We start from the raw sequence: 288,358 nt of genomic DNA, 5'->3' as shown, positions 1-288,358 counted from the left end.
CCGCAGACTACACCTTTTAATAACTCCCAGCCTCCTTGAAAAGGTGATAACAAGACAGCTTTGACATTTCGTGCAAATTCATCCTTACTGCTGGGAAAACCACAAAACCTGGAGTCTGCTAATGGCGCATCAATAATCTTTGTGTCACAGGTGAAGACCAGTAAAATTAGCACTTAAGGCAATTCTTCCTGGCTTTCCTAAGCAAATTTGTGAAAAAAGTGGATTAGTCTTTCTCTACTCTTAGCTCTTCTATTTGAATACATACTTTGTTCCTTGAAGACATCTTTCGTTTTCATGGATTTCTTATCAACCTCTTTGTGGCTGACTTCTAGCCCTTTCATTAGCATGGCCTGCACGTCTAAATCATCTAACCCCTGTTTAGCTTTCCAGTTTTGTCTCTTGCCTCCCCTCCTTCCCTCCCACTTCACCCCTGCCCCTCCTTGCCTCGGCACAGCGGAGTCCCCCTGATCCCCAACGATGTCCTTTCACATTGCTGTGCTTACTAGTCTAATGTCCTTTAATTTCCCTATTTTCAAAAAATGCATTCTACTTGGTAGTTTTCTCTCTGTGGAGGCTTCATCTGTAGCCCTCTATCTTAAAAACAAATTTTACTCTTTTTTTTTAACTCCCAAAACTTTGTTCTAGTATTTACCCTATTTCTTTGAAATGATACAGTAATTCACACAGAGTAGATACTCAATAAATATCTCTTTAATTAATTAATTGTGTATATTTTATTCTCAGCGCTCTTTTTACCAAATTGCCAGGGCATTAGAAACTCCCTCCTCCGTAACCCACAGAAGCTCTACTCATCGCCTTTATCACATTACATGGCGGCTCATCACTGACGTTGTGTCTCCTTGGATACCCCAGATATCATAAACTCCTTGAGGTTACAGCTCATGTTGCACTCATCTTTATATTCTGAATCTAACATTGTGATTGACACACAGAAGTCACCTGGCAAGTATTGAATGAATGAGTGACTCAACTCAAAGGGCAGCAGATACAGTCTCCAGGGTAGGTGGTTATGACTGCATTAGGCTGTTTTTGTATTGCTATAAAGAAATACCTGTCACTGGGTAATGTATCAAGAAAAGAGGGTTAATTGATTCATGGTTCTGCGGACAGTGCAAGGAGTGTGATGCTAGCATCTGCTTCTGGGGAGGCCTCAGGAAGCTTACAATCATGGTGGAAGGTGAAGGAGGAGCAGTCATTTCACATGGCGACAGCAGAAGCAAGAGGAGGATGTGGACGGAGCCACTTTTAAACAACCAGATCTCTCGAGAACCCGTTCGTTATCTCGAGGACAGCACCAAGCCTTGAGGGATCCGCCCCTCTGGCCCACACACCTCCCACCAGGCCCCACCCTAGCACTGAGGATGACATTTCAACATGAGATTTGGAGGGCTCAGACATCCAAACCAGATCAATGACCTTTCTCTCCCACTGGTGTCAGAGGACACTTACCATTTGTGCCATGCTAACCTGTGGGTACAGCCTGGTTCCTATTTTCCTTTTATTTAGTTACTCATTTTTTTGTTGTTGTTTGTGAATTTTGTCTCTCCACTGGGCCATTAATTAATTCATTATATTAGTTAGAATTCTCCAGAGAAGCAGAACCAGCAGGAGATAGATAGATAGATAGATAGATAGATAGATAGATAGATAGATAGATAGATAGATAGACAGACAGACAGATAGGAGGGGATCAATATTACAGGAATTGGTTTGCATGATTATAGAGGCTGAGATACTGTGCTGCCTGAAAACTGGAGAACCAGGGAAGTTGTGGTGTAAATCAGTCCCGGGCTGACAGCCCCAGAAGCTCAGTCTCTGATGGTGGGCGTCCCAGCTCCAGAGACAGAGTGTGTTCGTCCTTGCTCTGCCCTTTTGTTCTCTCAGAGCCCTCAGTGGATTGGCGGATGCTTGCCCACATTGGTGAGGGGGATCTTCTTTACTGAGTCCACTGGTTCACATGCTTCCCCTTCTGGAAACAGCCTCACACACACACCCCGAAAGAATGTTTTACTAGCTATATGGGCATCTCTTAACCCAGTCAAGGTGATGCATAAAATTAATGCTCACACTCACCTAGGTCTTACAGCTCACATTTTCCTAGCACAGAAGAATGGATTGCTATAGCAATGAAGGTTCTTAGAGACTGAAGATGTTCCCCCTGCAGAAATTACCTCTAAATTAATCCCAACTGGAAGTCAGGGAGCCTCTATAAAACACAGCCTGTGTTCAGCCATATTGACTTTTATTATGGGAAATACATGAAAATTCAGCAAAGGTGCCAGAGTGCCTTCTGAAGAGAACCCAGTGGAGATTCTTACCACCATTAAAAACAAGCTCATCATCAGTTCATCTTATTGGTGTGAGATTTGCTTCACAATCTTCAAACCATGTTACAGAAGATTTCATCTGAAACTACACATTTTGGGGATTTTTATTTTGGCTTTCATCTAAAACACCGAACACTGAATAAAAGAATCTAAGCCTATTATCTATATATCCATGGCAAAGTTTTTTACTTTATTGTGACAAGTTTACATAAAGTTGAAACCAAAAAAAAAATTTTTTTCTTAACTATCTAATATTGGTGAGAAATTGAGAGACATCTTTTTTTTTTTTTTTTTTTTTTTTTTTTTTTGAGGGAGTTTTTGCTGTTGTTGCCTAGGCTGGAGTGCAATGGCACGATCTTGGCTCACCGCAACTTCCGCCTCCTGGGTTCAAGCTGTTTTCCTGCCTCAGTCTCCCAAGTAGCTGGGATTACAGGCATGCACCACCACACCCAGCTAATTCTGTATTTTTATTAGAGACAGGGTTTCTCCATGTTGGTCAGGCTGGTCTCAAACTCCCGACCTCAGATGATTCACTTGTCTCGGCCTCCCAAAGCGCTGGGATTACAGGCGTGAGCCACCAGGCCTGACCGAGAGAGATATCTTTTTACCTTGAGGCATGTTTAGAGTTGACCTCAACATACTGCTGCAGTCAGTTGAAAAGATATAATTAGATTTATAATTATCTTTTAAAAAGGTGTTCTAATACTAACAGTTGACATAATGTGAGTATCCAATTACTTAGTCTTATTATCATATATATTTAACACTCACATCCAGGAACATCCAGGTTTTCTTTTATGCTTACTTTTGTTTTCTGGGGTAACAATGAAGAAAATAATCTCTAGACAATAAAGGGTAAGAAACCAGGAATTACCTGAAAGACTTAAGGGTTTATATCATTTGGAACCTGAACATCAATGACGTTTTTGCAGGAGAAAAACAATTCTAGAAGACCATTCTACTTAAATGGAGTTTGTACTAAAGTGTTGAAAAACTGCAGAATGTTGCTTATTTTTAAGTTTAAGGCAGCTCTACCTGGAATAATTACCGTGACAACTTAAGGCCAAGTTCAAGAGCCCGAGTGAAAAATGGAATCAGTTCTACAATTGATTCTCTTTGAAACTGCTACATTCACACAATTGCACAACTTTAACTTATTCTTGGTCTGAATTACATGCAGATTGTACGGGTTGTGTGTCTTTACTGTGGCTTTGGGATTTCATTTCCGGAGAAGAAAACAAGGTTGTTAGTCAAATATCTTAAACTGTGAGATAGTTTAAGTTCTAGTTCACACGAATAGTGTGAGAGACGAACAGAAAGTGGCCTTTGGCGTGACAAGAACATCTGCTACTTACTATGTGGCCATAAGCAAGACAATTCACCTCTTTAAACTTTCTTTTTTATCTGTATAAATAAGGATGTCAATGAATTCCTTATACAGATATGATGATACAATGAGATAATATATTTAAAGGCTATAGAAAGGTGCCTAGCATATTTAAACCATCTAAAAATAGTTTTGCTTTTATGTATTGAAAAGTTCAGTTGCACCAAAGTCACTGCAAAAGTGACTAGTCAAAGGCAAGTAACACAAAACTTAAAAACGATTGGATTACATAAATATGAGATTTATAGTTCTCCACCTACAAATATGGAGTTGGCTCAGGACAGAGTGAGCTCTTCAAGAATGTTTTCAAGGACCTAGGCTCCTCATCTCTCCAGTCTGAACCCTTGGTCATGACTTCCATCCTCATGATTCCAAGACTGCTGCTGCACATCCACTGCCATGTCTGCATTCCAACCGCAAAGAAGGAAAAAGGATAAAAAGCAAAACTTCTTCTTTACATAAGGAGGATTTTTCTTTTTCATTTAGAAAAATAACCACTTTCTAGCTAACTTTTAATTATATTCTATTAGTGAGACGAAATATACCAAATTGGTATTTAACACAAAGAGGAGTAGGAGGTTTTAGGTCTTAACTGGAAACATAGCTATTCGTTTCTCTGTATCTGTCTCTATCTCTGTCTCTGCCTCTCTCTTTCTGTGTGTGTGTGTGTGTGTGTGGAGAGAGAGAGACAGAGAGAGAGAGAGAAAGAAAGAGAGAGAGAGAACAAAAGAAGAAAGGAGAAGGTACACTGGATAGCCAACCAGCAATATCAGCAGCGGTTATATTTAGACAATTCATTTTGCAGTTTATAAAAGGGCATGCTTGAATATAAACTCAAACGACAAGCATAGTTAAAATACTTTCATTCAATTTTGCATTCCATGAAGGTTCACTATATACTCTAAGTCTGATTTAGCAAGGAGCATTAGACTGGGGCTAGAATCTGGACAGCCTATGTCTGTCTCCAGTTTACTACTTAGCATTGTGCAAATTACTTAATTATTCTGCATATAATTTTCCTCTCCCATTAAATGTGGAGGACAGATGAGAGGCTATCACTTTCAGATCTTAAATTTGGTGGTTTCATGATTGTCATATTTCTCCCTATTCTTTTAAAAAACAGTTTTATATTTTCAAAAGCTTAATAAGTTTCTGGAACTATTGAACTTTGGTTAAGACAGTCCTCCAAAGGTTATTTATTGTTCTCACACTATGCCAGGCTGCACATAAGACAGAAAACCAGTTAAAGACATGCCCACCACTCTCCGTGTACGACACTAAGCACGTGCAATGTGGCCATGATTCACTGTTGGTGCCAAGGTTCCAAGAAGAGACAGGTCAGAATGACATGAGGAATTTGAAGATGGCTTCACAGATGACATGCAACTGGAACTCAATGCCATCTCACTGGCATTGAAGATTAAATACAAGGTAGAATGAAAAGGTATGGTTAGGTGGAGAAAATATGAAGGAACATCTCAAACAAAGGGAGATGCACCAACAGAAACACAGATTAGAAGGTAGGTGCTATAATTTGGATGTTCGTCTCTCCACACCCTACACTGAAATCTCATCCCAGTGTTGGAGGTGGGGCCTAATGAGAGGAGTCTGAGTCATGGCAGCAGGTTCCTCATGAATAGATGAATGGCCTCCCTTGGAGTTGAGTTCTCACCTCAGAATTCCCACAAGAGCTGGTTGTTCAAAAGAGCCTGGCACCTGTGTCCACCCACCCTCCATGTCCTCTCTCGTCATGTAATCTGTATGTGCTGGCTCCCCCTCACCTTCTCCTTGCACTGTGGTGGACGCTCCCCGAGGCCTCACCAGAAGCCAGGCAGTGTCAGCACTGTGCTTCTTGTCCAGCCTGCAGAACTGTAGGCCAAATAAACCCTTCTTTGTAAATTACCCACCTCAGGATTCCTTTAAAATACCAAAGTAGACTCAGACAGTAAGCTTGAAAAGTTGGGGGCCAAGAAAAGAGCCTCCCCCAGTTAGGTGAGAAAGCATTTACTAGTGACTGAAAAAAATAAGGTTGCCCGAAGACTTTGTAAACCTGTTTCCTGCAATTCTTACTCTAATACGGATACACAGCCAGGACCAGGAGGCTGCTTCACCATAAGTGTCTCTACCACTTGCACACACATGCACACAAGTTGACTCAGTGCAACTTGCTATACTGGACCCAGGTTCCTGTGAGCAGAAAGTGCAACACACTCCTCAGTATCCGTGTATCAGACTCAGTGTCACTCAGTGTTGCTAATACTGTATCTGGACTTAGCCAACTCCTGGTTACTGGATCCAAAACTGGCCAAAATAAGCAAAACAAACAAACAAACAAACAAACAAAAACTACCTGAATGCCTTTGTTGCACCTTCAGTTGGGAACTAACCAATCATAAATCCCAACCTAACTCTTTCTAAGTCTTGCCTGACTGTTCATGTCGCTTATGCATTGGTATCACAAATGGGAGAGGCCTAGTGTTAATTCATCGAGTAATGAGAAGCCACTATGGATACTTGAAGCAAAAGGAACGGTTTTACAAAGTTCTGTTCCTCGGCAGCATTTGAAATCAAAACTAATGTAGTCATCTCACTAGGCAGATGAGATGAAGGATTGCTGTTTCTGTTATCTCGGAGAAAGACCATAAAGATCTAGATTAAGGTGGTTCACTTTCAAGTGAGGGTGAAAATAAATGGGATTTGAGCTACAGATTGGAAACGTGGGATGAATTGGAGCACAGAGTCTGCAACTGTGTTTATTTCAGATTCTATTTGTCCATTCTTCACCTGCGGAACAGGAAGCAGAGGTGCCGGAAGTGACATTGAAGCTGAGGGAGGGCACCAAGTCTGTATGACTGGGAGGAAGTCAAGGGTAACTCTTTGTCATGGCAGCTCATCTGACATAAATGCAAGCATCAGGGACATCAGGGAGGGCTTTTGGCTGGTGCTGAGATTTAGCTTTTTCAACTGCCTAAAATTTAGATCATGGCAAAAATTTTAATAGGGATATACTTTATGTAGTTATGCTTAAAAATAAGAAAATGAGAACATGGGAGAGGTTGGTCAAAGGATACATCATTACAGTCAGGAAGAATGAACTCAAAAGACCTAGTGTACAGCAAGGTTATGATAATTAATGACAATTTATTGTATTCTTGAAAAATGCAAAGAGAGTAGGTGTTAAATGCTCTTGCCACAAAATAACTATGTGAGATAATGCAGTTGTTAATTAGCTAGATCTAACCATTCAAAATATGATATGGCAAACAATAAATAGCTACAATATCTGTCAAATTAAAAAAAATTAAAAGTAAAATAAATAAGGAAACAGGCAAACAATAAAACTTTTAAAAGTCTGAATTTTAATATTTTAGCAGTGTTTTAATCTATATTACCTATAGATTTTCTTTCTAGATATAATCTCTCTGATATCTTTATAGTCTCCTCAATTTATAAACTATTCAATTTTAAAAATAATTGACCATATATATCCTATTATGTTGGTGTGTGTGGCAACCATAATCTTACTTTTTTTTCTTTTTCTTTTCTGTTTTTTTTTTTTTTTTGAGATGGAGTCTTGCTCTGTTGCCCAGGCTGGAGTGCAGTGGGGTGATCTTGGCTCACTGCAAGCTCTGCCTCCTGGGTTCACGCCATTCTCCTGCCTCAGCCTCCCAAGTAGCTGGGATTACAGGTGCCCGCCACCACAACTGGCTAATTTTTGTATTTTTAGTAGAAACTGTGTTTCACCATGTTAGCCAGGATGGTCTCGATCTCCTGACCTCATGATCCACCCACCTCAGCCTCCCAAAGTGCTGAGATTACAGGTATGAGCCACTGCACCCAGCCAAATCTTACTTTTTGTAAGTAATTTAATAGAAGAGGAGTAAAGAAAAGTATATGAAAGTACATTCAAATAATGGAGTGATAATTTTAGTTCAAGTTCCGTAGTTAACATATACTTAAGATATTTTTAAAGAAACATCACATTGTAATCACCAGAGGCTTTTAAACACTACTTGAGAGACATACTTTTTGCATAGTCTAAGTCTCCAAAAATACATTTTTGTGTGTGTGACTTTGACATGATGCTGTGGTTTCTCTTTGTCTAGAATCACTTTACCTGTCAATCCTGTAGGCTTACATGCCACTAGCCAAATCAAACTTAACAGCTCCCGGGAAATCTTTAAAGATTATTTATTTCATCAATTTGCTTGCTACAGATGTGGCCTTAGTTAATGTTGTAAGTGCTTTTTTTCCCATGTCAGATTATTTTTTTCCTTCATTGTATTTGAAAAATTTAACTTTCCTACTAAAAAGGCAAAGTCAACATATAGTTTATTCTGAGAGTATTTCTTAATATATTTGGGTCAAATCTTCTTTGTAAATACTGATAGAACTCATGGAGACTCCGGTAAGATGACACGTTTCCCAGTACAATTTTAGGGGGGTTCATAACCTCAAAGCCACTCTATGAAAGGTAACAGGAGACACTTCCAGACTGTATGATTAATTAGTAATTTGTCAGATGCAAAGATTTTTATTGAAGGAGGGCGTGCAGTTGGAATCAACTTAAATATATTCCCCGGCACTGGGAGCACGTGTCCTAAGGAAGATGACGTGTTTGCTCTGTGGAGGTAAAAGCCGTAGCCTGAGCCACAGCCTCGCCATCGTTGAGCTGATGGGTAAATGCTGGAACCCTTGTATACCAGAGGGAACCGCTGCCTTGCAGTCTCAGTTGTGCTTCTCTGTCTTCCTGGATGACCACAACCCCAGGCAATTTAGGCCCATATTATCCATTCCTCTTTCTACTTCTCCCATTCTTCTTGCAACAAATATTTATTGTGTCTACTATAGATCAAACATTTGAGAAAAATCAAAACAGAAAACTCCTCCATCTACAGAACTTATATTCCAGTGGGGGATGATAGAAAACAGAAAATAATCATATTAGAAAGTGATTAACACTGTGAAAAAAAGTGAGAGCTAGCAAAAAATACTGGAACACTCCTTCCATCCGGAGCCTGGTGGACTCTCTATCCTCTTTGACCAACATTTGGTGGTGGAAGTAGCTCTGTGCTGGGTTTTGGTCCCAGGACTGCAGGCCTGGCTGTTCCCTGTCCCTGAGCCATGCTGTTGGAAGTCTGGGTGTTCGAATGGAGAGTCCATGGAAAGGTCCTGAGACAGAAGCAGCGGGGAGAGGGACCCAGACCTGCAACGCCCCAGTCATCCCTGCCAATATGCTGGGCCCTCCAGAACCCCCAGCCACAAGCTGGAGACCCCTATGGTCATCACATGGAGCAGAAGATCACCCTGGCATGCCCTGCCCTGGAGTCTGACCAACAGATCACCAACAAAATAAAGTGGTTATTGGTTGAAGCCATTAAATGTGGGGTGGTTTGCTAGTCAGCAGCAGATAACTGGAACCTTGGTGGTTGTCTCCACAAAAACAAAACAAAAACCCAAACTACGTTATTTCAGGCGCAACCACAGTGGCCTTGTCAGGTCTTCACTGCACCCTGGCTGTCTCCGTCTCTCATTTCCTACAGCACTGTTCTTCCGGACCTTTCCCACTCAATTCAAACCCAAACCACATCCTTGGCTTTTTTTACAATCATCACCAGACTTTGTCTTGGATTTAAAAAAGGGTATCAAAAATATCCTAAATGAATGATGAATATAAGTTTGAGAGCCTCAATTAACTATATTCTCCTCCCATTTCTTCTCTTGGAGGAAAAGTTGACACTAATTTTCAAGGCTAATCCTCCCACTTCATTTGTAATCTCAATCTCTTTGTTTTCTTCACTTACCCCTGGTAATATTTTCATCCCTTTTCTCCATCCTCCCATCTTACCTATGCCAACAAGAGACCTGTTCTCAGTTCTCATCCAATTTCACAGTGGCAACATTCTTTTTGAAATACTTTCTTCCCTGGCTTTCTAAAACACTGACTTTTAAACCATCCTTCACAATGCTGCAATAATAGTCTTCCTAAAACAAGCATTATACTATGAAATTTTCTCTCTCAGAAACTGTCAATGCCTCCCTGTGGCTTTCTAAATAAAGACCACGGTCCTTTCACCATGGTCTTAGCTCTCCATAAATAATCTCACACTGCTCTTTCTGTCTATTTTGCAGGCCTTTATTCAGTTGTATGTTTCAGACAACTCTGCTTTCCTTCAAGTTACATCTTCATTCTGAAAACCTTTTCCTCCGCTCCTGAATCCAACCCATTCTACAAGGCTCTGCCGAGGTCCACTTCTCCAACTCAGGCTTCGACCAACACATTATACGCTCACCCTTCTTCCAACAACATTGAACATCTGCCCCTGCATTCCTGTTTAGCATTCCTTTTCTGTGCTTTGCTAAATATTCTGTATCATCTTTTCCTTCTTTTTTTTTTTCATTTAGTAATCTGCTTAACATTTTTAAGGCATATGGGATAAGGGGCACTGGGACCCATGCCAAGAAAGCAGAGGCAATAGACGCTGTCCGTCCTCAAGAGGCACACGCTCTAATATAAAGACAGTCACTTGCAATAGGTTTCTTTTAAACCCTCATAGAAGTAACAGTTCAGTGGGAGTTTTGAAGAATAAGTGCTCAAGACTTTGTAGGAAACACAGAGAAGGCTTCTAGAAGGAGGCTGCAGTTGAGTCTTTAAAAAACACATAGAAGGCTGGGCGCAGTGGCTCACGCCCGTAATCCCAGCATTTTGGGAGGCGGAGGCGGGTGGATCATGAGGTCAGGAGATCAAGACCATCCTGGCCAACATGGTGAAACCCCCTCTCTCCTAAAAATACAAAAATTAGTCAGGCGTGGTGGTGGGTGCCTGTCATCCCAGTTACTCAGGAGGCTGAAGCAGGAAAACTACTTGAACCCAGGAGGTGGAGGTTGCAATGAGCCGAGATCACACCACTGCACTCTAGCCTGGGCGACAGAGCAAGATTCCATCAAAAACAAACACACACACACACACACACACACACACACAACCATAGATAGTGAAGATAAATGAAGGGGGGCATTCTAGATGAAAGGGGCAACAGAGATGAAAAACACTGTGAAACACTGCAGAAAGTTTGGGCAGCCTGCTGGTGTGGGAGTGCTGGATGCCATTGGGCAGCCTGCTGGCATGGGCGTGCTGGATGCCAGGCAGGAGAAAGGGGAGGTGAAGTGGGAGAGGCAGCAGGGCCAGAGGGACTGTAGATGATCTCGCTTGCCAGGATAAAGAGCTTGACTTAGTCACCAGGGAAATTGAGGGTGCAGGGAGGACTTTCACAGGTATAGATGGGCTATGACATGATTTTTCTGGCAATTCTGGTTTCTAGGTCTTCCTTCCCCCCTATCTAAACCCTGCCCCCCCACACACACAAATTAGGGCTTTTAAAAGAGAAGGAACTGTGTTAATTTTACATTTGTTCCTCTCCTAGAAGTTCATGCAACCTCCCACATATAATAGGTACTTAATAATGTTTTTATTTTGTGAATAAAGAGGTTGAAAGTTATGTTTAAGTGGTCTCTTCACTAAATGTGTTATTATCATTATTAATCTTGCAGCAAAGGGAGGATGATAGTATTTGTAGAAAGGTGCCTATGACTACGTGTTCTCCCACTGACCTTGCCTGGGAGAAACTGGGTGCCCTGGGACAATTCTGCTCAATGATCCAGGCTCTGGAGTCCTGAGGCAAGACTGTGGCCCACTACACAGCCTTCGAGATGGCAATGCCCTTTAGGAAGCAGAATTTCTGCACCGCTTTCTCTACACCTTCTGCTTTTACACAAGGAGAAATTGATGAGTTTGCAGTGGTGGCCACCCTGCGCCTGAGTGCAATGACTCCAAACTGGCCTGAGATCTGAGGACGAAGTCCTATAAAGTCCTTTGTAGTTGTTGTTTATGCTCTATCTATATGTAAGTTCAACATCCCTTGTTACAAATGTTTCAAGTGCGTTAACCCTGACTAGGACTCTTGTTGGATAGTAGCCTAGATCTCTTCTTTGTCAGAACTAAGATCAGAACCTGAGATGCCTTTTGGGAGGAATCCTAAGACTTCCTAAATCAGATACTTTTAAGTCTGCCGAAAGAGATGAAAGAGGCACAGGAATGGCCCTGAGAGGCGACGCATCCTTCACAGAACCGTTGATAGGAAAGAGGCCCCAATGTCAAAGCTGCAGAAAGTGTGTTAGGAGCTGCACCTTCCAGTGGTCTTTGCTGAGTGTTAAATTTTTCCTACTTTCTTCTCACTCATTTTATTTCTGTATGTAAGTGCTGCTGAAAGGCAAAACACAATGTTTGAACAGGGAAGGGGAGCTTCCCAAATAGGAGACATAGGACCTAAATTCAGGTGCAGACCACGTACATTTCAGCCAAGTGTATGAGAGTGGGATCAATAACCATGGCATGCACTAGAGGGGCAAGACCCAGAGGATCTTGAATGGTTCCTCAAAGCTCAACTTTCCAAAGTCATGGCTTACAATAGGCGACTTGGTGTGGGTGAAACTGTAAGAGCATCTCTGTACGACGCCTTCGTGGCTGCACTTTTCTGCTTTCTGTCCCTTCCCAACACGCGTCTGGTTTATGGGCAATCCCTTTACTTCCTCCTGTTAACTCTTGGGCAAGAAATGCTTCTGCGAGAGTTTAGAATTCAGATAGGGTCTGAAGAGCAAGCTTTGTCATTTATCTTACCTAACAAAATTGTCAGCAAGAGAGAAGTGCAAACTTTTCTTGATATAGCTCTCTCATTTGGATTGTAAAATCTATGTTGAGGGAGTGATGAATGGGAGAGAAAGAAACATAACTTGTTTCAGATGTAAAGAATGCTGACCGCTTCAAAAACATTGCTTTACCTGATTTTCTTGGCAAATGCGATTTGAAAGCAAAGCGAGGAGTAGAAAATACGCAGGTGTTACTTTGGTGGTCACTTTTCTAGGCAGAGCCGTCGTGATTATGTGGTGACACTCAGCACAGGACTCTGATCAGCTGTAGGTAGCACAAAAGCCTCACCTGGATATAAAATTCCCCAGCAAGGGTGGTGAGTGTCCTGGGACATTTCGTGAAAGGAAGATGCATGTGTTTCTTGGCTTATTGCTTGTTAGTAAGTGTTGCAAGGTGAGAGGAGTTAGACTCTGGCCCTTTTGAGCTGTGGACCATTGGCAAATGGCTGATGCCCTCTGAGCTCCCACTTTTGTATAAGATATACAATAAAATCTATGCTCAATGAGAAAATGTATGTTAAGCCATTACTCCATCACTCGGTATTTGGTAATGGGTAGCTACGATTACTATTTCATAAACTCTTTTCTTCTCATGCTAAATAACACCAGCACACACTGAAAGTACATAGACAGTTCTTCTATTTAGAGAAGCTCAAAATGCTTTGTATAATTAATCGTATCTTTCTAGGAAGGATCAAATAAACATGACATTCTCAGGTTGTTTCCATCGTCATTGTTTTTTTAAATGTCCTACCAGCTAAGTACATAAATAATTTACCATCATTTTACTTCAGATTCATTTCATTTATTCAACAGATATTTATTGAGCACATACCAATGGAACGCATGCTAGTGCCAGGCCCTGTTCACAGTCAAGAAACCCAAGCCCATGCCTTCGCAGAGCTTATATTCTGGTGCATGTGGACGTGGAGCTGAAGGGAGTCCAACAATCTACGAGGAGGAAATACGTAGTAAGTCTCATAGCGATAAGAGCCATGGGAAACAGGGCAGGGCAAGGATAGAGCAAGCACAGAGGCAAGGCTGGGACTGTTTATACAGGGTGCTCAGGAAAGGCCTCTCCAGCAAGATGCTAAATGCAATTCAAGCAGAGACGACGTAAAGGAAGCTTAATTATTTTAAGAACATTATAAGCTACCTTGCAGGGCTGGAGATAAGGGGACGTTTCAACTTGCAATCTGGCATCTGGTGTCAGAAGCTGGCCTGAAAATATCAGCCATTGCTGTGCTTTTCTCTGTTTCTCAGGCCCTGGCTTCACTGTATGCCAACAGCCAACACCACACAGCCCTTAGAGGCTGAGAACTCTGCACTGTCTATGAGTCATGGTGGATAGAATTCCAAGGGTCTATATTTGTCTTGGGTAAAATAAACTGTCTTTTCTAAATATATGCCTTACCACTTCCCATTAGCCAAATTCCCCAACACATATTTCTGCTGGGAAAGCTGAATGCAAACTATTTTGCTCATGTACAGTGCAGCCAGCGTCCCTGTTGCTCTCAGAGGAGACACGAAGCTGAGAATGGAAAATGAACACATTTGATGACAGAACAAAGGTTTAAAAGACCTTGCTATACTGGAATTATAACAAAATCAACATCATGAGAGGGTGCAGCATTTAGATTTTTAAATGGCATAGGTCTGGAATGAGTCCTTAATGAATATCAAGTTGTCTGAAATAAGCAGAGATCTTTCATTGTGTAAAAACCTAATATGTCAGTTACTTAATGATCATATCTTGCTATACCTCAACTATAGTGCTTAGACAATATCACAATTTATTGAGAGAGTATTTTTATTTTGTTAAGTTGTGGATTTCTTGAAGTAAAGACTGTCTTACCTTTGTATCCAAGAACAATTCCTAGCTAATAATATTTTGATCCATGTATTCATTGAATATAGTACAATATTTGATTTTGGTAAAGAATTATATTATACACATAAGACGAGACATGTCTGCAATGCTTAGGTACACTTGCAGTATTGCGTCCACGTTTGGTTATCATACTGAAGTGTGTCCTTTGGAATATGGCCAGAGTGAGCCGAACGCTTTAAAGGAACATCACATAAGAAATTATTGCATGAAATGAAGTGTTTCTAATCTAATGGAAAAGAAGCTTTTGGCAGAAATGATAGCTGTCTTCAAATACATGAAAAGTTTTCACATGGAAAAACAAGTTGGTGTGTTCTGTGTAGCTCTGGAAAAACAACCAGGGTCAATGGATTGAAGGCAGATTTCATCTAAGCCTGAATAATCCAAAATTAAATGAGCTGCCTCCAAAATAAGGAGATGCTTCCCTCTCCAGTGATGAGACTGCCTTTTCTGGAAGTGTTCAGGTAGAATCTGGATTGGCGTCTCTTCAGAAGTCCCGCCTTAGGTGGGATGCTAGAGTTGAGGGGCCCTAATGTTTTCCCTAACTTTGATGAGCTAATTATAAGATTACTGAGGTAAGCAAAATTCCTTCAGAAAACATTACATCTTAGAGAGAAGAGTTATCACTTTTCAGGCCATTATTTTTAGATTTTTTTCCTTGTGAACTTTGTTTACTTTTGACCTAACCATACCATTCCCCTGAGCAATATTCACGCTCGGGGTTTTGATGCTGATTTTAGACTATGTGGTTGTAAACTGCATGCATTTCTAGGTGGTATTAGAGGCTAGCATGTCACCCCTCTCAAAATTTCCCAAGAAAGTTGGTGTCACACTGCTATCCTCAGCATGCCAAGAGACAGGCTCTGTGAATTCATGCACAGTCTAAAGCTTCTTTGTCACAGATTATAACCTCTAATAAGAGAACAGTGTGTTTTTGGCACTTGTGAGTATCATATTGCTCAAGAATAGATTACCCATTCATTTGTTCAACAAATGATTCCTTTAATAACATTTTATTGAGCTCAAGTGCATGTGTTCTAAGGATACATTGCCAAGTAAGATGTCCCTGCCTCCAGGAACTTGCAGCCTAGTAGGGAAAACAGACGTAAGTCCAGATCTTTATGACACACTGTAACATCTGCTCTAACAGTGTTTACACAAGACCCAACACTAGAAAAAAGAACAGAGCTGCACACTCTGGGTAGATTCAAAACAATACCAAAGAGGAAACCTTGAAGTGAGTCTCAAACGATAAGTCAGGTATTTTTTCGTGTATACAAGGTCATTTCAGCAAAGAGAGAAAGTGATATTGTCATGGAGAAGTATTAGCATAGAATCTGCACTGGCTGTTCAGGGAACACTAAGTAGCTTCACAGGTCAGTTGAGAAGCTTGGATGGTAATCTGAGGAACTACTGAAGAAGGAAACAGGGAATAAATCATACAGTGGATAGATTGAAGGTAACAATATGAGGCAGGAAAATTACTCTGCAGATTATTTCAGCTGTCCACGTGAGGTAATGACCTAATGCATCGGAAGTAGGTTTTAAAAGGAGCAGAGGGAGTAAAGGATATATGATTAAAAGGTAAAAGTCACAGGATTCGTTGAGAAATTACCAGGTGCTATGCTAGCATTGAACAAATAAAGGTGAATATGCACAACACAGCCTTCAAGCAATGAAGATGTTCTTGGTGGAGACACAAGGCTTCGGCACCAGAGAGTGCTCTGTTCAAATCTCTGCTTTTCCATTTGGAATGCCTTTATTTCAGTTTCCTTAATCTGCTGCATTGAGACTTTCCCCACTTTCTCTGTCTGGAAAATCACATAGCACGTCATGGTAACGTCTTCAGTGGACCCTTTCCCCCAAGAGCCCCTTCCCTCAAAAGAAAAGTCCTGCCTATTAAGGCAAATTAATATGGAGACTAGGTCTAAACAACCCTGAGCCGACATAATCAGCGAGGCCTCATCAGTGACCCTAACCTTGCTTGATTGGCAAACAGAAGTGAAACTTAACTTGAGCTATTTCTTGTAAATGCCTGTATTAAAGAAAAACGGAATTTAGGCCCAACCAATCTGAGGCAGCCAACTAACTTATAATCATAGAAGGAGGGACTTTCCAATAAAATAGACCACATAAGGGAAACTGTACAACTGCAACCAATCAATTTTTTTTTTCCTTTATTCCATGCTCATCCTGACCCAGTTGTGGTTTGGAGCTTCCTGATTCATTAACTGCTGTTTGCTCAAATAAATTCTTCAGAATGTTCTTGTGTGCGTCTTTCTTTCTCTCTTTCTTTCTTTCTTTCTTTCTTTCTTTCTTTCTTTCTTTCTTTCTTTCTTTCTTTCTTTCTTTCTTTCTTTCTTTCTTTCTTTCTGCTTTCTGTCTCTCTCTCTCTTTCTCTTTCTTTCCTTCTTCCTTCCTTCCTTCCTTCCTTCCTTTTTCTCCCTTCCCTTCCCTTCTTTTTTGTTTCTAGGACGTACTTTCACTCCTGTCACCCAGGTTGGAGTGCAGTGGTGCAATCTTGGCTCACTGCAACCTCCACCTCCTGAGTTCAAGCGATTCTGCTGCCTCAGCCTTCTGAATAGCTGGGATTACAGGCGCCTGTCACCACACTCAGTTAATTTTTTTGTAGTTTTAGTAGAGATGGGGTTTTACCATGTTGGCCAAGCTGGTCTTGAACTCCTGACTTCAGCTGATCCATCCTCCTTGGCCTCCCAAAGTGCTGGGATTACAGGTGTGAGCCATCATGCCCGGCCTCCGTTTTACTTTTAACATGCCTAACGGATGACGTATAACTTAATTGAGGCAATGAAAAACATGCAAATAACAGAGGTGTGGGCCAGAGTAAGTACTAAAAAAAAAAAAAGACTAATAAGACATCTTTTATTTATTTTTTTTAAAAAGATAGCATCTTTAATAGAAAATGAACATGAACATTTTTCTGAATACATAATAATGTATGTTTATTTCTTTTCACATGTTAGTCCCATCAAAATAATTATTACATTAAATACTAGGATATGTACCAGAACATTAATTTTTGTAGGTTTCAAGTTATTTTTTAGACTACTTTATCAGTATTCTCTAGAAGAAAGATAAAAGAAAGAACAAAACTCAAAGAGAATAAAAAAAGAAGAAAGGAAAAATAATACTAAAGTCAGTGTATATTTGATTTCAAAGCTTACTATATTTATATTTCAATGAATTCTAAAGTACTTCTCACATATTTCTCTTTCAATGCTGTTTTTTCTTCTTTTACTGCCATGAGTACCTTGATTCTTCAAATGACCTTATCAAAATGACTATATTAATTTGGTTAAGAATATGCATAAAGATGTCTTAGACACTTCCCTCCATTCTGGAATTTACAGTTGTTTGGAGGAAATGTTGGCTACAGTTGTTTGGAGGAAATGTTGGCTACAGCTAATCATAGAGAAAAAATTTACTTCATTATATAAGCAAAGACCATGTGGTTTGTTATGAGTTTTAAGGATCTTAAATCAGTATTATTCCAAATCTTGTCCATCTTGAGCTACCCTGCTCATCTGCATTTGCTTTGGGATGCTATCAAACCAGCATGTCCAGGCAACCTGACTTAGCACCTGGGAACACAGAGGCAATAGGAAAGGGAACACATTGGCTAGATGCACAATTACCTCCTCCTGGCCTTTGGTCCTTCTGATTGTAAGTTGTGTTGGTAGAAAACTCTAAACAAATGCCCAGAATACTTATTCGTATTAATAGTAAAGAAACAAATCAGCATCATCAATTTTCATTCTGTTATTTCATCCCAGTAATGCAGAAAAATAAGGTTTTCTAGTGCCATCTTCTCTTCCAATGACAGAGCTATTGAAGTTAATTCTCTAACAAAAGACAGAAGCAGCAGCAGCAGAAAAAATGAGATATCATTTTTTTCTTTGCTGGTTGCAAATTAAATAACTCAGAACGTTTACTTATGCTGGATAAAATACACCCAAACGTTACCTTCACTAATCATGAGCTTAATTTTGTGTTTAAAGATCTCCCCAGCTGCAAATTCATCTAAGGAGCTGAAGCAGGGAGATTTTTAAAATCTAATTATTTTTATAATGATTTTCACCAAATGCTTTATACCTCTATTTGGTGGCTGGTTCCTGAGAACTCCATATGAAGTCAGGTCAGCTTTGTTGACATACACCTTTCTCCATGGATTAGCCACCTAATCCACCCTCTGATTAATGAGGAGGCAGGATGTTCGCAATCTGTAATCGGATACACTGGTATGTCAATGACTACTGTACACCCAAGCATTGGGAACTCAGTCTTAAAAAATCTACTGCCCCCTCTTGTTAGTTTTCTCCTTAGTGAAATAGTCTTCCCTACATTGGAATAAGAGCAGAATACATCCCATTGAGAAATGAGTTTGAATATAATGGGAGACTGGCTCTGTCCAATGCCCAGACCCTATTCTTCAACCTGACAGGTGAAAATTCTTATCTTGGGTTGTGGAGAAAAAATGAAGCAGGAGGAAGGACAAAAACTGGGTGGTGAAGTGGCAGCAGCCAGGGCAGAGGAAGCATGAAGGCTGAGTCAGCCCCCACTTCCCAGTCTTCTCCAGACCCATGCTCTCCAGGTTGGGTTGTCACGATGATGAACTGGGACTGACAACCAGCATCTCCACTGCTGCGGTGGGAGTCATGGTGAGCACAAGACCCAGAGTGTGCATAAGTATTTAAATGCAAGAGGACAACCGTAACCAGCTGGAGTCAACTGTTGCCCAGGTTGGACAGGAGAGTGGACCATGCTATCAGGTGACCCCATATTTTATTCAAATGAAGTTTTTGGATCTCCTTATTGCATAATGTATAAGGGAGAGCAGGGGTGCTACTAGTTGTTTGCTTTTATCAGTTGCTTTGGTCTTTGGGAAAATAGCAATAATATTATATTGCTGGAGCATATAATCTCAACCGCTTCCATAGATTCACCTTAGGAATTTTTCACCCCACTAGAATTACTTGACATCATGCCATTAAGTTATAATGGGAACTGCTCTACAATCCTTTAATTGTTGTAATGCATTTATTATAGGGGTGTTCTGGATGATATTTACCATATTACTTAGAGTCTTCTTTGTGGGTACCTCTTAAATTTTAATTTGCAAAAAAAAAAAAAGTCACCTAGGGATCTAATTAAAGTGCACATTCTGATTTAGTTGGTCTGGATGGGGCCCGAGATTCTGCATTGATAGCAAATTCTCCAGGAGGCTGATATTGCTGTCCTGTGCTACATTTTGTACCCGGCTTTATAGGTGTTTCACAGTAGACATTGACTCTCAGAAAAGCTCTGATTGCTGAAAAAGTTGTTTGGTTTTATTATGTGGTACTGTGAATTGCATAGAGTTGGGCCACATGAAATCACCAATTTTTGATCCTATTTGACATATCTTGGGCAATTTCTCATAGTGCAGATACTGCGTGACAATAGTGTAGTCACTAATTCAATGTTTCTCTTTGAGTTGGTAGCTATGGAGCTTGTTAGCAAAGGAGTGACCCACCTCAAGCACAGTGTACACAACCATTTACACGGTGCAGAGTTTAAGTTTTAAAAATTCATAAAAACTTACCCTCGGCCGGGCGCGGTGGCTCAAGCCTGTAATCCCAGCACTTTGGGAGGCCGAGACGGGCGGATCACGAGGTCAGGAGATCGAGACCATCCTGGCTAACACGGTGAAACCCCGTCTCTACTAAAAATACAAAAAACTAGCCGGGCGAGGTGGCGGGCGCCTGTAGTCCCAGCTACTCGGGAGGCTGAGGCAGGAGAATGGCGTAAACCCGGGAGGCGGAGCTTGCAGTGAGCTGAGATCCGGCCACTGCACTCCAGCCCGGGCGAAAGAGCGAGACTCCGTCTCAAAAAAAAAAAAAAAAAAAAAAAAAAAAAACTTACCCTCTTTTATAAGTGAGAAATCTTTAGTTGCAAGTAATAGAAACCTCTATTTACTAGCTTAAGAAAAAATGTAGACTTACATATTTAGGAATTGCAGGTTGAGACCATCTCCTGCTGGCACAGGTGGATACAGGGACTCCAATGATGACATCAGGCTTCAGGCTTCAGCTTATCTGCTCAGTCTCTCAGTTTTGTTTGCTTCTATGATGAATTCATTTCTAGCAGCCTCTTTCTCCACCTAGATTGTTCCCTGTAGCTCCTGGATTACACGTCATCTTCTTAGCAACTCCAACAGATAACAAATTTCCCCTTCCAGGAATTGGATTTTATTAGACTTGCTTTGACCAGAGAAATGGAAAGCTCAGGTTAACTAATCCTGGCTTTCATGCCCCCTAGACCTGGGTCAACTCTGTCAGATGTATATTGGCTCAGAGTTGGCAAGGGATTATTCTCCTAGAGAAAACTGGGTAGCTATTCCCAGAAAAAAGAAGAGTGTTCACAGTTCTTCCCAGGATGCCTTTTCTTGCAGGACCATTATCCATCCCCAGCCCACTGCTGTCAGCATTGACCTTTGAGTTGCTCTGACAGATGGTATGTGAGCAGAAATGATGTGTGTCACTTCCAGAGGAAGTTTAAAGAACCCAATTGTGCATTAAAAAGTCAGGAAACAACAGGTGCTGGAGAGGATGTGGAGAAATAGGAACACTTTTACACTGTTGGTGGGATTGTAAACTAGTTCAACCATTATGGAAAACAGTATGGCGATTCCTCAAGGATCTAAAACTAGAAGTACCATATGACCCAGCCATCCCTTTACTGGGTATATACCCAAAGGATTATAAATCATGCTGCTATAAAGACACATGCACACGTATGTTTATTGCGGCACTATTCACAATAGCAAAGACTTGGAATCAACCCAAATGTCCATCTGTGACAGACTGGATTAAGAAAATGTGGCACATATACACCATGGAATACTATGCAGCCATAAAAAAGGATGAGTTCGCGTCCTTTGTAGGGACATGGATGCAGCTGAAAACCATCATTCTTAGCAAACTATCACAAGAACAGAAAACCAAACACTGCATGTTCTCACTCATAGGTGGGAACTGAACAGTGAGATCACTTGGACTCGGGAAGGGGAACATCACACGGGGAACATCACACACCGGGGCCTATCATGGGGAGGGGGGAGGGGGGAGGGATTGCATTGGGAGTTATACCTGATATAAATGATGAATTGATGGGTGCTGACGAGTTGATGGGTGCAGCACACCAACATGGCACAAGTACACATATGTAACAAACCTGCACGTTATGCACATGTACCCTAGAACTTAAAGTAGAATAATAAAAATAAAATAAAATAAAATAAATAAAATAAAAGAACCTGATTGTGCTTCTCTGTGCACCCCTAGCCCATTGCAATGTACCAGGTAAGGGCAGCTTCTTCAGCCTGGGTCCAATACATATGGATACATATTGTGGGTAAGAAATAAGCCTCTGCTGCTGTAAGCCACTGATTCCAGGACTTGCTTGTTATTAAAGTAATTCTTAGACTAACCTGCCTGATAAAATAGGCAGAAACAACAGTTGTTAATAATAGTCCACTCATCTCATTCCAACATGCAAACCAATTCTTCTTTGCCAATATAAGGATTTCAAAAACACCCCAACTGCATTTAATTTATACATTAATTATAATCTAAAATCCACTCACTTTCTCCTCAAATAAGAAAATTATAAAAGTCTGTTCACTTACTCTCCAGTTACTGCCTAACATCTAAGTTCAGGAACTTTTGGTGATGGGAACTGATCTAGGTCAAGTCCAGATAAGCTTCTACTGGTGGAGATACCTATGATTGAATGGGGTTCTCGAATATATTTAAATAACATATTTAATCACCTCCCAATACATATAATATGCAGGAGTGGAATCGAAAGGATTAATTTCAAAACAAAACAAGGGAAAATTCTCTTTTGTTGAAAAGGAGGCAAGGAAAACAGCGGAATTGCATGGCTAAGGGTTCACGGCAGGTTAGAACTGCAGCCCTCTGGCAGAGTGAGCTCCTTGGTTAGCCAGCCCATCTTTCCTGACTCCTCTCTCTGTGAGGACCTTCTTTATTTGTTGACCTCCCATGTCACATCTGAGATGACTTTGGAGAGGCCTCCCTATCTGGGTTGCCCACATTAGCTGGTGTCAGGCTCTATCTATGCCCCCACTAGAACTAGAATTTTCAATTAAAGCTTCAGATGAGGAGACCAAAGTTACCCATCCCTTATGTTTAGGGTGCATCTTTGTCTTGGCTTTTTATAATAAAGACCTTTCCCAGGAGGTGTTCATGGTGAGCTGACGTATCATGGTTCATGGTGAGCTGATCGCACTGCACTCCAGCCTGGGTGACAGAGCAAGATTCCATCTCAAATAATAATAATAATAATTTTTTAAAAGACAAAATGAAACATATTTTTGCTTCTTTTTGGCTTTATGTTTTCACATGATCCAGTTTTAACTAAAGTGAAGCTTATCTGTTTTTATCAAACCTTTGAGAATTAGTCAGTACATTCCAAAATCCTGTGGATTTTCTACCATGTTACCAATCTCCAGCCTAGGAATGTATATGATATGGTTTGGCTGTGTCCCTGACCAAATCTCATCTTGAATTGTAACTCCCACAATTCCCATTTGTTGTGGGAGGAACCCGGTGGGAGGTGATTGAATCATGGGGGCTGGTCTTTCCTGTGCTGTTCTCATGATAGTGAATAAGTCTCACAAGATCTGATAGCTTTAAAAATGGGAGTTTTCCAGCACAAGCTCTCTCTTTGCCTGCTGCCATCCATGTAAGATGTGACTTGCTCCTCCTTGCCTTCCACTATGATTGTGAGGCTTCCCCAGCCACGTGGGACTGCAAGTCCAATTAAACTTCTTTATTTTGTAAATTGCCCAGTCTCGGGTATGCCTTAATCAGCAGGGTAAAAACAGACTAATACAGTAAGTTGCTACCTGAAGAGTCAGGTGTTGCTGGAAAGATACCCAAAAATGTGGAAGTGACTTTGGAACTGGGTAACAGGCAGAGGTTGGAACAGTTTGGAGGACTCAGAAGAAGACAGGAAAATGTGGAAAAGTTTGGAACTTCCTGGAGACTTGCCAAAAAACCTGACAGAGATATGGACAATAAGGTCCAGGCTGAGGCAGTCTCAGATGGAAATTAGAAACTTGTTGGAAATTGGAGCAAAGGTGACTCTTGTTATATTTTAGCAAGGAGACTGGCGGCATTTTGCCTGTGCCCTAGAGATTTGTGGAACTTTGAACTTGAGAGAGATGATTTGGTGGAAGAAATTTCTAAGCAGCAAAGCATTTAAGAGGTGACTTGGGTGCTGTTAAAGGCTCTTAGTCTTACAGGGGAAGCAGAGCATAAAAGTTCAGAAAATTTGCAACCTGACAATGTGATAGAAAAGAAAAACCCATTTTCTGAAGAGAAATTTAAGCTGGCTGCAGAAATTGGTATAAGTAACAAGAAGCTGAATGTTAATCCCCAAAACAATGGGGAAAATGTCTCCAGGGCATGTTAGAGGTCTTCATGGCAGCCCCTCCCATCACAGGCCCAAGGACCAAGGAGAAAATGATTTTGTGGTCCAGGTCCAGGGTCCCTGTGCTGTGTGCAGTCTAGGGACTTGGTGCCCAGTGTCCCAGCTGCTCCAACCATGACTAAAAGGGGCCAAGGTACAGCTCAGGCTGTTGCTTCAGAGGGTGGAAGCCACAGGCCTTGGCAGCTTCCACATGGTGTTGAGCCTGTAGGTTCACAGAGTCAGGAACTGAGGTTTGGGAACCTCTGCCTAGATTTCAGCAGCTGTATGGACACACCTGCATGTCCAGGCAGAAGTTTGCTGCAGGGGTGGGGCTCTGATGGAAAACCTCTGCTAGGGCAGTGCAGAAAAGAAATGTGGGGCCAGAGCCCCCACACAGAGTCCCCACTGGGGCACTGCCTAGTGGAGCTGTGAGAAGAGGGCCGCAGGCCTCTAGCCCCCAGAATGGTAGATCCACTGACAGTTTGCACATTGCACCTGGAAAAGCCACAGTCCCTCAACACCAGATGGTGAGAGCAGACAGGGGGGCTATACCCTGCAGAACCACAGGGGCAGAGCTGCCCAAGATCATGGGAACCCACCTCTTATATCAGTGTGACCTGGATCTCAGACATGAAATCAAAGGAGATCACTACGGAGCTTTAAGATTTGACTGCCCCACTGGATTTCTCACTTGCATGTGGCCTGTAGCCCCTTTGTTTTGGCCAATTTCTCCCATTTGGAATGATGGTATTTACACAATACCTGTACCCCCATTGTATCTATAACTAACTTGCTTTTGATTTTACAGGCTCAGAAGTGGAAGGGACTTGCCTTGTCTCAGATGAGACTTTGGATTGTTGACTTTTGGGTTAATGCTGAAATTAGTTAAGACTTTGGGGGACTGTTGGGAAGGCATGATTTGTTTTGAAATGTGAGGACATGAGATTTGGGAGGGGCAAGGGATGGAATACTATGGATTGACTGTGTCCCCACCCAAATCTCATCTTGAATTGTAACTCCCACAATACCCATGTGTGGTGGGAGGATCCCAGTGGGAGGTGATTGAATCATCGGGACGCGACAGGTCTTTCCCATGCTGTTCTCCTGATAGTAAGTCTCACGAAATCCAATAGCTTTAAAATGGGAGTCTTCCTTCACAAGCTCTCGCTTTGGCTGCTGCCATCCATGTAAGATGTGATTTGCTCCTTCTGGCCTTCTGCCATGATTGTGAGGCTTCCCCAGCCCTGTAGAACTGTGAGTCCATTAAACCTCTTTCTCTGGTAAATTTCCCAGTCTCAGGAATGTCTTTATCAGCAGCATGAAAATACACTAAAGGCCAGGCACAGTGACTCACACCTATAATCCCAGCACTTTGGGAGGCCAAGGTGGGAGAATGACAAGGTCAAGAGATCAAGACCAACCTGGCCAATACAAAAATTAGCTGGGCATGGTGTCTCATGCCTGTGGTTCCAGCTACTCAAGAGGCTGAGGCAGGAGAATCCCTTGAACCAGGAGGCAGAGGTTGCAGTGAGCTGAGATCATGCCACTGCACTCAAGTCTGGGAGACAGAGTGAGACTCTGTCTCAAAAAACAAAACAAAACAAAACAAACAAAAGAAATGCTTCTTATTTATTTTGGAATCTTCTGTGATCCCTCATACAGTGCCTAGCACACGCCCTGTACTAGTAAAGCAAATGAGAAGAAAAATGCTTGTAAGCTGCATGAGGGCCCAATGACACCTGTCTTGCTCAGACTCACACCTGAAGGGCCTAACGCAATGCTGGACACACAGCAGGTCCACAACACATGTGTGAGAATGAATGGCTATGTAAATGAATGGCTTTGTGCATCATTTCGTACCATCTATAAAATCACATTTCCTACAGGTAGTATCTCCTCAGTCTACACAGGAATTTGGGTGGCACGAAGGAGGTTATAGAAGACTCCTAGCAAGGTTAAAGATATTTCAAGTTAACAAAATGACAATCTGTATGCACATATTTAAGAAGGAAAAATAGACTGACAGTCCACCTCAAAGGGAAAGCAAAGACTGGAAGTTTTACTTGTTGCTATTCTCTTCTCTGTGTTTTTGATGGAATTTTTACCTGGACCACGAGGTGGTTTTCTGCAAGGGGAGTATTGCAGTAAAGGCATGTACAGACAGAGGTGAGAACATAACTGAGGCACAGAGGGAGAGCTGTGGTGACAGATACTTTCTGTCCTTGGCTTTACTTCTGGGGGAGACTTCTTTTTCACATACTCCTGGCAATTATTAGTCCAACAAATCCATCATAAAGTTTTAGGGGAGATGTAGGAACATTCAGTCCCCGGTATATGCAATCATTATCCTTTGGGCCGAATCTCCTCTGAGTTAATTAAATTCAAATAAGTATCTTTTCATTCCCTGGGACTTGGGAGGAGGAGTCCAACGCACTTGAAAAGTCACAAAACAGCCATTAGATGTTAATAACTAAGAACTGTTCCAACCTCTGCTGGTTTCAAATGAGAGGACCAGAGGCATAAAGCTCCACCTAACTTCCTGAGGCACTCAGCTGCTGAAAATCAGTTCCTCAAATAATAGTTTCCTCTTCCAAAATTTAGCTGGATCAGATATTTTTAGTTCAAAAGTCCTAATGAGACTTTGCAGGAACGTGCACAGCAAGGGAGAATCCTGCACGATAAATCACTGGAGGTGTGCCACCTTACGGCTGGAAATTTGAATAAATAGCTTTGGTGATTTATAGCAGATGTTTTTCCACTTAGTTGTAGCCCACCAAAGCACATACTAGGCAGTAAACTCCAGGAGAACGGGAATTGGAACCATTTTTGTCTCATTCACCACTGTCTAAATAGCACCTGGCAGTGTCTGGGAGATAGTAGGTGCCCAACAAAATTTTTCTAGTGGACAAATGACAGTCCTATTTAGACACAATGCAGTCTTCTCTGGTCAGTCCTAGGAAGAAGAGGGCATTAAATAGAGTATTGGTTTTAAGGCACAAAGAATAGAGTGGACCTATTTTGAAGTGAAAATGGTATTGCCTTGGTAAATTCTTCTATGGGGCTAGAAAGAATAAACTAGAAGTCTGGGGAATTAAATGGTTCTTCTGAAAGCCTTCTAGACCTACTCTTTATAGATAGATTGCTTTCCAAACATAACATGTTTCCACATATATTTCTCAATTATTAGTTACATTACATCTGCCTATTCTTGGACCCCAGCCCAGTATTTTTAAGTTTGAGCTTAATGAGTGTTCATTGAATAAATGCTGACTCATATCTAACAGGGCATATGTTCCAAATTTACTTCTAGCTATAAAGATGTGTTTTTTCTGCATCAAGCTATCCTTGCTGTCAGTCCTCTTTGTGACCAAATCCTTTATTGGAAAGAAGATTGAATGGACATAATGGTACGATCAACATGTCACGCTTGGCAGTTTCCCCATCTCCACCTGTAACCCCAGCACTTTGAGAGGTTGAGGCAGGTGGATTACCTGAGGTCAGGAGTTCGAGACCAGCCTGGCCAACATGGCGAAACCCTGTCTCTACTAAAATTACAAAAAATTAGCCAGGTGTGGTGGCATACACCTACAGTCCCAGCTGCTTGGGAGGCTGAGACAGGAGAATCGCATGAACCCAGGAGGTGGAGGTTGCAGTGAGTCAAGATTGTGCCACCGCACTGCAGCCTGGGAAACAGAGCAAGATTCCATCTCAAAAAAAGAAAGAAGAAAGAAAGAAAGAAAGAAAGAAAGAAAGAAAGAAAGAAAGAAAGAAAGAAAGAAAGAAAGAAAGAAAGAAAGAAAGAAAGAAAGAGCACCTAATTCTTAGGGTTATTTTGCAGTCTAAATGATTTAATATACGTAAAATAAATAGAACATTACCTGGCACTTGAACTCTCAATGAATGCTATTTCAGTATCCACAATATGTATTATTGTGTATTATCACTGTAGTTCCAAGTGATCACCACAAATATCAAAACTAATTTATGTTATTATCCCCAGCCCGAATCAGAAGAATGTTTTGGGTTATCTTGGGACTCTGCAAATACTTAAGTTTGAGAAACACAAAGAATAAAAAAAAAAATAAAGAGAACCAGAATTTATGTAAAATAAAAATTAAAGTGAATACATTTTCCAGTGGAAAGTAGAAAATAAGCACAGAGAGTTCTCAGGGTGGAATTTATGAAAAACATCTTCACCTTCATCAGCAAATACATCTTTTTTTTTTTTTTTTTTTTTGAGATGGAGTCTTGCTCTGTTGCCAGGCTGGAGTGCAGTGGCACGATCTCGGTTCACTGAAACCTCCACCTCCCGGGTCCAAGCGATTCTCCTGCCTCAGCCTCCCGAGTAGGTGGGATTACGGGCATGCATCACCATGCCCAGCTAATTTTTGTACTTTTAGTAGGGCCGGGGTTTCATCATGTTGGCCACGCTAGTCTGGATCTCTTGACCTCACGATCCACCCACCTTGGTCTCCCAAAGTACTGGGCTTACAGGAGTGAGCCACCACGCCTGGCCAACAAATACACCTTAAGTACTAATTGTGTATTATGACTTCTTAAGTTTTATCAACCTAGAGAAAATAAACTTGGCCATTGTCTTCAAAGGAATGGCCACTGAGAGTAAGACAGTCAGTCACTCACCATGTAGGACCCACACTGCAACTGCTGGAATAGAAATACCGGAAAAGTGCGATGCAACGGGAAAGACCACAAATGCTCCTTTAAAAGGGTTGGAGACAGTTTCAAGAGAAAAGGTAACATTTGGGTCAGGCCTTGAGCCCATACAGACATTTATGTGTCACAGAAGAGGGTGCGGTGGAAGTGGGGAAGAAGAGGGCTTCTAGCAAAGGAACAGAGAGGAGGAGAGGCCTGGGTCTTAGGAAGCACCACGTGTTGGCATGGTCAGATTTTTCAATTTAGTGAAGAGGGCAAAGGCTGCAACTGGAAATGTGCATTGCATTTCCCGTGCCCTGGTAGGCAGTTTGGTCAGTATCTCACTGGCAATAGAAAGTCAACAAAGTCCTCAAAGCAGGCTTGGAAAGGATGTCTCTTTTTCAGGAAAAAGAGCCTGTCAGTAGTGTGGAAGATAAATTAGAAAAGAGGAGCGACTAGGTGGGTGAGACAGTTGTGACAATAATCCAAACAGTGGCAAAGCCAATTGCTGAATCTCTGATTCAGGCCTCCAGGCAGCATTGGAACAGACAGAAATGGAGATTAATTGTACGTGGAGGAAAAATGGAGCAGGACGCTACAGATTCCAGGGCAAAGCCTGGAGAGAGATTGGCATGGTTTGGATCTGTGATCCCACCCAAATCGTATGTTCAATTGTAATCCCCAGTGTTGGAGGCGGGCCTGGTGATTGGATCATGGGGGCAGTTCCTCATGGTTTAACACCTTCAGCCTTGGAGCTGCCATCGCCATTGTGAGTTCTTGTGAGATCTGGAATGTGTGACCCCTGCTCCCTCCCTCTCTTCTTCCTGCTCCTGCTGTGTGAGACTTGCCTGCTTCCCCTTCGCCTTCCTTCCACCACGATTCCCTGAGGCCTCCTGAGAAGTGGGACCCGCATGCACCATGCTTCCTGTACAGCCTGTGGAGCCGTGAGCTAATTAAACCTCTTAAAAAAAAAAATACCAGGTCTCATTCCCAGAAATTACACAGATATGCCTCTTTCTTTCTTTCTTTCTTTCTTTCTTTCTTTCTTTCTTTCTTTCTTTCTTTCTTTCTTTCTTTCTTTCTTTCTTTTTCTTTCTTTCTTTTCTTTCTTTCTTTTTTTCTTTCTCTTTCTTTTTCTTTCTTTCTTTGCTTCTTTCTTTTTCTTTCTTTCTTTCTTTCTCTCTCTTTCTTTCTCCCTCTCTCTCTCTCTCTCTCTCTCTTTTGAGATGGAGTCTGGCTCTGTCACCTAGGCTGGAGTGCAGTGGCACAATCTCGGCTCACTGCAACCTCTGCCTCCCAGGTTCAAGCAATTCTTCTGCCTCAGCCTCCCGTGTAGCTGGGATTACAGGCATGTGCCACCATGCTGGGCTAATTTTTATATTTTTAGTAGAGATGAGGTTTCACCATGTTGGCCAGGCTGGTCTCAAACTCCTGACCTCATGATCCACCTGCCTCAGCCTCCCCAAGTGCTGGGATTACAGGCGTGAGCCACTGCACCCAGCCCTGAGTGTTTCTTTGACCAGTGTGAGAATGAACACAGAAAGTAAGGGGGTTGGCAGAGACAATAAAAGATTCAACAAGAAAATGTTTTGAGCCACTGATGGGATATGACGGGGAGGGAATGATGAGGTTTACCTGGAAAAGGTCGAGGCTGAATTGTTTGATTGGTTGTGAAGGCTCTTGCTTGTCCTCCAGCTACAGTCCTTTCCTCACATCTCATTCATACTTCAAATTGTTCCATTTCTCTTCAAGCCCCCAAATCCTCAATTAATTGGCTTTCTCAAAGATCAGTAATGTACTCCAATCACTAAACCCAGTGTTCCCTTTTCAGGCCTTAAACTACTTGTCCTTTTATACAAATGGAAGATAATTGTGTACCTCTATACCTAAGGTGGTCATGTAATGTGTTGTCCAGACAGATACATTTCCGAATGTAGAAGGACACTGTTAATAATTATGGACTAAGCAGAACGTTTGGTCACCTGAAAGATAGGATCGTGCCAGATGTGGAGGCTGCTCCAGAATAGGCAAGCACATAGTGAGAAACAGCAGTCCCACCCAAAGTGCATCTTGAGTGGTAGTGGAATAAAGAGCCTAACAATTCAGAGAGAGTAAACTTTTTCCATTCCCTGCCTACCACCCACTGCCAACATCTCTGGTCCCCAAGGCTGAAGAGCAGATCAGGTGGAGGGTGAGGGAGTGTAGTTTTCAGGCATCCAGACTAAAGCTGCTTAGTGGATGGAAGTTCAAGTACCAAAGACAAATAACCTAACTCTCCATTCTGCCCAGAAGAGCCCTAGAACTGAAGATTGGGAGTATTGGTCCAAGTGCCCATACGGCTCCTGCATGCCCTACACTGCTGAAAGGGAATATACGCCTTGGAGCTATAAAGGAGCAGGGAAGAGTTTCGGGACTCAAAGTATTTCACCCTTTTTTTAGAGTTATGCAGCAAATGAGGAGAAAACAAACAATGAGAACGACAAGATTGTAATGTTAAGTAGCTCTTGATTTCTGAGCCCAAGTGACAGATTTAGCTCAGTGCAAGACTGAGCTCATGAATATTTTTGTTTATTGTTTTCACGAAGCCTGCTTTGTGGAAAAGAGAAATATCTGCCTTACAAAATTATTTCTTAAATCAAAATATATCTTTCATATTTTAATAGGAAGTGTGTTTAAAGAGGACAAGGATTAAATACATCCGTTGCTGGATTTGTGCTATAATATGCTCGCCCTAAAAATTTTATTTTTCCTAAAGTTGACCATCAAGATGTTTGCTATGCCTTTCCAATTTGCAGTTTTCACATACCAAACATCTGCAGAGAATTTTGATGTTGTAAAGCATTTCTGAAGTTATAGACCATCTGAAAAAGGTTTCTTAATGGGTCTAAGAGCCACTTCATTATCTTTTAAAAATATATATATAAACTTTAGTCTTTGAAAAAGTGCATTTTTCTGAAATGCTGATAATGCTGCCATATGTTCTTTTCGTGCCTTTGATTTGTAATAGAAAATATGTTCCCAAGAAACAATAGTAGATTCACGTGCAGTTGTTTTCCTTCCAAGCCACAAATTATATTTTCTACTTTAGCAATTTATAAGTTGTTAAAGCCAAAGGCATTCTTCAAAATAGTCTGCTTTGCCACATCGCATATACCTACTTCTAATTTCTAATTCTCTATGGCTATCATTTAATCTTCAGAAAGTGACATTGATATTTTCTGGGCTACATAGAAGTTGGCTACCCTTTCTGTTCAGTGAAGGAAATAAGAAAAATAGGCAAGTTAGGTGAGGTCCTGAAATAGATTGAGAGAAGAGAAGAAACGCTCTGAATATAAAGTTTACAACTGGTTCTGTCTGATAGAATTTTACAATGTCCAGAGAGGGGGAAAAATGCAAAGCCCTATTAAAAAGCATGTTTAAATACGTTATGAAAGTCCTGGGCTGGTTGTTTCATAATCTGGATTATTGAAGCACAGCCCAGGAAAGGTCTAAGCCCTTAATTAGAGTAAGTGCTACGGCAGCTGTGATACGGCAGCTCGGGCATCACTAACACGATCTGCTGATTGTGAGAAAAACAACATTAGACAAAGGGCTGTGGTTTAGAGACATGCTTCAACAGTTAGGACTTTTTCCCTGGTTTTTTCTAAAGTGAAAGGAAGCAGATAGCCAGTGCAATACGCCAAAGGTAGGGTGGGTAGAGGCCTGTTGGGTGGGCCCAGATGTAAGCACAACCCAAGGCTCATATGCATTGGACAAATCACAGTAATGGAGCCAGGAGGAAAACATGTGTCTCCATAAATCCAATTCTGCCAGTCCAAGTCCAACATTGATTTGGAAAATCAAAGAGATAGAGAAATAATGCTGTGAAAAGTAATCTTCTCTTCATTTATTTTATATCTCCATGGATTTCAATGATTTTGAATGGGTTCCCTGCAGAAATCATTGTGAAGATTGGCTGTCAGTCAAGAAATATTTTTTTGTGTGCATTTGCTATGCACAAGTGAGTTCTCTGTGTCGCCTTTTATCATTGTGGGGTCTCCACCCTTGAGATCTCAGTTCTCTTCAAAATTTCCCACACTTATAAGTACAAATGTTTCAACTGAGCTCATGAGTAATTTATCTGAGTTTCTTCTAATGGCCGAGGCAATTTCTGTGCAAGAAAACACAAAGCATGTCATGAGTTCAGTTGGTGTCTGAAAGCGGTGATGCGTCTGACACTGAAACTAAGCATGGGGTCCCCCAACAATATTAAACTACCAATTCAGGCCATGGCCCCCTGATGACTGGGTTACCCCAGTAAGCAAAGCAACAGTACCCTAAATGCACTAGACTGAGCCGTGCTCTGTCCTTTGGGGTCCTAATTCCTTGAGGCCTCTTGGTATTCCATGTGACAGACAAAATGTCTTATACTCTCTCTTCACCACAAAGGTACTTTTGTGTGTAAACAAATCTCAATTTTGTCTGCTTTGTTTTATTATTTGTTTTTGTCGGTAGAATCTCTCTGTAAGTTTCATGGACATGAAGTGAGGGGATACATCTGAGGGCTAGATGCTCAAAACTACCCTTTGTTTTAGGGAATGATGGTGTGATTTTGAACCACATCTTTGTTTGCCTTAACCTCACTGCCCTTAGGATGCATTAGGTCACAGAAGATACCCAGACTTGCATGGAGACATCTGTGCAGGACAGCCCTTGGGACCAGCGTGGCTTCTAACCATGATTCCTCACATGACTCCTGCAACCGCAATACTTTGCTGGTTCCAGTAGTCCTGCATGTGCAGGGGAAAACAAGGAGGCATGAGGCAAGAATCACACCCTCAGAAAACGTTCAGTTTACCAGAGAAGATAGACATACAGCAAATAATGATGGCACAAACTGAAAGGGATGTCTGCCGCACAAGTAGCCACGAGAAAAAAGGGCACAAATACAAACAAACGCTGTCAGGCCCCCAGTGTGAGCACGACCGTCAGTTTCAGGTGGGCGCAAAGAATGAAGGCTTAGTCTGGTCTAAGATGTGGGTGCCTGAGCAGGTGGTTTTGGGGGACAGAATGTCTGTCCTGTTTTACCTTCTTCACTTCCTTTCTCCTTCTTACTGAGGGTCAGAGCCTTTGATTGTGCTCCATTTCACTAACAGGTGCAGGTACTTTTCCTTCAAAATAAACTCAAACCCTTTCTCAACCCTTTCTCTTTCAACACTTAAGCACATGCGCTGTGTAGTGACTTGTATTTCCTGCCTGACAGATCTGTAAGACAACTAGGGCCTTTGCCCAATGTGTGAGAAGAGGTGCAATTTGCTTCCTCTCCTGCATTGCCTGAGCAGGGTTGTCTTCCAGGCAGCTGAGCTGGCCAAGCTGCTCACATCCCTGCACCCAGGTCTTGGCCACTACCAAATGGAGAAGCCCAGTCAACAGATGCTGTGGCTGGGCAATGTCACCCCAGCTGCAAGACCTTCTCTCTGTCCATGGGGAGGGAATAGGAAGCTTCATTTATGCCACCATATAAGCAATAAGAAGAAGTTTGGACTGGTTTTATAAGTGAATTTGGAATCTCATATCCCAAGAAAAAGTCTTCTGCAGTTTCCAAACCCTTTTAAGTTCAGTTGCTTGTTAATTTTATTGTGAGAAGAATAAATAAAATCATAAATACACAAATAAAAAATTTTGATGGATTGTCACTCAAAATGGATTTGTTGATGCAAAAAAGAGTATTTTTAAAAAGAAAAAAAAATCCACACAAGAATTATAACTAATCTCAAAAGACATTAAACTTCTTAGTAGCCTGCAGAGATAGCTTTTACTTTATTTTAATATCAAAGCAGATGAACTCAAAGCAGATGAATTAAGTTCCTTAAAATATCAAAAGCTGATTGTCTGTTCTCATAACTCAATAAATTTGGCAAAGAAAAAGTGTTTCAGGTAACACATGCTTTATGAAAGTGGCTCAGTTTTGTAAATTACCCCTTAGCCTCCAGTATTAGAGAAGAGCTTCAGATTTTTATAAATATTAATCCTGTCCTGGTTTATTAAGTGCTGATTCAAATATAAATTACTTTTAAAATTTAAAAAATGTCATGCTTATTGGCCTAAGAAAATGATGACTTTCCTATCAGAGACTACGACCAGACTTTAAGAACTCAATATCATAAAAATGTCCATTCTCCCCAAATTTATTTACAGATTCAGTGCGATTCCAATAAAATGTCCAAAAGAGTTTTTCTATGTAATTAGACAAGCTGACTTTAAATTTATATGGAAGAGTAAAGTGCCAAGCACAGGGGGCATTCATCACTGGATATATCAAACCTTATTGTAAACCAGAAGTAATTCAGATAGTGCAAGAGTTGTCTAGAAGTAGACAAATAGGCCAAGGAAACAGAATAGAAACTACAGAAATAAACTCATATATATGGAAATGTATGAAGTGCAAAAGCAGGGATCAAAGCTCTGTGGTGAAAGGAAGGGCTGGTTATGAACGGTACTTGCACATCTACTTATGGATACAAAATCATGGAAGTTGGATTCCTACTTCATAGCCTATACAAGTATAGTCATGCACTCCCACATAATATTTTGATCAACAGTGGACTACATATACAACAGTGGTCCCATAAGGTAATCAGGGAGCTAAAACATTCCTATGGCCTAGTGATGTAGCAGCCGCCATAACATAGTCACACAATGCATTACCTTTTCCATGTTGAGCTATGTTTGACACACAAATACGTATAATTATGTCACAGTTGCTGACAGTATTGAGCACAGTAACCTGCTGTACAGGTTTGCAGCCTAGGAACGATAGGTCATACCATATAGCATAGGTATGTAGTAGGCTGTGCCATCTAGATTTGTGGAAATACATACACTCTGTGATATTTGCACAATGATGACGTTGCCTGATGATGCACTTCTCAGAACACATCTCCGTTGCGTTTCTCAGAATGCTTCCTTGCCATCACTAAGTGTTGCATAACTGCATAGCTTTAAGGTAGATTTAGGACTTAAATATCTAAGGCAAAACTACAATCTTTCAAAAGACAATATCAGAAATACCTTAACTACCTCAGGGTAGGACTTTGCTTTAAAAAGATGTAAAAGAACTAACCATAAAAAAGATAGATAATTCTACTACACTAAAATACAGAGCTTCTGATCATCAAAAGAAACTATTAAAATGTGATTGGACAAGCCTCAAGTAGGAAGAATGTGTCTGCACAACACAGAACCAGCAAAGGCTTGGTTTGAAGAGCATAAAAACTCTTATAAATGAATTTTTAAATGATAAACAATGTGATAACTGGCAAAAGATATAAATAGAAATTTCTCAAAATAAGCAGCATAATTGATGCATGAGATATGAAAAATACACAATCTTACTAGTAATCAAAGAAATGCAAATTAAAACTACAATAAGACAGCATTTCGTATCCACCTCAGAGGCATACGTTCTTAAATAGCAGAGCACATATATATGATTTCACTTTTTGTGGTTTAGCTTTTCCATTCTGAGAATGAGAATAAATCTTTTCGCCCATGTTTTCCATAGTCTGGTCTGTTATTCTACATTCTTTTACATTCTAATGCCTTACGTTTTCCATTACATCCTTTCTTCTCACCCTTATATCAGTTTCTAATGGATTTAGCAGGAAACCAACATTCCTGTTCAACTTGTACAAACTTGTGAAAACATAAAAGGAATGGAAATGAAAATGGAAATTTCAGGCCACCAGATGTCTTTATGCATCTGCATAAATAATACTGCCATGAAATTGACCCCAGCCTACCTTTTAAGTAGGAAAACACTCTCCTTTAATCCAATGTAGATAATTATGGATGATTCATTTGCTACTAATTTGCTGAAAACTCAATTCAGAAAATACTAACAAAATGTATATTAAGCCTTAACAAATGACATTCAACAGAAATCGGTTCCATTTGATACTTTTCCTTTAAGGCAGTCTCTAGACAGTGTTTCCTAATCAGTATAATGAGCTTTCTGGAATTGATGAAAGCGAAGGCTCCTTTCAGATCTAAAGTTTCAGCTCTGTATTTTCACTATTAAGAACTGTTTACACCTATAAAACCAGATTGAAGAGCTTTGCTAGGTCTCCGTACCTCTTCCCCATCCCCTCTGCATCTGTGAGTCCCAAAGATCTTTATTACCCTCCCCATTTCTTCGCTCTGTTCCTGGCCGTCGCTTTTCCTCAATCTTCCTCTCATTCCCCCTCGCACTGTACTGCTCTCTCACTCACTCCACTTTAGAAAACTAACCCAGCTTAAAAATGTCTACTAAATTCTAAAACATCCTCCACAACATTAAAAAGCACCGCTAATATTTTTACAATACAATACACAAATATTTAATAAAATCAGGACAACGCACATCCCCCCTTTCTACCATTGCGTTACAAAATGAGATTCACTTGCAATGAACAAATGATCAATTTTCCCTGTTATCAGAAACCAGCTTCCCCAAGCCATCCAGTAATTTTTCAGAGCTCTGGAAGCAATAGCTCCAAACCTAGTCTGTCAGCAGGTGGCTCGGCCTGGCTTACACTCCACTTGGGCGTCTGCTCTGGCTCCCGGGAAGCCATCTGGGGCAGCCTGGCTTCCGTCTGCCCTTCTGGAGTAGGTCGCGGACCCTGCCAAGATACTGACCCTGGATGCCAATGAAACCTCATCCTTGTCAGGACAAAGAATCTCTAGAGTCCAGGTAAAGGTAGGGAGAATGTTTCCTCCCCAACATCTCCCACACTGCATCGTCTGGACAATGGCACGGTTCTGCTTCTGTGGGCACGTCTGTTCTTCGTGAAAAGACCCCTGCCATATTTTGGCTAGATCTGGGTAATACAAGGCTCATTCTCAGCCCAAGAGGCATTTGTGAAACAGATCTCTTCCCACGAGGGAGAGAACCTCCTTTTATCCTCCTAAATCCCATCCCCACTTTGAACCATCCTCCCATGTATCCTCCTATAATTGATCTCCCATGTTATTTATCTCCTAAAGTCTATTCCCCGCTTAGAACTGAAAATTTTTCCTTTCTCCCAGTTCCCAGACTTGCCCAGTTAAAAACTGTCCAGCTGGAAACAACTGCATGCCAAAGCCAGAAGCACGTCTTAGAAGATGGCTTCCCCAGTCCAACCTTTCTGAGGGCTCTTGCTAAATAATTGATTAGATTGACCCGCCAGGCCTGAAATTTGAACCTAATGCATGATCTTGGTGGAAATACTAACTGCTCATGTATCATCTCTAAAAGGGAGAAAAACCTGCATTTGCCATACTTCAAGATCTAGTCCACACTTAGCTTCCCTTTGGACTGCTGCCTTTCACTCCTTCATTTATCCAGAATGCTGTGTTTTCCTGACTACATATAACTACACCGTAAAACATCTGAAGACTGCATAAAAACATAAGAAAAAATATATAAATCATTTCAAAATCTCATCACACTGAGGCAACTACTGTTAAGATCTTGGTATCTGTTTCTGTTGTGAAAATATGCAAATATAAATTAATTTTACATAAAAGGGATCATTTCTGTTTCTATCTTTTAAATTTTTAACGTTGCCCTTGTCTTGCTTTCCCCACTCCACAAGTGTCCTTACTAATTTCTTTACTCCTCATACCATTCATTGAAAGTTGTTTATTATGGGTATATTTTCCTTTTTCTCTCTCCGGCTGCAGAATTGCCCTAAGAATGAGATCGCAATCACCCATGTACCCATGACCTTACTAAAAATCATCCATCACCGAAACAGCTGATATTCCTCCTAGTCCTTCCCCAACTACCTCCTTCTGAATCCACGTTAGCCAGCATCTCCCTTTGGTGTTTGTCATTCTCACGGGTACCTTTACATGTGTGTCACATACGTCTTTGGCACTAAACAGTATGTACCACTGTGTTATATGTTCCTAACTGTAATACAAATGGCCACTGCTGTATATATTTTCCTGGAATCTCTCTTTTCTCACTTAATGTGGATTAATATGAGTAAGTTTAGGTTCTTGAATTTGCTATTTTGCCACATTCTCTCGTGTGAATGTACATCAAGGTATTAGTCAATTCCTCTGTTAATGCACATGCTGTTGTTTCCATCCTTTTGCTCTCCTGAGGTCTGTGGCTGTGAGCCTTTTTTTCCAGATTGAGGCAGCATAGCAAGCAGTTTCGAAGGGAGACTCCAGTGCAGACTGCATGCATCTGACATGTGGTGGCGCCATGCAGGAGCTCAGCAGCCTTGGCAAGTTATTTAGTCCACTGTGCCTCACTTCCCCATTTTAAAATTGAGATAAAAATAGTATCTACTTCATAGGACTATTGAGAAGAGCATTAGCTGGAAGCATATGCAGTTGTAATTTTCATAGTCCAAAAATGGTCACATATTAGCATTTTTATGTGGTGAAACCTAATAAATGAGATAATTCACATAGCGTATTTAGAATGGAGGTATACAGTCAGTACTCGGTGAGTGTTAGCTGTAATGATAGCACTGGTGATGACAATGATGGTGTGACTCTTTGTATATATGAGCCTCAGGGTTTCTCTGACCTAAATACCCCGGAATAAAATTGCTAGGTCACAGGATCTATCCAAATTCAACCTTTACTTCCAGAATGTTCTCCAGAGTTTTCTACCCAAGATATGTTTTATCTTTCCATATGTTTGTCTTATTTAATATTTTTCAATTAAGTTTTAAAATACTGTTCATAAAAATTATTCGTTTTCTTCTCTCTTTCCCCTCTCCTCCTCCCTCTTCTTCTGTTCTTTTTTATCTCTTTCTTCCTCCTCCTCCACCTCTCCTTCTTTTTCTCCAAAATTCGAAGATGAACACTCTTCTGCTATCAGGGCAGAAAGGTCTGTGACCTCCTCATGTTTCTAGAAGATCACCGTGGATCATGCAAAAGGTCACATGCCATCTTTACTTTCACAGCTCTGGAAATCTATTTGCTAAGCTCTCAATTATCACCCAGAGCTCTAGGATGCTATTTCTCAGACTTTTCTGTGGCTCACAGAGTATCCTGTTGTTAACTGTCCCCGAGGCCTAGAGGATCCCTTGGCTTTACAGAGCACAGCTCCTGACCCTGCGGCTCCACGGGAAACTGGACTGAGCCGCCATCTTCCCTGAGCCTCCCTGCTTCACTGTTCATTGTCCTCCCTCCCTATTCCGCAGATCCAGAGATTCACTTTGCTGCATAAGTTGTTTGAGTCCCAAGACAAGGCACTGCCTAAGCATAGATGTCTAACTTTTAAAACTGGCCAATTACATCAAAATTTCTTTGGTTCTATAAGCAATGATATGGCCCAGCAATTTATTAATAGTAGGGGAATGCTAAGCGAATACAAGCAATCATTAATAAAGATGTTGTCAATGGTGTCAGAACAATGCACAGTAAGCAATCTAATTCCAAATGATCTGTTAAAAGAGAAAAACAGGATTTCTTTAAGATAGCACAGAATAGAATATTTTTCCAAATTAATAGGTGCAATATTCAGGAGAAACAAACTACTCAAAATAACTGAACCCTGCCTGTAGTCTGCTGATCCTCTTTCCTATTTCGTTTTTCTGTCTTCATTTCTTTCTCTCTCTACTGGGCGTTTTCCATCAGCATGTAAATCGAATTTAGATTTTGCCATCCTTGGTAAAAACAAAATGATGCCTGCAACTGTTGTTTAATCTCTACTTTTCAAAACCAATTTTTTCAAAAGCTCCATTTATGCTTTTTGTCTCTTCCCCTTCCCGTTTCCTCCCAGCCTATTTCAATAAGGCTGACCACAGCCACCCACTCCACCCCAGAGGCATCTGCCCCCGGCGGCGCGTACTCTCTCCCACTGGGCCTTGGCATCTTCACGTTCCTGCCCCGCTCAGAAGCGCTTCCTCCTCCGGGCCCCGCGGCGGCCTTCCCCGCTCAGAGGCGCTTCCTCCTCCGGGCCCCGCGGCGGCCTTCCCCGCTCAGAGGCGCTTCCTCCTCCGGGCCCCGCGGCGGCCTTCCCCGCTCAGAGGCGCTTCCTCCTCCGGGCCCCGCGGCGGCCTTCCCCGCTCAGAGGCGCTTCCTCCTCCGGGCCCCGCGGCGGCCTTCCCCGCTCAGAGGCGCTTCCTCCTCCGGGCCCCGCGGCGGCCTTCCCCGCTCAGAAGCGCTTGCTCCGGGCTCCGCGGCGGCCTTCCCCGCTCAGAGGCGCTTCCTCCTCCGTGCTCCCCCGCGGCCTTCCCCGCTGGCTCCTTTGAGCCCCTCCTCCGTCGCCTTTGCCAGCCTCTGTCTCCCTTGCTAGCGTCCCATTTCAGCACACTCCTTTTCGTTCCAGGCAGGTGCGCTTTCTGTTCCCAGAGCGCGCTGGAACCTCTTTCCCGCCGGCCTCAGCCTGTTCTTGGAATTAGCAGATTGTTGGTATAGTGTTATATCGAATAATTGGATTTAAAAAATCCAACATACAAGCAGTACAGAAAAGAATGTGTGATGGAAACTAAAATACATTTTGCCTACTTACAGAAGGAGATCAGATGGAAGCTTTCCTCGGACGAAGAGCATCCTTAGCTATGAAGGCGAATGGATCTGGAGGCTGGAAGGTATTCAACAAATTTGGTATGATTTGCCTTGTGGGTCATATTGTTGACTTTTAAAAATATTTCAGTATACTCACGTACCGAAACAGCAACGTTCAACTGAAGTGGGCTGTGTTTTCTGGTGAGTGTGCCTTCGGGAAGAAGAAAAGACGAGATGACTTCCCCTTCGAATGCTTTATGCTCTGGATCACAAAAGTTCATAAGATCAGAATGAAAAGCCAATATAGATTTAGTAGAATATTTAATGAAACGTTTTTGCGTGTTAGGGCTCTAGGTAGTGCACGATCTTTCATGGCGGGAAAGCCTCGCTCTGCAGTCATGGGAATCTGTGAGGACGCCAAGCCTCAGTTCTAGCTCCAGAAGCTTTCCCAGGGAGCAGGCTGCCATGCCATTCCACATGGCATTTCCAGCGGGGCTGATGAGAAGCCACTGGGATAACTCTTTGGAGAAACATTCAGCTCTGGGAAAGTACTATGTAACTTGATAGGTTTGCTTTTGACATTTCATTGTATATATTTCTAAGAAATTTTAAAAAATTCCTGCATGCAGCCGTTAGACAAGGATCATAATCCTCATTGGTGCTGTATAATGGACTAATAACAGATGCTTATTGGCTCTAGTAAATGGCTTGTAAGATACTAACATTACTTCTAGGGATAATGTAATAATACAATCATAAAACAAGTAGGAAATGACAAAGATGAGAACAGTAAAAACGCAGCATACAATCTTCAAGGAAAAGTTATAAATATGGATTTAAACCACAGGTATACAGACATTTTTATTCATTTTTATATCCCTGTTCCACTAATATAAATGTCGGAGGCACCACATCCTAAATTATTACTGCTGTTTTTGTCTCCTTTTGGCCTGAAGAATTTGAAAGCCACTCTTTTTTACTCTGCTTCAAAGTATGGGCCTCAGGGTGGGTATGTTGTTTTAATTGAGGTGAGGTGGTTCCTGTAATAAGTCATGGTTCTTCTGCACTGTGCATTGTGGGTTAGACTCACAGTTCATAAGGCTTAGAAAAGTGTAGTGAATCCCAGCAGTTTGGGAGGCCCAGGCAGGCGGATCACGAGGTCAGGAGATCGAGACCTTCCTGGCTAACACGGTGAAACCCCGTCTCTACTAAAAATATAGAAAATTAGCCAGGTGTGGTGGCAGGCGCCTGTAGTCCCAGCTACTCGGGAGACTGTGGCAGGAAAATGGCGTGAACCTGGGAGGCAGAGCTTGCAGTGAGCTGAGATTGTGCCATGGCACTCCAGCTTGGGGGACAAAGCAAGACTCGTCTCAAAAAAAAAAAAAAAAAAAAAAAAAGTGCAGTGGAGCCAAATTCTACAGTTTCCCAGCAGCAGAACATGTCTAAAAATACTCACAATATCAGGTAGTTCTCTCCCTTCCTCTACTCTTGAAAAAAAATCTCTTTCTTCCTCATTTCCTCTCTTCTTTCCTTCCCGCCTTTCTCCCTCCCTTCCTCCTTTCCTTCTTTCCTTTTTCTATCACATCTATCATCTATCTATCTATCTACCTACCTACCTACCTACCTACTTACCTACCTACCTACCTATCTAATCTATCATCTACCTGTCACCTTTCTTCCTCTATCTCTTCCACCACTGTCTTCCTATAATCGTTTCTACTTTTATTGCTCTTCACCAGCACTGTCTGGTAGAACTTTCTATGATGTCTGTGGCATTTCATACCTGCACTGTCCCTCCAATACAATTGGCAATAGCCACACTTCAGCTATTGAGACATTTGAAGCTGTTTGTCACTTTCAGTGTGGCTAGTGCAACTGAGAAAATGAATTTTAACTACTTAATTTTAATTAATCTAAATTTAAATAGCCAGTATGGCTGATGGCTAAGATACACTTACGAAGAAAATGCAGCCCTGACCTTTGGGGTATCACGTTCCAGGGCACTTGTACTGACAACCTTCTGCACTGTGTATTTCGAGGTTTATTGAATCTATGAGTATAACATTCCTCATCACATATGAGCTTAACAAACCAACAATACGGCAGAGCATCAAGCTATATAAAACAAATTTATATAAGCAAAAATTAAGAGACTCAAGACAGCAAGACAATTCATTGTCAACAAACATGTTAAACAATTCCACAAAATAAATTGGTTTTTGATCAAGTAACTTGTCTTCCCAATATTTTATATTCTCCTACAAATCATTTTGTTGTCAGAGCTGCAACTTGTGTTCTAGGCTGGGTCTCTCTTCGACGTGTCTCGCTGTGTAATATTAGACAACTCAAATGGTTCTCTAAGAGCCATAATCTTTCCACTTGTAAAAGACACTAGGGCCAATGATCTATAAGCACTTTTCCTGCGGTCAGATTCTGGAAATAAAGCTCTTAGAGAATTTTTTTCCCACAACATCTTTAATTTAACACAGTTAGCTTGTCTTTTAAATATTAATCTAGAGATGTGGGAAAATACTTACACCACCTCTATGTCTTAGTCTTTGCAGTAGTATTTTGGTTGGTTGTTTTTGTTTGTTTGTTTTGTGTGTGTGTGTGTGTGTGTGTGTGTGTGTGTGTGTGATAGAGTCTTGCTCTGTCACCCAGGCTGGAGCGCAGTGGTGCAATCTCGGCTCACTGCAACCTCCGCCTCCCGCGTTCAAACGGTTTTCCAATTTCAGCCTCCCAAGTAGCTGGGATTACAGGCATGTGCCACCACACCCAGCTAATTTTTTGTATATTTAGTAGAGACGGGGTTTCACTGTGTTAGCAAGGATGGTCTCAATCTCCTGACCTCGTGATCCACCCACCTGAGCCTCCCAAAGTGCTGGGATTACAAGTGTGAGCCACTGCACCAGGACTGCAGTAGTTTTAATAGAGGTGCTAGATACAATCTTAGATTGTTGAAACACACACACACACACGCACACACACAGACACAGACACAGAAGGAAAGAGAGGGAGTGCTAAACTGAAGCTATAATTATCTTTTTATTTTATTCTACTCTTCTTTTTTCTTGGAAGAGAGTCTTCAAGTAAAACTATGTGTATTGATAGAGCATAGTCTTTTTCTCATCACATAGCTAAAATGCCCCTAAGAAGTATGGGATTGCTCTGCCCTTACTGGTTTGTGGAAGCTCGGTTTATAGCTCCATCTAAAAAGATGGCCTTTCAAGAATATGCTGTTATGGGTATTTTCTAGGGAAGAGTGTCTTTTAAGAATGTGTGTGCACGTGCGTGTGTGTGTGTGTAGACTAGATCTATTTTGCCCCCTTCCAAAATGTTTCATAAATATTTAGGAGGGAAGGTCTTGTGTGTTGGCTGGACTACAGTCGTTTAGAAAACTCTGCAATGTGTTTGCTTAATAATGCAAGCCTGTGGCTTTTAGAGTTTGGGTATCCCACAGATTGTTTTTTAAAATAATTTTAATTTTAAGTGATTATAGTATTTAATTTCCCTTTCCTCAGCCATTAAATACCTCAAGGAGTTATTACTTATTTTCTACCTACTTTCAATAAGGATTCGGGGTGGGTTTTGAACACATTCAGTAATTGCAATAGTTACTCTTGTAGATGAAGAGTCTCATTCGCTTGCTCCTGCATGGAAAAGATGTTCAGTCAATTCTCTATTATGAGCACTAATAGATGGGTGCAACTGAGCAGGTAATTTATCGAGAGCACCAAAATCCAATTTGTATTTTACTTTAGAACACGTAGGTATGATAGGTGTTTAGCCATTCAGTCTGAATGGCAAAAGCAAACATCCTGGAAGACCCTTCGGAGGCGCAGAAGGCAGCCCGCTGTCTCCTCTCAGGATCCTACCCCCTGTCCAGGATTCCCCGCTGAAAATGGAATACATCACTGATGACAAAATGAGAGCCTACTGCGGAATTTTCTTACCTGAGTTTCTGGCTCAAGCCCTTCCTGGGAGAGATGCAATTAGGTGTTCAAGTTTAAATCATTCCTCTTCCAGTTACCGCAGGAAGAGACAGGTTTAATTTCTTATGGCAGATGATAATGCTGGTAAGATTCCACCCGTGCACCACTTTGCAAGGCAGTTGAAGAATCCCTATGCCATAATTTCCACTTGTTAAATACTTCTGTCACTGTGTTTCACAATGCAGAAGCTTGCTTGCTGTCTTAGCCAACTGTAATAGGGTAACCACTGTAGTAGAAATTTCACAAACTCTACCTGGGCTGATTGCTAGTGCATTAAAGTAATTCATACATAACAAAATATGACAGTATAAAATGAAATCAAATAAAAAGTCTCCTTCTGAAAATCAGTATTGTACTTATTCTTCCACAAAATGCATATCAGATGGGCATGACTGAGGAACTACTGGATTCTTCACTGTCAATATCCGCTAATAGGTACTATATAGTCATTATGAAATTGAGAGTAATGCACAGGAGAGAGACATACTTCGTGTTCACTAAACGCACAGGTATAAATAAATGATAATACACAAGAAAACCTACTTTACAATGTACATTAAATATATTGCATTTCTCTTCATTGAGATCCAGACTGAAATGGGGAGGAGGTTGACAGACGATCTAAGTCATTTATAGAATTTTGAGTTTTCTTAGGTCTAATCAGAGAGATTCTGCTATAGTACAATCCATGGGGAATTATGCTGGTTTTGAACTGGAAAACTTACTCTATATGAACGGAGAGGATGAGTAACAGACTAATTAATGACATTTGAAAAGAGTAACATACGGTTTATGGTCAGTTGATGTACTATTGAGCATTTTAGTTTTGACCTTGGCAGGATTTGGTTCTAAGACTATTTGTGAAAATTTTGATTTCAATTCTATATAACTACTAGACTGCACACAAATCTGATTCAGAAGAAAGTTATCATTAAAATGTTAGATTCCTTCTAAGTAGTATTGTTTAAAGCATTTAAATTGAGTTTCTGGGGTTTTCTCACTACCAAATATAATGGAAAGATTGTATATGGCAAAGACTTTTCCCAGTGTTCTGCAAATGTAGTAAAGATAAGATGTTTAAGCTATAAAAATGCAGCTAGAATAAATCCATATTCATTGTAAATATCTCATTGTATGATAGTTACATTTGTGTCTTCTTTGCCAAATGTATGCATATTTTTATTCTGACTCATTATTAACCTTTCATCAATATTTGTTAATTAAATAAAATTATTACTACATACGGTAGAATGCAAGCTGAACAGGAACTCAAAGAGTGCAGCAAACAGAGAAGTTTTGAAGGAGGAGGTGAAGACTCTGTGACAATGAGCTGTACATTGAAAGGCAAATAGGGAATGACAAGGAAAAATTATAAAATTTAGTTTTAAAAACGTTTTACTTCCAAGAAACTGTTTAAATACATTTCTACAGGAATATAGACTCAAAAGACTATGTAACTAGATACATAATTTTCAGTAAATTAATAGGCATTTGAATCCTAAAAAGAAAAAACACAGTAGTAGCATTTTGACCAGTGGAGATGAACTGAGTAAAGGAGAAGATATTTTTTGACACATCCTCAGAGGAGGAGTAGAGAAATACACTAACTTCCAACTGAATAGGAACAAATTCCTGCTCAGAATATTCTGAGGCCAATTCCTGCCTACCAGTCAATCCCCTCAAAACTCAGAAGAGAAGGAAGAAATAAATTGATGTTTAGATATCATATATATGTATGTATGTGTATATATATATATATATCATTCAATTGAACAACGTTAATTTTAGGTTATTTTATACCCATTTCAAGACTCAGACAAGTTAAATAACATGCCCAACATGACATAGTGAATAGTGGATCTGAAATTCAAGCCCAGAAATTTAAATGCAAAGTCAAGCCTTTTCTGCTACAATATTCAGTGTTAGAAGAAATGATAGAGTGTCATAATTATTAAAAATAATTGTGTTTTCTGTAAAACGAATTAATGTTATTCTTGTCTTTAATAAGTAGCTTCAAAGTAAGATAAATCAATTGTGGAATTAATCAGCTAAAATTCAGAAACAAACAGATTGAGATAATGTCTAGATATTAATTTTAAATGTCATAATTTCAATTATATTTAAATTTCTTTTTATTAATATGTTTATTAAATATGTGTTAATGTATCCTATGTGCCACACACTGTGTTGAGAACGGAGTATTCAATTGTGAATGACACTGTTCTTGCCCTTGAGAAATTCATCATGTGGCCCTTTTGTATTTTCAGATTTTGCCTAATAGGAAATTTGTTGCTATGGGGATCAGCACACGACAAATGTTAGCAAATTTATGAGCGTAGTGTGATTCTGAAGTAAGAGGATATCTCCACAAGCCTCACAGGAATATTTATCTCATTATTTTGTAATCACACAGGTGCCTAATGATTTATTTTAATTTGTTTCTGTGAATAGGCACTGTCATAAACCCTTCCCTATGTGCACCTCACTTTTCTTTTCTGTTTTTTTTTTCTTGCTGTTGTTGGCCGGGGCTGGAGTACAATGGTATGATCTCGGCTCACTGCAACCTCCGCCTCCCTGGTTCCAGCAATTCTCCTGCCTCAGCTTCCCGAGTAGCTGAAATTACAAGCGTGTGCTGCCACGCCCCGCTACTTTTTGTACTTTTTTAGTAGAGATGGGGTTTCACCAGATTGGCTAGGCTGGTCTCAAACTCCTGGCCTCAGGTGATCCACCTGCCTCTACCTCCCAAAGTGCTGGAATTACAAGTGTGAGCCACTGCTCCTGGCCTCACCTCACTTTTTTCCCATTTTTTTGACAACTCAGACTCCACACTTCACTGACTTTTTGGGCTCCTGCTTGGTTTTGTGAAACAATTTTCGGTCTGTCCTGAGGTCAATTCTACTCTCCCTTTCAAATATGATGCATTCTTTTGCAAACCTTCATCAGCATTAAGAACTCCTTACAAGTATGCACAAAGTTCTACTACTAGCAATAAATGTAAGATCAACTATGATTGGGTGCATATACATGGACAGAAAAGGGCATTCTATCATAAGTATATTTTAATTAAGAAATATTTTAACTTGATTGAAAAAGTACTGTTTTTTTATTATCTGTGAGCCTGTGATGCATTACGAGCTTTTATACTACTGTTCGTTATTATTATTAAAATAATTTCCTATCTGTAATGGCTAATCTTTTTAATTGCAAAATATAGAAACTGAAGAAAGCAAGGAGAACAACTGAGGGAACCCACTATCCCATATTGGACAAGAACAACGTCTTTCTGGAGAGATTTTTTTTTGGCTAGGGAATGTCTTTTTTTGTTTTGTTTTGTTTTTTGAGACAGAGTCTCGCTCTGTCACTCATGCTGCAGTGCAATGCCGTGATCTCAGCTCACTGCAACCTCCGCCTCCCGGGTTTAAGCAATTTTCTTGCCTCAGCCTCCTGAGTAGCTATGATTAGAGGCGAACACCACCATGCCTGACTAATTTTTGTATTTTTAGTAGAGACGGGGTTTCACCATGTTGGTCAGGCTGGTCTAGAACTTGGCTAGGGAATGTCTTATTACATTTACAAACATTCCTCTGAAACTGCATCCAAAAGAGCACTGCAGACGAAGCGATGCCCATGTATTTCATGTATTTCAACGCATCAAGGCAATTCTGTTGGTTCTTTGGGCCACTTGTTTCTAGAGCCTTCTTCCATTTGGACCATCTACTCTAACATGCATACAATGTAGTGCTCAGGGACCAAGCAGTGAGAAACTGTTTGTTTAACACAATCCATCCATATAATTGGAAAAGTACTCTGTGCATATTTCCATTACGTTTCAGCTTTTTTTCCATCTGTAATAAAGAGCACTCTGTTATCGTCACACAAATGTCTAATGCCATACATAAAGCATAGCTTAAAAATTTGCAAATACATCCTACCATTTAATATTTTCCCATGAATCTTTAATAATGAGATAAAGTTATAAAATATAAACACATAAAAAGCAAACACTTCCTTTTAGTTCCTCAGGTATTTCAACCTTTCTTATGCATTTATAAAATGCTCTCTTTCTCTGGCCTGTTACACAAAATCCACACATGCAAACCCATAGACACACAGCATGCTGCAGCCTCAGCCCTGGTTTCTTTCCAGCTTACTGTTTACTTCGGTGGGCATCAGCTACCTCCACAGCAGAAGACCTTCACCTTTTTTTCCACTGGTGTTGTATTTTATTGGAGCTATCAAATTGCCGACCACATTTTCTACCTATCCCTGATTCCAATGAGAAAAGAAAAAATCTGAATTATGTGAATAATGGAGATAGCTTTGATGAATAATAAAATTACCTTCAATGAAAAATAATAACTGTTTTTACTAAATATCACAAATTATGTATTCGCAATAGAGGCATACAGAGAAGCTATTATGTCATTAATAAGTGATCAGTTCCCAGAAGTTGGAAGACTCCCATGGACCCCAGTGAACCCACAGACCACTGGATTAGGAAAGTCACTACTAGTAATTGTTTCCTGTGAATTTCTCAGTTTTTCCCTTTGTCTTTGACCAAAATTTTCAGTTCTATTCTTCTATCAAAACTTTTCATGAAATATTTCTAACAAAAATACACAAATTAAATTTTATATTCCAATAATACACTCAAATTTTAATATTGAGAAACTAATAATTAAGAAATGATTGCAAGGGGCTTGGGAAAATAGAATCAATTTGTAAATGAATACATTTTATTTCATGAATAGCCATACTACCTCTAATGTAGACAGCATTAGCTATAAAATGGTTGCTTTTATTTTCTGTTTAACAGAGACTCTTACATTCTCATTTTCTAATATTAATATCCTCCATTATATAAATTTATTTTCACTGGTCCTTGAGTCCCTTATTCTTTTAAGATAAATGGTACCTTTAGTGATCTATCTGGTTCCTTCTTAGTTATTCGATATTTTAGACTGAAACATTGCTAAATGTATGAGATGGGAGTTCCATGAATAATGAGATGGGGAGACAAGAAATGACCAGTGTTAACAAAAATATTCAATTATTTAATTTTTTTGATATAAAATGAAAAGGTAAAGAATTAAAATTTAGTAATAGACATGTGGGATCTCTTTGAAAGAACTGAGATTACAGTATCTGGTAAGAAAATGGTTGATCTTGAATAGACAATGAGCTATGATTTGAAATTATAGGTTTTTTTCTTCAAAATAATGGAAAAAAAGAAATGGGAATTATCTGTTAAGAAATGTTTTCAGATAGAAAGTGAATAGAAGCTGTCATTCTATATGAGTGCATTGTTCAGGAACCTGTTGCATATAATGATAAATAAAACTCAAACTGTCTTAAATAATGAAGACATATCACTGGCTTGGAAGATGTCTGTGAAGACTTGATCAAGTGGCGCAATATTACTGAAGACAAATTTCTTCCACCTCTGTCTTCTACAGTATTGCTTCAATCCAAAACTGGCTTTAGCTTTCATCTAAAGCTCTGTTTCTGGTCATAAGATGGGGGCCAGTTGTTAGCAGGAGAGCCATGCTTCCATAATCACACTCAGTAGGAAGAAAGGTTGTTTCTTTCAGTACGCTTCTTGGAAAAACAATCCAACTTCTATTGGAGAAGTCCACAGAAAATGTCGTTACAATTTGCATTGGCCAATATCGTTTTACTTTTCCAGTGGTGGAGGAGAGGGTTGGGGCAGCAGTCAGTTTCCGTGAAGAACAGGTGTTTCGTGGACAAAGGGTATCGTGCAACTGGGTCTTAATTAACAGGATGCAAGAAGAAGGGATCTTGGGCAATCCCCTTTGGCAAATATCTACCATCGTGGCCAAGGGGTATCATGCAACTGGGGCTTAATTAACAGAATACAAAAAGAAGGGATCTTGGGCAATCCCTTTTGGCAAATATCTACCAGTGGGAGGCTATTTGATGAGATTCATCCTGGCTTTTGCTTCCAGCCCTTAGGGAAAATTCACTTGCTGAGGTTACTCAGCACAAGTTGCCTACCTTAAGTTGAGAAAGAAAGGTAAACTTATCTATAATACTTGCAATCAAAGGGTCCAATATCTTTAAAGCTAAGTTCATTATCTTCTTCATTGTTTCTTTCTTTTTCTCCTCACTCAACCCTTGCCTTCAGACGCCTATGCATAATTGGAGCACAAACCAAAAGTAGAGGAATAACATGGCATGACATTTCTGAATCCACACAATTCTTTTGGTATTGTTTTAATACTTTTCACATATACATATATATATCTGAAGAGAATAAAAGTATATAAAAATATATTTTACTATATATTTAACATTTATACATAATATAATATATAATAAATATTAAATATACTTTAATATATTTAACATATATTAAAATATATTCGTAATATATAAAAATATATAGAAATATATTTGTATTCTTTTCAGAGGTGATAAAGGAATTTGAGATGTACATAAAAACTAGGTTAGTAGATTATGGCAAAATGGCTTTGAGCATTTGTTTATTTTACATTTACTATATAGGGCATATGTTTTATGATTTTCTTATGATGCAGCGACAAACAATACTGAATAGAAGTCTTCAAAGGGAGCTTAATTGCTTTCACCTTTCCGTGATTCTATTTGCAAACCCCTTCCTCAATGTACTAAAAAACATTCATGTTTTCTGGTATCTGTCTCAAACCCTTCCCGTTTTGAAAGAATCTCTAATTATGGGGTTAAAAGAACTAGATACGCCTTCTTCTTGGCATCAAGGGAATCAGCAGAGCACATCAACTAGGCTCTGCCATTGCATGTTTCTACTTCAGACTTTTGAATATTAACATGGTGATTTAAACATAAGATAGCTAATACACATATACTTCTGATTATGTTGCAAACTAAGTTATAAATAGTCTCATTTAATTCTTATGACAACCTTATGTAATAGAGACTTTTATTTTCCACATTTTTAAGATGCGGAAACTGAAGCCCAAAGATGACAGACCGGTTAATACAGGATTAGTAATGGCAATAAGCTTTGAAAATCTCCTGAGAAGAAGGGAAGCATGACCCAAGATCCAGGAAGTGCATTTCCACCTCCAGCCATTCTGGAGTAACTCTCTATAAGCAACTTTAAAACTAAACCCTAAAATCATATATGGAGAAATGGTTTTCTGGCATTGGACAATAGAATCACATGCTTTATGTGATCTCTGAGAGAACGGGACTCTAGGAGATCAGATGCATGGCCGCCCCACTCTCAGCCCGGAACGATTTTCTGACCAAAACACAAGGAGTTGAAGTCCAGGCAGAGAACTATGGTCTCACTGGGATGAGAAGTGGAGATCAGAATTTGAGACTGTTGAAGGGGCCGCTATCTGCAGGGCCATGGACTGAAGAGATTCAATACTGACACGATGTCCGTTCTCCAAAAATCTATACATTCAGTGCAATTCCCATCAAAATTCCAACTGACTTTTTAAAAATTGGCAAATTGATTCTAAATGTTGTATGAAATCAAATGACCTAGAAAATTCAGCAATTCTGAAAAAAAAAAAGAAGTAACCTCAAAATTGGAAGATTTAACCTACTTGTCTTCAAAATTTATTACAGAACTACAGTAAACAAAATATTTAATGTTGCATAGGATCAGTTAAATACACCAGAGTCCAAAGTGTGCCCACACATATGGGCAATTGATTTTTTTATAAAAGCACCAAAGTAATTTAATAAGGGGAAAATAGTCTATTTTCAACAAAGAGCGATAGAATAGTTAGACATCTGTATGCACACGAACAAAAATGAACCCTGAATAGGGTAGCGTGCTCCCTCACACTAACACAGTAATTAATTTTAAATGGATCATAGAATTCAATGTAAATGCCAAAACAAGAAAGCTTTAAAAAGGAAACACAGAGGAAAAACGTTTTTGACCTTGATATAGGCAAAGATTTCTTAGAGAATACTTAAAAAGCATGAAACACTTTTAAAACGATGAAACAGACTTTAAATTAATTCTGCTGTTAAAAAATGCCATAAAGAAAATGAAAAATCTGGCCGGACTGGAAAATATCTGCAAATATATATCTGACAAAGTACTGAGGTCCAGAATATAAATAGAATATAATAAACAACCCAATTACAAAATTGTCAAAGGGCTTAAAATAGATGCAACAAAACAGAAGATAAAGATCAATAAACACATGAAATTATCCTCAATATCCTAAGTTACCAGTAAAATATAAATTAAAATAAAATGGCATACTACTTACCCACGAGAAAGGATAAACTTAAAAATTGACAATGTGAACTATTGGTGAGAAGGTGGAGTACCTGGAGCTGTCATACACTGCACGTGAAATGGTGAAACAATGCAACACCTGAAAACTGCTTGTTAGTTTCCTGTAAAGTTAAACAAATACTTACAACATTGTACAGTCATTCAACTTCTATGTGTTACCTAAGAGAAAAAATATGTCCATACAAATGTCTATACAAGATTGTTGACAGCAGCATTATTCTTAATAGCTGAAAGTGGAAACCAGTTCAAATGTCCATCGACTGATGGAGGCATAAACAAATTATACAATATTTGTATGATAGAATACTATTCAGCACTAAAGAACAACCAGCTGATAGGCTCAACAACACAGATCAATCTCAAAATGTAATGCTAAGTGAAAATAGCAAAACACAAAGATTTCATTAGGGTACCCTTCCATTCGTAAGACATTCTAAATACGCAAAGTTAATCTGAAGTGATAGAAGTAGATCAGTAGTTGCCAGCAGTGGAAGACTAGGGAATGTAAAGGGAGTGTTCCAGGGGATGAAAATGTTTTGTGTCTTGACCATGATGGTAGTTACAGAGGTGCACATGCTTATTAAAACTGATCAAACTATACATTAAAATTATTAGTGTATATTAGTCTATGTAAATTAGACAGCAAGAAAGCTAAGTTTTTACAAATATCAGGACTAACCCTGGAGTCTTGCATCCGTTGGCAAGAATATCAAGCATCCTATGGGAACAATTGTAACCACAACTTTCCAATGGCTTGATCTTGGCTGAGTTTGCAGCTCCTTTGGTTCTTGTCCTGCTTGAGAGCCTGAATTCCCAGGCTTTGCTTTGCTTCTGTAAGCTCACCAATGCTTTCACTTTATTATTATTATTTGCTTAAGTTGGTCAGGGTGAATCTCTGTTGTCTGCCTACAAGTAGGCCTACCTCCAGATATACAGAAGCGGAGTGACATAGGCTCTAAATATGGAAAATTACAGTCTGCTTTTTAACAACCTAACTCTTTCAGTTATGTGTTGCTTGATCTTCAACAAATTTTTTCCCTACTATGTGATACAGTCTCCTAATTTGGTAAGCACGCTTAATTTCCCATACAAGTCTTCATTAGTACAATGTCCTCTGCACACTGATTGACTGAAAGCTTTATTCTCATAAAGGCCCAACTATATTAATAATAAGTGACAAGTAAAAAAAAAGTTGGTAATTTATAGTATTTTCATTCCAACTTATCCTACTTTCCTTCATGACATGAAAATAAACTGTATGTATATATGCACCATTTGAAAACATCTTGTTTTGTTCATAAATGTTTAGGAAGTCACAACGTAGACTTTAAAAACATAATTGAAATACTGATTACAAGGTAAAATTATGTAAGAAATATCACTGGGCATCTGCCTAATTAAAATTCACATTAATTTATTAATTCACATTAATAAAAATTCACATAATTTAATTCACATTAAATGAGATCTAATTAATAGTTTCTTTCTTTGGAGACACATGTTCTACCTCTTAAATGTTTTTAAAATGTTCATTTCTTAATTCAACAAGTAAAAAAACAAATAACCCAATTAAAAAGTGGGCAAAAGACATGAATGGCTACTTCTCAAAAGAAGACAACAAACATGAAACAATGATCAACATCACTAATCATCACAGAAATGCAAATTGAAACAACAGTGAGATTCCATCTTACAACGGTCACAATAGTTATCATGAAAAAGTTAAAAAGCTCTTTAGATTCCTCCTCTCTGGTCAGGGCATCTCTGAAAGAAAGGCAGAAGCCCCAGTCAGGGGCTTATAGATAAAATCCTATCTCCCTGAGACAGAGCCCCTCTGGGAAGGCGTGGCTGTGGGCACAGCTTCAGCAGACTTAAACATTTCTGCCAGCCAGCTCTGAAAAGAGCAGCAGATCTCCCAGCACAGCATTCAAGCTCTGCTAAGGGACAGACTGCCTCCTCAAGTGGGTCCCTGACCCCCGTGCCTCCTAACTGGGAGACACCTCCAAGCAGGGGTCGACAGACACCTCACACAGGAGAGCTCCAGCTGGCATCTCATGGGTGCCCCCTGGGACAAAGCTTCAGAAGGAAGGAACGGGCAGCAATCTTTGCTGTTCTGCAGCCTCCGCTGGTGATACCCACCCAAACAGGGTCTGGAGTGGACCTCCAGCAAACTCCAGCAGACCTGCAGCAGAGGGGCCTGACTGTTAGAAGAAAAACTAACTAACAGAAAGGAATAGCATCAACATCAACAAAAAGGACGTCCACACAGAAACCCCATCCAAAGGGTCACCAGCATCAAAGACCAAAGGTAGACAAATTCACAAAGATGAGGAAAAACCAGTGCAAAATGGCTCAAAATTCCAAAAATCAGACTGCTTCTTCTCTTCCAAAGGATCATAACTCCTCATGAGCACTGGAACAAAGCTGGACAGAGAATGATTTTGACAAATTGACAGAAGTAGGCTTCAGAAGGTGGGTAATAACAACCTCCTCCAAGCTAAAGGAGCATGTTCTAACCCAATGCAAGGAAGCTAAGAACCTTAAAAAAAGGTTAAGACAATTGCTAACCAGAATAACCAGTTTAGAGAAGAACATAAATGACCTGATGGAGCTGAAAAACACAGCACGAGAACTTTGTGAAGCATGCACAAGTATCAATAGCTCAATCAATCAAGCAGAAGAAAGGATATCAGAGATTGAAGATCAACTTAATGAAATGAAGTATGAATACAACATTAGAGAAAAAAGAATGAAAAGGAATGAACAAAGCCTCCAAGAAATACGGTACTGTGATGAGATCAAACCTACATTTGATTGTGTACCTGAAAGGTGACAAGGAGAATGGAACCAACTTGGAAAACACTCTTCAGGATATTACCCAGAAGAATTTCCTCAACCTAGCAAGACAGGCCAACATTCAAATTCAGGAAATATAGAGAACACCACAAAGATACTCCTCCAGAAGAGCAACTCCGAGACACATAGTCATCAGATTCACCAAGGTTGAAATGAAGGAAAAAATTTTAAGGGCAGCCAGAGGGAAAGGTCGGGTTACCCACAAAGGGAAGCCCCTCAGACTAACAGCAGATCTCCCTGCAGAAACCCTACAAGCCAGAAGAGAGTGGGGGCCAATATTCAACATTGTTAAAGAAAAGAATTTTCAGCCCAGATTTTCACATCCAGCCAAACTAAGCGTCATAAGCGAAGGAGAAATAAAATCCTATAAAGACAAACAAATGCTGAGAGACTTTCTTACCACCAGGCCTGCCTTACCAGATCTCATGGAGGAAGCACTAAATATGGAAAGGAAAAACTGGTACCAGCCACTGCAAAAACATACTAAATTGTAAAGACTGTTGACACTATGAAGAAACAGCATCAACTAACAGGAAAAATAATCAGCTAGCATCATAATGACAGGATCAAATTCACACATTAACAATATTAATCTTAAATGTAAATGGGCTAAATATCCCAATTAAAAGACACAGACTGGCAAATTGGACAAAAAGTCAAGACCCATTGGTGTGCTGTATTCAGGAGACCCAACTTATGTGTAAAGACACACATAGGCTCAAAATAAAGGGATGGAGGAATATTTACCAAGCAAATGGAAAGCAAAAAAAAAAAAGCAGGGGTTGCAATCCTAGTCCCTGATAAAACAGATTACCAAAGGGATCAACGCAACAAGAAGAGCTAACTATCCAAGATATATATGCACACAATACCAGAGCACCCAGATTCATAAAGCAAGTTCTTAGAGACCTACAAACAAACTTAGACTCCCACACAGTAATAGTAGGAGACTTTAACACTCCACTGTCAATATTAGACAGATCAACAAGACAGAACATTAGCAAGGATATTTGGGACTTGAACTTCGCTCTGGACAAAGCAGATCTAATAGACATCTACAGAACTCTCCACTCCAAATCAACAGAATATACATTCTTCTCAGCACCACATTGCACTTATTCTAAAATTGACCACATAATTGGAAGCATAGCACTCCTCAGCAAATGCAAAAAAAAAATGGAAATTATAACAAACAATCTCTTAGAACACAGTGCAATCAAATTAGAACTCAGGATTAAAAAGCTCACCCAAAACTGCACAACTACATGGAAACTGAACAACCTGCTCCTGAATGACTACAGGGTACATAACGAAATGAAGACAGAAATAAATTAATTCTTTGAAACCAAAGAGAACAAAGACAGAATGTACCAGAATCTTTGGGACACAGTTAAAGCAGTGTTTAGAGGGAAATTTAGAGCACTAAATGCCCACAGAAGAAAGCAGGAAAAATCTAAAATCAACACCCTAACATCACAATTAAAATAATTAAATGCTGGGCACAGTGGCTCACGCCTGTAATCCCAACACTTTGGGAGGCTGAAGCAGGCGGATCACCTGAGGTGAGGAGTTCAAGACCAGCCTGGCCAATATGGTGAAACCCTGTCTCTACTAAAATACAAAAATTAGCCAGGCATGATGGAGGGTGCCTGTAATCCAGCTACTTGGGAGGCTGAAATGGGAGAATGGCTTGAACCCAGGTGATGGTGGTTGCGGTGAGCCAAGATTGTACCACTGCACTCCAGCCTGGGCGGCTGAGCAAGACTCCTTCTTAAAAAATAAATAAAATAAAATAAAATAAAATAAAATAAAATAAAATAAAATAAAATAGGCCGGGCGCGGTGGCTCAAGCCTGTAATCCCAGCACTTTGGGAGGCCGAGACGGGTGGATCGCGAGGTCAGGAGATCGAGACCAACCTAGCTAACACGGCGAAACCCCGTCTCTACTAAAAAATACAAAAAACTAGCCGGGCGAGTTGGCGGGCGCCTGTAGTCCCAGCTACTTGGGAGGCTGAGGCAGGAGAATGGCGTAAACCCGGGAGGCGGAGCTTGCAGTGAGCTGAGATCCGGCCACTGCACTCCAGCCTGGGTGACAGAGCGAGACTCCGTCTCAAAAAAAAATAAATAAATAAAAAATAAAATAAAATAAAATAAAATAACTAGAGAAGCAAGAGCAAACAAATTCAAAAGCTAGCAGAAGACAAGAAATAATTAAGATCAGAAAAGAACTGAAGGAGATACAGACACGAAATACCTTCAAAAAATCAATGAATCCAGGAGCTGGTTTTCTTGAAAAGATTAACAAAATAGATAGACCACTAGGCAGACAAAGAAGAAAAGAGAGAAGAATCAAATAGACAAAATAAAAAATGATAAAGGAGACATCCCACAGAAATACAAGCTATCAGAGAATACTAAAAACACCTCTGTGCAAATTAACTAGAGAATGTAGAAGAAATTGATAAATTCTTGGACACATACACCCTCCCAAGACGACACCAGGAAGAAGTCAAATCTCTGAATAGACCAATAACAGGTTCTGAAATTAAGGCAGTAATTAATAGCCTACTAACCAAAAAAAAAAAAAAGCCCAGGACCAGATGGATTCGTAGCCAAATTTTACCAGAGGTACAAAGAGGAGATGGTACCATACCTTCTGAAACTGTTCCAAACAATAGAAAAAGAGGGAATCCTCCCTAACTCATTTTATAAGACCAGCATCATCCTGATACCAAAACCTGGCAGAGACACAACAAAAAAAGAAAATTTCAGGCCAATATCCCTGATGAACATCAATGCAAAAATCCTCAATAAAATACTGGTAAACCGAATCCAGCAGCACATCAAAAAGTTTATCCACCACGATCAAGTCAGCTTCATCCCTGGGATGCAAGGCTGGTTCAATGTACACAAACCAATAAACATAATCCATCACATAAACAGAACCAATGATGAAAACCACATGATTATCTCAATAGATGCAGAAAAGGCCTTCAACAAAATTCAACACACCTTCACGCTAAAAACTCTCAGTAAACTAGGTACTGATGGAGCGTATCTCAAAATAAGAGCTCTTTAGGACAAACCCACAGCCAATATCATACTGAATGAGCAAAAGCTGTACACATTCCTTTGAAAATCGGCACAAGACAAGGATGCCCTCTCTCACCACTTCTATTCAACATAGTATTGGAAGTTCCGGCCAGGGCAATTGGGCAAGACAAAGAAATAAAGGGTATTCAAATAGGAAGAGAGGAAGTCAAATTGTTCCTGTTTGCAGATGACATGATTGTATATTTAGAAACCCCTTTGTCTCAGCCCAAAATCTTCTTAAGCTGATAAGCAACTTCAGCAAAGTCTCAGGATACAAAATCAATGTGGAAAAATCACAAGCATTCCTATACATCAATAATAGACAAAGAGCCAAATCATGAGAGAACTTCCATTCACAATTGCTACAAAGTGAATAAAATACCTAGGAATACAACTTACAAGGGATGTGAAGGACCTCCTCAAGGAGAAGTACAAACCACTGCTAAAGGAAATAAGGGAGGACACAAACAAATGGAAAAAGATTCCATGCTCATCATGGATAGGAAGAATCAACATCATGAAAGTGTCCATACTGCCCAAAGTAATTTATAGATTCATTGCTATCCCCATCAAGTTACCATTAGTTGTCTTCACAGAATTAGATAAAACTACTTCAAATTTCATATGGAACCAAAAAAAGAGCCCATATAGCCAAGACAATCTTAAGCAAAAAGAACAGCACACTACTTGACTTCAAACTATACTACAAGTGTCATACTATACTAAAAGCATCACACTACCTGACTTCAAACTGTACTACAAGGCTACAGTAACCAAAACAGCATGGTACTGGTACCAAAACAGATATATAGACCAATGGAACAGAACAGAGGCCTCAGAAATAATGCCACACATCTACAACCATCTGATCTTTGACAAACCTGACACAAACAAGAAATGGGGAAAGGATTCCCTATTTAATAAACGTTGTTGGGGAAACTGGCTAGCCATATGCAGAAAACTGAAACTGGACCCCTTCCTTACACCTTATACAAAAATTAATTCAGGATGGATTAAAGACTTAACTATAAGACTTAAAACCATAAAAACCTAGAAGAAAACCTAGGCAATACCATTAAGGACATAGGTGTGGGCAAAGACTTCATGACTAAAACACCAAAAGCAATGGCAACAAAAGCCAAAATTGAAAATGGGAACTAATTAAACTGAAGAGCATCTGCACAGCAAAAGAAACTATCATCAGAGTGAACAGGAAACCTAGAGAACCGGAGAAAATTTTTGCAATCTATCCATCTGACAAAGGGCTAATATCCAGAATCTACAAGGAACTTAAACAAATTTACAAGAAAAAAACAACTCCATCAAAAAGTAGGCAAAGGATATGAACAGACACTTCTCAAAAAAAGACATTTATGCAGCCAACAAACATATGAAAAAAGCTCACCATCACTGGTCATTAGAGAAATGCAAATCAAAACCACACTCAGATACCATCTCATGCCAGTTAGAATGGCAATCATTAAAAAGTCAGGAAACAACAGATGCTGGAGAGAATGTGGAGAAAGAGAAACACTTTTACACTGTTAGTGGGAGTGTAAATTAGTTCAACCATTGTGGAAGACAGTGTGGTGATTCCTCAAGGATCTTGAACCAGAAATACTATATGACCCAGCAATCTCAGTACTGGGTATATACCCAAAGGATTATAAATCATTCTGCTACAAAGACACATGCACACATATGTTTATTGCAGTGCTGTTCACAATAGCAAAGACTTGGAACCAACCGAAATGCTCATCAGTGATAGGCTGGATAAAGAAAATGTGGCACATATATACTATGGAATACTATGCAGCCACAAAAAAGGATGAGTTCATGTCCTTTGCAGGGACATGGATGAAGCTAGAAACTATCATTGTCAGCAAACTAACACAGGAACAGAAAACTAAACACTGCATATTCTCACTCATAAGTGGGAGTTGAAGAATGAGAACACATGGACACAGGGAAGGGAACATCACACATCAAGGCCTATTGGGGGGTGGGGACTAGGGGAGGTAGAGCATTAGAAGGAATACCTAATGTAGATGACAGGTTGATGGTGCAGCAAACCACCATGGCACATGCATACCTATGTAACAAACCTGCACATTCTGCACATGTGCCCCAGAACTGAAAGCACAATTAAAAAAAAAAAAAAAAATTAAATAATTGCAGATACTGGCCAAGCTGCAGAGAAAGGGGAACACTTATAAATGTTTGGTGGAAATGTAGCCTAGCCCAGTTACTGTGAAAAGCAATTTGGAGACTTCTCAAAGAACTGAAAACAGGTCCACTATTTGACCCAGAAATACCATTAACTGGGTTTATACCCAAGGGAAAATAAACTATTCTACCAAAATGTCACATACATCTGCATGTTAATTGAGTCACCATTTATAGCAGAGACATGGAATCAACCATGGAATTGGAGACATGCCAATCAACAGTGGATTGAATAAAGAAAATACAGCACATACACACCGTGGAGTACTACACAGCCAAAAAAAATAATGGAACTGTGCCCTTTGCAGCAACTTGGATGCAGCTGGAGGCCATTATCTGAATTAAATTAATGCAGGAAAAGAAAACCAAATACTACATTTTCTCATTTATAAGTGAAAGCCAAACATTGGGAACTCAAGGAAATAAAGATGGTAACAATAGTTCAGGTGCAGTGGCTCAACTCTGTAATTCCAGCACTTTGGGAGGCCGAGGCAGGCAGATCACGAGGTCAGAAGATTGAGACCATCCTGGCTAACATGGTGAAACCCCATCTCTACTAAAAATGCAAAAATTTAGCCGGGCCTGGTAGTGGGTGCCTGTAGTCCCAGCTACTTGGGAGGCTGAAGCAGGAGAATGGTGGGAACCCGGGAAGCAGAGCTTGCAGTGAACCGAGATCGCACCACTGCACTCTAGCCTGGGCGACGGAGCAAGACTCCGTCTCAAAAAAAAAAAAAGATGGTAACAATAGACACTGAGGACTAATAGAGGGGGCAGGGGGAGGGAAGGGTTGAAAAACTGACTTTCGGGTACTAGGCTCAATATGTAGGTGACAGAATCATCTGCACCTCAAACCTCAGCATCACACAATATACCCATATAACAAACCTGCATATGTAGCACCCTGAATCTAAAATGAAAGTTGAAAATAAATAAACAAGTGAGCATAATACCTAAATGAATTTTTAAGAACCAAAAAAGCAAAAATATAAAATAAATGAAAACCTTCATTGATTTTTAAATGCTCATTGAAGAAGCCATAATTTCTATAATATTATCATGTAACTCTAGTGGAATTTAAGATCATATCACATCATGAATATATCATTTCTAAATTGTATTTGGTTGTATATATTATAAAATAAAGATATTCATTTAATTTAAAGAGTCTCATAAATGCAGGAAATTGTCTTGATTTTATTTTTTATTTCATTGTCTATATAAATTTCATAATATAACCAAACAAATTGCATGTTTAAAATGAAAGCATTCATATGATACTCAATTTCTATATACTTAGAGTCATCACGCTGGTTCCTAATGATTTGACAGTCTGTCAAAAAAAAAATGAAAATAGTCATTAGAACATTCCCTTTCCTTTCGGACTTAGATTGTAACAATTATAATGTCATGAAAGTAAGTCATTCAATCCCAGAAGACAACATGCATGCATAATTTAAAATAGTAGGCCATAGTATGTTGTCTGGTCTAATTAGTGTCATAAATAGTGCACAACAATAACTGGATTTACAAGAAAAATTTTAAGTGATTAAAGAGATTTTAGGCATCATACAAATGATGAAAAAGAGGGTATTTTGAATCTGGACAGCTGCTAGAGATGTGAAAGAAAATGAGACATCGTGAGTGTATCAGATTTCACATATTAAGTGAGAGGCATAAAATACATTTTTGGTGAGCTGCACATTTGTCCATGCTTTGCTTTGCTTTTTCTTTTGCTTTCTTTCTTTTTTTTTTTTTAAATTGAGACAGAGTCTCATTCTGTAACCCAGGCTGGAGTACAGTGGAGTGATCTTGGCTTACTGCAATCTCTGCCTCCCGGGTTGAAGTGATTCTCGTGCCCAGCCTTCTGAGTAGCTGAGACTACAGGTGCACACCACCACGACTAGCTAATTTTTTGTCTTTTTAGTAGAGACGGGGTTTCACCGTGTTGGCCAGGCTGGTCTCAAACTCCTGACCTCAGCTGATCCGCCCACCTTGGCCTCCCAAAGTGCTGGGATTACAGGTGTGAGCCGCGACGCCCAGCCTGTCCATGCATTTTCAAACCAAGGTGCATGTAATTATGCATGGTGTCTACACTGTACGTATTTGAGACTTCAACTAAAAACCCTATCTTTTAAAATATGGGGCAAGAGGGAGAACAGTAAACACAATGAATGGCCTATTCAACTTCTCTTCAACTTCATTTTAGATACTGTGTATATTGTTTGAAGATATTATTCCTTTTTAGTGTTGGTTTTAATAAAAAGTGCTTAACTGTGTACATTGGGATCAATAATGTTTTACTTATAAAAATTAGTCATCTCTACTACAGATTCTTGCTGTCTGGTATGTAAGAATGATTTCAGGACCTTCATCAGGCCAGTTGCGATGAACTTCAGAGCCATTATTTTTCATCTAACATTTAAAAAATTGTTACTAGTGGCTGAGTGCAGTGGCTCACGCCTGTAATCCCAGCACTTTGGGAGGCCGAGGCGGGTGGATCACAAGGTCAGGAAATCGAGACCATCCCGGCCAACATGGTGAAACTTTGTCTCTACTAAAATGCAAAAAATTAGTCAGGCGTGGTGGTGGGCCCCTGTAGTCCCAGCTACTTGGGAGGCTGAGGCAGGGAATCACTTGAACCCAGGAGGCAGAGATTGTAATGAGTAGAGATTGCACAATTGCACTCCAGCCTTGTGACAGAGTGAGACTCCGTCTCAAAAACCAAAAATGTTATTAGCATTATGTTAATGCATTTATGTATTTATTTAAATATTTCATTGGTAATACAATTACCCATTTTGTTCCTCTTAATATAGTATTTTGTAGCAACATTACATCAATGACTAAAACAGGTTTTGGAAAGAATTAGCATTCTGCTGAGGTAGCCTTGACTGCAGACTGAGAATAATAAGGTATATAAAATTACTACTAAATGCCTTCCTAGGGTCAAAATAATGACAGATGTTAAAAATGCATGCCAGTATAAAATTCTCAGATTAATTTCCAGAAAATTAAGTCAACACCATGGCTGCATATAAATCTTTGGAACTGTTCTTATTGACCTTTCATCTGTCACTGCTGACGTCTCCAAATTGACATGACTTGCCATGGTCTCTGAATTGTATAAATGTGCTTTGGCTTGAATGAGCATGGGAAATCCCCACCAAGTTGCAAGTTAGGGAAATGTGTCAAAATATTTCATAAGTAAAAGACTATGAAAGTTGCTCCACTGAGGGATCCTAATGGACCTCAGGCTGACCTCCTTCCCAGTAAGATGGCCAGAACAGTGTGCCCACAGGACTTCAAGGGTTCTGAAGTGCCTGCAGTCTATCTGGGGGTGTCTGGCTTCCTTTTGTATGGAGAAGTGTCATTTTGCATTATGGGATGAGTAAATCGAGCCTCTCCATAGTTTGGATCAGCCTATCCGAAGTAATCAGTGTCCCTATGCTGTGAGTACATAAAGATGATCAGTGCAGCCCAGCTATTCCACTGTGCCTCAACATGCCATTCTGTTCAGAGCAGAGTCTCTCTAGAAGCTCAGCCTGTCTGGCTGTCACTATAGCTAGGCCCATTGGGAGATGTCCATGAAGCATGACACCCACATCTTCTCCCAGTTGAAGTGCATCCAAATGGAGGCCATTTTCTAGGTCAAGGGTCGTCAACTCCCTGGGTGGCAAACCAGTACACACAGCAGCAGGAACAAGGGGGCATTCCCGCCTGAACTCTGCCTCCTGTCAGATTGGAGGTGGGATTACATTCTCATAGGAGCGTGAACCCTATTGTGAACTGTGCACGCGAGGGACCTAGGTTGTGTGCTCCCTATGAGAATCTAATGCCTGATGATCTGAAGTGAAACAGTTTCATCCTGAAACCATCCTCCACCCCGAAACCACCCTCCACCCTGAAACCATCCTCCACCCCATTCATGGAAAAATTGCCTTTCATGAAACTGGTCCCTGGTGCCAAAAAGGTTGGGGATCAATGGTCTAGATGACATCAAAGTGAGAAATTTCTTTGTTCCCACTGTTTCAGCAAAAGCCCTCTGACTTGTGGATGCTTCCAAAGAGCCTTCACTTTGTAAAGGGTCATCTTCCCTTCCCTTTCCCCACATGGCCTCTACTCCTGCCCTGCAAATCCTATCTATGATGCTCCAGGACCTGGGAAGACGGGAGAGGGAACCCCAGGAGACACCCCCCACCATCCAAGTCCAAGGACACCGACCTTTGTGGAATACTAAGACTGTGAAAGAGAGACAACACTGCAGTGAGGGCCGCTGATTCAAAGTGAGAAACGAAGAACCTTCAACAGTTCTAATTTCATAAGAGGTGTGAGAACACACATTACCATAAAATAGTTGTAGAGGCTGCAATGAGGAAAGACTCATCAGAGACTAAGAATCAACTCTTGGAAACTAAAATAAGGTTGTCAGGTAACTACCCACGAAGCTGAATTCCACACTAGTCAGCTTGAAAAAAAAAATAAAAAAAAGACAGTACAGGACATTTCACAGAATACAAAATAAAAACACAAAGAGATAATATGGAACTAACGGTAAGAGAAATGGAGGCTAGATCCAGATGGTCCAATAAATATCTAATACAGGTTTTTGAAGGACAGACCTGTGACAGCTTGAAAAGCCTCTCTTCTCCAATAATTAAAACGTAAGTCCTGGGATTCAGTCTCACTGGACTAACTTGAATTGCAACCCTATCCTTGAAGCAATGACTGTACCAGAGATATGGAGAAAAAATAAAAGTGATATATTCGTTTTCAAATGTCAAGATGGCTTAAAGACACAACAAAAATGTGACAATTTATGGACCTGAATGAAAATGTTATCAGTCTTGCCTATGTAAATATAAAGGTACAGTTTCCATAAGATGAGAGAACGAACTATGTAAGATATGTGGAGAGAATAGGTCTCTTACATTGAAGCTTGAAGTGATGTTTAAAATTGTCAAAAAAAAAAGAAAACCATTTATGTACATCATTTAAAGGTACTATAATATTAACTGAAGAACTAAAATAACTTTCCTGAATTTAAGAAGAGGGACTGTCAAGCTAAATTCCTCCTCTTATGTAGAAGAGGATCAACAGTTAGCACCTAAAGCTGATCAGTATGTTGTTTACAATTACGGTAGGGAACACCAGCAGAAAGTAAAAGAGAAATTATTACAAGTTCTCTCTGGAGAGTTGGATTTGGTTTCAAAAGGGATTGAGGGGACTCGATTAGCTTTTATTTCATACCCTTCCCTATCTTTTAAAAAACAATTTGCACGTAGTCAGCCCTCTGTGTCTGTGGGCTCCACATCCGTGGATTCAATCAACCGTGGATAGAAAATATTCAGAGGGAAAAAAAATTTCATCTGTACTGAACACGGACCGACGTTTTTCCTTCTTGTTATTTCCTAAATGATACAGCCTAACAGCTATTTACGTGGTATTTACATGGTATTAGGTATTGTAAGTAATCTAGAGATAATTTAAAGTATAAAAAGGATGTGCATGGGTTATATGCAAATATTACACCATTTTCTATATCAGAGACTTGAGCATCCCAGGATTTTGGTGTCCCTAGGTGTCCTGGAACCAGTCCTCCATGGATACACAGGGAGAATTGTATTATTTTGTGATGAAAATGTGTGCTTAAATACGTGAGTAAAATATCTAAATTATAAAACTAGAAAACATTACTTTAGATTATCTCAGAAAAGTATCTGTAAACATTTAAATGATATTACTATGTATATATGTAAAACATTTATTATGTGAGCTTGGGAAATATACCTATTTTTGCACTTGTAAGAACTGTTAAGAGTTGGAAAATATTTTTCTGTTCTGGCAGTTGACAGTTTCTTTCAGTAAAGGGCCAGACAGGAAATATTTAGGGCTTTGTAGGTCATGAGGAACAATTGAGGGCCTGATATATGTACATATGTAACAAGGGAAAAAAAACCCATGATTTATATTGTATTGTCAAAATTTAGAATATGATAAAAATTGGCTATGATTTTGTCATAATACAAATGTACTAATGAGAAGAACCAAAACTTTTTTTAAGGGGAGAGGTGATCATGTTTTGCTTAGTTGGGGTTCAGAGTGAGTGTTCCCTCTTGTCAAATCAGTTGCAAACATTCGTCTGTAAAGACAGACTCACCTGTGGGCCATAAAAAACACACAGGTGGTGGATGGGGTTTTGTTCACGGGCTACGTGCAGTTCGCCGACTGCCGCTCTATTTAGTCTGCTGCCATTTAGCTGGAATTCAGACTTAGGCTTCTCAGCTAGCTATGCTATGGCGAATCGCCAGGTTTCTTCCCAGTTTGTTGCAGAATCAATACTCTGTTAAACAAAATAAAAACTGAGTTATTATAAAAATGAAATTTAAAAAACAGACATACAAAATACAGACCCCAATATTTAATTATTAGAGTCAATAAACAAAATTATCCTGCTAAATTACTACAAAAGTTTCCGAACACTTCACGTTTTCAACTTCCATATTTATAGAGTGGCAAAAAGATAATAAAGAGCTTTGCAGCCTGATCTCAAATAGTTCATTCATCATTTTGGACTTTTAAACAATATATGTTTCTACCTGCAGTGTAGTGTGATTACCAACTTCTACGGCATTGCCAAAACTTGGATGTGCTTTTCTGCGTCCGTAGTGACTTCTGACTCCTCCGACTGGAACACACGTGTGTGTTTCCCTTGCAGGCCTAATTGGCAACACTACAGATACCCTAGAGGATATTCCTAGAGGAATTGAGGAAAGGTGGATAAAGCAACTGAATGCTTTCTTCAGGACCCTTTAGTCTGTTTCCTTCGTGACTTCGTTCATTTGGAAGACAACCTTAGAATGAGCATTAATTACCAGATTGAGTCATCAACTAACTTCCAAGAGACAAACTATAATTTACTGAATTTATTACACAGTATTTTATGCCAATTGTCTTGCCGTATTTTGCTGCTATAAGATGCATTTATTACTGATGATTTCCATCTACTAAGTCATCAGTCAAACCACCATTCCATTTGGCTAGTATTTCATATTTAGCCAACTTAGAGTTTGATGGAAAAGAAATACACTCTATCTAAATTAATCAATTACTGTATTCAAAAGTTTCCACAAATGATGTAGGTACTACGAGAATATTTATGTAAATTCACATTTTCCAGCCATGCTCATCTGACTATGTTAGTTTAAAATGCAAGAGTTAAAATTTTCATTTTGCGGTGATACTATTCCCAAGTGCATTATGTTCATTGCTTTGAAGAAACATCTATTACATCTTAAAACACACTTGCCACCACTTTATTTCTTTGTAAGAATTAAAACACTTCAGAGCTACAGCAGACTCTCAATTAACTTAAGAAAAAGATGAAAAAAAAAAAGACTTGCTTCCTTTCTCTGTCTCTGTCAGGCTGCAGGAGGACTACATTCTTGAGTGGGAAATGAAAGATTTACGACATTTTCGAGAGTACAATTTTTAATGAGATGCACATTCCTTTTCTCATGTAAGCCTCGCCTCAGGGGGTCTGGGAGCAGAGAAGGAAGCGCTTTTTGTCTGTGAATCCTGATGGTCCTCACTGGATAAGTTTTGTGGAGTGTTCTTCTGTTTAAGAATTATCTTCTTTCATATTGTTTTCCCCATTAAACACATATCCTATGGCATATTTGTTTTCTGCTGTACAAAGGAGATGAAAACGCTAAGGTCTGTTTATGGCACCTGTTTATGTAAGTATCTGGGATCTACAGTGAACAGTTTTCTCCAAATTACTTGTACGTTTCTATTCTTTAAAGCGCAAGTTAATTTTAAAACAGTATTCTGATGTGTAACTTCCAAGATCCTAATTTCTCTCCTACATATTGCTACTAATGGCCTGACATAAAATGAAATATACTTCATAAACTTCTCTTTACTTCAGTCACATTAAACCTAAACTGTGTAAAATTGATCCTTCTTGAATACAGAGCTGGAGCTCAACCACTGTTGTATGTTGTCATGTCACTGTTAGAAACACAAAAAGGTGCTTTTAAGATCAAAGAAAAACATAAACCCAGACTACACAGTCATGGTTTGAAAACATAGTTTTAGAAATGTACATTTTGATCTTAAAAGATCAATGAAGGAAAGGGTTTGTGTACTACACTCTGCCACAAATGAGTCCCTACACTTTGCATGTGACACGCTGAACGTAACCACATCAACACTAGGGAATGAACGTCAGGGCACGCCACAAACAGCAGCGCATTCCGATTAACTGGTTCATATGCCGTTTTCAGTCTTCCTCTTGGGAGAAAAGTATCTCACATCAACAAAGTTGACGTTTCTACAACTAATATAATTCCAAGCAACTGTACATAGCCTAACATAGCAACCATGAGGCGTGAAAGCATTTTTCTTACAGAATATTAGGACTCACAAATACACTCCTAAATCTGCTTCAAAATACCTTGAGTTCTCATCAACACTGACACTAAATTATCCTGGGTATCCACATTATAAAGAAGCAGAGGAGAATAATCTCATGTTTTTGCAATAAAACAATGCTATGTAGCTCATACTCCATAAAATTTTCAAAAATAAAAATTTCGGCCCCACAGCTTTCATTTCAAGCATCTTCTGAATGTGTGCCATTTCTGCAATCAGGGAGATGGCGGCTGGACGGCCATCTGAAGGTGCTGATTAGAGGTGTTCAGGGATGAACCCAATCAAACCAGTTAAGGGCAGGGACCTGCCAGTTCCAGGGAGTTTCACACCGAATGGAAAATATTGAGCAATCAGAATTTCAAGCAGTGGCCAATGACACAGAAAACTCATAAACACTCTAAAATAAAAATGTTGCAGGAATGCCACCTAAATTTTTTAAAATGCTTAACAATAATTATAATAGCTAATATAGATTAAGCGCTTACTATGTGCCAGGGACTCTTCTAAACATCTTTACATCACTTGAGTCTTACAGCATTTCTGTAAGTATATTATTATCCCCATTTTTAAATGGGGAAATAAAAACACGAAAATGTCGATAGCTTGCCCAGGATTACACAGCACATAAATTCTGTAAATAAGATTTTAACTCTGATAGTTTGGTCTACAGCCTGGGCTCTTAACCACTAGGTATAATAGTAAGCAAACATTTGTGAAAAAAATAGTCCTTATCTAAAACTATGAAAATTAATCTTAACATCATCATCACCACCATCATTTAAACATTGGATATGCTTGGGTTTAAAGCACAATTTAGTTCTGCTACTTATGAACTCCGTCATTATCATCATATTTCTTAACCTCCGTAAAATAGTACAATAGCTGTCTTTCAGGGTTATTGCAAGATTGTTATGAATGTATGTAAACCACGAACACAACTTCCTGGCACATTGCAGGTGCTCCAAAAGGGGTATTTTTATTACAAGTATAAGGGGAGTGATACATGCACACTGCATACATTAACTGCTTACCATATGATTAAGCAGATATACGTCTGAATATGAATAAAAAATATAAATCCCACACCAAAACACGTCTCAATAAAACATTTCAGAAAATGTATTGGGTCACGAAAAAGAACTTCCTAGATGTAGTGTTTTACTGTTGTGTATCACATACGTATAACTTAGGCCATAAGGAGAAGTCTTGGCTCAGACTTCACAGCCTCAGTGTTGAAAATAGAGTGTCCAGGGAAGGTGTTTGATACATGCTTGGGGCTAAATGTTTATACAGAGTTTCAATGATCATTCTCCCACATTAATAGGTTTGGCTGAAAATATTAATATGCAAGTAGCAGATGTGTATAGCAACTCAAAATGTGTATATAGCATGAAACTCATCTATGCAAGACATAGACTTTGGTGGTAGAATCTCCAAAGCTTGAAAGTAGAGGCCATTTAACTACAAGGCAATGATCCCAATCTGCTGGTCCCTAACACCACCCCTTAAGGGTTCCCCCAACCTACAATCGCACCAAGCACTATTTGCAAACGAATCACAAGCTGCTATTCTGAGTAACAGACTACAGATTAACTCAGATGGATTGTTAAGGTCATATTAGTGTGTGTGTGTGTGTGTGTCTGTGTGTGTGTGTCTGTGTCTGTGTGTTTGTACAGAAGATTTTCTTTCTCTCAGGTAAGTGCCTAAGAATGTGACTGCTGAGTCATAGGCTAAGTGCATTTTTAATGATTTAAAATGTAGTAGACTTTATTTTTAGAGCAGTTTTAGAGCAAGTGCAGAGACTACATATATACCCTCTCCCTCCACACACGCACAGCTTCCCCCACTACCAATGTCCTGAACCAGAGCAGAACATTTGTTAGAATCCACGAACCTACTTGCACACACCATTATTACCCAAAGTGTCTGTGGTATGTAGTAAGGTTCACTCTTGGTGGTGTACATTCTATGGGTTTTGACCAATGTATGAAGATACGTACCCACCATTTTAGTATCATCCAGCAGTTTTCATTGCCCTAAACACCTTCTGTGTTCTGTCTCCTCATCCCTGCCTTCCACCCCAATTCAAGGCACTCACTGATCTTTTTTCTGCCTTTTTCAGAAGATCATGTAGTTGCAATCGCACAGTATGCAGCCTTTTCAGACTGGCCTCTTTCACTCAGTAATATTTATTCAGGATCCTCCATGTTTGTCATCCTTGACAAGTCGGTTCCTTTCGTTGAGGAATGCGAGTCCATTGTCCGACGTGGTACAGTTTGTTTATCTATTCACCTGCTGAAGGGCATCTTGCTTGCGTCCAAGTTTGGGCAATTCTGAATAAAGCTGCTGCAGGCATCACGTGACAGTTTTCGTGCGGATGTAAGTTTTTAACGCATTTGGTAACTATCGAAGAGTGCAATTGCTGAATCCTCTGGTAAGAGGATGCTTAATTTTTAAAGAAACTGCCAAAGTGTCCTCCAAAGTGGCCATAGAGTGTTGCTTTCCCACCAGCGATGAAAGCGAGTTGCTGCTGCTCCTCAGCAGGATTTGATGTTGTCCGTGTTGTAGATGCTAGCCATCGTAGTAAGTGTGTAGTCCGTGTTGTAGATGCTAGCCATCGTAGTGAGTGTGTAGTCCGTGTTGTAGATGTTAGCCATCGTAGTGAGTGTGTAGTCCGTGTTGTAGATGCTAGCCATCGTAGTGAGTGTGTAGTCCGTGTTGTAGATGCTAGCCATCGTAGTGAGTGTGTAGTCCGTGTTGTAGATGCTAGCCATCGTAGTGAGCGTGTAGTCCGTGTTGTAGATATTAGCCATCTTGGTGAGTGTGTAGTCCGTGTTGTAGATATTAGCCATCGTAGTGAGTGTGTAGTCCGTGTTGTAGATGCTAGCCATCGCAGTAAGTGTGTAGTCCATGTTGTAGATATTAGCCATCTTGGTGAGTGTGTAGTCCGTGTTGTAGATGCTAGCCATCATAGTAAGTGTGTAGTCCATGTTGTAGATGTTAGCCATCTTAGTGAGTGTGTAGTCCGTGTTGTAGATGCTAGCCATCGTAGTGAGTGTGTAGTCCGTGTTGTAGATATTAGCCATCTTGGTGAGTGTGTAGTCCGTGTTGTAGATATTAGCCATCGTAGTGAGTGTGTAGTCCGTGTTGTAGATGCTAGCCATCATAGTAAGTGTGTAGTCCATGTTGTAGATATTAGCCATCTTGGTGAGTGTGTAGTCCGTGTTGTAGATATTAGCCATCGTAGTGAGTGTGTAGTCCGTGTTGTAGATGCTAGCCATCATAGTAAGTGTGTAGTCCATGTTGTAGATATTAGCCATCTTAGTGAGTGTGTAGTCCGTGTTGTAGATGCTAGCCATCATAGTAAGTGTGTAGTCCGTGTTGTAGATATTAGCCATCTTAGTGAGTGTGTAGTCCGTGTTGTAGATATTAGCCATCGTAGTGAGTGTGTAGTCCGTGTTGTAGATATTAGCCATCGTAGTGAGTGTGTAGTCCGTGTTGTAGATATTAGCCATCTTGGTGAGTGTGTAGTCCGTGTTGTAGATATTAGCCATCGTAGTGAGTGTGTAGTCCGTGTTGTAGATGCTAGCCATCATAGTAAGTGTGTAGTCCATGTTGTAGATATTAGCCATCTTGGTGAGTGTGTAGTCCGTGTTGTAGATGCTAGCCATCGTAGTGAGTGTGTAGTCCGTGTTGTAGATGCTAGCCATCGTAGTGAGTGTGTAGTCCGTGTTGTAGGATGGCTAGCCATCTTAGTGAGTGTGTAGTCTTGTTGTATATGCAGCCTCTGGTGAGTGTGTAGTCCTGTTGTAGATATAGCCATCTTAGTGAGTGTAGTCCGTGTTGTAGATATGTAGCATCTTAGTGAGTGTTGTAGTCCGTGTTGTAGATGTAGCCATCTAGTAGTGGTGTAGTCCTGTTGTAGATGTAGCCATATTAGTGAGTGTGTAGTCCGTGTTGTAGATGCTAGCCATCGTAGTGAGTGTGTAGTCCGTGTTGTAGATGTTAGCCATCTTAGTGAGTGTGTAGTCCGTGTTGTAGATGCTAGCCATCGTTGTGTGTAGTGTTGTAGTCATCGTATCGTGTTGTAGATCTAGCCATCGTAGTGAGTGTGTAGTCCGTGTTGTAGATGCTAGCCATATAAGTGTGTAGTCCGTAGTTGTAGTGTGTAGTTGTGTAGATGCTAGCCATCTTATGAGTGTGTAGTCCGTGTTGAGATATTAGCCATCTTAGTGAGTGCTGTAGTCAGTGTTGTAGATGCTAGCCATCTTAGTGAGTGGGTAGTCCGTGTTGTAGATGCTAGCCATCATAGTAAGTGTGTAGTCCGTGTTGTAGATGCTAGCCATCGTAGTGAGTGTGTAGTCCGTGTTGTAGATATTAGCCATCTTGGTGAGTGTGTAGTCCGTGTTGTAGATGCTAGCCATCGTAGTAAGTGTGTAGTCCGTGTTGTAGATGCTAGCCATCGTAGTGAGTGTGTAGTCCGTGTTGTAGATATTAGCCATCTTGGTGAGTGTGTAGTCCATGTTGTAGATGCTAGCCATCATAGTAAGTGTGTAGTCCGTGTTGTAGATGCTAGCCATCATAGTAAGTGTGTAGTCCGTGTTGTAGATATTAGCCATCTTAGTGAGTGTGTAGTCCGTGTTGTAGATGCTAGCCATCTTAGTGAGTGTGTAGTCCGTGTTGTAGATGCTAGCCATCGTAGTGAGTGTGTAGTCCGTGTTGTAGATATTAGCCATCTTGGTGAGTGTGTAGTCCGTGTTGTAGATGCTAGCCATCATAGTAAGTGTGTAGTCCGTGTTGTAGATATTAGCCATCTTAGTGAGTGTGTAGTCCGTGTTGTACATGCTAGCCATCATAGTAAGTGTGTAGTCCGTGTTGTAGATGCTAGCCATCGTAGTGAGTGTGTAGTCCGTGTTGTAGATATTAGCCATCTTGGTGAGTGTGTAGTCCGTGTTGTAGATATTAGCCATCGTAGTGAGTGTGTAGTCCGTGTTGTAGATGCTAGCCATCATAGTAAGTGTGTAGTCCATGTTGTAGATATTAGCCATCTTAGTGAGTGTGTAGTCCGTGTTGTAGATGCTAGCCATCATAGTAAGTGTGTAGTCCGTGTTGTAGATATTAGCCATCTTAGTGAGTGTGTAGTCCGTGTTGTAGATATTAGCCATCGTAGTGAGTGTGTAGTCCGTGTTGTAGATATTAGCCATCGTAGTGAGTGTGTAGTCCGTGTTGTAGATATTAGCCATCTTGGTGAGTGTGTAGTCCGTGTTGTAGATATTAGCCATCGTAGTGAGTGTGTAGTCCGTGTTGTAGATGCTAGCCATCATAGTAAGTGTGTAGTCCATGTTGTAGATATTAGCCATCTTGGTGAGTGTGTAGTCCGTGTTGTAGATGCTAGCCATCGTAGTGAGTGTGTAGTCCGTGTTGTAGATGCTAGCCATCGTAGTGAGTGTGTAGTCCGTGTTGTAGATGCTAGCCATCTTAGTGAGTGTGTAGTCCGTGTTGTAGATGCTAGCCATCTTGGTGAGTGTGTAGTCCGTGTTGTAGATATTAGCCATCTTAGTGAGTGTGTAGTCCGTGTTGTAGATATTAGCCATCTTAGTGAGTGTGTAGTCCGTGTTGTAGATGCTAGCCATCTTAGTGAGTGTGTAGTCCGTGTTGTAGATGCTAGCCATCTTAGTGAGTGTGTAGTCCGTGTTGTAGATGCTAGCCATCGTAGTAAGTGTGTAGTCCGTGTTGTAGATGCTAGCCATCGTAGTGAGTGTGTAGTCCGTGTTGTAGATGCTAGCCATCGTAGTGAGTGTGTAGTCCGTGTTGTAGATGCTAGCCATCTTAGTGAGTGTGTAGTCCGTGTTGTAGATATTAGCCATCTTAGTGAGTGTGTAGTCCGTGTTGTAGATGCTAGCCATCTTAGTGAGTGTGTAGTCCGTGTTGTAGATATTAGCCATCATAGTAAGTGTGTAGTCCGTGTTGTAGATGCTAGCCATCGTAGTGAGTGTGTAGTCCGTGTTGTAGATATTAGCCATCTTGGTGAGTGTGTAGTCCGTGTTGTAGATGCTAGCCATCGTAGTAAGTGTGTAGTCCGTGTTGTAGATGCTAGCCATCTTAGTGAGTGTGTAGTCCGTGTTGTAGATATTAGCCATCTTAGTGAGTGTGTAGTCCGTGTTGTAGATGCTAGCCATCTTAGTGAGTGTGTAGTCCGTGTTGTAGATATTAGCCATCTTAGTGAGTGTGTAGTCCGTGTTGTAGATGCTAGCCATCTTAGTGAGTGTGTAGTCCGTGTTGTAGATGCTAGCCATCATAGTGAGTGTGTAGTCCGTGTTGTAGATGCTAGCCATCGTAGTGAGTGTGTAGTCCGTGTTGTAGATATTAGCCATCTTAGTGAGTGTGTAGTCCGTGTTGTAGATATTAGCCATCTTAGTGAGTGTGTAGTCCGTGTTGTAGATGCTAGCCATCTTAGTGAGTGTGTAGTCCGTGTTGTAGATGCTAGCCATCATAGTAAGTGTGTAGTCCGTGTTGTAGATGCTAGCCATCGTAGTGAGTGTGTAGTCCGTGTTGTAGATATTAGCCATCTTGGTGAGTGTGTAGTCCATGTTGTAGATGCTAGCCATCATAGTAAGTGTGTAGTCCGTGTTGTAGATGCTAGCCATCATAGTAAGTGTGTAGTCCGTGTTGTAGATATTAGCCATCTTAGTGAGTGTGTAGTCCGTGTTGTAGATGCTAGCCATCTTAGTGAGTGTGTAGTCCGTGTTGTAGATGCTAGCCATCGTAGTGAGTGTGTAGTCCGTGTTGTAGATATTAGCCATCTTGGTGAGTGTGTAGTCCGTGTTGTAGATGCTAGCCATCATAGTAAGTGTGTAGTCCGTGTTGTAGATATTAGCCATCTTAGTGAGTGTGTAGTCCGTGTTGTACATGCTAGCCATCATAGTAAGTGTGTAGTCCGTGTTGTAGATGCTAGCCATCATAGTAAGTGTGTAGTCCGTGTTGTAGATGCTAGCCATCTTAGTGAGTGTGTAGTCCGTGTTGTAGATGCTAGCCATCGTAGTGAGTGTGTAGTCCGTGTTGTAGATATTAGCCATCTTGGTGAGTGTGTAGTCCGTGTTGTAGATGCTAGCCATCATAGTAAGTGTGTAGTCCGTGTTGTAGATGCTAGCCATCATAGTAAGTGTGTAGTCCGTGTTGTAGATGCTAGCCATCATAGTAAGTGTGTAGTCCGTGTTGTAGATGCTAGCCATCGTAGTGAGTGTGTAGTCCGTGTTGTAGATGCTAGCCATCTTAGTGAGTGTGTAGTCCGTGTTGTAAATGCTAGCCATCATAGTAAGTGTGTAGTCCGTGTTGTAGATGCTAGCCATCGTAGTGAGTGTGTAGTCCGTGTTGTAGATATTAGCCATCTTGGTGAGTGTGTAGTCCGTGTTGTAGATGCTAGCCATCATAGTAAGTGTGTAGTCCGTGTTGTAGATATTAGCCATCTTAGTGAGTGTGTAGTCCGTGTTGTAGATGCTAGCCATCGTAGTGAGTGTGTAGTCCGTGTTGTAGATGCTAGCCATCTTGGTGAGTGTGTAGTCCGTGTTGTAGATGTTAGCCATCGTAGTGAGTGTGTAGTCCGTGTTGTAGATGCTAGCCATCATAGTAAGTGTGTAGTCCGTGTTGTAGATATTAGCCATCTTAGTGAGTGTGTAGTCCGTGTTGTAGATGCTAGCCATCTTAGTGAGTGTGTAGTCCGTGTTGTAGATGCTAGCCATCGTAGTGAGTGTGTAGTCCGTGTTGTAGATGCTAGCCATTGTAGTGAGTGTGTAGTCCGTGTTGTAGATGCTAGCCATCTTAGTGAGTGTGTAGTCCGTGTTGTAGATGCTAGCCATCGTAGTGAGTGTGTAGTCCGTGTTGTAGATGCTAGCCATCTTAGTGAGTGTGTAGTGATATTTCATTGCTGTTTTATCACAGTAACTTTTCATCATGATATAGTATCTCAGTAAAAACACAGCAAAAGTATAATTATTTAATCATAAGGGGAAACTCAAAATTTTGTTGGAAAGAGGGACTCTCATGTTCAAAGAGGTTAGGAATCACTATGTAAAAGGATCCTGAGAAGAAAATTGTGCATTTCAAAGTACATGTGCAAAAATGTCCCCTTTTACTTTCTGGCCACACTCCATTCCTTTGCCTGAAACTCTGGTGCAGCCTCCCAGGTCAGGCTGCACCTCCTCTTTCTTCACAATTTTGCATTTCCTCAAAGCACGTAAGGGAAAATTTCTCTTTTTCTCTTTCTCTTTCTCAAGAGGAATCCTCTAAAACTGTGCTCCGTGAGATCCTGATATTATGCAAGATGTCATTAAAGGTTCTATGAAACAAAGATTCCATCTGTTTAATGTAACTCATGACACTTCTCCCTCTCTCCATGCATGGAGATATACAATTTTTAGTAGCTCATTAAAGGGTTTGAGAAGCATTAGAATTAAAACTATTAATACAGTAGCATTCCAAACTATTTATATTCACATGTCAGTGGCCCCATGGGTGGAGGAGAGAGATTCATCAGAAATTTTTTCTTTTTTTTTTGAGACGGAGTCTCACCCTGCGGCCCAGCCTGGAGTGCAGTGGCACCATCTCAGCTCACTGCAAGCTCTGCCTTCTGGGTTCACACCATTCTCCTGCCTCAGCCTCCCGAGTAGCTGGGACTACAGGCACCCGCCACCTCGCCCAGCTAATGTTTTGTATTTTTTAGTAGGGATGGGGTTTCACCATGGTCTTGATCTCCTGACCTCGTGATCTGCCCCCCTTGGCCTCCCAAAGTGCTGGGATTATAGGTATGAGCCACCGCCCCCGGCCTAGAGATTTTTTTCAGGCAGCACTGTTAATTACCTAGAAAACATCGTGGTTAGAAGTCCTGTGTCTAAGACTGTCCTTTCTGAAACAAGGGAGTAATTTCTACTTTAAAGATTTTTTAAAGGGTGAGAGTGTCTGGGCACAGTGGCTCAGGCTTTTAATCCCAACACTTTGGGAGGCTGAAGTGGGTAGATCACCTGAGGTCAGGAGTTCAAGACCAACTTGGCCAACATGGTGAAACCCCCTCTCTACAAAAATACAAAAATTACCTGGGCATGGTGGTGGGCACCTGTAATCCCAGCTGCTCAGGAGGCTGAGGTGGGATAATCACTTGAACCCGGGAGGTGGAGGTGGCAGGGAGCTGAGATCACACCATTGCACTCCAGCCTGGGCAGTAGAGCGAGACTCCATCTCAAAAAAATAAATAAATAAAAATGTGAGATAAAATATAGTGGAGATATGGATAAAGAAGTCAGAGGAGTATGCAGGACATCACCCTTCCTTAGATCATCAGTAAAAGTCTGCAAGACGAGGAAAGTGGCTGGTACTGGATTTCCTATAGAAAACAGTGACGGACGGACCAGCACACAAGGTGGCCACATGGACAAGGCACAGAATGCCATTGTGGGCCCTGGGTTCCTGTCAACGAGATCACTCAGCTCTCCTAGCAGCCAGAATTCTGCCCACTCGAGTTAACCCAAGAAGCTCAACTCCAGATACCCGAAACCCTTTAGAACATCCTATGATAAGACGTAAACAGTGTTCCCTCTCATTTGTGATGGCTTAAACTAACTATACATTCATCACCTATAACGATAAATTCATCAGCTCTTTCCACTTAAACTTGGCCAGGCCACATATAATCTTTGATCTTGAACCATACTTTTCTCCAGACAGAGACTGATAAATGACTTTTTTTGGTAGTTAGAACTGAAGCCTTATTCATTGTTTCAGTATCTTTGCTCTTTATGCTCCTTTATAAAAAACTATAAGAAAAACAGACATCTTCATTAAATAGAATTCTTTAAAAACTGCCTTTCATGATATTTGCTAAATTTTGTTTGCTTATAATAGATGATGCTCAACACAAGGCCAGCTGTTAATGGTGTGTTATTACATAAAACTAAGCAAACTGTTTGGTCCATAGGGAGGGTCCACAGAATACCCCAGAACCAAGACAGGTGGGCTCTCAACATGCTGATTCCTGAGGCTGCCCTGGACCTATGAATCCTGAGGACCCGGGACGTGGCCAAGGAGCCTGAATGTTAATGGTCTCCGAACCACTGGGTTGGATCTTCATCGATAGCAAACCTGGCCCAAAGAATTACTCAGAGTACAAAGAGAACACAAAAGAATGAAGAAAAAGTGTTGAACTTTTTCCATTTAGGGGCTGTAAGGGGCCTTAAAAGATCATCTAGCTCAATCCCATGTCTTTATAGTAGAGGAAAAATATGTTATTTAACCCAGATCACCAAGTTGAATCAGCCAACATTCTTTGCCATCTAAAATGTCATTAGTCTAGAAACTAAAGAAATGAAGAAAATCTGAAAGAATGGAAAAGGAAAGAAACATATGTCTGGAAGAAGTCAACTAATCAGTTTCAGAGAAATGTTCTAATTGTTCAAGATGTACTCAACCTGAATCTGTGATCTTTTTTAAAGACTTGTTTTTTTAGCCCTTAAGATTTGCTTTTCAATATTGGTGTTGCTTGAGACAATAGCAGCTCAATATTTGTAGTAATCTACATCATGAACAGGTACTCACTTGGGCAGCAAATTACAGAATAAGTAATCATTTTCTAATTTCAAGGTTCCTATTCTTTTAGTCATTTAAAATTCAGACTTCAAGCCAATCTATGAATGCCAGGTTTCTGTTAATTACAAACAATTCATCTTAATTAGCCTGAAAGACTGTTCTAACAAGAAATAAATTATTGAGCACAAAAAGCAAGTTTTGTGACATGTTTAATGTTCATTTCAAATACCTTTCAAAACAAATAGCAGTTAAGAACACGGAAGGTTAAAAAGATAACTTTTGTTGCTGGATTGATTTCAAATCTTCCCTGGCTGCTTGCAGGTGTGCACTGTTTACTCGTAAATTTATTGTAACAGATCACAATCATTATAATCACGATGGTAATCAATGTTCATTAAAGATACAATGAAAATCCCATGATTAAAGGCCATTTGTTTCATCACAATAAGATCATTTATTTATTATTGGGTAAATTGTTACAAATTGCACATGGTTGGGGCAGTCGAAACAGGGAATATGAATTTGGAGATTGAGGTGGTGAGTGCCTTTTACTTGGTGAAATTCTGACAATTCAAGAAGACTGAGTGTGGCCCGTGAAAGAAAGACAGGCTGTGCTTTTACTCACCGCACAATTCTACACTGTGATCTGATGGTCATTATTCCTCCCAACTCGGCTCTTCATTTTTCTAAATTAGACAATGCTGAACATATCCTGGTACCTTTGGGCTGTGTTATAAATGGTTTTAAACAGCATGCAAGTTGCATCATTCTTTATTTAATTCCATTAGCACTCTTAGCTAGTCTACTATGTAATAAGATAGTTGAAGACATTATATGGGCTTCTTCTCTTTATTTTTGTTTTCGTTTTAAAACCAAAGCAAACATCTCAGGTCAATCCAAAAGGAATGAGCAGGAAACCCTCACCAAGATGGAAAGTACTAACATTTCATGTGAAAATAAGTTTTTTCCCTGAATTATGCTCCCCGTTTAACAGTCTAACTCAGATTAACACTGTCATACTTGACAGCCACCAGCAAGATTCATCTACCCCTGCCATTCAAATTCCAAACAGTCAGTACAAACAATTTTTTAAGACAAATTCAACTCTTCTGATGTAAAACTGTTTGGGGCTCATCTCCAGGCCAAACACATTGGCTCAGAGAAACCTCTTTGCTGTGAGACAAAGGCTGTTGTTGTCATTCAGAGTTGTGCTTAGAGGATGGCCAATCAGACATGGTGAGTCAGATGGTCCCAAGGAACCAGAAAGAAGACGCCACCCACCCACTCTGCGAAGATTCCACTGGAAAGGTTCCATATGATCTGGCCGTCACTGCCCTTGAATTAGGGCTATGGGAGCACTTCGCCCTACAATTTACAGAGCAGGAAAGGGTCCTCCTGTTTCCATGTGTACAGAGGGTGCACATTTCCCAAAACTCTCCTACTTGGAAGATGGACAATTGCCCAGGAATACTAAATACAGCCAGCAAATTTTGTCCCCAAGAAATCAGAGTGATCTCTGAGGTCAGGCAAGAATGCAATAGCAGTTTAGAATTGGGTGGGGTAGAAAATTAAAATTAGTCATGAGGAAACATGCTAAAAACTTTTGCCTTCTCTGACTTCCAATCCCACAAAGCTGACTTCATGTTGCTAAATATTCTGATTACAAGTGAAAAACTCAGTTAGACATATGAAAATACTGTTTATGAAAACCCAAATCTACAAAGAATACATTTTTCCCTAAGACACTAAACTTATGAGGCCTCGAGTTTATTATTCAGTCCTTAGTTCCTATTTGAGGTTCCCATTTTGAGCCCTCAACAAGAGCTAAGAGGTTATGCCCTGATTAAGAATCAGTCAGAGTTGGAGTTTTACTCAATGATATATGTAACTCTTTACTTAACCTGACTTAGCACAATTAATTATATAAGTCGCAATTTCCTACTCCTTAAAATGAAAGTAATAGTAATATCTGTGCCATGGAAATAGTAATAGAATTAAATGATATGATGTATGGATGCCTCCTATATGGCACATGCTTAACAATCAATAAAAGCTACTTACAACTAAAAAAAAAAAAAAAAAAAGAGCCAGGCACAGTGGCTCATGCCTGTAATTCAAGCACTTTGGAAGACCAAGATGGAAGGCTTGCTGGAGGCCAGGGTTTCAGTGAGCTACGATCGCACCGAAAGAAAAGAAATCTACACTCCAAAGATTTCTTTTTAGCCTAGGGGTTAATAATTAATTTCATCATTATTGATTGCTTTATTTGATGTAACCACACACAGAAACTGTAAAACAGAAAAGAGAAGATGTTCTTAGGCACACAAACCAATGGAACAGAACAGATAACTCAGAAATAAGACTGCACATCTATAACCATCTGATCTTTGACAAACCTGACGAAAAGAACAATGGGGAAAGGGCTCCCTATGTAGGTGCTGGGAGAGCTGGCTAGCCACGTGCAGAACATTGAAACTGGACCCCTTCCTTACAGCATACAAAAAAATTAACTCAAGATTAATTAAAGACTTAAATGGAAAACCCAAACAATAAAAACTCTAGAATAAAATCTAAGCAATACCCTTCAGGACATAGGCATGGGCAAAGACTTCATGAAGACATACCAAAAGCAATTGCAACAAAAGCAAAAACTGACAAACGGGATCTAATTAAACTAAAAAGCTTCTGCACAGCTTTTTAGTTTAGTTTTAATTTTAGTTTAGTTTAGTTTTTGCAGAGCAAAAGAAACTGTCATCAGAGTGAAAAGACAACCTACAGAATGGGAGAAGATTTTTGCAATCTATCCATCTGACAAAGGTCTAATATCGAGAGTCTACAAGGAGTTTAAACAAATTTACAAGAAAAAATAAAATAACCCCATTAAAAAGTGGGCAAGGGACTTGAACAGACACTTCTCAATAGAAGGCATACATGCGGCCCACAAACATATGAAAAAAAAAGCTCAACATCACTGATCATCAGAGAAAAACCACAATGAGATAACATCTCACGTCAGTCAGAATGAGAGGCATTATTATTAAAAAGTCAAAAACCAACAGATTCTGGCAAGGTGGTGGAGAAAAAGGATGCCTTTACACTGTAAATGGGAGTGCAAATATTTCAACCGTTGTGGAAGACAGTGTGGTGATTCCTCAAAGACCTGGAGGCAGAAATACCATTTGACTCAGCAATTCTGTTACTGGATATATACTCAAATGGATATAAATCATTCTATTATAAAGATACATGCACATGTATGTTCATTGCAGGACTATTCACAATAGCAAAGACATGGAATCAACCTGAATGTCTATCAGTGATAGACAAGATAAAGAAAATGTGGTACATATACACCATGGAATACAAAAGAATGAAGTTGTGTCCTTTGCAGGGACATGGATGGAGCTGGAAGCATTATCCTCAGCAAACTAATGCAGGAACAGAAAACCAAACATCACATGCAGTCATTCATAAGTGGGAGCAGAATGATGAGAACACATGGACACGTTGGGGGGAAGGCCACACACTGGGGCCTGGGGAGGAGTGCAGGGAGAGGGAGAGCATCAGGAAGAATAGCTGACGGATGCTGAGCTTAATATCTAGGAGATGGGATGATCTGTGCAGCAAACCACCATGACACATGTTTACCCATGTAACAAACCTGCACATCCTACACGTGTACCCCCGAAATTAAAATAAAAGTTGAAGAAAAAAAAGAGAGATGCTCCCAATCGCAAGACTCTAACAACTTCTGTTAGCATTTTGGTATAATTTCCCCAGCATTTTTTCCTGGTTGCATTTTTTTGCATTCTTTCTCTCTCTCTCATATATATATGTGTGTGTGTGTATCTCATATATATATGTATATACATATACACATATACATATATATGAGCACATTTATAGGTAAAACCTATGTATGTCCGTATGTAGAGATATATATGAGCTGTCTTTCCAACATTTCTTTTTTTTTTTTTTTTTTTTTTGAGACAGAGTCTTGCTCTGTCGCCCAGGCTGGAGTGCAGTGGCCGGATCTCAGCTCACTGCAACCTCCGCCTTTCGGGTTCACACCATTCTCCTGCCTCAGCCTCCTGAGTAGCTGGGACTACAGGCGCCCGCCACCACGCCCGGCTAGTTTTTTGTATTTTTTTTTTTTTAGTAGAAACGGGGTTTCACCGTGTTAGCCAGGATGCTCTCGATCTCCTGACCTCGTGATCCGCCCGTCTCGGCCTCCCAAAGTGCTGGGATTACAGGCTTGAGCCACCGTGCCCGGCCCCAACATTTCTTATAGCTTTACTCGCGAAATAAATCAATGTCATAATAAATTTTGGCCCTAATTATCTGCCATTGTTTATCTGTCCTCATTCAAAGTCAATTAGAAAAAGAGAATTATTAAGTATTTATCAAGTTAAAGCTCTTTTGATCTAGTCACCTGTGATACGACAATAAACAGGACCAGTCTCTGACCTCAAAGAATTCATCTACTCATTCTACTGAGCTGATGTGTGCCAAGTTTGAGTTACAATTAGCTTAGAACAGTAGCAACCACAGATACTTCTCGGGTGTCAGGCTGATCCCCCATTTTCTAAAATGCACTACATTTCTTGAATACATTGGTCACCCAAGGCAGATATGTGCCTCTTCACTCATCTAATTCAATTCATCCATCCACGACTTTAGCATTGTTCAAAAATTGCCCAGCTTGCTAATACCTGCAAGTATTGACACTTCCCTGTTTTATTTTAGATCACATGATGTCTTTGCCCTAAACGTATGAGGCATCTTTGTGAAACAGCAGACTCCCAGTCTGGGGAGCAACTGAAACCGTAAACTTAGTGAAAGTACCATATATATATATATATGAATAATAATATTTGTGATTTCCACAAGGAATTTTTGTGAGAATTGAATGGAAAATGTTATACATATGTGTAATTTTAAAATTAATCTTGGCCCACATCACATAGAAGTAGTAGTAGCAGATATTATCTTCATCATCATCAAGAAAATAGAACCATTTCAGCCCCTTTGGAAAATAATTTGGCATTTCCTCAAAATGTTGTACCTAAAACTACCATATCACCAAGCAATTCCACTCCTAAGTCTCTATCCAAGAGAAAAGAAGCATATATCTGCATAAAGACTTGCACGTCAATGTTTACAGCAGCATTATTCCTAAAAGCCAGGACCTGAGAACCACCTGACCACCCCTCAGCTGGTGAATGGATACAAATATGGTATATTCATATGGTGAGATCGCATTGGATAATAAGAAGGAATGAGCTGCTGGTACCTGCTACATCACAGATGAACCTCAGAAACATTGCCCTAAGTGAAAGAAGGCAGATACAAGAGACCACAGACTGTGGATTCCACTTTTAATGATCATTGCTAGATTAGTAGTTGACTGGGGATTAAAGTGTGAAAAAGGATTAACTGTAAATAGGCAGTAGGGATTTTAGATGGGGCATGGAAAAATGCTCCGAGATCGATTTATGGCGATATTTCCACCATGCCACAGAGTTACACAACAGTCATTGAATTGTATACCTGCAGGGGCTGAACTTTTGTGATATGTAAAACAGACCTCAATAAAGTTCTTACCAGGAAGATAACAGAACCAAGATCTAAGCACAACAATTATCCAGTTGCCTCCTTTATATCTTTCGTATATTTAGAGAATCTGTGTCCACTAAAATCGCATTTATTTAGCTAAAGATGAGATTAAGAAATTGTGTTATCCAGTTGATAACCTGAACCTTAATAGTGTAAGTAATGTAGGACTTAACGTGATTTTTAGATTCAGAATGATGTATTCATTTGTGAACTGTTTTCTGGATCACGTAAAACTTTATTCCAAACATAAACTGTAGCACAAATGACATAATCCTTCTTCACACAGATACACACACACACACACACACACACACACACACACACAGAGCCATCAGTACGAACAGAATTGGGCATAACTTTCATTACGCACATAACATCTTCTCCACATGATCCTCCTGTCCAATTAACAAGATGGCCCAAATCAAGTACCTCAAGTCCAGTGTCCTGAGAATTGTTTTCAGTGTTTGTGGTTGTGGACCTGTCTTTACTTGTTTCCAAATTATTCTAATTCTAATCCTCTCAGGTCTCATTTTGATCTTCCCAGCTCTGATCTCCCAACTCTGTGACCCCAATCTTGATCACTAACTCTAGATTTATGACTTTGAATTGATCTCTCTCTCTCTCTCTCTCTCTCTCTCTCTCTCTGTGCACAGTTTGTCTCCTGTGTGTCTGTCTCTGGGAGAAACCCTCTGCTCTAGACATGTCAAAACCAATTCTGAACCAGGCCTTCTGGCTCCGTCCTCACTCCTCCCTCACCATCTACTAACCCCCTAGAAGAGGAAGCCGTCTTTTTCTTTTCCGCATACAAAGCCTTTTATCTGTACATGTATGATGAAGTTTAATACTTTCCACTCTACATTAAATATAGTTATTTATGTAGTTGTTATAACCTCAATTGTTTCATCTTTGCTTAATATCTTTCAAAGTGTGGAATACAGAGCTTTGCTCACAAGAAAGTACATTTTCAGCAGTGTCCTGATTGACTGAAATATCTGTTATGTTTAAGTGAAAGGGTTGGCTCTGCTACAGTTTATTTCAGTTATCAGTACAGCACACACTGATGCCTGAGTTACTGCTGGAAAATACCACCTTCCTGTCTTCTTAAGGCATTGCAAAAGGTATGGGAAAAGACACTGAATTTGCCCCAATTTTTAAACAAACCAGAGAAACATTAAAGCATTTAAATGGCTTATTAATGTTAACCTATTTATATCTACATATTTGTTAGCCTGTGAGAAAATGGAACTTTGGGTCTTTGCAAAAGAACTGCCAGGTTGTAAAAAGGATTGGAAAGTCAGGCTCACGCAGTAGTGTGCAGAGAAACAGACTCTATGCCTGCAGCAAAATATCCCAGCATCTCCTCCACCTCTACGGTGTGATTTCTTAATGCTGTCCTTGGCTCGACAAAGGAAGTCTGATATTTCAGAGGTGAGTTGCAAAGTGGCCAAAGCACTCTTCAATGCACTATAGCTTGACATAATATTTGCTGCCAGCTTCTTGTTTTGAAATGCCCTCAGTTCAACATTAACTGAAAAAGTAATTATTCTCCAGTTTCACGGGGCTATTTAGAAAAAGAAAAGTTCACTGAAACTCCAGGATATGAAACACTGTGCTTTCAGGGCCTTTTGGAAGCCTTTCAACATTCAGAGCAGAAAAGCATAAATTTATTTTTTAAAAAACAGATTTAGGAACTTTAGTGAATGGGAAGAGAAAGCATTAATTTAAGCCTCAGTAGAGATAACAATTCAACAAAATTCTGAAAGCCCTCCTTAGATCAGACTCTCACATATTCTGAAAACTCAATACCATTTATTGTTACAAGATCCTTGATGATTTAGAAACACGTACCCACACACATTAAGTCCTGTGTACTAAATCAAAGAAACTTCAAATTAGCTTGAACTTTGAAATGCTATAACTTGCATGAATGATGATTCATTTCTTTATATTCAGTCACCAAATGTTATTGAGCCGACAATAAGCTTGAAGACGTTAAGGGCTTTGGGGTAGAGAAGAGAGATACTAAAGTAACAGCCTGCACATGAGATCTTGACCTGTAATGAAGTGCCGATTTAGTTGTAAAGACAGAACATGTCATCTATAACACTGAGGAAAATCTTGCTGTGTATGCGGCATAACCTCAATTTATAAAACTTTGAGAGAAAATCACAAGAATAGAGAGGTTTTGCAAGGTTATGGAGCTGGTACACCATTTATTTAGAACATGAGGTATAAAATCATAGGTAAGTGTGGGCTCCACATCCTACTTTTTAGGTAACTTTGAACAAGTCACCTCTTTAAATCTCAGTGAAATGAAGCTGAAAGTTCTTTGAAAACTGTAAAGATTATTTATTAGTGAGAGATGACTTCTGTGGGTATAAGCAGAAAACACTACTTTTTGAATGAATTACAAACATATAACTATGACTTTAATGCTAACATTTTGTGAAATTTTTATAAAACATTCTAATTCACGTGTTCCCCTACTGTTTCAAAGTCAGCAATTTTAAGACATATGATTTAAAAAGAAAAAAAAAACCTAACTGTGGGGAAATATTGCTAACTAGGTCGATCATGTCATTGCCTTATTTTTATAATTGAAAAAAAACCCAAAACTGTAATACTCATTTCTGGTTGCTTAAAAACAAATTAAATATAAAACTGTGTAGCTGTCATAGATGATGATATTTTAATCTACTGAAAATTATTACAGTAGAAAAATTTTAAAGTCTAGGAAGCAATAGTCAGCACCAAAATACTGTTTTTGCTGTTGTATGCACAGTTTTAGTTTCCATTTTATGAATAAATACATAAAAATATAGGGTAAAAATATACATATTTAATAGGATTCTTGCAACCTTCTATTAGCACAATAAGTGCAGAGCATTTGCGAATAAGATAGAAGAGGGTCTGCCCTGCAGCTTTTTAGTTAGTCTTTTTCTAACAACTGCTATTTATTCAGAGAGGATGCAAAGTAACAGGTCTAATCATTACACTGGCAAAGGAGTACCTTTAAATTGTATGTGGCATAAGCTAAATCTGGGAAGGGAAATAAACACAAATGAAAGGGCAACTTCTTTTGGAAACCTCCCTTCCTTTGTGGTATTTTCGTCCTTCCTCCATTCCATGAACCCTATTAAGAAAAAACTTTCTCTTGTGCCTTCTCATCCCAAATCTTTATTGTTTTTCTTTAACAAGGCTTCCAAGAAGAATCGGAAAGTGAAGGAAAGGATGACCATAAAGAAAACCATTCTTCAGATGAGATTTTTGTCATATTGTTACCGAAACACCAGGGGTTTGGTTCAGGTCCTGCTGCTCCCGACACGGAAGACCAATGACTGGGGTGATGAGTACTGCCAAGGAAGAAGCTTTAATCAGGTGCTACAGGCCAAGAGATGGGAACTCAGTCTCAAATCTATCTCTGGGACTTACTGAAACTAGGAGTTTATATAGCAGGAAAGGATTGTAACAATGTGTAAGAAAACAAGAACTAGGGAGGGGCAAGGAAGCGATCATGATGAATGAGGGGTCTGGCATCTCATTGTCTGGATGTGATGATCTAGTGAGTTTCAGTTCTTTGATACTTTTTTTGAGAGGTCTGAAGGCCATTTTCCAAGGAAGGAACTCAGATAAAACAAATGTCAGTTTCAAGCTTTAACACCAGAAGGACTGGCTGGTTGCAGTGGCTCACGGCCAGACACGGTGGCTCATGCCTGTACTACCAGCACTTTGGGAGTCTGAGGCAGGCGGATCAGAAGGTAGGAGTTCAAGACCAGCCTGGCCAACATGGTGAAACCCGTCTCTACTAAAAATACAAAAAGTAGCCAGGCATGGTGGTGGCGCCTGTAATCGCAGTCAGTCAGGGAGCTGATGCAGGAGAATCGCGTAAACCTGGGAGGCAGAGGTTGCAGTAAGCTGAGATTGTGCCATTGCACTCCAGCCTGGGCAATAGAGTGAGACTCTGTCAGAAAACAAAACCAACAAACAAAAAAAACCAGAAGGATCAATTTCTATGTTTATCCAAAAATGATTGTCTCTGGGACTCCTGGATCAGTTTTAGGCCCCCCTTTCTATTTATCAATTCCTCAATCATGGGGAATCTGGTTGTCAATCTTTCTGGCTGCCTCCTGCTGCGGAGGGGTGTCATGGGCAACTCCACACCATGGGTGACCACATAGCCACCCAGGAATCAAAGGTTAATCTCATTTTTGAGTTTTGCTCTGAAACACAGTGTTTCTCTCTCCAGACCCCCCGACAACCACCAGAGACAAATTGTCATTGAAACACCAGGGATTTGGTCTGGGTCCTGCTGCTCCCACACGGAAAGCCAATCACTGAGACAACAGTGTTGCCAAGGAAGAAGGCTTTAATTTGGTGCTGCAGCTGAGGAGATGCCAGCTGAAACTCAAATCCATCTTCCTAACTGACTAAAACCAGGGGTTTATATAGCAGGCAAGAAATGTAACAATGTGTAAGAAAACAGGAACTCAGGAGAAGCAAGGAAGCGATCCTGGTGAATGAGGAGTCCCGCATCTGGTGCGGTGATCTGGGTTCAGTTCTTTGATGCTTTTTGTAAGAGGCCTGAAGGTCATTTCTTGAGGAAGGAACTCAGATAAAACCAATGTAAGGTTCAAGCTTTAACAGCAGAAGGGTCCATCTCTATGTTTATCCAAAAGCAACTCTCTATGGGACTGTTGGAGATGGTTTCAAAATCACAGCAGGACCAATTTACCTGCAAAATAAGCTTCAGTTCCATGTACTAGCCTGATTACACGAAATGCAACAAGATCATTGTCTACATAGGCATTCCTGGATTGGCTTTGCTGGAATCTCTCACAAGTTCATTTCAGTCAAAGCCCTGGGAAATAACCAGTTCCTCCAACTAGGGGAGGGGGTTCCTTTATAAAAGAAAACATGTTGCTATGCAAACAAACACATTGCCATGAGTTAAGAATATTCACAAATAGTTTACAAATTATGGAGAAATTGAGCAGAGAGAAAAATAGACTTCAAATTCTGTTTTTAAAAGTGTACTCTACCATATGACCCAGCCATACCATTACTGGGTATATACCCAAAGGATTATAAATCATGCTGCTATAAAGACACATGCACACGCATGTTTATTGTGGCACTATTCACAATAGCAAAGACTTGGAATCAACCCAAATGTCCATCAGTGACAGACTGGATTAAGAAAATGTGGCACATATACACCATGGAATACTATGCAGCCATAAAAAAGGATGAGTTTGTGTCCTTTGTAGGGACATGGATGCAGCTGGAAACCATCATTCTTAGCAAACTATCGCAAGAACAGAAAACCAAACACCGCATGTTCTCACTCATAAGTGGGAACTGAACAATGACATCACTTGGACTCGGGAAGGGGAACATCACACACTGGGGCCTATCATGAGGAGGGGGGAGGGGGGAAGGATTGCATTGGGAGTTATACCTGATGTAAATGACGAGTTGATGGGTGCTGACGAGTTGATGGGTGCAGCACACCAACATGGCACAAGTATACATATGTAACAAACCTGCACGTTATGCACATGTACCCTAGAACTTAAAGTATAATAATAATAATAATAATAATAAATTTTTTTAAAAAGTGTACTCTATTCAGTACACTTAAAGCATACTCAAAGCCTGTAAATATCTCCAAAGGAAAAATCTCTTCAGACTCTGAAAAACAAACAAAAAGAAACAGCAATATTTCACACATAAAAATCATAAAAGATTATTTCAGTCATTATTAGTTGAGTCTATGCAATCAGCTCCTGCTCTGCTTCATGTTGGGTTAGTGGCAATCTTGATGAACACATCACTTCAATTAGAGGCCTTTCAATTAGAGGCCTAGAAGTTTTCTCTCTAATCCAATGGCACAATCTCCAAAGTTACTGAAACTTCCATTCAAGAGTCCTTTTTATGAACTCTTCCAAAGAAGCAATGTTTGGACTGTGGCTGATTGTAAGTCACTTTTTGAGAAGGATCAAAGCAAAACAACAATTGTGGATAACAAAAAGTCTTGAGATAGCCATAGTTAAAGACACAGTTGACAAGAAAATTTGGTCATTTCTGTGGCATACAACAACTTAATAATTATGATTATTACTGACAACATATATTTAAAAATATCAGAATTTTAAGAATCTCATACAATCCTGGAACACATATTATCACCACATTTATATAAATACAACCCAAAGGAAGCTAAACACCACCTCAGATTTGACAATGCTTCCTGCATAATTCTAACATAATGAATAAGCCTATTATGTCTCTCTTGCATGTCAGGGAACTTAATATCTAGAAAAGTTAGTTTGAGGACAAAAAGACTGAATTCAGAACTTGAAATTTTACTCCTAGGAAGTTTACCAAATATCAAACTTTTAAGACACTTAATATCACAAAATAGGATCACGAGTCACTACAAAACAGTCACTCATTTAGCCAAAGTGAAAAAACAAGAACATTTACATTTTGATAGAGAAGAGACTCTGTTTCCCAAACAATAAGACCTAATGAAGACAGCATGAGGCCAACTGAATCTGTCTCTCCCCACTGCCTTTTCTCTCTGCAATTTACTCAAAAAGTAAACAAAATATTTTATCTCTCAATATTACATATTTAAAAAATATTCCTTAAATGGCATTTTATTAATGTTAAACCTAATTTTAATAAAATATTATAAACTAATGTAATCACTTTGACTATAAGGTAAAGATTTCTATAAACTTTTTTTTTTTTTTTTGAGACAGAGTCTCACTCTGTCACCCAGGCTGGAGTGCAGTGGTGCCATCTCAGCTCACTGCAACTTCCGCCTCCCAGGTTCAAGCAATTCTCTGCCTCAGCCTCCCGAGTAGTTGGGACTACAGGCGCCCGCCACCACGCCTCGCTAATTGTTGTATTTTTAGTAGAGATGGGGTTTCACCATCTTGGCCAGGCTGGTCTTGGACTCCTAACCTCGTGATCCACCCACCTCGGCCTCCCAAAGTGCTGGGATTACAGGCATGAGCTACTGTGCCTGGCCAATTTCTATAAACTTTTATAACCTTTTTCCAATTTTCTATTAAAGAGCAGATCAATGCTTCAAGAAAACTCAGTTATTCCAAGACGTGGGTCCAGACACTAGCCTGGTATCAATGAGCTTTTGATATTAATGTTGTTTAATTTATAGAAAAACTCTGAAGTAATCCTATGCCTCAAAAATCAGCCCTGACAATCTCACATGCATACCTCTTCCACAGTAGTCCCTGGGCCTAGAGAGATTAAGTGGTTTTAATTTCTGGCCTGTGTCTCACGAAAGCAGTTCATTTTGATCGTCACCTTCTCCAGAGTCTGAAAACAAAGCTTTGACTGCTGTCAATGCTCAAAATTTAGCAGGGATTGGTGCCTTCTTCAACCCGAGAGTCAAAGCCCTGTTACTTAACAGCACAAGCATTAGTTAATAGGATGTTTATACTACAGAAAGTCCTATCATTTGCTCTAACATGTCACAAATTAAAACACTGTGATTTGGAATTTGTGGATTACTGCCTGCAGTGCTTCAAACCACTGTATTAAAGTAGTTAGGTTACTCATTGCATAATTGCTAGTATTCTAGTGACAGAACTGTGACCAAAAGCATCAAAATGTGACAGGTTCTATGCCAAACTTTTCAAAGTAAGACAACTAATGTTTCTTGTTGCCATTAAAAAAAAATGGTAAATGCAAATATCAGTTTTGGAAAAAAATGTCATTTAAAAAATGGTAAATGCAAATGTCAGTTTTGGAAATTCAATATAAGAATTAATCATCTCCTTTCACTTAAGTACTATACAACAAAACAGGGACAAAGTAAGGAAAAGCACACAACAATTTATTTTCAGCTATTTTAAAAGAGCATCATCACACTTTTCCAAGATTGGTTTCTCGATGCAGTACTGAGAACTGATTAGGTTAGTTTCACCACCAACATTTTCAAAGCAGTGCAACACTGGTGCACATCTTGTTTTCAGGGACACACATGAAGGCCCATCAGTGATAAATGACTTAGGATCAGAAATCACTACGAAGCCTCACATTTTTAAAATATTTTTACTGCTTAATCCAAATGAATGTCACTTAATGCTAATAATGATAAACACAAATAAAATAGTTTGAGAAAAATCCCAATCAATATAATTTCCTTAAGGAAAAGGCCAATGTTTCCTGAACATTAACTTTGTATGTGTATCAGGTTTTCCTCATTAAAAGATCTGAAACCAACTCAAATTATTGACTGTATTGAATTACCTTGGTAATAAATACCATTTAAACATTTTATTCTCACTTAGTTTTTCAAATAATAAATAATGTACTATTTCTGTACAGAACTTATAAAAAAAGTGTTTTATGCAGCTTATTGCCAGGAACCTTAAAGGTCTCATAGCTCTCTAGATCAATCAGAGGTAAGGAAAACCAATAAAATTTTAAATGACTGATGTCCTCTCTATCAATTTTTGGAGGCTTCACAAAGGTATATTAGGAACTTTAGATCAATAGAACAAATAATGAATTGTTGGAAATGTATAGAAAACAAAATGACTACTTACAGAACCAGATAGTTTCAAGCTTTAAGACCAGAATGTTCGATTTCTACGTTTATCCAAAAACAACTGTCTACGGGACTGTTAGGTATGTTTTTTTGGTTTGTTGTTGTTGTTTTGTTTATTTGTTTGTTGCTGGAGTCTCGCTCTGTCACCCAGACTGGAGTGCAGTGGCGTGATCTCGGCTCACCGCAACCTCCGCCTCCCGGATTCAAACGATTCTCCAGCCTCAGTCTCCCGAGTAGCTGGACCTACAGGCGTCCACCACCATGCGTGGCTAATTATTGTGTTTTTAGTAGAGATGGAGTTTCACCATGTTGGCCAGACTGGTCTCAAACTCCTGAACTCAGGTGATCTGCCCACCTCAGCCTCCCAAAGTGTTGGGATTACAGACGTGAGCCACCATGCCCAGCCGGGTCTGTTTCAATCTTCCTATTTGCAGCAGAATTGGTAAAGTGACTTAACAGAGTAGTATCAAAATGATGCTGATATAGCGACTGGGACATAAGATGCGTAGATTCGTGATACAGTGACAAAATGCAGTGTTCAAATAGAACCCCCTACAACATGTATGCTGTAGGCATACCCAATATTGTGCCTAGTCCACTTATAGGACATTTCTGTTTCCAAAGCTGGCACAAAAAAAATAGACAATAGACAAAGACATGCCCAGTGAAAGTCTTGAGTGCTGGGATCTAGTTACAAAGGTTTGGGAAGTATATTATCTTAATCTTAGGCGACTATTCGTGGCTGATACCTTCTCAAATGTGCCTCACAGGTGCTTCCCTTTGCAGCACACATTCCATAGACCGCATCAATCACTCCATTTAGTCACCGTCTGTGTCCTTGTCTTGCCACGTGTGTCTGCTATTCTTTCCATAATAGGTGACTCTGGGTCCAGGAATTGGACTTGTTATAGCGAATAGGATGAGGTGAGATTGACAGTGTGGGCTTCACAAGGTTCCCAGTAGCTCTGCTTGCCCTTCTGTGTCTCGGCCCCAGCCATTTCTGGGGGTCTCAGGAGGAAAACAAAAGGCACGTGGGTCAGAGCCGCACCCAAGGACGCCAGCCCAACCCAGATGGCTCACACTCAGCTGGTGACATATGCAAGTTGGTCCAATTAAGACTACAACTTCTGATCCTGTCCTGTCTAGATCCATCCACCCTGGGAACTTGTAAGAAATAGTGAATGATTATAGTTTGAAGTCATTGAGTTTGGTGTGCGTGTGCGTGTGTGTGGCAAGAAGGAGGCAACAGGTAATTAATAAAAGTAACCAATCTCAAAATTGTGGCCTTTTCTATTTCCAGGACCACTGTAGAAATCATGCTTTTAGTATATACAGACTGAATGCTAAACTTTTGTCTTCAAAGAGTAAATACTGTCCACAGGGGAGGTCTACAGAAAAAAAGCAAATAGATAAGTCATAATCAGTCTCAAGATAATAGTACATATGTAACTGAATAAACTGATGAACCAAATGGCTGAAGAGGAAAATTTTTAATGTTCTGCTTCACACTAATAAAACACAGTAGGCTCAATTTCCATATTCTCTGAAATAATATAAATGATTTTGCAATGATACATTTACTTACATTTATTCTGCTCATTGAAATATTTCCTTTAAGGAAATATATTTGGAATCCAACAAATTTCTTCACTCCATATCTTCAGCACATATTCATACAGGTAAACAAGCAAACAATTTTTTTAATATTTAAAGTATCAACTAAAACCATCTGAAAATTATCAAGAATGTAAATGACTATACAGCGGTTAATTTTTTTTTTAAAGAAAACTTAATGTCAACTTGTCTTTCCTTTGATGGGTGGGATAAAAGGAGTAAGTTACAACGTCTTCCTTCATCTCTGCCTCTTTCAATGTCCCTTCCTTTATGCTCATTTCGGTCTCTCTTTAACCAAACTTGTAAGCTAAGTCTGGCAAGCCACATAGCATTTTTTAAGAAGTCAATAAACATTTAGCCCTCTGAGGAGATATCAAAGAAGCAAATTAAATTTGTTACAATGACTTGATCCGTGTTCTCTTGGTCTAATGATTTCAGCCCCAAATCCAAAAGTTAAAAGAAAGCAGAATTAGTTTTAAACCACTTTGCACTTAATCTCTCTTTGCCTCTTCTCTCCCCAGAGTACTCATATTTTTTACCTAGAATATTCTTTCTTAAATATACTAGGATACAGATTCTAATATACGCAGGGAAATTTCAGCCTTTAGTGCCCAAATTTGAAATTTGAGCCTAAGTGCCCTCACAGCACTTAGCATGGGGTTTTGTGACAGGTGCGCACTCTACTATAAACCAGCACTGTCTGATACACCAGTTGATCTAGCATGACCGTTCATATTGAAAGTCTTTGTGTTATCAAGGTTAATGCTTTCCTATTCACAAATTCCTTGAAAACATGATACATAGTGTCAAATATTGCCAAAATTGTGAGGGGTTATATCTAAAACTTAAGCCTTTATTTTTTAAGGTGTTATAATAGTAAAATTCCAAGATGAAATATGCCAAGATTGACAGAAATACTGTGTTTCACAAAGAAATCTCAATGTATTTATATGCATGACTAGTCTTCAAATTTACAACAACAGAAAAATCAAATAAGAACTCTAACAAAAATGTCTGTTTTCCTTTTCGAATGTTGGCCAATGTGTGATTTTACATTTTTTACTTGTGTCTCTGTTAAGTCTTTGAGACCATCCATTTTGCTTTCCTGATCTTCAGTGCTTTCCAAAACCACAGAAACTCTCTAAACTGTCACAGTGTGCCAGATGGAGCCAAAGTGGTCGTTTGCACTGGGCATTAAATGCTGAACTTGAAATCAATCAGACCTCTACTTGAGTAAAATGAAAGCTATATCCAATGAAAAGTCACCTAAATATTGTACCCACACAGCCCAGAAAACATCAAAAGCCTTCAAAAAGCGAATACATCTGGTGTTGACAACCTAGTACTACAAGAACTATGGAAATTCCGAGGTTAGAATGAAGAGATGAAACAAGGTTAGAATGTTCTAACAGAAGCCCCTCCATGAAGAGATGAAACAAGGTTAGAATGTTCTAACAGAAGCCCCTCCATGAAGAGACGAAATGGTCAAACGTCCAGGACTCTTCGAGAAGACAGGGGTAAATTGCTAAAGAGTATTGAAGTTGCTCCAGTAGTCACCAGTATGTTTCTTCTGGTTTTTCTTCCCCAACTAGAATTAAAAATTGTGTATGCTACAATTTTATGCTTGAACTATAAAAGAATCAAAAATGTGAATAACACACAAGTTGATGTTTTTATTTACTTTTTAATTTTATGGGTACATAGTACATGTAAATATTTATGGGGTACATGAGATATTTTGACATAGGCATGCAATGCATCATCATCACACCAGAGTAAATGGTTTCAATGTGGAAAGATATTTTGCTGGATACAGAATTCTAGGTTGGGAGGGACTTTTGCTCTTGTTGCTTTTTGGCCCAGTCTTGCTTTCATTATTTATGATAAAAAGTTAGCAGGATTTCTCATTTTTGTTTCTCTTTATCTCTGACTGCTTTTAAGAGTTTCTCTTAATGTATTTTCAACAATCTTATTATAATGTGCCTTGATGTGTTTTTCTTAGTCTTTCTCTTGCTTAGAGTTTGTCAAGATTTTTGATCTACAGGTACATTTTTATTAGAAAGGGGATCATGAGTCACCCAGACATGAGCCATGCTTGGGAAGCTGTTACTGCCCCTATGGCTACAGACACAGTGGAAGTAGGTACGGTTTCCAGACGGACAATCATGGTGGGTTTCCTGACAGAAGCAGGGTTCACTGAAGGTGGGTGACTGGGAGAAATACTTCGGTTTTTCCATATCTGTTCTTCCCTAATCTTCTGTCAGTACCTCCTACAGTTAGAATGTACCCTGTGATGAACAGCAGAGCATGTGAAGGCTGGAAACAGAGCTCAGAGAAAATCAACAGCTGCCCCTCGCAAGAGCAACGTACGCTGACTTCTTCACTGTGGGATTCATGCCATCTGGAAGAACAACTGGGCATATATTTGGTGAATGAATGAATGAAATATAACAAAACTGATGTTTTATTGCTGAGAAAATTGAAGCTCCTGCGGGCTTCCCAATTTACTCAGGTGGTTAACGGAAGAACTAGGACTGAAATTTAGGCTCTCTACTTCATATTTCAACACAGCAATTGCCTCTGACTTCTGTAAATTGAATCATATTTTAAATCCATATGAGAACTTTCTTTCCGAAGACATTCTGTGCTGCACTTTTTGCAAAACTGAAATCCTTTATCACCTTCGTTAGGCAGATTTTTCAAGTTTCAGTTTCTCTTCAAGCTTTCTGGACTATTTCTTTAGCTAGGAGGTTTTACATAACAACTCTATTTTAAAAGAACAGAGCATTTCAAAAGGATTCTCATTTTGGTAAAAGAGTCAGCATAATGCGAAAGAAAGAGCATGGTTTCTGTGAACAGATAGTACTACATTCTGATCTAGGATTCGCAACTAATAGCAAATTACACATTAGACAAAACGCTTAACTTTTCTGGTCCTTGATTCCTTATTCTGTGAACTGGGGAAAATAACGTCTTCTCTCATCATGCCACAGAACTGTAAGAATGAAATTAGATGATGCATGTGTTATGCAAATACATTGGTTACTATTGCTTAGCTGTGAGTGACCTTCTCTCCAGATTAGCTTTTATTACTGACACTCATTGTGGACATAGAGTCCAGCTGATAGCGGTGATGGGTGGGCATGGCTGAAGCAGAAGCGTAAAATGTTAAGAGACCCAGCAATAGAGACTTCATTGTCCTGCGAGATCTAGTGAGAACAGTAATACTCACAGCAGGTGAAGGCGCTGCAAAAAGTTGATAAGAGGCAGTAAGAAAGCAACTGAGATGAATCTACCTATTTTGCATTTCCTATGCTAATGATCATCTTCATTAATAATAAAGACAATCTAGTCACTTTAAATCAGAGGCTGGCATCACAGTAAAAGGGACCATTTTCATTCTTCCGGTATCTATCCTTGGCACTTAAATCCAAGTGATGTTTTTAACAGCTTTATTGAGATGTAATTCACAGAACACACAATTCACCCATTTAAGAACACAATTCAATGGCTTTTACTATGTGCACAGAGTCATGCATCTATTGTCATGATCAATTTTAGAATATTTTCACTACCCCCAAAAGGACCCCTTTGGGGTCCCTTAGCCATTAACCCTCGAGAAATTCCCCCAGCCCTGGGAAGTCCCTAATTTACTTTCTGTCTCTATAGACTTGCTTATTCTGGATGTATTCACACGAATGGAATTATACAATATGCAGTGTTTTGTATCTGGGCTTATTATGCTTAACATAATGTTTTTGAGGTTCACCATATTGTAGCATGTATAGCTACATAATTTTGCTATATTTTTTTCAAGCATTCCACCTCACCGTTATTTGTTCTTCCACTTAATTTACCTGTTCGGATCATATGTAAGATCAAAAGAGTCCTTGGATGTTATGAATTTAACTACCTTTAATCTTGAAGGGAGAAAGTGTAAATTGTGTGAGGGTCCCGAGTCCAATGCTTTCCTGTATGCAGGAGGACGCAGGGCCAGACCCTGGCCTCTGACTGTGCGTCACTGGCTTCCTCTAACACCGACTCCAAAATGGTAGAAATTCTCCTCCAGACAACATTTAATAATTATAAAATGTTTCCTTATCTAGGAACTCATAATCTGATCCAAAATTTGCATCGGTAAATAGGTAAAAGAGAACTATATATTTGAAGCATAAAATATTATTACTGACCAAAATTATCCAGATAATTTTAAAATTGACATATCTTACAATGACCGCCCCCAGATTGCCTTTTTAAATGATAATGTAAAATGTTTGCTTGGTCTCACTGACTACTTAGTAAATTCTAAATATGATGACTTTCTGTTCTTACAGTCCAGAAACACAACAACTGTAAAAGCCACAACAGTCTTGATGACAATAAAGAAGCATTTCTGTGCTGACAAAGTCATTCCGCTTTAGAGCGGTGGATACTGTAAGCCAACATGTCTTCTCTTTTCCTCCCCATAGCATGTCATAAACTTTCTGAGACCGTCTGTACCACAGAGACCCAGAGCATGTATTTATATGCAATTGCTGACGTTTAAAATGCGATAATTTAATACCAGCACTGATAGAATATGAGCTGCAGAATCAAGTGTTATTGGTCCTGCTATTTACGCTAAAACGGGTAACCCCGGTGTGAGTAATGTGTGAAATCCTTTCAAACCTAGAGGTTAACATCTTGTTTCCTTTCTCCCACTCCTTTTCATCTTTGCTTCGCTGTAAAATCTGCACGACTTATTATGCCATTGTTGAACTGCTCTCTGACCTCATTAACATGCTTATCTCCCAGAAAAAAATGTTACAAGAGACCTGTCTGGTTATTATCTCTGCCAGCTAAGACTTAAAACTTCCCTATAATTTTCAAATACATCTACCTTGAAATATCTAAGCTTACGTGTCTCAGCTACTTCCCCAAGTGTGCTGGATTCTAACGGTAGAGATTCACTAAACCTATTTTCTTTTTCACACTTCATAATCCCTCATACAGGAAATGGCTCAAAGCACTAAATTTGATTTGTTTTTCAAAAAACAACAAAGCCATAAAATTCTAGAAGAGTAACACTCAATCTTAGGGTATACAACAGGATGCAACTACAGGTAAGAGGTCTTGGTTTATTCCGGTGTTTCAATAGGTATGAAATTGATTTTTGCAAATAGAAAATTGGCAGATTATAATTTTACTTGTGGCAAGTTTAGTATACTAATTATGAGTTTGAAAATTGCATTTTCAAATGATAATGAGGGCAGCATAAGAACTGTGAAATGATAGAAGGCATATATCAAAAAAATTAAGATATATAAGTAATTATATCTTCAATGGTAATTTAATGATTGAAACAGTATTACTTATAACTGTTTTAGGAGCACTTCCAGTTTATAGTAATGCCCTGGCAGTTCTGTACTCCTTTCCAGATCTTTCCATTTCTACCCCAACTTAAAGAAAATAACATTACAGCTGAAATCAAAGAGAATTTAAGCACCATTTGGTTTGAGAATCATCTTTCTCACTGGGTAGTTGTAATGCACCCTAAACCCTTGGCTTCTCTTACAGCTTCCTCCAAAAGCATGATTCAAGTTGACATGAGTGGAGGGTGTAGGGCTATTGGCCCGGACATTGTTGTTCCCAAACTCACACACACAAACACACACATGATACACCTGTGTATCTATATATGCCTGTGTATATGTGTAAACGTGGGGATCTATATCTATAGATTCACCTACTATTGGCCAATAGGACATGAAAAACATCCAAGTTTTTTTCATTCTTCTGCTCTGCTGGGGGTCAGGGGAATTGTCCTTTCTTCTCACAACAGAACTTATTTTCAGTATCTGTCCTCACTTCTTCCTCATTAATAAAACCCTGCATTTCAGATGGACTCAGATAAAGATCACATCCATTTCTCCCCTTGAAGTCAGCGACAGTAATGCATACAACTTCCTGTGCCTGTTCTTTAAAAAGGGAGCCTACTCTTCTCTTGCTGTTTCCTGCTGGCAGGAACACAGACACACACACGCATAAACACACACACACACACACACACACACACACACGGTGGCAGAGATGGAGCAATTCTTACCCCCTTGGACTGCAAAGTGGAAGCTGCATGCTCCCAGCTCCCAGCCTGCACGTAGCAAGCATGGAGCTTCCTGATGCCTGTGGAGCTCCTACACCCTCACTGGGCTCACTTCACATCTAAGTGTTCACCAAACGTAGGTAGGCTTCTCATCAATATTTATTGGGTCAATCTCCACTTTACTCTTCGTGTCTAAGTTAAGTCTTCTTAAGCTCTTATCTAGGGTTTGGTAATGATCTCAAAATTGTTCTTTCTCTCTCCAGATCTCTGCCTCCCCTATTGTCTTCTGCCTACTGTTGCCAAAATACAATTTGTAATGTACACGTCTGGTCATAGAAAAAAAGTAACAGAATCAGAATTCTGGCTCATGTCTGTCTTGATACAGAGCTAGAAATATTAGAGACATTGTCGATAGCTAGGAAAAAAGGAGAAATTTGACCTAAAAAGAGGACCCATGTTAAACTCAAATGACAGATTAAAGCTATGCCAGGGCTGAGCATGCCGGCAAAGACAGGACGGCTGTGTTCCAGGGCTGAGCATGCCGGAAAAGACAGGACGGCTGTGTTCCCTGTGTCCAGGTCATGGGTGAGTTATTGCTCGCCATTATTTCATTTGTACCTTTATATTTAGCATCCTATCTGAACCAGTCTTTACACAACCTGAAATTGCTGTGAACGAGCAGCCACTAAGAATGAGTGCAGCAGATGAGAAGTGAGTGACAATTCTCAGCAGTCAAAAACACTTCCTGCATAAAGCCATCCCTGACTCACATGCACCTGTGAAAATCACTCCCTCCCTGTAAATTCTGCATGAGAATAATCCTGGGTTTTCTGTTATTACCATGAATTGTTCGTTAGACTGTGCACATGGTGATTTTATGTGTTGAACAGTTGAACCTACTTGAAAAATTCTATATTCTCCGTAACAATCCACAATGTAATATCACATTTTTTAAAAACTCTAGATCAATAACCTTAATTGAGTTGGGTATTTTGTAATTGAGGAAGAGGCGAAATACATTTTTTGAAGAGTAACTCCTTGATGAGAGATGTTAAATAATTCATGAATCCACATCAGTGATGGGGCTAGATAATGCAGGGTTTTCATTCTCAGATCTAAATCCTTTGTCTATCAGATTAGGCCCACCAGATTCAAAAGATAACTTTATAAAGTCAAAGAAATGATTTTGTCTACTTGACGTATAGCCTGGATCATACAGGAATATTTTCTTTTCATAGATGAAAAATAATCACATTTCCTCACTGATGTTTTACAATCCAAACTAAAGCAAATCCAAACTAAAGCAAAATCAGATGATTTTACAATCCAAACTAAAGCAAAATGGTTACTTTGAGAATAAAGAGTTAAAGACATTGCCTTCATACAAATAAAACACCATCCGCGTTAAAATGTAGGATCCCTAATGAGATGGCATTTGAACGAGCAAAGCTGTGCACATCGTAATTCTTTGCCTAGATACTGTAACTGTGCTTTCGAATTGGACCATCAAGCCACTTTCTTACTAAGTACTGTCTTCATAATCCATTGTGTGCAAATAACTTCTTTCTTTAACTAGTTGGTGGCCTTTTATTCTGTGAGGTATTTAACATGTAAGTCTGAGTCACTCGCTTTTAATGTGCCACGATGGCGTGATCCCTTAATACCGCTGAGCTGTGGCAGTGCCAGCCTCTTTGAGAAGACCAAGCTACCGTTAGAAATGGGTCAGAAGCAAAAGTCATTAACTCATTTAAAAAGGCCAGAGCCCAGCACCGCACTACTGACAAACCTCCTTCCTCTGTCCGCTTGTCGCCATCAAATATCCCTTGAACATCCACCTCCCAAGCATGAGGTAGGGCTGTGGAAGCGACTCCCTTTGAAAAATTAAAACCCTTAGCAATTAAATTTGCTTTCGAGTTTCGCTTTAGGTGAACAACTTAATTCTTGTATGCAATATTATACAGTAAAGTAAGTTTTAATAACTCCCAGTAATACAAATAATGATTCCAGAGTTGCTACTCTGAAAACATTTGAGGACTCTTTCCTTTTCTTTCTTTTTTTTTTTGAGACGGAGTCTTGCTCTGTGTCCCAGGCTGGAGTGCAGTGGCCGGATCTCAGCTCACTGCAAGCTCCGCCTCCCGGGTTCCCGCCATTCTCCTGCCTCAGCCTCCCAAGTAGCTGGGACTACAGGTGCTGCCACCACGCCTGGCTAATTTTTTGTATTTTTAGTAGAGATGGGGTTTCACCGTGTTAGCCAGGATAGTCTCGATCTCCTGACCTCGTGATCTGCCTGCCTTGGCCTCCCAGAGTGCTGGGATGACAGGCGTGAGCCACCAAGCCCGGCCTTGAGGACTCTTAAAAGAGGAAAATTCAATTAATAAAGTCAATAATGAAAAAGTCAAGGCAGAGTTTCTAATGCTTTCCTTGGTGTTTTGCAGAAAGACAACATGAGATAGAGGTTTGTATCTTTTCCACATACCAAATGAGAGGTTTATTTTAAAATAATGTTAAAGTAGTAACACAGATGATAGGGAATAATATATGTCTATGTGAGTGGACTTCTGGTACTAACATTTTAAGTTTTATTTCAGAATGAGCTTCCGCCTTCAGCATTCAAATGGAAATTTCTCACAACAAGAAAAGATAATCTATGCTCTAGAAATCGCCTTCTGGTAGACAACTTTGGTAGAATCAATTTTTACGTCTGTCTTCGTCTGTTCTATCTCTCAGAAAACAAAAAGAGTCAGGAATTTTTTCTTCTCTGGGCTCTCAGCTACAGATGCTGCTGCAAAATGAGGCAAGAGTGAGTTCTGCCACGGGCAATGTCCAGCCATGCAAAACGCCTACAACCTAGGAGCTTTCAGAAGAAGTAAGAGGGAGGTGGAACATAGTAGAAGTTTCCTTCAACTGACCCCATGACAGGAAGCAAGTGCTGGCAGCTCTGTTTATCCAATAAAAGTATTTTTGTTTGTTTTGTTTTCTTTTGTTTTGAATGGAGTCGCCTATCATCTCAGATCGCAGACATACCTATAAATAAAATTTAAAAATTTAAATATTCAAATATTTTGGCCAACATGCAACACAATCTGGTTGCTCTTTTAAAGCAGAGGTAAAGCTATTTTATAGGCAAAGCAAAACACATAGTCATAACAGAACAGCACTGGATTTGTGCCTTTTACTTATTTTATTTTTATTTTTTATTGATTTTTATTTTTGTTTTTATTTTTTTACCAGACGGTGCTTTTATTATTGAACTTTCAACATGAAAGATTACATTTCAACAAATATAATAGAACAAAAATGAATGTGGAGAGAAAAGGAATGACGGTAACTGTACAGGGCATGAAAATGGGTACTTTCAGAGGATTGAGCGAGAAATTAAGTACAGATTATAATACACTCTTTTTAAGTTCATTTGACACATTTTCTATTTATTCATAAACTATTCTTGTCTTCATTTTCCTCCTACCTCCTCCCTTCCTCTTCACCCCTTTCTTTCTTTCTTTCTTTCTTTCTTTCTTTCTTTCTTTCTTTCTTTCTTTCTTTCTTTCTTTCTTTCTTTCTTTCTTTCTTTCTTTCTTTCTTTTTTTCTACCACTCTGACCTTCATTTTTCATTTCACTTTTTTCTTTGTTATTAAGCGTTCGTCATGTATTTTATAAATCCATACTCCTCTGTTACAATAGGTATGAGTTATTCTGCAGTAGGTCACCTCAGAGGGCCCACGCACTCCACAGTCATCCCTCCACAAACCCCCTCCACATTCGTTTCTCAGAGCTGCATCTTCAAGACCACCTGCTGCTGGGGGCAGGCGCCCTCCAATCCAGCAGCTTGGATGGAGCTGACGCTGTCCATGCGGAGGCTCCTGGGCCCCTGACCTGGCCTCACGGTGTCTCCTTCAGCTGCTGCTACATCCTTCCTCCTACCGCTGCTGCTGCTGCTGCTGTTCTTTAACACATCTGACCTTGACCCAGCTCTGTCTGTGGTGTTGACTCCTGTCTGTCAGCACTCGTTGAATTTTAGAAAACGCTTGATATATTTTCTCTATCCTCTTATTTTCAGTCTTTCTGAGTATTCCTGTTTTCAGTTTCTCTTCCAGACAAGATATTTCTTCATCCAATTCAGGGCGTCACGTTCTTTTGTTTACCCTGGGTTTTAATTTGTGTAATTAGTATTAAATTAGATTTTATTTATGACATCTTAATTCACATTTTCAATTTAAGTGTAAATTATGATTATTATTAAATTAAGGGCCAGGCGCGCAGTGGCTCACGCCTGTTATCCCAAAACTTTGGGAGGCCAAGGCAGGGGGGATCACTTGAGGTCAGGAGTTCAAGACCAGCCTGGCCAACATGGTGAAACCCCGTCTGTACTAAAAATACAAAAATTAGCCAGGCATGGTGGTGCCTGCCTGTAATCCCAGCTACTCGGGAGGTGAGGCAGGAGAATTGCTTGAATCCGGGGGGCAGAGGTTGCAGTGAGCCGAGATTACACCACTCCACTCCAGCCTGGGCGACAGAACAAGAATCCCTCTCAACAATAATAATAATAATTAATTAATTAAAACATATTTCTGCCATCTTATATTGTTTTTTATTTTTTCTCTCTTTTCAGATATTTCTACCCTCCTGCTTTCCTCCTTTCAGTAAGATAACATTCTCTCTTTCTGATTTAAAGGCAATATCTTTCTATTTTTATAATTATGATTGTCATATTTATGGCCCATACTCTTTTTATTCTGTCCTTATTGACTTCCTAAATTTATACATATTCACGTCTTCCTCCTAACACAATAAAAACTAGATTGTTTCTAATATTTATTTGGTCTTGCTTCTAGTGAGTATGTTGTTATTTCCTAGGGCTCCAGTATCAGATTGCTGTGGACAGACTTTTACTTGTTTTCATCCTTCTACTTACCTAACACAAAAATGAGTTTTACTAAGATATTTATTTATCTTTAACATCTGCTTTTTTTTTCTTCAAAAAATGTTTTAAATGAGGGCCATTTTATAGTAAAAGTTCTGAGGCCTTTTATGTATGAAAATACTTTTATAAAGCCCTCATTTTTACAAGTCAACTTCTCTTTAGATTCATAGTTCTTTTTCTTTAGTACATTAAAAAGTCCTATATTTTCCCATTATATTTAGTTTGCTGCTGAGAAGTCGGCTAATCTGATTTTTTTTTTTTTTTTTTTTGCAGATGATCTTTCTAGGTGACATTCTTTAAATTTTTTTGCCTTTGAATTCTTAGTTCTCATTATAATATTTAAATGCAAATTGTTCCTTATCTTTCCATTTTTCCCTGATAAACTCTTCAATTTGAAGTCTTTCAAGTTTCTTTGATTCTGAAGAATGTCTATTAATTTTCAACATTTTTTTCCCTTATCTTTTCACTTTTCTCTCCTTTTGAGACTCATCCGGGTATTGATATTTAGTCTATTCTCTATATCTTCCAGTTTTTCTATTATGTTTTCTCTTTCTTTATTCACTCAAGGAATTCTTCAATCTGATCTTTAAACTCACTTATTTACTCTTCAGCTGTAAACATCAAAATATTTATTCCATCTATTGTGTTCTTTATATCAGCAATTATATTTCATTATATAATATTTTCCCTATGCTCTATTTTATGATTATTTCTTATTTTATATTGTTAACATCTTAGATTATTGTCTTAACTATGCTTATCATCCATTTATAAAATTCTTAGTCTACCTGCTCTGACAATTCTCATTTACAGGATATATAGTGACTATTTCATCTTGTTTCTTTATTTCAGCTCATAAAGGTGTAAGGGTGGTATTTGTGCCAGTCTTGGGTACGTTTGAGGAAACAGTTAGGGTTAAGATAAAATGCGGAGAGCCCAGACACTGTAGGATCCCTCTCATCCAATGACATTCCTCCGAACAGTCCTTCTGATCACAGCTCTACTTCAAAGTCTTAAGATGAAGCCCCAGCCGGGGCGGGGATCACGCCTGTAATCCCAGCACTTTGGGAGGCCAAGGCGGGTGGATTGCCTGAGTTCAGGGGTTCGAGACCAGCCTGGGCAACATGGTGAAACCCTATCTCTACTAAAATACAAAAAAAAAAAAAATGGCGGGGCATGGTGGTGGGCACCTGTAGTCCCAGCTATTCAGGAGGCTGAGGCAGGAGAATTACTTGAACCCAGGAAGCAGAAGTTGCAATGAGCAGAGATTGAGCCACTACACTCCAGCTTGGGTGACAGAGCCAGACTCTATCCCCCCCCAAAAAAAAGATGAAGTCCCACTGGGAAAGGGCAGCCTCTCTAGGATCCAGTCCACCAGTCCTGAACGCTGTGAGACGCTAGAGGAGTGAATGTCTAAGGGAGGCTGTTAGGTCCACATTTTTTCAAAGATTTCCCACCGCTACAGACTTTTGATCTGCTTGCTATAACTTCAGAACACATCTGTAAAACCTGGGCTATTGTTACTTTTTGCCACTCTGGAGGAAATTTTTTTTTTAATGAATTAACAAAACTTTTCTGCAATCTATTATGTTGTTCTCTTGCCAAAAGTTTCAACCATGGTTTAGCCTAGGACCATCTACCTACTTTTCCCATTCACATCAACTCAAGCCAGCCTTCAGTCTCCCTAGGGTGGTTTCTCTCTCCTCTCTCCCTCCATGTCTCCCTTCCTCGTTCCCTCCCTCCATCCCTTCTCTCTCTCTATATCTGTCTGTCTGTCTGTCTCTCTCTCTCTCTTCCTGGTATCTTTCCCCTTGTATCTACAGTTTGTCCCACATTGATTTTGGGGGGCTACAGCAATAAGCAGCCTCAGCCATTCCCAGAGGCCTTGCTCATACCTCCCAGGCCTGAACACCTAAAGAACCCATAGCCGATGGGCCCAGGAGGGATGACTGATCAGTTAATTGGAGTTAGGAGCAAAGCACAGTTGGAATGTGTTCTAACTGCCACATCCCTAGAATCCTTTGGTTTTTAATATTTAGTGCAATAATTTTCATGTAGACTGAATTTAACTAAAGCAAGTGTCATAGCTTTGTCAGGAATCTTAATCATGAAACTTTCCTTGACTTCCAGTATCTATCTGTAGTAAATGTTAACAAGTATCTGACTAGATGGCTCTTGTTGAAAGCAATGGCAAAAATAAAGGCATAGAGAAGTATAAGTGAAGTTCTGGATTACACTTTCTTTCAAATAAGAATTCAGCATGCATTCTTTTTCCCAGAGATCTTAATTCAAGATCCATAATATTGTATCTATCTTTTTTTCTAAACCACAGGGTAAATGAGCCCTAAAATAATTGTGGGTTCTGAATCTTCCCTGGACTCTACTTATGTCATCTGTCTCTTACATTCTCTAACTACACCCTCCAGCCACAACCTCTGAATAAGGGTCCCCAAACACCCGACACTCTCACTTCCATGTCTTTGCAGATTCTTTCTGGTATGGAATACTCCGCACTTCCCACCTTATTCTCTTGTTCTGCCCATTCTCTGCTCATGCTGAAGAGGCTTCTTGGTGCTTTTTCACCAAGACGAGTGGTGACGAGGCCTTCTTGTGGAAGCATGACATCACTCACCTCTCCCAACCAACGCCATGCTCAAGTCTCTTTGCATGAGACCATCATACTCTGGTTTGGATTTTGTAATTTTTATTTCACTTTTTCTGCCACTGGAATACAGTGGCCAGGGGCTCTATGTCCTAGACATTTTTACACTCAGCCTTAGCCCTTGTTAGCTATTGGGTAAGTAATTATTGAATGGCAGTAAATATTCCTTGGGTTTCACTGAAGTCTGCTCTAAATGCAGTTGAGTTTAATGATCAAGAACTTGGACTCTAGCATCAAACATGAGTTCAAATTATTTCTCCATTACCAACTAGTTGACTAATACCTACTTTCTGACTATATCAACAAATGTTACTGATAACTATTTCTAGGAAATTCATTAATAATGTGTCTATTACGCAGTAAGTTATCAATAAAGATGAGCTGTTGTAATTTGATCAGGTCAGCTTCCTTTCATTAACAAAACAGATGAAATTAAGTTTACCTTTGGTATGCCCAAAACCACTTTCCCATCTCTCCAGAAACTTCTGTGTGTCTTTATGCGACTCCGGACACTTCTTTGTCAGGAGATAAAATACTCTGATGAGGAGATTTACATAAAGGCATAAGTAAGAATGGCTTAAAAAGTTATCTTTGATAACATAGTCACTGCTAATCCAAAGGAGAAACGTTAACGCTGGAATGTCAGGCATTAACAATAAATAAATTGCTGGAAGTAATTTTGAACAGGACGGCCTATGGGAAACATCCTAGAAATCTTACTATGTAAGGAATCTACTTGTTCATTTGTTCACTGAGTTGAAAAATTCGTACTGAATTCTTGCTGTGGGAAATAGTTTGCTGGGTGTGTAGAAATGTAGAGATTCATATTACTTACTTTTATCCTCAAACTTGCTCATAATCTAACAAAGCAGACAATAATATATTTATATTGTTTCACATATATTATTTCATTTACTTACAATAACTATCTTATGATGAAGGTTAAGAAATCCATTCCCAGTGTTCAGGTTTGGAGAAGGAATTGGACTTACCCAAGGTGACACAGCTAGAAAGACGAGCAATCTATACTCATATGCAGTCCTCCTGAATACAATTATTTTCCCCCATGCCACAATGCCTATGCAACCATAATCCAAATAAACTATGGTAAGAATCATAAGTGCCAAAGTAGTAATACATTTAGATGAGAGTAAAATTAATGTTTGCAATTAACTAGTAATGGTTTCATACATAGGGCATTTCAGTGCATGGGTGCTGAACAATGAACTGGATTTTGACAAGTGGAGATGGTGGAAAGGTCATTCCAAACTGGAAAAGTGGAGAAAAAACAGGAAGTGGACAACAGAGGTGGGAAAGAACAAGAACAGATTTTTTTTTTTTTTTTTTCAGACGGAGTCTCGCTCTGTCGCCCAGGCTGGAGTGCGGTGGTGCGATCTCAGCTCACTGCAAGCTCCGCTTCCGGGGTTCCCGCCATTCTCCTGCCTCAGCCTCCAGAGTAGAGTGGCTGGGACTACAGGCACCCGCCACCACGCCTGCCTAATTTTTTGTATTTTTAGTAGAGACAGGGTTTCACCGTTTTAGCCAAGATGGTCTCGATCTCCTGACCTCGTGATCCGCCCGCCTCAGCCTTCCAAAGTGCTGGGATTACAGGTTTGAGCCACCGCGCCCGGCCTAGAAGAGATATTTTAGGAAGGCCAACCACCCTGGCTGACTAGAATATAGGGTATGTGAAAGAAAGAAGTGATTTTGATAGTATTTAAAATATAGATTGGAACTAGATTGCAGACAATTGAAGTTTTCACTCTTTTCCAAAGCCAGTAGTACTCAGCTCTGGCTAAGAGTCAGAGTCGATTTTATAGCTTTTTTGAAATGCCCACGCCCTGGCAGCTCTCCCAGAGATCCTATTCATTAGCTCTCAGGGGCATGGACATCTGCATATTTTAAGTTTCCTCTATTGACCCTGCACTGTGGGTACAGTAGAGGATCCGCGTTAGGGTGATTGAGGTGTGGTCCACTCCACGTGTGGTCTGTAGACTGTGCTGGTTTTCAAAGGATTAGTGCCCATGAAGAGAAATGGAGAGTGAAAGTGTAAAAACTCTGTAGCAGTTTGATGAAGTAATTTTATATCTGTTGAGACACAGAACTTAACAGTGGCAATGGTTTTATGTGTTTTTTTAATCTTGCACAATTCATCTTATTATATTTTACAAAGATATTGTTACATGAGAATTGTAAATTAAAACAAAAACAAAACTGGGTTTTTAACACAGATAATCTAAGAAGTGTCATCACTCCAGGCCGGGTGGCATACGTGAATGGGAAACGATGTATGGAAAGTGGTGCCGTTTTAACATCAGTGTGGCTCTGGCACATTGGAAGGGTAAGATGAGTGGGGATCAGTGTGAAGTCCACACTGCAACGTGCTTGGATTCATTTATGCCAATGATAATGGAAAGAAAGAGGAAAGGTTTCAGAGAAGTATGCAAAGAAAAAAAGAAACAAATTGTCAATAGATAGAATAAAAGAAAAGATCAAATCTAAAAATGTTCTCGATATTTCACGCCTGTATGACTGAAAAAAAAAAGTGCTACTATTTAGAAGTATGTAGATTTCATTAAGAACACTTGGGGCAAGAAGTGGGGTGGAAGTGAGGGTGAAGACAGTGATTTTAGCCCTAGACACATTCAGTTTAAGAAGCCTGAAGTAAGTCAAATGGAAATGTTTCCAAGGCAGGTGAACATATGGGCCCCGGAACCGTGAGAGTCGCCGAAGTTGGGATCATCATCAGGGGTGGAATTAAGAACATATTCAGGCCGGGCGCGGTGGCTCACGCCTGGAATCCCAGCACTTTGGGAGGCCGAGACGGGCGGATCACGAGGTCAGGAGATCGAGACCATCCTGGCTAACACGGTGAAACCCCGTCTCTACTAAATATACAAAAAACTAGCCGGGCGAGGTGGCGGCGCCTGTGGTCCCAGCTCCTCGGGAGGCGGAGGCAGGAGAATGGCGGGAACCCGGGAGGTGGAGCTTGCAGTGAGCCGAGATCGCGCCACTCACTCCAGCCCGGGCGAGAGCGAGACTCCGTCTCAAAAAAAAAAAAAAAAAAGAACATATTCAAAGTGGTCAGTGGAGCACAGCACTGACAGCCCTGAAGGCACAGTGGCCATAAGTGCGCGATGCTGCCAAGGGAGTGCTCCCCACTGAAGGGCAGCCCTGGGTAGAGGTGTGATAACCCGGGCTGAGAGTGGGCAGGGGGTGGGATCTCTGACATGCTAGAGAAAACAAAGAGACTGTAAAATAACTCTCAGTGAAAGTGAGGAGGAGAAAGGGGGATGCTGGAAAGGTGGAAGAATTCTATAAAATTGGTTTTCTTTCATTCTTATGTTTTTGTTTTTTTGTTTTTTTTTTTTTGAGACGGAGTCTCGCTCTGCCGCCCAGGCTGGAGTGAGTGGCGCGATCTCAGCTCACTGCAAGCTCCGCCTCCCGGGTTCCCGCCATTCTCCTGCCTCAGCCTCCCGAGGAGCTGGGACCACAGGCGCCGCCACCTCGCCCGGCTAATTTTTTGTATATTTAGTAGAGACGGGGTTTCACCGTGTTAGCCAGGATGGTCTCGATCTCCTGACCTCGTGATCCGCCCGTCTCGGCCTCCCAAAGTGCTGGGATTACAGGCTTGAGCCACCGCGCCCGGCCAATTTTATTCCTTTTGAAGTTCAAGTAGTATCACATGGAATATATATGCCACATCTTCTTTATCCAGTTCTCTGTTAATGGACACTTAGTTTAATTCCATGCTTGCTATTGTGAATAGTGTTGTGATAAACACAGGAGCGCAGGTGTCTTTTGGATGTAATGATTTCCTTCCCTTTGGGTAGATACCCAGTAGTAGGATTGCTAGACTGAATGGTAGCTCTATTTTTAGTTCTTTGAGAAATCTCCATACTGTTGTTCAGAAAGGTTGAACTGATTTACATTCCCAAAAACAGTGTATAAGTGTTCCCTTTTTCTTGCATCCTCACCAACATCTGTTGTTTTTAGACTTTTTAATAATAGGCATTTTCACTGGTGTAAGGTGGTATATTCTTGTGGTTTAAATTTGCATTTCTCTGATGATTAGTGATGTTGAGAATTTTCTTATATTTTTCTTGACCATTTGTATGTCTTCTCTTGAAAAACTGTCCTTTCATATCTTTCCCCCACTTTTTAATGGGGTTGTTTTGCCTTGTTGAGTTGTCTGAATTCCTTGTAGATTCTGGATATTAGCCCTTTGTCAGACACATAGCTCACAAATATTTTTTACGATTCTGTAGATTGTCTGTTTACTGATTGTTTCTTTTGCTGTGCAGAAGCAAATACAAAACACTGATGAAAGGAATCATGGATGGCACAATGGAAAAACATTCCATGTTCATGGATTGAAAGAATCAATATCATTACAATGACCATACTGCCTAAAGCAATTTACAGATTCAACACAATTCCTATCAAATTACCAACATCATGTTTCAGAATTAGAAAAAAGCAATCCTAAAATTCATATGGAACCAAAAAAGAGCCCAAATAGTCAGAGAAGTTCTAAGCAGAATGAACACAGCTGGAGGTATCACATTGTCTGACTTCAAAGTATACTACAAACTACAGAAACTAAAACAGCATGGTACTGGTATAAAAATAGACATGAAGAACAATGAAACACAATAGAGAACCCGCAAATAGAGCCACATACCTACAAATAACTGATCTTTGACAAAATCAACAAAATTATACACTGGAGAAAAGACACCCTATTCAATAAATGGTACTGGGAAAATTGGAGAGCTGTATGCAGAAGAATGGAGCTGGATTCATACCTCTCACTATATACTAAAATTAACTGAAGACAGATTAAAGACCTAACTGTAAAACCAAAAACTATAAAGATCCTAGAAGAAAACCTACGAAAATTCTTCTGGGCATTGGCCTAGCAAAGAATTTATGACCAAGTTCTCAAAAGTAAAGGCAACAACAACAAAGGCAAATGGGACTTACCTAGATTAATGTCTTTAAAAGGCGAATAGGAGGCTGTCATCTGCAAGCTAGGAAGAGGTCCCTCACCAAGAACTAAATCTGTAGGCATCCAGATCATGGGACTTCCTAGCCCCCAGAACTGTGAGAAAATTTTTCTGTTTCATAAGCTACCCAAGCTATGATATTTTGTTCTGGCAGTCCAAGCAGGGTATGACACTAAAGAAGTGGAGGCAGTCACTATAAAGTCTTCATAATGCCACCAAATAAAGAAAAGGTAAGGTTGTCGTTTAAGAAGGTGAAAAAACAAAGGCAGTATTTGAAGAGTGAGTGGCTGAAAATTATTCAGAAATGATGAAAGACATCAATTCAAAGATACTGGAATCCCAAGAAACATCAAACAAAATAAACAATATATACTTTAATCCATTTTAATGAAACTGTTGAACATCAAATACATGAAAATCTTAAAAGCAATCAGAGACAGCAGGCATGTAACTTGCTGCATAAACTGAAAACAGATTTTTCAATAGAAACACGGCAAGTTGGAAAATTGTGGAATCATATTTTCAAAATGCTAAGAGAAAACTCAGAAATTCATTTCCAGCAAAAATCTTCCAATGAGAGTGAAGGCAAAATAAATACATTTCCAGACACACAGAACAGAGCTTGTCACTAAATACATTTTTCTGGCAGAAAGAAAATGATCCCAGTTAGAAAGTTGTGAATACAGAAGGGAATAAAAAATGACAAGACTGGTAAATATGTGAAAAATTTAAATAAAGATTAGCTACATAAACTTATGTCTTGGCCCAGGCTGGAGTGTAGTGGCGCGATCTCAGCTCACTGCAACCTCCACCTCCCAGGTTCAAGTGATTCTCCTGCCTCAGCCTCCCGAATAGCTGGGATTACAGACGCACACCACCACATCCAGCTATTTTTGTTGCATTTTTAGTAAAGATGAGGTTTCACCGTGTTAGCCAGGATGATCTGGATCTCCTGACCTCGTGATCTGCCTGCATAGGCCTCCTAAAATGCTGGGATTACAGGTGTGAGCCACCACGCCTGGCCAAAACTTATACTTATGTCTTGTGGACTTTAAGATATAGAAAGAAAATGGCAACAGTGTGTAAGTCACAGAACAGTAAAAGAAGTTGGAATATTTTACAGTAGTTGCAAAAAAGGGAGTGTCTGTGAGGCCAGGGCCTCTTTATATACAAGAAAAGGCAACACTGCCAAGTCTGAGTTTAGGGACCGGGAAAACTAATACAAAACCAGTGCCTGAAGGAAGAAAGTGTCAATGTCACCTTAAAAGCGAACAGAGGCACTGCTGTTATTAAAAAGAAAAACAAGTCATGAGGAAGAAGAATGTATTGAGTCACAGCAGGCTCAAGGAGGTTTCCACATATTAATATTATCTTAATTTATGTTATTTATTCTTGCTGTATTCTAATACTATGTATTATTATCTATGCTAATACTATGTAATATTATGTCCTTTTTCCAAGGAGGAAACTGACTCTGTATGGTGAGCTAACTCATCCTGAATCAAAGCTGCAATGTGGAGACTGGTGTGTTCCATTACATCATTGCCTCTTTAGAAGGAGGCTATGCTGGAGACCAGGAGGAGGCCATTGGATGGGTGCCAGGAATGGCTAACCTTGTTTCTGCTGGGCCTCAGGGAAATTAAAGCCAAATGTATGAGGATGGAACACTTCTGAGGCTTTCATAAGTTATGAGAAAGACTCATTTTCTGTAATCCATTGACCATCTCGATGATCATTTTTCCTCCCAGAAAAATTCACTTAGCCCTTTTCCCTTCTGTGGACTGCACTGCCCGGTTTTCCCCTCTCATTTGATTTCACAAGTGTCCATAATCTTACTTGCTCCTTTTCTTTGTCATTTTCTCTTGAAATCTAAGTATCTCTGTGTTTTATATTTTATAGTCACTTGCTTCATGTTTATCCTCTTTTTGTTTTCTCTCTTTCTTTCCCAAAAGAAATAAGCCTTTGCTGAAATTCATAGTAGCTGATATTGAACCCTACGTCCAGGGTACTACTTTACAAAATCCATAAGCTCCCAGAAATGTACCAGAAATATGTCAACAATTAAATGACACTTTACTTCTGGGCGTAGGTAGGGGATCCGGTTGCCCAAGCACAGCCTGGCAGACAGACGCAGGACTTTAAATGACCACCGCAAGCCTCTCTTTTTGATGGATGCAGCTCATCCAATACACCAAGAGAAGGATTGTCCAAATTAATATCTATTTCTTATTATAACAAGAACCCATCAGGAACAATCCCCAATACTGTTCTTCCATGAAGAATAAAAAAGGTAAAAATCATGTAAAAGGGGTAAGACATGGCGAGATAGTTATAAGAATATTTTCAGAGTATAAGTTTTAGGAAATATGCTTAATTATCCAGTGTTTTAATTACCCTGAAGCTGGACTTTCCAACCAAAACTCATAATCTAATTAAGGAATTCCATCATATCGACAGCACAAAAAGCAACGAGTAATTAACATTTTCTAAAAATGAAACTGATGTGGGAGCATTTTGATTTACTCTAATTACACTGTGAATGCTGTAGCTAATGCAACAATGCCTTTGCATTTAAAAAATTGCCCTTTAAAGGCCTCCCGCCAAATTGTAAGAGGCTTATATTTCTCCCACTCTAGCTGCTTGTAATATACATAAAAGTGAGAATTACAAAGAATCCTCGAATCATGGATATTATAAAATATAGATGACAGAAACCTGGCCCTGAATGCTCCTACAAGAACGGTTTGCAGCAATCACACTACAAAGAGTTTTAAGGATAGCACTTTAATCAATCTGCTTCATTCATCTCTATGTACTTGAAAGAAATGTCTTGGAAAGGGCTAAGAGCCAGCATTCCCGAATCTCCGAATACAGGCTTGTTCTTGCACCAGATATTGCGCCTACCACAGTGCGAGGCTCGCTGAGCCTTCAGGAAGCTTTTGTTTCAGACCACAGTGGCTTGCAGTCCCCTAAAGCATACGCTGCAGTGTATGGCAGAGCCTTCTGTCACCTGATGAATCGCATCTGACTCCTGGTGTTTCAAGGGTCTGAAAACAAGCATATCGTTCTGCAAAGTCTGAGATTCAAAATGAAGAAATCCTATTGATAATATCAGTAGAAATGACAATCATGGGATTCCAGAAACATAGGGAAACTGGAGGGATCATCTCATGCAGTCGTTTTATTTTCTGGATGAGGAAGCTGACATCCAGGGAACACGTAGTTGCCCGGTCCTACACAAAGTGGGAACCAAATTGGCTTTATTGACTCCTAAACCTTTGGAATCAGAAAGATCTGGTTTCAGATTCAGCTTTTGCATTTAACATGGGAATGTGAGCGAGTTACTTCCCTAGCCCTTTGGTTTCGTCGTCTTTAAAATGGAAACAGTACTACAGACCCCTTACAACATGAAGATCAGGTGAAATGACGCATGGGAAACCTTTGACGCTCCTGCTGTTCTAAGCTGCAGGTCCCCTGAAGTGATCTGCTTCCTTCTGATGTCATTTTCTGAGGTAATAACAAGCAGATGTGAAGTAAAAATTTGTCAGATAATTAATAAAGAAGCAAAGCCAGAGCACGCAGAACTTCCAGGTATTCAAAATCATAAAGTTGATGTTTTATCTAAATTCCTCAAGTCAATTTTTCATAGAGCTGTATAACCGGTATTTCATATGCACTTGACATTTTTACTGAAATAAGAGGAAGATTACATCCCTAAATACAAATTTACTGCCAAATCATGAGGTGAGAATAGGAGAAATAACTTCGTGGGACATTAGCCAAGGGCCGTGATAAAGAAGGAGAGAGAAGAAGGTTGGGTGCTAAGTTAGACGATAAAGTTACCATGATTTTTTAGCTAATAATTATCCTACATCCTCAGATGCCTGAAGGGAGATATATGTGTGTGTGTGTGTATATATATATGGCATGTAATATATATTAATTAGATGTGCCTTGTATCACATAGTCTGAATTAAGATCATAGAAAAGATAACAGAAGAACTTAAAAATAGAACCCAATATAAATATCTAATTGATTTATTAGTGAATTTATTAATTCATATAATATATTTATTGATACTTCCTCTGTGAATAACTGTGCACGTTTTAGAAATATAAAAATGTGGCTGGTGCAGTGGCTGACGCCTGTAATCCCAGCACTTTGGGAGGCCGAGGCGGGTGGATCATGAGGTCAAGAGATCAAGACCATCCTGGCCAACATGGTGAAACCCCATCTCTACTAAAAATACAAAAATTAGCCGGTTGTGGTGGCGGGCACCTGTAATCCCAGCTACTCAGGAGGCTGAGGCAGGAGAGTCGCTTGAACCTGGGAGGCAGAGATTGCAGTGAGCTGAGACTGTAACACTGCACTGCAGCCTGGGCAAAAGAGCAAGATTCCATCTCAAAAAATAAAAAAAGGAAATATAAAACTGAATAAAATATGATCCCAGCCATCAAAGAATGCACAATTCTAGAATAACAAAGCATAAGCTTATAGCCCTGGGATGCTTTCCTCTGAGTCTATGGAGCCTGCTTCCAATATTACCATGCCACTGTCAAAAGACACACAAAATTAAACAATATTTTAAAAAGCAAAAAACCTTTGTGTCTCAAACTCCAACAAATACTGTTTCCACAGGACATACAAGTTTTCAAATGCTTTGAGTTAGCCTTTCACAATAAATTGCTTTCCAAAAAAAATGATTTTTAATGTGTAAAAATTTTTCTGCTGTGAGAAAAAATAAAATATATTTTAAAATTTTAATACTTGAACACTTTACCATACTTTATATATTATGTTATATAATTGTCCTCATAGAGTATATGCAAGTTTGTGTCATGTTTTATATGCTTAGTGTTATATCCTAAACATGTCCCCAGTGGTAACCACTGTTTGTTTTTATGGCTGCACTATATTCAATTTAAGTAATAATTTACTGAACCATGTCTGTATTATTGGATATTTAGAATTTTTCTGCTTTGTGATCATAATAAACAATGTAATTGGTACAGGGTTTTAAAATGTGATTATTTTAGACTATCACTGAAGTCCCAAAATACTAGCTACTGTATCCCAAAGTTAAGTCAAGAAGCCATGAAGGGCCGGGTGCATTGGCTCATGCCTGTAATCCTAGCATTTGGGTGGCTGAGGCAGGTGAATCACACGAGGTCAGGAGTTCGAGACCAGCCTGGCCAACATGGTGAAACCCATCTCTACTAAAAATACAAAAATTAGCAGGGCATGGTGATGCACGCCTGTAATCTCAGCTACTCGGGAGGCTGAGGCAAGGAGAATCTCTGGAACCTGGGAGGTGGAGGTTGTGAGTGAGATAGTACCACTGCACTCCAGCCTGGGCAACAGAACAAGACTGTCTCAAAAAAAAAAAAGAAAAAGAAAAGAAAAAGAAAGAGAGAAAGAGAGAAAGAAAAGAGAAGAGAAGAAAAGGAAAGGAAAGGAAAGAAAAGAAAAAAGAAAAGAAAAACCATGAAGGACTTGTGCAGATATCTGGAAAAACCTGTGTTAAGCCGGGTCATATCCCTGCCCTCCACGAATGCTTCCTCCTCATCTCAAGTGACGGAAGGCGATTTCCAAGAGCATGCTATGAGGTTCTGGGAATTTGGAACCTCATGGCCTGGTCTGGCTCAGACATGAGAAATCTAAAACACAGGAGACCTTGGCTGGCAAGGAGAGGTTACTACATTGTTGGACAAAGGATGTGTGGCAATTGTCTTAAATACTGTCTAAAACATGTTAGAAAAAGAAAGGCTTCCCAGATGCCTCAAAGATTAGCAAAATTACCAGCAACCTGCTAGAATGGAAGCCTCACCATATCAAGAGAACTCTAAGTAAAAGACCCCTAGAAATACAGGTCTTCAAAGAGCCTATGTGAGCATCCAGGAGGTATGTATTGACTTAAATACCTCCCAGACCAAAGGCGCACCTGTCCCTTCTCATTACAATCACAGTCATGTGAAACACGGTACGCCTCTTTTAAGTGAAACGTGTGTAGTGTGTGAGGGGCGGGAGAGGGAAGCCAGAAAAGCAAAGGAGGGAAAAACAGAGGGGAAATCTTTCAGGGTTCCTCCCTCCCATCACAGGACTGAGGCTGAGAAGACAAGAAAGAATGTTTTTGAATAAATATGAAGCTATAATCACTCTACTAGAGTAAAGAAACTAATTTGTAAATGATTCTTCTTTTTTTTTCCTCACCATAAGCATCAGTAGGACTTCTCACTATCTAAGGATGAGTTGGGGGACCATGAGATCTGAGCTCCTTGTCATCCAGGAAGACGGGAGGAATGAGTTTTACAGAATGGTTGTAACAAGAAGTCAGCAGATAGCAAGCTGATACCTGATTTTGTACCAAGAGTCTTGCTTTTCCAACGTAACAGTTAGACTATAATACAAATTACAGTAACAATACGTAATCCCAGCATTTTGGGAGGCCAAAGCAGGAGGATCCCTTGAACCCAGCAGGTCAAGGCTGCAGTGTGCTATGATCACACTGTTGTACTCCAGCTTGTGCAACAGAGTGAGACCCTGTCTCCTAAAAAGAGAGAAAAAGAAAAAATATATACGTTGCAATTAGATTTTGCATTCTTTTAGTATATCTCCTTGGATAAATCCTCAGAAGTGAGAGTGCTGGGGATTTCACGCAGGTGTCATCATTTACTTAATCAAACCCTACTTGCAAACAATCTAGGAGTTTTTCCTCCATTTTTTATTATGATCAATGATGTTGAAATGGATGTAATTTTGTGTAATAGATTTTTCATCCTTTTGGGTTATTTACTTTACCCATAAGCGGGGGTCATGTATGACCCATGGGTGGAAGCTGTTTTTGCTCTTGATGCATTTACAAACAGTTCCTTAAAGGGATTGTTCCCTCTTCATTACCACCAGTGGAGCGTGAATATCCCTGTTTTACAAGAACTAGATATTATTCAAATAAAAATTAATAAATATAAAATACCAATCCTTTAAATTTAAATCTCTTCTTTTACTAAAAACATTATCCCATTCACTTACCATTTATAATTTTTCCTTTGTGAAGCGGTCTATATTTTTGACAATTTATCCCAAAGGGATTTTCTGACTATAGAATGCTCATGCTCTCACCCCAGGCTCTCCAGTTGCATCTGTACCAGCAGGGAGAAAGGAATAAAATAGGTGATAATATAGTCATAAATATTTGCAGGAATCGTGCTGTCCAAGTTTCCTACTACTCTGGGCATTCACATCTTATTTATTTATTTATTTATTTATTTATTTATTTATTTATGACAGGGTTTGGCTCTGTCACCCAGGCTGGAGTGCAGTGCCACGATCTTGGCTGACTGCAACATTTGCCTCCTGGGCTCAGGTGATCCTCCTGCATCAGTTTCCCCAGTAGCTGGAACTATGGGTGCATGCCACCTTACCTGGCTAATTGTGTGTGTGTGTGTGTGTGTGTGTGTGTGTGTGTGTGTGGAGAGAAGGGGTCTCACTATGTTGCCCAAGCTGGATTCGAACTCCTGGACTCAAGCAATCCACCCACCTTGGCCTTCCAAAGTGTTGGGATTACAGGCATGAGCCACCACATTTAATTCTTAATAAAGACAATGGAATTTTTAGGAAGACCTTCCTCTTGTGAAAGGAGCTAATTTTTTTTTCTTTTATAAGATATGTTGTATTTATCTTTATAACTTAGATCAAATGGAAAAAAATAACAAGGGAATTTTGCATCTTTTTGGTAAAAAACTCTGGTAAGTTTCAGCAATATTAAGATTACTGTAATGACTTCTTTTCACAAAGAGTCTAAATAGGACATTGAATAGCTTCTTAACCAAAGTGAAGCAAAATTTCTCATGTCTGAGCCAGACCAGGGCACGAGGTTCCAAATTCCCAGAACCTCATAGCGTGCTCTTGGAAATCGCCTTCCGTCCCTTGAGACGAGGAAGCCTTCATGGGGAGCAGGAACATGATCTGGCTTATGACAGCTTTTTCCCAATGTCTGCTTCTCTTCCCCTCATCTCCAAAAGCCTCAGTCCTTTGACTCACAATTCCTTCATGATTTCTTTCTTTCTTCTTCTTTTTCTTTTCTTTCTTTTTTTTTTTTTTTTTTGAGTAAAAGGACAGTAATTAAAACAGCAAGAAAATTTTTCTGTCATTACCAGAAATTTCGCTTTTATGTGGATAGCTTTGTTTTTCATTACTAAATATAATTTTATGTTTCTTCTAAAAGAAATTATATTTTGCATCTAAATGATAGCCACAACAAAATGATTAGAAAGATATTATACAACCATATCCAAGTAGGATAAATAGTTGTTGTAGAAACCATAAAGCAGAAATATGTTATTAGAAACAGCGCATTTGATTTGAATTTTAGATAATCATATATTTCTACCCAAATGAATCTTGCATTATATCTATGTGACAACTGCCAAATTGGCCTGGAATGGAATTTGGCTGATGTCATTTACAACGGCTCATCTGTTTGGTTGAAACAGCAAAGACCAGAAAGACCAGAGTGGGGACATGCCTGATTTACAAAGAGCGATCAGACGGGTCAGTGTTTTCATTCCACTCAGATCTGTTCAGGTTATGTCACTTTAGGTTAGGACACAGCCGTGGAGACTTTGTCTTTATCCGCTAGGGGTTTGGGTTGTAAGAAGCCAATCACCTTAGAACTGGCTTCTGCCACTTTTTGGAGGGAAACATCAGAAAAAAGGGGGAAGAACAGTTTTCTCTCCTTGGCTTTCTTTGGTTATGAAGAGCTCCCCACCCTCTCTCTAGTGTTCATGATGCTGCTTCTGTCCCTCTACCTAATCCCACTGACGTTCACATCACACGCTAGCCTGGCATCGTTTCTGTGAGTCTTAGAGATAAAAACGAGACTGGAGAATTACTTAATAAAACCCACCCACTTTTCTAAATACAAGCAAAACAAACTGACAAATGAATAGAACAATTACTTAGCAACCAAGGGGTGGAGGACGACCTCCAGACAAAGGGTAGGTACCAACAATATTTAATCTGCAGCATACACTTAGAAGAAAACGCTAGAAGCCTGCTTGTTAAATATCCCAGCAACAAGACACAAATGCTCTCTATCACTGGTACTATTCAAAACTGTATGGAAAGTCCTGCCAAAAACAGACAAGCTAAACATGAGTGATAGGATTACTGGAAACAACAAAAAAAAGAAATTCTACCTAGAAAAGCCAAAAAAAATCAACTGACAGACCGAAAGGCACTTTAGCCAGCTCAAAATATAAAATAAAAGCAGGACAAAATCAGTAACATCAGCACTAGCCTACTTGAAAATATAACTTAAAATGTTCAATTACACTAGCAACACATATATCTAAATAGGAACATACCTAATTTAGAAAGTGTGAGTTCTGTATGAAGAAAAACATAAAATTGAATTTAAGAACATCAAAGAAGGTGCAAACAGGCCTATATCCTATGCCAGGTTAAGAAAGTTCAATATAATAGAAATGTTTATAATTCCTAAATTAATAAATTCTGTTCAATGTTTAAAGATTAGCATGTTTTCCAAGAAACACTACCACTCAAAGCTTCATCTGGAAGAGTGAATTTAAAAACATAGACAAAGGGATTTTCTTTTTTTATTTTTAGACAGAGTCTCGCACTGTCACCCAGGCTGGAGTGCAGTGGCGCCATCTCGGCTCACTGCAACCTCTACTCTCCAGGTTCAAGCAACTCTCCTGCCTCAGCTTCCCAAATAGCTGGGATTACAGGCACCCGCCACCATGCCCAGCTAATTTTTTGTATTTTTAGTAGAGATGGGGTTTCACCATGCTGGTCAGGCTGGTCTCAAACTCCTGACCTCATGTCATCCACCCTCTTCGGCTTCCCAAAGTGCTGGGATTACAGGCATGAGCCACCGCACTCGGGCGACAAAGGAATTTTTAAAAAGAACAAGACTGTGAGGTGAAGCTCAAGAACTAGCCCTTAACAACATAAAAACAGACCATAAAATTGTAATAATTCAGTTAATCTCCATTACTGTTGTAAGTGTGGATTTGGTACAAGAAAAGAAAAAATCAATCAGCGAAACAGAATAGGAAATACAGAAACTGACCCATGTGTATAACTCATGTGCAGAATGATGAAGGTAAATCATTCAAAACTGTAGGAAAAGGGTGGATGGGAAAATGCAATCAAAATAGAGTTTGAAAACCTAGTTATCCATTTGTGGGGTAAAAATAACTTTACAGCTCACATGTCATATATTCCAGATTGAGTAAAACCATAATATTATCGTAAAAAGTAGCATAATTTTCAGAATATGGAAGGCCTTGTAGGCAATAACTGGGAAAAAAACAATAAAGGGAAAGACAGACAAGTTTGGCTACATAAAATGTAAACTTTTGTATAATAATAATAATAAAAGTAATATAAATAGAAGTCAAGAGACAGACTGGGAGGAACTCTTCCACTTAGAACACATACAAAGGCAACACCACACATTGATGAAGAAAGGATGTAGACTGCGTTTGTCTGACTGTCTGACTTTGTGCCCAGCTCTGCCACCAACTGTGACCTTGGACAAGGTCATTGTCATAAATTTGTTTAATATAGCTGCTGCTTTGCCATCCATTCCTAAGTCAGACATAATATATATATATGTATGTATTTCACCGCCCCCCCCAGACGGAGTTTTGCTCTTGTTGCCCAGGCTGGAGTAGGAGTACAACGGCGCAATCTTGGCTCACCGCAATCTCTACCTCCCAGATTCAGGTGATTCTCCTGCCTCAGCCTCCCGAGTAGCTGGGATTACAAGCATACACCACGACGCCCAGCTAATCTTTGGATTTTTTTTTAAGTAGAGATGGAGTTTTACCATGTTGGTCAGGCTGGTCTTGAACTCCTGACCTCAGGGGATCCACCTACCCCAGCCTCCCAAAGTGCTGGGATTACAGGCATCAGCCACCTTGCTCAGCCTTTAATATATTTTTTGAAGCTCAGCCGCACCCCATCACCTTTGTCCTAGTTGAGCCTCCCCTCGTGTGTGAGTCGTTGTGATACAGCCTGTTTCTTCCTCATCTCATTGACCCATAACCCAGCACACCCCACGGCTGCTGATGGTGGTGAAGCCTCCTGGTCAGCATTAGAATCTATAACAAAGTTTCTCCCTTTGTGGTGGTTTCTTTACGGTCCCCCATCCACACCTGTGCAGGGAAGGCCTCGGGGAAAACACCCATGGACCCCAATAAAGCCACAACCCCCAAGTCCTCCCTCTCTCAGCCGCAGCTTCTGCTTGAGCATGTGTCCCTGACAGCCCTGACTGCTCCCTGCTTCCCGCTGGCCCATACGGCATGCTGCCCTCCCACCTGGGGTCTGAGAGTAATAAGACTGCTCTGTTCTGCGTTTGGCTGTACTGCCTCCACTGTGTCTCACCTGACCGACTCACCTGAACCCAGCGTCTCTCTCCGTCAAGACTCTCCTGGAGATCGGCTATCCTGGTAGGAGTAAACTGCACACAGGTCAGGCAAGAGCCACAGGGTGTCTGCCAGTATCAACCAGTTTCTTGTGGAAGGGAAACCGGGTCACAGGTTGGACATTTAGGCAGTAGGCCATCTGCCAGAACTAAGTCGTTAGTAAAAGGCACATTGTCAATATCCGTGACCAAATGCCCGGGAACCCCATCAGGGCAGGGCTAAAGTGATAGCCACTCTGCTGAGAGAGACCTCCAGATGAAGTTAGAAAGCTGCACACACACACACACACACATACACACACACACACACCCTCCAGTCTTTCAGCTCTCTGTGTCTCAATTCCCTTATTTATAAAATGGGAACAGATGTGCCGGCTCACTGTACTGAAAGAATGAAATGCAGTCATCTATACAAAGTGCTTAGAGCAGTAGCAGGACTCAATTACCATTGGGTGTTATTATTATCATATACAACAAAAAACATTCTCGAATATTTGACTATGTGAAAAAACTCCTAAAATTAGTTTTAGAAGTATAAACAATTTACAAATGAACAAAAGATAAAGACAGGCAACTCACAAAAGAAACATGAATAGCCAATAAATAGAAATCAAAAAAACAAAAATTCTCAACCATAATGATAATCAAAGAAATGCAAATTAAAATATCAGTAAGATGCCAACCTGCGGGCATCAGGTTAGAAAACGTACGGGGTAACTATGGCGATGGACAGGACACCGCCATCCTCCGACAGCCTGTGGACAGGCAGGCAGTCATTCCTACCAGTGTTGGTGAATACAAACCCATGCATTCTTTCGGGGGGTTAATCTGGTAGAATATTTTAAATGTAAACACTCTTAGATCTAACCCCTCCAATCCTTAGGTCTACACTAGAGAAAGACTCTAAAAGGTATTGTTCATCGCTGAGGAGGTGGGACAGCCTCTAAATGCCCATCAATACTGTAAGATAAATAGTAGTGCATGGTTCAAAGCAACGAGGCATATCTGTACATATTGCCAAGGAATTTTCAGTCATACTGTTGTTATTTTTTAAATTGAAAGAACAATACATTAAAAACTGGTCCCGTATATATTTTAAAGCCCACAATAAAAAATAGTATATAATATAGAATTTATACATATAAACATATATAGTATATAAAACATATTTTTAGAACATGAAAATCATATGTATCACATGTAAATGAAGAGCAACAATGATCAATTCTGAGGGGCAGGCATATGGGTAGGGGATTGGAGGAACAGAGGTTTATCAAGGTTGAACTTTGCTTGCTGTGAATTGACTGAATTATTTACAATAAGAATGCATTCACTTACTGATTGTGAAATTTTAAAATTAAAAAAAAAGACCTGACATATAGGTAATATTCAGTAAATAACTGCTGTTATTGTAGATGTGAATGTAATTATTAATCTTGAAATTATGTGTTAGTCTCTTGCTCTTTTCTTTTGAGATGGAGTTTCGCTCTTGTTGCTCAGGTTAGAGTGCAGTGGCGTGATCTTGGCTCACTGCAACCTCCACCTCTCGAGTTCAAGCAATTCTCTTGCCTCAGCCTCCCAAGTAGCTGAGATTACAGGCACACACCACCACATCCAGCTAATTTTTGTATTTTTAGTAGAGACGGGGTTTCACCATGTTGGTCAGGCTGGTCTTGAACTCCCGATGTCGTGTGATCCACCCTCCTTGGCCCCCCAAATGCTGGGATTACAGGCAGGAACCACCACATCGGGCTGTCTCTTGCTCTTAAGGCACCAAGAGTCTGCTTTTCTGAGAACCAGAATGCCACTGTCCTGTTATTTTTTAGCTGAAGTCTTCAAACCAGTTTCATAAACCAAAGCAAAGAGGAAGCCTGCGGAGTTTCACAAAGTGACCGGAAACAGCTGTCGGGATTGGTTCAAAATGAAAGAAAAGCTCGGACTTCCACTGCAGCAATCTTCTACTGCACTTCACTTCGGTAGACCTAGCCCAAGCAGCACAGAGCTTGGCATTTGCAAAGGAGAGTACACTTTCAGACAGAAAGGGAAAGACGAGAATCAGCATTTTAAGGGTTGTGTCTTTTTGGCTTTATTTATTCATGCTTTATTTTCCTCTTTTTAAATAAATCACATTGATATGCTATATCTGTGTCGCAGTCAGAAATGTAATTTATTTGAGAAAGGCAAAAATAAATTGCCATTGGTTTTTAATTTTGATTGTTAAAAAGATGATAGTTAATGCTGACTTAAAACCTCCACAAACAAGCTCTGCAGAATTCAAATTATTTCTAGATAAAACGTTAAATTTTCTCTAACAAGCTTATATCGCAGAAACATCAGTAGCTTTGGGTCTGCCTTGCAGCTTATGTCACAGAAGCCTGTCTTTTTTTGGTGTGTCCTTCAGTAACTAGATAGAAGGTCAACAGTCTCATGTATTATACTTAATGCGATGGTTGTGTCCAATCCATCTCTTTATCACCTAATGATAACTCTTATTAATGTAAGTTATTTGGGATAGATGGAGTCAGGCCAATCACAAAATCCCTCGACTGTACTTTTGAAATACGCTCAACATCATAATGATGGAAAGTCATTATTTGGAAACTCCGAGGGTATCTTCAACTTGGAAGTTAACTTCTCTAAGTAAATTAGGATTGTCCTTGGCAGATGGTGAAGGACCTCACAAATGAAATGCATAATTAGTTTTACACTGACATAAATACATCTCCTTATGCCTGTATTTGTTCATTTTAAAAATGAGATTCGATTAGATGATCTAATCCTATCTGCCAGTTACAAAGGAGTGCATATACATATATATACTCTCCTATAGATATCATACCATATAAAATTAGAACAACTGTAAATTATTTGTAAAGAAGAAAATAAAATATAGGTCTAACTCTGATGAAATTCCAGAACAGATCGTCAAAGATGTGATCCATTAGTACTAGGCAAATAAATATAAAATAATAGTAAACATAATAATAGTGATTACCATGGGTTGCATGAGAAATTTTATCAAACAATACTTTCCTTTTTAAGCAGAGCAATTGTACTAAGCAGTAAATATGACATGCCTTCAGGTTGTTATCAAGATTTTTTTATAAGAACATTGAAAAGCTTCAACAGCAAGGTCTTCTTGTGGCTTGAAGAATAAAAAGGATTGATTATTCGTTCATTATCAAGCTGAAGGAGGGTATCTGTTTTCTTCTGAAGTTTTTGTCCATGGCCCTGACCCAGTGCACACTTTTTTTAGATCAATAACTTGAAGATATAGAGAGTATCAAGTTTACAAATCATTTAAATCAAAGAGGCATGGCTAACTGTATGTCTAGTAGCAAAAATATGATTCCAAAAGTTTAATAGGCTGAAAACAAGATTAAAACAGCAAGATGGGAGCTGGGCGCGGTGGCACACCCCTTTAGTTTCAGCTACTCTGGAGGCTGAGGCTGGAGGACAGCTTGAGACCAGGAGTTGGAGACTGCAGTGACTTATGATTACGCCTGTGAATAGCCACAGCACCCAGCGTGGACAGCAAAAGGAGACACTGTCTCTAACAAAAGAAAAGGAAAAAGCTGAGCAAGATGAAATGTAGAAAGGATAAAATAGAGAACTCAAATTACCGATATTCTCTGTGAGTAAGACATAGAAGTTCATTTGTTCACAACAACTCAATAAGAGCCAGGGGTGTGATGGGCTGTGTTTCTTCCTTCTGAAAATGACTGCAGTTTAAACTAAACTATCAGTGTTCAACACACACAAAAACATAGTGGCACTTGGTTAGTCTATGTCCAGGAATCCATGTTTACTTCTGGTTACCATATGTAAAAGACTGGTTACCTTTTGTTTCTGGTTACTATATTTGAAAGCAGGTTACAGACATGCATGGACAAAAGGTAGTTTTAAATATGGTAATGATATTGGGAAGTGTGTAGTAGGAAGCCAAATGTTTTTAGCCTAGAAGTGTAAGGTGTATGCATTTGTGTTTGGGTGCACACTTTTAGAGAGGGTGACTGTCATGATGATTGGGAGAAGAAATAAAGAGATACCATTACTACGCAAATATTTATAGGACTATATCTTAGAAACATTTGTCTTATTTTTATCTTTTTACTCTGCCTTATATTTTTAATAGATGTTTAAAAAGAAAATTAAAATTACTCTTCACAGCCACCATTTTTGGAAAGACAAAAGTGGCCAAAAGAAAGACACCAGCTCATGCAAAAACCAAATAAAACAGAAGTGTTCATGTTTCTCCACGTGTTTGCATCCTTATGTATTCAGTGTCAAATATACCGGCAGGCAAACGGCAGATGTTACATATGTACTGGCCAAGTGAATGAATAATGAATGAATAATAAATAGCTATGAAGAGAATGGCTTGTGAGATCCCGCCACTAGAAAGGTCCCAGGCAAGCCTGGAGGATGACCATCTATGAGGGACTTCACAGAAAGAACTGCGGGAAGAAGCCGACAGGCCTAGATGACTTCTAAGATACCTTTAGACATAAGACTATTTAAGAGAGCAAGTAATCGCTAATTTCTTCCCATAGTTCTGATTATTATTATAGTTTAAGCATTAGAACTTGTTCAAAGAAGCTTGGAAAACAAGCTGTCTTGTCTGTTAAGAGGAGAGGAAGTGATATAAAAATGTAAAGATTAAGATTTCTGATAAGTTAAAGCTTGGTAAAATGTTTCCACATATGTAAATGATTATGCCAATTTTAATTTTGTTTCCAAAATTGGAATATCCTTCAGAATAGAAATAAAATATTTAATCTGAATAGTAATACGCTGGTCTCCTTTTGTCGTGAACTATTGAGTCCTTTCTACAGTTTTGGCCATACTCATGAAAATTAAATTACAACATTTTAAAATAGTATTTGTGTATTCCATTTGGGATCCTAACTTACCTATGCAGCTTGAATACATTTTAAATTAAAATCAAGTTTGTTTTTTTCTTAGAGAAGTGACTATTGCAAATAAGTAGCTCCTTCTATTTCATATTTGTTTATGTTTTTATTCTAAATATTTTAATACTATAACTTAAATATTCGATTGGTTTTATTTTTCTTAATATGATGAGACAATATTTTTATAAAGTACTTAAAGTAAACAAAATGTATTGGAGTTATTGTTAGATAAAGGTGATAGACTTAGATAAACTAAGGCATGAACCATATCTGGGGTTCATGGATATTGAAATAATTTATTCTTTTAAAGCACATTATTGAGATGTCACACACGTTTGGAAACACAAAACGAATAACTTTCATTTCTATCAATGATAAAAATTAGATAACCTGAGGAATCTTTAGAAGAGCATAGCAATGTAAAAAAAAAAAAAAAAAGAGGCTAAAATAACACACATATGTTTTAACGGTGTTTGTCTTTTGCTGCTGGGACTATGAATGATTTTTTCCCCATTCTCTACATTTTTACAATTAACAATATTTTAACAAGAAATAAAAATGGCGTGTTACTTTCTTTGAAGAAAAGTTGTTAAATGTTAAGAGTGAAATGATAGCACTACTCTATTTCAAAAGCAAAATATTAATTTCATGTTAAGTATAAAATTCTTATTAAGGCTGAGTCTCTTTGTGTCATACTAATACAAAGTTCTCCAATTATATATCTTCAGGGTACCTGGCAAGAGCAGCCCTCAACATCACTAGGAAATGAATCCCTTCATGGAACTAAATTCTCCAAATCAGGGAAGTCACTTGCTTACGCAATAAAATATTTGGAAAATTAAACTTATTTATAAAGACTGATTTTCTGCTAAGTCATTTAGCCCCTTTCTTCTTTCTTGATGTGGCTATTTTTCACCCTTCTTTTAATGATTCAGACATATTCTTGTGACTGTTAAAGACTTCACAGTGAAATACGCAGCACCTGTTAGGATGTAGCGGGCATTAGTGACTAGCAAAGCTTTGGTTTTGAGTTACAGTGTTTGTTCTTTATAGAATTTCTGTATTTCCCCTGTAGCCTTCTTGTTAGATATTACTGCTGTTACTGTATCTTTCTTTCACCCCCCTCTTCTTTCCTCACCTTCTAGCTTCTGGCTTTTAATAAATGTGTTACGGTATAAAAATAAGGTAATATTGCTTACAGCTATGTGTAATAATATTCAGTAATTTTCTACACAACAAATATCTTCTATGGCCAGGAATATCATAAGGCCATTAAGTTGCTGTGAGATGGGAGCAGAGTGCACCTGCAGGTGTCTGAAGGAGGAGAGCAGAATGAGAACACACTCACAGAGTTCACGCAGCCCCTTGTTCCCTCATTCGTAGGCCAAGACGTGGTTCATCTGGCTTATGTTTGAAATATTGCTATGATTGGTCTATGCTAAATAGATTTTAGAGAAAGGAGAGTGGTAGAAGTGAAATCAGCATAGAAAGGACAGAGGCTTGGACTAGGGTAGCAGTGGTGGATATGATGAGAAGTAGTATAAGACAATTTATGCCTTGAAAATATTAATACATAAAATCTTGTCAACTTTTTAAGGAGCTGAATATGGGCAAATGGGTTATAGATATGGGTAATGGCAAGAGCCACTGACAAGTTTAAAAGTGACAAGATATGCTAAAGTTTTAGGTACGGGCTAAAACACAGAAAGAAAGAACAAAGGACACCTCCCAGGTTTTGGCCTGAGCAACAGCCTGAATGGTGATGCCACTTATTGAGAGGACCAGTAAGAAAAGCAAACTTGATTTCTTGGCTAGAAAAGAAATCAATAATTCAGATCTGACATGTTAAATGTGAGATGCAGCCATACAAATGGACGTGATGACAACATTCTGTAGTTCAAGTGAACGTTCTGGCTAGAGATACCAATTTGGGAATTTTCACATTAGATACAGAATTAAAACCTATGCAATCAGATGTTATCAACCAGAGAGCAAATAATGATAGAGAAAAACAAAGTATAAGAAAAAAATACCTTGGGCATTCCAATATTTGGATGTATAAGGGGAGGAAGATCCATCGAAGTAGATGGAGAAGATGCTAATGGGATAGAGGGAAAAAGCAACCCCACAGTACGTGGTGTCCTAGAAGAAAAACCAAGAAGGAAAAGCGGATGGACTGTGTAATACGCTGTTGAGAGACTGAGTAGGTCACCAGTGCTTTGAGCTCCAGAATCCGAGTCTAGAGGGTCGCACATAAGCCTTCATATTTAATGTATGTAATGTTAGTTACATGCCTTTTCCACCTCCTAAATTTCTCCCAAGCCCACCCTTCTTTCAGTTTTCCCACCTTTACAATAAGTGGCCTTTATTAACCCATTCACTCATATTGAGTCCATTATAAAAACACAATAGTCCTAAACACTGAAATATATTTCAAATCTACTCTCTCCTCTGTCTCTACTGCCAACCTCCTTGTGCAAACCATGTCTTTTTTTGTTTTGTTTTGTTTTGTTTTGTTTTGTTTGTTTTGAGAACTATTGTAACCACTTTTTAACCAATTCCTCGTCATCCCTTCATTCCACTTTTGGCTTTTATAATCTAACATGTGGAGCTCTCAAGGTTTGCTGCCGTGTTAAACAAGAAGTAGTAGAGAAAAACAGAAAACAAAGCTGATTCTAAGGTTTTGGTTTGAGAACTCCATGAATGGCAATGCCATTTATTAAAACAGGGAGCTCTAAGGAAGGTGAGTTTGACGAGGGATTGAGAGACATGGTAATCAACCATCTTAATATATCGTTTCCAACTTTTTTTTTCTTTTTTTTTTTTGAGATATAGTCTCTCTCCGTCGCCCAGGCTGGAGTGCAGTGGTGCTATCTCGGCTCACTGCAAGCTACTCCTCCCGGGTTCATGCCATTCTCCTGCCTCAATCTCCCGAGTAGCTGGGACTACAGGTGCCTGCCACTATGACCGGCTAATTTTTTTGTACTTTTGGTAGAGACAGGGTTTCACCATGTTAGCCAGGATGGTCTGGATCTCCTGACCTCGTGATCCACCCTCCTCCGCCTCCCAAAGTGCTGGGATTACAGGCGTGAGCCACCACGCCTGGCCTATCATTTCCATCTCTTTAAACTATTAGTTCTAAAAAATTCTATTCACAATAGCATAAAAAGAATAAAATATGAGGGATATTTTAACAAAAGTAGTGCAGAGCTTGCACACTGAAAACCATAAAACATCACTATGAAAAATCAGAGATCTAAGTGAATAGAGAGATAGTCCATGTTTATGGATTCAAAGACTGAATGTTGTTAAGATGGCAAATTCAGACCAAATTGATCTACAGATTCCACACAATCCCTATCAAGAATTCAACAGGCTTTTCTCATTTAAAATTTTTGCAGAAATTAACAAGCTGGTGCTAACATTTACATAAAAACGCAAAGGAATCAAATTGGCACAATAATTTTGAAAAATAAAAATGAATTTAGATGACTTATACTTCCTGAATTTGAAACTTCTATAAAGATACAATAATCAAGACAGTGTGGTGCTGACATAAGCATGGAAATACAGATCAATAGAGTCAGAAATCCAGAAATAGCCCCTTACGTATAAAATCAACTAATTTTTGACAAAGCTGTCAAGGCACTTCAGTAGGGAAAGGACAGTCTTCTACAAATGTGTTGGAACCACTGGATAAATTCATGCAAAAAGAGGAATTTAGGCTGGGCACAGTGGCTCATGCCTGTAATCCCAGCACTTTGAGAGGATTACTTGAGCCCAGGAGGTCAAGACCAGCCTGGGCAACATGGCGAGACCTCATCTCTATTAAAAGTACAAAACTTGGCTGGGAGCAGTGGGTCACGCCTGTAATCCCAGCATTTTGGGAGGCCAAGGTGGGCGGATCACGAGGTCAGGAGTTCTAGACCAGCCTGACCAAAAAGGTGAAACCCCATCTCTACTAAAAATACAAAAATTAGCTGAGCATGGTGGCAGGCACCTGTAATCCCAGCTACTTAGGAGACTGAGGAAGGAGAATTGTTTGAACTCAGGAGATCAGAGGTTGCAGTGAGCCGAGATCGCACCAGTGCACTCCAACCTGCGTGACAGAGCAAGACTCCATCCCCCCATCCAAAAAAAAATTAGCCAGATGTGGTGGCCTGCTACTTGCGAGGCTGAGGCGGGAGAACTGCTTGAGCCCAGACGGCAGAGGATGCAGGGAGACAAGATTCTGCCACTGCACACTAGTCTGGGAGACAGAGCAAGACTCCGTCTCAAAAAAAACAATAATAATAAGAGAGAGAAAGTTAGACACTTTACTCATATAATACACAAAAACTAACTCTAGATAGATCATAGACCTAAATGTTAGAGTTAATATGACAAAACATCCAGAAAAGAAAACATAGAAGTAATTTTTTGTGAACTTGTGTTAGAGAACAGTTCTTAGACATGACACTGAAAGCTCAATTCATGAGTAAACAAAAAAAGACAAATTGTTCTTCATCAAAATTAAAAACTTTATCATCCAAAATATACCATTAGGAAATGAAAAGATAAGCTACACACTGGAAAACATATTTGCACATCATATATTTGACAAAGGACTTATACCCAGACTGTATAAAAGACTCCTACAGCTCTATTAGAAGACAATTAAAAACTGAGCATAATATTTAAATAGATATTCCCTTAAAAAGATATATCAATGGTTAATAGACATATGAAAATATTCTCCATGTCATTAATTAATCAGGGAAATTCAAATTAAAACACGCATGAGAAACTCCTTCACCATCAGTAAAATGGTAATATCCAAAAACAAGATAATAATAATGTGCCCCTTACCATATGAATCAGTAATTCTAGTCAGAGGACTCTCCTCAAGAGAAGTAACACACATAGCCACTCAACGACTTGTATGTAAGTGTTAATACCAGTAAGAAAAGGCACATCTTACAGGGGCAAAAAGTCGATTAAATTAGTGGTTGCCTAGGGCTGGTGAAAGAGTGTGGATTAATAAAAATGGACACAAGAGATCTTTCGGGAGTGAAAGAAATGTTTTAAAACTGAGTTGCATTAATAGTAGCGTAAGTCTATAAGTTTATGCACTTACTGATTTGTACACTAAATCTCAGAGAATTTTGTGGTGTGAAATTATAACTGAATAGTATTGTTAAAAAATATAACATTCTGCCGGGCGCGGTGGCTCACGCCTGTAATCCCAGGATTTTAGGAGGCCAAGGCAGGTGGATCAGGAGGTCAGGAGATCGAGATCATCCTGGCTAACACGGTGAAACCCCGTCTCTACTAAAAATGCAAAAAATTAGCCGGGTGTGGTGGCAGCCGCCTGTAGTCCCATCTACTCGGGAGGCTGAGGCAGGAGAATGGTGTGAACCTGGGAGGTGGAAGTTGCAGTGAGCTGAGATCACACCACTGCACTCCAACCTGGGCAACAGTGAGACTCTGTCTCAAAAAAAATAAAAATAAAAAATATAGCATTCTTTCTGCCCAAATAAAATCAATTAATCCTTGATAAAGGAGAAAGGCAATTCAATAGAGAGAAAAAATAGTCTTTTCAACAAATGGTGCTGGAATAATTGGATATGCATATGCAAATATAAAAAATAAATATACTGAATTTACACTTTTTACCAAAACTGACTCAAAACAGATCTTCAACCTAGATATAAAACAAAATATTATAAAACTTGTAGAATAAAAAAAGAGGAGAAAAATTAATGTGACTCTGAGCTTAGCAATGGATTTTTAGATATAACACCAAAAGACATAATCAATGAAAGAATAAAAATGATGTCAGTTTTATTAAAATTTAAAACTCCTCCACAAAAGACACTATCAAGAGAATGAAAAGACAAGCCACAGAATAGGAGAAAATATTTGCAAAACAGATATTTGATAGAGGACTTATGTTCAAAATCTACAAAGAACTCTAAGAAACTCTGAAAACTCAACAGTAAGAAAACAACACGATTCAGAAGTGGGCAAAAGGACTGGAAAAGGACCAGGCTGTCAAAGACACAGAGATAGCAAAGAAGCGTATGAAATATGCCCAGTGTCGTGTGTCCTCAGGGAAATGTGATTGAGAACAGCACGCTGACACCATTATACACTCATTAGAATGGTTAAAATCAAAGAAACTCACATTACCAAATTCTTATGAGGATACAGATCAACAGAAACTCTCATTTTTGGTGGGGATGAAAAATGGTATAGCCACTTTAGAAGACAACTTGGCAAACTCTTACAAAACTAAACATAATCTTACCATACAATCCAGTAATCTCATCCATATTTGATTTGAAAACTTATGTCTACACAAAAACATGTGTGAATGTTTAAGCAGCTTTACATATAATTGCCAAAATTGAAAGTAACCAAGAAGTCCTTCTATAGGTGAATGCATAAGCTAGTAGATCCATGTAATGCAATATTATTCAGTGGTTTAAAAAAAAAGTGCAATTAAGCCATAAAGGAGGAAACTGAAATGCATGTTGGTAAGTGAAAAAAAGCTAGTGTGAAAGGCTACATATGATATGATCCAATTACATGACTTGTAAAAGGAGAACCTGCCATCTATGAAAACACAAAGCCTGACTGCTAGGAAGGCAAGTCAGAGGGGATCAGGCACGGGGGCTTGGGGCGATGGTGAAACCGTCCTGTGCGATGCTGTAATGGTGGATGCATGACATTACGCATCTCTTAAAACTAGTCAAACCTTATAGCATGAAGAGTGAGCCTTAATGTACGCACAATTTAAAAAAATAGGAGGCTGGGAATCCCAGAAAGATATGCAGAATATGACAAAGGAATGTAACTGTATCATAAATATATCAAATTACCTCAGTGAATAGGGTCAGGAGAAAGGGCTGACCTAAATAACTTTGGACTTGAACAAAGTTTATAAAAATCTAAGAACAGGAACTGCACATAAGCACTGTACTGTAGTTGGCAAAGTTGTCTCCCATCGGAATACAGCTTCACGATTCTTAGTCCTCCCCTTACTTCTCTGTAAATTCTCAGTCTAACTGTAAGAGCTGGGCTTCTCTCACCCACCATCATTTATGTAGCTGTTCAGTGATGTGACACCATTATACAACTATTTGAATGGCTGAAATAGAAGCAACTCACATGACCAATGCTTATGAGGATACAGAGCAAAAGGAGCTCTCATTCATTTTTGGTGGGAACAAAAAGATACAGCCACTTTAGGGTTTGGCAAACTCATACAAAGCTAAACCATGAATAGGTATCTAAATGAAGGTGGGTTGGAAAAGCCAGGTTATTTTTTGGTTAGAATTTACAGATAAGTAAGAGAAGGAGGCTAGAATGATGCCTTCATTCGCATATTTGAATTGGAGACATCAGTACAAACTCACATTTAGCTTATTATAGATACAGATGGCCACCTAGAGAAATATTTATAGATACATGTATATACACGGGTTAGGAAACACACAGCTAATTCTTTGCTCTATCAGCGGAGAGACCTAAAAGAAATGGCACCCTCGTATCAATGAACACGCCTATATCTTGCACTGACTACATCCTCCAATAAAGCAAACCAAGTCTTCCTGTGGAGAGGCTGATACCAACGCCGAGGCCCGGTGTACACAGGATGAGCCTGGAGCACCAAGTGGCCACAGAAAGCAGGGCATGCACCATCCTCCCCACAGAAAACCTCACATCATGAGGGTGTGTCAAAGGGGCACAAAGCAACTGAAAGAGCTCCCAATAGCCAAAGCTGGAACAATTTGAGCCACAAAATAAGTCATGTTGGATTATAATCCAAACTATAAAAGAAATATCCATGGCCGGGTGCAGTGGCTCATGCCTGTAATCCCACCACTTCGGAAGGTGGAGGTGGGTAGATCACAAGGTCAGGAGATGGAGACCATCCTGGCCAAGATGGTGAAACCCCGTCTCTCCTAAAACTTCAAAAATTAGCTGGGCATGGCAGTGCGTGCCTGTAATCCCAGCTACTCAGGAGGCTACTGATACAAAGAAATGATTGAATAAATTAATAAATGGGAGAGTTGAATCAAATCCCCTGCCGAATCATTTCTAATAACTTATGCCACTGTTTTGTCTTTAAGGAAGCTACTCTGACCTTAAGGGAGTGGAGCATAACTCCTAATCCCTAAATGTGAGCTACACATACAGATTCCCTTCCAAGGGGTAGATTCTGGAAAAGTGCAGGACGAGGCGCAGAAGGAGCAACTTTACAGTGGAGAAAACACTACCTCAGCCAGGTGATTTAAGTCAAAGTCAGAACCAACAGTCACAAATCACGTTGATGATGCTTGCCCACAATATGATGCAATGAAAATGGCACCTTAGCTTTGTGATTTTCTTCTACAAAAGACACAAACCCAGTCTAATGATGAGAAAAAAAAGTCAGAAAATTTCCAACAAAGGGCAACCTACGAAATAGGACTTCTCAAAATTGTTGGGGTCATCAAAAACAGAGAAAGTCTGAGAAACTATGACAGCCAGGAGGAGCTTGAGGAGTCATGGCCACTAAAAGTAATGTGGTGTCCCATAGGATTCAGGAACCTAAAACTGATGTTAGGTAAAAACTAAGGAAGTTTTTAGTTTAATCCGCGGTGGCTCACTCCTGTAATCCCAGCACTGTGGGAGGCCAAGGCAGGTGGATCACCTGAGGTCAGGACCAGCCCGGCCAACATGGTGAAATCCCGTCTCTACTAAAAATATGAAAATTAGCAGGGTATGGTGGTGCATGCCTGTAATCCCAGCTACTCAGGAGCCTGGGGCAGGAGAATCGTTTGAACCTGGGAGGCGGAGGTTGCAGTGAGCCAAGAGAGTGCCACTGCACTCCAGCCTGGGGAACTGAGTGAGACTAACTTGGGAACTGAGTGAGACTAACTTCAAAAAAAAAAAAAAAAAACCTAAAAAAAAAAAAAAAAAAAAACTAAGGAAGTCTGAATAAGCTATGGGCTTCAGTTCATAAGATTTTTATAATATTCATTCATTAATTATGCAAATGTACCATGCTAATATAAGCTGTTAATGAGAGTGGGAACTGGTTTGGGTACATGGGAACTATGTGTACTATCTTCTCAATTTTTTTAATGAACCTAAAACTGTTCTAAAAACTAAAGTCAGTCAATGTTTCTATCAGTCCTCCCCACTTTCCAGGCAAATCTTTATGTTTCTCTTCCTCGCGGTGCTTGTGAGGATTTGCTCCTTGGCCCAGAACACTGTTTCCTTGCTGTGGATCAATGTATGTCTAATAATCCACGTCATCATGGCGATCTCACCATCACCTCCCACCTCACCTGCTCCTCTTTGCAGAGCCTTTTTGCTCCTTTCAATCTAGTCCATTGCACTCTCACCACTCCCTCGAGTTTTTCTTCACAGGACAAGTCATATTTGTATGATCTAAGTGTTATTAATTAGTTAAAGTCTGTCACCTCCAGAGACTATAAGCTCCATGAAAGCAAGGACTACGTTTGCTCCCAATTTCAACTCTGAGAGTAACATTCAATATTCGATCATTTTAATGAATGAATACGCGACAGAAAAAAAGAATCTTGACCTCTCAAAGATTATTTACTTATTTTTACTTCCTTCTTGGCAGCATGTAAGATTACAAATATTCTAAATTATTGATAGTTAACTTCCATCTAACCCATGTGGTATTCTAAAAGACATTTTAACTATTCAGATACGGCTGAATATTTGTATCAGGGTAATATAGGCATACATATCCAGTGGTTAAACCTCCACGAATGTACAATATTTTAGTCCATATTTTACATAGTCATTAAATGCTTTATTGAAGCGAGTAAAGTCTGAGAACTAAAGCCAAATCCTTTGAAACTAAAAACATAAAAAAATAAAGAGGCTGTCCAAGCAACATAATGGTCAGTCATTTGCTGCTTAACAAATGAGAAACAAACAAAATCCAAATCAATATAAACAATATATACCTCTCTGTTGACAATGACAACAGGTGCTATCAACATAGAAGATGATATAAATTAGTAACTACTTTAGTCAACATTGCAGCCAGATAATAACAAGAACATTTCACTCTGCATTTATAGGACCTGGTAGCAGTCGGCTGGTAAAGAAAGGTAACAATAATCAAACTGGGCTAAGTATTTTCTATGTGAAAGTATCATGAAATTTATGAAGTCTGTGTAAGAAAGATAAGGGAATTCTCTTTTGAAAGAATAAGATAGTTTAAACCTCAACATTCTCTATGCTTAAAACTGAGCTAATTTAAATAAATAGACCATGACATGGAACTTTGACTTTAAGCATTCCTGCTTCAGCTGTTCAACTCTCAAACTCGCATTCTTTAAACTGTCTAACACTGTGAACTAGTTTTAATGCCTTCAGGTTTGTCTCCTGTTATTATGAGCACATCATATGGAGTAAACGACGAAGAGTATTATTGGGCCTAACAGCAAATGTAATATGGAAAAGAATGCAATGAGCGCCTAAGCCAGGTTATAACCATTGTTAAACAAAAGAAGATTGTATGTCTCAGCTACCGAAAGACATTCTAAGTCATGCGTGTGCACTATACTGTTGTTTGACAGAACTGACACCTAAATGTGAATGGCGGTTTGCTTTCGCTAATATTAGAGCATGAATCTAGGTTTAATCCAGTCCAGTCAAACCTGGACTGTGCCTCACTTTTTCTTCATAGATTTGACAATGGGTCTTCATTTTAAAATCACTTACAACCAGGAAGAGAAAAAAAAAAAATCTCTTCACTGGTCTGTTTGGCAAATGACAGTTTGCTTGAGATTTTCTTGTGAGCTCAAAGAAGAGGAAATAATGTCACGCTGCAGGAATTTCTAACGATTAATGTTATTACCATGAGCACCAAAGGAAGTGATGGTAATTTGCCAATTGTGCTGCCTGGTTTTCCGGTATTAGCACATCACTGTTTGCTCTCCAGAGTAAGGATTTCTCACAAATAAGGAAAAGGGATGAAGAGATACGTATTGCTTTTGTTTTCTGAGAATGCCGTGCATCCATGTTGAGCACACCCTAGCGAGATTTTAGCCCATGCATGTGCGTCTCTCCCGCCTTTGCCTGTTTCTGCCTCTAGACCAGCCTCTCTCAGCTATGGAGCTCGACTCCATGCCATTAAGGAAACAGTCTTCCTGGGGTGCTCTGCTCCCACCTGCTCCCTTTTGGACTAAACAATGTGTGTTCTCTTCCGTTACAGAGTCAGTTCCTTCCACAAAATCTCCATCTTGCTGTCATCAGTATGGCTGCCAGCAAACAATGCCAAGGGCTTCTGGTGTGCTTACAGCTAAACTCTGCTAAATATTTGAGGAGGAAGATGGGAACTTTGAAGCTCTTGATGCCACACTCAGCATGGAACAATTTTGGCAAAACAACTATTTGAAATATGCTTACTTTTCAATTTAGGGACAGCTTTGATGATTTATGAGTTCAGTGAGTTGAATTCAAAGATAGAAAAGAGCATGTTTCTCCTAAACAATTATGGAGAAAAGGAGCATTAGCTGTTCCTTATTCTTCTTGTCAGTTAAGTCCTATTTGAACTGTTCTTGCCTCATGTGATAGGAATGTCTAAAAATGCCAAAGGAGCCATCCATTTATTTCCAGAATTAACAAAAACCACAAGCTTCGCTGTGAAAAGTGGGCTCCCACAGGAACTCATATAATTCTGTGGTGGGCCATTGACTTTAAATGGCCCCAAATACTTTCTTAAAACTCTCTGATGTGATCTATCTTTGTAGTAACCCTCTACACAAAGTGCTGGAACAGTGAGAAATAGAAATATATATGCTTCATAATGATGTGCTAGTTTAAAATGAGTGCTTTGCACATGGCATTGGGTGTTCCCAGGCCCTCTCTTGCTTGGGCATAAAGCCAGTCTGAAAAGTGAATGTATAAATCATTCAGCTAGATATGTCAGCTTTTAGCATTATATGCTTCAGCTTAGAATCCTAAAATATATCACACAGTTTTCAGAGTTTTGTAACTTATTATTGGAGCAATAGAGAAAAGATTTTGATTGTAGAATCAGTGTGTGTACGTGCATAGTATGGGGCAAATGTGGATATCTAATGAGTTAATTCAAAATCATAAGCAGAGGCACTATTCTTGCTACTTAGTAATAAAGTGTTCCTATTGTCATCAATGATAATACAACTTTAGTCTAAAGCAAGGATGGAATCAAGGAATTTTATTTATAGTACTGTAACCTGTTAATTTGATGGGCAAAGACTGATAAACTCAGGAATGAAAAGAATGTGCTTTTCTTTCCCTTTCCTCTCCTTCCCTCTCCTGTCCTCCCCTCTCCTCTCCTCTCCTCTCTTCCCCTCCCCTCCCCTCCCTTCTCCTCTTCTCTCCTCACCTCCCCTCCCCTTCCCTGCCCTCCCCTCCCCTTATCTCCCTTCCTTCTCTTCTTCCTGCCTTCCTTCCTTTTGTATAAAGTAAGATAGAGGTAATAAACGCAGTAGATTCAGTATACTGATAGCGCATAACACTGACAAATCAGGTTGAAGTGTAAGACTTCTTTGTTGACCAGAGGCAAGCTCTGGAGTAGAATCTACAAGTGAAATTTCTAGAATTGTATTATTAAACCATAAAACATGCCTCCCTCCCACCCTAAAGCTATATTTTCTTACCACTTAGATGTAAATCATCTGAAAAAAAGGTACAGATTCTGAGTAACAATATTAGTATGTGAATTCGTGTTGCTAGTTCTCTAAGAACCTCCTAGCATACCTGTCTGTAAGCCCCTGTCAACAGACAGAGCTGGTCGTCCCCACTTCACAAGAGTTCCTGCCGTTTAGAGTGTTTCTTCAGAGGAAGTTACATTCAACAATTCTGCTGCTTATGGTTTTCTTTTTCTGTAAATTTACTAGGCAAGTAATCTCTGTCTGACTTGCAAATGCAATGCTTGACTCTCAGATGACTACTGCTGTCATGTAGATGTGGATCCTCCTTTGCAAGGTTTTTTTTTTAGGCTGGGATTCAAATGTATTGTTGAATCTCTAGAATAAATTAATATTTCTTTTCAAGGTTACTATCAATGAGACTATATCTGACATGTCTGCCTGAGTAATTTGTTTTCTATAATTATGGATTACCAAAGGGTAGAATCAAAATATTTCTGAAGTTCTCATACAGTGTAATGTCTAGAATTCAAAACTTTTTTGTTAAGTGAAAAGACAGATTGTCTCATTCAAAAGGTACACATTTACTTTAATAAATGTTGACAAAGATTCTGTCTTTGAACTTTAGCCAGGCTTCTCTGAGCTTATTCTTACCCTGGCCTTGACCTTGGTCTATAAAGACATGTTTTTAGTGGCCTCATAACAATAAGTTAGTTTCTTACAGTTTAAGGCTTAGGACACTCAAGGCCTTAGGACACTCAAGGCTGCCCAAAGAGTCTACTATTTGCTCCAGGCAACCCCTGGAGAGAGGGCTCCCATCTCCTCCTAGCCTCTGTGGGAGGGTAAGGGTCTCACCATTTTTTTTTGTTTTGTTTTTTTGAGACGGAGTCTCGCTCTGTCGCCCAGGCTGGAGTGCAGTGGCCTGATCTCAGCTCACTGCAAGCTCCGCCTCCCAGGTTTAGGCCATTCTCCTGCCTCACCTTGACAAGCTCCAGTTAACAAAACAATGTGGATTTCACACGGACCAATCCCCGATTTCCTGCTTGTTGTAATTTTCCACATCTCTGAGCGGACTGATCCAGATTCAACTGCTCTTTCCTCTCGCTCTTGCTTTAAAATGCCCAGTCTTCTCTGCACAAATAAAACTTGAGTTCAGTTCATGCTCGACCTTTTTCCTACGACAATGGTACATTACGGATTAAAACCTGTCCTTCCTGCTTCACCTAATGGCAGGCTTTGTTTCTCTTTGGACCTTGTGCATAGTGTATCTTTCTTCTCTGCTCTCAGTGCATCAGAAGTAAAATTAAGGGATTGAACCAATGGTTAGAACATCTCCAAAATTCTTACTCACTCTGGGTATGGTCTACTATTTTTGCATTAAAAAAAATTAACTTTTATTTTAGACACAGGGAATACATGTGCAGATTTGTTGCATGAGTATATTACACCCAGGTGGCGAGCACAGTACCCAGTAGGCGGTTTCCCAGCCCTTGCCTGCTCTCTTCCTAACCCTCTAGCAGTCTGCAGTGTCTCCATTTTTCCCATGTTTATGTCCATGTATGGTTAATGTTTAGTTCCCACTGGTAAGTGTGTATTTGGTTTTCTGTTTCTGCATTAAGTCGATTAGGATTATGGATTCCAGATGCATCCATGTTGCTGTGAAGGACATAATTTTACTTTTTACGGCTGCATAGTATTCCATAGTGCGTATGTACCACCTTGTCTTTAACCAGTCCACCACTGCTGGGCTCCTTAGGTTGATTTCATGTCTTTGCTATCGTGAATAGTGCTGCAATGAACATACGCGTGCATGTGTCTTTTTGGACAGTAATCTATTTTCCTTTGGATATACACACAGTAATGGGATTGCTGGGAGAAATGGTGATTTCTGTTTTAAGTTTTTTGAGAAATCTTCAAACTGCTTTCCACAATGGCTGAGCTAATTTACATTCCCACCGACAGTGTATAAGCGTCCCCTTTTCTCCGTAGCCTGAGCAGCGCTGGTTATTTTTTCACCTTGTAAGAATAGCCACGCCGACTGACATGATATGGCATCTCACCGAGGTTTTGATTTGCATTTCTCTAATGATAATGATGTTGAGCGTTTCTTCATATGCTTGTTGCCCACGTGTATAGCTTCTTTCGAGAAATGTCTGTTCATGTCCTTTGCCCATTTTTAATGGGGTCGTGCACCCTTTGCTTGTTGATTTGAGTTTCTTGAAGATTCTAGATATTAGACCTTTGTCGAATGCATAGTTTGCAAATATCTTGTCATTCCCAGGCTAATCACATTATACGGACCACAGGTCTGTTAGCCTGAGCGGCAGTTAGAGATAAACACCAGGAGGTGGCAGTGCAGGTCACACGGTGGCCTATTCTGCACCAAGCTGCTTTCCCATAGGGGTACGCCCTTAGGTAGAGGGGACTCAGGCACCAGTCTGGACAAGCACCCTTTTGTTAACACAAAGGAAATAAGTCAATCGAATCAACACCAGTAAAGAAAAGTATGGTTAGAAGTATCAAACGACAGTGTTAAGAGAAAAAAACGCCCTTAGAGTAGTGTTTTCTTTTCTTCTCATATTATTTTTGAGTTTACATTGCTGCTGCATTTTATGAACGGTTTTTGCATTGCAGCCCCAGGTTCCAGGCTTACTGGAGTCCTGTAGTAGCCACCCAAGATTTCACTGGTCTTTAGAAACTTGGAAATAATCTCTCACAAATTGTCATAAAACCACTGAATTTATGGTTCTTACAGAGGAGAGGTTGGCTAAAGACAACGTAAATTTAGATTTTCTGTCTCATCACAGAGGTTCAGCAGTCACTCGCCCTGTCCTCAGTAGTTCCTCAATAGTCCCCTCCCAGGTCCCCACTCACCTGCCTCTGGGATGCATCCCCCACTCCCCTGGGGTCTGAACAATAAACAGAAAGGCAACTTGGCCTCTTCCCTTTCAAGGTGGATACTGCCACTCTAGTTTAGTGAAAAATCTTTCCCTGAAGTGGTCAGATTGATAAAAGATAGGCAATGGTTCAGGAATCTTTGTGCTTCCATTAGCGAGCTTTAGAACGTGTCCAACATTCTGAGACAATGGGAGTTGATGATACAGTTCCCTAAGGTTCTTTTTATAAATTTAGCTCTAAGATCTTTATTTATCTGTGGCTTCTGTACTTCTCCCGAGCCTGTGGTAGCACACACCTCTTAAGCAAGGGCTGCTCAATTCAGAACACGCTAGGAGGCTTGCACCTGAAGATTTGGCTTTATGCTGGATGCCATATCTGCACTAAAGGAGCTTGTCTTACTAAAGGAGCTCACTCCCATTCTTTTCCATTTTAACAAAGTTTAACTTAACTTAAACATAAAATGTTTGAAATAATTCTATGGTGACTGTCCCACAGCAAGAGAGGAAATGTATTCACATTAGGAGTTCTATGGAAATTTCATAAAGTGAATCGTTTTAAAATGAAAAGACAGAAATCACTAGCATAGGTTATATGTTCCAGTGTTATGAATTAAGTCTTAAAGAAGTTAAGTTCTTAAATGTTCCTGTTACAATGACACATGCTGAACTCTGTGTGTGTGTGTGTGTGTGTGTGTGTGTGTGTGTGTCTGTGGGGCCTCCAATACCCTCATGTTTTCAGTTTATATTTTACAGTATTCCCATTTTTCAGCTGAAGAATCTTAAGGAGATGTTTTACATAGTTTGCCCAAGGACATCCAGTGAGTGGTTTGGTCACGCCAGAAAAATTGCAACAAAAGCTGGGTTTCTGCATTGCATCAACCTGAACCATGCTTTCTTGGAACTCTAACTCAGTATTATAATACTTTTGCTCTAATAGCTTGCAGGGGGGAAAAAAATACAATCTGATATTATACACACACCTTGGAATCCTTTAAAGTAAATAAAATATTTATGATTCAACTTGGGTTCAAAGGAAGGAAGTGTCTTGTGGGCAGCTGGCATATCTGTTACAGTAAACCAACTGATGACTCAAGATGGCCAATGATGATAAAGCGGAGAGTCAGTTGGATTTTCACTGGGGCTGGCAGCAAGACCTGCCTGATGTTGAAAAAGGTAGGCACAACAGGTGGAAGAATGGGAGAGTGGCTCTTGCTTTTGGTCTGAACACTCCCATTGGCTGCAGCACTGAGTTCTTCCATAAAACCATCTGCTCACCTTTCCTCTTGGCTGGAAAGGCTTATACCAAAAGATTACAGGTTTAATGAGGAAGAAGTGTCAAGAATTAGAAAGACTAAGCAGTAGGTTTCATCTGGTAAAGAAGACGGGAAAGAGGCTGGGCACACTGGCTCGCACCTAGAATCCCAGCACTTTGGGAGGCCAGGGTAGGAGGGTCCCCTGAGGCCAGGAGTTCAAGACCAGCCTGGATAACATAGAAAGATCCTCATTTCCATAAAAAATTAAAAATTAGCTGGATGTGGTGGCATGCGCCTCTATTCACAGCTACTTGAGAGGCTGAGGCAGGAGGATCACTTTATCCCAGAAGTTTGAAGCTACAGTAGCCCTGAGTGCACTACTGCACTCCAGCCTGGGTGGCAGACCAAGACCCTGCAAAGAAAAAATCAAAAAAGAAAAGAAAAAGAAAGATATTCAGTCTTGCAAAGACAATGGGAATAAAGCCTATTTTTAAAGATATGTGTGTGTGTTTGTTTTATCTTAAACAAAGCTCTCTTTTTACAGAGCTAGTCAAAAACACTATATTACCTACATTTAAGGTTTCTGAATTGTTCTTGAGAAAGGTAAGCTTAGGCTGGGAATTGTGACTCATGACTGTAATCCCAGAACTTTGGGAAGCCCAGATGAGAGGACTGCTTGAGGCCAGGAGTTCAAGGCCAGCCTGGACAATACAGTGAGATCCCATCTCTACAAAAAAGTGTAAAAATTAGCTGGGCATGGTGGCACACACCTGTGGTCCCAGGTACACGAGAGGTTGAGGCAAGAGGATAACTTGAGTCCAAGAGTTCACAGGTGCAGTGAACTATGATCATGCCATTGCCTTCCAGTCTGAGTGACAGAGCAAGACTCTATCTCTAATGCAAATCAAAAGCACAATGAGATACCATCTTATATCAGTTAGAATGGCAATTATTAAAAAGTCAGTAAACAACAGATGCTGGAGAGGATGTGGAGAAATGGGAACAATTTTACACTGTTGGTGGGAGTGCAAATTAGTTCAACCATTGTGGAAGACAGTATGGCGATTCCTCAAGGATCTAAAACCAGAAATACCATTTGACCCAGCAATCCCATTACTGGGTATATACCCAAAGGATTATAAATCATTCTACTATAAAGACACATACATACATATGTTTATTGCAGCACTATTCACAATAGCAAAGACTTGGAACCAACCCAAATGCCCATCAGCGATAGACTGAATAAAGAAAATGTGGCACATATACACCGTGGAATACTATGCAGCCATAAAAAAGGATGAGTTCATGTCCTTTGCAGGACATGGATGAAGCCGGAAACCATCATTCTCAGCAAACTAACACAGGAACAGAAAACCAAACACCGCATGTTCTCACTCACAAGTGGGAGTTGAACAGTGAGAACACATGGACACAGGGAGGGGAACATCACACACGGGGGTCTGTTGGGGTGTAGGGGGCAGGGGAGGGAGAGCATTAGGAGAAATACCTAATGTAAATGACAGGTTGATGGTGCAGCAAACCACCATGGCACGTGTATACCTGTGTAACAAAGCTGCACATTCTACATCTACATCCCAGAACTTAAAGTATAATAATAATTTTTTAAAAGACAGTATCTCTAAAGAAAAAAAGAAAGAAAAAGAAAAAGGTAACCTTGTCTGAAAATCTTATTTATTTTTATGAATCTTCATACTATATTCAAATATTCATTCAAACATTTGATTTTAAAAAACCCTCTTTCTCAATTTTCAGTTCTTTTTAAATAAGTTAGGCAAAGTTACTAAATCATGGATACAGTGAAGATCACATTACATTTTAAAATGGCTAAAATATAAAAAAGAACACTATATTTCTTGTTTTTGTTACAAACTCATAATAGATCAAATCTCTGTAATATTTAGATTCGTGATTTCTTTGGATTTAAGTTTGCAAAATTCCATAAAAATATATCCCGCAATTTTGTTTCTAGTCATTTCATTGAAACAAATTTAACTGATTTTTATGTAGATTAGCAAAATAAATGCGATTTTTATTTCAGCTGGAAGTTGGCATTATTTTTTGTAAGGTGGAAGGAGTGATTATTTACTAATCACTATACTAAGGGGTCACTTTTGTAAATAAAATATTTCTTTTACATCCCATTTCTTTTAAATATGATTGTTTTGTTTTATATATAAACTTTCTTTGGTTATTATATGTCTATTCAGCTTAACAATTTTTGTTTTACTTATGAATAAGAATGATAAAGATCACCATATGTGTAACAGCTGAACTGTTGCTCATTTTGCTGTTGAATATAACACGAAGAGTTTCTAAAGCATTGGAGGAAGCTGAAGGGGGTTGTTCTAACAAAGCGCTCATATTCACAACGAGGAACTGTTAAAACTCCTGCCAAAGTTCCTAATTGATATGAAAATTGACTGGGTCCTGGGGGGAGTCATTTTCCTGGTAAGCTCTCTTCAAGAAGTCCCTGAGTAGAGAATATTGCAAAATCAGAAGTTGAAGAGAAACATACAGAAAGATTCAGGTTGTGTCTTCCGTGCAGAGCATATCAAATAGCTAAGAGTCTGCTTACTAAAAGAGAATCAGAACAGGTAGATTGGAAAAAAATAATCTAACACAAGTCAATTTCACTTTTTGTTTGTTGGTTTGTTTTTGAGACGGAGTCTCGCTCTGTCACCCAGGCTGGAGTGAGTGGCACGATCTCTGCTCACTGCAAGCTCCGCCTGCTGGGTTCAGGCCATTCTCCTGCCTCAGCCTCCCGAGTAGCTGGGACTACAGGTGCCACCACCACGCCCGGCTAATTGTATTTTTAGTGGAGTCGGGGTTTCACCGGGTTAGCCAGGATGGTCTCGATCTCCCGACCTCTGCCTGCCTTGGCCTCCCAAAGTGAGGTGCCTTGGCACCATGCCAGGCCATTTGACTTTTTAAAGTGTTTTAATTTAACAACAATGTGTAGCTGGCCATATATTGCTAAGGGAAATCAGTGAAGTCAAATTTGTAGCTGAGGAGATCTTTTCTTCTGCATTTCTGCACCACATTGCTGTGTAAAGATGAGTGCAGGTGACTGCTGGTAATTCTCCATCGGAAACTTGGTGACTTTATTCTCCACCTTCCACGTGGCTCCGAAGCCCTGCTCTGCCTCAGGTCCCCGTGTCCAGGCCCTCTGTGGTCACATTCTCTCACCTACACTTGGGCCAATGACATGAACAGAATTGTGATAGTTTCACAAAGCACTTTCACCTTGTGGGTGGGTTCAGTGCATTTCCTTACAGGAGGATATTAATACATTTCCTTACAGGAGGATGTTAATATCGCAGGTTCTAAGGTGAGAGGCCCTTTGTGATAAGAAATAAGGGATGAAGAGAGGCAGGGGAAGAGACTTCTGTGTGAAAATAGAAGAGGCCCATTTTAAGCACATAATTTTAGATTTTTCAAAGGCAATGCGCAGGCAGGTTACTGTAGCAGAGTCACAAGCCAACGTGATGTAAAAGTAATTTACAAAACGAGTTATGGGGAAATGGAGTGACGTGAGATCAGCTCCAGGGATCAAGCCTTCACTTTGCCTGCTTTGGGGACTCAGAGATCTGTTTGCGGGTTTTCTGACTCCTATGTGAGGTGTCAGAGAGCGGCAGTGATGTTCACTGGGAGGAAACTTCGTTCTCCTGACAGGATAGATAAACGAACCGTATCCAGGTCTCTTCGTCTTTGTAAGTGTGCTACTAAAGAGGGATTCAGTATCTGTGGCTGACCAATGTATTCCCCACCGGAAAAGACGCTTTGGCTGCAGATTTCACATTTAGAAAAAAACACGATCCTTTGGAAAAGTCGCCACCAATTACTTAGCCTCCAGCTTCAATCTATCCACGGAATGATCTGTCTATACTTCTGTAATGTACTGCGGCCCCAGTCAGCCACTTGGCAGCTGTGCAATCCCATGACCTTTTTAAATCCTGCAAATAAATAGAGTTGCAACATTCTTGCCTCGTTAGCTCTTACATTTTCAAATTTCTATGTGCCAAGTTGTTCTGGTCAATAAATCGCCAAGGAGGTATTGTCATGATGAATTCGGATTTCAGTATTGTATTTAGTTTACATAAAAAAAAGGTTTGTGAAAAAAAGAGATAGCACTTTTAGCTATTGCTAAATGAGATCAGGAAATTGTCTTCCAAATAAGCAAGTACAAAGCTGGAAAAACAAGGAACAAAATCATCAATATCCATACTGTAGAAATTGAGCAAAGGCTTAACACAAATTTGAGAGGCACGGATGCTTAAAAACTTGAACTTCTGGGAAAAACGTGAGAAGTATGTCACTCTGGCCTGGGCTGACCCCCTTGTCCAGGGTGGGGTGAACTGCAGAGGGTTTTCTTCTGCGCTGGAAGGGCCTCTGTGGCTTTGGGGAGGGGTCGGCGCTGGGATCCGCGGGGCAGCGGGAGGGACTGGGAGACCCACAGCCGTCCCGTGGGAAAGCTCTGTCGGGGTGGGCGGGAGTGAACATGTTGTGTTTTGTGGGCTACAAACAGTCTCTGTGTCTTCTCTGCCTCCTCCTCCTGCATTTTCTTCCTTGTCTTTTTCAAACATTTGTTTTTAAATGGAAAGCAGTTTTTAGCTCACAGGTCATACAAACACTGGCCAACGGCTGGCCTCGAACCGTGGCGCCCATGTGCCTTCCGCTGCTCTACTCGTCTGAGGTTGGCCCTGGTAACCGGCTGGCTGCCTGCGGACACAGCGCCTGCGAGGGAAGGTGCAGGCCGAGGCCCCGCCCCCAAGGGCGCAGGCGTGCCCGAGACATGCGAGCCTTAAAGAAACGGAATCCAGCGCGCACGTGGAAACGCCCCGGACAGTGGCTGTGCCCGTTACCCACACACAGAGGGCGGCAGAGGAAGAAAGCCTTGTCACACCGAAGGAGAGACAGCAGATGTTCTGAACAGCTCTGTCATGAAACGTTAGGCAACGTAAACAAAACGGGCACATTCCTAAGAATCCCACATTACTGAAACTCAGTCAAGAAGAAATAGAAAATCTGAATACATCCATGGCAAGCACAGAAACTGAATTAGGGGGTTTGAAATCTTCCCACAAAGAAAAGTCTAGGCCCAGCTGACCTCTATGGTAAGTTCTATCAAATAGTCACAGAAGAAATCATGGCAGTTCATCACTTACTGTGGATGGTTCAGAAGATCGTGCATTAAGGAACAATCCCAAATCATTTGACAAGGTTAATAGTACCCTGACAGCAAAGCCAAAGGTATCACAAGAGGAAAAGCATCACAGACCAGTATATCTCATTAACATGGTTGCAAAATTCCTAAACAAAGTGTTAAAAAAGTGAATCCAGCAAAATATAATAACGGTTATATACTATGACCCGATGGGGTTTATCCAAGAATGCTGGGTTTATTTGACATCCAAAAACCAATTTAATGCAGTATACCAACCACATTCAGTTTATAAAGAACTAAAATATTCCATGATTATCTCAACAGATGTAGGAAAAAAATTGGATGGCATTTAAGACCTATTTACGATTTTTTTAAAAACCTTAAAAAACTAGAAATAGAAGAAAACTTTTTTAAGCTGACAAAGAGAATTTAAGAAAACACTACAGGTAACATCATATCTAATGGCAGAAGACTGAAAATTCCCCCTTAAGATCAGTAGCAAAGATGTCTACTTTTGTTATTTGTATTCACAATTATATTGAATTTTCTAGCCATTCCAAGAAAACAACCAACCAACCAATCAATTAATTAAATGTATCTGAAGTGGAAATAAAGGAGTAAAACTGTCTTTATTTAAAAAGAAAATGATTCTATATGGAGAGAATCCCAAAAAATCCATTAAAAAAATCTAGAACTAATCAATGAGTTTAGGAAGGCCTTGGGATACAAGATCAATATATAAAAATCAATTGCACTTTTATATACTAGAAAGACAAAAACACAAAAATTAAATGAAGAAAATTTCATTCACACCTATGAAAATGTAATCTTTTTGGAAATAACTTTAACAAAAGAAGATGACATCTATTGAAAACTACAAAATGTTGCTGAGAGAAATTAAGTATGTAAGTAGACTTATGTAAGTAGACATTTCGTATTGATGGATTAGAAGACTCAAGATGGAAATTCTCTCCAAATTAGTTTAGAAATTCAACACAATTCGTATCAAAAGGCTAGGAGGCTTCTTTTGCAAAAATTCATAAGCTGATACTAAAACTTATCTGCATATTCTGACAACCTAGAATGCCCAAAATACTGTTAAAAACAAAGAACTGGCCAGACATGGTGGCTCACGCCTGTAATCTCAGAACTTTGGGAGACCGAGGTGGGTGAATCACGAGGTCAGGAGATCGAGACCATCCTGGCTAAAACGGTGAGACCCCGTCTCTACTAAAAATACAAAAACATCAGCCAGGCGTGGTGGCCGCGCCTATAGTCCCAGCTACTGGGGAGGCTGAGGCAGGAGAATGGCGTGAACCCGGGAGGCGGAGCTTGCAGTAAGCTGAGATCGCGCCACTGCACTCCAGCCTGGGCGACAGAGCAAGACTCTGTCTCAAAAAAAAAAACACCTACTTGATTTCAAAAATTATGTTAAAGCCACAGTCATCAAGACAACATGGTGCTGGCACAAGCTTACGCATGTACATCAGTGGAAAATAATTGAGAGTCCAGAAACAAATTCATGCCTTTATGGAAAATTTACTTTTCACAAATGTTCTAAAACAACTCAGTGGGGAAAGTATAGGACTTTCAACAAAAGCCTGCCTCCCCCACACACACGACAGTGTCTACCCCTAACCCACCAAACCTCCTAACCTACCAAGCCTGTGACTATGTTACATGGCTAAAGAGAGTCTGCAGTGTGATTAAGGGTACAGATCTAGAGATGGGGGGATTATCCTGGATTATCTGGGGGCAGGCGGGGCCAGTCTAGTGACTTGAGTCCTCAAGAGAAGAAGGGGAAGGCAGAGGGTGGGTTAAAAAGACTCACTATGAGAAGGACTTCATCCTTCATTTCTAGCTTTGAAGATGGAAGGGGGGACCATGAGCCAAGCAACGTGACAGCCTCTAGAAGCTGAGAATGTCTGTCAGCTGACAGTCAATAAGAATTTGAGGACCTTCCTCTTGCACCCACAGCAAATTCATTTCTGCCAACAAACTGTATGAGATTGTCTCCTAGAGCCTCCAGAAAGGAGCGCAGCTTACTGTCATGTTTATTTTAGGTTAGTGAAACCCAACCCAGACTTTTCATCTATGGGCCTATAATTGGAAATAGTTTGGGGGCATTCTTAGTCCAAAAATGTAGTCCAAATTTGTGTTACTTTAAGCCCCTAAGTTTATGATTAATTCATTAAGATAGCAATAGAAAACTAATACACAATGGGATGAAAAAGAAATTAAAGAATTATAAAAGGATTTATATGAACCACGTTAAGGAAGATTATTTAAAACTAGGAAAAAAGGCAAAAAAGATGAGTATCACACCCTTTCAATGTCATGTTGGAACACTGTTTATCAATTTCAAACAAGGATTATTTAATTTCCTATAACAATGCATCTTTTACATTTTGCTAAATTGGTTTGATTGAGAGCTCAAGTTCTGTGAAGTAACATGTTAACTTGACAGGTTTCATTTCAGTAGAAAAGATATTTCCAAAGGTTATGGTTTCATTGCCCTGTAGGGTATTAGCCAGTTTTGTACTAACCTAGCAACCTTATGACAAAGGTCTATTTTTAAAATATCTATAAAGACTGTGTACTTCACAGACTCTTGGAAATACTTTATATTCTACCTAGTTAGCTCATTCTTGAGCTAACAAGTTTTCAGTGTATATTAATTTTATATTGGAATGAATCATACTTTTAACTTTTTAAAGCATTATAGCTGGACAACCATAATATATCACTTTTAGGAAATCTGGATAATTTTGAGACCTGCCAAATTAGACCCATTAGTAAAAAACAAGATTTAATAAATATAAAAATAATGAATGACCATATGAATAAATAGATACAGAATAAACAAATAGTACATAAAGGTTGACAAGAAAAAGCCTTGATGATTCTGGAATGTTACATAATAATATAGGAATCAACTTTGGCTGTCATTTTCAATATCTTCATTGCTATCAATTTACGAGGGATTTTGTTAGCATTAATATGATATACAATGGAAATTTGAGGAAAAAAATGTCATTGTTTTAGGTGAAAATGGAAAATTTAACAGGAGTATAAGGAAAACAAATACTCGTGGAAAACAGTATTTCCCATACTTAAAGCAAGAAGACATTCTGGTGGCCAGTAGGCTCACATGTTAGTTTTGAGAGAATTTGTGTGGAAATTGATCAGTAAATTTTTTCTAAATGTCCTAGAGACTTTAGGTAATACTTCGGACGACGATGGAATTTTTAAATTATACTTCTGTAGCTACTTCTCTTTTTAAAGCAAAAGATAGCCATTTTTTTCTATCTCTTAGGTAGAATTTTGTAGTTTAACACATCTCTATAACCAAGAGTTCATTTTTTTCCCTCAGATCAGATCCTTATGCCTGTATCTCTAGCTCTCATAGAACTTACGTTTCATTTTAATTATATAGTATTACATTGTCCCTCAAATGATGGACAATGCATTTTCCTGTTAAATTTTTAAATTGTCTTAATTATGTAGTTGAGGGCCAAAGTACTTTGCATACATCACAATTATACCAGAGAGAACCGTGATGCAATAGAGTGCAATTGTGAGAGCTAAAGCACTGCCTCATTCTTCTACTAAATTTAAAATAGTCTGGGGGCACTAGTCCAAAAATTTGGATCCCGTTTCCTACTGTTCCTAACTCGGTTTCTTGTCTCACTTTGTATTCTCTGCCCAAAGTATTCAGGCTAAATCAGTATTAGGAAACAAAGATTAGCAAGTGAATTGTACTTTTAATTATTCAGTATGCTTATCTGTAAAACAAAGCTGAACAATGGCCGACTTCAATTTGTGGTTTTAAAGTAAGTGGCTAAGGAAAAGCCAAACTGCCATGTGGAATTTTTCTTCCTCTACTCGAGTTTATATCAATCTCGGGCACCGTCATAGCTACCAGTCTGGCACACGTGGCACACTTTGGGGCTGAGATCGGCATTTTACATAAATTTTCAACCCAGCCATCCAACTTGAAAGACAGAAACTTCCATCTCCAGAGCGTGTTGATCACCCATGAGGAAAGCCAGCCCCAGAGAAGTTATGCCCCTTGGGTCTAGGGTCACACAGCTGACATTCAGACCCAGTTCTGCCTGAACCTGCAGGCTCTGTCCTTCCCATTAAAATGAGGGAATTGGGAAACCTGAGTTCTGGAGCTGCTTTGTGACTTAGAGTCAATCGTGTCACCTCTCTAGATCTTTGTTTTTCCAGCAATAAGAGAACATGACAAAGCTAAGTCAGGCTGAACATCTCTTCCAAACTGAAACGCAGATATGACGCATAGTGCTGTGTTTACTATACAACCATGTTGTGCTTATCCCTTGAGGAAAAATAATGGAAATTTTAGGGCCAAACTTTTCAACTTTTTGGCCTGGGTGACTCGTTTTCCTCTTTAAAAAATCCATCTCACAGAGCCACTTGCTTCCACAGTTATCATGTTAAAATCATCCTAGGATTTTACCACTGATCTTCATACACGTGTATGTGGACTGAGTCACATTTTGTTGTATAAATAAATGATGTCAGATAAAACATTGTGTTTAACATAAGTGGTATTAATAATCTCTTTAAAATGCATGCCCATGAAACATGAGTAACTTGTTTGAAAGAAATATAATCTGCTTTCAATATATTTTCTCATTTAAGTTGAGCGTTGATGTGTTCAATTCACTTAAATACAAAATAATTCTCACTTTCCTAAGAATTTTTCACGAAAGCATGTTAGGTAACTGGTAATGCCAAAAGGAAACTAAGGCACTAAGTAATAAATTGTGATTAAAAAGAAAGAATTCATGCTGAAGGAAAAAAAGAAAAAGATGAGATTGGACTTAAAATAAGTTACATGGACCCATTTGGAGCTGAGTCTAACAAAATATGATTCATGTGCAAAGCATTTTTTGTTACATAATTTATGAAGCAAAAACGTGGAGCATAGTCAGCATATGGTGAGTTGATTTGGAAGAGGGGATTGAAGCATAATCATTCAGCCTGAGGTTTATGCCATATTTGAATATCTGCTGTCCCTCTGCTGGCTCCCATCCCCACATGTGACCTGCATGGTGACACTTACATCACATCCCACACACTTTCTGGACTGTTTTGATTATTCACTGTTGTTGACCTTAAAAAGTATGGCTTCCTGTTACGCACTTTTACTTCACGCAGCACAAGTTGTATGCAGTGTGCTTCAACTAAAGTAAGCAACCAGCAGGTCAGAATAGCTTTTATTTATTTATTTTGTAAATCCCAGCTTTCTCTGGGTCCTCATAAAGAGGAATAATAGGGAAAACAGTTTCTGGCCACTATGCGTTGTTATTTCAGACATGCATGGCCTCCTATATAATTTGCTTATTGATTTCAATAATAAAGACCAGGAAATTACATCCTCTCTTGTCTGTGGAGCTATGAATCACAGATTGCTTAACCACTGTCAAATTAAACAACGTGCCTGTGACTGAGAAAGGATTCATGTAAAAACTAAAATGATCACCAGCCTCCCACGAATCCAGTATGTCCCCCATGTTAAATGAGGTCAGCAACACTCTGGGCAGCTGTGCCGCCTCCTTTAATGAAATCAGCCTCCTTCTCAATCATTTGTATTTTGCCACAGGTTTTGAATCCTGGATTCTGGAAGAAGATGATGCCAGATACCTTTCTCTCCTGTGAGATAACTGCTCAAAAACAAAGACACGATTAAAATAAAAATTAGACATTAGCACAGTGGCTCATGCCTATAATCCCAGTGCTTTGGGAGATGGATTCAGGAGAATCACTTGAGGCCAAGAGTCTGAGACAAGCCTGGGCAACATGGAGGATCCCAATCTGTACAAAATAAAAAAATTAAAAGAATTGCTAGGCATGGAGGCTCATGTTTGTAGTCCCAGCTACTGGGGAGGCTGAGGCAGGAGGATCACTTGAGTCCAAAAGCTTGAGGGAGTAAGCCATGTTCATGCCACTGCACTCTAGTTTGGGCCAGAGTGAGATTCTATTTCTACAATAATAATAAAAATAATAATAATGATCATTAAAATCAAACAAAACATTAGAAGAACTCTGGTTTCTGATTATCTAAAAGCTCCCAGCTGATAGCAGAAATACTGTTTTCTAATGCTAACATTTGAATACCCAAGGTCTCTCGTAGATTTATTGCATCAAATCCCTGGGTTAAATCTAGAACAAGGCTGATATTCAGGAGCAGATTCTCATTCTAAATCACAAAGTTGTATCTAGAAGCTGAGGGTTTAAAGGGACAAAACCAACAGTGGGCTCTGGGTGCCCAGGCAAGCAACCTCTAGAAGTGTTTGCTTTTTCAGAAAGAAATGAAGGGGCTTAAAATCATTTGTGGAAATGCTTTAAATGATTTAAGGATTGAAAGCAAAAAACTAACAAACAAACAAACAAAAAAACCTTATCTGGACCCATATTCTCATTATGGGTAGAATAATGATAGAAATTGCAATGTATAATTTTACTGCAAATTTTGCTTGAAAGCAGATAAATCATTTTGGAAAAGTAGATTTAACACTCTGGACTTTTGTTTCCTTATCTAAGTCTGAGGGTTTGATGATGTCTTCGATGTTTTCAGGAGTTCTAACTGTATATATTTTAATGCCAAAATAATCTTTGAGGCCAATCTTAATCTACAATTTGAAAATAGTTTTAAGTTAAAGATTTTAATGTGCTTGGATAACCTGCAAATTTACATTTAAACCTGTTTATGTAATTATTCACTCACATTTAAACGTGGTAACTTCTGCCCATGTGATCTCAAATTAAAACACTCATTGAAGCTAGAGGAATACTTAACATGTTAATAACACCTGATGAAACCCAATGAAATCTGGTATGAAGCATTTCTTGGTCAAGAAGTTCTCTCTCTTTATTAATGTACATTTTATTAGTTTCCATTACCCAATGAACAAGGTATATAAATTGGATGGGTTCTTCTTTTTTGAATTATTGTCAGGTTATACAAAGAGGAAAGGTGGAACATTAAAAAGAATGAAAATTCAAAGGACTTGAATCATAGGTCTGTTAGTAAATCTGTGATTTTATAGACAAGAAAGATTTATAGACTATTTGAAACATTACTATTTACAAGTAAAATTATCCAAAGCATACACAACTTTTGCTGTCTTGATTAGACTGCATCTTTTGTCTCCAGGTGAAAATAACTTTTAAAGTTATTTTCAAAAAATATTTATTTTTTGATGCTTAATTTTTAGTTGCCTAGTGATATGATTGCTATTCATATCTAAAAGGAAAACAAACCTCAGGTGGTATGTCATAGTGAAATGTCATTAGGTTATTATTAAAAATGGCTTAAATGCAGTTTAAAGCCAGCTTCCACAAATGACTCTTGTGATGAACAAGAAACTAATATAGATTATTTGTAAAAATAAATGTTCTTTAATTCCTAGACTCCTATAAAACCACCTGAATAATATTGTGCACTAACTGTGGAAAGATTTTGATAAAATGTATGTTTTTCATGTCAGAATGAATTAATTATGTGCATGATAGAAAGCAATAGCTCCCAAATTTCCCATGAAGGACCTCTTTTGTTACAGTTTTTTTTTTTTTTTCATCAATATCAATGGTTTAAAAGATATTTTTCTATTACCACGGGATAGCCAGCAGTACAATACTGGCTTTCTACAATGGCATTTTTAGGTTGCGAGGTGCTTCTAAGGCTAAAGATATGTGATATTTGACTTTTTGAAATAGTGAAATATAAACCTCTAATAGTCTGAGAAGTTGAAATTGGGAATTACTAATGTAAAGAAAATAACTTATAAACAAGGACCTTGATTCAAGTCTTTTCCATGACTTTGGTTAACTTTATCCATTTTTTTTAAAAAGTAGGCAATTTTTAAGCTTCCCTTTTAATGCTAACATTTCATAATTGTGTTTTCAGCATCCCACTTGATGAAAATTCCTGTTATAATAAATTAGCCCCTTGAGGTTCCTGGAAAAGCACAAAGACTTGATATCACCTCCTTCCTCCCACTCTCCATGTACACAAACTCCAATTGATACTTTCTCTTATATTATTATTTAAACTGTTTTCTTTGTGACTCTGCATTCTATCTTCTATTGACTTTATTCACCCAAGATGACCAAAAAGACAAAGATTTGAGCCATGAGGTAGGTGTGTGATACATAAGGGAAAAATACATACTTATATAGGTTATATGTATATATGTATATCTCCATATATATGTTATATACCCATAAAATATGTACCAAATTGCTCCTTCAAGTTATATGTTAGACCATAAACACAAAATATAAAACAAAATGAAAATATAATAAATGTTTTTAATATCATTGACTGGTATAAAGGCATTCATAAATAGCATTTTAAAGAAAAACACATTAAAATAATTAAAATATAAAATAAAATAAGTATTTTGAAACACTACCTTTAATGTTTATAGCCTAAAATATATTTTTAAACAAATAAATTACCTACATTAAAAGATCTAAGTTTTTTTGACAAAATAAACACAAGTCTAAAGAAAAAAGGAAAACATAAATGTAAAAAAGAGAATGTAGTAAAACAGGAAATAACAAAGAGGATCAGTAAATACAAAAGTTATGTACCTTTCCCCCCCCAAAAATGAATAAAATATACTAGTCTTTAAGCCAACTTTTAAAGGGAGGTGCTGTGGTTTGAATATATGTGTCCTCCCAAAATTCATGTGTTAAAACTTAATCCCCAATGTGATAATATCAAGAGCCATGGCCTTTGGGAGGTAATTAGGTCATGAGGGCTCCATGTTTGTGAATGGAATAGCACTTTTAATAAGTATCCTTACTTATTAAAGAGACTTGAGGGGAACTGTTTGCCCTTCTATCATGTAAAGACCCAGCCAGAAGGTGCCACCTATGAAGGAGAAGACAAGCCCTCACCAGACACCAAATCTGCTGATGCTTTGATCTTGGACTCCCAGCCTCCAGAACCATGAGCAAGAAATTTGTATTTCTACTTTACCCAGTCCAAGGTATTTTGTAATAGTAGCCTGAGCAAACTAAGACAGGAAGAAAAAAAGTATATATAGCTGTATCAGAAATTAAAAGGGGACATAACTACAGTAGAACATATACTTAAATATATATTTTTATATATTTTTGACAATATATCAAAACTTTAAGTTAATGCATTTGAAGAAGATAAAATTAATACCTTTCTGAAAACATAATTTTAAACTATTCTTTAAATTACAAAATTTAAATATAATAATAGAAATTGCCACACCCCAAGTTGCCACAGATGTAATTTTGCAGATGCATTTTAGAAAACTTTAAGATTTAAACTTCTTATTATCCCTTTTTAATTTCAAAATATAGAAAAGTGTTCCTCTTCCATTCGTGACTGAGTAGATTCTTACTGAACCAACAGATAGCAACTCTAAACAAAATGTTGAAAAAGCAACTACCTGCAGGCGCTGGAGAGTGAAAATAGTCTGGTAGATGCTGAAGGGAAGTTATGAATAAGATCGCAGGAGGGTTTGACTCTCCAGTTGTTGTCACAGTTGTTTTAACTGCTTTTAGAATGAGGGAGTCTGCAGATGTTGCCACACAAAGCAGCTAAAATTCATATGGAAACCCATGGACTTACTGACTTGAAAGGCCGGGGCAAAGACTGGGGCAACTGCAGCTGTTGGGAAGTGAAGGAGCGCATGACAAAGAAGAAAGGACAATCCCAGGGAAACAATTTTGCGTAAAAATCAGTCTGAATCTCTAGACTCCAAAAGGCCAGCTAAGGTTTTACCCACACAGGGGAGAGAGAATCAGAAGCTTGAGTTCAGCTATTGCTTAACATTTTTTTAAATAAGAAGAATGAAAATCTTTCAGAGTAACATAATTTAGAATTTAGAGTTTCTACAATGTTTTGCAGTGTTCAAGATGCAATCTTATATTACTTGATATACAACAGAATAGAAAATAATAAACATTCTCAAGAAGAAAGACTGTCAGAGACTAACCCTGAGACCATCCAGATAAAGATTTTGAGGTAGCCATTATAACTGCGCACAAGGATAGCAAGGAATAAATTGTTAAAACAAATATAAGGTAGAAAAATTTCAGCAGAGAAGTTAAAACTATTACAAATGAAAATTAGAAAACTAAAATATATCTGAAATAAAATTTTCCTGGATAAGCTTATCAGCAAAATAGAGAAGACAGAAGAATTAGTGAACTTGATGACTCCTCAATATAAAATATCCAACCTGAATAAGAAGGAAGATGATTCAGAAAAATAAATAATAGAACCTCAGAGAACTGTGGGACAATATCAAAATGGGTATGTGTGTGTCTCGGAAGGAGAAAAGAGAGACAATAAAGCAGAAAAAATTTTAAAGAAACAATGTCTGAAATTACACAATTTTGATGGAAGACATAATTTACAGATTCAAGAAACTCAGTGAACCCTAACAGGATAAAGTCACACATACGTACATACTCATGCGCATATACACAGAGGCTTTAATACATCATAGACAGACTACTAAAAACCAAAGATAAAGAGAACATATAGAAAAAAGACAGAGGAAAATGATAAATTCCATATAAGTGAGTAATGATTTGAATAACCTCAGGCTTCTTATCAGAAATAGTAAGAGCCAGAAAAAACAAAACAAAACAAAACAAAATAAAAAAAAAAGAACAACTACTTTTTAAAAATACTAGAAGAAAAAAATATCAACCAAGAATTCTATATTCAATGAAATTTCAAATTCACTTAAATTCAAATTTAATTAAATTCAAAATTCAATTAAATTCAAAATTCAATTAAATGTCAAATTCAATTAAATTCAAATTCAATTTAAGAATGTAGATAAAATGAAGACTTTTCAGAGAAATGAAATAAGCTAATCTCTACTATAAGAAATGCTAGAAGGAGTTCTTCAGGCTAAAACTATAAAGAAACATGAATCCACTGGAAGAAATAGGATGTGTTGCATTTACATGTGTTACAATCCCTGTAATATTTTAAGATTAGTATTCCAGGGATTACAGCACATGCAAATACAGCACATATGACAACTAGAGAATGAAAACCAAGGGTGTGGTAAAGTGATCATGCACTTCCAGGATTTGTATACCATATACAAAGTGGTTTAATATTAACTGTGTAAACTGTGAGGAGGTAAGGATTCATTGTCATTATAGGAACAACCACTAAGAAAGAAAATAGCTATAAAAAATTTTAAAACATTAAGTAAAAGAAAATAAAATTCCTAAAAAAAATGTATATATTCCAAAAGAATGCCAAACAGGAGAAAGAGAAGTACGAAAACAAAGAGACAAATGCAACTCTTAACAGGAAAATGATAGACAGAAATCCAACTACATCAAGAATTACATTAGATCATCAATCACTCCAATGACAAGGCAGACATTTTTGCAAGAAGTAAAAAGGCGAGATCCAACTATATGTGATCTACAAGAGAAACACTTCAAAACTAAAGAGCTAGAAAGGCTTTGATGGATGGAAAGTAGACCTTCCACGCCAACAGTACATGTAAGAAGGCCGGAGTGTTTAGAGTAAAATCATATAGATTTCAAGGCAAGGAATATTAACAGATAAAAATGATGAAAGTTTTGTCGGGAATACAAAACAATCATTAAAGTATATTTATCCAAGGATAGAAGAGAATGAAAAACTACTCATATCCTTAAAAAGATTATAAACTATACTGAAACTAGTCAATTTTAAGATAAGACATAAGATGACACTCTCACATAGTATATATACAAAATTTTTCAATAAACTATCAGCAAATTAAAATTGTCATTATAATAAAAAAATTATAGCAAGAAGTGTTCATCTCAGAAATATGAAGATAATACATCACAAAACGTAATACAACACCTTTACTTTTTTTTTTTTTTGAGACTGCGCCTTGCTCTGTCACCTAGGCTGGAGTGTAGTGGCTTGATCTTGGCTCACTGCAAGCTTTGCCTCCCAAGTTCAAACAATTCTCCTGTCTCAGCCTCCCGAGTAGCTGGGACTACAGGCGCCGCCACCACACTTGGCTAATTGTTTGTATTTTTAGTAGAGACGGGGTTTCACCGTGTTAGCCAGGATGGTCTCAATCTAAACAAAATAGTATGTTTATAAAGGCAAAATTAATTTTAAAAATTTAATACTGACTCATCAAGAAAAATAACAAAAGAGTCCATTTACAAAGCAGGAAGAAAAAGGATTTTTTTTCCCCTGAATCAGAGTTTCTAGTAAAACCTTCAACATACATCAGACTTAATGGTGACAGGTTAGAAAAAACATTCCCATTAAACATATGAATAAGAACCAAGATATCTGCAATGTTCCCTTACGTTAAACATTACACTGGAGGTATGTGTAAAGGTAAAGATTTTATGAAGAGATATTCCAAAGACAGATTTGTGATTCCTTGGTTGTGACACTGTTGAATGTGAATCTGAAAGTTTTTATAGAGCAATGCCAAATTTGTGAGCCACATGGAGATGGATGTCAGATTATAATACACTTTTATATGTACTATCATAGAGGTAAAACTCTCTATCTTAATATTAACTTTGAAAATATTAAATTGAGAATCCTGTTAACTTACACTTTATGAATTGGCGTATTGTATGACTGCAAGATATATTTTATTTTCAGCACAATGCCAAAACAAAAGATTTTTTAAAAACTATAAAAATGCATATATTTTTCTAACTTTAATTTGTTTGAAAGCATATTTTAAATGTCATTTCTCGTTGAGTAAAACTGTCAAATTTATATGGAAAATTTTAAGATAAAAAGAAATAGGCAAAGAATTGGAAAGAGACAAAATTGACAATATTTATATTCATCCAGGAAACCATACAGATAAATTACGAAAACTTGTAAGAAGATTTGGTATAGCTGCTGGATTACTATATAATTGAATAATTACATAGAAAATAAGTAGCATTCTAAGTGCCTTTAATAATTAAAGAAGGACTAGCCACAACAAAATAGCCGGAACCGGATTAACCGTCCCAGATAAAAATCACTAAAATAATCAAAATATATGTTTTTAAAAACAGTTTCAGACTTTGAATAACATATAGCCCAGGATAGAGATCCCTGAGAAAAGGAACACAAATGAGGTGACACTGTGATAGACCCAGATCAACGCCTGGAAAAAGTTTCAAAGCTACAATGTGAGGAGTGGGGACAAAACCGTCTAGTGGCTTTGCTGAGTTGGGGAGGCAAGTACTGCAGTTCAGGCCAAGTACTGGTGAACGGGGAGCCCTGGAGAAGAACTCTGGAGGTCTATAAAAGAGTCTCCTTCAAACTTCTGCTGAGCACAGTTCTGCACATGCACGTATAGAATTTACTCAAGATGAAGAAAGAACCAACCAAAACAAGCATAGTATAATGCTGAGACCTCATCAAACAGAGTAGGAATCTTACTAATTGAAAGAGCATTGAGACAGAGTCCTCAGAAGGAATTTTTTCAGTAGTGGGTACAAGTTAGCTATAAACTCAAGTTTGCTCTGATGTTGCTATAAAAAGCTTAAAAGCAACTCTCAAAGGCTCAAACTGAGCACAAAACATCTCACTGGAACCCAGGGTACTTCCCAGCAGGATTCAAGGGAATAAAATATTTTGTATATATTTTGTATTACAGTAATATATTGTATTCCTTTATCTATCATATTGTATTTCTTTACATATGAAATGATATATCATCCTACTTTAGAGGATGAAGTTACAGATGTATATTATAAACTCTAGAACAACCACTAACACTATTTTAAAAAGCTATAACTGATAAGCAAATGGAGATAAAATAGGATTATAAACTATAATCAATCCAGAATAAGGGAAGAAAAAGAAAAAGGGAGCAAAAAAATGAAAAAATGAAACAAATTGCAAGGTGACAGATTTAAACCTAATCATATTATAATCACATTATATATAAATAGGCTAAATACTCTAATTACAAAACAAAAATTGTTGAATAAAAAAATAAGACCCAACTACATGCTTTCAGCAAGAAACCCACTTCAGATATAAAGACATACATTCAGTAAAACTCATAAGTCAATGTCACAAATACATATATATAATATAATATGCTTACACTAATTAAAAGAAAGCTGGAATGACTGCATTAATATCAGAAAATGTAGATTTCAGAGCAAAGAATATTACCGGGGATAAAGACACTGAATTCACAATACTATAGGGGTAAAATAGTTGAGAGAACATAAGATTAGTCTATGTGTGTATCTGATAGGCCAACTTCAGTATATATGAAACAAAACTTAGTAGAACTGAGTGGATAGATACACATATCCACGATTGTATTTGCAAAGTTCAACAACTTAATCATTAATAGATCAAGCAGAGAAAGTAAGGATTTACAAGAATGGAAAACATCACCGACCATCTTGACATTTATCGAGCAACCCCACCCAACAACAGCAGGAGGTATATTCTTTTCAATTTCCCGTGGAACATTGAATCAGATAGATCATACAACAGGCTCAATAAATATAAAAACATTAAAGCCACACAAAAGAATGGTTCATGTCCACAAATGAATTAAATTAGAAATCAACAGCAGAATATTTTAAATATTCATCCATATTTTCAAACCAAACAATATACTTCTAAATAACTCATGGGTCATAAAAGAAATGACTGGGCAAGTAAGAAAGTATTTTGAACTGAGTGGTAATGAAGCACAACACATCAAAATCTGAGGAACAGAGCTATGTAATGTTTAGAGAAAAAATCCTAAAATTAAATGCCCATATTAGAATAAAAAAATCGTCAAATCATTTCAAAGCCTCTATCTTAAGAAATATTCAGCCTTCGATATGGTGGAATAGAACCTTTCAGCAATTGTCATCAATCTGAACAACTATCCACACTTGAAAATGCCTTTGCAAGAATTAAGGAATCCAGGTGAGAGACTATGACACCTGAGTGTAGTATGGAACTAAGATACCCTCTGTGTGGGAAAATAGAGTGAAGTCATCACCTGACTTCATGTGGAGCCCAGCACCAGGTACACTCCAGAGAAACCCAGTGTGTGGCTGATTCCAGCAGCCTCAGGATCCAGATTAGCCTCTGCAGATACAGGCTGCAGGCTTGCCCAGCATCAAGCTGAACCCTGCTGCCCCAGACTCTCGGCTGTCTTCCATGGCCGCACGCTCCCAGTTGCCTCAGTCCCCAAGCCCATGTTAGTGCCAGAGACCTAGCCACTGTGGACCTAGCCTTCAGGCCAGCCCCCACAGATGCAGTCTCTTGGCCAGCCTCCATGTACCCAGGCTCTATGCTAGCCCTGTAGTCTCAGGTACTAGGCCAGCACCTGTGGACACAGGCTTGAGACTGGTCCCTGCAGACCCAGGTTCCCAGGCCTGTCCCAGCACCAAGACAGCCCATGCTCCATGTCAGTCCCCACATTCACAGGCTTCAGTGGACCCAAGGTCCAGGCCTGCTCCAGTAGCTTCAGAGTGTAGGCTCACCCCAAAGTCAGCAGAAGGAAGGAAATAATAAATATCAGAGCAGAAATAAATGAAATAGATATTTTAAAAATCAGTGTAAATATCAGTGAAACTAAGAGATGGTTTTTTGAAAAGATAACTAAAATTGGCAAGTAGTTAGCCAGACTAAAGAAACAGAAAAGATTCAAACAACTAAAATGAGAAATGAAAGAGGAGGTACTACAACTGACATCACAGAAATACAAAGGATTATAAGAGAATACATTAGCCATTAGCCATATAACAGCCCGAGCCATTATACATTACAAACAAATTGGATCACACAAAAGAAATGGAGAAATTACTAGAGTCATACAACCCACCAAGGATGATTCATGAAGAAATAGAAAATCTAAATAGAGAAATAATGAGTAAAGAGATTGAATCAGTGATCAAAATATTTAAAAAAAAAATAAAAAATCTCAGGTCCTGATTACTTTGCTAGTAAATTCTAGCAAACATTGAAGGAAGAATTAATATCAATTCTTCTCAAACTCTTCCAAAAACTTGAGGGGAAAGAAATACTATCAAATTCGATTTACAAAATCCGTGTTATTCTAATATAAAAGCCAGACAGGGACACTGCAAGGAAAGAAATTTACAGACCAATATTCCTGATGAACATAGATGCAAAAATCCTTAACAAATACTAGAAATCCAAATTCAGCAGCACATTACAAGGACCATTCATTATAATTAGGTGAGGTTTACCCTTGGGATGCAAAGATGGATCAACATATACAACCAATAAATATGATATACTGCATTAACATATGAAAGATGAAAATCATATGGTCATCTTAATATATGCAGAAAAATCTTTTGAAAAATATCAGCATCTTTTCATCATAAAAACTCTTAACAAATTAGGTATAGAAAGATTATACTTCAACACTATAGAGATCATATATGACAAGCCCACAGCTAACATACTTAATGGTGAAAAAGGTGCCCCAAGATAGGGAACGGAACAAGGGTACACACTCTCACTACGTCTATTCGGTATAGTACACGAAGTCCTAGTCATAGTAATTAGTCAAGAAAAATAAATAAAAGGCATCTAAATTGAAAAGAGAGAATTACAACTGTCTGTTTCTGCAGATGACATTTTTTATATAGAGAAAATCCCTGAAGACTCCACCAAAAAACTGTTAGAACTAATAAATTCAGTAAAGTTGCAAGACATAAAATCAACATAAAAATCAGTAGTAATTTGTATACTAATAACAAACTATCTAAAAAAGAAATTTTTTAAAAAATACCATTTACAATAGCATTAAAAAGAATAAAATACTTAGGCATATGTTTAACCAAGGAGGTGAAAGATCTGTATGCTGAAAACTATAAAATTGATTCAAGAGGCTGAAGAAAACACAGAAAAATGGGAAGATATCCCATGTTTATGAATTAGAATTGATAGTGTTAAAATGCCCATACTAACTAAAGCTATCTACATATTCAGTGTAATCCCTATCAAAATTCCAATGGCATTTTCCTCAGAAATAGAAAAAAAAATTCTAAAATTTGTATGAAACCACAAAAAAATAGCCAAAGCAACACTGACCAAGAAGAACAAAGCTGGAGGCATCACAATACCTGATTTCAAAATATACTACAAAGCTATAGCAACTCAAACAGCATGGTACTGGGATAAAAACAGACATACAGAGCAATGAAACAAAATTTACAGTCCAGAAATAAATCCATGCATTTTGTTTAATTAATCTTCAACAAAGATGCCAAAAATATCCAATAGGAAAAGGATAGTCTCTTTGATGAATGGTGATGGGAAACCAGATATCACATGCGGAAGAATAAAATTGGACTCATCTTACACCATATACAAAATCAACTCACAATAGATGAAACCTTAAACTTAAGACCTGAATGTTTACATTTATTAGAAGAAACAATAGGAAAAAAGCTTCTTGACATAGAACTGGCCAAAGATTTTTTTGATATGACTTCAAAAGCACAGGCAATAAAAGCAAACCTAAACAAATGGGATTACATCATACTGAAGAGGTTCTGCACAGCTAAGGCAACAGTCAACAGAGTGAAGAGACAGCCTGTAGAACAGGAGACAATATTTGCAAACATACATCTGATAATGAGTAATATCCAAAATATGTAAGTAACTCAAATAACTCAATGGCAAGAAAACAAATCACTGAATTTAAAAAAAATAAGCAAAATATTTGAACTGACATTTCTCAAAAAAATACAAAGGGCCAATAACTATCTTTAAAAAAATTGCTTATTATCACTAATCATGAGGCAAATGCAAATTAAAATCACAATGAGATAATAACAGCTTATATTTGTATTCTGTATGTATAGGCCAAACACTGTTTCAAAAGTTTAATGTAAATTAAGCCATTTAATTCCTACAATATTCCAATGAGGTAAGTGATATTACTACCATTTTATAGAGAAGTTAAATAAATAATTTGCTGAAATTCAAACAGCAAATCAGTTGAGAGTCAGGATTTTAATCTAGGGAGATTGGTAGTTATTTCGCAAAAGCGAAAACAGAAATGGCCAGCAAACTTAAATATATATTGTCTCAAAAATAATATGAGAAATATAAAAAGTGCTGTTATAGCATATGCTAGCAATGATACAAAGAAATGAAAATGCTTACACATGACTGGTGTGTAAATACATGAAGATGACAAGAAACACATACCAAAATGCAATAAATTTGAACATATTTTCATCCAAGCAACTTTACTTCAGGAAGACAAGAATAAAAACACACTGTAACGTTTTTAACTTGTAACAAAATACTGGAAATAACCTAAGCACCCTGGACTGGACAGGTAAATGGGCTAAAAAAAACTCATGGCATATTCATTAAATGGAATAATGTGCTGATGGAGAGAATATATGAACTTGTAGTACCTGTACCATTTCAGATATAATCAAAAATATCTCTTAAAAACACATAGGGTTGCAGAATGATGCTAACTTTGTAAATCTAGGAAATCTCAAAGTTTATTTATCCTGATTGATTTTGAAACAGGAAGTAAAAGTAGGAGAAACATTTGTGAGAATAATAGGCATCAAACCAAGGAACGTGGCTCCCTCTGAACAGGGCAGATGGGAATCTCTCTTAGAGAAAAGTCACAGTACACTACTTCTTCATGCACTAATGGGTTGGGATTTGAGGTTTTAAGATAATAGGACTTGATTTTACTTGAAGGATGAAAATTTTCTTCCAGTAACATGACTTTACCCTATTTCTTGTGAAGTGATCGTTCTTGATCTGCTTCGTACTTTAAACCAGACTCACACCCCTTTATTAACCGAAGCTGACTCGACCCGAACTATCTGGGATCACACGTAAATATTTTCCTTCTGATCTCAACTTTTCTCCTTATTGTGGGGCATGGAAAAGAGGAGATCGCAGCAGGGAAGTTTTCGTTCTTGTTCACATGCTAACAATGGTAAGCTTCTTAAAAGTGAATCACACTAGCATCATAAGAGTTAGGACAGGTGATATAACTAGGAGCTGAGAAAATTAAGTGCCATAAAAGAATCATCTTTAAATACTGAAGTACTTCTGTATGATTGAATTATACAGCACATCCTGATTCAAAGCAGTTTCACACAATCTCATTTAACACTTTTAAAGTCATAGTAGTTGAACTGAGTATATCACACTCCCGTTACGGCTTTTTCTTGATTATAGGACAAAATGAAAAGAACTTTTTTATTATCTGGCTCCAATTATATTTCAAGGTTCAACTCTTCCCTTCTGGTAAGATTTTTCTTCTTTATAAAATGCCCCAACTGAGGCACCCACGTACTAGGCACAGGAGACTACCTGTTTGCAATATCCCTTGCTTCTCCTGGAAGTGCTGTTCCCACACTGAACTCATGTGCCAACTCTCAGCTCAAAAGTGCATGTTTCTCTCTACCAGTGGACTAAGGACCAGCTCCTAGGATGGGAGCGATTTCTTACTCATGTTTATAAAGTGCTATGCAGAAAATAGCAGAGCTATGGGAAAGAAAGAGACCGGGGTAGAAAAGTCATTTGAATTGGATGTACATTAAGAAAAGGCACTTTAGGTAAGACCTGATAGCAAAGTGCTGTTAAGAGGAGAGAAGGTCAAATCAAAGGTACCGACAGAACATATTAAGCATGGCCTAGGCTGAGCAAAGCCAAATTTAAACATAATTTTGTGTGTTGAAGCACGTTATTTTCCAATATGTTACTGTGTGGCCATTCTCATATACATAACAAAGCTAATGGATTATTTATTCAATTGCATGTTTTGTTATAGGAGCCTCTGTCATTGAAAAGAATATTTATTTTCATATTTGGGAAAAGTCGCCAAGGCAAACACACACCTGGCCATGCATCTTTAGTTTTGTTATTGTTCTTAGGTTTATTTGAAACGTACAAAGAAAAAAAATCAATGACTTCTCAGAAAAAGGAAAAAAATAGATGTAGGTGGAAGAGAAAGAATACATAGGATTATAATAAGTTTGGGGTGGATCTCATGTTGCTGAAGAAAACGAGCCTTGGAATTCTTTGTAGTGGATTTTCAGAAGAGACAAGTAAATGGTCACAAAACACACTTCTGACTGGAGCAGTGAGTGAGGATACCCGAAGGAGAAGAAAGCTAGAAATTTGAATAGAAAGTTGAGCAAAATGCACTTTGGATACCAATAATCATCAGTGAATGGGTGAAGAAGAAAAAACCTTCCTCTAGTTCTGTTTCAAAGGCAATAATGAATAGAATAGCAAAAGTTAAGCATGAACGAAATCCATATTTACCTATTTTTTGAAAGGTAATACGTGTCTTATTTTCACTACATTATTTCCAGAGCATAATAATTTCAGCCTAAGTTAACTTTCAGTGGTCAGTCTTTGCTGTCCAGCTCTGCATTGCTCAGGAAATTCATTAATCATCAATCCATCGATCAATCAATCAATTCTTTCTGTTTCTTTCCCACCTGGAGCTCTGCTGTCAGAATTGCACATGGCCAGTGAGATGTGGCTCACTCAGGAATCCACGCCTGCAGCTACCCTGGGAGCTGACTGCCAGTCTCTTCTCAGAGGCCCTTGTTCCTACAGGCATTTGCTCTCTGCTGTGTATAGTTTAAGTCAAATGGTTCCAAACAGATTCTCTAACATTTGGATAAAATCTGTCTAGTACTTTCTTGTGACACAGAAACATAGAGGGAAAATATTGCTATATTTATGCAAATATAGAATCTTTACTCTGAGGCTTTTCTTAAATTCACAGTCACCCATATGCCAAGTGGATTTACTGTTCATTACTCAGTGTCTTTACTGTTTGTAACTCAGATCACGTTTTCCTTCATGGAGCCTGCTTACTGAATATTTGTGTGAAGATTTGAACTCAATTAGCTGCTTATTACTAGGATATATTTTCCCCTTTGGAGCAAGCATGTCAAAGAGTATAAATTTTTTTAACAGATTGCTTTTAATTCTATTAGTTGAAGGGCAGTCTTTATATGAAAAATAGTGAATTATAGTTAAGGAACCAAGGGCCCCTGTGTCTTAAGTTTTAACTGTTAAATAGATCATCTAATAGTTTTTAAAAACTTTATAGGAGTGTCTGATCTTATTCACAAGCACTAACAAATGGGCATAAAAATATTCCTCCCTAGATTTTTCTGACCTGTACTTTTTCTGTTTTTGTATTTTTTATTTTGTTGGTTACTCCATGTCATTGGTCACTTCATGTCAGGATTATTCGCAGCAATCTTCTGTCCTTAATATCTTGATGTTTTGGGTGGGGGGTTCTAACCTAAGCTCTATTCTTTGTCCATTCTTTAAATTCTCTGAGTAATTATACATTCAGTTGGCTTTGATTACTGTGTATATTAATAATTCCGGCCGGGCACAGTGGTTCACTCCTGTAATCCCAGTACTTTGGGAGGCTGAGGTGGGTGGATCACGAGGTCAGGAGTTTGATACCAGCCTGGCCAAGATGGCAAAATCCGGTCTCTACTAACAAATACAATAATTAGCTGAGCGCGGTGGCGGGCGCCTGTAATCCCAGCTACTTGGGAGGCTGAGGCAGGAGAATCACTTCAACCCAGGAGGCAGAGGTTGCAGTGAGCTGAGATCACACCACTGCACTCTAGCCTGGGTGACAGAGAGAGACTCCTTCTCAAAAAAACAATAATAATAATAATAATAATAATAATAACAATAATTCCAACACCCCATCTCCATCTCCACCCATTTCTTTTCTAAACTTCAGACTCAACTGCTTGTTCAAGCTCTCCATTGTTTACCTCACAGGAATCTCATGGCAACTTGCTCAGCTTGAGTGTCTCTGGACTTCTCCTCGGTGAGTGGCATCTGGTTTCCCAGCTGCTCAAACCAGATTTCTAGGGCTCTCCCTTTGCTCTTTCCCATCCCACACTCCCCATCCTGGAAATCACATAGCTTTGTCAATGTCATCACTAGAAACACCAGCCCCTGCCCTTCTCCCCTGCTGGTGTCGCTGAATGGCATGCTACTCTCATCTCTTGTAGCCTCTTTGCAATTTACCTCCCTGTTTCTAACTTGGCCCTGCTCCAATCTACTTTCCACACTGGATCCAAGGGATCTTTGTAAAATTCTAATCTGATTGTTCCATTCTCTTGCTTGAATCAATACATTCCCAAAGCTTTTAAGTAAATCTAGGTAAATTGTTTATAAATTCCTTCATGTTACTATCCCCATTTACTTTTCTAACCTCATATCTACCCGACCAAAACACCTTTAAATGCAACAGTCCCATAATTCCAAATTACATTTCTTTTTTATGGTATGCTATTTCTCCCTTTCAGCATTTATATTTGCTGTTAATTCTGCCCGGAATACTGTGGACAGTCCCCTCTCCTTGCCTCTCATGTTCATTTTTAACCAACTTCCACTCATCTTTATTTTTCATATGTCACCTTAGATATCATTTCTTCTGAGATGCAATCTTTAGGGCCTCAAAACTGATCTAGGTGTCTCTCTTATGTACTTCAATTTCTTGATCATATCAAACATAGTACTGAAATATTATTTTGCAGCGATGCTTAACACAGGTTATATTTTTATTTTTTAATACTTAGAAAACTTTCACTAACTAATTTACTATCGTTGAGTTTCTTGACTGGGGTCCCATACTTTCTTTAAAGGTGGATAATAGATTTGAAATAACCTCATGGGTGATTCTGATACATATCTGGGGCAACATCTCTGACTATACATTTAGAAACACTATTTATTGCAATTCTTGTTTATTTACTTATATTCTACATTAGCCTGTAAGCTAGCTCTGTGAGGGTTGTGACTCTATTTAAAAATCTTACTGCTGTATCCCCAGTACTTATCAGGCACTTTGAAAGTAACAGGAATTCAACACACAGATGATGGAGTCATTGAATGAACAGCTTTTGTCAATGAATGAAATGTTCAGAAGCACTTTCTCTTTTTTTCCTTTTGTTTGACAGAGTCTTGCTCTGTTGCTAGGCTGGAATGCAGTGGTGCAATCTCGGCTCACTGCAACCTCTGCCTCCCAGGTTCAAACTATTCTCCTGCCTCAGCCTTCTGAGTAGCTGGGACTACAGGCACATGCCACCACACCCAGCTAATATCTGTATTTTTAGTAGAGATGGGGTTTCACCATGTTGGCCAGGATGGTCTCAATCTCTTGACCTTGTGATCCGCCCACCTCGGCCTCGCAAAGTGCTGGAATTACAGGCATGAGCCACCGTGCCTGGCCGAGAAGGAGCAGTTCCAAGGGAAGGAAAATAATCCTAGAAATGTCAGATTTGTGTCTACATAATTAATTTATTCTGTTATTCCAGGAATGCGACCAAAATTTGTTAGATCTATGCTTAAGAACAGTAAAGAACTTAAAAATTATCAAAAGCCTTGAAATGTGCATACAGCAATTCTAATTCTGGAAATTTAAACTGGCAAAGCATAAAAAATAGCATTAATATTTAATTTACCTTGAGTTTTTATAACAGTAAAAATTCTGAATGACCTAAATGATCAATAATAGAGGATTGATTTGTGAACTTATGGTATATTTATATAATAAGATATAATTTAGACATTAAGTCATATTTTTAAATGTTATATGTATTTTTTTTTTTAACAAACTTTATTTTAGGTTGAGGGATATATTGAAGGTTTATTACATAGGTAAACTCACAACACAGGGGTTTGGTATACAGATAATTTAATTGCCCAGGTACTAAGCCTAGTAGCCAATAGTTATTTTTCTTAATCCTCTCCCTCGTCCTTCTCTTCATCCTCAAGTAGGCCCCAGTGTATGTTGTTCCCCTCTTGTCTGTGTATTCTCATCATCTAATGCCCACTTGTGAGAACATGTGGCATTTGGTTTTCTGTTTCTGCGTTAGTGTGCTAGGGATAGTGGCCTCCAGCTCCATCCATGTTTCAGCGAAGGACATGATGGCGTTCCCTTTTGTGACTGCATAGCATTCCATGCTGTATATGTACCACTTTGTTTATTCAATCTGCCACTGATTCCATGTCTTTGCTATTGTGAATAGTGCTGCAATGAACATGCACATGCATGTATCTTTACGGTAGAATAATTTATATTCGTTTGGGTACATACCCAATAGTGATATTGCTGGGTCGAATGGTTGTTCTGTTTTTAGCTCTTTGAGGAAGTGCCTCACTGCTTTCCACAATGGTTGAACTAATTTACATTCCCACCAACAGTATAAAAGTGTTCCTTTTTCTCCACAACCTCAACAGCATCTGTTATATTTTTACTTTTAACAACAGCCATTCTGACTGGTGTGAGATGGTATCACATTGTTGTTTGAATTTGTATTTCTCTAATGATCAGTGATATTGAGCTTTTCTTTCATATGCTTTTTGGCTGCATGTATGTCTTCTTTTGAAAACTGTTCATGTCCTTTGCCCACTTTTGATGGGATTTTTTTTCTTGTAAATTTGTTTAGGTTTCTTATAGATTATGAATATTAGGTCTTCATCAGATGCATAGTTTGCAAATATTGTCTCCCATGCTGCAGGCTGTTCAATCTGTTCATAGTTTTTCTTTGCAGAAGATCTTAAGTTTAATTAGATCCCATTTGTCAATTTTTGCTTTTGCTGTGATTGCTTTTGGTGTCTTTGTCATGAAACCTTTGCCAGAATGGTTTTGCCTAGGTTGTCTTTCAGAGTTTTGACAGTTTGGGGTTTTACATTTAAGTCTTCAATCATCTTAAGTTGATTTTTGTATATGGTATAGGGAAGGGGTCCAATTTCAATCTTCTGCATATTGCTAGCCAGTTATCCCAGCACCATTTATTAAACAGGGAATTTTTCTCCATTGCTTGCTTTTTTCAGCTTTGTCGAAGATCAGATAGTTGGTGTGTGGCCTTATTTCTGGGTTCTCTATTCTGTTCCATTGGTCTATGTGTCTGTTTCTGTACTAGTACCATACCATTTGGGTTACTATAGCTCTGTAGTCTAAAGTGGGGCAACATGATTCCTACAGATTTGTTCTTTTTGCTTAGGATTGCCTTGGCTATCCAGGCTCTATTTTGGTTCTATATTAATTTTAAAATAGATTTTTCTGGTTCTGTGAAGTTTCCAGTTCATTGGTAGCTTGACAGGAATAGCATTTAATCTGTAAATTGCTTTGGGTAGTGCGGCCATGTTAATATTTATTCTGTCCATGAGCATAGAGTGTTTTTTCATTTATTTGTGTCATCTCTGATTTTTTTTTATCTGTGTTTTGTAATTCTCCTTGTAGAGATCTTTCACTTCCCAGGTTAGCTGCATTCCTAGCTTTCTGTGGAAATTGTAAATGGAACTGCATTCCTGATTTGGCTCTTAGCTTGGCTGTTGTTGGTGTATAGAAATGCTAGTGAGTTTTGTACATTGATTCTGTATGCTAAAACTTTACTGAAGTTGCTTATCAGCTGAAGGAGCATTTGGACTGAGACTATGGGGATTTCTAGGTATAGAATCATGTTATCTGCAAACAGGGATATTTTTCCTTCCTCTCTTCCTATTTGGATGACCTTTATTTCTTTCTCTTGCCTGATTGCTCTGGCCAGGACTTCCAATAATATGTTGAATAGGAGTGGTAAGAGAGAGTATCTTTGTCTTGTGCTGGTTTTTAAGGGTAATGCCTCCAGCTTCTACCCATTCAGCATGATGTTGGCTTTGGGTTTGTCATAGATGGCTCTTATTATTTTGAGCTATGTTCCTTTAATGCCTAGTTTATTTAGAGTTTTTAATATGAATGGATGTTGAATTTTATCAAACGCCTTTCTTATGCTTACTGAAATAATCAGGTGGTGTTTGTCTTTAGTTCTGTTTATGTGTATGTTGAACCAACCTTGCATCCCAGGGATAACACCTACTTGATTGTGACGAATTAGTTTTTTGATGTGCTGCTGGATTTGATTTGTAAGTATTTTATTGAGACTTTCTGCATCAACATTCATCAAGAATTTTGGCCTAAAGTTTTCTTTTTTTGTTTTGTCTCTGCCAGGCTTTGCTATGAGGATGATGCTAGCCTCATAGAATAAGTTGGGGAGGAGTCTTTCCTCTTCAGTGTTTTGTAACAGTTTTAGCAGGAATAGTACCTGTTCTTCTTTGTACATTTGGTAGAATTCAGCTGTGAATCCATCTGGTCCTGGGCTTTTTTTGGTTGGTAGGCTACTTATTATTATAAAATCATGTTTTAGAAATGTATCTATTGATATGCATTTAATAATATATAATAGACAAAAAAGATTACCAAATAATACACACATAATTTCAGTTGTTAAATTTATATTTTATATATTTAATGTATTATGTAAGAAAGTGTTCACTGATATGTACAATCATGTTCATAATTTTTATCATCCTAGCATAAAATAATTTTGTATATTATCTCTCTGTGTTTTTATTTTAGTCATTATTTTTTGTTACTCTGAAAGTGTGTCTCAAAAATCACAGAATATTCCTAAATATTAAACTATGTGAAAATCAAATAGGAGTATTTGCTCAAATTTTTACTGAAATCTTCTTCCCCCATCATTTCCCACTAACCCAGTGTTATTCTCAGGAGGCCCACACAATTGCCTATTATCAAGAAAAAATACTTTCAAAAAAACTAAAGGGAGCTATGTCACAGTCATTTCCGTCTTTTCATAGTTCAATACAAGTTATGGATATTTCCTGAAGGATAGTGCCTTGTTAATGGAAATGCACCCTTACTTAATCAGATGATGACGTGGGATATGGTGTTAACCAGATAAAAAAGTCCATCTGTGCCTGAGGCTCTTCTGGTAGGAAATACTTGAAGCTTAAGCTGTTTTCATTACTAGAATTTGCGTGACAGTAGTTTTTAGTAACATACAAAGAAAAAGATGGTACTTAAAAATATTTTTAAAATACTTTTCTGACTTTAAAAGAAAAAAGTACTATTAGATAGTGTTACTAAATATTAAAATGAACATTGTAAGAATTGTTACATATCTTGTAGTGTGAGGAAAAAATCCTCTTATTAATTGTGTTATTTTAGACTTACTGCCTTTACATTTTAGTTAAAGGTTTCCTGACACTTTTATTATTATAAATAGATTAGTGTTATGTACTTTACCAAAATGATTGTTTTAGGGTTAAAACACTGTTAAATAGTTTAGACTAAGGAACTTTGAAGGCTCATTAGTGTTGTTCATATAAATTGCCTATGAAATTAGGGATTCCTGAAAGGACAGTGGTATCTTTTGAGTCAATTGTGTTGTCAAAAAATGGTAATAATAACTCCGTAAGCCCATGCTTTGGATCCTAGCTCTGCAGCCATTCTGTAACCTTCCAGGCACTGAACCCTTAGAGTCACTGCTATAGAAGTCACATCTGTATCACAGACCTTAGAGCAATGGTTGTTCCACACATACCCACATTCTGGACCTTAGTTCCATAACAGCTCTACATGTGCCAGTGCCTACAACACAAGAGCCACTACTGCTTTAGAAGCACTCATGCCCTGGACTGTACAGAAACTATAGGTATCCACATGCCTTTGTTTCAGACCCTGGCTTTCCAACTGTTCCATAAGCATCTATTCATTGCACATTGAGACCAACACTGGAGCTGGGGTGACTGCATCTCTGCCACTGCCACCATGAACATAACCATGAACCAAACCCAATGCCAAGAGGGATCCCCTTGGCCATGACTTCCCACTTGGGAGAACAAGATATCAGGAGGGCTCCCAGCAACCTTCACCAACAATTAACCCGACAACCCTCACCACCACTGTGGAAATCTGCAGCCTTGGCCACTGAGGACCCTTGCAATCGTCAACTTATGGAAAAGTACAGAGACTATGCTTTTGTACCTTCACTGGAGCTGGAATTGCTGCATCTCACCCATCAGTACCCTCATACCCACCTATAGGTGAAGGACTTTCCTCACAGAAACTAGCCTGTAAATTCTGGAATAGGTGACTGTCCCACCAAATATGCAGACATCAATGTAAGACAAGAAAAGCAGAAAACATCAAGAAAACATGACACTACCAAAGGAAAACCGTAATTTCCAGTAGCCAGTCTTCCATAATGGAGATCTACGAATTGTCACAGAAAGATTTCAAACTAAATGTCTTGAGAAAACTCAAGCTACAAGCAGACCCAATGATAACAAGAAAACAATACATGAACAAAATGGGGTAAATAAAGAGACATAAATAATTTTATAAAACAACAAAACAAATTCTGAAGCTGAAGAATACAATGAATGAAATGAAAAAAAATACAACAGTGACAAAGCTGACTTGATCAAGCAGAAAAAAAATTGCAAGCTCAAAGACAGGTAATCTGAAATTACCCAGTTAAAGGAACAAAAAGAAAAAAAGAGTGAAAATGAGTGTGGAAAGCCTATAGGATTTATGAGATACCATCAAGCAGCCCAATTTACACATTATGATAATGTAAGGAGAAGAGAGAGAAAAAGAAATAATATTTAAAGAAATAATGGCTGAAAATTCCTGAAATCTGAAGAAATATATATACATAAGGATACATTAAGCTCAAAATTTCCCAAACAAGGTTAACTCAAAGAGGTCTCCACTGAGGCACATTGTAATAAAATTTTTAAATATCAAAGAAAGAGAGATTTTAAAAGCATCAAGAGAAAAGAGACTCTTCACATACAGAGGAAATTTCATTAGACTACAGATGATTTCTTAGCAGAAACTTTTCAGGCCTGAAGAATAGGCTGATAAATCCTAAGTACTAAAATAATAAGAAAAAAACTACCAAACAAGAATACTTTACTGAGCCAATCTGTCCTTAAGAAATGAAGAAGAGATAAAGACTTTCCCAGATCAAAAAACAAATAAAAAACAAATGAGGGAGTTCGTTACCACAAGACCTGCCTTACAAGAAAGTTTTCCATGCTGAAATGAAAAGACCTTAGTAAGATGAAAATATATGAAAATATAAAAATCATTAGTAAAAACAAATACATAGTCAAATTCTAAATATTCAAATACTGTAATAGTGATAGATAAATCACTCTTAACTCTGGTATAACAGTTAAAAGACAAAAGTATTTTTTAAAACTACAGTTAAATTTCTCAACAAACATACATAATAAAAATATGTGAACTGCGAGATGGAGAAACATAAAATATGTTTGGGGGAGTGGAGGAAAGAAAGAGCAGAGTTTTTGTATGTGATTAATGTTAATTTATTATTAGTATAAAATAGACTGTTTTTTTTTTATTATTATGCTTTAAGTTCTAGGGTACATGTGCACAACATGCAAGTTTGTTACATATGTATACTTGTGCCATGTTGGTGTGCTGCACCCATCAACTCGTCAGCACCCATCAACTCGTCATTTACATCAGGTATAACTCCCAATGCCATCCCTTCCCTTCCCTCCCCATAATAGGCCCTGGTGTGTGATGTTCCCCTTCCAGAATCCAAGTGATCTCCTTGTTCGATTCCCACCTATGAGTGAGAACATGCGGTGTTTGGTTTTCTGTTCTTGTGATAGTTTGCTGAGAATGATGGTTTCCAGCTGCATCTGTGTCCCTGCAAAGGACATGAACTCATCCTTTTTTATGGCTGTGTAGTATTCCATGGTGTATATGTGCCACATTTTCTTAATCCAGTCTGTCACTGATGGATATCTGGGTTGATTCCAAGTCTTTGCTATTGTGAATAGTGCCGCAATAAACATACGTGTGCATGTGTCTTTATAACAGCATGATTTATAATCCTTTGGGTATATACCCAGTAGTGGGATGGCTGGGTCATATGGTACATCTAGTTCTAGATCCTTGAGGAATCGCCATATTGTTTTCCACAATGGTTGAACCAGTTTACAATCCCACCAACAGTGTAAAAGTGTTCCTATTTCTCCACATCCTCTCCAGCACCTGCTGTTTCCTGACTTTTTAATGATTCCCATTCTAACTGGTGTGAGATGGTATCCCATTGTGGTTTTGATTTGCATTTCTCTGATGGCGAGTGATGATGAGCATTTTTTCATGTGTCTGTTGGCTGTATGAATGTCTTCTTTTGAGAAATGTCTGTTCATATCCTTTGCCCACTTTTTGATGGGGTTGTTTGTTTTTTTCTCGTAAATTTGTTTGAGTTCTTTGTAGGTTCTGGATATTAGCCCTTTGTCAGATGAGCAGATTGCAAAAATTTTCTCCCATTCTGTAGGTTACCTGTTCACTCTGATGGTAGTTTCTTTTGCTGTGCAGAAGCTCTTTAGTTTAATTAGATCCCATTTGTCAATTTTGGCTTTTGTTGCCGTTGCTTTTGGTGTTTTAGACATGAAGTCCTTGCCCATGCCTATGTCCTGAATGGTATTACCTAGGTTTTCTTCTAGGGTTTTTACGGTTTTAGGTCTAACATTTAAGTCTCTCATCCATCTTGAATTAATTTTCATATAAGGAGTAAGGAAAGGATTCAGTTTCAGCTTTCTACTTATGGCTAGCCAATTTTCCCAGCACCATTTATTAAATAGAGAATCCTTTCCCCATTTCTTGCTTTTCTCAGGTTTGTCAGAGATCAAATGGCTATAGATGTGTGGTATTATTTCTGAGGGCTCTGTTCTGTTCCATTGGTCTATATCGCTGTTTTGGTACCAGTACCATGCTGTTTTGGTTACTGTAGCCTTGTAGTACAGTTTGAAGTCAGGTAACTCTAATGTGTTTTGTGTTAGCTTCATGGTAATTGCACAGGAAAAACCTATAGCAGATACGTATAAGATAAAGAGTAAGGAATTATCACATATCACTACAGAAAATCAATGACAAAGGAAGTGTGCAAGAGAGGAAGAAAGAAGCAAAGGAACTACAAAAGAGCCAGATACAACTGAAAAATGAAAATAGTAAGTCCATGCCTATCAATATTTACTTTAAATATAAATGGATTAAATTATTCAGTCAGAAGACATAGAGTGGATAAAAATAAACAAATGTGCACACATGCACACACACACACACACACACACACACACACACCAAACTGCATGCTGCCTATAAGAGACTCACCTCAGCTTTAATGACATTTATAGGTTGAAAGTGAAGGGATGGAAATGGAAATGGAAACCAAAACAATGAAGAGGTTGCTATATTTACATCAGACAATACAGACTATAAGTCCAAAACTGCCACTAGAGACAAAGAAGGTCATTATAGACAGACAAAAGAATCAACAAATCCAGAGTACATAACAATTGTAAATACATACACACCCAACATTGAGGCATATATTACATATATAACATAAATATTACCAGAACTAAATGGAGAAATACACAACACTACAACAAATAGTAGGTAAATTCAATACCTTCACTTTCAACAATGAACATACTTTCCAGAAAGAAAATTAATAAACAAACATTGGATTTGAACTACACTCAGACCAATTGTCCTAACAGACATATGCAGAACATTCCATCCAACAGTAACTAAATACACATTTTTTTCAAGTGCACATTAAACATCCTCCAGGACAGATCATAGTTGAGGCAAAATAAAAAAAAAAATAGGCCATAGCACAGGTAAAAAAAAATTGTTCCAACCACATGATGTGAAACTAGAAATCAACAATAAGAGAAAAATTAAAAATGTACAAATATGTGGAAATTAAACAACACACTCCTAAATAACCAATGAATCAAAGAAGACATCAAAAGAGAAATGGAAAGATTGTAAAACAAATAAATATAAAAGTAAAACATACCAAAACTTAGGAGATGCAGCATAATCAGGGAAGTTATAGTAATAAATACCTATATTAAGAAAAAGAAACATTTCAAATAAATAACCCAACTTTACACCTTAAGAAACTAGAAAAGAAAGAACGATCTATACTTAAAATCAGCAGAAGAAAAGAAATAATAAAAGTCAGAGCAGAAATAAATAGATACTTAAAAAACAATGTAAAAGATCATGGCTTGGTGCAGTGGCTCATGCCCGTAATCCCAGCACTTTGGGAGGCTGAGGCGGACGGATCACCTGAGGTCAGGAGTTTGTGAACAGCCGGACCAACATGGAGAAACCCCATCTCTACTAAAAATACAAAATTAGCCAGGCGTGTGGCACATGCCTGTAATCTCAGTTACTCGGGAGGCTGAGGCAGGAGAATTGCTTGAAGCCAGAAGGCAGAGGTTGTGGTGAGCCAGGATTGCACCATTGCACTCCAGCCTGGGCAACAAGAGAGAAACTCTGTCTCAAAAAAAGAAAAAAAAATGTAAAGGATTGAGAAAAATATTTTTTTGAAAAAATTTAAAAATGACAAACTTTTATTTAAATTAACTAAGAAAGAAAGAGAGAAGATCTAAATAAATAAAAGTACACATTAAAGAGGAGGCCTTTAAATGACATCACAAAGACACAAATTACTGAAAGAGACTTATGAACAATTATACGCCAACAAATTTGATAAGCTAGACGAATTTGGGTAAATTTCTAGAAACACCACCTACCAAAACTGAATCATGAAGAAATAGAAAACTTGGACAGACTAATAATGACTAAGGAAGTTTAACCAATAATAAAAAATCTCTCACCAAAGAAAAACCCAGGACCTGATAAAGTTTACTATTTGGTAGACCTCACTGTTGAGTTCAACAATTAATTCTACCAAATATTTAAGGAGAATTAATGTCAGTCATTTTCAAATTCATCCAAAACATTGAAAGATAAAGAATATTTTTAAACTTATAAGGCTAATATTACCCTAATACCAAAGCCAGATAAAGACACAAAAATATGAAATTACAGGCCAATATCCCTGAGGAACATAAAGGCAAAAATCCTTAACAAAATGTTAGCAACTTGAATTTAACAGCATTAAAAGGATCATATACCTTTATCAAGTGGTATTTATCTCTGAGATGCAAGGATGGTTTAACATACCAAAATCAATAAATGTGATACACATTAACCATATGAAACGTAGAAATCATATGATTATCTTATAGATGCAGAAAAAGTATTTAACACAATTCAACATTGTTTCATGATAAAAGGTCTCAACAAATTGGATATAGAAGAAGTGTATCTCATCATAATAAAGGTCATATGTAACAAGCTCCAAAATAACCATATACTCAAGAGTGAAAAGGTGGGAAGTTTTTCTTCTATGATCAAGAACAAGGTTGTCCACTCTCACCACTTCAACTTAACATAGTACTAGAAGGCCTAGTTAGGGCAATTAGGCAAGAAGATGAAAAAAAAGCCATCTAAATTAGAAAGGAAGATGTAAAATAGTCTTCTGTTGCAAATGACATGATCTATATAAAGATAATCCTAAAGACTCCGCCAAAAAAAACTGTTAGGACTAAGAAACAATTTCATTAAGGTTTCAGTATACAAAAGCAACATACAAAAAACTAGTAATATTTCTATACACTAACTGAAACTATTTGAAAAATAAATGTTTTAAAATCCCATTTAGAATAGCATCAAAAATAAAATATTTGGAAATAAATTTAAACAAGAAGGTGAAAGATCTGTACACTGAAAACTATAAAACTTTGATAAGGAAAATTGAAGAAGATGCAAATAAATAAAAAGATATTCTGTGTTCATGATTTGGAAAAATTGATATTAAAATGTGAACACTATTCAAAGCAATCTAGACTCATTGCAATCCACACCAGAATTTCAATGACATTTTTCACAGAAATAGAAAAAAGATTCTAAAATTTTTATGGATCCACAAAAGACCCCTAATAAGCTAGAGCACTCTTGGGCAAGAAGAACAAAGCTGGGGGTATTACACTTCCTGATTTCCAATTATGTTACAAAGCTATAGTAATCAAAACAGTATGGTACTGGGATAAAAATTAGACATATAGATCAATGGAGTAGAATAGAGAGCTTAGAAATAAACCCACACATATGTGGTCAACTAATTTTCCAGAAAGATGTCCAGAAAAAACAATGGAGAAAATACAATGTTTTCAATAAATGATGTTAGGAAAACTGAACATCCACATGCAAAAGAATGAAATTAGACACTTATCCTACACCACGTAGAAAAATCAACTCAAAATGGAGTAAATAATTAAACTTAAGACCCAAACCCTTCAACTTCTAATAGAAAATACAAGCGAAAATCTCCTTGATATTAGTTCTGCCTATATATATTTTTTTGGTTATGACCCAAAAGTTTCAGGCAACAAAAGCAAAAATAATAAATGGTACTACAAAACAGTAAAACATGTTTACACCGCAAAGAAAACAATCCAGAAAATGAAAAGGTGACCTACAGAATGGGGGAAAATACTTGCAAACCAATTATCTAATAAGGAGTTCATATTCAAAATATGCTGTAGCCCCTAAACCCCCATCCACAGTTTCAATTTCCATAGTTTCAGTTACCCATGGTTAATGGCAGTCTGAAAATATTAAATGGAAAATTCTCAAAATAAACAGTTTACAAGTTTTAAATTAGCATGATGACATCTCACTCTGACCTGCTCCATCCTGTCTGGGATGTGAATCATCTTTTTGTCCAACATATCCACACCGTATATGATATTCATCCTTTAATCATCCACATGGCCTGCTCCTGACATCTGACCAGCAACATCATCATGGCTCGAAGATCAGCAACACCCACAGCAGATGATCCTCTTTCTGACATATCATCAGAAGGTCAATAGTAGCCTAATGCTGCATCACAATGTCTGCATTATTTACTTCACTTCGTCTCATTAGGCAGGCATTTTATCATCTCACATCATCATAAGAAGGGTGAGTGCAGTACAATAAAATATGGGTCAGCCATGTTGGCTCACACTTGTAATCCCAGCACTTTGGGAGGCTGATGTGGGTGGATCACTTGAGCCCAGGAGTTCTAGACCAGCCTGGTCAACATGGCAAAACCCTGTCTCTATGGAAAACACAAAAATTAGCCAGGCATTGTGGCACATGCCTGTAATGCTAGCTACTTAGGAGGCAAAGGTGGGAGGATCACTTGAACCCAGGAGGCAGAGGTTTCAATGAGCCCAGATCATGCCACTGCCCTCCAGCCTGAGTGACAGAGTGACTCTATCAAAAAAAAAAAAAAAATTTAGAGACCATATTCACATAATTTTAATTACAGTGTATTGTTATAACTGTTCTACTTTACTGCTAGCTATTGTTGTTCATCTCTTACTGTCCCTAATTTATAAATCAACTTGTATGGTAAGCATGGTATGTAAATCAACTTGTATGGTATGCATAGAGAAAAAAGCATAGCATATATAGGGTGTTGCGGGAAGTCAGGGACTCCGAATGGAGGGACTGACTGAAGCCATGGCGGAAGAACATAAGATTTCATGGACATTTATTAGTTCCCCAAATTAATACTTTTATAATTTCTTATGCCTGTCTTTACTGTAATCTCTGAACATAAATTGTGAAGATTTCGTGGACACTTATCACTTCCCCAGTCAATACTCTTGTGATTTCCTATGCCTGTCTTTAATCTCTTAATCCCATCATCTTCATAAGTGGAGGATGTATGTCGCCTCAGGACCCTGTGATGATTGCATTAACTGCACAAATTGTTTGTAGAGCATGTGTGTTTGAACAATATCAAATCTGGGCTCCTTGAAAGCAGGATAACAGCCACTTTCAGGGAACAACAGCAATAACCTTGAAGTCTGGCTGCCTGTGGGCCGGGCAAGACAGAGTCATATTTCTCTTATTACCGAAAATGGGTAAGAGAACAATCGCTGAATTCTTTCCCAAGTAAGGAATATTAATAATTAACAGCCCTGGGAAAAGAATGCATTCCCAAGGCAGAACCTCTAAAATGGCCACCCTGGAGGTATCTGCCTTATGCAGATGTAGATAGGGTTGAAACATGCCCTAGTCTCCTGCAGCGCCCCCAGGCTTGCTAGGATTAGGAAATTCCAGCCTGGCGAATTCTAGTCAGACCAGTTCTCTGCTCTTGAACCCTGACAATGCATGCACAGCAGGACATGGAAGTTCATTAGTGATTCTAGTTTCACCCTGACCTTCTGCCTTGAGATCTTTTGTCACCCTTGAAGCATGTGGTCTCTGTGACCCACACCCTATTCATGCACTCCCTCCCTTTTGAAAATTGCTAATAAAAACTTGCTGGTTTGACGGCTCAGGGGGCATCACGGAACCTGCCAACATGTGATGTCACCCGGGACACCCAGCTCTAAAATTTCTCTCTTTTGTCCTCTTTCCCTTTATTTCTCAGAAGAGCCAACACTTAGGGAAATAGAAAAGAACCCATGTGAGTTATCAGGGGCAGGTTCCCCCAATAAGGGTTCGGTACTATCTGCTGTTTCATGTATCCACTATAGGCACTGGAAGATATATCCCCCAGAAAAGTAGAGATTACTTTATGTAGAACATATACAACCCAATAGCAAACAAAACAAATAGCCCAATAAAAATGTAGGCAAAGGAGCTGAATAGACATTTTTCCAAAAACAGCCATGCAGATGGCCAACAGGAATATAAAAATATGCTCAGTGGTACTAATCTTCCGGAAAATGCAAATTAAAACAACAACGAGATATCTCATAGCATTCAATAAGACGGTTATCATCAGAAGGCAAAAGATAACAAGTGTTGGTGAGGGTATGGAGAAAAGGGACTCCTTGTACACTGTTGGTGGGAATTCAAATGGAATCAGCCATTATGGAAAACAGTATGAAAGTTTTTCAAAAAATTAAAAATGCAATTACCATATGATTCAGCAACCCCACTTCTGGGTATATACCCAAAGGAAATAAAATGATTGTCTCAAACAGATCTATGCACTCTCACAGTCATAGCAGCATTGTTCATGATCGCTAAGATACAGAAGCAACCTAACTGTCCATCACAAATGAATGAATAGAGAAAATGTAGCATATTTATATATATATATAATGAAACATTATTTTGTCTTACAAAAGAGGGAAATCTTTCCATTTACAACACAGTGGATGAACCAGGACATCATGCTAATTTAAATAAGCCAGACATAGAAAGACAAATAAATATTGCATGATCTCATATGTGAAATATAAAAATGAATAACTAAATAAACTTATCACCTCACCTCTTTCCTATTTTTGTGTCTGTGGTAAAGACTTCAGATCTATCTATTCTTTTAGCAAATTTCAAGTATACAACACCTTATTATTAATTTATATTCAACATGCCACACACTAGGTATCCAAAACTTATTTATCTTAAAGGTTGCATCTTTTGACCACCATTTCACACTGCACAGAAAAAATAGGTATGAGGTGAGCTGATGGATATGGTAGTTAGTTTTATGAGGTAAGAATTTCACAATACATAAGTATATCAATGCATTATATCATATATTTCAAATATATACAATTTTGTCAATTATACCTCAATAAAGCTGGAAAAAACAAATCTAATAACTCCACTTAAACAATGTTCAGCTTCAACAACTTTGTTTGCCAAAAAATTTTGTTAAAAGGTTTTACAATAATAATCATCTTCTTTAAAAGGAGCACTGAAACTCAGAAGATTAATATAGATGTACATAAAATAATGTCAATTTCTTAAATTACAGAGCATTTGGTTTTTAAAACAAGAGTTGTGATTTCTATTTTGATTGGGGCTCTGGTAGTCAGCCAGATTCATTTGCTGCCTAAATTACTCTCAGATTGTTAACAGAAGTTTTTTCTGCAGCTGCAATAACTCATCCAGGCTGCTACAGAACTATGTAACTCACTGCAGGCAGAACTTCCTAAATGTCAACTTAGGAACCACAGAGGTTTCATGGATCTATATGAAGCTTTAGCACCATCCTGGGTTTTGAACACAGATGCTCCACAGACCTGTGACTGTATTTACAGTAGCATAATGATTCAGTTGCTATCTTCGGTCTAATCTCCAGACTCTAAATATGCCACCAATGCCCCTGTTCACTACTTATGTGCTAGACTTGCCCACCTTGTCTCATGCCTACTTTAAACTACTCTTCTTTATGCTTCTCTCCATAATTTTGTGCTAGGCAGTCACCTCCACTGGAAATATTTAGAAAGAGCCAAAAATATATTTAAATGTAAGAAATGCAAGGAGGAATGCACACTCAAGGAGGAATGATGAGGAAATGAGGAGGGATACAAATAATTCACAGGGTACTAAATATTTTTTGATCTTCCAATTTCCCTCTGTGGTACATTTCCGTATTCATCCTCAACTTGAGCTTCTAAGATAATAAGGCAATAGCAATTCATATCCCTAGATTATCCACAGATAAAATAGACTGTAGCAGCTGCTGCCCTCTGCCCAGGTCCCCCTTCAGTCTTTGAGGATGTAGTCCCTCAGCTGCATAGAGTGCTATGACAGTCCTCAATGGTCACCTCTGTCTCTTGAAATTGCCTTTTGGTAGAGAGAGCTGCCTCTCTTGATGTCACAATCCTTTCCTCAGGGAAATCTGTTTCCAATGCCTGTTGAGGAAGCTTGGCCCCTCACTCACTCAGGTGTGGCTTTCAAAGACAGCTATGAGGGGGAATTCTCTTAATGGGCAGGGCTTCACGCACTACACTTGGTCATCTAATTCAAGTAGAAAGAGATGCAGCCTCAGCCTCAGTTTGGAATATACGCAGATGTGTGGCTGCTGAATGGCACAGACAGATCATCAGAGGCCTAGTGGGAGAGAGATTCGGAGATCATAGGCAAGGATATCTGGAGTGGTGCTGTGTAGATGACACTACGGGAGAAGACAAAATGTGGGAAGATCTTTCAGTTGCAGGTTAACACCCACCAGAAATCATCTATTTTGAAAGAAGCACTAGACAGCCAAGTAGACGGAATGACTCAGCCACTCGATACCAGCCAGCTTCTGTCATTGGCCATTCCAGTGCTGCTGAAATGAACACATGAAAGGGGTAGCTTTAGTGTCAGAGATGTTAGGTTATGCTCGGGCCCAACAGCGTGGGTTCCCACTCCTCAGAGCTGGTCTAGCTCCGGGTGCTGCCAAATGGCAAACTTGCCAGCAACAATGAGGTCATCTTCATCCCCAATATTGCATCATTTCTTGAGGAGACCATCCCATCACTAAGTGGCAAGCTCACCACAGTCTACTTCTTTCATCTTGCAAGGGTCAGCGGTTCATTTTGACAGTAACAAACAAATTCTGAACGTGATTTTGCTTTTTCTGCCCCCATGGTTTCAGCCAACACCATATCTGAATGCTTACAGAGTGTCAGATCCAACAACAGCAGTTTCACTTGTAATTATGTCAGGCTGAGAGACAAACCTTAAAACCAAGCAGGTCTATCGGTGGGTCCGTAACGACGGGATCTGCTGGTCCTATCACATGCCACAGCACTCTGTCGCACAACCTGATGGAGTGCCGAAATAGCCTGCTGAAACACAATGGAGGAGTAGGCCCAGACACGCTTCCCTGTGAGAATGAGACAGCACCCTCCACACAACATACTCCACAGTACAGGACATAGCATCTATCCTGAACCAATGAGCATTTGCCAGCTCTGGGTTCCCGATAAACAGAATACATAGATGAGTAACCCAAGTCAAGAGTGGCCTCTGTTACCAACATTCTCAATGACCCACTTGAGGATTTGTGCTTCTTGTTCCTGCAACTCTGGGGTCTGTGGGTTTAAAGATCTTGGTTCCCGAAGGAAGAACATTTCTGCCACGAACACATCATCATTTCCCTTGAATCTAAGTTGTGGTAGCTTCCTGAACACATTAAATTTCTCATGGCAAACGACCAAAAGAAAAGGAGTCACCATCCTAACAGAGGTAGTGGGTTCTGGCCCTCCTTTATCCCCCACCTCAGGAGGAGGAGCTGCTGCTACACGAAGGAATTTGCTGGCAACATACCTTTGGAAAGTCCTTGACCAATTGTTTTGGTAAATGGACAAGTGCGGCAGCCCCAGCCTGAGGCAGGTGTAGTACCCAGGATTTCATGCCAGTAGATGACCCATCTAGAAGAGCAGTGGTAGTATCTGAGGGTGAGTGGAATCTAGGATGGACAGTAGAAGAGTAATTGTGGGTCTTGAGACCAACTGCAGTGGTCAGGCCTGTAATTTTCCTTGAGGATCCTCACTGGAATCCTTGGAGAGGCTGCCCCAACATTTATATAAAGAAGCAGAACAAGTACAGCAGGGAATGAACGATAGTAGACACAGCTGAGCTGCCCAGATTCTCCTGCAGGATTGAAGGGCCTGTTCCTTCCCTTTCTCCTCCCGGCACTGGTAGGCACCAGCCCAGAGACGTGCAGTGTACTCTGAGTGCCTCAAGTTTGGGGCTTGACTTACAGTGCCATGGTGCTTAACACACTTGAAGAGATGATGAATGATTCTGTGACTGAGTGACTGTTTTAATTATAGCATAGCAGGGTGTTGACTCTTCTTTTTGGCTTTGAGACAGTGTACTTGTTCAAGTCATGAAATCACCTGTTTTCAGAATCACTAAGAGTTGGTCCAAGATAACTTAGTTGACTCAAACACTACATTAATCATGTTATGTGACCTATGAAATAGTCTGCTGGAAAGCAAATTATGTCATTTCATTAAATCATCTTATCAAGGATGACAACAAAACCCATGAAATAAGCCATTTTTTCTTAATTTCTCCCATAGATTTTGTATTATTCATAAACTAATTCTTAGGAAAGTATTTTAATTTGGGTACAAAAATTAGTATATATTAAGATACAATGGATTTTATGTTATGATTGGAAAGTCATATTCATCTGAACACATTTAGGTAGCAGTTGTAGGATCTTATGTAAGTTTCTGAACTTTTCTGTATTTTAATTTCTGTGCCTTATTTGTTAAATATACCTTCCTTTTTAGGGTTGATGTGAAAATTATGAGTCAGTAAGGCACTGAAAATGTGCTTGACAGAGAATAAGCAGTCAAGTTATTATTATTTTTGAATGCCCATCATGTCAGAGACAATAAGAAGGTTTCACTTGGATAATTGCTTGTACACACATCATCTCATTTAATCCACACAATAACCCTAATGTATAGCTGTTCTTCATGTTACTTATGAGGAAAATGAGGGCCAGAAAAATGGAGCAATCGGCTCAAGGTCACACAGCTAGATAGTGGCCATGCTAAGGCAGCAAAGATCAAAGCTAGAAGAAACAATCCTGTAGGTGCCTTCGCATTTCTTCACAGCCTTTCTTTTCTCAGCTTTATTACGAATCTTTCCATCTGGCCCTGTCATCTGCTTAGCCTATTCTCCAGACGTCAAGAGATTAGATCTAAATCTCAGCAGTCTTGTCCTTGATGCAATAGAGAGCTGAAATCCTCTCTTAGAATACATATTAATATAGGCCAGGCGCAGTGACTCAAGCCTGTAATCCCAGCACTTTGGGAAGCCGAGTGGGGAGGATCATGAGGTCAGGCGATCAAGATGATCCTGGCTAACATGGTGAAACCCCGTCTCTAGTAAAATTACAAAGAATTAACCGGGTGTGGCGGTGGGCACCTGTAGTCCCAGCTACTCGGAAGGCTGAGGCAGGAGAATGGTGTGAACCCGGGAGGTGGACCTTGCAGTGAGCTGAGATCATGCCGCTGCACTCCAGCCTGGGTGGCAGAGTGAGGCTCCTTCTCAAAAAAAAAAAAAAGAAAAGAAAAGAAAAGAAAAGAAAAGAGAAAGAATACACACAATATAAAGCTTGATTCTTCCAGCAGCCCTGGGAGCCAGCTCTAAGTTTGCTGATGAAATACCTGTTCCAGCTTACCCCTGAAATATTGCTCTCTGAATATTTTTTGTTGGATTCAAAGACGTTTGCATGCTTTTATCCATTCAATAACAAAATTTTCTGCAAATCCACCTGAGATATAGAATATATGCATGTGGATTTTTTATTGAAAGCAAGTTTACTGCTCTATCCTTCCGTTTTTCTTCAAAGTATCAAAGTATCAAGTGTACTGAAGTTTGTTACCTCAGTGTTGAATGCCATTTTTGTTGTTGTTTGTTTGTTTGAGATGGAGCCTCAGTGTTGAATGCCATTTTTTTTGTTGTTTGTTTTTTTGAGACGGAGCCTCGCTGTGTCACCCAGGCTGGAGTGCAGTGGCGTGATCTCAGCTCACTGCAACCTCCACCTCTTGAGTTCAAGCGATTCTGTTTCCTCACCCTCCCAAGTAGCTGAGACTACAGGCACTCACTGTCATACCCGGCTAATTTTTGTGTTTTTAGTAGACATGGGGTTTCACCATATTGGTCAGGCTGGTCTTGAACTCCTGACCTGAACTGATCCACCCACCTTGGCCTCCCAAAGTGCTGGGATTACAGGCGTGAGCCCCTTGCCTGGCCCATTTTTATATCATAAAATAAAGCTACATATTTATTTACCTATACTTTTCAAAGTATTGTCGCAGAGTTATTGTATCTAAAGCAAGACTTAACTTTCAACGTTCAAGTACATCATTCACTACATTGTACTTATTTAACATTATATCACCATTGGTTCATATTGGTTTTCCTCCTTTGAACTGAGTCAAACATTAACAGTAAAAAGTTGTCTTTTTGATAAAACTTTTAAGCACACTAAATAGGAAATTTATAATTAATCTAAGTTATAGATCTGTTAAAATATGTTTTTAAAGGTATATTTCAAGTTTTTTATCAGAAAATATAGCAATCAATGAGAGATATCTAGTGCCCTTTTATTAATAGAAAATGGCTGAAGCTTAGTCATCGCTCTTGGAAAATCACAAATAATTTTTTGAAAACCGCATACAGATAATAATGAATGTCTACATTTATAAGAAAGTAGAATAATGTTTTGTTATGTCATCATCTATTAGAAACATGTAACTTTTTAAACTACAATAACTATAGGTCCATGGACTGAGTTGAATTATTTCATTAGAAAATAATTTTAGAAGAAAGCCAATTCAATTATCAACATAAAATATTGTGAAATGGAGTTAATATCTTACTTGTAATACTTCTAGACTTTTTAAAAGGACTAATATTAAAAGAGAAAGAGAGAGAGAGAAGCTTGATTAGCCATTAGGGAAATGCAAATATAAACCAAAATTAGATACCACTTTGCACCGAGTGTAAAGTGAATGGCTACAGTAGAAAAGACAGATAATCACAAGTACTGGTGAGGATGTGGTGAGATCGGACCCTTCATGTTCTGCTGGTGTGTATATAAAATGTGCAGCTTCTTTGGAAAACAGGCTGGCAGTTCCCCACACAGTTAGACAGAGTTACCATATGATCAAGCAATTTCACTCCTCAGTGAATACCCAAGAAAAATGAAAACAGGTGTCCACACAAAAGTCTGTACACAAATGTATACAGCAGCATGATTCACATAGCCCCAGAGTGGAGTCAACCCAAATGTCTGCCTGATGAAGGGACAAACAAATGCCACCATTCATACAATGGAACACCATTCATACGATGGAACACCATTCATACGATGGAACACCATTCATACGATGGAACACCATTCATACGATGGAACACCATTCATACGATGGAACACCATTCATACAATGGAACACTATTCAGCAATAGAAAGGAGTTCAGTACAGATATGCGTTACAACGTGAAGGAATTTTGAAATCATGTTAAGTGAAAGAAGAGAGTCACCAAGGATGGCTGTATGATTCCATTTATAACAAGTGTCCAGAACAGGCAAATTTATAGAGACAGAAGCTAGATAGGTGATTACCTAAGGCTGGGGAAATGGGGAGATTTAGGAGCCCTGACTGAGTGTAGAATTTATTTTAGAGATCATAAAGAGTGTTTTAAAAGTGATTGTGATGATGGCTGTACAACTCCGTAAATATGCTAAAAACAATTAAATTGTATTTTATAAGTGGGTAACTTTTGTGGTGTGAAGATTATATCTCAACAAAGTTGTTTAAAAAAGAGAAACAGTGAAGTGTGTCACACTTAAATGAAAAAATCTTCATTTCCCTCCAGATTTATTTTAAAATCTTGCCAAAGTATAGTGTATGTAATAAATTGAACCATGAATAGTACTGGATTTTAATCATACTTTACTAACTCTTAATCAAAATATATGCTAGATTAATACTGTTCAATTTATAATTACTCTGCATGGGCTTTTAAATAGTACTAAATTACTCTAGGTATGAAAAGTCTTTGAAATGAATATTCCACTTATAGAAATATATCCTTCAGAAATAATTAACCACATGTATAATTATTTCACTTCAAGAATGTTCACTAATAATGTTTCTGATAATAAAAATTTAGGACAATCAAAATGCCCAACATTAAGTATTAGTTTAGATAACTTCACATTATTTAAAGATTCAATAAGAGATTTTTTTTTAAAAAGCTATGAATGTACCTATTGAATTGAAAATGCTTCTAATATAGAGTGTACTGACTAAAACAGTTTTAAATGAGCATGTACAGTGTAATCATTTTTCTTAAAGATATCCAGGGAGAGTTGTCTATTAATAGTAATGGTTGTCTCTGGGCAGCGTGAGCATACGCTTATGGTGTGTCTCCTTTTATTCATCTATACTTACAAGTCTTTCCTATAATGAGTATCCATTGATTTGGTAACATGTAAGATATTTTTAATTTTAAAAAGTAACCAAATCTCATTTTACGGTTAACAGCAAGCAGCACAAAGTACTGTGTCGCTCCGTGAATATTTCACCAGAAGGGCTAACTCACATTACCCTGGAAGGAAGACAGTAAGAAAGGGTGAGCCTGACGGAATAGAGAGAGAGGCTGAGGAGTAGTTCTATCTGCTTGTTTTTCCACGGTGACAGTGGAATATTCATCACAGATGGATGAGACTTAACATCGCTCAGACTATCATTAGCTGTTTTCATCAATCACTCTCCAATTACTGCTAATCCTCTACCATCCTCATCCTGCGGGAAAAAAAAAAATGACAGACTCTATGTATCAAGCAAGGTTCCCAGGTACAAGCAACAAGAAAAAAAAAAAAAAGAAGTTGGCCATTTTAAGATAAACGAATCAACTGGAAGTATGTAGAGGGCTCAGAAAACAAAGGGGAAGTAGGGGAACCTGCTTAAACAACCAGTAAGAAGCAAAGAAGTTCTAGAAACCAAGTTGCAACAAATTCCTAGATGGAATGTACTTAGGCCCAGGCAAGAAGGGTCATTGCCCCGGCTCTGGGTTTTAAAGAAACTCTGGTCCTGTGGCCTTGTCCCTGAGGCAACAGTCTATGAAGTTGAGGATACATGTTACCCAGAGCCCAAGCCCTGCCTTGAGACCATGTTGGGACACATATGACCCCAGAATTGTTTGCACAAGTAGTCCTGAACCCACTTCAAAGCCTATGCAGTCCTCTTCACAGACTCCACCCACTCAAATAGAAAGTGCATACAGGCAGACCTAGGTAAAGAGTAGCCAACGTGTAGCTTTCTCTTGGGGATTATGGATGAAGCTTAGATCTATAGGTCAGGCTGTCCACTCGTGTAGGCACAAATTTCTTACGGAGCAAAACACAGCCAAGGGTACGAATGTAGGGGAATAGGGCTTGCAGACTAAGACCAAGCCCTGGAGGCCAGTATTACCAAGCTTCTGGAATCCAGCATGCAAGCCCAAGGCATTTAAGAATTCTAAACTCAAACCCGGCCACTTGGGTTTTTATGAGGGCATATTTTTCCAGGGAGTAGAAAAAAAAAAAAAAAAAAAAAAAAAAAAAAAATATATATATATATATATATATATTATGATTAAGGAGTTTTTAAGGTTAACTTGCAACTTTTAAATATTTACTTTTACAGCATGTGGACTTACATGTACACTGTTGGGTCTTGCAAATGTCATCATTGCCAGACAAACCTAACAAATTCTAAGTATATGCTAGTCACTCCTTTATCTTTGCATTTCTTTTCCCTCAAGATTCAAAGTCTCAGGTAACAAATGTATTCATCCCAGGTCATGAGCCATGCCCTGGCTGCCGGGTCTTGAGAGAGGGGCATATGGCCTTTGGCATCTTCTCCAGTGGGAGGCAGGGCCCTATTGACCCACAGGAACATACACAATGGGGACAACCTGCTCGTCTTCTGTTAATAAGGAGAGGTAAGTGTATGCTGGACAGCCAAACAAGGCAAAACCCAAAGAAATATGCATTGTATTGGGAGGAAGAAGGCCAACCTTAGTCAACTAGCTATGTGAGGTCAATGTCATTAGGCCTCTTTTTCTCCTATATAAAATAACCATAATAACACCTACCTTATTGGATTGTTAAGAGCATTAAAAAGATAATATGTGTGAACAAATGCTCTGCAAACTGCAAAGTGCTTTACAAATTAGCATATTAGTGTTATGCTCTTGGGAGAGCTCTGGCAGTTGCTAATCAAGAATTAAGAGAAATATACTAATTAGAGGAGACACCTGACAATGGTGAAGAGCGGTGGCAGGCAAGACTCCACCTGCTTCGATGCAGCCCTATTCAAATCTTTACAGTTTGTGTGCTGCTGCTCAGCCCCACATTACAATAAATATCTCCCATATAATCTGCACAATTTCCCTACGATAAATTGTCAAGCTTCATTCGGTCATCCCTATAAACTCAATATACTCTAAGCAGGTTGTTAAGTACATTCAAGGATTTCACAATGAACAGCTGAGATCCAGTTATCATTAAAATGAAGTGCTGACACTGGAATAAAGCCACAAGAAAGTGTTTACTGCTACTGCTGCTCTGGAATTATAATTGTTTCTTTGCTTGGCCTTTAGAGGACTGAATCATCTGATGCATATCTATCTTGTTTAGTAATAAGATTTGAAACCTAATGTTGAAATGTCCATATATATGTTTATTAGAACTAGAAACCAGGTCCACATTGAGCTCACAAAACCGTAGCTTCTTTATTAATTGCCTACGTTTATTATCTATGCTGGCTGCATACAATTTTATGAGGTGATAACTATTTTCCAATTTAACAGAGTATAAGCAGCAAAACGGAGAGTTTGGGAAGAAGCCTGACATTTAGTAGGAAGCAAAAGATAAGAGTGAAGTGTTTTGATTTAGGAGAAGATGTACATCCAAAGAGACTTCTCTCTTAGGAGACATGAGACTTTTGCTGTAAAGCTCAACCTGGATGCAAAGGAGACTAAAGACAAGCATCCCAGACAATTGCAGACCCAGCACTGGGAAGGGAATAAGTTGGGATTGATTCATAAGACACTTAGATGAAGCTAGGACAATGGACATTACATTAGCTAACCCTGAATTTGGTGCTGGAAAGATTTGTCAAAACCTTATCTATTTCTTATGAGTGCAGAGAACAAATAGTTCAAAACACAGTATCTGTAGATAACTCTGTAAAACAAAATAAATTTGTTGTTTGGTTAATTCTCCTCAAGACATAGGTTGCAGCTGATATTAAATTTCTCCTCATAAACTATCATTTTATGGCAACGGATTGGTCAAGGAAGGATAAAGATACTTGGAAAAACTATCATGATACCTGCCCTGAGAAGCCAAAATTTGGTTTAACCTGGTGTTGTGTACTGTTTGGTTCTAGAAAAGCTAAGTTTATAAAATATTGTATGGCAGGTAAATTTAAAGGTTAGTAACCATCTTGGATATTCTGCTCTTCTGCTCCACTGCAATAAAGTCTCTCTAAATGCAATGTTTGGGACCGAGTTGCTCTGGGAAATATAGTGGTTTGAAAGGTGATTATTGTACCTGAGATGAATATGTTATTATCTTACTGGACATAGCATCAAATGCTATTTATGAAAATGCTTATCACTGCCACAGGCTTCTGGTCTATACCGGTGAAGACATCACCGCAGCACAGCACCTCAACAGAGTGCGCACTGCGACCCAACGCTATCGTCAAGCCATCACCTGAAACTTTCTCGCCTCAGACACCTGAATGGCAGTGTCTTCACTCAGGTCCCCACTCAAATGTCACCCCATCAGCAAGGCCTTCTCCAATAGCACTGTATAAAATGGCAACTCCACTCTCCAAACAAGCACTTCTCCTTTCTCCACATTATGTATCTCTACCCCACTATGGCCATCTAATGAAGTCTACATGTATTTGATTCTACATTAGTTTTTCCTCTCTCTATATATTTTTGCTTGTCCAGCCCCATGGACCCAAAAGTACAGTTTGAGCAAGATGTTTGAAACCACCTTTGCAAAAATTATGATAGCAAAAGTAATCAGACATAGCTGAATCCATCTTGCTTGTAACCTCACATGCTGCCCTTGTTCACTCCTGGGCATAGGCCAAGCTAACTATGGGAGGAATTTGGTTTATAGTTTAACTTTAAACAAAGACAACAGTCCTTTCCTGAAACTAACTCCCTTCCCAATGGCTCCTATAGATACTATCACTATTGTAAAACCTAACATTGGTGTTTGAGCTATTTTTTGGACCCCGTATTCTGATGGATCAGCTGGCACCACCTGGCCTGGTAACCCATACCAAGAAACTGCTTTATGTGGTCTTGTGACCCTCACCCAGGAACTGACTCAGCATAAGAAGATAGTTTCCAGCTCCAGTGATTTCATCCCTGACCCAACCAATCACCATCCCCATTCCCTACGCCCCTGCCCGCCAAACTACCCTTGAAAACACCTAGCCTCTGAATTTATTGGGGAGGCAGACTTGAGAATTATCTCCCATCCTTCTGCTTGGTTGGCCCTGTGATTATCAAACTCTTTCTGTGCTGCAAAACCTACTGTTCTCAGTGAACTGGCTTTTCTGGGCAGTGGGCAAGAAGAACCTGTCAGGCTGTTACACCCTCACAGGAGAAGATCCCGTCAGGCTGTTACACCCTCACAGAAGGAGAACCCGTCAGGCTGTTACACCCTCACAGAAGGAGAACCCGTCAGGCTGTTACACCCTCACAGAAGGAGAACCCGTCAGGCTGTTACACCCTCACAGAAGGAGAACCCGTCAGGCTGTTACACCCTCACAGAAGGAGAACCCGTCAGGCTGTTACACCCTCACAGAAGGAGAACCCGTCAGGCTGTTACACCCTCACAGAAGGAGAACCCGTCAGGCTGTTACAACGTCACAGAAGGAGAACACGTCAGACTGTTACACCCTCACAGAAGAAGAACCCATCAGGCTGTTATACCCTCACAGCACTCAGTGATGGTTCTTAGGTGAAAGGAATAACTTACAAGCAAGTGGATCTAGATGAGTCCAGTCCTGAGATGTGTAGCATGTTTGCTCAGCAGAACAAAGTCTTCAGGGATGTCTGGTTCACATGTGGCAGTCAAAATTACAATATTAAATTATAAACTGTCTTCCTTCCCTTTCCTTTTTTCCCTTTAAATTCTCAATAAGATTCTATTTTGAAATAAAATAGAACAAAAGCTGATGTGCTACTAGCAAAACCTTCTAAAGCAAATTTCAAAGTAAGAGCAAGTTAAGGCATGCCAATTTATTGTCATACTCTTAGATTAAATTCCCACTTTTTGCCTGTATTTTCACATCTGTAATTTGGAGGAATAACTTCATGGGTTGTTACAAACAGCAATTAATAACTGTGTGCTTTAAGCGTTAGTTTTAAGTATTACTTTGTGTGTAGCAAAAAGATTTCTGATAGTGGTATAATTCTTCAAGAGTAGGGTCCTAAGTAAAACAGAATGTCATCCTTACTACTTGACGATTGTCTTCTGAAATAACATATTCAAACACATGTACTTTACTTACTATGAAGCATTTTATGGCTTTGACAAAACCATTTCAACCCCATTCTTTCCCATGTTTTAAGGGTTTTTTTAGGTGCTCAAACTCAGCACATCTACAAAATATCTCATCATCTTTCCCCCTACATTCTGTGTCTATACCTGAATTCTCTTTGATGAATAGCAAAATTTCCTTCAAGTCACTCTTACCAATAACTTTGGATATATAGCTTTGTGAAAGGAAAAGAAAATCTCAGGGCCCCAAACTCTCTGCCAAAGGGAAAGCAAGTCACACAAAAAAAACTGCCTTCCTCTTGTTCCCAAGCAGACAACTGTAATTTCACATGTGAAATGTAGATTTGCCAAGCCAGAAAAAGGCATACTTGACTTTTTCCACCACTCCTCTCTTTTCACACGTAAAATGAAGATTTTGTGAGTGCTAACCAAAGCCTCGCAAGAATGTAATTACCACACTGCCTAAGTTCTACCTCCCCCTACTTTTTTTTCTTTCCTCATTCTCCTCCTGACTGATCTTTCCACCTTTAGTATTGAAGTTCCCAAAACCTTCTTTGGAAAAAGCACAGTCCACAGTCCAGGCACATCCTCAAACTTGGCAACATAAACCTCTAAATCTGTCGCAGACACTTTTGGTTTACAGCATGATGCATCCTGGTGCATGCATTCTGAAGCCAGACTGAGCTGGATCTAAACTCTGTTTTATCAACACCTGTGCAATCTCAGTCAAGAGATCGAAACTCTCTGAGTCCCCAGTTCCTTTGTCATTGAAGTGAGTACAGAGTACCCACTCATAGGTTCCTTGTGAAGAGTAAACGAGATAATGTTCACAAAATACTTAGCATGCTACTGGCTTATAATATGTATTCAATTAAAATAGATGATGATGATTCAGGCTTTAATCATTTCTTATATTGATTGCTTTCTTGTGAGTTTTTCTTTCAGGAACATGCAATTCTTCCTGCTCTGGTTTTCTTTCTCCGCGTGTCTACAGAGCTGCCAGAGGGTTACATTTAAAGTACATGACTGTTCATGCCAACCTCCTACTGTCCTTCAATGGCTCCCCAAGGCTTTCTTTCTAAAGTAAAAACTCCTTTCATTAGCACACAAGTCCCTTCACGGCTTGAGCGCCCTCTGTTCCTCTAACTTCATGTCTAATGCTCTCCAGACTTGCCATTTCTGCAACAGACAGATCCAACTGCTTTGAGCACTTCCAATGAGTCATGCAGATCATGCATCTGTACACCCCACCTGAATATACGAGGCACTAGACACTGTCCCAATTTATCAACCAAATGCTTACTCACATCTTAGGGAAACTTCCTTAATAATTTAAATTCTCCTGTATCTTTTCTCCCCACAGTGTACGTATATTTGTTGCAAGGCTTATTACATTTTGGTGTGGATGTGATTAACTTGTTTATTTCTTTCCAAGTAATCAAACCAATTCATCTTTCCATCTCACAATGTTAGACACCGTGCTTGGCACATACGGATATATAATGGATATATATTAACTAAGCAGATACATATGTTAAAATGAGATCTGAGTCATGAAGATAATGAGCTTCTCTTTCCCAGCTCACTGCAGTACTCTTCTTATTGTGCCTGATTCTGATGGGCTCCATTTTAGAATTTTAAGGCCGTGAGGTTGTGTTACCAGAAAGGGGTCGCGATCCCGACCCCACAAGACAGTCCTTGGATCTCTCCCACGAAAGAATTCAGGGTGAGTCCCCAGTGCAAAGTAAAAGCAAGTTGATTAAGAAAGTAGCGAAAGTACAGCTACTCCATAGACTGAGTCAGGCGTTTCCAAAAGTAAGAGGAGGAACACGTCCACCCCAGGTACAATGCTTGTTTACATGGGGAGATGTGCTCTGCCACAAGGGTTTGTGATAAAGGATTAATTTTCTTAATTACTGTATTTTGCAGGCATCAGTATGATTATCTTTAAAGCAAAATTAGGAACGCCTTTGTTCTCCAGATATCGGGCTATCGGGACCCCCCTAGGTCAGGTTTGTTTAATAAACATTATTAATCTGTTTCCTTAACCAGAAACACCTAGAGGCGAGGAATGCCTGGCTTTCTGGGAATGCGGCCCAGCAAGTCCCAGCATCATTTTCCTGCCCCTCGCTCAAGATAGAGTCGCTCTGGCTTCAACACCTCTAACAGTTGACAGGGCTTTATAAAGTAGTGGATCTCTCATCTGAAACAAGAATCCCCACTGCACCTTATTTCAGAAATGAGTGAAAAAGAAAACATCTTCAAAGAGGTTATCTGTGCTCCTGTCCCATACAAGCAAGAGAAAATCCACTGTACTTCACTTAGTACTAAAATGTTAAGTGTCTGCTTCAAGGTGAAAGATTTAACTGCTGTTTTTTACGTGTGGCACTGATAAAACTCAAAATGGGTCACAAGGCCGAGTAGCATGACAGTGATGTCAGATTTAGGGAGGCACAAGTACTTCTGTCTTTACAGGATTATTTCTTAGATGTCAACTGGGCTCAGAGAGAGTATACTCAAGGTCTTTTTTTCTTCCTTTTCTTTTTAATTAGTGTGGGTCAGAGGAATTTTGGGAGTGGATCAATAGATTGTCAACCCCCACTACATCAATGTACCTTCCAAGGGAAAATAGACAATTTAGTTAAGCTCTGCATTTCCTGAACAACTTCCGGATCGATAGTTCGTTATCTGCTATCTTTGCCAATAGGTAAAGCCTTCAGGATAGTTGCCATCATTAAGCAAACAAACAAACGAAAATTTCTTCTTTCATTTTAGGTGTTAGCTTTGGTCCTTATTCTGCTTGTCACTTTTTCTATAAGGCATATGCAACTCTAAATGCTTCTCATTTAGACAGTAGCTTTGACATCCAGTACAAGCGGACCACTCACCTTTCACAGAACAGTGAAGCTACTTATCAGATTTCCTGGTTTCTCAAACCACTCTTTTCTATCAGGTGGGAAGGACTATTCTCATGGGAGATCAAGGGCCATTAGATATAATTAACTTTCCCCATCCCTTCCCTCTCAGGAAATGGCTTTTAAACAACTTCCATGCATCCCACCATGGTTTATGATTACATTATATTAAATGTGATGAAGCATTTTCAGAGAGGAGGGCCATCATTATGAAGTGAGTTTAAAAACAAATTCCCATGAGATCTGATAATTATCTCGTGGAGGAGATATCTGCCTACTGTAAGAGGATTTATTTTGTTCATTGCTGTACTCATAATAATAGCTTGCAGTGTGATTAAAAAGGAGAGAGTGAAGCATGCAATCTCAGGAGACCAGAGACACCACTTCAGTTCTATAAAGGAAATCAGGCACAAGGAGACAAAAACAGTGCAAACAACAATCATATTTGGAAAAAGCATTTGATCAACTCTCAGTCATCTTTCTTGGTTCACACTGACGCAGTTTAGCAGAAACATTTATTGTTCATATTATTCCATGTCTCTGGCTTTCATTCCCACATGCAGTCTAAAAATCAGGTGGAGATATTTAAACCAAAGTACTTCATTCCTTTCCCCAAGTGAGGAAGTAGGGATGAGAAAAACCTGCAGAGAAAGAAAGAGCAAGGGCGCGAGAGAAGGAGAGTGGAGATGAGAAGGCTGGCTTACTCGGACACTTGTCAGCAGCAGGAGATGTGGTCCAGCCGTTCCTCACAGAGCAGGAAACCAGGGGCTGTTGCGTTCAGCTGTGAGCAGAAGACAGAGGGGGAGCCTGAAGGTGGCACTTCCTTATCTTATTTAAAGCAAATTTACAAAATCTCATATTCATGCATATGTTAAAGTACAGAATCACATTTCCAGGCCAAGTATAAATGTAATATTGCACTTAGTACCAATTCAAATAAAGAGGAATGGATAATTGCGACCTGTGAGCAACACGCTCACAGCATCAGGATTGGAGCGCCACAGACACTGGTCGTCCGTGCGGCCCTGCGACAGCGTTGGTTCCATCCTCTCACTTTGCAGATGAAGAATATAAGCCAGAGAGACGAATCACCACAATGAGACCCAGACTGGGGGGTCTTTCCCCACTCAGTTATGCAAAGATTATGTTTATGTTACATACAAGTAAGGGGTGTGTGTGTGTCTTTTTGGCCATTTTCAGAGTATAGTATTTCCGTGGACCTCTTATAAGTATTATGTGTCTCAAAACATCAAAAGAGTGTAGAATCCTAGTGGATGGAAATAATGTAATAATATTTATTGCATGCCTGCTAGGTATGCAATGAGGTATGCTACCTATATTGTCACATTAATTCTCAAACAGCCCTATGAAAACATCTCATCTTCCAGGTGAGGTTGCTGACACTCTGAGCAGTTAAGTGCCTCTTACTATGTTGACAAAGAAATGGCAGAATGAGTTTAAACTCATTCTGGGTCACTGGGATCCCAGATTCCAGTCTTTCTACCTCATTAGATTGCCTTCAGCACATCCACTAGCACGGTCTCAGGAAATTCTGTTTGTGAAGTTCCTGCTTGCGTTTTAGCAAGCGAACGAGTCGTTGGAAATAAACAACTGTCCCGTGAATCCCACTCATGACTTTTCTTGACGACCTGATGGCGGCATTCCGCAAGATGGAAAATGCTGTGAGATGTCTAAGGAGGGCTGCAGCAGGCTCAGCTGCAATATCAAACATCCATCTTCTGTTAGTGTCTCCTCTGCACATCATTCACACTTACAGTGCAGCCCAACTTTTCTCAAGAAAAGCCATCATGTCCCGTGAGGCTTTCTGGGCTCTAATCCCAAAAGGACAGTACATTTGGAAACTGCCTTTGAAGCCTGTTCACACATGTCTGCTGCTGAATTTAAGTTTCGAGCGTGTGAGGACTCTCAGCATAGAGGTCCGATAAAGTAGTTGATGAGGATTCACGTGTAAATAATGAAAGAAGCAAGTCGATCTTTGTTGCTGTTATTCTGAGGGAGAAAATAGACCGGCTGGCCTGCCACTCAGAGGCTGCAAGGAATAATTTATCAGGTGATCTTATGTTTGAAACACAAAAATAAGAGTTAGGAACTTTGAAAGTTGGTCAGCATTAATTTTCTGCTAGCAAACAACTAGAGGTGTTGTGAAAACTGCCAGCCAAGGCATTAATGAGGGGATCTACCATGAAAAACAGGCAGCAGACACAAGCTCATTCATTATCTTTGTCCCTTACCTGTGAATACTGAACAATTTGTCTTTCTAAATAAGTTATGTTTATATCATGATCATTCGACATAAAAAGAATTATCCAATCTAAAATCACCTAATTTGTCTAGATCGGGGTTTGGCAAATATTTTCTGTAAAAACCCAGATAGTTTTTCTGGCCAAACTGGACAAATCCTGGCCTATTTTTTTTAAATATAATTGTTAGCAGTAGCAGGTTTAATATGAGAAAGTCTTGTTTGTTTATGTTCGAGGACAAAGAGAAAGAGAATTTGGGAGAGATGATTTGAGTAGGCCAGAAGGGAAGCGGCAGTAGGATATTCTAGTACTGCTGCTTCCTTGCTGTGGAGAATTTATCTTTGTACTCTCCGCTTGGGAGAGACAGTTAACGAGTCTTAATACCAGACTCACGACACAGGTGATTTGCCAGAAAAGAGCCCTCAAGGGCAAATTAAGGAACAGCCCAAAACAATAGGATCCCAAGTTATACAATCATGGCAACCTCTGTCTGTTCAAGACCACACAGCCTCATCTCTCAGTGGCACTTTTTTCCCCCAAAACAAATGCTATTTTCAACATTTGACTTAATTTCACATTGAGTTCCTTTGTTTTTAACTTTTAATTTAATTATTATAGGATGTGATTATTTTGTATTCAATGGGACTTACTTTTCTTTGGATATTATTGTACTTTATCTTAGCGTTTCATCAAATAACAGTATCCTACAGTGTAATCAGGCATCAAGAGATAGAGAAAGATCATGCATGGGTTTAGGGTCCAGGCACATCTACATGCAAAGCATCTAACTATAGTTTCTCTATGAACCCCAGGTGTCTCATGTATGAAATGGACAGATAAGGCTGGGCGTGGTGGCTCATGCCAAATCCCAGCACTTTGGGAGGCTGAGGCGGGTGGATCACCTGAATTCAGGAGTTCGAGATCAGCCTGGCCAACATGGTGAAACCCTGTCTTTACTAAAAATACAAAAAATTAGCTGGGCATGGTGGCCGGTGCTTGTAATCCCAGCTACTCAGGAAGCTGAGGCAGGAGAATCACCTGAACCCGGGAGGTGGAGGTTGCAGTGAGCCAAGATAATGCCATTGCACTCCAGCCTAGGTGACAAGAGTAAGACTCTAAAAAAAAAAAAACAGAAAGAAAGAAAAGAAAAGAAAGAGAAAAAGAGAGAGAAAGAAAGAAGGAAAGAAAGAAAGAGACAGGGAAGGAAGGAGGGAAGGAAGGAAGGAAGGAAGGAAGGAAGGAAGGAAGGAAGGAAGGAAGGAAGGAAGGAAGGAAGGGAGGGAGGGAGGGAGGGAGGGAGGGAGGGAGGGAGGGGAGGGGGATTTTCTCACTTCTAAGGTCATTGTGAGAACTGGAGATGACACAGGCCCAGTGTTTGTTATAATGTCTAGCCCATCCTAGATATTCAGTGCTGGCTGTTCATAGTCTCATATAGCAAAGTACTCCTTTCAAAGCCATGTCACTTTGATTCTTTCTCTCATTTTGTTAAGCAGCTGAATATAATGTCTATTATGTGTGGGAGTCTCCTTTTTCTCTCCTTTATCTCTAAACAATTTATATTATGAATCATTGGGATGGGTGTTTTACTGTCTAGAACTCATATTTTCCTATAACTTCCCTTTTGACTCAGTATACTTAGTGAACTAAGTTTCCAGTAACAGTCCAGGAGGCAGGGGCGTGTTTCATGACTGACAGTGGTTTTGTGCTGCGAAGACATTAAAAGGCTTGATTTTCCATGGTCATACTTCATTTTTCCTGGACTTTATCCTCTGCTGATGGTGATAGCACAAGGATTCCTATAAGTCTGTACATAATAATATAGTTATTTGTGGAATTTGGAGCCTAGAATAAGTTTTTTTTTTTCTTTAAAACAGAAAATTGTAATAGATTCCCTTAAAGGGCTGTCCTCTCACACAATAAAAATTAGCTGTCTTACTAGGTAAAACTATTTTATTTTGTAATGATTAAACTAGTATGTCCATTCACCTCATGTCTCTCAACAGTTTCTTGTCAAATTTGGGGAAAAAAAAAAAAGTGACTTTATAAGATTACCGTATTCCAAACGCTAGAGTGCATTATGCCTGGGAGAAAGACCAAATGGGACAGGATATATGCTCGGCTTCTACTTGGCTGTGTAAAATTTTCTTGAAAAAGAGACATTTTATCTTTTGAAAGAGAGCATGACTTTCCCTTGCACTGTGATCTGTGAGCTGCAACTGGGAGCACCCTTGGCAGTGCAGACCCTAAGGCAAACCTGCCACGTGTGTCTCTCCTTCTCCCAAGAATGTTTCCTACAGGCGAAACAAGAACAGTAGAGTGAGCATGAAAGGCTGTCTTGAAGTCGAAAGGAAGTTACTAGAGCATATTCTGAGAGACCTGTGAATGTAGAAAGGTGGAGACCCAATGACATTTAGAGAAAGAGGACTGAACATTATGTTTTAACACCACCTGATTAACCTACCTGGCTGACTCTCTGCTCAACCTGTAGCTCTGCGTGCTCCCCTAAAACAGAAGGCCCAGGGTAAATAGCCCTGTCCTTCGATACCCTAATACAGGTCTCACCTGTTACTAATAACATGCACTTTTTATCAAGGAAGACTGACTCAGTGGCATTTGGACACCACCTAAAAACTGGTATCCCATAGGAGAGGAAGGTGTAAGTGCCTCTCACAGCTCACCATGCTTCTGAGCTCAGAGTGACACTATCTCTCAATCTCTCAATGCCTAGGGTACCTTGCTACCTGTTCACCCATCCAGCATGTTCTTTCTTTCCCTTTCAGTATCTTCAATTCCACCTTTTCTTTTCTAATAGCACTCATAAATTCCCACCAAATTGAAAAGTACCACCCCAAGATCTTACCTCACCTTTCAGTCTTATTAGCTTTCCCTTCCTGCTATAATCATAAAATACTGGCTGTCCTAGTCGGCTTTGCACTACTATAACAGAACACTACAGATTGGGTAGTTTATAAAGAACAAAGATTGATTTCTTACAGTTCTGGAGACTGGAGAGTCCAAGATCATGGGGCCCACATCTGGCCAGGGCCGCCAGGCTAGGTCATCCTATGGCAGAAGGACAGCAGGGCCCACGAGCAAGAGGGGACCAAACTCGCTTTTATATCAAGCTCGGTCTCAGGATGACTAATCCATGCCAATAATGACATCAATCCATTCACGTCAGCAGACCCCTGATGGCCTAATCACCTCTCTTAGGTCCCACCTCTCAACACTGTTGCACTGGACACTGAGTTTCCACACATGAACTTCAGGGCATACGTTCAGACCATAGCCCTGGCAACTGTTTCCTCCATCTCATCTCTCCTCAACTTCCCACATTCAGGGTAATTTTCTCACAGTGCTCTAGAGGGCGCTCTCCAAAACCACTAAAGTTACAATTCTAAAATACCTCATTGGTTCCGATTTGTGTTCACATTTTTAAATAGCACAGGTTGATTCTGTGGATCTTTTGGAGCTCTTTTCTATGTCAAAAGAAATAGCAGGTAGCTCAAGGTTTTCATCTTAGGATTATATCTGCTGTGTACATCTAAGTTGCCAATTAGCTCAGAAATCAAACAGGTAAAGAATGTGGTAAATGCTCTCTTTTGAGGATTAATACGGTTAATCAAGAAACGAGCCTATATAGACAGTCTTTTACCCCTCTGGATGCATAGGAAACCATGCTTCACAGCTCAGGATGATGGTGCCCACCGGAGTTGGGCAGCAGGGCATGGTTCTATGCAGAGTGGTGAACTCAGATGATACCTACGACAGACAAGGCCAGAAATCCCCAAAAACAGGTGAGGGTGCTGTGATGCACGGTGAAGTTGGTGCCCGAGGCCTCCAGGACTACAGAAGGCCTCCACACAGTCACTGATAAGCAAACAGAACCAGAGAGAGAGAGAGAGAGAGGAGAGAGAGAGAGAGAGAGAGAGAGAGAGAGAGAGAGAGAGAGAGAGAGAGAGAGAGAGAGAGAGAGAGAGAGAGAGAGAGCGCTGTGAACAAGCTGCCTGACAGGAAAGCGTTGATGTAATACCATTCTTTACAAAATTAGAACCCAACAATAAATTTTAACAGTAGATATTTTTTACTCGATTTCTTCTTTGAAAGGATGATTTTGGAAAACTTCTCTAGTCAACTCTTCTAGTGTTTCCTGTGGATTCATTTTACCTGCAAAGTATCCATACATGTAAAGGTTAAAGCTGTTCCATATATTGTTTATATTACACAAAAGATATTTATTACATCCTATTTTGTTTTCTAATTAGAATTTTGAGCTGTTCTTTTCTTTAAGAATAAGGAGTTCTAGAACTTCCACTTAATCTTCAAAAGCACGTATTCTTTTTTTTTTTTTTTTGAGACGGAGTCTCGCTGTGTCGCCCAGGCTGGAGTGCAGTGGCGCAATCTCAGCTCACTGCAAGCTCCGCCTCCCGGGTTTACGCCATTCTCCCGCCTCAGCCTCCGAGTAGCTGAGACTACAGGCGCCCGCCACCGCGCCCGGCTAGTTTTTTGTATTTTTAGTAGAGACGGGGTTTCACCGTGTTAGCCAGGAGGGTCTCGATCTCCTGACCTCGTGATCCACCCGCCTCGGCCTCCCAAAGTGCTGGGATTACAGGCTTGAGCCACCGCGCCCGGCCCAAAAGCACGTATTCTATCTACCCCTTTATTTCTGATTAAAAATCGTAAATCTTTTATTTTGTACAAAATATTTTATTGTACAAAATTCCCCAATATTGTTTTAATAGTGAACAAAAAAGTTGTTTCAACGGAGACACCGCTGGTCGTCAGAATTCAAAAGGCTTCTCCTGCCATGTCCGTGGGAGCCTAGGCGCACCTCTCCACTGCTTTCCGTTGTAGATCTCCAGTGGCAGGCACTCGAAACACTTTCAGCAGGCAATGCTGACGCGAGGTCCAGGGCGTCGAGCGCGGACGTGCCCAAGGCCGCCTGCTTGGTCTCCTCCTTGTGCGTGGCCCGTGCACTCAGTCGTGCCCGCTGCTCCAGGAACTTCTCCAGCAGCGGCCTCTTCTTCTCCAGGAAACTTCTGGACTTCCAAGTCTTGTGGTCAGCCATCGCCCTCCTCATCTCCCTCCAGACCTCGGCCACCTGTTCCTTCTTCTCCTTCGCCTTAATCTTCATCTAGAGGTTCTGCATCGATCTCTCCAACGTCTTGCGGGTGGCTGGCTGATGGCTGCAGATAATGGCCATGGCTGGGCTGCAGGAGATGTCAGCTTGCACTGTCTTCGCGCGTCAGTGCTGGCAGCTACTCCTGCAGAGCGAGGGAAGCGTGGTAGGTCCCAGCACCTTGGTTGCCAGCGCATGCAGCCATCCCAAAGATGCCTGTTGCAGGCTGGCAGTGGTCAGCCCGATGAAGAGGGCTTTCCCGGTACGTTCTTGGACACAGGCTTCTCCGCCGGCGCTCAATGGTGGTAGCGGATCAGTCCTTCCCAGGAAGTCGGATTCACCACATGCTGGCGCCATGGCCTGGGGACAGCTGGGCGCTTCCTCAGAGCGAACAGCAGCTCCCGTGCCGACCGCGCCTTCTCTTTGTTCCAGATCTCAGGCCAGATTGTCCGTGGAATACAGGGCCACGGCCGCGGTCTGGTCATTTCCCATGACTTCCAGTGAGCCCGGTGCTGAGAGTGCGCGTCATCTCCAACATGCTCCCATCAAGAGTGACAACCTCAGCGGCCACGCTCAATTTCACGGGCTGTCAGCACACTGGGAATACAGAGGGGGGCCCTTGGAGACCTTCCTGGACAGGACGCGCACAGCTAGCGCTGGCTCAGCGGGAAGGCAGGCCCGGGGCCCGCACGCTGCGGTCGGCCTCTGCCCTGGGCCCAGGGGTCGCAGCCGCCGCGCCCCCTGCGGGAAGGACCGTGCGCCCTGGGCGCGAGGCTCACACCCAACCCCCGGAAGCGCGGCAGCGGGGCCAACCCGGGAGCCCGCGCTCGGGCGTCCTCACAGTCGCAGCAAATAGGCTCCATCAAGGGGCTCGCACCGGGAGGCGAAGTACGGCCTCGGAGCGCCAGCCGCATCCACTTCACTCTGCCTTCTAGCTCCTCCGCCCCCACACCCGCCCCCACACCCGCCCCACGCCCGCCCCACGCCCGCCCCCACACGCGCCCCAGGCTCGCCCCACGCCCGCCCCCACACCCGTCCCCACACCCGCCCCACACCCGCCCCCACACGCGCCCCAGGCTCGCCCCACACCCGCCCCACACCCGCCCCCTCACGCGCCCTTCCGCGTCCCTCGGGCCGGGGCGCCCCGGGAGGCCTCGCGGCGCGTGGGGGGTGGGAGGCGTCCCCGAGCAGAGCGCCCCAACCCCCAGGATGTTTCTTTCCTCCTCAAAATATCAGCTCCTTCAAGACTTCAGGTAACACTGATTTCTAGTGCAAGGATTTTGGATTTTTGAAACAGAATTCTTTTTTTGTTTGTTTTGTTTTGAAACAGAATTCTATTATGTGGAAGATACTGACCAGTTTTACAGAGAATCCACAAGAGGGTCTCTTCTCGCCAAACAGTGGTGAAATGCCTGTCCTTGTCGTCTTTATTTGCATTAGACAAAGAGAATCCTTCGCCCGCCAGGCGCGGTGGCTCACGCCTGGAATGCCAGCACTTTGGGAGGTCGAGGTGGGCGGATCACCGGGTCCGGAGATCAAGACCATCCTGGCCAACACGGTGAAACCCCATCTCTACTAAAAATACAAAAAAATTGGCCGGGCGCGGTGGCTCAAGCCTGTAATCCCAGCACTTTGGGAGGCCGAGACGGGTGGATCACGAGGTCAGGAGATCGAGACCATCCTGGCTAACACGGTGAAACCCCGTCTCTACTAAAAATACAAAAAAAAACTAGCCGGGCGAGGTGGCGGGCGCCTGCTGTAGTCCCAGCTACTCGGGAGGCTGAGGCAGGAGAATGGCGTAAACCCGGGAGGCGGAGCTTGCAGTGAGCTGAGATCTGGCCACTGCACTCCAGCCCCGGCGACAGAGTGAGACTATGCCTCAAAAAAAAAAAAAAAAAATTAGCCTGGCGTGGTGGCGGCGCCTATAGTCCCAACTACTCGGGAGGCTGAGGCAAGAGAATCGCTTGAACCCGGGAGGCCAGGGTTGCAGTGAGCCGAGACAGCACCACAGCACTCCAGCCCCGGCCACAGAGCTAGACTCCGTCTCAAAAAAAAAAAAATCTGTCACCCAAGTTCTAGCAATTCTGTGTCAGTACATACATTTTTGAACTTCTTTTCAATATCTGGTCTTTTCAGGAAAAAAGAGAGAGAGAGAATCCAGAAGTTTTTGAATAATTGCTTAATTGAACTTGTTTCGTGCTCTTTCTATTCCCCCTCCCCCTCACACAGAATAGATAGTGCATCATCTCCTTTTATCTCTTATCTTGTCTCTGTGGGTTTTGTTTTTTCTTTTTAACATATTCATGCTATAAATTATTTTTTGTTCGTTTGTACTTTGCTTCTTTTTTTTATTTTTCCATAAGTTATTGGGGTACAGGTGGTATTTGGTTACATGAGCAAGTTTTTTAGTGGTGATTTGTGAGATGCTGGTGTACCTATCACCCGAGCGGTGTAGACTGCACCATATTTGTAGTCTTTTATCCCTTCCCCCTCCCACTCTTCCCCCCAAGTCTGCAAAGTCCATTGCATTGTTCTTATGACTTTGTGTTCTCGTAGCTTAGCTCCCACATATCAGTGAGAACCATATGATGGTTTGGTTTTCCATTTCTGAATTATCTCTTAGAGTAATAGTCTCCAGTCTCATCCAGGTCACTGCAAATGCTGTTAATTTATTTCTTTTTATGGCTGCATAGTATTCCATTGGATACATATACCACAGTTTCTTTATCCACTTGTTGATTGATGGGCATTTGGGTTGGTTCCATGATTTTGCAATTATGAATTATGCTGCTATAAGCATGAATGTGCAAGTATCTTTTTCAAATAGTGACTTATTTTCTTCTGGGTAGATACCCAGTAGTGGGATTGCTTGATCAAATAGTAGATCTACTTTTAGTTCTTTAAGGAATCTCCACACTGTTTTCCATAGTGGCTGTACTAGCTTACGTTCCCGCCAGCAGTGTGGAAGTGCTCCCTGTTCACCGCGTCCACGCCAACATCTACTGTGTTTTGGTTGTTTGATTATGGCCATTCTTGCAGGGGAAGGTGGTATCGTTTTGTGGTTCTGATTCGCGTTTCCCTGATCCTTAGTGATGCTGAGCATTTTTTCATGTTTGCTGTCATTTGAATGCCTTCTTTTGAGAATTGTCTATTCATGTCCTCAGCCCACTTTTTGATGGGATTGTTTGTTTTTTTCTTACTGACTTGTTTGAGTTTGTTGTAGATTCTGGGTATTAGTCCTTTGTCAGATGTGTAGATTGTGAAGATTTTCTCCCACTCTGTGGGTTGTCTGTTTACTCTGCTGACTGTTCCTTTTGCCTTGTGAAAGCTCTTTAGTTTAGTTAAGTCCCAGCTATTTATCTTTGTTTTCATTGCATTTGCTTTTGGGTTCTTGGTCATGAAATCGTTGCCTAAGCCAATGTCTAGAAGGGTTTTTCCGATGTTTTCTTCCAGAAATTTTATAGTTTCAGGTTTTAGGTTTAAGTCCTTAATCCATTTTGAGTTGATTTTTGTATACGGTGGGAGATGAGGATCCAGTTTCTTTCCCCTACATGTGGCTGCCAATTATCCCAGCACCATTTGTTGAAAAGGGTGTCCTTTCCCCACTTTAGGTTTTTGTTTGCTTTGTCAAAGATCAATTGGCTGTAAGTATTTGGGATTATTTCTGGGTTCTCTATTCTGTTCCATTGGTCTGTGTGCCGGTTCCTTCCCTGATTAGCTTGATAACTAACCTCCTGAATTATTTTTCAGTTAAATCAGGGATTTCTTCTTGGTTTGGATCTATTGCTGGTGAACTAGTGTGATTTTGAAAGGGGTGTTGAAGAGCTTCATTTTGTCATATTACCAGGGTTGGTTTTCTGGTTCCTTCTCATTTGGGTAGGCTCTCTGAGGGAAGGTCTAGGGCTGAAGGCTGTTCTTTTGTCCCCCGGGGTGTTCCCCTGCTGTAGTACTCTCTTCCTTTTCCTACGAATGTGGCTTCCTGAGAGTCAAACTGCCGTGATTGTTGTCTCTCTTCTGGGTCTAGCCACCCAGGGAGTCTGCCCGGCTCCGGGATGGTACTGGGGTTTGTCTGCAATGTCCTGTGATGTGAACAGTCTATGGGTCTGTCAGCCATGGATGTCAGCGCCCTGTGATGTGAACAGTCTATGGGTCTGTCAGCCATGGATGTCAGCGCCTGTTCCAGTGGAGGTGGCGATGGGAGGCAAGGAGAGTGCAATGGACTCTGAGGGTTTAATGCTCTATTTTTGTGCTGGTGTTACAGCCTCCTGCCGGGAGGTGGCGCTTTCCAGAGAGCATCAGCTGTGGTAGTGTGGAGAGGAACCGGTGGTGGGCGGGGCCCTAGAACTCCTTTGTCTTCTGCTACCAGGGGCGTAGATTTTATGTCCTTCGTCTTCTGCCTCCAGGGTGGGTAGGGAAGGACCCTCAGGTGGGGGTGGGATAGGCGTGTCTGAGCTCAGGCTCTCCTTGGTCAGGCCTTGCTGCGGCTGCTGTGGGGGCTGGGGGTGAGACTCCCAGGTCACTGGAGTTATGTACCTAGGAGGATTATGGCTCCCTCTGCTGAGTCATGCAGGTTGTCAGGGAAGTGGGGGAAAGCCGGCGATCACAGGGCTCACCCAGCTCCCATGCAAACCGAGGGGCCGGTCTCACTGCCACCGTGCACCCCCCAACAGTCCGCAGTCCGTTTCCAGGTGGGAGAGGGAAACGGGCTTGAAAACCTGCCCCAGGCTACCCGCCTCGCAGCTGCCAGAGAAAAAGACTTGGTTCCTCCCCCGCCTGTGGAGGCTGCACACCGGATTCGTGCCCTCCTCTGACTTCTGGCCAGGAGGATTCTCACCCAGTTCAAATTGTGACAAAGTTCAGCTAGAGATTTCCTTCTCCCTGTGGAGTTCTGCCCGCTCCTCTCCCGATGAATGCCTGTGGCGTCAGCAGGAATGGGCTGCTCTGGGACCCAGCGGCCCCCCGGCCTTTCCGCTGCTTTCTCTCCCCCTGTATTTCTCCTGGCTCTCCAGATGGACCCAGCCCCAGGTGAAGCTGGAAATCCTCCCGCAAACAGACCTTCAGCTTCCCCAGTGGGGGTGTGTGTTTGGGAGAGGAGGGTCTCCCTTTTCCACTTCTGCAGTTGGGGCACTCACATCTTTGCGGGGGTCTCCCGGGTCCTGCAGGAGCAGTCCGCTTCCTTCAGAAGGTCTGTGGGTCCTCTCAGGACTGCTGGTTTGTTCTTGCAGTCTATCTGGAGCTAAAATTCACAATGCGAGCCCCGCATGCTGCCCTGTCCGGAGCTGCAATCTAGTCCTGCCTCCTGTCCACCATGATGATCTGTTCTTCTCTGTAAGTTCATTCCAGATCCAGATTCTTTCTCAGCGGCCCTTGAAGTGTGTGTCAGAAGCCATAACCGCTGTGTGCTACCCACCTCTATGCAGGGCACCTTCATTTCCATGGGTTGCATTTATAATTATTGGCTTATTATTATATTTTTCTATGTCACTTTACATTTCTTAGTGTTTCCTACATACTTAGCATATTTCTACACATTTTTTTCTCTCTAATTCCCAAATGAGAAGAAAGCAAATACCAACAGTATTTTCTTGATCATATATCCTTCTGTTCTTGTGTCAGGAAAATGTGAAGATTCAAGAGATAATTGAAAGATGATTTAAAAAAGTATTTAACATTTATTTTAAAAGCACTAAATTTTGTTAGCAAAAAGGCCTCTGTTAAATGTTGGGAGAAAAGAAAGACTTTCTTGTGTCAGGAAAATCTGAAGATTCAAGAGGTAATTGAAAGATGATTTTAAAAAGTATTTAACATTTTTTTTAAAGCACTAAATTTTGTTAGCAAAAAGGCCTCTGTTAAATGTTGGGAGAAAAGACTTTCTTGTGTCAGGAAGACCTGAAGATTCAAAAGATAATTGAAAGATGATTTTAAAATGTATTTAACATTTATTTAAAAAGCACTGAAGTTTGTTAGCAAAAGGCCTCTTTTTCTGTGAACATTAGTTGGGAGAAAAGAAAGGCTTCTGGAATTTCATGGAAACATTATTCACATGTATTTACCAATTGGTTATATGAGACATGAAGTTTTTTCCTAAGAGATAAATTCTGATCTTATACAAACCAGAGAATCTATAGGATAAGAGGTGGATGGGAGAGATGAACATCACATATACATCTAGCATCTACTAATTATTAATAATAATTAATTATATTATTAATATAATAATAGAAATTAGTAAAACATTTCTTGAGTACAGTTAGCAATCTGTATTGAAAGCCTTAAAACACAAATGTAAAGTTACTCATCAAATCCAAAGAAAATAATAATGAGAGTAGGCAAAAATTTAGCTGTAAAAGTGACCATCAAGTGTTACTTATAATAGCCAAAAATTGGAAACCATCTCCATGGTCAGCAACATAGGATGAGTTAAATTTATGGTGCACCTGTAAAATGGAATAGGAACCAATCGTTTAAAATGGTGTTTGATAAAACTAATAATACACAGTAGGACTGTTTGAAAGAAGTAGACTTTAAGCCTCCATGTCCGTATGATTCCATTATTTACATACAGACCAATATATACATGATAAGTAAAGTACATTGTTCAAAATCATAATAATGTTTACTATAAAGAATTAACAAATACGTTCTATTTTCTTCCTTTTTATTTATCTGAGTTTCAAAATTTTCATAAATAAATATATTATAATTTGTTAAAGTGCTCCTTCAAAATAATAAATTCCTTTCAAAAGAAGACTGGCAATAATGAACAGGGAAAGGCAACTGATAAATAATTGAACACTTCAAGAGAAATGTCTTTCATGGGCCAATAATGTTAATGCCATGAGTGGAGAGGTATTAATTTGAAAAATTTTACAGAAAAGAAAAATGGCGACTGCTTTTCACAAGATTTAATCCAAGTCTAGAATAAACAAGGAAGGAAAGAGGCTGACTTGGTTGAAGTGAGCAAAGCAGAAGCAACAGTAGTTGGTACCTGGCTTAAGGATTGGCTTTAAATCTTCTGTATAACAAATGTTAACTAATTCAGAGGCCTCTAAGCAGAGAGGAATAAAGGTGGGCGATAGACACCTTCTCTTTAGTAACCAGAAAAGTTAAGGCAAACTTGCCATCAGTTGAGATACCACAGTAATTTTTTTTTTTTTTTTTTTTTTTTTTTTTTTTTTTTTTTTTTGAGACGGAGGCTTGCTCTGTCGCCCAGGCTGGAGTGCAGTGGCGCTATCTCGGTTCACTGCAAGCTCTGCCTCTCGGAGATACCCAGTTATTTTTTACTTGCGTGTTCCTCTTGGCCTTGTATATAATTATTGCAAATATATCTTATAGCCTAATTCCTTTCCTTGATGTTTTAAAACTCCTAGTGTTTCTTTCATGCTGCAGTGCCTTCCTTCAGTTCAACTAATGGTCACAGAAAATCTGCAGAATGAGCAGGTAAATCCTGGAACCTCATAATGTCAGGAAGTAGAGCAGAGAAGGAGGGGTATGGGCAGGTGCGCGGCTCGGCCTCTCTCAGTGCTCGGGTGCGTGGTACAGGTGAGCGAACACCTCGGCTTGCTTGTGCCCATAGACACATTAAATACCAGACAATTAAAATAAGACAAAATCAACACTTTCCTGGAACACTGGGGGCAAGATCAATCCCAGGCAAACAGCTGCCTTTGGGGCGGCCCTTTTGGTATTCTACTTTCTCAAATTATTCTTCTGTTCTTTCATTTATTCATCAAACATGTTTTGCTCCCTACAACATGCCATGTACTTTGCTAAGTTTAGGGTATATAGATAAATAAGCCATGACTGATTCTAGCACAAGAATATGTATAAAATTATAAATCTGTATGAAAGAATAGAGGCAAAGGGGCAGAGTGACACAGTGACCAAGTGTGGACTTGGTGGGTGAGTTAGAGTTTCAGAACTCCTATGTGTCATTTATGTGACTTGGGTAACTTATTTAACTTCCACGAGCTTCAGTTTAATTATCCTAAAAGGGGATAAAATGCCTATGTTAGGAAGTTTCAGTGGAAATTAAGTCAAAGGAAAGAGTGTGGTAAAGCAGCGAGCGTATGTTTGGGACACAATAGCAGCCAAATTTATTGCTTAAGCATTACACATATGTAATGTGTCTCCTGCTTACCTTTTTTTTTTTTTTGAGACGGAGTCTCTCTCTCTGTCGCTAGGCTGGAGTGCAGTGGTGCCATCTCGGCTCACTACAAGCTCCGCCTCCTGGGTTCAAGCGATTCTTCTGCCTTAGCCTCCCGAGTAGCTGGGACTACAGGCGCTGCCACCATGCCCACCTAATTTTTGTATTTTTAGTAGAGACAGGGTTTCACCATGTTGGCCAGGATGGTCTCGATCTCTTGACCTTGTGATCCACCCGCCTCAGCCTCCCAAAGTGCTAGGATTACACCTCACCCAGCCCCTGCTTATCTTGTTTGATGAAAAGTTTCAAGTGGCTCAGGTCCTGCGTGGCCGGCAGGGACAGATGGGGAGAGGTCTACCCTCATTCCTGGGCCACTACACAAGCTGTAAAGGATCTGTAAGCTCTGTTACCTCACCTTTGGAAGAATCATTCTTTCTCCCCAGGGTGCAGACACACCTACAGGTTTTGGGGAGCAGAAAATCTCATTCCACAAGTCTTAGCACAAATCCTTTTCCCTGTGACTTAGGCCAGCTTCTGAGTCTCTGTCTTAGCTTTGCAGCGGCTGCCATGCTCAGGAACGTGGTCTCTAGCGTATCAGGTGTGAGCAGATGTGGGAAATACACCAAGAACACATAGACCAAAGTTGCGTGATACAACCACAGAGGTGTCACAGCAGAGGAGTCCCCACATCCACCCCCATGAGGTCAAGAAAGATTTCTCAGAGAAGGCATCCTTGGAAACCGGGTATTGTAAGAAAATAAGAAATCGCATGGGTAGGACAGATATGGGAGGGTATTCCATGCAGATGAAATAAATTATCAAGTACTGAATCACAAATTATATATTTGTGTATACCCCATTTGTTCCCATCTGGTGAGTGCCAATAACGGCATTTTAATGCCCACATCACCACGGCTCTTACTAGCCAAACTGAAGGGCATCAGCCAACCCTGTCTTCAAACATGCTCCATCCACTGTTCTCTATCCCAGAACCTGTAGGAAAATATCAAAGATGTTTAGAGAGAAGTCCACTCATGTTCTGCTGCTCCCCTTTCTCCATGGAAAGCTGCTCACAGTTCAGTGGAGTGGCCCACAAAGGTCAGTGTCTATGTCAGGGGGAGACAGTAGATCCTGCTGGATGGAGGGCGTGTGGTTCCTCCACCACAGCTTGACACTCCCAAAACGTAGCAACAACTTTGTTCAAGTGCAAAAAGAACAATTCGGATTTGTATTGGAGAAACCTTACTCTGGCTGCTGGGTGGGGACCAGAGTTAGAGAGAACCATTAGGAGCCTGTCCTCATTATTCAGGTACAAAATTTTCATGGTATGAGTTGGCAGTGGCAGTTGTGATGAAGGGAAGTGGATAAACTTGAGAGATATTTAGAAGGAGAATCAATAGCACTTTGTGGTCAATTGGAGACCCCGAGCAACAACAGGGCAAAGTCATGGGTAATTTAGCAGATTCTGGATGGGAAATAGGCTGCAGAGTGGTGCTGGGCCCTCCCTAAATTTGGGAGAACTGAGTGTGTGTGTGTGTGTGTGTGTGTGTGTGTGTGTGTGTGTGTGTGTAGAGCTGGGTAAGTGTTTGGGACAGGGAAACTGGGACAATTACTCAAGGTTGAAACTCAACTTAGAGTTGGAGATGCCTGTGGGATATTCAAGCAGGGGGTTTCCACCAAATATCACAAGCTTGTCCCATTTCATCTTTGTGCATTTCCATGGGAATAGAATGAGCCCCGGGCCTCTGTGAGCCCAGGCCAGCTCTTCGCCCACATCCTCCACACCATCCTTCCCAGTGGCCCCAGGCCATGCTGAGCCCCCAGCACCGGAATGCCTGGAGCCCCACTGTGTGTGCAGTTCGCGAGCGCTCAGCAGATGCTGCCTCCCCTGGTAAATCACAGCCTCCCTTCACCGACAAAAGGGCTGCAAACAGAAAGTGGGAAGTAAAATATATAAATATATATATATATATATATTTGTTTGTTTAGGTTGTTGGAAAAAGCCAGGAAATGCAAAGGTTTTAAATGATGAGAAACCAGATGAGATGAGGATGATCTCTCTTTATAAAGGACAGGAGAAACTGACTCTACGTTCATGACGTTAACAGCTAACCGTTAGGGAATGCTGGCTATAAGTTCAGCATTGTTCTACACACTTCACGTACCTTATTACTGTGTTCATCACAATAACCCTATGAAGTAGAAACTGTTGTTATTGTTGTTTCTACAGATGGTAAAACTGAAGCTCAGAGAGTTTAAGTCACTTTCCCCAAAGTCACACAGCTAGGAAGCACTAATCAAGTCAGGAAGTCTTTTTTTTTTTTGAGACAGAGTCTGGCTCTGTCACCCGGGCTGAGTGCAATGGTACAATCTTGGCTCACAGCTGCCTTTGCTTCTTGAGTTCAAATGATTCTCCTGCCTCAGCCTCCCACGTAGCTGGGATTACAGGCACGCACCACCATGCCCAGCTAATTTTTGTATATTTAGTAGAGACGGTGTTTTACCATTTGGGCCAGACTGGTCTTGAACTCCTGACTTCCAGCGATCCACCTGCCTTGGCCTCCCAAAGTGCTGGGATTACAGGCATGAGCCACGTGCTCAGCCAGGAAGCCTATTATAAATCAGAATTCTAACTTGGTAGTTTGGGCTCTGAACCATTCAAATAATCTTAATTTTTAAAGGAATAAACACATATTAATGAAGACTCATTCTTAACCTACAGAAGGGAGTTGCCTTTAGAGGTGTATTTTGAGTCTTTATACATATACACTTTCTGTGCACTCTGTTCCTAAAAGAAGTAAAAGTTCCATCTCCTAAATTTTTTAATGAGAATTTACATTTTTATTGCTATAACTGAATGACTTAGTCTACTTTGATCATATTTTACTGTCAAATACCATTTTTTATTTTTCCTAAGTAAATAATTGTCTTATTTGTTTGCTTAGTTGTCCATGTAACTATTAGTAATTCATCTTCAAGCTTCTTATTTATTTATTTATTATTTATTTTTTGAGACAGGATCTGACTCTGTCACCCAAACTGGAGTGCAGTGGTGCAATAGTGGCTCACTGCAGCCTACAGCCTTGACCTTCCCCGGGCTCCAGTGATCGTCCTGCCTCAGCCTCTCGAGTAGCTGGGACTACAGGCATGCACCACCACACCCAGCTAATTTTTGTATTTTCTGTAGAGATGGTGTTTCACCATGTTGACCAGGTTGGTCTCGAACTCCCGAGCTCAAACAATTCACCCGCCTTGCCTTCCCAAAGTGCTGGGATTACAGGTGCGAGCCACTGCACCTCACCAATATCTTCAAATTTTCTGAGAAAAATATGATACTCTTCTCAACCTACCACCTAACATTTAGCATAAATTTATTTTTTAAAAGTAGCCCCAATTTATTAACTATATGCTGTGTACTAGGCATAGCACTAAGTAGCTTTCACTATTTTTAATTTTCACAGGAGTTCTATTCACTAATTATGAGTCCCATATTCCATCTAGACACATTGAGTTTTGAAGGACTTAAGCCATTTCTGCTTAGCAAGCGGAAGCGTAGAGTGGGACTTGAATCTATGACTGACCAATCTCAGAATCCAAACTAGTTTCTCTACCCTTTCCTAAAACAAACCTTTGCAACTCAGGACTTGCGAAATTGGCAAGCCCTGGAGAACACAGCTAGTGGCCATGGTAAACTACTGAAGCTCTCCAAGCTGAGCTCAGGCTGCACACTGGAATCCCATCTGAGTTTCAGAGGAGGGAAAGCTTCCTTTCTCCAAGGGTTGTCAGGAGTAACTCACTGTTCTGGGCAAAGGTGGCCACGGTGCTAAATACAGACGGTAAACTACACTCCTTCTGGAAAGAATAAAATCTAGTAAATACACATGAAAGATGACAGCTGATGTATGGGAAAATGGGGTGAACACATAAGTTTTAATATTCTGAATGTGTAAAAAAGGCTATTTCTTATTATAAGGGCGTTCTGTACATTTTGTCAGTACAGAAGAGACAAAAGGGACTAAAACTTTTAAAACTGAATGTCATCTACATTTTTAGCTTGGATGGATGGTAGAAAATTGCCTCATGAATCATGTGGAATAGATGGAAAGGGAAAGTGGAAACAATGGAACAAGTCCCAGCTGTGAAACAAAAGGATTTTTGAGTCCGTTCCCTGAGTTCAACAAAAAGCTGTGTGATATTTGGAGGAGTCTTCTAACTTCTTAGCACTTCAACTTACTTGACCATAAATGACAGACTGTAATACCTACTTTATAAGACAAGCAAACAAATACATGCGCTCAAGGCTAATGTGGAAAAGTAAAGCATTCACTCCACAGTTACTGTTCTTAACTCCTATTTTTCATAGTGACATACCTCTAAAATGTTTTTATATGCGTTATTTCATTAAACCACACAATACTATAAGATGTTTAAAGATGTGGAGCTAGAATATAAAATTCCCAATTTTAACATTGGAAAACAAGAACTATAATTTTAAAGTATAGTATTATAAGAATAATAACACTTCTTTAAGACTATCCTTAACTATTTTATATTTAAACACATTCTTTTACTGTTAATTTCAAAGGCACTGCATTGTATTATGAAAGGACGATTTTAATGACCTTTCTGACTGTCAGAAGTTCTCTTGCTCATTCTTGCACAGAAGATAGGTGCTGTTATGTTCTTGTTTATTTTTTCTACATATAATTATCTTATTGTGAAAGGCTGTTTTTCAAGAAATAGTAAAGTAACTATCCCACTGCCTACCACAAACTCTAATAATTAGATGGTGAAATGAGACCCACCTAAGATGATTAAAGAGTTAGAAAATATGGCCTAAGTAGAAGCATGAACACAATTATGCTGTATACTTTTTAATCCTTTTTTTAAAAGAATGAGTTGATTTAATAACAAACTGTTTCAGGTAGCTGCCAGTAATATTTCTATCTTTATTTCTTTTTTTTATTTTTTCATTTCTCTTTGAGATGGAGTCTCAGTCTGTCACCCAGGCTGGAGTACAGTGGTGCTATTTTGGCTCACAGCAACTTCGGCCTCCTAGGTTCAAGCGATTCTCTTGCCTCAGCCTAAGTAGCTAGGATTACAGGCAGGCACCACCATGCCTGGCTAATTTTTGTATTTTTAGTAGAGACGGGGTTTCACCATGTTGGTCAGGCTGGTCTCGATCTCCTGACCTCATGATCCGCCCACCTTGGCCTTCCAAAGTGCTGGGATTACAGGCATGAGCCACTGTGCCCAGGCCTTCATTTCTTATAGATCAAGAAAAACTGAGTTTTTATTGCTGCATGAGATAGATAGTTTATGAATAAAGGGTAATCTTTCTTAGGATTATGTAGAGGCAACATGACTTAGCTGAAAGAGCTAGGAATTGGAAGACCTGTATGATGACCCAACTCTTCTCCGTAATTGGTGGCTTGATCTTGGCCAAGTTTTCAGATGAGCCTCCCTTGCTTGTTCGTAATGGGAAGAAACTGTGTGTGCCTCCCACCTCACCTGTTGTGAAGGTCCAAATACGAAAATAGATAAAAAGCACTTTGTAAAATGTGAGGGCTACAGATTTAGCTGTTTTTGAGTGAGGGAATTGGAGACAGAAATCTTTTTTTTGCTGAAAGTCTTCAAAAGTAGGTCAGAATCTCATTTTTCTGGGGGTAGTTCTAGCCAGTCTTTTCCACAAGTAGCAAGAAAGACTAGAGCAGCACTGTCAACATTTGTCGTGAGGTGGTCGGGGGGTTTGTTCTGCTTGGTCGGGGGATTTGTTCTGCTTGGTCAGGGGTTTTGTTCTGCTTGCATATATAGCTGAAAACTTTGAGACTCTTTATGAACTGACTTGACAAGATACTACATCACCAGCTGTGATTATCTGGTATAAAAGCCTCATAGGGATCTTGCTCTTTGTCCTGAACTCTCTCGTTTTTGCAACTCCTGTGTCTGGCAAGTACATACTCCCTTCTTGGTACCACACTGGGACACCTTGCTGTGTTGCAGTCATCATTGTTGAATCTGATGTGGCTTCCCTCATTCGTGCAGTAGGAGATTCACTAATCAATGACTGTATGCCAGCTGTGGCTCCCAGCCGCTCTTTACCCTACCCTGTTGTACTTGCACATCCACATTCCTTCCCTCTCAACTGCCTGTCTCCACAGCGGAAGCTGGACACCCTGAACATTCTAAAACTGATTTTAAGTCTAACAGGATGAGAATGTCCTACCAGGCTACCTGAGAACTTGATCCTTAAACTTCACTGGCCACATATCCCCACTCTTTCAGAAATTCCTTATATTTTATTGTAAAAATTGTTGTTATAGGGTTAAGTGCTGCTAGGAAGGTCATGCCGCAAGGAGAGCAAACCGCCCTTATGTCCTGGGCACGTCCTGATTTTTTCCACTTCAGTTGGTGCCACTGTTGTTTTTATCAAGACCTGAAATTATTCTGTAATTTCCTTCCAGCACCAAAGATGCCATATTTTGAAATATTTTTATCTATTAAAGTGCATTTCATTCAGTAATATTTTTGTTTTTATTAATCAGATCTATCAATCAAAATTCATGATCAGGATGAGACAACTATTTGTTACCACCCATGGCTGATAAACTTGCAGCCAGAATCAAACAATTTTACGGTTTTTCTTAGCCTGGGCTGCTTTAGGGAGTGTAAATTTATGAATCTCCGTTTCACTGTTTGGAAGTGTCTATAAGAGCTCTGTTACGGAGTGCAGGTTTTGGTTCCCCCATTCTGCCCCTCTTCCACATGTCAGAGCCCTGACCCCAGGGAGATGGTGTTTGGAGCTAGGGCCCTTGGGAGGTAATTAACTTTAGATGAGATCATGAGGGTGGGCCCCTCATGATGGGATTAGTGGCCTTTTAAAGAGAGGAAGAGAGAGAGATCTTTCTCCAAACATGTGCATCAAGGAAAAGCCATGTAAGAACATAGCAGCAAGAAGGCAACATTCTGCAAATTAGGAAGAGGGCCCGTACCAGAACCCCACAGTGCTGGCAGCCTGATCTCAGCCCTCCAGACTGCAGAACTGTGAGAAATAAGTATCTGTTGTTTAGGCCACATAGTCTACGGTATTTCGTTACAGCAGCCCTAGTTCTCTAAGAGGAGCCCACTCAATCCTCTTGTGATCTCCTTGCACCCTTAGGATTGAGAACTTTCAACATGTGAACCACTGCAGCAGAACAAGAACCTGGAGCAGAACAAGACCCTTGAAACAGGTTTGTGATTGTAATTCCTGAATGCTGACCATGATGTGTGAATTACAATATGTGGCTTTCATTAATTCAACATTGGTTTGAGCCATTCTATTCAATTATATTATCAGTCACCATATATTAGTTATTCTGTGGGCTCAGGAAAATATGCTAAATATTTTATTTGTGTTGGAAATAGATGTTGTTTAAGACAAAGTATTTGTAAATGCTGTCCTCTTTTCTGTAGGATTTTTTTTCTTTTGGATACAAATATAGTTAAAGCTCATTGAGAACCTGCCTGATGGATGCTTCTATGCCTTGTTTCTAACAGTTCCCCAACACTTGAAGGAACTGAGCATTAGAGAAGATATTTGTGTAGGGCCACTCAACTGGCTGGTGGTAGAGCTGAGATTTGCCTTCTAGGTTTTATGCCTCCAAAGCTCCTGAACTTCAAAGTAGATTTCACAGTCACTTTAGCAAATAGTCTGACACACATTCTTCCCAAAATTAGATTTACTGCTCAAGAATTGGAGTCTTAAAAGAGTTACTTATATTTTCATGGCCTTGGCTCAGACAAATGCATTCCTAGTGAAGCTGAAGGCCTGGGTCACCGAGGTATTGACCTTTGAGTCAGCCCATCCATCATGGTCACCACCTGTGGGAATGAGTTGTCATGCAAGGAGAATGAGGAGGGTGGGAAGGTTTCTTACGCTTACCCGTGAAGAACTGGGGAGATTCTGTCTGGGGAGGAGAGAAAAGAACCCATGCCTTTCAGCAGGAATAGATACCTCGTCATCTGACATTTAAGTAACATTTCAAGGTCAGGCGCCATGGCTCACGCCTGTAATCCTAGCACTTTGGGAGGCCGAGGTGGGCAGATCACAAGGTCAAGAGACCAAGACCAGCCTGGCCAATATGGTGAAACCCCGTCTCTTACTAAAAATATAAAAAATAGCTGGGCAAGGTGGCGGGTGCCTGTAATCCCAGCTGCTCGGGAGGCTGAGGCAGGAGAATCACTTGAACCCAGGAGGCGGAGTTTGCAGTGAGCCAGTTTGGCGCCACTGCACTCCAGCCTGGCATCAGAACAAGACTCCATCTAAAAAAAAAAAAAAAAGTAATATTTCATTAAGGTTCAGCAGTGATTTTACTAACCACACCCTTTAACCACACACACACACAAACACAACACACACATATAAGACAGACTTCTGGCTCTGCCACTTCCTAGCTGTCTGACGTCTGTTTCAGTTTTCCCATCTGCAAATTGGGGCTTAATAATAGTACCTAATTTTTAGAGTTCTTATAGAGATTATTTATGTTTATACAGGTAAGTCCCTTAGAAAGATTCCTGACACAATTATGTCAGATATTATGACAGTAATTATTATTTTCAGACTGTGTGTTGTGATGTCTATAAATAAACATGACAATAGAAATACATCCTCCTGGCTTTTATTTGAGTTGGCCCATATTGCAATATATAATGTCCATTTACTGTTCCGTTCCCTCTGTAATCACCACTTCCCAAAATAATGATTCTTTCTCATTTGAGGCATCTCTCAGAAAACACTGGAATGAGATTTGAAATCACAGCCAACACACCCCCAAAGACATAGGTTAAAAACTTATTGATCCAATCCAGTGAACAAAATAGAGACTACTCAAATCAAAGATGATGCAAAGATAAATGTGAAGGTCGTATTAACACAAGGAAGTGTTGCCAAGGTAGGAAATAAATATCAACCAAAAAATGACAACAGCCTGGAAAAATGTGAACTAGAAAATCTGGAGGGAAGGAAGTGCTGAAATATAAACCAGGAATATGCTTCAAAAAAAGTCTGAGAGGTAAAATACAAAATAAGCTTGAAATAAAGCAAAAAATGTGTGTTCTTAAGAACTGCAGTGAAGGAGACGTGAATGCTTTATCTTATAAGCTTCTTAAAAGCATTGAATTTGCTTGGTCTTTAACAGATACATAAATGTCATATAATATCATACTTGTTTTTAACTATCTGGTTGAGGTATGACAGTAGGAATAAGTGTTCAAACCATTCATCTGTTTTTAATTCTGTTTTCAAATCTTGTGCATGAGGGTGCAGGTCAGTGAACAGCTGGGTACTGGTGTACTGACCATACCACTTTTTCCTACATGTTTTCATCCAGTTAAGCAATAGTTGGGGAATCTAGCAGAATTCAAGTCATCAGCTTTATGACTTGTAAATTGAATTAGAGCATTCGATTTTGGTCTGCAGACTGCCCACTCCCCCTTTTAAATTAGATTCACTCTCCTAGTCCCAGGCACAACTGTCCATGTACTGTCTTTGCAGATGGCTTCCATTTCTTGAGCTAAGACTATCGCTTTAATCCTGGAGTATAAGAAACATAGTAAAACACGTCAACATAGGAAAACATAGTAAGCAGATCATGGATCTTGGTAGTCAGACAGACCAGAATTCATATCTGGCTTTGCTGCTTATCAGTTTTATCATCCTGAGGAAGTTATTTAAATTCTTCAGACTTCCTATTACTCTTCTCTAATGTGGGGGTAATAGGCTTGCCCCAGATGGAAATGTCAGAATCCAAAATCCACAATGTAAGCATATAAATTTGTTATTTAACTAGATCAATTTCTGATGTTAAACTTTTGTTTGGGGAACGCATCTTCACTTTAAACTGGAGGCAAACTATTCACTGGAATAGTCTCTTTCCTCCAAATTACTTTTCAGAGAACTTTCGTTCTTCCTCTCTTCCTTCCTTCCTTCCTTTCTTTCCTTCCTTTTTTCTTTTTCTTTCTTTATCCCTTCCTTTTTTCCCTTCTTACTCTCTTTATTTCCTTCCTCCCTCACTCTCTTTTTCCTTCCTTTCTTCCTTTGGAAGGAGAAAAGAAAGAAAGAAAATTCTTGTTTGACAAGGCTGGTAGAACACAGGCTTCATCCCGTTGAGGGCCTCTACCCACCGTGCGGTGGTGTCACAGACCGCTTCTACCTCTTAAAGTTGTCAAGGGTGTCAGAGTGCAGAGGAGGGAGGCTGCCCTGAGTCCTCAGTATCCATGTTACGGTTCAGTCAGGTGTTGACTCATCTTACCCGGCCCATTCCTGGTCCACAGCTTTGGCGGATTCTTCGCCATATTGGGGACAAAATCTTTTTGAAACTGCACCTACTTCCCTCTGCCAACTGCTCTTTGAATCCACACTCACCTGGAGGCTCACAGCCTCCAGGAAGCAATGCCAGAAATGTGGGACTGCGTTTCCCCTGATGCAGGACCTCAAAATATGTATTCTCTTCTGTTACTCTTCAACCATTGAAGATTTTTTTTTCTAATTTGTGGTGGGGGAACAGCTCCTTTCTCCTATTTGCAGCTCCAAGATACTCTTCTTTGGTGAGCTAATTCTCTTGTACATTTTGATTTGTTTTTTCTAAAGACCACCAGAGCGGGCACAAAAGAACCAGCGAGTAGGCAAGGGTAACAGCAAAACTGCAAATTTATTTTTGGTCACCTAGCTTCAGGGAAGAAGGTGGGTAGGGAGAGGTCTGTCGGCCTCCGGCAAAGGATGCCAACAGAGTCGCCCGGTGGGGCTCTGGGACAGAGTTCCTGCAGTCCCGACAGGAGTGGGGGGCTGGGAAGTCCGCGTGGGGCGTCTGCCGGGTGCGGCTTTTCTAGGAGTGGGAGGGCAATAGGCGGGGCACGGGCGTATCAGGGGGTGTTCCGTAGGTGCGACCAGGTGAATCTTGGTCTCTTCGGATTGACGTCACCTGGCGCATGCCCGGTGGGGCTGCACCCTCCCTGGGCGCTGGCTGCATTTTCGCACCCGTGGGAAAAGTTGGTGATGAAGAACCCGGAAGTGCGCCATCTTACCTCCGTTCGTCCAAACACATTTCTTCTGCTTCATCTGAAAAGTCTTTAATTTCTTCAAAGAACTTAGACTTTTCATCCTGCCCCCTCCTAAGGCATTGTGGCATCTCCTTGACTGAAAGAAACAGGTTAAAATGTATGCATGTGGGTAGGGGTTGGAGGAGAAGAACAAAACAAAGTAAAACTTACATGCACAAGTTAATATCTGAGTACAGTACCCAGTTATAGCACCTGCGTGCTGTTGATTGGAGATAAATGTGCCCTGTCTATAGGACATTAATAACATAAGGTATATTCTATTAGAAATAACCCATGTAAGTGATGGATCATTTTTGTTGAATAATGTGAAAATCACTACGTGAAAATAGAAGACTTCAGAGCTACAACTGTGTTTGTGTATGTTTATCCTTCATGTCTGTGTATATATTTAGAATATTTAAAACAAATTCAATTTACTAATGGTTTACTGCTTCCCATGCCCTGTTTGCTATATACCTAGTATTGTGCTAAATATAATGGTAGATATGAAGTAAGCTTAATACATGTAAAATTCTTTCAAAATTATATGGACTATGAAATTATTTGTCAGAACAACTTTGACTTCACTCTTTTAAAAAGTCTCTCTGAAAACTTGACACTTTTGTCAAAAAGATTCCCACATAATACGACAACGTAAGAGTAAACTTGCACTGATACAGACTCAAAAATAAGAGGTCCTTCTACATGGCTTCAAGCTCCCAGTCAGATTTCCTTGCAGATGACTGACTACTCCAGAAGAACCTTAAAGAATTCTGGCAGGCCCAATAATGAAGGGCACCCTTCAAGCACTGAAGGAAGAAGAGGATTTCTAAAAAGGGACACTTTTCTAATGTGATTCACTGATCTATTTAGAAACCATGGCACAAATGAAAAGATCATCAAGTATTTGTGTTAGAAAACTGATAAACACAAATCACTGATGTTTTCACATTTTTTTGCTAAGAAAAAAGATTATAGAAAAATAGCAGGCAACCCTTATTTGCCAGTTAGATACAAAATGAAATCAAAGTCCAATACTTATAGAAAGAACAATTAAGAAATTTCTGGCCAACTACAAGTTCAAAGAAAATAACAATAATAGTCGACAAAGTAGAAATAAGTCGTTTTGCTCAGAAAGATTATAGTTAAAAGAAGGTGACTATCTAGCCTAGAGATTTCATAGAAATTGTGGCCTATTAAACTTACCTGAAAAGTATTACAGTATTTCAAATTAGCTGCTCACAAAAACCAAAGCCAAGCTTCATTTTTATAAACTCCAGTCCTTCTGTCCAAGTTCTTTTGTGTTAACTGGATTCTACAGTCTTTTTTATAAAAGAAAACAACAACAACAAAACAAAAAAACATACTTAATGGATTAAGGTTGTAACTTGGGATTTAGTCATTGTAATATGTGGAACTTCTCTCATAATTCTTGATGAATGTTCTTTCAAATTTTACCTGTGTCATATTTCACAAATCTTGATTGCAGACAGCAAATGCTGCTCACTTCTGCACCAGTTGTTTTCTCAGAATCAATCCTTGTTTTAGTTGCCACGGTCAGACTTTGTACTCACCCAAGAAAATTTGAGAGGAGAGCTAGAGCTTGTAGTTGGACATTTTCTTGGAAGCATCTGTCTCTTATATAATTCAAGCCTTGCTTGAAACTAAATGTGAAGAAAACAAATTACAAAAATTCAGAAGGCATTAAAATTACAATGCTGGGGGCATTTTGTTCCCATTAGGAGGACCGTGGATCTCTCCTTCCTAACTATAACACCTGCAGATCGTTTCTCTGTGTGGACTTACCAGAGTCCAGTTTCTAACCCATAGAGTGGAGAATCAGGTACTTCGTTACAAACCTCAAATGCAGTGTCAACATGCTGAGACCATTTCCCTGGGCACTTGTTCCCTATAGCATGAGAGAAAATGACCCCTTAATGTGTATTCAGTCAAAAAAATATATTTGTATTAGGAATATTTCTCTGAAACTTCTGTGCTGGGAATTAAAGCTATATCTATATACGTGAAATAAACAAACTGCCCCGTGGCTGCTCTGCTCATTTCAGCTGTCTTCATGATCAATGTGGATTGTTGCACAATCGATTCAACCGCAGCAATCAGCATTATTCATGCACTCCAGGAAATTTGGTGCAAGTAAATTTGCTGGGATGTTGGAAAGTGTGCTCAGTTGTTAGATATTTGATTTAAGGAATTTTGAAAAAATCACCGAGTTTTATTTTTTTAAACTCTCAATTTAATTTTTTTTGAGTCAAAATGTTGGATCCTTAGAATAAAACCTAAAGTTTGAGATAATCTCTTCAACATCTCATTAATGATAATTTCTGTAAAATCTTAATAGTTTATCGTGAGTCTTCTAGTGCTAAATACACACTTAAAACTCAGAGAAAAATTTCCATCATAATTTCCAGAAGAGTAAAGCTTAAATGTCTAGAAAAACAGTGTGTGTGTCTCACAGAAACTTAGATTAAAGTCCAATAGCTTAAAAAAAAATACTCTTTGTAAAATTTTCTCTAGCATGTATCATACGCAAAAATGTCAAATTTGGCAGCTTTTCTAGGTAGCTTTCCAATCATCAGTCCGGCAGCAACCTAAAAGGATTTAATAATTATTATATCTAGGTTTTTCAAAGACTCTTTGTAAGACATTTTGATTTTTTTCTATATTGTAAATATCAAAGGGATTAACTTTCAAATAAGTCACTTTGTTTAGTAAAACCCAGCTACAAACGAGAGACCGCAAAGCAAAGTATGTTGTACAGACATCATTATTGGCCACATAGTGAAATTCTACAATATTAAATGCCCCAAAGTAAATTGGATTCCAGGTGAATTGCTGTGATAATACTGAATGCATCTGCCATTGAAAAGAGAAATCTGTGGGTCTTCAGATAAAATTGTTTACTAACTTAGGTAAATATAATTTGACTACCAATTGACAAAATTGTTCTACTGGATATATAAAGACTATCCTCCAGGAAAGGTAAATATCGGCTAAAACTGAGAAGATTCTGATATGCCAAAACACCATGAATACCATGTGAGAGGCAGAGTCTACTATGGAGATCCCAGAATATCTGCATTGCCCGTTCATTTCGACTAGAAATCAGTTGTATTCCCTGTGGAATACAAGGAATATATTCCTTTAAGGCAGCAGTTGTTAAACTTCTTGGCCTCAGGATACCTTTTCACTTTAAAAATTATTGAGGGCTTCAGGAGTTTATATATGTGTCAACTATCTCTGTCAATATATAGCATATTAAAATTTAAACAGATAAATTTTTTAAACACAAGAATACACAAGCACACGTGCCGTTGGCTGTCAGAGTGATCGCGTAGTCACTCTTCGTGAAACCGCTGGAGAACACTGCATGCCCATGGGAGAGTGACAGCAACAATGGCAGACATTGTCTCATTATTAAAATGCTTTGACCTCACCAAGGTCTTGAAACAGTATTGGGGAGCCCTAAACAGGTCTCAGGGACCACAAGAGTTTCACACACCATGTTACAAGAAATGCTGTTCCAAAGACTGTTTTTTCTCACTTGTAGAAACTGGATAATAATAATCACAAAATTTGTTTATTACATATACGTTGGGTAAATATAAATGATCATTATTGAGCAAACTTCCTAACCTCTCCAAGCATGAGTTCCATCAGCTGTTAAATGGATGTAACAATACCAGTCTTGCAGGGTTGTTGAGAAAATTAGTGTTGATGTGTGTTTAACCCAAAGTAGGTGCTTACACATTACAAAATTTATCTAATTTAACTTCTTTCTAATTATTAATTAATTATGAAGCAAAGCGATGAAAATGTATTATCATAAGGAAAGATTTTTCTTCTTATGCAATAATGACCAAATGAAGGGAACACGTCAAGAACTGTCCCCGGCTATTGTTATTCCGATACAAAAATGTGCTGCTGAATGTTTTTTACTAGATACTTAAAGAAGCGTGAAGAACATTTTTTCAAATTTAGTTCTGAAAAGGAATGGAATTTGTGGGGCATAATTAAACATGAATATAACATTTCACACAAAGTGATAACACTGGAATGAAGGAAGAACTAGGGCTTCATGGAACATGGAGCATATGTGGTGTATTTGAAGGGAGCAGAGGTATTTGATGATATGACACTGGTAGGAGTTGAGTGAAGCACATTTTAAGAGAAAGAAATCTTCAAAGCTTGACTGTTGGTCACAAGTCAGGGTTGGAGGCACCTCCAAGCCCTCCAAATACTGGATAAGGATGAACTGACAGCAATAGGATTGGATAGAAGTTGTGTTAGGCTCCCAAGTAGTCTCCCCGATCCCATGCAGTCATGGGAAATTGCTTCTCCTCATCCTGGCAGAAGCAAGGTTTGCTTTCTGCGGACACTCATTCAGAGAAGCTGTGTATGGGTATAAGGCACTGCCCCTGGGAGTGTCAGGTGCTGCTGCACACAGAGGAATGAAACTGGGGTCTCCGTCCTGAGGAGGGACAGCCCTGTCCCTTGCACTTGAACCCTGAACACTGGCACCCTAGATAATATCATTCAGGCAAAAGAATAACTCAAAAGGAATGAAATTTGGAGACTGATTTTGGGAATCTACCAAGAAAATGACTGGCTCCTTAATCAGTGTATAGTGAGGCCTGTCAGTCAACAAGCTCGCCCAGGTACAGGGAGTTTCTGAGAAGTGTTCAGTGTCTTGTTCTTACATTTTACTAGTGACTGAAGAAATAGGATTACTATACATTTGAGAATAGCTTGTCATATGTAAGACAGGGAGCAAACCTCCCCATACTCTGATAGCTAGCTGGGTAGCTAGATGATTGATGATAGGTAGGTAGGTAGGTAGGTAGCTAGACAGATACATACATACAGATAGATACATACATAAATAGATACATAGATTAGATGATAGGTAGATACATACAGATAGATATATACATACATAAAGATAGATGATTGATAGATAGATAGATAATAGATAGATAGATAGATAGATAGATAGATAGATAGATAGACCAATAGATAAAAGTGCTGTGAAGTCAGACTGCTTGGGTTAAAACATTGTTCCTGCCCCCTTTGCTAATCGAATGACCTTGAATAAGTCACTTAAATCTTGAAGCCTCAATTTTCCTTATCTGTGATGTGAGGATAATAATAGTTCCTACCTAATAAAGCTGAAGGTTACATGAAATAAAGCATTACATGCAGACTAAGCATCTAATACATATTTTCAAGATAATTGGCAAAAAAAAAAAAAGTGCAGGGTGTGCTTGAAAAACGGAGTTTTTCAGCTCCGTTGAATTACTCTGAACATAAAGTAGAAAGAGAGGATAGCGCCAGATGGTATTTTATTTTGACTATTACATACTAATATAACATTAGGCTATGTGAGAGAATTATTTACAGAGAAAAGTTTACTAACCTTTTCTTCACCTAAGAAAGTTCCCAAGAGGCACTGCCTCACACCTTCTGCCCCCAACAAGAAACAGTCCGTGACTCTTGAGTACACAGGGTGTGAAAAGCTCATAATACTCTAATATGTCTCTCTAAGTACATTTGGTTGTTCACTTTAAATTGGAAACACTCAATAACTGCAAAGTTAATATGTGATTAAATAACAGCAACAGCAAAAAACCTCTTCTCCCTCTTGCCCAAATAGGGGCTCATAGCTCTTTCAATGTACCCAGGGTCCCTTCCTAACCTTCAGAGGGCTAGATATTGTGGCAATTAATTGTTTAAACACATTGTGAAGAATTATGATGAGAGGAAAACATAAAACGTAATAAACACTTGGTAACCAATTTATTTCAATAGCAACTCTTCTGCCAAGCCAGCAGATTTTTCTAGGACAGAGCTCCCTTTGATACACAGCTGAGAAAGACCGGGGGTACTGCCTTTAAATGGACCCCACTCATCATTCCCTACACAGTTGCAAAAGGCTCACTACCTCCTTCCCATGGCCCAACTGAAAGAAAAGGTGTTATGTTTCTTTAACTCTTTGGAGCATAAAGGAGCTGTTTTTTCAGTAAGAATAATATTATAATCAAGTGTTGTGTTAAAAATAGCAACAGGGCACAAAGAAAACAGGTATTGACACCAAGAAAAATTAGCTAACACCACGTAATAGGAGAGATTTATTCATGAAAGGCTGAAGATTTTAGAAATTCTTTTCTTTCCTTAGCAGAATGTCATCATTGCAACAAAAATCATGGCAAGAGCAAGTGCAACATCAGGTTCAGTTGATCTCAAATCCTTCCTCACCAAAGTGTCGCAGGAAATTCGTTGTTCACCAGTAGCTTGAGTCTTTCTAGGTTCCTAGACTCCTATGTCTCAGGTGGTCTTTTTGTTTTGTTTTGTTTTAATGTTTCTGAGAGGTGTTTGTTTTGTTGTTTTGTTTTGTTTTGTTTTGTTTGTTGTTGTTGTTGAGGTGGAACCCCAGGCTAGAGTGCGGTGGCGCGATCTCGGCTCACTGCAACCTCCATCTCCCGGGTTCACACCATTCTCCTGCCTCATCCTCCCGAGTAGCTGGGACTACAGGCGCCCGCCACCACGCCCGACTAATTTTTTGTATTTTTTGGTTTTTGTTTTTTCAGGAGAGACAGGGTTTCACCGTGTTAGCCAGGATGGTCTCGATCTCCTGATCTCGTGATCCACCCACCACGGCCTCCCAAAGTACTGGGATTACAGGTGTGAGGTGGCTTTTTAATTGGTGGCAGGGCTGGGGGAATCAGGGAGGGGAAGTTGCAATGGCATTGGAGAAGACAATGCCTAGTGAATGATTAGTTACCACTACTAAGGGCCTACAAATCCGTTTGGGAGAAATTCTATGGAAAATCAACTAGAGGAAGGTTTCTTCCTTGGGGAGGGTAATGCAGTGTGCCTATGTGGACACGCATGTCAGCATGTGCATGCTGTGTATAGGCTCCAATCATCCTTCAAATACTAATCTATGGTTTTACACATTGATACCATGACCAAAAAAATGTTAATTACACATGTGCACAGATCATGGGAAAACATATATAGCTGCAGACTTAGTTTCTTCTATGTCTAGAGCTCAGTTTATTAATATGTTGTTCCATATAACAAGTTCATAAATATTGCTGATTTTTAACATTTAGAATATTAATAGTTCTAAGCATGATGTTTGATCTTTCTTCATAGTGATTTTTGAAACTATGAAAAATGGAAAAGTAGTTACCTATTAACTTGTTGAAGTCTGACAGGAACAGTTAACCCAAGTCCCCACAAGGGCTCTCAGGAGCACTGGGTACCAAGCAGAGCCTTCATCCTTGTTAATTTGCTGTCAAACATGGAGACAGGACTTCTGCTTGGAATAAATGGCTTGTTAGAAAACAGAGGTAGACGCTTACACAGAATCTTTTCATTCATGGGTAACTGAGTGTTTTAGAAAATCCAGACTTTTCTAAGACTTTCCAAGTTTTAATTTCAAATATATTTTCCATGTTTACATTATAACTGACCATGTGTCTAAATATAGCTATTCTATACTGTATGTATTCTAATTGCTTGATATGGAGCCCACAGCTGAGTACTGGAATCCAATATTCCTAGGTTGACACAGTGTATGAAAACCTTTTGCAATATTTTCAAGCAAGCATAATAAATAATAATGACTTAAAGTTCATAACTCTTAGCTATTCTTATATTTTATCACATTCCTCTGAAAGACAATATTCATTAAACAATGGCTAAACATTAAAAATATGTTTTAGAAGATTTTAAAAATAAGAGACATTTCAGGTCTGCAGAAAATCCTTCTGTGTCATATTATTTTAAAGAAATGCTGGAATGCAAATATGAGTTGACCTATGCTTGATTATCTGTTTTGATTTCATTATTCAACGTCTTCACGTGGAAGATCTTGACAGTCCAACAATTCATTTTCTATTCTCTTTTCAGATTTTTTTTTTAATTTGGAAAAAGAGAATGGCATTTTATTTCCTGCTTTTACGGATTCCAAAGTCATAAAATTATAAAGAGGAGAAAAACTGTCAATTTTTTAAAGGTTAAATGCAAGAAAATTAGAGTGCCTAGAAGAGCAGACTCTGGATTCAGTGCTGAAAGGTAGATAGCACTGGAAGGCAAACGCAAGGCTGAGTATTGAACAAAAACGCTGAGCAAGGGTAAATGTGTAAAAGCAGCCCCAGTGAACCATTCCAATGATTTCCTTGACCCATGTGGTTGCGTTGAGTTGCACTGAATGTGTGCCGCCTTTTTACTGCAGAGTGGAAGAATGGCAATTGTGTTTTTGAGCCGACCATTAACTTTAGAGGGAAAGCTGCAGATAGGCAAAATTTCCTTCCCTTATGCCCTAAATTATTCTGCTCAAGGTATAGGATGGAAGCTTTGTAGTTGGAAGAAAAATCTCAGTAGGCCAGTCAGAAAAACTAGATTCTAATTGCTGAGTGTAGCAGAGCTAGCACAGTTTTTAGTGTTTGCACAGTAGAATTAGTTAAAGCAAGCTCTGCAGATACAGGTTTCCATGTGGGGAACACATGATGTTCTGACCGACAGGTTGGGTGTTTTTAGTTCCAGACATTGCTTGAAACAATGGACACCATGGGTGAAAGAAAGAAACGGTGACTTATCACTGTAGAACCTGGCAAGCATGAAGAGGTTTTCCCCTGGCCCGATGAAAACGTGGGCTTATGAATACTTTCAAGAAAAGATTTTCACTTAACTCTCTCTGTAAAACACAGTTGTTGGGGTGCGATATGGTTTGACTGTGTCCCCACCCAAGTCTCATCTTGAATTGTAGTTCCCATAATTCCCGTGTGTCCTGGGAGGGGCCCAGTGGGAGGTAATTGAATCATGGAGGCGGGTCTTTCCTCTGCTGTTCTTATGACAGTGAATAAGTCTCTTGAGACCTGATGGTTTTATAAAGGGCAGTTCCCTTGCACAAGCTCTCTTGCCTGATGCCAGTGAGACATACCTTCACTTCTCCTTTGCCTTCCACCATGATTGTGAGGCCTTCCCAGCCATGTGGAGCTGTGAGTCCATTAAACCTGCTTCCTTTATAAATTACCCAGACTCAGGTAGGTCTTTATTAGCAGTGTGAGAATGGACTAACACAGAAAACTCATACTGGGTAGTGGGGTGCTGCTATAAAGATACCCAAAAATGTGGAAGCAACTTTGGAACTGGGTAACAGGCAGAGATTGGAACAGTTTGGAGGGCTCAGAAGACAGGAAGATGTGGGGAAGTTTGGAACTTCCTAGAGTCTTGTTGAATGGCTTTGACCAAAATGCTGATAGTAATATGGACAGTGAGGCGGTCTCAGATGGAGATGAGGAACTTGTTGGGAACTGGAGCAAAAGTGAATCTTGTTACGTTTTAGCAAAGAGACTGGCAGCATTTTGCCCCTGCCCTAGAGATCTGTGGAACTTTGAACTTTGGGATGATTTAGGGTATCTGGCTGAAGAAATTTCTAAGTGGCAAAGCATTCAACAGGTTATTTGGGTGCTGTTAAAAGCATTCAATTTTGTGTATTCACCAACATATGGTTTAGAATTGGAACTTATATGATAGAAAAGAAAAACCCAGGCCGGGCGCAGTGGCTCATACCTGTAATCTCAACACTTTGGGAGGCTGAGGTAGGCAGATGATGAGGTCAGAAGTTCGAGACCAGCCTGGCCAATATGTTGAAACCCAGTCTCTACTAAAAATACAAAAAAAACTAGCTAGGTGTGGTGGCATACCTGTAGCCCCAGCTACTCAGGAGGCTGAGTCAGGAGAATTGCTTGAACCCAGGAGGCGGAGGTTGTAGTAAGCTGAGATTGCACCACTGCACTCCAGCCTGGGCAATAGAAGGAGACTCTGTCTCAAAGAAAAAAAAAAAAAAAAAAAAACAAGAAAAACCCATTTTCTGAGGAGAAATTCAAGCCAGCTACAGAAATTTGCATAAGTAATGAAGAACCAAATATTTATCGCCAAGACAATGGAGAAAATGTCTCCAAGACATGTCAGAGGTCTTCATGGCAGCCCCTCCCATCATAGGCCTGGAGGCCCAGGAGGAAAAAAAATGGTTTAATGTGCTGAGCTCAAGGCCTGGCTGCTTTGTGCAGTCTCAGGACTTGGTGCCCTGCATCCTGGCCATGGCCAAAAGGGGCCGATGTACAACTCAGGCCATTACTTCATAGGGTGCAAGCCCCAAGGCTTGGCATTTACATGCAGTGTTGGGCCTTCAGGTGCACCGAAGTCAAGAACTGAGGTTTGGGAATCTCAGCCTAGATTTCAAAGGATGTATGGAAATGCCTGGATGTCAAGGCAGAGGTGCACTGCAGGGACAGAGCCCTCATGGAGAACCACTGCTAGGGCAGCACAGAAGGAAAATGTGGAGTGGGAGGCCCCACACAGAGTCCCCACTGGGGCACTGCCTGGTGGAGCTGTGAGAAAAGGGCCACCATCCTCCAGGCCCCAGAATGGTAGATCTACTGACAGCTTGCATGGTGCCTGTGGAAAAGCCACAGACACACAATGCCAGCCTGGGAAAGCAGCCAGGAGTGCGGCTGTACCCTGCAAAGCTGCAGGGGCAGAGATGCTCAAGGCTGTGGGAGCCCACCTCTTGCATCAGCGTGACCTGGATGTGAGACATAGATTTAAAGGAGACCATTTTAGAGCTTTAAGATTTGACTGCCCTGCTGGATTTCAGACTTGCATGGTACCTGTATTCCCTTTGTTTTGGCCAATTTCTTCCATTTCGCATGGCTGTATTTAACCAATGGCTGTACCTCCATTGTATCTAGGAAGTAACCAACATGCTTTTGATTTTACAGGCTCATAGGTGGTGAGGACTAACCTTGTTTCAGATAAGACCTTGGACTGTGGGCTTTTGAATTAATGCTGAAATGAGTTAAGACTTTGGGGGACTGTTGGGAAGGCATGATTGGTTTTGAAATGTGAGGACATGAGATTTGGGAGGGTTCAGGGACAGAATGATATAGTTTGGCTGTGTTCCCACCCATATCTCATCTTGAATTGTAGCTCCCACAATGTCCACATGTCATGGGAGACACTCAGTGAGAGGTAACGGAATCATGGGGGCAGGTCTTTCCCACGCTGTTCTCATGATAGTGAATGAGTCTCACAAGATCTGATGGTTTTATAAAGGCTAGTTGCCCTGCACATGCTCTCTTGCTTGCCACCATGTAAGATGTGCCTTCGCTTCTCCTTTGCCTTCCACCATGATCATGAGGCCTCCCCAGTCATGTGGAACTGTGTGTGCATTAAACCTCTTTCCTTTATAAATTACTCGGTTTTGGGTATGTCTTTATTAGCAGCATGAGAATAGACAAATACAGACTGTTTCAGAGCTTAGTGTGTCCTGCTGATGCATGAACATTCCTTTGGATCCACCTGTGCTCTTCAGTGAGTCCTGTTCCTTTTCTCATATTAGCTCTGAAACCACCCTTTACAAGTATTTTCAAACCATCTGTAAAATAGCACTTGATTTTCCTCAGTGTTATGGATGCAGGAAGCCCCCAAAGTATAATTTGGTTCAAAGGTCTATGAATTTTTAGGCAAATGTCACTCTGTGAATTTTTAGGCAAATTCAGGCAAAAAAACGAGTAAATATTCATTTAATATACCAGATGTTTCTGGTGCCTGAACTCCTCTTTTAGAATAAAAGGAAACTTTAGAACACTGTACGGCCTCCCACACTCTTCAAGGCACTTACCTTACTCTCAAGGAATAACAAAGACATCCAGGTAATCTTAATTAATTACTACCGACAGGATGGGAGAGAAGTGTGTCTAAGGCACTTACCGGTATAATCAACAGAATAACATTTAGAAAATCTGCTCTGTATAGGAAATTGTGCTCCATAGTGCCCCGGCGAAAATAACAATAACATGTGACACACTGCCTGCCTTCAAGGAACTTATCTAGGTGAAGATAAGATAGACACCTGTAAAGGTAAATTGCAAAACGAGTGGTATAAGTTACCTGCAAAATGAGAGGTACACAGAAGTAATCCAGGAAATCAGAGTAGTATATCACCCCAGCATTGGAAAAGACATTAAACGTCTTCTAGTCCAGTAATTTACTGATGCTTGAGTTCACTTTCAACATAAGAGTTCACATTTATTGAGTATTATTATTGCAGACATTGTTCAAAGTATTATGGAAATATGTATTGAAAATGTATGTTCATTGTTTCACATAACAATGGGATTGTTTACAAAGGAGGGAATTAAAAATCAGAAAAAGTGAATAATTTTTCCAGAGTCCCATAGTCACTAAATGACAGGGCAGTGGTTCAAACTCAGGTCTTCCCTACCTAGGGCCAGTGCCCTTCATCATTGTAAGATAGTCATGCTGGCCTCCCCAGTCATAGAGGCCCAGACTATTCCCAGTGGCTCATTCCATCACTGGGCGATGGGGAGAATAGTAAGGGTTTCATAGACGTGAAGTTCCGGAAAGAAGGAAGTCAAAACATTAAAATTAAAGAAATACTAATTAATATTTTAAAATGCAAATTACAAACCACGCATGTAATCTGTAGAAAGCAGATTTGGATGCCTTTGAAGGAACTCAACTTTGAACTATCAGAATCAGTCCTGGGTAGCTAGGATTATGGTTTGCGAATAGTGTTATTTTTCAAGATCTTTGCTTCTGTGAAATTTTGAAAGGTAACTGAAATATTGAGAAACCTATGAAGAGGTGAATTTAATATAATCCACAGAATGACAAATGTATGTTTAGAGGATTTAAATGTAGGAATGATGGGCAAGTGATTCAATGGTTACTATTGGCCATTTGATAAAAGTTCTTTAGTTTTGGAATTTATTTAGTATCCAACAATAACTTTTGCTAAATCTATAGTTCTCCCTTGAGTTTTATCTTTTCTCTTGTTCATTGGTTTATTTAATTTCAAAGACAATTACACACACCAAATTAATGATCCTACAGATGTATAAGTGTATCCTGAGATGAATAAATTATGGACATTTTGGTAATTAGCAAATGGAAGGGGAGCAGCTGGATGCTTAACACAGATGGGTTTATTGGTTAAAATAAACTTCAGTTTGCCTTTTTTTTTAATTAAGCAATATTGGCCCCTTTTGTTGCTGTGTGAACAATCAACCAAACGGCATAATTCTAGATGGATTGCTCTTTGATTGCCTTTGCGAAATCTAACTCTAATGATTTAATTTTTTCTTATTTCTCTGTGGCCTATATGTGTGGGCTGTGTCCCTGTCTGTGAGGCTTAAAATCTGAGAAAAAACATGCTTCATATTCCCATGAGCAAAGTATTCATATGTGATCTGGATTGTAGCTTTGTGCCAAGTTTCTTCTACAAATGAGAATGAAAGGAAAGTTTGTCGAATACAATCTTACCCTCCTAGGTTTATTTCTTTATGAGAAATCACAGTTCTGCCTCATTATGTAAAATCATTGGGAGTGCGGTGGTCCAGTGTTTTAAGAATACATTTGTAAATATAAAAGATAGAATTTTGATTAAAATATCCTTATAAAATAATCATGTCACTTCACTGCACCAAGTGACAATGGATCATCCGCTTCTATAAAAGAAAAAACGAAACTTTCTTGACATTTCATTAAATGTCTTGCAAATTCTGACCACAGTCACACTGATTTGCACTAGATATTGGGGACCCTAAGTGATACAATGCATGCAAAGATTGTTGAAGGAGCTCTTTGGATCTGGGTTAAACCGTGACCCAGCACGTGCTAGCTGAGCAGCCTCAAACACTTGAATTAAACTGTCTAAATGTGGTTTTCCTCACTGAGGGGAGATAATAATGCTACCTTTCCTACAAGGCCGTAAGACTAAATGAGATGATGAACTCCAGTGCTTAGCACAGTGCTTGGTTTTACGCTCCGTGCGGGATCTACTTACCTTTTGTTTCTGTATTGTTGTTGCTGTTGTAACTTTTATTATCTGACCTCTCATGTGTATGTGCACCTGAAGATCTGTCTGGAGTGCTCTTTTGTCATTTGAATGATCAAATTCCATATATCTTTCAGGACTCAGCTCATCGGCCATCTCTTCCGCTACATTTTGCCAGTCTTCCCTAGCTAAAAGCTAGTTCTTCTACAAAAGCATTACAATTCTTATTGTCAGTGACAGTCATTTGTACTTAATTCTTACAGGCTTCTTTAGGTATTTATCTCTTCATGTACTTCTTAGTGAGATAGCAAACTCCTTAAAAGCAGGAACTGAGACAATTTCTACATATCTTTGGAAGTTTCTGGCAGAATTGCAAGCAATGAATATTTGTTGTTTTATTATTTTTCATCCTTCATGACTGGGAATTTTAATCAACACTCAACAAATCCAAAATGCCTCATCATTAGATGAAATGGCCAGAGTTAAATGGCAACCTAATCAGATAGCTCACATTTATTAAACATTACTGCTAATGTTTTTTATGTCCCAGGCACTGGTTCTGAGCACTTCTTAAGTTTTATTTTCTTTGATCCTCACACGGATTCTATGAGGTCTGTATTATTTTAATTATTTTAGATCAGAAGATAGTAAAACACAGAAGGTTCAAAAAAATTTTTCCAAGGTTATACAGTCAGCTTGAGATTGAGCCAGGATTTAAATCCAGGCAGACTAACTCCAGACAGAGACCATGCTCTTAACCTCTATTCAATTCTATCTATCCAGTAATATATTCAGTCATCTTCTTAGATTCTTTTCAACTGGGCAAAAACAAGAAAGTTGAGAAATAACTATGGCAGATGTCATTTTTCATTTTTTTTTTTTTAATTTTTTTTGAGACGGAGTCTTGCTCTGTCGCCCAGGCTGGAGTGCAGTGGCCAGATCTCAGCTCACTGCAAGCTCCGCCTCCCGGGTTCCCGCCATTCTCCTGCCTCAGCCTCCCGAGTAGCTGGGACTACAGGCGCCGCCACCTCGCCCGGCTCGTTTTTTTTTTTTTTTTTTTTTTGTATTTTTTAGTAGAGACGGGGTTTCACTGTGTTAGCCAGGATGGTCTCGATCTCCTGACCTCGTGATCCGCCCGTCTCGGCCTCCCAAAGTGCTGGGATTACAGGCTTGAGCCACCGCGCCCGGCCTATTTTTCATTCTTTTAGGGTGCAAGAAATGTCTCCCTATTTACACAATGAAAAATCAAGTCTGTAGATAATGAGACAAAACATTTTAAATGAAGACTGCCTTGGCAGAAATCTGGGTACACGATGAAAATAAAAATAGGTAACACATTTTGAGATATGAGGTATTAGACTGATAAAGTGAATTTTCGTATTTTGGTTATTACTGTTGAGAAAGAGAAAAACAGCCTCTGGTGACTGGGAGCTAGCTTGGCATTCTAGCTGGGCCTTGATGTTCTCCTGTGCACATAAACTATTTCAAAGAGCATCAGCTCAGCATCAGCTAGGACCACTCTGTGACCAGGATGGATCCAGGCAAAAACATCACCACTCCAGAGGCATGTCTGAACCCAGACAGAAACAAGAACATTTTCCAAACCACAAAACTCACCAGACAGCCTTACCAACGATAGCTTCAGCCTTCTCTCTTCCTCCTGTCTTCTGGATGAGAATTATTAAGATACTGAGTCACAAAAAAAAAAAAAAAAAAAAAAAAAAAAAAAACTTGCTAGACATGAGACTTCTCTTATAAAGGGAAATTATTTCATATTTGTAAATATGGACTTCTTTCATAGCTGAAATGAGCTTCTGTAAAAGAAGGATCGTTGCTTGAAGGGTTGTGAGATTTAAATTAGAAACACATATCAAGTAGGTAGCATGGGATAGCAATGCAGTAGATGGTTACTTCCTCTCATCTTATTATTTATCTGTATTTGCAGTAACCATAAGGGAGCTCTATAATGTAGTGGTTAAGAGAACAGTTTCCGGAGCCTACCTAATAGGCAGATACCACTGCTTCTGAAATCATCCCATCCAGAACAAAGCTTTTTTTCTTCTTTGAGCCTTTTCCAAATCACTCAGGATAAACCCCAATTCTACCAGTTCTTTCCAATATTCTCTTACTGATGTGATCCACAGATCCCCATGACGTGAGTTGCCCCTCACTGGAACATGTCAATGAACCATCTCTCCAACTGCAAGTTTCCTGGTGCTGTGAAGCTGGAGAGCATTAACGCTAGTGTTATCCCTATCTCATAGATTAAGGAAGACTGAGTAAGGTGCAAAACTACTGTTTGATTCTATATTTAAACCCAGTTTGTCTCTATTGCTGTCGTTATTTTTGTTTTTGTTTGTTTTTATTATGTAGGCTCCGGAAACTGCTCTCTTAACCGCTACGGTATACAGCTCCCTTATGGTTACTGCAAATACAGATAAATAATAAGATGAGAGGAAGTAACCATCTACTGCATTGCTATCCCGTGCTACCTACTTGATATGTGTTTCTAATTTAAATCTCACAACCCTTTCAAGCAACGATCCTTCTTTTACAGAAGCTCATTTCAGCTATGAAAGAAGTCCATCTTTACAAATATGAAATAATTTCCCTTTATAACAGAAGTCTCATGTCTAGCAAGTTTCGGATTTTAATTTCGCTGTCTCAGGTAACATATTCACATGCTTACACCACATTAGAGTGGCTGTTATCTGGAAAGGAGCTGAAGTAAGCACTGTCTTAGAGTGTCATCTGGTCTGGTGTTTCTCCTTATTTCTCGGTAAGGTCCAGCAAGAAACACATGCTCAGAATGTACCCTCTTTATATGTCCAGCTGCTGTTTGTCCCTTATCACAAATATTAGAATTGGGGATGCCTTATCTCCTTCTTTACTCACTATTGAGATAGACTTGATTTTGAGAGTATGTCGATTATCACGATAGAACTTTTAATCGTATACGTATAATGGCTCTGACTTTAAAGTTTCTAGAAGAAAATTGAGAAAATGTAATAAAATGTATGTTTCAGGGAATGAGGCCTAACTTATGATATCAATAAATGTTATAATAAATTATCCTTATTCTAAACAATTACTGCCACTCCTCTGAACTATGGCATGATGATATCTGGAGTATCTTGGGATCCTGGGGTTCTTCTACCCCAAGAGTATGTCTTGTTTCATTTATTTTATATTTTTCTTTACCAAAATCATTTTCTGAAAAACTACAAAAAGAAGAAAGGAAAACAGGAAGACCTAACATCTCAGACTCCTCATCTTTGTGTGATACCAACTTTCAAAATAAGTTCTATTTGGGAGATAGATAGTTTGGTGAAAAACTAAAAACTGTATTTGAGCAGGAATTCTTTGTAATAGCAATGAGGACTAGATAGATATCAAGTGAACTCCTGACTTAGAGATAAGGACTAGATAGATATCAAGTAAACTCCTGACTTAGAGATAAGGACTAGATAGATATCAAGTAAACTCCTGACTTAGAGATAAGGACTAGATAGATATCAAGTGAACTCCTGACTTAGAGATAAGGACTAGAGAGATATCAAGTGAACTCCTGACTTAGAGATAAGGACTAGAGAGATATCAAGTGAACTCCTGACTTAGAGATAAGGACTAGAGAGATATCAAGTGAACTCCTGACTTAGAGATAAGGACTGGATAGATATCAAGTGAACTCCTGACTTAGAGATAAGGACTGGATAGATATCAAGTGAACTCCTGACTTAGAGATAAGGACTGGATAGATATCAAGTGAACTCCTGACTTAGAGATAAGGACTAGAGAGATATCAAGTGAACTCCTGACTTAGAGATAAGGACTGGAGAGATATCAAGTGCCTGACTTAGAGATAAGGACTAGAGAGATATCAAGTGAACTCCTGACTTAGAGATAAGGACTAGAGAGATATCAAGTGAACTCCTGACGTAGAGATAAGGACTAGAGAGATATCAAGTGAACTCCTGACTTAGAGATAAGGACTAGAGAGATATCAAGTGAACTCCTGACTTAGAGATAAGGACTAGAGAGATATCAAGTGAACTCCTGACTTAGAGATAAGGACTAGAGAGATAGCAAGTGAACTCCTGACTTAGAGATAAGGACTAGAGAGATAGCAAGTGAACTCCTGACTTAGAGATAAGGACTAGAGAGATAGCAAGTGAACTCCTGACTTAGAGATAAGGACTAGAGAGATAGCAAGTGAACTCCTGACTTAGAGATAAGGACTAGAGAGATAGCAAGTGAACTCCTGACTTAGAGATAAGGACTAGAGAGATAGCAAGTGAACTCCTGACTTAGAGATAGGACTAGAGAGATAGCAAGTGAACTCCTGACTTAGAGATAAGGACTAGAGAGATAGCAAGTGAACTCCTGACTTAGAGATAAGGACTAGAGAGATAGCAAGTGAACTCCTGACTTAGAGATAAGGACTAGAGAGATAGCAAGTGATCTCCTGACTTAGAGATAAGGACTAGAGAGATAGCAAGTGAACTCCTGACTTAGAGATAAGGACTAGAGAGATAGCAAGTGAACTCCTGACTTAGAGATAAGGACTAGAGAGATAGCAAGTGATCTCCTGACTTAGAGATAAGGACTAGAGAGATAGCAAGTGAACTCCTGACTTAGAGATAAGGACTAGAGAGATAGCAAGTGAACTCCTGACTTAGAGATAAGGACTAGAGAGATAGCAAGTGAACTCCTGACTTAGAGATAAGGACTAGAGAGATAGCAAGTGAACTCCTGACTTAGAGATAAGGACTAGAGAGATAGCAAGTGAACTCCTGACTTAGAGATAAGGACTAGAGAGATAGCAAGTGAACTCCTGACTTAGAGATAAGGACTAGAGAGATAGCAAGTGAACTCCTGACTTAGAGATAAGGACTAGAGAGATAGCAAGTGAACTCCTGACTTAGAGATAAGGACTAGAGAGATAGCAAGTGAACTCCTGACTTAGAGATAAGGACTAGAGAGATAGCAAGTGAACTCCTGACTTAGAGATAAGGACTAGAGAGATAGCAAGTGAACTCCTGACTTAGAGATAAGGACTAGAGAGATAGCAAGTGAACTCCTGACTTAGAGATAAGGACTAGAGAGATAGCAAGTGAACTCCTGACTTAGAGATAAGGACTAGAGAGATAGCAAGTGAACTCCTGACTTAGAGATAAGGACTAGAGAGATAGCAAGTGAACTCCTGACTTAGAGATAAGGACTAGAGAGATAGCAAGTGAACTCCTGACTTAGAGATAAGGACTAGAGAGATAGCAAGTGATCTCCTGACTTAGAGATAAGGACTAGAGAGATAGCAAGTGAACTCCTGACTTAGAGATAAGGACTAGAGAGATAGCAAGTGAACTCCTGACTTAGAGATAAGGACTAGAGAGATAGCAAGTGATCTCCTGACTTAGAGATAAGGACTAGAGAGATAGCAAGTGAACTCCTGACTTAGAGATAAGGACTAGAGAGATAGCAAGTGAACTCCTGACTTAGAGATAAGGACTAGAGAGATAGCAAGTGAACTCCTGACTTAGAGATAAGGACTAGAGAGATAGCAAGTGAACTCCTGACTTAGAGATAAGGACTAGAGAGATAGCAAGTGAACTCCTGACTTAGAGATAAGGACTAGAGAGATAGCAAGTGAACTCCTGACTTAGAGATAAGGACTAGAGAGATAGCAAGTGAACTCCTGACTTAGAGATAAGGACTAGAGAGATAGCAAGTGAACTCCTGACTTAGAGATAAGGACTAGAGAGATAGCAAGTGAACTCCTGACTTAGAGATAAGGACTAGAGAGATAGCAAGTGAACTCCTGACTTAGAGATAAGGACTAGAGAGATAGCAAGTGAACTCCTGACTTAGAGATAAGGACTAGAGAGATATCAAGTGAACTCCTGACTTAGAGATAAGGACTAGATAGATATCAAGTAAACTCCTGATTTAGAGATAAGGACTAGATAGATATCATTAAGTCAGCTCCTAATTTCAGAGATGAGAACATGATTGATAGCATTAAGTCAACTCCTGATTTCTTATAGTCTCTGCTAATCTTCTCACCAGCATGGCTAAAGGAAATGCTGAAATTTTAACTAGAAAGAAAGTATTTGGGCCGGGCGCGGTGGCTCAAGCCTGTAATCCCAGCACTTTGGGAGGCCGAGACGGGCGGATCACGAGGTCAGGAGATCGAGACCATCCTGGCTAACACGGTGAAACCCCGTCTCTACTAAAAAATACAAAAATCTAGCCGGCCGAGGTGGCGGCGCCTGTAGTCCCAGCTACTCGGGAGGCTGAGGCAGGAGAATGGCGGGAACCCGGGAGGCGGAGCTTACAGTGAGCTGAGATCCGGCCACTGCACTCCAGCCTGTGTGACAGAGCAAGACTCCGTCTCAAAAAAAAAAAAAAAAAAAAAAAAAGAAAGAAAGTATTTGACTATTTGGATTTTCATACTGTTGTTTAAGATGAAATAGCAGTAAAACATTTGGGTATAATTAAAATTCTGGTTCTAAACATCTTCATGAAGATGACATCATTAGTTATGCCAGCATTCCTGGACTGATTTTTCAAATTAACTGTCATCATTAATGGGCATCCATCTGTATTGAGGAGGTTTTTTCCTGAAAATATAAGCATTACATACATTATGAGTGATAAGAAATCTTCATGTCATATAGAGAACCATTTATACTTCATATCTGTGAACATTCATGTATATATTGAACAATGTAATTCTTAATGAAATATTGATTTCTAAGTGCCATTTACTTATAAAACTTGAGTCATGATTTCAGTTTAAGTTGGACAACAAACTCCAAAAGAACCCTGCAGCCACTGGGTCTCACGTTTTAGGAAGTGTCCAGGCAGCTATGTGGTATTTCTTCTTACACAGAGCACTAAAGATTCAGGCCCTGCAGATGAAATTTGTAGCCTTAATAAACATATAGGGTTGTGGAATAGTAAAGGGGTTTATTTGTACTTTTATGAGTACATTTTTCATTTTTGTTTACTAATGAACCAAAATTTTTCTGCATGAAAAAGCTCAATATGGGTGTAGAAATCTTTTAGAGACGTGACGAAATGTATTGTGTCAGAGCCACCAGTACTGATATTAAGTAGACGGATCACACAGACAGTGAGAGCCATCAGATTTCATGTTCAAGAGTTCATCTTGAGTTACAGTTCTATAGACTCAGAATGAAGATCACATCACTTATTAAAAGCAACAAATGATAAGGAAAACAGGAAATAAGAAAGACTTGCTTAAATGGCCATTTTACTGAATTCAGCATGATTCCTGTACAAATTAGACATTTAGATTAACAACTTCTTTTGATCATTAGAAAGCCTGGAAAATGGAGTCTGATAGGATTATAGCATAAGCTTATTTATAAGGATTGTTTTTTGGGATGCAGCTTTTTCATAAGCTGAATAGAAATTACACATATAAATTCATATTTGGAATTTTGTTCTTAGTTTTGAATTTTGCCTCTCTTTTCAGGTGTCTATGAACTCATGAGAAGCCTTTCATTCTAGACATAGTGTTTATTTTTTAAATCATCTTTAAACTTATTTGCTGGAATATTGTGGGGTAAAGTGAAAACTTCCCCTTCGCCATCTGAGGGTTTGCTAAAAATCAACAGGCAGAAGGCGAATTAACAGGAGAAATGGCCTACCAATTTGTTTGATCACAGTTTTACATGAAGAAAGAACACCCAAAGACACATGAGAAATTGTCCATTTTTATTCAACACCAGAACAGTCCATACTATAAGACAGGTACAACAAAGTATGGACATGCATGTAGAAATACGAGGGAACTCAAGGGTGTGATCTACTCTTAATAGGCTGAGTGGGGACACCCAGCAAGGCCTGTCTGTCCAGACTCTTCCTGCTTCTCTGAGCAGCTTCCCTTCCTTCTGGTATGGGGCAGGACCTTCTCTGGAATGGGGATCTTATGGCCTTCAAACAAGGTAGGTCAGAGTTTCTTTATGGCCAGTTTTTACACAAAATGGTGGGGGAAAGTTAGAATAACATTCTTAGGTTTATGGCTGTCTTTGGGAAAAGGGGTTTTGGTTTCTCTGACCCACCTAGGGAAAGAAAAATTCTAGTTTCTCTGTCTAGTCTCAAGAGAGAATGAGGCTCAGAGACAGAAGAAAGTCAGGGAGGGCTTTTTGCCACTGAGCTTGCTTCTGAGGCCATCTCTGAGGCCTTCATTTTGACGTGTCATTTTCTGAGCCCCAACAATATCTTTCTAAAACATATGGAAAAGGCTTAAAAGACTCAGACCATTTTAGAGCTGTATATACATGTATAATTAAGAATGGAGAATTGTTACTGAAAGACACTAGGTCTCTTTTTACACTAAATTTATAATACAGTATAGCTCCCTCAGAAAAAAAAGTGGGGTCCATTCATTCATTTATTCACTTATTCATTCACAAATGTTCGTTAATCACACTAGTCTCTCAAGTAAGTGAAAGATAACATATAATATACATAACAGGCCAGGTGCGGTGGCTCACGCCTGTAATCCCAGCACATTGGGAGGCCGAGGCAGGAAGATCACCTGAGGTCAGGAGTCCAAGACCAGCCTGCCCAACATGACGAAACTCTGTCTCTACAAAAAAATACAAAAAAATTAGCCAGGTGTGGTGGTGGCAGGTGCCTGTAATCCCAGCTACTCGGGAGGCTGAGTCAGGAGCATTGCTTGAACTCAGAAGGCAGAACTTGCAGTGAGCCGAGATTGTGACACTGCACTCCAGCCTGGGCGCCAGAGCGAAATTCCATCTCAAAATAATAGTAATAATAATGTACACAACAAAACTATTTTAAAGGTGATAAGTGCAACAAGAAAAAAGAGTCAAACGAGGGGAATGGAGACTGCAGGGAGTAGGGGAGGGATGGTATGAGTTGAAGTTCATTTGTATAGACAGGATAAGCCTCATTGAGAAGGCAACATTAAAACACTTAAAAAAAAAAAAAAAAGAGAAATTTCTGTGGGGACATGAAAGGCATTAAATTTGTACACAGAGGAAGCAGCCAGTGCAAAAACTCTGTAGAGGGAATGTGATCACTCAGGGAATAAGAGGGGTCTGTGCTCTGTGACAGGACAAGAAGAGGGAGGGAAGAAATTAACTGGAGTGACAGAGCAGGACTGCCCATTCAGGATCTTGCAAACCACTGTGATGTGAAGTCTTGGGCTTTTAATTGAAGAGAAATAGGAACCCACTGAAAGTTTAAGGTGAGGAGTGACATGATCAGTGCTGCATTTTTGAAGGATTATTCTGAGTTTGTGTTGAAACTTCAGTTGATCAAGGCTGGAAGCACTGGAGGACTATTGAGAGGCCACTGAAATAATCCAGGCAAGATACAAGGGTGGCTGCTCCAAGGCTGTAACCGTGGAGGGACTGATAGGTACAAGGTCTTGGATACATTTAAAAGGTAGAAGCATGTAAGTTTTCCTAAAAACTGGATACAGAAGAGGTAAGAAAGATGGAGGAGTTCATTGTTTGGCTTCAGGAACAGGAAGAATGGATTTGCCATTAACTGCGATGGGTAAAACTGTGAAGGAAAGCAAAATATTTCACCCAAAATATATTTCTTTGGCATACTTCAGGATGGCTATTCAGAGAAGCTGCAAACCACAGGAATAGATTTGGAAAGTTGTCTTTTTTGTGGAACATTTGCATATGTAGAGAAAATGTACAGCAGAGTAAATAGCAGATACAAAAAGTCTTTTTCTAGGCCCACCCTTGTCTGACAAACACTGTTACGACAGGCCCCCATCTATTCTTTCTTTCTTTTTTTTTTAAAGATTGCATTTTGCTATGTTGCCCAGGCTTATCTCAAACTCTTGGCCTCCAGTAATCCTCCCATCTCAGCCTCCTGAGTACCTGAGACTACAGGCTTGCATCTGTTCTTTTTGAGAACAAGGCTTCATTTGCATAACAAGACCAGTTCTGAGTGACATGCTTTCCTCCCTTCACTCTCCCATAGCCTGTGAGGCTACCTCACCAGAGCTCACAGAAACTTTGTCCTAGGCCATTGTTCTCTGGGCTTGTTCATTTCCCCTGAAAATTATTTATTTTTACATTCCCCATCTCTGTCCTCCCAAGTGAAGAGGACATTTAAGCTAGATAAGGACAAAATTTAAAAAAAAAAAAAATAATGGCCAGGCATGGTGGCTCACGCCTGTAATCCCAGCACTGTGGGAGGCCAAGGTGGGCAGATCATGAGGTCAGGAGTTTGAGACCATCCTGGCCAACATGGTGAAACCCCATCTCTACTAAAAATACAAAAAATCAGCTGGGCGTGGTGGCAGGTGTCTATAGCCCCAGCTACTTGAGAGGTTGAGGCAGGAGAATTGCTTGAAACTGGAAACTGGAGGTTGCAGTGAGCTGAGACCATGCCACTGCACTCCAGCCTGGGCAACAGAGTGAGACTCCCTCTCAAAAAAAATAAAAAACACAAAACCCACAAACCAATATCGTTGATTAACTTAGATGCAAAAATCCTCAACTAGTCAGCTGAATTCAACAACACATTAAAAAGATCATTCACCATGATTAAGTGGGATTCAGTCTAGGAAGGCAAGGATGGTTCAACATATGCAAATCAATAAACAGGATGTGTCATATTAACAGAACTAGAAGCAAAAATCATATGGTTATTTCAATAGATGCTGAAAAAGCATTCAATAAAATTCAACATTTCTTTGTTATAAAAACCCTCAATAATCTGAATAGAAGGAACATATCCCAACATGATAAAGACCATATCTCACAAACCCACAGCTAACATCATACTGTACATGAAAATTTTGAAGACCTTTTCCCAGAGATCTGGAACAAGACAAGAAGGCCCACTTTCATCATTTTTATTCAATGTAATACTGCAAGTCTGAGCCAAGGCAAGTAAGCAAGGAAAAGAAGGGCATCCAGATTGGAAAGGAAGAAGCCAAATTAGACATGTTTGCAGTTGGCACAATGTTATACTTGGAAAAATCTAAAGACTCCAGCAAAATAAGTTAGAACTGACAAATGTATTCAGTAAAGTTGCAGAATAAAAAATCAACAGACACATATGAGTAACTTTTTTTTTATTTCCTGAGGCAGGGTTTTACTACTGTCACCCTGGCTGGAGTGCAATGATGTGATCTCAGCTCACTGCAACCTTCACCTACTGGGCTCAGGCAATTCTCCTGCCTCAGCCTCCCGAGGACCTGGGACTACAGGCACACACCACTGCATCCAGCTAATTTTTGTATTGTTTTGTAGAGAAAGGGTTTCTCCATGTTGTCCAGGCTGGTTTCGAACTCCTGAGCTCAGGTGATTTGCTGCCTTGCAAAGTGCTGGGACTACAGGAGTGAGCCACTGCATATGGCCAAATATCAGTAACATTTTTATATGCCAATAGTAAGCAATCTGAAAAAAGAAATCAAGAACATAATCTCATTTACAACAGCTTCAAATAATATAAAATACCTATAAATTTAACTAAAAAAGTGAAAGATCTACACAAGGAAAACTATAAAATACTGATGAAAAAAATTGAAGAGGACACAAAAATATGCAAGTATATACAGTGCTCTTGGATTGAAAGAAGTAGTATTGTTAAAATTAACATACTCAGAGCAATTTACAGATTCAGTGCAATCTCTATCAAAATATCAATAATAGTCTTCACAGAAATAGGGAAAAACAATCCTAAAATGTATATGGAACTACAAACACACCAAGTAGCCATAGCAAGACTGAGCAAAGGAACAAAACTGGAGGCATCAAATTCCCTGACTCCAAAATCTACTACAAAACCATAGTAACCAAATCAACATGGTCCTGGCATATAAACTCATGCATGCACCGATGGAACAGAATAGAGAGCCCAGATATCAACCCACACATTTACAACCAACTCATTTTTTACAAAAGCACCAACAATATACAGTAGGGAAAACACAGTCTTTTCAAAAATCATAGTAGGAAAACTGGATAACCATATACAGAATCATGAAACTAGACCCCTGTCTCTCACTATATTACAAAAACCAAATAAAAATGGATTAAATGCTTACATCTAAGACTTGAAACTATAAAACTACTGGAAGTAAACATTGGGGAAATGCTCCAGGACATTGGTCAGGGCAAATATTTTTTGGATAAGATCTCAGAATTACATCAAGCTAGAAATCTTCTGCATAGTGAAGGAAACAATCAACAAAGTGAAGAGACAATCTAAAAAATGATTTTAAAAAAATTTGCAGCCAGATATGGTGGCTCACGCCTATAATCCCAGGACTTTGAGAGGCCAAGGCGGGTGGATCACGAGGTCAGGAGATAGAAACCATCCTGGCTAACACGGTGAAACCCTGTCTCTACTAAAAATACAAAAAAAAAAAAATAGCCTGGTATGGTGGCGGGCGCCTATAGTACCAGCTACTTGGGAAGCTGAGGCAGGAGAATGGCATGAACCTGGGAGGCAGAACTTGCAGTGAGCCGAGATCGTACCAGTGCACTCCAGCCTGGGTGACAGAGCAAGACTCTGTCTCAACTAGAATATACAAGGAGCTCAAACAACTCAACAGCAAAAAAAAAGAAAAAAGAAAAGAAAAAAGAACGCAAATGATCCAATTTAAAAATGGGCAAAACGTCTGATCAGATAGTTCTCAAGAGAAAACAGACAAATGGCCAACAGATATACGAAAAAAATGTTCAGCATCACAAATCAGAGAAATGTGATCTAAAACTACAATGATACACACTCTCACCCCAGTTAGAATGGCTTTTACCAAAAAGACAGGCAATAATGGATGGTGGTAATGATACAGAGAAAGAGGAGCTCTCGTACATTGTTGGTGGGAATATCAACTAGTACAGCCACTACAGACAACAGTATGGCGGTCCTCATTAAAAACCTAAAAATAAAGCTACCATGTGATCTGACTCCATTGTACTGCTGGGTATTTATCCAAAAGAAAGGAAATTAATATATTAATGAGATCTGCATGCCCATCTTAATTATAACACTGTTCACAACAGCCAATCAACCTATGTGTCTATCAATAGATTAATGGATAACAAAATAGAGTACCTATACATAATTAAATACCATTCAGTCATAAAAGAGAATTCTGTCATTTGCAGCAACATGGATGAAACTGGAGGTCATTATGTCAAATGAAATAAGCCAGGCACAGAAAGATAAATATCTCATGTTCTTATGCATCTGTGAGGGTTCAAAGGCAAATCTCACAAAGATTAACAGTGTATTGGTGGTTACCAGGGCCCAGGAAAGGTAGCGGGGAAGGAAGTATGAAGAGAGGTTGATAAACAGGTGCAAATATACATTCTGATAGGAGAAATAAGACCTAGTATTTGATAGAGCAGTAGAGTGACTATAGTTTACAATAATCTAATGTATATTTCAAAATAGAAGAAAATAATTTGAATATTTCTAAAATAAAGACAAATATTTAAGGTGATGGATATTTCAATTATACTGAGTTGATCTTTACAAATTATATCAATATATTAAATTATCACACGTGTCCTGAAAATATGTACACCTATTATGTATCAATACAAAAATTTTTAAAAAACTATTCTGTACCGGACAATGGTCTAAACACTTGGAATACAGGATTGACAAAGGCTTCTGAAATTTACTTCACCTGAGGAAATGTATAATAATCAAACAGCAAAATGAAAACCTAGAGACCATATGATAAACTGTATAAGGAAAATAAAGCTGAATCTTATGATAGTTTCTAATGGAGCGTCATTGAGTGGGGTGTTATTTTAGGTTGAGTGATGAGCAAAGGCCCTCAAAAGATCATATTGAACTGAAACAGCATTGTTCTAAAAAAGAGTGAGCCATGGCAAATTCTAGAGAAAAAGATTTCCAGGCAGATAAAATAGCTAGTGCAATGGTCTGGAGGAGGCAAGAAACTCAGTATATTTGAGAAAAAGGGAGGCCAACTGAGCTCTGACGTAAAGAATGGAGGAGGGAGATAGGTGATGAATTCAGGGAGGCAAGAAAGCACCCAACTATGCAGTGGCCTGTAGGTTGTACGAAGCATTTTAGATGCCAATCCTTGGAGGAATTTCCAGGCTGTGATAAGACCTTATTTGTGTTTTTGACAGAATTTGGACAGGAGAAGTCACATCCAGGAGACCAGAGACTAGAGTATTGGATCATAGTGGAAAGACACGGATGACGAGAACTCGGTGGAGCAGTGGGACTGGAAGCCTGGGTAGCTTGGGACGTGTTCGCTGGGTGAAATTGGCCGCAGCTGAAGACCTGCACCAGCGGCATTCACTCCTCATGTGTTCCCCAGGAATTCATAGCGTGTGGCATTTGGTAAAAGCAACACTACTTTGAGATATTTTGAGATCTCTTTGAGATCTGGACAACACCACTGTGTACACATGGCCAAGCAACAAATTATACTCAATGAATATTTTAGATAGCAGCAAAGTAATAAATTAAAATGCGGGTAAACAAAAATCGCTGTGATCACAGTTATGTCTACATGTTTCTTCGGTAAAAAATTAGAATTCTGGGCATTAGTCTGAGGATAAATATTATTTAAAAAGCATTTTGGTTGAATAGTTATTAGTAAATTTCGCTCTGCCAAAAAATATATATATTGACAATAAATTTTGTCAAATTTATTAATAACCAGTCTGAAACTCTATAAAGATGAATCCTCAAAATATGGAGATAAAAGAAGGATTTAGTTTTGTTTTGTTTTCAGACAGTTATTTTTAAAAAATAGTAAAAATGTCAAAACAATCTGATTTTATTTTATTATAAATTACAAAGAAAAAAATACTTCCCTTTTGTTGAGCTTATCCACTCACAGACACTGAAAGGAGCAAAAGCGTTTTTGATAGCATGTCATCCCCCATTTAAAATACATTTAAGACATCCAATAATCATCATCATTTAGAAGGAATCCATCAAATAATTTCCTATTATTTATTTTATTAGTTCAGTGGAAGAGAAGCAATAGGATGCTTACATTTAAGAAAGTTCATTATGGGTTCGTTTTCTTTTTAACAAGAAAGGGGAAACAAAATAATACCCAAACACAGTGTTGCTGGAGCCAAAACAAAGAAAATCCATCAAAGCATCCATGAAGGCTACCCTGGGATAACCCATTCTAAAGAAGACAATAAAAATTGGCTGCAATTGACAGGTTGTAAATTCCTGGGGGAAAGTCATAAGCACACCATAGCACATTTGGCAGATTGCTCAGTGTTCCACAAACTGACAACAAGAACACATTTGCAACCCATATTCTCATGGGTTAAATGTAGTTTAGGCAGCCTTTCAGCTTTCAGGGAAATGGTCCAATTCCTTCTTTTCAAAAGTTCCCAGGCCAGGTCATAATAATGTACTGATCTCACAGAAGTATTCCTGCAATAATCACTTCGAGTCCCTTCTTTCTGCCTCCACGGCTCTTTCATTCGGCAACTGCCCTTTTGTGTGTTATCACAGGAGAATAACAAAGAATTAGGCTCATGACTCTAAACAGAGGCTTGCTTTTTACATGGGTATTATTATTTCATCCTTGGAAATCCTGGAAAACTTCTTCCTATTTTGGGTGCTAGATCCAGAGTCTGTGTGTTTACAGCATGGATGTTGACTGGCTGCAATCAGAAGGTGATTTGCCAATGCGGGAAGGAAATAGGGCAAAATGTAAAAGTTTTACGTGCAGTGGGTGTCCTTTCTGCAGGAGACACTGATTTCTCAAGTGCAACCTGTCTGGGCGGCACATGGGATTTTATTTCATTTCATTTCATTTCATTTCATTTATTTTTTGAGACAGAGTCTTGCTGTGTTGCTCAGGTTGGAGTACAAAGAGCGTGATATCGGCTCGCTACGACTTCTGCCTCCCAGGTTCAAGCAATTCTCCTGCCTCAGCCTCTTGGGTAGCGGGGATTACAGGCACCCGCCATCACGCCTAGCTAATTTTTGTATTTTTGTAGAGATGGGGTTTCACCATGTTGTCCAGGCTGGTCTTGAACTCCTGACCTCAGGTGATCCGCCCACCTTGGCCTCCCAAAGTGCTGGGATTACAGACATGAGCCACCGTGTCCAGCCAAGCATGGGATTTTACAATAGCATTGTAAGAAATTGTATCTTTTTCCCTGAGTATTCAATTTACACCCATGTTTCGAATGAGCAGTGAGCACCAGCACAGAGACCGGAGCCCCATGTTACTTGTACGTGAAGGTGTCAGTGCCTGAGTGTGCTAGTGCTGCTGAAACTCACACCAAATAGCAACCAAGAGCTGGCAATCCAACCTGTTAAAAATAATAAGCAAAAGGCAGGAGACGCCTTAGGAATCTCCTTGAAGTTTCCCTTCATTGATGGATGCTGAAGATGTATGCCTTGGGGTTTTTTAGATGACATCAATGTAATCACGTTCAAAAATAGTGATGGAAGGACAGACTTCTTCACCTTACTAATTTCCTGCAGCATAAAAGTCCCTTTGAGAGTCGTTCTGTTGCCATTATTCCTCAAGTTCAGAAAATGTTGGCTGTCAGCATTATTGTGGGTTAAGACAGAGGTCCTCATTTCCTGACCCCAGGGATCCCAGATCATCCCAGTATTTGTTAATTTTCTAAAATGTCCATTTTGCTTAGAAATAAACACAAATTGGTGACATGTATCCCTTGCACCATCTTCTAACAATTTATTCTATGTTTACTAATTCTCACGATGTTCTGCTGGAGAAATATTAAAAGGCAAGGTACTTGTGTAGAAATGCGAGTCAAATCAAGTGAATTTTATCATTGTCAGTTTCAGCATCTATCCATCTTCCTTCACAAGATTCAGAGAGTTCTTTTTCTGTTCAGTTTGATAATAAGAGAAGTTATAATAAATTTGGTCATAAAATTGTGCAAAATTAGATTTTTTTTATTCCACTTTCTGCTATGAAATATTCTTTTGTTTGTAAGTTTGCTCGAGACAGTGTCTCATTCTGTCATCTAGGCTGGAGTGCAGTAGTGTGATCTCAGCTCACTGCAACCCCCACCTCCTGAGCTCAAGCGATTCTCCCACCTCAGCCTCCCAAGTAGCTGGGGCTACAGGTGTGCCCATCACACCTGGCTAATTTTTGTATCTTTTTTTTAGAGACAGACTTTCACCATGTTGCACAGGCTGGTCTCAATTTCCTGGGCTCAAGTGATCCTCCTGCCTTGGCCTCCCACAGTGCTGGGATTATAGCCATGAGTCACCACACCTGGCCTAAATATTCTTTAAATATGTGTGACTTTGGAGGAAAGGGAATCAAATGGGTTAAAGTATGTGAAGTTCATTGTCAACCATTATCCTCGAGAAATAGTTAAGCTTCCCTTAATGTTATGTCTTAAATGACATATAATAATCCAGCAAGGGATTCATCAGTGAGGACCATAATGGGTTTTTAGTTTAACTTTAGGTAGCAAAGAGAAACATCTGCTATGGAAAAAGCTTAATTGCTTTTTATCTGATGTCACAAAGCTGCTATGAGGCACCAGCACCAGCAGGCAGGTGCCGATTACGCCCTGTGCTGAGGACTCCGTTTTATCAGAAACATCAATCCTGCCCTCTAGGAGGAGGAGACATGCTCAATACGTTTGTCTACGCCTCCCTACCCGTGGTCAACAAGGTATCCCGGAAGAACTTAAAAGCTACCTACTCTGGATTACAATAGAGCCTCTTGTCATTCTGTAACTGGTGAAGCCATGGGAGATTCCTGGCTTAATTAGAACCACCACAAAGTTATCATCAGTGCTACCTGGCTACAAATTGTTTTTTGCAGAGAAAATTTCTTGCTATTTAAGTCCCATGAAAGTAAATTTGGGGGCTGAAAATGTTTACTAAGTGTTTAAACAGCAGCAGATCTTCAATTTCTCTAGACCCACTGAAAACAGAAAACAAGATGGAATATTTGCCTGCCATGAACCTGTCCTCCCACAACCAATGTACATTTTAGGAAGTCGGTAGTAACTAGCTTATAAAACACAGAGCTCTGGAAATGGTATGCCTCACAAACTGTAGCTAATGGGGAAGACACACTACTTTCTATATTTCAAACAATAAAAACTATGATGTAATAAAGAGCAACTTTATCCTTAGGATAGAAAGTAGCCCTTAAATAAATGAGTAAATCAGTAAAATAAACAAAAACTACCTCTTAGCAAATAAAATACTTCTTTTAAACTTGTAATTTGGGAAATAAAGTTAATCACTGCTTAATAATTTTTAAGACTTAGCATCTGCAAAAATATAATTTAATTTTAAGATAGAGATTTCTTGGTACTTTAAAACTAGCTAATTAAATATTTAATTCTGTTGTTTGATACCCACATATTACATAAGAAATATCAGTTTCTTTGTTAAATGTCTCACACTGAAAATCTTGGTTAGCACATTCTTTTGAGTTTTATTTTTTTAAAGCAATATTTGCAAAAGAATTTCTCAAAAAAAGTCAGTACTGTTTCTGGACAGTTCATGAATCATCTAATGGAAGATCTTAGAGCTGATATTTGTACCAGAAAAGATGTAACACTATAATAGTGCTCATTACTTTATTCAACGGACAAGAGAAATAAATATTATCTTACGGGTATTATAGAAATCTCTATCTATTTCACTTTCTCTCCCTGTCCTAGATACACACACACACACACACACACACACTAGCGATGTAAAATCCAAATATATTTTGATTCAAACACGTTAAATCAAACAACAGAACTCTAGTACAGTTTTGCTATATTGGTCATGTCTGGCATAAAAAAAAGTTTAAATCTTCAAAATTATTCTGGTATCCTATCTGTGATCCCAATGCTCAATTGGGTTTCTATAAATATACCAGTAAATATTCGTTGGCTACTAACTATGTGCCTTTTTTTGTGCTAAGATTTGTGAAGGATGAGAAAGTATTCTGAAGAGGCATATTAAATATTATAAACACTTCCTAATAATAATTTCTAAAGTACGATCAGAGCTGTCCATCATCATATAAAGATGGTTAAAAAAAAAAAATCGGCCAGGCGCAGTGGCTCACTTCTGTATTCCCAGCACTTTGGGAGCCCGAGGTGGGCAGATCACAAGGTCAGGAGATCAAGACCATCCTGGCTAACACAGTGAAACCCTGTCTCTACTAAAATACAAAAAATTGGACGGGCGTGGTGGCAGGCACCTGTAGCCCCAGCTATTCTGGAGACTGAGACAGGGGAATCGCTTGAACCAGGGAGACAGAGATTGCAGTGAGCTGAGATCATACCACTGCACTCCAGCCTGGCGACAGAGAGACTCCGTTTCAAAAAAAAAAAAAAAAAAAAAAAAAATCACCCCATAACAATATGCTGCACCATATCCAGGTTAGAAAAATCAACGATGAAACTGATTTTGCAAAATTCCACTGTGCCTTCTCCAGTCATCTTCAAGGTCTGGGGTTATTGACATGCTGGGAGAATGAACCTGATATTCTGTTTAATGACTCAGATATTCTAGACACATTTCAGTCACAGAAAAACTACTATACCAACACATTTTTTAAAAAATAAATTCTATTCAGGATTTGTGTTTTTTTAGGCCCATCAAGAGCAAATTATAAATTTGTTTCAATAAGGATTGCATGAACTTTGTGGTTTTAAAATTAAGCTTTTATAGACCTGCTTATTAAGATAAGCCTATTTGTCCAAGATTAAATATAATATTTCCAGTGGAATTTTTGCTCCATCTGAATAATGAGTTAAACTCAGAATTATAGCAACTTTCTGTAGCGTTTCTGATCTTAATGCGTGCAAGTAGATAGCTCTAGAATATATCTGAAATGGGTTAGGGACCTTTCATTATTGAATGGCTAGGCAGAAAAGGACTATTTTTCTTACATACCGTTTCCTCCCTGACATAATGGCGAAATACAAACTTTACCAGGTCGATTTTTGTTATGTGGGAAACCAGTGTTTCTGTAAGATAAAAACGAGGAACTAATTGTTTATATTAGAGCCTTAAGACTGGTGCTATTCTATATGCAAATTTACTAGAGCAATTTGTTTTACATGTGTATTAAGTCAGATGAATCAAATTGTCTGAATGGGTGAAACTATGATGATAGACCATTTCATTCTATTTGAAAATAATTTGCAATTCAGCATTTTATACAAATCTAATTGAAATATAATCATGCCTCTGTAAAACAGTGATAAACTTAATATATGAGAACAGTTATTATGTGCCAATAAAATATCAAAACCAAGCAAATTATAGAATAGTTATCAGGATGACTGTAAAATAACGTAACTAGCTCTAAAACTGAGTCAAAAATAATTATTTCAGCTGTAAGAAGGGCCATCTAGTAGAATAAACTACATTTTCTGACTGCAGATTGTTTCTTTATAAAATGACAATAGTAGATTCAATCGAGTTGGACCGTGCATTTAGAGTTCAGAAGGCTCATGATTACCTGAGCCAGTGCCAGCCTCAGTTCTTAGGCCCACACGCAGGACTGAATGGCTTATGGCCTGTGACAAAAAGGGCTATGGCCATTTAGGAAGTGAGGTGTTCGGTTATCGTTGCAGTAAAAGAGGTAAAATAACCTTTTTGGATGATAAAGTCACAAGTCATTGAAAACTGTGTGCCTAGTTATTTTCAGCTGTTTTTCTTTCCTCCTTTGACTCTTTTTGGTCAGTGCTAATGTAAGTCTGCTTGAACAAGCCTGCAGTGCAAAAATGGTTTCCAGCAGTGACTGGCAGAACCAGGGCCCTAGACAGTTGCATTGTAGGAGGAATGAGAAGGTGCCATAAAATAGAAAGTTCTAATACTCTAGATAGCATTTCGTGTCATCGTTTTCTGTAAGCGCCTCTTAATACTCTTGGCTTTTGTTTTGTTTTGTTTACAATAATCTGTTTTCTTTTTTTTTTTCCAATGGAATCTAACTTAAATATCTCTATAAGAAACTTTTGACTTGTTAACAAGATAACTAAATGATGGAGCTGAGTGAAGAGCTTTTCACTGGGTGTCCTATAGTTTGGAAATGCTTGCCCTTTCAGTGAGCTTTGAAATAGTTTTAAGTTTAACAGCCTTTGGTAATAGCTTTACAATGAGGTGCAAATACAAAAGTCCATTTACAAGAAATTTCTGTTCTCTTTACATTCACACATCTGAGTCCAGAATTCTAGAAGCAGACTGCTCATCATCGTACCTATAGTGCAGACAAGGTGCCCTCCATGCTAACTGCGGAATCCTGCGGTTCAAGTCTAGACACATGCACCCTGCAGAAGGGTGCGCTGGTTACTTTACATACTTTGCACAAACGACGTACTAACATCCTCATAATTATCAACCTTTCAAAACATGTCTGACCCAAAATACCGGAAGAACATTTGAGAAGACTCTACAGGCTACAAAGCATATACATTTAGAAATGAGTCTCAGAAATAGAAAATCCAATTAAACATCAGCTAAATTATCACAGCACTCCTGGCAAAATTCTCTAATTACAAATGTTGGGGTTTTTTTCTGATTTTTCTTTCCAGGCATATTAATAATCTCTTGATTAGGAAAGGGGAACCCACAGAATAAGTCCTTCTTCATTCTTGTGTGCAGTTGATTTTGTTTCTACATGTATCTGCAAAAGGCAAAGATGACCTCCAAAGCAGATTCTAGCTCTGTCTGGATTAGTCTATGAGTTTTGGTCAATGAAAACGGGCAGAAATCCTGTCACAAGAGAGAGCTAAGTAGGCAACCTCAGTGGAAGTTAAAATGCACATTGTCATGTCAATGCAAGGAAACAATTATAGGCCTCATGCCAACTGCACATCGTCTGTGTGAGTCCACGTCTCCGTGATTCCGAGTCTATGTGAGTCCACATCTCCAGGATTCCAGGTCTGTGTGAGTCCACGTCTCCAGGATTTTGAGTCTGTGGAGTCCACGTCTCCAGGATTCCGAGTCTGTGGAGTCCACGTCTCCAGGATTCCGAGTCTGTGGAGTCCACGTCTCCAGGATTCCAGGTCTGTGTGAGTCCACGTCTCCAGGATTCCAGGTCTGTGTGAGTCCACGTCTCCAGGATTCCAGGTCTGTGTGAGTCCACGTCTCCAGGATTCCAGGTCTGTGTGAGTCCACGTCTCCAGGATTCCAGGTCTGTGTGAGTCCACGTCTCCAGGATTCCAGGTCTGTGTGAGTCCACGTCTCCAGGATTCCAGGTCTATGTGAGTCCACGTCTCCGTGATTCCGAGTCTATGTGGGTCCACATCTCCAGGATTCCAGGTCTGTGTGAGTCCAAGTCTCCAGGATTCCCAGTCTGTGTGAGTCCACGTCTCCGTGATTCCGAGTCTATGTGGGTCCACGTCTCCAGGATTCCGAGTCTGTGGAGTCCACATGTCCAGGATTCCAGGTCTGTGTGAGTCCACGTCTCCAGGATTCCAGGTCTGTGTGAGTCCACGTCTCCAGGATTCCAGGTCTGTGTGAGTCCACGTCTCCAGGATTCCGGGTCTGTGTGAGTCCACGTCTCCAGGATTCCAGGTCTATGTGAGTCCACGTCTCCGTGATTCCGAGTCTATGTGGGTCCACATCTCCAGGATTCCAGGTCTGTGTGAGTCCAAGTCTCCAGGATTCCCAGTCTGTGTGAGTCCACGTCTCCGTGATTCCGAGTCTATGTGGGTCCACGTCTCCAGGATTCCGAGTCTGTGGAGTCCACATGTCCAGGATTCCAGGTCTGTGTGAGTCCACGTCTCCAGGATTCCAGGTCTGTGTGAGTCCACGTCTCCAGGATTCCAGGTCTGTGTGAGTCCACGTCTCCAGGATTCCGGGTCTGTGTGAGTCCACGTCTCCAGGATTCCGGGTCTGTGTGAGTCCACGTCTCCAGGATTCCGGGTCTGTGTGAGTCCACGTCTCCAGGATTCCGGGTCTGTGTGAGTCCACGTCTCCAGGATTCCGGGTCTGTGTGAGTCCACGTCTCCAGGATTCCGGGTCTGTGTGAGTCCACGTCTCCAGGATTCCGGGTCTGTGTGAGTCCACGTCTCCAGGATTCCGGGTCTGTGTGAGTCCACGTCTCCAGGATTCCGGGTCTGTGTGAGTCCACGTCTCCAGGATTCCGGGTCTGTGTGAGTCCACGTCTCCAGGATTCCGGGTCTGTGTGAGTCCACGTCTCCAGGATTCCGGGTCTGTGTGAGTCCACGTCTCCAGGATTCCGGGTCTATGTGAGTCCACGTCTCCGTGATTCCGAGTCTATGTGGGTCCACATCTCCAGGATTCCAGGTCTGTGTGAGTCCAAGTCTCCAGGATTCCCAGTCTGTGTGAGTCCACGTCTCCGTGATTCCGAGTCTATGTGGGTCCACGTCTCCAGGATTCCGAGTCTGTGGAGTCCACATGTCCAGGATTCCAGGTCTGTGTGAGTCCACGTCTCCAGGATTCCAGGTCTGTGTGAGTCCACGTCTCCAGGATTCCAGGTCTTTGTGAGTCCACATCTCCAGGATTCCGGGTCTGTGTGAGTCCACGTCTCCAGGATTCCAGGTCTATGTGAGTCCACGTCTCCGTGATTCCGAGTCTATGTGGGTCCACATCTCCAGGATTCCAGGTCTGTGTGAGTCCAAGTCTCCAGGATTCCCAGTCTGTGTGAGTCCACGTCTCCGTGATTCCGAGTCTATGTGGGTCCACGTCTCCAGGATTCCGAGTCTGTGGAGTCCACATGTCCAGGATTCCAGGTCTGTGTGAGTCCACGTCTCCAGGATTCCAGGTCTGTGTGAGTCCACGTCTCCAGGATTCCGGGTCTGTGTGAGTCCACGTCTCCAGGATTCCGGGTCTGTGTGAGTCCACGTCTCCAGGATTCCGGGTCTGTGTGAGTCCACGTCTCCAGGATTCCGGGTCTGTGTGAGTCCACGTCTCCAGGATTCCGGGTCTGTGTGAGTCCACGTCTCCAGGATTCCGGGTCTGTGTGAGTCCACGTCTCCAGGATTCCGGGTCTGTGTGAGTCCACGTCTCCAGGATTCCGGGTCTGTGTGAGTCCACGTCTCCAGGATTCCGGGTCTGTGTGAGTCCACGTCTCCAGGATTCCGGGTCTGTGTGAGTCCACGTCTCCAGGATTCCGGGTCTGTGTGAGTCCACGTCTCCAGGATTCCGGGTCTGTGTGAGTCCACGTCTCCAGGATTCCGGGTCTGTGTGAGTCCACGTCTCCAGGATTCCGGGTCTGTGTGAGTCCACGTCTCCAGGATTCCGGGTCTGTGTGAGTCCACGTCTCCAGGATTCTGAGTCTGTGTGAAGTCCTGTTCCCACTTCAGGAGGAGCAGTGGAGACAATTAGTAGGACTGAAGTCTCCTTGGTGTCGGTAACATGAAAAAATATGTCATGTTTAAATAAGCATGTAGGAAAACACCTACGTTTTCAAATTCAAATACTATTGGAAAACATTAAACTGAGATTTATGTCTTTACAATTTCTTTTCATAGCAATGCCCAGTTAATGCGCCATTCCACACTTTCTGATTCGTCATTAGATAAATAAGTTTCTTCAGCCGTTTGCCTCGTGTGTCCTCCTTGCCCTTAATAGAGAGCAGCATATAGGATAGACTTTGTTTATGGATAAATACAAGCAAAGCAGCAAGCTGAGGAAAACCATCGTTGCTTTTGATATTTTGTAAACAATAGGACTTGCTTTTATAGTCATATTAATAAAATCAAACTATTCTTACAGTTCAGTTAGGCTAGGATTAGACCAAAACACCAAACAAGACAGCCAACCTTGCAATGAAAATGTAGACAAAAATCACACATTTGGGGAAAGATGTTTAAGAAACATTTTTTAAATAAAATTGAAAACAATGGAAGAGTAACTGGAAGCAAGTGCTCTAGTAAAAACTTCCTCTGTATACACGTTTGAAGTACACAGATGCACCCAGTAGAAAGAGAGAGCTTGGAGATGATGGGAGAAACCTGATTATTAAGATAATAATAAGGTCCCAATGAGACAGGAGGGAAAGATCACGGGGCTTATTGAGCAGGCTGTTGGTTTAATTCTTGCTTCTGCAGCCATTCCCGTCTTCTGGAAGGAGGCAAAGAGGTTGGTTATAAATATTACAGTCCATAAACCAGAACCTGTCTGAGAGCTGTCAGCCAATAGCCCATTGGAACCCTAAAGACCTCTAAGTCCTAGAGCTAGATATGAATCCTTTAGAACTGTATCAGAAAAAAAACTTTCTTATACATTTTCTCCATGTGAGAAAAACATTATTCTATTTATGCTTTTAGCATCGGGTTCACATCTCAAAACTTTTTGCTAACATATGGAGTTTGTTTTTGTTATTAAAATTAAGTGTGTTGTTTTACATTACCGGATGATATAAAATTCAACAAACGCTTTTTTATATAGAAATGGAAATTATGCTGTGTTACTATGTGAAATATTAACTGCTTCTTTAGCCATTCATCTACTGGCTTGGGATGACTTTTATTTTAAATGCTAATTTTTCAGAATCTTTTCGAAGGGTGTTATATATGTTATTTTATCACATGGGCCTGTGAGATTTGTATAGTGTCCATAAAATTGTGAAGTAGGTGTAGGGTTTTTTAAGTATGACAGATAATTAGGATTAAATATTCACATGATTTTAGGGCTGTGCTTGGAGATATAAAGCCAGGACAAATTCCCAATGGATAACACTTCAAGAAATATTTGCATCGTTAACATTAAATCTGTCTTACTAAGTTAACTTCAAAATTGCTCTAGTGACCAATTTTGAATGCTAAAGGTAAATCAATCAATCAATCAAAACATTACCTAAAACATAACTAATTGAACAAGAGAAAAAAGTGTACAACGCAAATTATTCATTTCATTTTCATATTTTAACTAGTTGTTCTTCCATTAATAAGTGAAATGTATATACAATTTTGCCACTGTTTAATTATTCAAAGATTTTAAAACTGAATTGAATCCTTCATGAACTAAAAATTATGAAATCTTTATCCCCGAATAGCTGGAAAACAAAACAAGGAACTTTGTCTTTTTTAATGGCATAGTTCTGTATTATCTTGGTGACTCTAAACTCTGTGCTTTGTTCAACTTTGTTAATTGTTGGAGACAAGGAGAAACATCATCTCAACCTGCATTTACATACTGCTGGAAGAAACGACCGACTGGGAATGTGTGATCTATCACCTGGCTTTGGAAACACTTGAAGAAGTTGCACTAATGTAGTAAAACAGAGAAATATTTAAATCTGTAGAATATACTCATGGCATAAAGATGAATTCAGCAAATATATTGTTGTGAGCAGCTTCTATGGTATAGCACCAGGTCCTTTATTTATTTAATTAACTAATTTATTTATTTTATTTTATTTTATTTTATTTATTTATTTTGAGATGGAGTCTCACTCTGTCACCTAGGCTGGAGTACAGTGGCACAATGTTGGCTCACTGCAACCTCTGCCTCCTGGGTTTCAAGAATTCTGGTGCCTCAGCCTCCCGAGTAGCTGGAATACAAGTGTGCACCACCATGTCCAGCTAATTTTTTGTACTTTCAGTGGAGATGGAGTTTTGCTATGTTGGTCAGGCTGGTCTCAAACTCCTGGCCTCAAGTGATCCACCCACATCGGCCTCCCAAAGTGTTAGGATTACAGGCTTGAGCCACCATCCCGGGCCTAGCACCAGCTCCTTCGGAAGATGGAACTCCAATGGAGTTCTTACTTACCAGGAGCTTAGAGCATGCATGCACTTTAGAAAGGAGGTGTCTACGTTTCTTTCAAAGTTGTTTTGGCTCAGACAATTTTATATCAGAGTGCTTACGATTTTAAGTAAACTCCATGAGTGTAATGTCTTTTCTTTTTAAGAATAGTAGGAATAACGAAGACTTGGAACCAACCCAAATGTCCATCAGTGATAGACTGGATACAGAAAATGTGGCACATATACACCACGGAATACTACGCAGCCATAAAAAGGAATGAGATCATGTCCTTTGCAGGGACATGGATGAAGCTGGAAGCCATCATCCTCAGCAAACTAACACAGGAACAGAAAACCAAATAAATGTCCCATGTTCTCACTTATAAATGAGAGCTGGACAATGAAAACACATGGACACAGGCAAGGGAACAACACACACTTGGGGCTGCAGGAGGGGGACGGGGAGGGAGATCATCAGGATAAATAAATAGCTGACGCACGCAGCACTTCACACTTAGGAGACAGGTTGATGGGTGCAGCAAAGTACCATGGCACACGTTTACCTGTGTAACAAACCTGCACGTCCTGTACATGGATCCTGAAACTTAAATTTAAAAAAAATAGTGAACACTGAAGATATTTATGAAATGTGGAGACTGCGTTTATATTCAAAGACAATTGAAATTACTGAAAGTGAAGTCACATAAAATACTATTAACCTGAAATTATACCATGAAAGCCCCAAATAAGGAAACATACGCACATTGTTAAACTACAATTTAGGAGAGAAATGCCACCTTTACTTTAAACAGCCACTTGTTTCCGTTAAAAAACTATTTTTAAAAACAATTTTAAAATAACAAACATAAAGTAAAATAGCACAGATAGCAAACCTAAGGTTTTCAGGTGCATTTTTTTTTTTTTTTTAACAGAGTCTCACCTGTCACCTAGGCGGGAGTACAGTGGCACTATCACTTAATTAAAAAAAAAAGAAATTTGGATGGGTTAATTTGAGAAAGGAGCTAAAACACATCACATCCCACCCCCAGCTATATTTCAAATTTCTTAAAGAAAGAGCTATGCTGTATTCATCTTTATGTCCTCAATCCCTAGCACAGAGACTTGTACAGAGTAGAAAAACCACAAAAATTGCTAAATATTAGAACTCTTTCTAGTATAGTCTATTCTCAGTTATCTGCAGAAATATTTTCACTTCTCAGTGTCCCTTTTGCTGGCCACTGTCCCTACCAGCAGCTCTTCTCCAACGTTATTATTAGTATACAGAAGAATGAGGGCCCAGCGGTGTAAACCTTTAAGTGTGCAGACAAAAGAAACAACTGAGACAGGTGTTAAAGGGTCGGAGGAGTGATGGCAAGCCTCAGGCAGCCATTGTGAGGTCAAGAGGATGGCAGTGTTCATCACCATGTCTGACAACTTGCACCAGGCTGCAGTTCACTTAACTTCCCCAACTCACAGCATCATGTGTAAACTAAAGGGAATTTCCTCATCTAGCACATCAAGTACAAAGTATGTAACACATTTTCAATATATATTTTTCGTTTGTTTATTTTTATTTTTATTTTCTGAGATGGAGTCTTGCTCTGTCACCCAGGCTGGAGTGCAGTGGCATGATCTCAGCTCACTGCAACCTCCACCTCCTGGATGCAAGCAATTCTCCTGCCTCAGCCTCCTGAGTAGCTGGGATTACAGGCACCCGCCACCATGCCCGGCTAATTTTTTGTATTTTTAGTAGAGACAGGGTTTCACCGTGTTAGCCAGGATGGTCTCGATCTCCTGACCTCGTGATCCACCCACCTCAGCCTCCCAAGGTGCCGGGATTACAGGTGTGAACCACCACACCTGGCCCAATAAATATTTTTTGTAATCAAAACATAGATAAGTAAATGAGAGGTGAGATAAAAATGACATGAAATGAGGCATAAATGAGCATGGAGTGGGGAGGGAAAAAGGTCAGCTAGCAGAGGGCCAGAGATGAGAGGCTTAGGACCACCAGAATTGTATATGGATACAACTGGGGTTCAGCCAGCTTCTGGGCCAGGTGACTGCGCAGGGCACTGCCTATAAAAGAGGAGGCAATAGTTTTGTTGATTTTCTTCACCTCAGAAGAACAGTCTTGATAATTAGGTATTTTTTTTGTAAGAATTGTTGTGCTAATAACTCTTTTATAAGGGAAAGGTATCTTTAAATTATTGCCACATTGCCCCATGATTGTGATTAGGAGTATTAGCAATTTCCTAAAACGGTCTACTTTCAAAGGGACCATTTGGAGAAGTTTTTGTTTCCCTTTGTTTCTGGTGAAGGAAATAAAGAGTTGACTAGTTATTTTCAAGTTTGGGGAACCACAAGTGCATATATTTCCTAACGTGACATAAGAGCTCATTTACTGAATTAACCAAATAAATAAAATTAATAATCCAAAGAATTGTCACTTAATATCTATAATATCTTTATACAACTGCCTTGCAAAATTCAAAGGCTATTTTTTACAACTACTTTAGTGAGATTCTACTTTCTGAATAAGTTAGAGTAAATTAATGAATATAATGTTATAATTTAGAAAAGAAAACAAAAATTTTCTCTTTTCCCAAGAAATATACCTGATTTAATGTTTTGCCTCTATGGTACAAAAAGTACAAAATGTACTTTTTTACCATCTTTACTCTTAAGGGATATCTGGAAAAATATTTTAACAATCCCAAGAGAGAACTAATTGCAGAAACACAACTTATTTCTGCACATTCTAAGGTCCTTTCTGTGTAAATTAGAAGTCCTGCAGCCAGCCCAAGCAATTCCTTATAATCTACATTTCCCATTCACAGATTTCATTTCCCATATGTTTCCTGTCTTCAAATGAAGCTGTATAGAACGGGGTAATTGAACAGGCTTTAGAAGCTTCCAGTTTGAGTTTAGACCCTGCCTCATCGCTTACCAGGGAATGGGAACTTGGGACCTCACTGGACTTCAGGAAGCCTCAGCTTTCCTATCTGGTGTGTGGCAAATGTCCAACCACGAAGGCACCTCACTCAGCATCCAGGACAGAGGAAGGATGTCATCAATGCTGTAGATTGTCATTACATGGTTGCTCAACCAAGAATGTTCCCACTAAGAGAGGCTGATTGGAAAAAAATATTATAGGGCAGTTCACTTGACATAACTTCTCAAATTTTTCTGCTTATTGAATTATATTAAAAATTCATTTTCACTATTAATTTGAGTCTCAAAATATGAAGGAGTGGGTGCAGTGGCTCACACCTGTAATCCCAACACTTTAGGAGGCCGAGGCGGGCAGATCACAAGGTCAGGAGTTTGAGACCAGCCTGCCAATATGATGAAAGCCCATCTCTACTAAAAATACAAAAATTAGCCAGGTGTGGTGGCACGCACCTGTAGTCCCAGCTACTTGGGAGGCTGAGGCAGAAAATTTGTTTGAACCCAAGAGGCAGAGGTTGCAGTGAGCCGAGATTGCACCACTGCATTCCAGCCTGGGCAACAGAGCAAGACTCCATCTCAAAAAAACAACAAACAAAAATCTGAGTCTTCTATGCCCCTCAAAGAAATAGCACTCGAGCTTAACACAGAAAACAAACTCATTGAGGGTGCATAAGCAGACCTGTATACTCGGGTCTGAAAAACTCATCTTTCTCTTAAGATGCTGCACTTTCTTACCTGATTTCAGTTATGTGTAATAATCTCAAATAATATAAGAAAAATAACGATTTAAAAAGTAGAGTTATGAGCAGTGGGGTAGAGGAATGGGAATCGACTTGTGGTGTGTATAAATATATAACCTAATTCCTTAACTCCTGTAAAACAAAACCAAAATGTAGGTACTAAGTTCAGTTAGATTTTGGAGGCTAACCATAGCCTAACGTACTGTGCTGTAAGACCTGGTTCCTACCACCACAGAACAATGTGCAGTTAGAATCCAGCCTCGTTTTCCCTCACTCTCTCTGCCCCATGAGCTCCAACTGACTTTTTGAAAGTCCCCCTCCCTTTGAGTAGAACTTGGTTCCTCATTCAATTCAATTCCCATTTCTTTATCCTTCCTCCTGAGCTTTGTTTTCGAATTCTGTTTTTCCACCCTCCCTTGTAGGTCTAATTCCTGCCTGTTCCTGTCTCTCTACGCTGCTTCCATTAGGGCAACCTGCACAGTCCTAACTTGAATTTCTTTCAGAAATACAATACTTCAGCCACCACATCACTTCTGTTTGTTTGCCACTGATCAAGGTTAGGCATTTGGGGACACCTAGATTCAAGGGATGCTGGGACGTGGGCATAACTGAAAGGCCGGAGCCCAGTACCATCTTGAGAGGATTTGTTCTTAAAGGAAAAAGGCACACATGTCATCTGTTAGATAAAGAGCTGCCTCCAACAAAGCAGGGAAGAAGAGAAGACACTGTGAGGCCATCTTGCTGTGGCCCAGGATCAGGGTCCCCAGGCTGGGTGTGAGTCTTCCTCCCAGGCCTGAGGACTCACCTTGGTACTCAGGGCTGGCTTCTGGGGAGGTACAAGTCCGGCTAGATCTCCTTTTGCTCCTGGCGCGGATTTCTCTGCAGGCCCCTTGCCTGCTTCCCAGTGCCTGCTTTCCAGTCTCCTTCCTTGCTCCCTCCCATCTCACGGGTAGCTGGTCTCTTAGCACATGCCACCTACTTGCCTCCTAACACATCTATAATACCAAATGCCCACTTTCTGGAGCTCCTATATTTAAAAAAAAAAAAAAAAAAGCATTTCAATTTTTATTAATTTACAGGTTTTTTTCCATACAGTAAAGTCAATTCTCTTCTGTGTGCAGTTCTGTGAACTACAGAGCAGCTCCTGGGGAATCCCTCCTACTGTCCTTCATGCTCTCCCTGCCATCACCTCCTGGTGACACTGATGTTCTCCATCCCTATCGTTTTGCCTTTTCTAGAATTTCATATGAATGGGATCGTCCAGCGTGTCCCTTTCTCTGTGTATCAGTACAGCAGGAGTTGGCTCCTCTCCCTGAGTGCACGTCAGTTTCACTTCTGCTGTTGCACGTGTCAATTGTTTGTCCTACTCATGCCATCGTGGGCTGCACCGCGGCTTATGTATTCACTCACCAGTTAAACGGCATTTGGGTTTCCAGTTTTTGGTAATTACAGATAAAGCTATTACAAACATTCATGGATAGATTTTTGTGGGAGTGTAGGTTATTTCACTCAGGTCAATGCCTAGGAGTATGATTTCTGGGTTTTTTGGTAAGTACGTATTTAACTTTGCAGTAAACTGCCAAGTTGTTTTTCAAAGTAACTGTACCATTTTGCATGTCCACCGTTAGTGTGTGACATGCAAAATGCTGTGGCTGGAGAACCTTTGCGTCTACATTTTCTCCTCTCTCAATAGTCCATCTTGCCCTATGAACCTGTCTGTTAACTCTACACTCGCATCTCTGGTTTGAAACTTCATATCTATTATTTAAGTTAGTAAATATTATTCAGGGCCAACTATATGTTAGGTTAGTGTTCCTGGTGTGATAATTCAGTGATGAATTTGAGATTTAAATTCCCTAAACTTTATGGATTGACATTCTGGTAACACATACCTGCATAATTAAATGGATAGACAGATCTATAAGTTTAAAAATAAACTTATTTTAGAATCTGCAGCATCCAACATAGTAGCCCTCAGCCACATGTGGCCATTGCTCTATGAACTGTGGCCAATATGGACACAATGAGCTATAAGTATAAAATGCTCATGAACTGCTGAAGACTTAATATAAAATGACTTATGATTTTTACCTTGATTTGTTGAAATGACAATAGTTTAGGTGTATAGTGTTAAATAACAGTAAAATTAAGTTTTACTGTTTCTTTTTAAAAATGTAACTATGAAAACATTCAAAACAACATATATGGTTTTTATTTTATCCATATTTCTATTGGTATGCACCATTCTTCATAGTGAGGTATAATATTAAAAACTCAAAGAAGCATGCTATTATAGAGCAGCTGATGTTACAGCCAGATAATACTTTTAATACAAGAGTCAGGAAAAGCTTTCCGAGACCCTGGCATGTGTGCTCCAATCTGGAAGATGGGAAAGAGGCAGGCATGTGACAGTCTGAGGGAAATGCGTCCAGCAGAAGAAACAGGACAAGCATGCCCTCAAAAGAGCAATGAACTCTGGGTGTTTGAAGAGTCAAAGAAGCCAGTGGGGTTGGAGTGGAGTGAGTGAAGGGAAGACTGGTGGGTTCATTTTCTCAGCACGTGAGCAGGTGTGATCACAGGGGTTCATTTTCTCAGCACATGAGCAGGTGTGATCACAGGGGTTCATTTTCTCAGCACGTGAGCAGGTGTAATCACAGGGGTTCATTTTCTCAGCACGTGAGCAGGTGTGATCACAGGGGCTCATTTTCTCAGCACGTGAGCAGGTGTGATCACACGGGTTCATTTTCTCAGCATGTGAGCAGGTGTGATCACAGGGGTTCATCTTCTCAGCATGTGAGCAGGTGTGATCACACGGGTTCATTTTTTCAGCACGCGAGCAGGTGTGATCACACGGGTTCATTTTTTCAGCACGCGAGCAGGTGTGATCACAGGGGTTCATTTTCTCAGCACGCGAGCAGGTGTGATCACAGGGGTTCATCTTCTCAGCACGTGAGCAGGTGTGATCACACGGGTTCATTTTTTCAGCACGCGAGCAGGTGTGATCACAGGGGTTCATCTTCTCAGCACGTGAGCAGGTGTGATCACAGAGTTCATTTTCTCAGCACGTGAGCAGGTGTGATCACGGGTTCATTTTCTCAGCACGTGAGGTGTGATCACAGGGGTTCATTTTGTCAGCACGTGAGCAGGTGTGATCACACGGGTTCATTTTCTCAGCACGCGAGCAGGTGTGATCACAGAGTTCATTTTCTCAGCACATGAGCAGGTGTGATCACAGGGGTTCATTTTCTCAGCGTGTGAGAGGTGTGATCACAGGGGTTCAGTTTCTCAGCACGTGAGAAATGTGATCACAGGGGTTCATTTGTCATGATTTCAAGTGAGTTGTGTGCGTTGCATGTTGTGATTCACATGTGGCTTTTTGGTGTTTAACGTATCTCCAAATAGATGGCACTATACTTTGTCTTTGAAATAAGTTATTGTGTTTACAGAAAGATAGGGACAAAAAACTATAGTACATAAAGCACAAAGCAGTGTTGTATAACATAAAATATAACAGTTGATATTAGTAAAAAAGACACTAGCCATTAGAGAAATAACCATCATTTGATATTTTCTTGTAAATCATCAACAGAGAGTTTTATGAAAGATATCTACAAGTAAATGAAGATATGCTACATTTGACTACTGCTGTACAGGTAAAACTACTACCTATAGTGTGCCAAAAAAAAAATGGAACTGAAAGCAGGGAATATTGCTCAGTTCCAAGAGAGCACCCTTTTGATGGCATGCTGAGCAAAGAACAAAGCCACCAAGTCACGATGTTTTCTTACAAAATTCACAATCAGTACAAAGACTTGGGCATACATTTCCAGTGTTTTTGGCTTATAGCATTTTTTGTATTCCACAAAAAAAAATTATATGATTTTAAAAATCCTTATCTAAGTTTAGAGGAGCTCTTTCATAAGTATAAAATTTTAAAACTGGAAGTGATTTTTTAAAAAAGCATGTGTAAATAAATTAGCAGCATTATCTCTGTTAGTAGTACAGAAATAAGGGTGTGCCTTTCAGTATACAGTTGACCCTTGAACAACACAGGTTTGAACTGCATGGTTCCACTTATATGCAGGTTTCAAAAAATAAATATATTGGAAAAAATTTTTGAGATTTGTGACAATTTGCAAAAAACTTGAAGATGAGCTATATATCTTAGAAATATCCTCCACATCTTCCACCTCTGCCACCTCTGGGACAGAAAGACCAGCCCCTCACTGTCCTTCTCCTCCTCCTCAGCCTACTCAATGTGAAGATGAGGATGAAGGTGATTATAATGATCCACTTCCACTTAATAAATATTAAATGTTTTTTCTCTTCCTATGATGTTCTTAATAAATTTTCTTTCTCTAGCTTACTTCATTGTAAGAATACAGTATAACATCCATAAAACATAAAAAAATACATGCTAATCGACTATTCATGTTATTGGTAAGGCTTCCTATCAATAGTAGGCTAACAGTACTTAAGCTCTGGGGAGTCAAAAGTTATACATGGATTTTCGACTACATGGGTGTTGGCACCCTTCACCCTCATGTTGTTCAAGTATTCGAATCCTTGATGCCAAGATATCAAATGAGTCTAGAGCCATGTGGAAATTTTCTATGATCAAGAGTGAACACTTGTGTCTCTTACCTTAAAAACTCTCTGGCCAGCAGGCCAATCAGGTGGTGGAAAGATCAAAAAGAGGATTTCCCATTGGCACCTGCTCACCTTACTCTCTCATCCTCAGGTCAAAAATCATCCAGTGATTTTCAACAGCAGTAATCATGCCCTCATGTCCAGGAGCCGTGGAAATAGGGGAAGAAAGGAAGTTGGTGTCACAAAGACTTGGGCAGCAGAAGATATTTTTTGATAAAGCCAATACATGTTTTGAAATCCCAAGGACAGTCCTGCATAATGAAGAACTGTCCCAGCCAAAATGCAAGTAATGTCCTGTTGAGAAACCTGGATATTATGTGTGGCTTGAGCTTACTTTATAGATTCAGTCCTCTTACTTATCAGGAAATGCTCAAGATGCCTGTGGTAGGCCTGACCTAGCTGAGCTGTTGATTTGGATGTGCAGAGGGAAGTCCTAATGGTACATGAGCACCTCTCACGCCATTCAGAGAGTTCCTCAGATTTGATCACTCAGTCTAGTTTTTGTCATTTCTAAATACTTCAAAAAGTTACAAAAGTATCAAAGACAGGGGAGCATGGGCAGAAATGGGGTCACAATGGGTATTCTTTATACAAATTTTGTCCAATCTCTACCACAGACTTGGAAGAAAGGCTTTACTGGACATTAAGGTGAGCAGGGCTCATACCCATACAGGTGGCTAGCTAAGGAAAAGGATGCTTCACAGTGTCCTGCCTGTGAGTCAGCAGGGATGGACCCTACACAGCCATGTACACTCGGACCCCTGACTTTGTTAGCACATTGAACATAATTTAGTCTCTCAGGAGTGGATCCCACAAATCATGCTCACTGACGCTCATTGCATTTCACTTTCAGATTGTCCTTGCCAACAGAGAATTGCATTCTCCTCATGAAGGCAACCTAAGTGTTAAGTCACCTTATTAGAATTAACTTCACATTCTTCAACCCACTTTGAACACTCAAACGTCAACGTAATTTTGTAGGATAATCCACTCCTAGGAATGCATTTCTCTTTATTTTGCCTTGTGAAAATCCCATGCAATCCTTCCTTCAAAGCAAAATGCAAAGGCTATTTTCTGAAGCTCATTTTATTACTTGATTTGCTTTACCCTGAACACCTAATGCTTGTCAATAGTTCCATCCCTGTGTCACTTAGCATGGACTATATTGCATTCTAGTCATTTAAGAATATCTTTTTCTCTACTCAATTGTAATCTTTTCAAAGGCAACAGCCATAATTATACATTAATTTTTACAAAGAACCTAGGGTAGCAGGTATCCAAAAATGGCTATCCAATTATGAGAATCTTCACCTCAGAAGATGAAAAATACTTGGGAGATAAAATAGTAAGTTTGAGTCAAATTAGGTGGACTATTGAATGGTGACATTAAAAGTGAAGTCTGACTTGGACTCTCAATCTTAGCTCTAGATTAGTGGTTCTCCACCAGGGCTGTTTTACTACTCAGGGAACATTTGGTAATGTCTGGAGATATTTTCATTCGTGGTAGAGAGATCAAGAGTACTTCTAAGTAGCTTATAATGCCCATTACGTGCATACACACACACACACACACACAAATGCACACAACTCTAACCCAAAATGTTAATAGCATCAAGGTGGAAAATATCTGTTCTAAATCTACAAAGTTAATTTGTTTTTTCTTGTTTTCATGGGCTAGCTAAGTTTAAAGACCTATGGAGTCCACTGAGTATATTCTTTTTAGGTAATCTCAATGTTGCAGAAAAAGTCATTATTATCTTTACCATCATTATCATCATAATCATCGTCAGCTTCAACAGCAGCAACACTTCATCAAAATTAAATTTTTCCTTGTAGGTACATATTTTATAGAGAACAAAGTTCTCTATCTTTCCTGTATCATGACCTATGTGTCTTAAAAAGTGTCAAGAAATTTTTTCTATTTAATTCAATTTTTTTCTGGTTGGATACCAAAGTCATTTTTTTTAGTTTGTTCCTCTATGGAGCTTTTCTCTGCCTATTCTGTATAGCAACTGTTTACAGGTTTAGAAATACAAGAGCAAATGTTTTTGCAACCTTCTCTTCCTGAGGAAAAATAATCAAGTGACCTTATCACAGCCTCCTGGTATCCATCCTTATTTTATCTCTTTCAGTTTATTCATTTGTCCCCTCTCATAATTTCTTGGTTCCTTTAACCTATATACCTGTAGTCTGCAACACACACAGATACACACACACACACACACACACACACGCACGCGTGCACACATCCGTCTACAGGACAGTTACACAAAAATGCAAAATGAAAGAAGTGAAGAATATTTATGCAATGAGAAAAGTTAAGCTGCATTCTAGAATAACAAATAAAGAGAGTTGTGGGTTCAGATTTTCTAAATATCCTTAGCTTAGTGACAGTGAATGTAAACAACTGATATGTTGAATGACAGAATGATGCAATGAACTTGAGTTCTTTCATTCTGGGCTGCCTCAATTTCTGCCTCTGTTTCTGTCTCTTGAGCAAGAATGGTGTAGGTTTTATAATAAGCATGGATTACTGAATAGATGTCAGGAAGATAATATTTGTCCTCTAAATCAAGTATTCAATTAACTCTCTATAGATCTGGCAAGAACTATGATGTAGTCCAAGAACTAAAACCTTTTAAAGTAGTTGTAGAAAATGGTTTCTCGTTGTCCAGTTTTTCAGGTTTGCCAGTCCCAGGTGTATTCGCAAAATTCTGTGAATGGGAATTATAGAGTTAAAAACACTAGAAGAGGAGGACAAAATAGGTAGTGGCAGATGAAAATTTTGTGCAATTGATAAGAAAATTTTTTATCTAGGTTCTCCAGGAACCAGCTAACTGACGGGCTGCTCACTAGCTCTGTCTAGGTCTTAATGTCTTTGTCCCTAAAAGGGAATATATGGTGTTCATCTGCTGCCAGTAGTATCATATGACAGTAATCTTTTGGGTTCCTATAAGGCTCTAGATATGATGCACTTTGATGTCCTATGAAATGGGAAGTGTTAAAAGTTATATATGAAAGGCACAAATTACTAACATCAACAACGAAAGAGGGACCATTACTACAGATCCCATGGACACTAAAAGGATAGACAAGGGATATCGTAAAAATTTCTATGCCCACAAATTTGATAGCTTAGATGAAATGGACCAATTCTTTGAAAAATACAATCTACCAAAACTCACACAAGAAGAAGTAAACAGGCTGAATAAGTTCAGAAATTGAATTAACTTACAAAAAAAATTGAATCAGTAATTAGCCATCTAAAACAGAAAGCTCCAGGTCCAGATGGATTTACCATACAATTCTGCTAAACATTTAAGAAAGAAATAATGCCAATTCTCTACAATCTCTTTTAGATGATAAAAGCAGATGGAATACTTTCTCACTTACTCCATAAAGTCAGCATTACTCTAATACCATACCAGACAGACCTTTGGAAATGTAAGAAAAGAAAATGTAAGAAAATGCCAATATCTGTCATGAGCACAGCTGCTAAGGTCCTCAATAAAATACTAGAAAATTTCATCCAGCAATGTATAAAAAGAATCATACACCACAGAAAACGGATTTATCCCAGGTACTCAAGGCTGGCTTAACGTTTGCCAACCAATCAGTATATTTCATCACAATCAACAGGTCAAAGAAATACAAATCACATGAACATATCAATAGATGCAGACAACACATTTGACAAGGTCCAACACAAATTTGTAATGAAAATCTCTCAGTAAACTAGAATAGATAAAAAATTTCTTCAACTTTATAAATAATATCTACCAAAAAAACTACACCTAACAACACTTAATGGTGAGAAACTCAAAGGTTTTCTGCAAATATTGAAAATAAGGAAACAAGGCAAGGATATATGCTCTTACTACTGCTTTTCAATATTTTGCTAGAAGTCTTTGCTAATACAATAAGGCAAAAAAAAAAAGAAAGAAAGAAAATGCGTACAGATTGGGAAAAAAGAAATAAAACTGCCTTTGCAGATGATATGATTTTCTATGTAGAAAGCCCAAAATAATGGACCAAAAAAAATTCCTGAAACAATTATAAGCAATTATAACAATGTTGCAGAATACACGGTTAATATGCAAAAGTCAATGAACAAGTGGAATATGAAATTTAAAACACAATAACATTTACATTAGCATCCTCAAGAAAGAAATACTTAGGCATAAGTCTAACAACTTATATACAAGATCAATATGAGGAAAACTATAAAACTCTGATAAACAAAGTCAAAAAATAAATAAATATATACATCAATAAATAGGGAAATATTCAATTTTCATAAGTAGCCCCAATATTGTCAAGATGCCATCTGATCTCAACTTGACCTATAGATTTAATGTAATCCCAATCTAAATCCCAAGTAGTTTGGATATATCTATAAACTGATTCTAAAAGTTATGTAGACAGGGAAAAGAGCCAGAATAGTTAACAGATTATTGAAGGAGAAGAGCAAGGTTGGATTGGCACTAGCAGACTACAACCTACTATAAATCTACAGTAATCAATACAGTGTGATATTGGTGAAGAGGTAGTCAACTAGATCAATGGAACGGAACAGAGAGACCAGAAATAGATTCACATAAATATAGTCAAGTAATCTTTGACGAAGGAAACAGGCAACACAATGAAGAAAATATAGCCTTTTCAATAAATGGTGCTGGAACAACGGATCATCCATGTGCAAATAAATAAATAAATCGTGACACAGGCCATACACACTTCACAAAAATTAACTCAATGTGGATTACAGACATGAATGTAAACTGCAAAATTATAAAACTCCTATATAATAACATAGAAAAAATCTAGGGTTTGGTAATGACTTTTTAGATGTAACACTAAGGGTGCAATGCATCAAAAAAGGAATTGATAAAGTGTCACTTTGAGAAAGATGTTGCTTTTTACTGTGCTTCAACCACTTGAAAATAGCAAGACAGTGCTTACAGATCAACTCTGTGGGCTTTAATTAAAGAAAAAAAATTGAGAATCCGCTGGAATCATGAAAGACACTCCAGCTCCCAGGGAGGAGAACGTTGGCAAACAGCCCCCTTGATGGTGTCCAGCTAATAAAAATGGGTGAAGCCCCAGTATGTGAGAGAGGTAGAGAGTCTCCCTGTGGCTCACCTTTCCACTGGGGAACTGAGCAACCCAGGCCAAGGGGGGCCACATTATTTCTCTGAAGCCCTGGAGCTAATTTGAGGAGAGACTTAGAGATGCTGTGAAGGAGAGACACGGAGAAAAGCTTCAGAGAAACCCAGGACTGAGAACAGGATACCATTTTTAATCCAGGGGCATACAAGGCCAGCTATTCGTGGGGGATCTGGCAGCACAGTCATGCAAGCATTTCAGTTTCCAGCCAGGTCCTGGAACATTTGCTCTGGAGTCGGGTAGGGACTCCACAACCAGAACTGTGGAAGGTTTCTCAGCAGTAGGCACTGGAATTATGCTTTCTCTCGTATCAACCCTGGGGTAGTAAAAGAGCTGCCACAGCTGCAATATCTCCTAGGCAACAAGACTCACAGCCAGGGCCAGCTTGGCGACCAGAAACTGGTCTGTGTGTGTCATTTCTGGGTGCCCCAGACTCCTCTCCTGAGATCATGGTGCAGTGAGGCCCTCTCTGCTCCATGCCCAGGCAGATTGCCAGGCATTCAGAGCACCCACTCACCTGGTTCAGCAACCTAGCCACCCCACCCATAGTGGGCACCTTTCCTCTGCTACATGCACAAACAGATCTCCAGGTATCTGGAGCATCCACTCTTCTGGATTAGGAGTTTAAGCTGACTCTCACCCCTGTGCAGAGAACTTGAGACCAAGGAGTTTTATCAGCTCCACACGTAGGCACACCTACGTCTGGGCACTTGGTGGCTGCCCACTGGATTCTCCCTCAGTGTTGGTGCTTTTGTGTGCCATTTGGGAATGTGCAGCTAGGGCCTGTCTGGTCTGACACAACCCATCTGGCCACTACCCCCCAGGGATGAGCAGGGAGCTCAAACCACTGTGCATTCCATGAATCAGTTCATTGTCTGAGGTGACAGAGAGCTTCTGCAAGTAAGCAAGGATCAAGCATATGTCCAGCCTCATTGGCCACAGTCTGCTCTTACCTATAAGTACCATCTACTGGCTTGTAGGTTGAGCTACACAGTGCAACACAGAACCTGATTAAAGAACTGCATAGGGCTATAGAAGCAAAACCAAAAGCATTCTTTAGCATGGGAAGGCTGGGGAAAAGAAAGAGAATAAAATAATAAATTATTGTTATATAGAAAAAAAAAGTAAAAATTCTACCCACCCAAAAATAATTACAAAAAATTAGAAGTGCCAGTGTCTTCAAATAAGAAAGAGCACAAAAATTGTGACACCATAAAAAAATCTGAATGTAGTGACACCACTAAAGGATCACATTAGCTCCTCAGCAATGCTCCCTAACTAAAATAGAAACTCAGAAATGACAGATAAACAATTCAAAGCATGGATTGCAAAGAATCTCGACAAGATCCAAGACAAGGTTGAAAATTAACACAAAGAAACTTCTAAAACAATCCAGGAAATAAAAAGGATAAATATCATTTAAAAAAAAAAAAAAACAGTGCTGGAATTAAACAAAAAACTCAAATTTCAAAACATAATTGAAAGCTTTATCAATAATTGGACCAAACAGCAGAAAAAAATTCAGAGCTTAAAGACCAGTCTTTCTAACTAACCTAGTCAGATAAAAAGAAAAAGTAATTTTTAACAAAGTATTTGAGAAACATGGGATTATGTAATGTGACAAAACCTATGAATTATTGGCATTTCTGAGAGGAAAGGAGAAAAAGTAAATAACCTGGAAAACATATTTGAGGGAATAATCCAAGAAAATATCTCTAAACTTCCTAGAGAGGTCAACATCCTGATATGATAAATCCAAGGAACACCTGCAAGATACTACACGAAACAAACATCACCAAGGCATATAGTCACCAGACTATCCAAAGTCAATGCAAAAGAAAAAATCTTAAAGACAGTT

At 39.5% G+C, this 288,358-nt stretch overlaps 1 long non-coding RNA gene across 1 annotated transcript; it reads right to left on the bottom strand.

Annotated features, from left to right (window-relative positions):
• Window positions 1-67,412: 67,412 nt before the first annotated feature.
• Window positions 67,413-218,422, bottom strand: LOC104673823. Its single transcript, XR_749566.1, has 3 exons — window positions 218,343-218,422; window positions 206,535-206,611; window positions 67,413-67,742 (listed from the first exon to the last, which is right to left on the bottom strand). It is a non-coding gene; the product is annotated as an uncharacterized LOC104673823 (long non-coding RNA).
• Window positions 218,423-288,358: the final 69,936 nt, after the last annotated feature.

This window comes from Rhinopithecus roxellana, chromosome 2 (genome assembly GCF_007565055.1).
Source record: "Rhinopithecus roxellana isolate Shanxi Qingling chromosome 2, ASM756505v1, whole genome shotgun sequence".
NCBI lineage: Eukaryota > Metazoa > Chordata > Mammalia > Primates > Cercopithecidae > Rhinopithecus > Rhinopithecus roxellana.
This window is presented reverse-complemented; position numbering and strand designations above follow the sequence as displayed.